Source organism: Suillus subalutaceus (assembly GCF_016647625.1).
Source record: "Suillus subalutaceus strain FC151 chromosome Unknown DFJ58scaffold_34, whole genome shotgun sequence".
Classification (NCBI taxonomy): domain Eukaryota; kingdom Fungi; phylum Basidiomycota; class Agaricomycetes; order Boletales; family Suillaceae; genus Suillus; species Suillus subalutaceus.
The window spans coordinates 84843-327325 of NW_024540283.1; the positions used below are offsets into that span (position 1 = coordinate 84843).

The 242483-nt window shown below is 47.6% G+C and overlaps 82 protein-coding genes across 82 annotated transcripts; 43 read left to right on the plus strand and 39 right to left on the minus strand.

The window, feature by feature from the left end:
- Window positions 1-1513: 1513 nt before the first annotated feature.
- On the minus strand, window positions 1514-1902 carry DFJ58DRAFT_621328 (uncharacterized protein; the record flags this gene model as incomplete). Its single annotated transcript, XM_041381041.1, has 2 exons — window positions 1514-1655; window positions 1784-1902. Coding segments are annotated over 2 exons (261 nt in total), but the record flags the coding sequence as incomplete, so codon positions are not given.
- Window positions 1903-2552: 650 nt separating this feature from the next.
- Window positions 2553-6406, minus strand: DFJ58DRAFT_840124 (uncharacterized protein; the record flags this gene model as incomplete). Its single annotated transcript, XM_041392577.1, has 14 exons — window positions 2553-2588; window positions 2685-2707; window positions 2936-2963; window positions 3025-3060; window positions 3346-3372; window positions 3455-3601; window positions 3655-3722; window positions 3769-4143; window positions 4190-4493; window positions 4592-4703; window positions 4751-4925; window positions 5176-5880; window positions 6036-6255; window positions 6293-6406. The coding sequence occupies 14 exons, from the start codon at window positions 6404-6406 to the stop codon at window positions 2553-2555; spliced, it is 2370 nt and encodes a 789-aa protein (XP_041245453.1).
- A 1664-nt stretch (window positions 6407-8070) lies between these two features.
- Window positions 8071-8642, plus strand: DFJ58DRAFT_840125 (uncharacterized protein; the record flags this gene model as incomplete). The annotated part of the gene is made up of 3 exons (XM_041392578.1): window positions 8071-8122; window positions 8173-8341; window positions 8366-8642. The coding sequence occupies 3 exons, from the start codon at window positions 8071-8073 to the stop codon at window positions 8640-8642; spliced, it is 498 nt and encodes a 165-aa protein (XP_041245454.1).
- Window positions 8643-9833: 1191 nt separating this feature from the next.
- On the plus strand, window positions 9834-11341 carry DFJ58DRAFT_726266 (uncharacterized protein; the record flags this gene model as incomplete). Its single annotated transcript, XM_041385344.1, has 2 exons — window positions 9834-10215; window positions 10266-11341. 2 exons carry the CDS (start codon window positions 9834-9836, stop codon window positions 11339-11341), a joined length of 1458 nt encoding a protein of 485 aa, XP_041245455.1.
- Window positions 11342-12035: 694 nt separating this feature from the next.
- Window positions 12036-14537, plus strand: DFJ58DRAFT_715694 (uncharacterized protein; the record flags this gene model as incomplete). The annotated part of the gene is made up of 7 exons (XM_041384149.1): window positions 12036-12144; window positions 12193-12399; window positions 12516-12687; window positions 12734-13439; window positions 13486-13699; window positions 13749-14120; window positions 14173-14537. The coding sequence occupies 7 exons, from the start codon at window positions 12036-12038 to the stop codon at window positions 14535-14537; spliced, it is 2145 nt and encodes a 714-aa protein (XP_041245456.1).
- Window positions 14538-15400: 863 nt separating this feature from the next.
- On the plus strand, window positions 15401-15688 carry DFJ58DRAFT_626977 (uncharacterized protein; the record flags this gene model as incomplete). Its single annotated transcript, XM_041381128.1, has 1 exon — window positions 15401-15688. A coding segment is annotated over one exon (288 nt), but the record flags the coding sequence as incomplete, so codon positions are not given.
- A 4060-nt stretch (window positions 15689-19748) lies between these two features.
- DFJ58DRAFT_840127 (uncharacterized protein) lies at window positions 19749-20593 on the minus strand (the record flags this gene model as incomplete). The annotated part of the gene is made up of 3 exons (XM_041392579.1): window positions 19749-19798; window positions 19898-20279; window positions 20390-20593. 3 exons carry the CDS (start codon window positions 20591-20593, stop codon window positions 19749-19751), a joined length of 636 nt encoding a protein of 211 aa, XP_041245458.1.
- A 2141-nt stretch (window positions 20594-22734) lies between these two features.
- Window positions 22735-24568, minus strand: DFJ58DRAFT_726268 (uncharacterized protein; the record flags this gene model as incomplete). The annotated part of the gene is made up of 2 exons (XM_041385345.1): window positions 22735-23816; window positions 24361-24568. The coding sequence occupies 2 exons, from the start codon at window positions 24566-24568 to the stop codon at window positions 22735-22737; spliced, it is 1290 nt and encodes a 429-aa protein (XP_041245459.1).
- A 5732-nt stretch (window positions 24569-30300) lies between these two features.
- DFJ58DRAFT_780130 (Aldo keto reductase) lies at window positions 30301-32057 on the minus strand. The gene is made up of 9 exons (XM_041389729.1): window positions 31904-32057; window positions 31763-31848; window positions 31533-31709; window positions 31449-31473; window positions 31370-31401; window positions 31102-31321; window positions 31001-31050; window positions 30791-30947; window positions 30301-30734 (listed from the first exon to the last, which is right to left on the minus strand). Exons 1-9 carry the CDS (start codon window positions 32018-32020, stop codon window positions 30570-30572), a joined length of 1029 nt encoding a protein of 342 aa, XP_041245460.1. The 5' UTR covers window positions 32021-32057; the 3' UTR covers window positions 30301-30569.
- Window positions 32058-32526: 469 nt separating this feature from the next.
- Window positions 32527-32989, plus strand: DFJ58DRAFT_283640 (uncharacterized protein). The gene has a single exon (XM_041379657.1). It carries the CDS (start codon window positions 32708-32710, stop codon window positions 32939-32941), a length of 234 nt encoding a protein of 77 aa, XP_041245461.1. The 5' UTR covers window positions 32527-32707; the 3' UTR covers window positions 32942-32989.
- A 926-nt stretch (window positions 32990-33915) lies between these two features.
- On the minus strand, window positions 33916-34812 carry DFJ58DRAFT_780134 (uncharacterized protein). Its single transcript, XM_041389730.1, has 2 exons — window positions 34650-34812; window positions 33916-34537 (listed from the first exon to the last, which is right to left on the minus strand). The coding sequence occupies exons 1-2, from the start codon at window positions 34762-34764 to the stop codon at window positions 33984-33986; spliced, it is 669 nt and encodes a 222-aa protein (XP_041245462.1). The 5' UTR covers window positions 34765-34812; the 3' UTR covers window positions 33916-33983.
- DFJ58DRAFT_682240 (uncharacterized protein) lies at window positions 34813-36578 on the minus strand (the record flags this gene model as incomplete). The annotated part of the gene is made up of 5 exons (XM_041383237.1): window positions 36431-36578; window positions 36309-36374; window positions 36193-36258; window positions 35292-36141; window positions 34813-35239 (listed from the first exon to the last, which is right to left on the minus strand). Coding segments are annotated over exons 1-5 (1485 nt in total), but the record flags the coding sequence as incomplete, so codon positions are not given.
- A 183-nt stretch (window positions 36579-36761) lies between these two features.
- Window positions 36762-37187, minus strand: DFJ58DRAFT_636081 (uncharacterized protein; the record flags this gene model as incomplete). Its single annotated transcript, XM_041381283.1, has 2 exons — window positions 36762-37028; window positions 37080-37187. Coding segments are annotated over 2 exons (375 nt in total), but the record flags the coding sequence as incomplete, so codon positions are not given.
- A 1298-nt stretch (window positions 37188-38485) lies between these two features.
- Window positions 38486-39438, minus strand: DFJ58DRAFT_913108 (uncharacterized protein; the record flags this gene model as incomplete). Its single annotated transcript, XM_041395302.1, has 2 exons — window positions 39368-39438; window positions 38486-39303 (listed from the first exon to the last, which is right to left on the minus strand). Exon 2 carries the CDS (start codon window positions 39290-39292, stop codon window positions 38486-38488), a length of 807 nt encoding a protein of 268 aa, XP_041245465.1. The 5' UTR covers window positions 39293-39303; window positions 39368-39438.
- A 942-nt stretch (window positions 39439-40380) lies between these two features.
- Window positions 40381-41149, plus strand: DFJ58DRAFT_913109 (uncharacterized protein; the record flags this gene model as incomplete). The annotated part of the gene is made up of 2 exons (XM_041395303.1): window positions 40381-40492; window positions 40524-41149. The coding sequence occupies 2 exons, from the start codon at window positions 40381-40383 to the stop codon at window positions 40832-40834; spliced, it is 423 nt and encodes a 140-aa protein (XP_041245466.1). The 3' UTR covers window positions 40835-41149.
- DFJ58DRAFT_283684 (26S proteasome regulatory complex non-ATPase subcomplex Rpn1 subunit) lies at window positions 41085-44810 on the minus strand. Its single transcript, XM_041379658.1, has 13 exons — window positions 44613-44810; window positions 44502-44558; window positions 44287-44451; window positions 43798-44240; window positions 43589-43747; window positions 43310-43542; window positions 43111-43260; window positions 42953-43059; window positions 42529-42907; window positions 42129-42472; window positions 41680-42070; window positions 41509-41627; window positions 41085-41449 (listed from the first exon to the last, which is right to left on the minus strand). Exons 1-13 carry the CDS (start codon window positions 44733-44735, stop codon window positions 41249-41251), a joined length of 2871 nt encoding a protein of 956 aa, XP_041245467.1. The 5' UTR covers window positions 44736-44810; the 3' UTR covers window positions 41085-41248.
- A 489-nt stretch (window positions 44811-45299) lies between these two features.
- DFJ58DRAFT_913111 (uncharacterized protein) lies at window positions 45300-46996 on the plus strand (the record flags this gene model as incomplete). The annotated part of the gene is made up of 6 exons (XM_041395304.1): window positions 45300-45651; window positions 45702-45912; window positions 45964-46358; window positions 46412-46535; window positions 46598-46845; window positions 46903-46996. The coding sequence occupies exons 1-6, from the start codon at window positions 45629-45631 to the stop codon at window positions 46994-46996; spliced, it is 1095 nt and encodes a 364-aa protein (XP_041245468.1). The 5' UTR covers window positions 45300-45628.
- A 4811-nt stretch (window positions 46997-51807) lies between these two features.
- DFJ58DRAFT_636618 (uncharacterized protein) lies at window positions 51808-52233 on the plus strand (the record flags this gene model as incomplete). The annotated part of the gene is made up of 2 exons (XM_041381288.1): window positions 51808-51915; window positions 51967-52233. Coding segments are annotated over 2 exons (375 nt in total), but the record flags the coding sequence as incomplete, so codon positions are not given.
- Window positions 52234-55870: 3637 nt separating this feature from the next.
- On the minus strand, window positions 55871-57681 carry DFJ58DRAFT_726277 (uncharacterized protein; the record flags this gene model as incomplete). Its single annotated transcript, XM_041385346.1, has 8 exons — window positions 55871-55994; window positions 56049-56105; window positions 56525-56651; window positions 56701-56734; window positions 56785-57070; window positions 57131-57209; window positions 57268-57531; window positions 57579-57681. 8 exons carry the CDS (start codon window positions 57679-57681, stop codon window positions 55871-55873), a joined length of 1074 nt encoding a protein of 357 aa, XP_041245470.1.
- A 963-nt stretch (window positions 57682-58644) lies between these two features.
- On the minus strand, window positions 58645-60377 carry DFJ58DRAFT_634712 (uncharacterized protein; the record flags this gene model as incomplete). Its single annotated transcript, XM_041381258.1, has 8 exons — window positions 58645-58780; window positions 58829-58998; window positions 59050-59124; window positions 59213-59318; window positions 59396-59472; window positions 59525-59861; window positions 59914-60094; window positions 60146-60377. Coding segments are annotated over 8 exons (1314 nt in total), but the record flags the coding sequence as incomplete, so codon positions are not given.
- Window positions 60378-61629: 1252 nt separating this feature from the next.
- Window positions 61630-65251, plus strand: DFJ58DRAFT_840138 (uncharacterized protein; the record flags this gene model as incomplete). Its single annotated transcript, XM_041392580.1, has 14 exons — window positions 61630-61677; window positions 61737-61838; window positions 61889-62086; window positions 62140-62486; window positions 62517-62555; window positions 62814-63015; window positions 63105-63222; window positions 63246-63509; window positions 63570-63755; window positions 63809-63921; window positions 63984-64119; window positions 64255-64560; window positions 64612-64710; window positions 64872-65251. The coding sequence occupies 14 exons, from the start codon at window positions 61630-61632 to the stop codon at window positions 65249-65251; spliced, it is 2538 nt and encodes an 845-aa protein (XP_041245472.1).
- A 3906-nt stretch (window positions 65252-69157) lies between these two features.
- DFJ58DRAFT_840139 (uncharacterized protein) lies at window positions 69158-70476 on the plus strand (the record flags this gene model as incomplete). The annotated part of the gene is made up of 4 exons (XM_041392581.1): window positions 69158-69177; window positions 69203-69651; window positions 69868-70003; window positions 70209-70476. The coding sequence occupies 4 exons, from the start codon at window positions 69158-69160 to the stop codon at window positions 70474-70476; spliced, it is 873 nt and encodes a 290-aa protein (XP_041245473.1).
- A 130-nt stretch (window positions 70477-70606) lies between these two features.
- DFJ58DRAFT_780165 (uncharacterized protein) lies at window positions 70607-71973 on the minus strand (the record flags this gene model as incomplete). Its single annotated transcript, XM_041389731.1, is given in 7 exon segments — window positions 70607-71047; window positions 71096-71113; window positions 71133-71222; window positions 71273-71298; window positions 71346-71564; window positions 71624-71741; window positions 71869-71973. Coding segments are annotated over 7 exon segments (615 nt in total), but the record flags the coding sequence as incomplete, so codon positions are not given.
- Window positions 71974-72334: 361 nt separating this feature from the next.
- Window positions 72335-72790, plus strand: DFJ58DRAFT_283801 (uncharacterized protein). The gene is made up of 2 exons (XM_041379659.1): window positions 72335-72410; window positions 72457-72790. The coding sequence occupies exon 2, from the start codon at window positions 72487-72489 to the stop codon at window positions 72733-72735; it is 249 nt and encodes an 82-aa protein (XP_041245475.1). The 5' UTR covers window positions 72335-72410; window positions 72457-72486; the 3' UTR covers window positions 72736-72790.
- Window positions 72790-73399, minus strand: DFJ58DRAFT_283807 (uncharacterized protein). The gene has a single exon (XM_041379660.1). It carries the CDS (start codon window positions 73292-73294, stop codon window positions 72845-72847), a length of 450 nt encoding a protein of 149 aa, XP_041245476.1. The 5' UTR covers window positions 73295-73399; the 3' UTR covers window positions 72790-72844.
- Window positions 73400-75992: 2593 nt separating this feature from the next.
- On the plus strand, window positions 75993-76418 carry DFJ58DRAFT_635735 (uncharacterized protein; the record flags this gene model as incomplete). The annotated part of the gene is made up of 2 exons (XM_041381279.1): window positions 75993-76100; window positions 76152-76418. Coding segments are annotated over 2 exons (375 nt in total), but the record flags the coding sequence as incomplete, so codon positions are not given.
- A 787-nt stretch (window positions 76419-77205) lies between these two features.
- On the plus strand, window positions 77206-78047 carry DFJ58DRAFT_283856 (uncharacterized protein). The gene is made up of 2 exons (XM_041379661.1): window positions 77206-77886; window positions 77943-78047. The coding sequence occupies exons 1-2, from the start codon at window positions 77450-77452 to the stop codon at window positions 77965-77967; spliced, it is 462 nt and encodes a 153-aa protein (XP_041245478.1). The 5' UTR covers window positions 77206-77449; the 3' UTR covers window positions 77968-78047.
- A 59-nt stretch (window positions 78048-78106) lies between these two features.
- DFJ58DRAFT_780199 (uncharacterized protein) lies at window positions 78107-79279 on the plus strand. The gene has a single exon (XM_041389732.1). It carries the CDS (start codon window positions 78128-78130, stop codon window positions 79235-79237), a length of 1110 nt encoding a protein of 369 aa, XP_041245479.1. The 5' UTR covers window positions 78107-78127; the 3' UTR covers window positions 79238-79279.
- A 1492-nt stretch (window positions 79280-80771) lies between these two features.
- Window positions 80772-84072, plus strand: DFJ58DRAFT_780202 (S-adenosyl-L-methionine-dependent methyltransferase). Its single transcript, XM_041389734.1, is given in 15 exon segments — window positions 80772-81147; window positions 81199-81303; window positions 81361-81466; window positions 81516-81587; window positions 81644-81676; window positions 81723-82078; window positions 82126-82256; window positions 82315-82531; window positions 82591-82683; window positions 82750-83025; window positions 83082-83421; window positions 83441-83447; window positions 83499-83531; window positions 83597-83675; window positions 83733-84072. 15 exon segments carry the CDS (start codon window positions 81026-81028, stop codon window positions 83911-83913), a joined length of 2151 nt encoding a protein of 716 aa, XP_041245480.1. The 5' UTR covers window positions 80772-81025; the 3' UTR covers window positions 83914-84072.
- A 2260-nt stretch (window positions 84073-86332) lies between these two features.
- On the plus strand, window positions 86333-87202 carry DFJ58DRAFT_744636 (P-loop containing nucleoside triphosphate hydrolase protein; the record flags this gene model as incomplete). Its single annotated transcript, XM_041387331.1, has 2 exons — window positions 86333-86343; window positions 86400-87202. 2 exons carry the CDS (start codon window positions 86333-86335, stop codon window positions 87163-87165), a joined length of 777 nt encoding a protein of 258 aa, XP_041245481.1. The 3' UTR covers window positions 87166-87202.
- A 74-nt stretch (window positions 87203-87276) lies between these two features.
- DFJ58DRAFT_780211 (uncharacterized protein) lies at window positions 87277-89376 on the minus strand. Its single transcript, XM_041389735.1, has 5 exons — window positions 89068-89376; window positions 88944-89019; window positions 88762-88920; window positions 88247-88712; window positions 87277-88194 (listed from the first exon to the last, which is right to left on the minus strand). The coding sequence occupies exons 1-5, from the start codon at window positions 89077-89079 to the stop codon at window positions 87459-87461; spliced, it is 1449 nt and encodes a 482-aa protein (XP_041245482.1). The 5' UTR covers window positions 89080-89376; the 3' UTR covers window positions 87277-87458.
- A 111-nt stretch (window positions 89377-89487) lies between these two features.
- On the plus strand, window positions 89488-90313 carry DFJ58DRAFT_780213 (uncharacterized protein). Its single transcript, XM_041389736.1, has one exon. It carries the CDS (start codon window positions 89617-89619, stop codon window positions 89944-89946), a length of 330 nt encoding a protein of 109 aa, XP_041245483.1. The 5' UTR covers window positions 89488-89616; the 3' UTR covers window positions 89947-90313.
- Window positions 90314-90728: 415 nt separating this feature from the next.
- DFJ58DRAFT_726286 (uncharacterized protein) lies at window positions 90729-91445 on the minus strand (the record flags this gene model as incomplete). The annotated part of the gene is made up of 7 exons (XM_041385347.1): window positions 90729-90823; window positions 90878-90920; window positions 91008-91036; window positions 91088-91193; window positions 91234-91252; window positions 91304-91349; window positions 91406-91445. The coding sequence occupies 7 exons, from the start codon at window positions 91443-91445 to the stop codon at window positions 90729-90731; spliced, it is 378 nt and encodes a 125-aa protein (XP_041245484.1).
- Window positions 91446-93267: 1822 nt separating this feature from the next.
- On the plus strand, window positions 93268-94106 carry DFJ58DRAFT_840145 (P-loop containing nucleoside triphosphate hydrolase protein; the record flags this gene model as incomplete). Its single annotated transcript, XM_041392582.1, has 2 exons — window positions 93268-93278; window positions 93335-94106. 2 exons carry the CDS (start codon window positions 93268-93270, stop codon window positions 94104-94106), a joined length of 783 nt encoding a protein of 260 aa, XP_041245485.1.
- Window positions 94107-94502: 396 nt separating this feature from the next.
- DFJ58DRAFT_284058 (P-loop containing nucleoside triphosphate hydrolase protein) lies at window positions 94503-96276 on the minus strand. The gene is made up of 4 exons (XM_041379662.1): window positions 96138-96276; window positions 95835-96090; window positions 95329-95785; window positions 94503-95277 (listed from the first exon to the last, which is right to left on the minus strand). Exons 1-4 carry the CDS (start codon window positions 96168-96170, stop codon window positions 94518-94520), a joined length of 1506 nt encoding a protein of 501 aa, XP_041245486.1. The 5' UTR covers window positions 96171-96276; the 3' UTR covers window positions 94503-94517.
- Window positions 96277-99012: 2736 nt separating this feature from the next.
- On the minus strand, window positions 99013-100118 carry DFJ58DRAFT_284084 (uncharacterized protein). Its single transcript, XM_041379663.1, has 7 exons — window positions 99957-100118; window positions 99813-99905; window positions 99608-99745; window positions 99433-99555; window positions 99226-99385; window positions 99104-99167; window positions 99013-99057 (listed from the first exon to the last, which is right to left on the minus strand). Coding segments are annotated over exons 1-6 (555 nt in total). The 5' UTR covers window positions 99996-100118; the 3' UTR covers window positions 99013-99057; window positions 99104-99165.
- Window positions 100119-101072: 954 nt separating this feature from the next.
- On the plus strand, window positions 101073-101500 carry DFJ58DRAFT_726290 (uncharacterized protein; the record flags this gene model as incomplete). Its single annotated transcript, XM_041385348.1, has 3 exons — window positions 101073-101160; window positions 101210-101303; window positions 101326-101500. The coding sequence occupies 3 exons, from the start codon at window positions 101073-101075 to the stop codon at window positions 101498-101500; spliced, it is 357 nt and encodes a 118-aa protein (XP_041245488.1).
- Window positions 101501-102410: 910 nt separating this feature from the next.
- On the plus strand, window positions 102411-104331 carry DFJ58DRAFT_744643 (P-loop containing nucleoside triphosphate hydrolase protein). The gene is made up of 4 exons (XM_041387332.1): window positions 102411-102606; window positions 102655-102913; window positions 102963-103428; window positions 103491-104331. Exons 1-4 carry the CDS (start codon window positions 102565-102567, stop codon window positions 104239-104241), a joined length of 1518 nt encoding a protein of 505 aa, XP_041245489.1. The 5' UTR covers window positions 102411-102564; the 3' UTR covers window positions 104242-104331.
- Window positions 104332-105637: 1306 nt separating this feature from the next.
- On the plus strand, window positions 105638-107204 carry DFJ58DRAFT_284159 (P-loop containing nucleoside triphosphate hydrolase protein). Its single transcript, XM_041379664.1, has 3 exons — window positions 105638-105824; window positions 105896-106370; window positions 106422-107204. Exons 1-3 carry the CDS (start codon window positions 105770-105772, stop codon window positions 107185-107187), a joined length of 1296 nt encoding a protein of 431 aa, XP_041245490.1. The 5' UTR covers window positions 105638-105769; the 3' UTR covers window positions 107188-107204.
- A 1008-nt stretch (window positions 107205-108212) lies between these two features.
- Window positions 108213-110255, plus strand: DFJ58DRAFT_744645 (P-loop containing nucleoside triphosphate hydrolase protein). Its single transcript, XM_041387333.1, has 4 exons — window positions 108213-108539; window positions 108594-108846; window positions 108896-109331; window positions 109388-110255. The coding sequence occupies exons 1-4, from the start codon at window positions 108513-108515 to the stop codon at window positions 110154-110156; spliced, it is 1485 nt and encodes a 494-aa protein (XP_041245491.1). The 5' UTR covers window positions 108213-108512; the 3' UTR covers window positions 110157-110255.
- Window positions 110256-110473: 218 nt separating this feature from the next.
- Window positions 110474-111705, minus strand: DFJ58DRAFT_284199 (P-loop containing nucleoside triphosphate hydrolase protein). The gene is made up of 2 exons (XM_041379665.1): window positions 111381-111705; window positions 110474-111324 (listed from the first exon to the last, which is right to left on the minus strand). The coding sequence occupies exons 1-2, from the start codon at window positions 111389-111391 to the stop codon at window positions 110565-110567; spliced, it is 771 nt and encodes a 256-aa protein (XP_041245492.1). The 5' UTR covers window positions 111392-111705; the 3' UTR covers window positions 110474-110564.
- Window positions 111706-114027: 2322 nt separating this feature from the next.
- DFJ58DRAFT_726295 (uncharacterized protein) lies at window positions 114028-115566 on the plus strand (the record flags this gene model as incomplete). The annotated part of the gene is made up of 3 exons (XM_041385349.1): window positions 114028-114069; window positions 114117-114341; window positions 114406-115566. The coding sequence occupies 3 exons, from the start codon at window positions 114028-114030 to the stop codon at window positions 115564-115566; spliced, it is 1428 nt and encodes a 475-aa protein (XP_041245493.1).
- Window positions 115567-115894: 328 nt separating this feature from the next.
- On the minus strand, window positions 115895-118074 carry DFJ58DRAFT_284254 (P-loop containing nucleoside triphosphate hydrolase protein). The gene is made up of 4 exons (XM_041379666.1): window positions 117649-118074; window positions 117348-117600; window positions 116824-117298; window positions 115895-116769 (listed from the first exon to the last, which is right to left on the minus strand). The coding sequence occupies exons 1-4, from the start codon at window positions 117682-117684 to the stop codon at window positions 115998-116000; spliced, it is 1536 nt and encodes a 511-aa protein (XP_041245494.1). The 5' UTR covers window positions 117685-118074; the 3' UTR covers window positions 115895-115997.
- A 261-nt stretch (window positions 118075-118335) lies between these two features.
- On the minus strand, window positions 118336-122468 carry DFJ58DRAFT_905620 (DNA mismatch repair protein; the record flags this gene model as incomplete). Its single annotated transcript, XM_041394967.1, has 23 exons — window positions 118336-118545; window positions 118712-118779; window positions 118829-119007; window positions 119058-119103; window positions 119160-119205; window positions 119261-119428; window positions 119481-119521; window positions 119568-119591; window positions 119643-119731; window positions 119785-119850; window positions 119897-119960; window positions 120018-120189; window positions 120237-120359; window positions 120412-120549; window positions 120617-120709; window positions 120761-120868; window positions 120918-120979; window positions 121032-121149; window positions 121208-121389; window positions 121579-121720; window positions 121773-121985; window positions 122036-122367; window positions 122423-122468. 23 exons carry the CDS (start codon window positions 122466-122468, stop codon window positions 118336-118338), a joined length of 2730 nt encoding a protein of 909 aa, XP_041245495.1.
- Window positions 122469-123767: 1299 nt separating this feature from the next.
- Window positions 123768-125006, plus strand: DFJ58DRAFT_682276 (polyubiquitin). Its single transcript, XM_041383238.1, has 2 exons — window positions 123768-123990; window positions 124044-125006. The coding sequence occupies exons 1-2, from the start codon at window positions 123887-123889 to the stop codon at window positions 124855-124857; spliced, it is 918 nt and encodes a 305-aa protein (XP_041245496.1). The 5' UTR covers window positions 123768-123886; the 3' UTR covers window positions 124858-125006.
- A 367-nt stretch (window positions 125007-125373) lies between these two features.
- On the minus strand, window positions 125374-126356 carry DFJ58DRAFT_726299 (uncharacterized protein; the record flags this gene model as incomplete). The annotated part of the gene is made up of 7 exons (XM_041385350.1): window positions 125374-125633; window positions 125682-125741; window positions 125816-125867; window positions 125920-125989; window positions 126043-126076; window positions 126132-126154; window positions 126229-126356. 7 exons carry the CDS (start codon window positions 126354-126356, stop codon window positions 125374-125376), a joined length of 627 nt encoding a protein of 208 aa, XP_041245497.1.
- Window positions 126357-126671: 315 nt separating this feature from the next.
- DFJ58DRAFT_284283 (exocyst complex component Sec5-domain-containing protein) lies at window positions 126672-130574 on the minus strand. The gene is made up of 15 exons (XM_041379667.1): window positions 130340-130574; window positions 130185-130292; window positions 130110-130135; window positions 129858-130055; window positions 129722-129802; window positions 129285-129669; window positions 129113-129231; window positions 128942-129061; window positions 128758-128888; window positions 128382-128703; window positions 127964-128322; window positions 127792-127908; window positions 127597-127738; window positions 127367-127545; window positions 126672-127310 (listed from the first exon to the last, which is right to left on the minus strand). Exons 1-15 carry the CDS (start codon window positions 130411-130413, stop codon window positions 126987-126989), a joined length of 2685 nt encoding a protein of 894 aa, XP_041245498.1. The 5' UTR covers window positions 130414-130574; the 3' UTR covers window positions 126672-126986.
- A 149-nt stretch (window positions 130575-130723) lies between these two features.
- On the plus strand, window positions 130724-136441 carry DFJ58DRAFT_726301 (uncharacterized protein; the record flags this gene model as incomplete). Its single annotated transcript, XM_041385351.1, has 27 exons — window positions 130724-131035; window positions 131104-131177; window positions 131232-131285; window positions 131336-131411; window positions 131465-131723; window positions 131774-131798; window positions 131918-132006; window positions 132056-132139; window positions 132193-132234; window positions 132292-132312; window positions 132365-132618; window positions 132668-132859; window positions 132914-133005; window positions 133060-133255; window positions 133712-134361; window positions 134415-134468; window positions 134519-134594; window positions 134647-134917; window positions 134976-135000; window positions 135117-135205; window positions 135257-135340; window positions 135389-135430; window positions 135493-135513; window positions 135561-135811; window positions 135862-136038; window positions 136087-136178; window positions 136228-136441. The coding sequence occupies 27 exons, from the start codon at window positions 130724-130726 to the stop codon at window positions 136439-136441; spliced, it is 3816 nt and encodes a 1271-aa protein (XP_041245499.1).
- Window positions 136442-136817: 376 nt separating this feature from the next.
- On the plus strand, window positions 136818-139960 carry DFJ58DRAFT_682285 (uncharacterized protein). The gene is made up of 13 exons (XM_041383239.1): window positions 136818-137055; window positions 137115-137706; window positions 137757-137810; window positions 137859-137934; window positions 137987-138248; window positions 138307-138331; window positions 138439-138527; window positions 138583-138753; window positions 138810-138830; window positions 138882-139132; window positions 139183-139356; window positions 139404-139495; window positions 139544-139960. The coding sequence occupies exons 2-13, from the start codon at window positions 137153-137155 to the stop codon at window positions 139860-139862; spliced, it is 2088 nt and encodes a 695-aa protein (XP_041245500.1). The 5' UTR covers window positions 136818-137055; window positions 137115-137152; the 3' UTR covers window positions 139863-139960.
- A 2105-nt stretch (window positions 139961-142065) lies between these two features.
- On the plus strand, window positions 142066-146722 carry DFJ58DRAFT_780330 (hydroxymethylglutaryl-coenzyme A reductase-domain-containing protein). Its single transcript, XM_041389737.1, has 8 exons — window positions 142066-142195; window positions 142271-142625; window positions 142686-143087; window positions 143136-143678; window positions 143789-144022; window positions 144077-145046; window positions 145097-145949; window positions 146004-146722. The coding sequence occupies exons 2-8, from the start codon at window positions 142323-142325 to the stop codon at window positions 146464-146466; spliced, it is 3768 nt and encodes a 1255-aa protein (XP_041245501.1). The 5' UTR covers window positions 142066-142195; window positions 142271-142322; the 3' UTR covers window positions 146467-146722.
- Window positions 146723-146743: 21 nt separating this feature from the next.
- DFJ58DRAFT_284683 (uncharacterized protein) lies at window positions 146744-148227 on the minus strand. The gene is made up of 4 exons (XM_041379668.1): window positions 147882-148227; window positions 147731-147819; window positions 147600-147677; window positions 146744-147542 (listed from the first exon to the last, which is right to left on the minus strand). Exons 1-4 carry the CDS (start codon window positions 147894-147896, stop codon window positions 147041-147043), a joined length of 684 nt encoding a protein of 227 aa, XP_041245502.1. The 5' UTR covers window positions 147897-148227; the 3' UTR covers window positions 146744-147040.
- An 884-nt stretch (window positions 148228-149111) lies between these two features.
- Window positions 149112-150341, minus strand: DFJ58DRAFT_284750 (uncharacterized protein). Its single transcript, XM_041379669.1, has 8 exons — window positions 150091-150341; window positions 149960-150039; window positions 149878-149909; window positions 149707-149789; window positions 149636-149650; window positions 149535-149581; window positions 149380-149424; window positions 149112-149332 (listed from the first exon to the last, which is right to left on the minus strand). The coding sequence occupies exons 1-8, from the start codon at window positions 150181-150183 to the stop codon at window positions 149179-149181; spliced, it is 549 nt and encodes a 182-aa protein (XP_041245503.1). The 5' UTR covers window positions 150184-150341; the 3' UTR covers window positions 149112-149178.
- On the minus strand, window positions 149707-150802 carry DFJ58DRAFT_780344 (uncharacterized protein). The gene is made up of 7 exons (XM_041389738.1): window positions 150725-150802; window positions 150629-150663; window positions 150395-150563; window positions 150091-150345; window positions 149960-150039; window positions 149902-149909; window positions 149707-149849 (listed from the first exon to the last, which is right to left on the minus strand). The coding sequence occupies exons 1-4, from the start codon at window positions 150754-150756 to the stop codon at window positions 150198-150200; spliced, it is 384 nt and encodes a 127-aa protein (XP_041245504.1). The 5' UTR covers window positions 150757-150802; the 3' UTR covers window positions 149707-149849; window positions 149902-149909; window positions 149960-150039; window positions 150091-150197.
- A 674-nt stretch (window positions 150803-151476) lies between these two features.
- On the minus strand, window positions 151477-152691 carry DFJ58DRAFT_875324 (uncharacterized protein; the record flags this gene model as incomplete). Its single annotated transcript, XM_041394418.1, has 5 exons — window positions 151477-151653; window positions 151775-151898; window positions 152068-152333; window positions 152447-152557; window positions 152590-152691. 5 exons carry the CDS (start codon window positions 152689-152691, stop codon window positions 151477-151479), a joined length of 780 nt encoding a protein of 259 aa, XP_041245505.1.
- A 7571-nt stretch (window positions 152692-160262) lies between these two features.
- On the plus strand, window positions 160263-161196 carry DFJ58DRAFT_913133 (uncharacterized protein; the record flags this gene model as incomplete). The annotated part of the gene is made up of 3 exons (XM_041395305.1): window positions 160263-160367; window positions 160535-160930; window positions 160979-161196. 2 exons carry the CDS (start codon window positions 160263-160265, stop codon window positions 160817-160819), a joined length of 390 nt encoding a protein of 129 aa, XP_041245506.1. The 3' UTR covers window positions 160820-160930; window positions 160979-161196.
- Window positions 161197-162472: 1276 nt separating this feature from the next.
- Window positions 162473-163075, minus strand: DFJ58DRAFT_780400 (zf-CSL-domain-containing protein). The gene is made up of 2 exons (XM_041389740.1): window positions 162825-163075; window positions 162473-162775 (listed from the first exon to the last, which is right to left on the minus strand). Exons 1-2 carry the CDS (start codon window positions 163005-163007, stop codon window positions 162611-162613), a joined length of 348 nt encoding a protein of 115 aa, XP_041245507.1. The 5' UTR covers window positions 163008-163075; the 3' UTR covers window positions 162473-162610.
- A 1682-nt stretch (window positions 163076-164757) lies between these two features.
- Window positions 164758-166187, plus strand: DFJ58DRAFT_744659 (kinase-like domain-containing protein). Its single transcript, XM_041387334.1, has 8 exons — window positions 164758-164926; window positions 164987-165116; window positions 165150-165212; window positions 165273-165458; window positions 165512-165542; window positions 165594-165631; window positions 165684-165893; window positions 165945-166187. Exons 1-8 carry the CDS (start codon window positions 164796-164798, stop codon window positions 166176-166178), a joined length of 1023 nt encoding a protein of 340 aa, XP_041245508.1. The 5' UTR covers window positions 164758-164795; the 3' UTR covers window positions 166179-166187.
- Window positions 166188-167602: 1415 nt separating this feature from the next.
- DFJ58DRAFT_285025 (kinase-like domain-containing protein) lies at window positions 167603-169353 on the plus strand. Its single transcript, XM_041379670.1, has 9 exons — window positions 167603-167826; window positions 167883-168043; window positions 168093-168213; window positions 168261-168323; window positions 168375-168557; window positions 168608-168638; window positions 168691-168728; window positions 168782-168991; window positions 169044-169353. Exons 1-9 carry the CDS (start codon window positions 167788-167790, stop codon window positions 169254-169256), a joined length of 1059 nt encoding a protein of 352 aa, XP_041245509.1. The 5' UTR covers window positions 167603-167787; the 3' UTR covers window positions 169257-169353.
- A 335-nt stretch (window positions 169354-169688) lies between these two features.
- Window positions 169689-170047, minus strand: DFJ58DRAFT_780417 (uncharacterized protein). Its single transcript, XM_041389741.1, has one exon. It carries the CDS (start codon window positions 169925-169927, stop codon window positions 169712-169714), a length of 216 nt encoding a protein of 71 aa, XP_041245510.1. The 5' UTR covers window positions 169928-170047; the 3' UTR covers window positions 169689-169711.
- Window positions 170030-172919, plus strand: DFJ58DRAFT_780418 (acetyl-CoA synthetase-like protein). Its single transcript, XM_041389742.1, has 15 exons — window positions 170030-170527; window positions 170592-170676; window positions 170725-171062; window positions 171118-171148; window positions 171199-171274; window positions 171326-171355; window positions 171412-171619; window positions 171679-171776; window positions 171829-171838; window positions 171897-172064; window positions 172116-172234; window positions 172283-172299; window positions 172349-172372; window positions 172425-172610; window positions 172657-172919. The coding sequence occupies exons 1-15, from the start codon at window positions 170151-170153 to the stop codon at window positions 172804-172806; spliced, it is 1917 nt and encodes a 638-aa protein (XP_041245511.1). The 5' UTR covers window positions 170030-170150; the 3' UTR covers window positions 172807-172919.
- A 13-nt stretch (window positions 172920-172932) lies between these two features.
- DFJ58DRAFT_780423 (uncharacterized protein) lies at window positions 172933-174525 on the plus strand. The gene is made up of 7 exons (XM_041389743.1): window positions 172933-173234; window positions 173292-173412; window positions 173462-173543; window positions 173594-173925; window positions 173974-174095; window positions 174145-174172; window positions 174222-174525. Exons 1-7 carry the CDS (start codon window positions 172952-172954, stop codon window positions 174361-174363), a joined length of 1110 nt encoding a protein of 369 aa, XP_041245512.1. The 5' UTR covers window positions 172933-172951; the 3' UTR covers window positions 174364-174525.
- A 71-nt stretch (window positions 174526-174596) lies between these two features.
- Window positions 174597-176268, minus strand: DFJ58DRAFT_682303 (NADP-dependent oxidoreductase domain-containing protein). The gene is made up of 10 exons (XM_041383240.1): window positions 176110-176268; window positions 175903-176055; window positions 175807-175853; window positions 175578-175748; window positions 175495-175531; window positions 175338-175435; window positions 175234-175290; window positions 175026-175179; window positions 174843-174973; window positions 174597-174789 (listed from the first exon to the last, which is right to left on the minus strand). Exons 1-10 carry the CDS (start codon window positions 176134-176136, stop codon window positions 174699-174701), a joined length of 966 nt encoding a protein of 321 aa, XP_041245513.1. The 5' UTR covers window positions 176137-176268; the 3' UTR covers window positions 174597-174698.
- Window positions 176269-177222: 954 nt separating this feature from the next.
- Window positions 177223-178678, plus strand: DFJ58DRAFT_715707 (chaperonin 10-like protein; the record flags this gene model as incomplete). The annotated part of the gene is made up of 8 exons (XM_041384150.1): window positions 177223-177322; window positions 177445-177500; window positions 177558-177659; window positions 177712-177815; window positions 177871-178207; window positions 178259-178402; window positions 178454-178537; window positions 178589-178678. 8 exons carry the CDS (start codon window positions 177223-177225, stop codon window positions 178676-178678), a joined length of 1017 nt encoding a protein of 338 aa, XP_041245514.1.
- Window positions 178679-178889: 211 nt separating this feature from the next.
- DFJ58DRAFT_658238 (3-beta hydroxysteroid dehydrogenase/isomerase family-domain-containing protein) lies at window positions 178890-180509 on the plus strand (the record flags this gene model as incomplete). The annotated part of the gene is made up of 2 exons (XM_041382020.1): window positions 178890-179117; window positions 179175-180509. 2 exons carry the CDS (start codon window positions 178890-178892, stop codon window positions 180507-180509), a joined length of 1563 nt encoding a protein of 520 aa, XP_041245515.1.
- A 202-nt stretch (window positions 180510-180711) lies between these two features.
- On the plus strand, window positions 180712-182155 carry DFJ58DRAFT_715709 (NADP-dependent oxidoreductase domain-containing protein; the record flags this gene model as incomplete). Its single annotated transcript, XM_041384151.1, has 11 exons — window positions 180712-180738; window positions 180780-180807; window positions 180854-180942; window positions 180995-181038; window positions 181097-181276; window positions 181328-181364; window positions 181425-181522; window positions 181569-181625; window positions 181675-181819; window positions 181874-182004; window positions 182065-182155. The coding sequence occupies 11 exons, from the start codon at window positions 180712-180714 to the stop codon at window positions 182153-182155; spliced, it is 927 nt and encodes a 308-aa protein (XP_041245516.1).
- Window positions 182156-182592: 437 nt separating this feature from the next.
- Window positions 182593-184468, plus strand: DFJ58DRAFT_285536 (uncharacterized protein). The gene is made up of 2 exons (XM_041379671.1): window positions 182593-182900; window positions 182955-184468. Exons 1-2 carry the CDS (start codon window positions 182676-182678, stop codon window positions 184263-184265), a joined length of 1536 nt encoding a protein of 511 aa, XP_041245517.1. The 5' UTR covers window positions 182593-182675; the 3' UTR covers window positions 184266-184468.
- Window positions 184469-186318: 1850 nt separating this feature from the next.
- DFJ58DRAFT_780489 (uncharacterized protein) lies at window positions 186319-188225 on the plus strand. The gene is given in 6 exon segments (XM_041389744.1): window positions 186319-186336; window positions 186351-186585; window positions 186640-187940; window positions 188015-188018; window positions 188051-188052; window positions 188193-188225. 5 exon segments carry the CDS (start codon window positions 186355-186357, stop codon window positions 188194-188196), a joined length of 1542 nt encoding a protein of 513 aa, XP_041245518.1. The 5' UTR covers window positions 186319-186336; window positions 186351-186354; the 3' UTR covers window positions 188197-188225.
- Window positions 188226-189601: 1376 nt separating this feature from the next.
- DFJ58DRAFT_701581 (uncharacterized protein) lies at window positions 189602-190995 on the plus strand (the record flags this gene model as incomplete). The annotated part of the gene is made up of 3 exons (XM_041383603.1): window positions 189602-189813; window positions 189914-190134; window positions 190186-190995. The coding sequence occupies 3 exons, from the start codon at window positions 189602-189604 to the stop codon at window positions 190623-190625; spliced, it is 873 nt and encodes a 290-aa protein (XP_041245519.1). The 3' UTR covers window positions 190626-190995.
- A 234-nt stretch (window positions 190996-191229) lies between these two features.
- On the minus strand, window positions 191230-193716 carry DFJ58DRAFT_780502 (uncharacterized protein). Its single transcript, XM_041389745.1, has 16 exons — window positions 193274-193716; window positions 193125-193190; window positions 193041-193070; window positions 192879-192985; window positions 192789-192828; window positions 192668-192740; window positions 192585-192618; window positions 192513-192526; window positions 192453-192457; window positions 192269-192397; window positions 192198-192218; window positions 192110-192150; window positions 192011-192063; window positions 191937-191944; window positions 191820-191881; window positions 191230-191750 (listed from the first exon to the last, which is right to left on the minus strand). The coding sequence occupies exons 1-16, from the start codon at window positions 193351-193353 to the stop codon at window positions 191512-191514; spliced, it is 1002 nt and encodes a 333-aa protein (XP_041245520.1). The 5' UTR covers window positions 193354-193716; the 3' UTR covers window positions 191230-191511.
- Window positions 193717-195199: 1483 nt separating this feature from the next.
- DFJ58DRAFT_780513 (uncharacterized protein) lies at window positions 195200-197705 on the minus strand. The gene is made up of 13 exons (XM_041389746.1): window positions 197234-197705; window positions 197089-197112; window positions 196999-197028; window positions 196838-196944; window positions 196748-196787; window positions 196626-196698; window positions 196516-196578; window positions 196240-196385; window positions 196165-196185; window positions 196073-196113; window positions 195973-196025; window positions 195780-195867; window positions 195200-195696 (listed from the first exon to the last, which is right to left on the minus strand). The coding sequence occupies exons 1-13, from the start codon at window positions 197311-197313 to the stop codon at window positions 195410-195412; spliced, it is 1053 nt and encodes a 350-aa protein (XP_041245521.1). The 5' UTR covers window positions 197314-197705; the 3' UTR covers window positions 195200-195409.
- A 701-nt stretch (window positions 197706-198406) lies between these two features.
- DFJ58DRAFT_780519 (uncharacterized protein) lies at window positions 198407-199133 on the minus strand. The gene is made up of 2 exons (XM_041389747.1): window positions 198691-199133; window positions 198407-198637 (listed from the first exon to the last, which is right to left on the minus strand). Exons 1-2 carry the CDS (start codon window positions 198977-198979, stop codon window positions 198612-198614), a joined length of 315 nt encoding a protein of 104 aa, XP_041245522.1. The 5' UTR covers window positions 198980-199133; the 3' UTR covers window positions 198407-198611.
- Window positions 199030-199714, plus strand: DFJ58DRAFT_285814 (uncharacterized protein). Its single transcript, XM_041379672.1, has one exon. The coding sequence runs from the start codon at window positions 199062-199064 to the stop codon at window positions 199413-199415; it is 354 nt and encodes a 117-aa protein (XP_041245523.1). The 5' UTR covers window positions 199030-199061; the 3' UTR covers window positions 199416-199714.
- On the minus strand, window positions 199561-201402 carry DFJ58DRAFT_726319 (uncharacterized protein; the record flags this gene model as incomplete). The annotated part of the gene is made up of 15 exons (XM_041385352.1): window positions 199561-199917; window positions 199961-199979; window positions 200033-200040; window positions 200104-200156; window positions 200210-200250; window positions 200302-200322; window positions 200371-200488; window positions 200549-200605; window positions 200674-200707; window positions 200754-200826; window positions 200873-200912; window positions 200963-201069; window positions 201121-201150; window positions 201203-201268; window positions 201323-201402. The coding sequence occupies 15 exons, from the start codon at window positions 201400-201402 to the stop codon at window positions 199561-199563; spliced, it is 1104 nt and encodes a 367-aa protein (XP_041245524.1).
- A 1880-nt stretch (window positions 201403-203282) lies between these two features.
- Window positions 203283-207839, minus strand: DFJ58DRAFT_905630 (uncharacterized protein; the record flags this gene model as incomplete). Its single annotated transcript, XM_041394968.1, has 11 exons — window positions 203283-203586; window positions 203609-203721; window positions 203756-203793; window positions 203916-204053; window positions 204082-204268; window positions 204326-204355; window positions 204381-205159; window positions 205214-206200; window positions 206254-206691; window positions 206737-207142; window positions 207258-207839. 11 exons carry the CDS (start codon window positions 207837-207839, stop codon window positions 203283-203285), a joined length of 4002 nt encoding a protein of 1333 aa, XP_041245525.1.
- Window positions 207840-208289: 450 nt separating this feature from the next.
- DFJ58DRAFT_840177 (uncharacterized protein) lies at window positions 208290-210269 on the plus strand (the record flags this gene model as incomplete). Its single annotated transcript, XM_041392583.1, has 3 exons — window positions 208290-208643; window positions 208701-209378; window positions 209424-210269. The coding sequence occupies 3 exons, from the start codon at window positions 208290-208292 to the stop codon at window positions 210267-210269; spliced, it is 1878 nt and encodes a 625-aa protein (XP_041245526.1).
- Window positions 210270-212546: 2277 nt separating this feature from the next.
- DFJ58DRAFT_780560 (uncharacterized protein) lies at window positions 212547-214898 on the plus strand. The gene is made up of 3 exons (XM_041389748.1): window positions 212547-212801; window positions 212862-214342; window positions 214401-214898. Exons 1-3 carry the CDS (start codon window positions 212792-212794, stop codon window positions 214497-214499), a joined length of 1590 nt encoding a protein of 529 aa, XP_041245527.1. The 5' UTR covers window positions 212547-212791; the 3' UTR covers window positions 214500-214898.
- A 5773-nt stretch (window positions 214899-220671) lies between these two features.
- Window positions 220672-222591, minus strand: DFJ58DRAFT_286078 (uncharacterized protein). The gene is made up of 8 exons (XM_041379674.1): window positions 222481-222591; window positions 222339-222410; window positions 222198-222281; window positions 221912-222130; window positions 221814-221864; window positions 221565-221760; window positions 221375-221506; window positions 220672-221324 (listed from the first exon to the last, which is right to left on the minus strand). Exons 1-8 carry the CDS (start codon window positions 222556-222558, stop codon window positions 220993-220995), a joined length of 1164 nt encoding a protein of 387 aa, XP_041245528.1. The 5' UTR covers window positions 222559-222591; the 3' UTR covers window positions 220672-220992.
- An 837-nt stretch (window positions 222592-223428) lies between these two features.
- DFJ58DRAFT_840179 (uncharacterized protein) lies at window positions 223429-223857 on the minus strand (the record flags this gene model as incomplete). Its single annotated transcript, XM_041392584.1, has 2 exons — window positions 223429-223629; window positions 223681-223857. The coding sequence occupies 2 exons, from the start codon at window positions 223855-223857 to the stop codon at window positions 223429-223431; spliced, it is 378 nt and encodes a 125-aa protein (XP_041245529.1).
- An 11083-nt stretch (window positions 223858-234940) lies between these two features.
- Window positions 234941-235188, minus strand: DFJ58DRAFT_609671 (uncharacterized protein; the record flags this gene model as incomplete). Its single annotated transcript, XM_041380862.1, has 2 exons — window positions 234941-235084; window positions 235132-235188. Coding segments are annotated over 2 exons (201 nt in total), but the record flags the coding sequence as incomplete, so codon positions are not given.
- Window positions 235189-235393: 205 nt separating this feature from the next.
- On the minus strand, window positions 235394-236101 carry DFJ58DRAFT_726327 (uncharacterized protein; the record flags this gene model as incomplete). Its single annotated transcript, XM_041385353.1, has 3 exons — window positions 235394-235433; window positions 235485-235657; window positions 235715-236101. The coding sequence occupies 3 exons, from the start codon at window positions 236099-236101 to the stop codon at window positions 235394-235396; spliced, it is 600 nt and encodes a 199-aa protein (XP_041245531.1).
- Window positions 236102-237170: 1069 nt separating this feature from the next.
- On the plus strand, window positions 237171-240035 carry DFJ58DRAFT_715712 (uncharacterized protein; the record flags this gene model as incomplete). The annotated part of the gene is made up of 12 exons (XM_041384152.1): window positions 237171-237320; window positions 237388-237831; window positions 237883-237980; window positions 238032-238287; window positions 238327-238405; window positions 238453-238663; window positions 238751-239025; window positions 239080-239121; window positions 239361-239365; window positions 239451-239530; window positions 239552-239888; window positions 239985-240035. The coding sequence occupies 12 exons, from the start codon at window positions 237171-237173 to the stop codon at window positions 240033-240035; spliced, it is 2028 nt and encodes a 675-aa protein (XP_041245532.1).
- A 383-nt stretch (window positions 240036-240418) lies between these two features.
- Window positions 240419-242258, plus strand: DFJ58DRAFT_726329 (uncharacterized protein; the record flags this gene model as incomplete). Its single annotated transcript, XM_041385354.1, has 6 exons — window positions 240419-240757; window positions 240814-240883; window positions 241812-241844; window positions 241910-241993; window positions 242059-242142; window positions 242215-242258. The coding sequence occupies 6 exons, from the start codon at window positions 240419-240421 to the stop codon at window positions 242256-242258; spliced, it is 654 nt and encodes a 217-aa protein (XP_041245533.1).
- Window positions 242259-242483: the final 225 nt, after the last annotated feature.

A 242483-nucleotide genomic window follows, 5' to 3' on the forward strand; every position in this document is an offset into this window, starting at 1 on the left:
ATATCAGCTCGGACTGACTTGTGATGTGTTCCTTGACTGTGTTTGGAACTAGTAAATTTGTTGCATCTCTGGCCCATTGTAGTCTCCTCTGGCTTGCAATGATGCTTGACCTCTTGAAAAACTGCATGTTGCGCAGTGCCGATTAAGTCCTCGACTGTCGGTTGCCTCTCCCAAGAGCAACCTCGAGCTCCACAAGATACTGTTGAAATACCCACGAGCAGGATCCAGAGCATTTCTAAGATCCACATGAACTTGAAGTTGGCTTGCAGCTACCACATAGCTTCAATTCAGGACACCCACAGCGATTCTTCCATTTGAAGTTGAAATGTCAAATTCTGTGACAGGAAACTAGTAACTACTGTCAGATGACTGGTCACAACTCTGACAAGCTGGTTGCTGTTTCCCCTTTTTGATGTACCTCAAAATGGGTAGTTACTCTATCAATCAACTTCCAAATCCACTATACATCAAAATTGGCACCAGACTACCAATACTTGATCAAGCTCGAGGACTTCGTGTACCATTTAGTACTCTCGTACTCTCAAGCATGTGTTCATGTGGATCTTTCTCATGAGCCATACTCTGACTCGAAGTTATATGGCTCAAGAACCTTTTCATGACTTTTTCAAGTGAGTATCTGAGTGAAACGCCCAAAACCCATTTTAAAAACTGTGTCATAAAAGCACCTCAGAATTTCAAACTCAGCCACACTGTCTCCAGTCCACAACTCAAAGGTATGACTACTGTTCAAGTTCCTCCTCAAAGCATTGTCAGGCAGTCTCGTCCTGACTATGAAGGCCCAAGCAAGGGCAGAGTTAATACCCCTTTGAATGACCATGAACAAGATTTCCATTCGGCTATTACCAATAGGACGACTCATCATCATGCGTGTCATACTGTCACCTCACCAACTAAACACACCAAACACTGTGCAAGATCACTGTCATTATCTGATACTAGTCCCTATGATTCATCTGATGATGACATAAATGCACCTGTGACACTTCAGTCACCCCTCTTAAAGTACCTCTTAGGTACATATATTCTGGCTTACAATCTCACCTAAGAGGCATGATCTTAGACGGTATTCCCATGCAATGCAGGTTGTATCCCGGGCCAATTCAACACTTTCCCCACGAAGCCTGGGCCTGCTGGGCCAATGTATTTGATCTGTCCCATGACCCATCTGGGTCATCCTAAATACTTTATTATATGAATACACAGGGGGTGTCAGGGGTCATTTCTCATGAAAAATTACCCACACATTCAGACACTTAGAGTATAATGTAAGCTGGATAAGGTCCTTGACCTATGAAATTCAAAGCAGCTGGAGGAGGGGGGTTATCTTTGGAGATGAGGGAAGAATGTAAGTCGGATAATGTCTTGACCTATGAAATTCAAAGCAGCTGGAGGAGGCGGGAAGAAATTTGTGGTAGCAGGGGGGGTTGTCTTCAAAGATGAGTGAAGAGTGTAAGTCGGGTAAGGTCCTATTTGTGGTAGATGGGGGGGTTGTCTTTGAAGATGAGGGAAGAATGTAAGTTGGGTAAGGTTCTTGACCTATGAAATTCAAAGCGGCTGGAGGAGGCGGAAAGAAATTTGTGGTAGGAGGGGGGTTGTCTTGAAAGATGAGGGAAGAATGTAAGTCAGGCAAGGTCCTATTTGTGGTAGACGGAGGGGTTGTCTTTGAAGATAAGGGAAGAATGTAAGTCAGGTAAGGTCCTTGACCTAGAAATCCTTCTTGACTCTGCCCTCACTCCAGATACTGACATATTTTACACTCTACCTAGTTAATTTGCACAATTGGAACATGCCCTGCACCATAATACTCCAGGTTTTATTGGAGTAAGTGTCATCACATATTACTTTGGATGCAAGCATGAAAGCGGAAACAAAAAGACAGTGACTGGTCAATGCGGGATAGCCCACCGCTGGTTTATAAGGTGACTGGGCCAGCCCAGCACTCTCCTACGCATGATGTGGGCTAGCCCACCGCTGGTTTATAAGATGACTGGGCTAGCCCGGCACTCTCCTACACATGACATGGGCTAGCCCACTGCTGGTTTATATAGTGACTGGGCTGGCCCAGTCCAAATGTTATTACTTGTTTGTCACTATTTTTCCACATTCTATAAAAGTTCTGTACAGTTTTTCTTCTCTCTTTCTTCTACATTCTATTTTGCAACATCCACATCCAGTATTAGGCCTTCAATTGTTCTCTCTCCTTTCTTTACTATTTCACTAGGTTGCTCATCTGGGTCAGTACTTACTCCTAAGCCTCTCTACTTTAACTAACTCATTTTTTATTGTAATATTCCCAGTGGTGACTTGCTCTTGCAAATCTGACACTAGTTTAGCAGCACATTCCATGGTTCACCAATGATCTCTCAATTTCCTGACCTATGATTTCATCAATCGCTGGTTCTTAATTGTCCTCATCCTCCTTATCATCATGGTCATTCTCTATGGAAGCTACATTCTTTATCTTCAATGCACAACTACCAATAGGTTAAATGCCCTTGGGCTTCAACCCATCACCACTCCTCTTCCATGGACTAGATCACCAAGCCCTCCTGTTCTTGTCGCTTAACCTCATACAATATCCAAGTGCAGGACTTTTATGTTAGTACTCCACTATCCCTTCTTACCCAACTGCCTGATAGGTGTGATATGGGTTAGCTTCTTACTTGTTCAATATTCAAGGGACAGTCTATTATACACAGTGGGATAGCCCATCACTAATTTCATATGCAGGGTCAGCCCAATACAAGCCCTTATACACAGTGGGGTAGCCCATTGGTATTCATACATAGTACAGGTCAGCCCAATACGAGCCCTGGGCTGGCCCACCGCATATTATGTACATAGACACTGGGCTGACCCACTGCATATATATATATCTTTAACATACCACCAGGGATAGCCCATCACTACTTACATACATATGGGTCAGCCCAATACAAGCCCTGGGATGGCCCACTGCATATATATATAGCTTCAACATACCACCAGGGATAGCCCACTTACCATCAATTGATCCTTGGGATGACCCAGCAACCCAATCTATATATAAGTGAGATAGTTCATTATTCTTAATTTATTAAGTGGGATAGCCATAATGACCTAAATTTACACATATGAAAACTCCCCAATGCTGACATTATCTTTCGAGTGCCCATTGTGCACCACAGTTTGGGACCACAAAACACATAGTCATTCAAGTTATCATACACAAGTACATACACAATAGTTCGAGTGATATGAAACATTAGTCATGGTAAATGAAATCACGATCATATGAATCATACCCAGGAGCCGGAGTGTTCCTGCCATAATCAGATCTCTCACGTGGCCTTGCAACCACTCTCGAAGGGCCTGCAGCCAAAAAATCATGGCGATGATGATGGGCAACATTATGCCCATAGGAATGAAGATGATGCAGAGACACCTGCTGTACCTCATCATCCCAGTGCTGACGTGGTTTGTAGTCAGGTGTAGGTGCACGAGGGCGAGGGCGAGGTTGAAGTTGAAGTTGAGGATGAGCAGGGACAAAGTGCAGAGGTGGCAATTCAACATGTGGTGCACCATCACAATGACGTACAACCTGAAAATTGAATTGAATGAGATAATGATAGAAGATATTAGTCTTCAGCTCACCTTTGACTTCTTCCTGATACGAGAGTCTGATGCATCAAAGCTATCAGCCTCAGATTCAAGTTGTTGATCTGCTGAATGCTCGATTAGAAGAGAATCTGCAAGTAATTAATGGACTTGCCAAAATCCTCTGCATGTGGTCGCTTGCAAGACTTCTGCAGCTGAAACCCCGATGGGCAGCGTTCTGGATGGGGCAGACCATCATCAGTGTAGTGGTCCTCATGAACAATAGAATATTCACAAGCAGTGGAGGTCTGTTGTTGAGACCGGCAATCCCGAGTAGTATCTCCAAGCTGCCTCCCTCCCGAAGGAGCGCCAACATTTGAACCACATATTGATGTTGCTTCCTTGTACTTTGAAGCAACCCTCTGGGGATGCACTGCTTGAATTTTTCGGAGTCTGCAAGTTTCCGGAGAATGATGTGGGAAGTGCTGGTGACCAAAGGAATGTCAAACATTTTAGCATCGTCCTTTTCACATTGCTCGATGTGATCTGCAGCAACAACATTAGACATGAAAATGAACAGGGCAATAAGTACCTTTCGGCCAAGAAACAATATCAATCTCGGACACAGCGACATCCAACTCGTCAATGATATCATCAAGAGTTTTATTGCTGCGTCCTTGCTTGCGCTGAAGTTTGAGTAAGTTCTCAGCTTCTGTCTTCAGTTTGGCGTCATAATATTGTGAAGCCCTGCGCTTGATGTAAGGTACAACGAGTAACTTCAGGTATTGTGTGCTGAGGGTGTGGTAATTGAAGTCTGGGCCAACCAGGGGAACTTCGTCAGGCCAGAGTTCGAATTGGAACTTGTTCTGGTATGCAACGTCAAGTAGCTTCTGCCACTGGACGGACTTTGTTTATAGCTGAATTGTTCTGGTGAATAGACTTGAAATCGAGTCATGGACGGGGATAAGTTGAGCTTACCTAGTTTCTCAAGCACCATGACCGACCAGATACGTCGGTAACAGTCCTGCGGGGCTTCACCAGGCTTCGAAAATAAAATATCATAAGCTCCTCCAAACTGCGGCATTGCGAGCTGGTAGTTTTTTGCCCTGGACACATTGTAAGATTAAACTCAGAGTAGTTTCAAGCTACGTACTTCGCTGCAGTAATAATCCAATCTAATGCAAGTTGGGCGTCCACTTGGCGTTCATTGGTGAGATCCATGAACGTGGATGAGCCTGCGACAAAACCCGAGGCCTGTCGGGCTGCCTCATCAGGAGTCGAATCAAAGACACAGCCAATGACCTCAATGCCTTCTAGGTGAGAATAAGCTGCAAACTATGCAACAGTAAGCCATAATACAAACAAGTACTGTCAAAATAATTACACGCTTAGCGAGTGCGTCCCTTGTAGACATAATGATACTGGCACGTGATCGATTGTTATTAGCACCGCCCAAGTGACAATCATAGTGCATTTGTATGTCATCCCACAGAGGGTCACTGTCTCTTTCTCCAATCAACAAGTTCTACCAGAGGATATTGGTTATTATGGGCACCACAACATGAAATAAAAACTCACCTTCATCCGTTTCTCGAGGATATTTTCCTTTGTACCATCCTTGGTGCATGTTCCATGGGGTCTCGGCCCTGGAGTGTTTCACAGACAACCCAGCCTCGATGAGTATTGTACATGCAGATTTTCCATATTTGTGCCAAATTATCTTGGCAGCGTGAAGCGTCTTGCGCCCGAGCTCCTGCGCGTTGCCTATGCCTTCCTGGCACAGCCGCCCAGGTCTAGAAGTGACGGGAAGGTCGTCATTGTCATCATCAGTCTCCATTGCCATGGAGCTTTTCGGCAGAGCACTGGAGACAGCACTCTTCTCGACCAACTTCGTCATCACATGCCTGGCAGCCTGGAGTACCTGGGTGGTCAAGGAAGTCTCTGTTACTGTTGATTTTGGGGGGAGAGCTTTTGGAGGCGTGCGCTTCTTGGGCAACTTCGCCTTTGATGGAGGCGCAGGTAAGTTGTTGTTGTTGTTGTTGTTGTTGTTGTTGTTGTTGTTGTTGTTGTTGTTGTTGTTGTTGTTGTTGTTGTTGTTGTTGTTGTTGTTGTTGTTGTTGTTGTTGTTGTTGTTGTTGTTGTCATCGTCGTTGTCTTCTTCTTCTTTTTCTTTGTCGGCTTCTTGATCTTCTTTGTATTCATCATCATCTTCGTCAGACTCCTCTTCCAAAGAGGAAGGATCATGCTGAACAAGCATTGCACGGTGTTCAGCCCGACTCCTTGCTTGTCGATTTCGGTACAGCTAGTTGTTCTCCGAGGAAGGGGTGCCATCGAAGGAAGAGCCTTCATCCTCTGGAGTATCAGAGGGGGGTAAGGATTCTAGGAGATGAAAAAAGGACTATTAGTGAAAAGAATTGATGGGAGACGGTGGTACCTACCATGAATTTTGGTATCATCTACAGGATTGCCCTTGTCAGACTCAGCGTCAGTGCGGAGCTCTGTGGTAGCAACGGAGGATTTCGCGCACTGGGCAAGGATGGCACTGTAGTCATCGAAGTTCAGGAACGAGTTCCCCCTCAGCAAGGGGGTAGGTTTGATTTTTTTTGGCGGGTGGTTGTGTCTTAGTCTGATGCTTTCAAAGACGACAAATATCAATGTCTTGTGATAAATAAAATAAAAATAAAAATAAATGTACCATGTGTTGGTTGATAGGCACACCACTGCGGGTACGCATCACGAAGTCGACGACTGGAGTTTCCATCCGCAGGTTAGCGCCCTTTTTGGTGGAAGAAGTTTTTTTGGGAGGCATGGCAGAGGGAGCTTGAAGAACATGAAGTCCTTTTCAGCGGCCAAGAAGACACGAAGTCTCACAAACAGCGAATGCAAGTAAAAACTGATGTAGGAGTAAGTTAGAACAGTATACAAGCGTGATGGAGAATTCTAACCTATCTGACTTTTCAAGCAAATTCTCAAGACGAGAAGGAAAATACTGTAGTGAGAATGATGTTGAGTGACAGAGAGTTGATGGTGAGAAATTTGAGCATACCTGGTTTTTAAAGGTAGGAACAGGGCGCCTATGGTGTACTATAATATCGTCAGCTGGACGACGAACAAACTTCGCCAGAAGAGTCCAATACTCTAATGGTGTGGCTTCCCAGATGGCAGATATATGACACACAGATCGCATTTGGAACGGGTGAGGCCATCCATGGACACAGCTGTGGGTGGACACTAATTAATGAAGAATTAACAGAAACCGCAGGTTGGACTAACCTGATAGGGCCGGATCGTCAGTAGGGACCGCAATGACAAGTGTCACCAATATAGGAGAGCCTGAGCGTAGATGGATGGCGCATCATTAAATGTGAGTCTCCAAGGAAATCTCTTTGAGCGCGTGGGGCCGCCTACCAAGCTATCGGCTTGAAGTGAAGGCTTAACAGCATCGCAAGCGGAAAGTCCTGTCAATCACATTTTAATAGTCTGAGGAGCAACATGCAAGACGGGATGATGTGCACTGACAGGTTTGTACCCAGCTGGATTGCTTGATATCTATTATCAGACACCATGGTCGACAAATGATAACACTCTCACCTAATATGGCTGATATTCAATGACCCTGTGAGGAATGGGCATGAGCATTGCAGACTGCATCTAATTCAAGAGTGATAATGGGCGCTGATGATTAGATGTGAGCTAGACAATTAAGAATGGTTCTACACACCTGTATGTAGACCATGTCTGATCCTTCGCCTTCAACAGACACCGATCAACGGTTGTGCCAGGAAATACCGGAACACAAGTTGAGCGCAAGAAGATGAAAAGCAAACTATGACTTAGCTACCAGACAGTGTCGACAATAGCACCCAATGACATCTGCTATCACAAAGGCAGGAGCTCCAAGAGACTGATGGGAGTGTCGAAGCAAATGGAGATGGTAAGCTGGACATCGGAGGACAGTGGCAGATTGAGTAGTAGTAACAGTGCTGACACAAAGTCACTTCCAATAGTGTGAGCTACCGCGAAGGCAGCTTCAGAGGAGTTGAGGTGCAGAGTAGTGCTGGAATAGAGAGGAGGAAGGTCACTGGCATAGTTGGCTGAGGTTTTCGAATGTTTGTTCTAACACTTCTCACTTCACAAGTCTCACAAGTTGGTCACAAACCCATTTGGGTTATCCCAGGGCGTAATCCGAACACTTTGCGCCTTTACTTACCTTTTACCCTTTACCTTTTCTTGTTCTCTTTCCAACTCTTCCATCTCCTCCCATCTCATCATTGCTGCTGACTATTCTGCCTTCGTGTTACTGTGCAATAGCACTCGCTACTCTAACTTCAGTTACAGTATTACTCTTCAACACATTCACTGGCAGATTCCTTCAAGTCTTAGCTTGCACTTACTGTGCCTTTGTTGGTTCATCGCTCGATCACTCACTCTCATCAGATAGTCACCTTTCTGTTATTTGCAGTTCCTCTGACAATGCCTCTGACAATACCTCGTGAATTTAAACCATTCTTATGCGATGGTGACAGTAAGTGCCCTTAGTGATTGTCCTGTGATCCTCCTCTAATTTTGATATAGATGCTATTACAGCTACAGACACACGCTCTCTTGCCTATGATGGTCAACTCGTTTTCACTTTGCCTAACATGACTTTCATTCCCCAACTATACGACAATCCCTCCAATATCATGCAAGCAAGGGCGGATGGGAAGTTTTGGGTGATGGATCCTTTCCAGTGGCCTCAAATGTAAGCAGACACTTACACCTGGAGTTTTACCATTCCGCGATGTGAATTCCATGAGCCCGGCACTGACCTGTGGTATGCTTGGTGGTTGCCAGCTTTTTCTGATGATTTTGAGCCATTATCTCCTGGTCATGTCTTTGGCAAGCTGAAGTCCACCCACCGTGATCACCTATTTCGACTCTACGAACAGGCTAACAAGCGTGTCGGTTCCTACAAGCTATTCCAAGAAAACAAGCAAGACACAGTTGTTGGATGGGTCACTGGGTTGCGCTCTGTTTTTGAGCACTTTAAAGAGACGCGGTGAGGGCGAGGAATGATAGCTGCGTGCTAGGGGGAAGAGTGGGAAGTGGGCTCTCAAGTGCTCCTCTGGATACGAGTGGAAAATCGTCCCAAGGGGATTGCGACTGAGAAAGATTCCTCTATAGAAAGGTGAGGGGGATCTTTAACCAGCAGTTCGGCCTCTAAGCCTGGAGGGGACACTAAGGCAAGTAATATACCCAAAAGCGAAGAGCGCTAGCTAAAAGCGCCTAAATGCGCTGATAAGGCGGAAAGTGCGGAAAAGCGCGCTTCAATACCAAGGCGCTCTTCGTGCGATCACAGCGGAGTGCTTCGAGTAGAGGCGACAATCAAAATGGGAGAATCAGGGCTTTGATAGATGTAGAAATAGACACTTAAAGGTGTCAAAGCGCCAATTAGATGGAAACAAGTGTCTTCTGCTAGAAACTTCAACTATCCACTTTCTGATGGTAGTCGAGCGGGGGTGAGTCCCAGAAAAATGAACATGCTGACGTGTAAGTATGCTAAGCAAGTTCCCAGGCCTCGGAACCGAGTAGGGAGCACTAAGGTAGGTGATGAGGTAAGTCAGGGTCCATAATGTAACATAGTGATAAGTACAAGTGCCTGTGTGATGCCATATGAGTTCTAGTGAAAAGAGCACGCACCAATGGACCTTGGAGGACTAGGACAGGACATGCGGAGGACGGGCGACGGATCCTAGGGAAGTGCGATGAAGTCTGATGTAACGCGCTCAAACGCGCTGGTACGCGCCAAGGCGCATATGTGCGTAACTGGGAAGGTGCGAGCAGGCAGTAGCGAGGGTTCGTCAATGCGAGGATGAGAGAAGGCGAGGCGCAACAGCGAAAAACGCGACAGCGTGAAATGCGACAAAGGCGAAACGCGACAGAGGCGAAACGCGACAGAGGCGAAACGCGACAAAACGCGAAACGCGACAGAGGCGAAACACGACAGAACACGACGAAATGCGAAACACGACGAAATGCGAATAAGACGAAACGCGACTAAGACGAAACGCGACACAGCGCGTTATTACGGATGCGCGACTGCAGGAATGTGGATACTCGATATGCGAAAGTGTGTATGGGTAGAAACGCGCTAGCGCGAAAGCGCGTTTGTCGCGTTCGGAGCGCGTTTCGGATTTAGAAGGCGCGTTGCATGGATATCGAGGGCGTCGTGAAAAAGCGTGAATTTGGCCCATATGAGCCTGGAGAAATGCGAGTCTCTACAGCGGGCATGGCGAGATATTGTGATGATCTTGGCCAAGTTTCAGAGGCGATTCCTGGAGATATGGAGCATGATGTATTACCTTGAGATATTTGAGCTGCGGTTGAAATTTGAGGACAGAGTGCATGGGGTCAACAAGACTTGGATGGGGTGCTTCACCACAGACTCCACTATCGCATTGAGGCTCCACAAGGCTGGTGTACCTGTGTGGTTGATACAAGATGTCAGGCTCGTCAATGATAATATTAACATCCACCAAGTTGTTCCCTTCACTCTTGCTGACCTTGTGTTTGGGATGTACCTCCATCCCATTAAGAACTTTGCTCAACCTTTCGATATCCGGCACAAGGGTCCAAGTGATCATCAACGCCAGGCTGCGGTTCATCAACTGTACCTTACTTTGAAGAGATCTCCATAGATCACACCAAAGTCAATCACTTTGCAGCTTCCAGAGAGCCATCATTGGGTAAAGCACCCACCAGGACCATGAAAACTAATTTTGGTTTGCCATTCTTATCTAATGACTATCTAGATGAACCAACTGCTCTGCGCCAGAACCAGTCTCAAGTTGGACGTGACAAATGGTGCGACGTGGCTCACCTGTTTATGCCCGACATCAACACCTTCTTCGCATCAGCTATGAGTCACGCGGAGAAAGATTTGAGTCATGTCAAGCCAACCCGCGCAATAATGGATGAGGGATACAGGCTCCCTGATCCTGGATTATTTGTCAATGTCCTTTCATCACAGTCTCTCAAAAAATACTTCACTAACTGGTTGGCATGCCGTGAGTCGTGGCTGAAGCATGTTTATATGTTGCCTCCATCTCCACTCCCTTGGTCCCAAAGCTGGCATGATCTATTGATCATGCAGCCAACACCACAGCCCTCGTCGTCAAGTGGTCAGATGCCATCAGGCAAGACTGGCAAGTCCAAAGCCAAACTCAACGTATTCTTTGGAGATGCACTATCACTTTTATGCCAGTTTTGGACTGGATCCCACAGATGTTGCAATGGAGGGGTCAGAAAATCGAAGCAGCAATGCTTGAGAATCCGCCGCATCATCTTGTTCAACAGATCATATTGCAAGCAAAGCTTCCGATACGACCTTCTGGAACTTGATGAACATCTTGCCGGTCATATGTGGCTGGATCAGGAGGCGAAGAAGCATCGCATGGAGTTGCTCCGTGGAATTTTTCCTCAGCATGCCCTCACCATGTGGGACAAGGATTTTTCGACTCGGAATGATGGACTTAATGCTGAGTCTTTCCACGATGCTCTTCCATATTTCGAGAATTTTTGTCAAGTGTTGATCACATGGGACGGTGCTCCTCAAGATCTCAAACAGCCTTTCACCAAGTCGATGCCTGAGGGAGAGAAGTGGCAATGCATAAAGCAATGTGCCCTGTTTTATGTACAATCATTTTACAACAACACAGGTCACCCCCCCATGGTCCCTCATATACTTTACACGGATCCATAGACGATTTACACTCACTTCTGTTCCCTTCTGTATTTGTTCATTGATGTGAGTTGCTATGTAGCATGGTTCTGTCATGCACAATTTCTGTTAGCGAATTCTATTGACTTGTTGCTCCGGTGCTATTCACTGTTTGTTGATCACTGGCGTCCATGACCATTATCCTCCTCCCAGTTTAGTATCTACTCATTCTTGCTACATAGGTCATACGAACTGGGACTTTGTGTTCCTCTGTGCTTGTTGACTGACTTCGAGTCAGTGACAATATTCTTGCAGGCTTGGTGCCTACCAGAAACATCTACCATGGATGGAGGACCACATCCACGGAATATTGCCTCAACGTCTACTCCTGCAACTCCTGTCCATCGTCATTCGCAGCAAATATTAGTTACCCCATCCATGGTCAAGAAGTGCCGGACACCACGAGGAAGCAACACATTTCATCTTCCAGGTCCTCCTCCAGTTCTAGTACTTCCGGGTAGGCGGTATTTCACCCAACAAATCACTTCCAATATCAATCCTTGGCATGATGTCCCACCCTCTGATCTGATTGACCAGGACAGGCCTTCGTTTTATGATGATGTCCACTTCTTCTCTGATCCCTCCGCTCCAACGGGCGACAGAAAAAATTCAATCAGTGGCAATGCTGGTCAAACAAAGTGATTCCTTCACTAATCGGTCCATACCTCATATATCAATGCAAATCCTCTTCGCTCCATCATCAGCCTGTATTTCAAATGATCATGTCGAGTGTACGGCTTCATGCCATAGGAAGACTTTAGAAGTGACTTGTGTTTTCTTCAATTGTATGAACTCATCATATTGTTCTGTGGCTCAAATTGACTGTAGTCCAGATCTAGAGGTTTTCAACATTGACTGCTGCCCCTGCGCACCCGCACCCCTTCAACTTCTTAAGTTGGGGCTATTTGCCTGTGCACCCATAGCTCCATCTCTTTCTGTTGACCTACGTGTACTAGAGCTCGTTAGGACTCTTTTTGTGCAGATCACCCCCAATACAACAGCCTGGTGTGAAGCATTGGAAGTTTTTCTAACAGCTCGGGGTTATAAACTTTCAACCAAGGTCTGCCTACATGATTCTTTTTGAAGTAAGCTAACTCTGGCATCTTCAGGACAATCTTCGCCACCCGCTTCAGTAACGTGTATCATTGGTACTCAGTCCTTGTGACGAATGCTGAAGACCACGTATACAGCCTCATTTCACAACATCTTCCTTCGCGTTCTTTGGGGGACGAAGTCTTGCCCGCACAACCAAGCGATTATCTCCGTGCACGTTGTCCAGTTTGTTTTGGAATGCAGGATTGGCAAAAGGATCACGGTTCGCGTCTCAAGTATGTCGATCCTACCGTGTTTTCCCCTGTGCTGATGTTTTTGCAGGCTAGATTGCCATGTATGCATCGATGCATGCTTCACACAGAAACGGTCAGCCAATTCACGTGGGGCCGATGGCCTAGATCCGCCAAACCCAACACGATCAGTTTTCATTTCGGACGAAGAGGTCGCACGGATGGAAGCTCACGTACTTGCCTGTCGAGGCTCCCTACCTGGTCGTGGAACAAAACGCAAGAAGCCCGAAGGCAACGAAGACGGGTACGAAGATGGTATGCGCATCCCTGTATCGACATTGGATGCCTGCAGGGAATCTTTTCTTGCTGCCGACGAAAAACGAGAGAAAGCTAGCACCCGTTTCTTCGCCGATACGGGAATCATGGCCTTACTTTGTCGTCATGATTGTGTCTTATGGTTGGTCAATATGACATCAGCAGGTGAAAAACAATATTATGCGCTTGCACTTATTAAAAAGCTCTTCGAACATCTTCCGCCAACCATGACCGTCGGTATCTTGTATGATATTGCATGTCAGCTCAAGCGTAGTTGTCTTAAATACCAACTTCTCGAGCAAGGTATTCTCTCACGTATCGTCTTTTCTATATCCGTATTTCACGCGTACGGACATCAGTGGCCTTGTCAGCTTATTTATCACCCTCGCAAATGTGAAGGGTTTGGACTTTCTGACGGAGAGGGCTGTGAGCGCCTGTGGAGCGCTCTCAAGATGTTGATCCCCCCCTTGCGGGTCTCTGGGGTAAGTATCTTAATTCATATACCTTGACTGACTAACATTAAGATAGTACCACCAACGGCTTTTTGTGCTGAATGCGCAAGTTCGGCATCTTGACGGCAAAAATCTCGATACATTTGGCGAGTGGCTGAGTCGCAGATGGACTCGTTGCCAGACAAAGAAGAGCAGTGCAGAACATGCGCTTCGACAACTCTCTGTAGATGAAGCTAATATACGCCCGGAATGGAGGGCTCAGGTCGAGCACCAAACGAAACCATTATCCAGTGCGTGCTTTATTTTATATTTTCATATTTCCCTAACATTAATAGAAAGGGAGATCAAAAACCAACAATGACGAGCAAATATCGAAGATTTTGACCCTCGAGCGAACACTCAGTAACCTGGACAATTCCGTTCGTGCTCTTGAGATGCAGCTCTGTGCTGGCAACACTCTTAACAATGTTGACTTCAACCTTCGACTTGCAGACGAACGCACCCACCGGTCCAAAGTTGCTGATACTCTGCGACGATGGAAGGCATCCCTTGGCATCGGGCAACTTAACGATCTTCAACAACTCCGACGTAGTATATTCCTTCAAATTCGTCTTGATGCGCAAGCTGTCAAGGCACGCCTTCGTGAACGTCTGCGCCAGCGCAAATTTGAAATTGAGAGGTTTGAACGGTCGTACCGTCAGACAGTAAATGGTATGTAGCTCGTTTCAATATGTTGACATGTCCGTGATTATCTTTGATCTAGAGCACAAGCTTCATGTGCATGCAGAAGCTTCAATTCAACGGCGCAACCCTACCATACGAAAGCTCGTCACAACTTACAACAACCTCTGTGGTAAACTAATTGACTTAATTCGACGAGGCGAGGCTCCTGCCGGTGCGATAGTGCCTCATTCTATCTCTCCGACTGGTATCTTTCAGCTTGACGTAGATGATGACATCTGGCAAGATGTTGGACTTGACGGCAATGACATGGCCCCACCTGCCTGGCTAGCGGATGAAAATATGCGCGCAGCAATTAAGTTTCAACTTGAGGTAGACCGGTGCAATGAGGAAAGGGCTCGTATCATGCGAGAACAGTTGTGTTCTCCAGGAGTGGATGATGGCTGAGTGGGATGCCTTGCAGGAGGCTCGCACTCGTGCAGGTAAGTTTGTACAACATTCTACTGCCGTGACACTGATAGTATATTTAGAAGAAAATGAAGATCTCTGCTTTCATTTCGACCTCCGTGCTCGCTTGTTGAGTGGTCTTGTTGTGCATTGGCAATCTCGAGTTCGTCCTATCCCTTGTGCTTGGCCATTGCCTGACTCATGGGGCCCCACCCCGAATGACCTTGCTGAGGCTGCTAATATGTATTATCAACCAAGCTGTCTTGATGGCACAGCTGCTGTGTATGATTCTGAGAATGACTGGGAGTCTCATGAGGAGAGGGAGAATGATGAATTGATAGATGAATTGGAGGAAGCTGCATTGGCTGGAGCATATATAGATCTTGACTCGGATTCATATGATATATAGTCTTTTGTAGCAATATCCGAAACTCTTGAGTGATTGCTATTAGATAATATTTGGAAAGTGCAAATATATCATGGGCTATCCCATCTTAGAATTCAAAGATGGTGGGGCATCCCAGACATGGGCTATCTCATCATGGGAAGGAGAGTGCCGGGCCAGCCCAGTGACCATATAAACCAGCGGTGGGCTATCCCGCATCATGCGTAGGAGAGTGCCGGGCCAGTCCAGTGACCATATAAACCAGCGGTGGGCTATCCCACATCATGCGTAGAAGAGGGTGCCGGGCCGGCCCAGTCACCATATAAACCAGCGGTGGGCTAGCCCGCATCATGCATAGGAGAGTGCTGGGTCAGCCCAGTCACCATATCGGTGGGCTAGCCCGCATCATGCATAGGAGAGAGCCAGGTCAGCCCAGTCACCATATAAAACAGCGGTGGGCTATCCTGCATTGACCAGTCACTGCCTTTTTCTTTCCGCTTTTATGCTTACATCCACAGTAATATGTGATGACACTTACTCCAATAAAACCTGGAGTATTGTGGTGCAGAGTATGTTCCAATTGTGCAAATTAACCAGATGGAGTGTAAATATGTCAGTATCTGGAGTGAGGGCACAGTCAAGAAGGATTTCTAGGTCAAAGACAACCCCCCTGTCTACCACAAATTTATTCCCGCCTCCTCCAGCTGCTTTGAATTTTGTAGGTCAAGAACCTTACCCAACTTACATTCTTCCCTCATCTTCAAAGACAACCCCCCTGTCTACCACAAATTTCTTCCTGCCTCCTCCAGCTGCTTTGGATTTTGTAGGTCAAGAACCTTACCCAACTTACATTCTTCCACATCTTCAAAGACAAGCCGCCCCCCCCCCCCCCTCGCCACATATTTCTTTTCACTTCCTCCATTCGTAGGTCAAGGACCTTATGAAGACAAACATTATACTCTAAGTGTCTAAATGTGTGGGTAATTTTTCATGAGAAATGACCCCTGACACCCCCTGTGTATTCATATAATAAAGTATCTAGGATGACCCAGATGGGTCATGGGACAGATCAAATACATTGGCCCAGCAGGCCCAGGCTTCGTGGGGAAAGTGTTGAATTGGCCCGGGATATAACCTGCATTGGCTGGGAATACTGCCTAAGATCATGCCTCTTAGGTGAGATTGTAAGCCAGAATATATGTACCTAAGAGGTACTTTAACAGGGGTGACTGAAGTGTCTATCTTGCGATGCGCTATTCCTGCACTTTAGCGCTCTTTCGGGTCTTTCTATCTTAAGTTGTTCTTAGTAGCTATTCCCTCGGGTCGAACATTCTTGCATCTTTGTTGCAAGTATAGCAGCATAGGCAGAGCTTAGACATATACTGGCTAAGTACCTTTACAAGTGCCTAGTCAGGTTGTGTTTTTCACAATGGCTAGAGCGGACTGTGGCCAGTACACTTCAGTGCTGACACCAAACGCTAGATTGAAAGGTTGAAGTGGCAGTCCAGGTGAGTCATGGAACTTAAACTTGCCTTGACTTGGACTCAGACAACTTGGAATGGTTGGCACAGCACTTGCGCTTGTTCCGCCAAATTCAAGTTCTCCCAGGCCTTGCTCCCAGTACTGCCATGGCAGTACAAGTTGGAGCATATTATCTAGCTCGGACTCATCCATGTCAGTCATTGACAGTTGATGATAGAGTTGATTTGCATGATTTTGCCTGACATTGTGATCCTGCCATTGCCCAGAGGGCCATGGATCTGCCATCTTAACTTAATGATTGACATGATGAGGTGGGAGTACCAGGAGTAAGGACTTCAATCTATCATTATGTTAAAAGTAGCTGTACATACCTTTGTAAACCTGCCAGTGTAAGGTTGAAGGTCACGGTGATGAGAGTGGAAAAAAGAGGTCTGTGACTGTCAGTCTGGGGCTTATACTATGATAATCACCGCATGCCAATTGTGTAGTCACTGATCATGATTGTAGGCTAAAGCCGGCTCATGCTGGTAAAGACTGCCATACTGTGCCAGACCCAATTCAGGCTTACTAGAATTTTAGTCATTTCCTGCCTCGAGTTCAATTTCACTTACCTCAATTTCCTGCCCCATGATGTGCCATTGCGGTAGCTAGATATGAACAGTGCTTGAAATGGTTGCTTTGAAATTCATATCCACTTACCTAGAGATGTTTTGGGGATTGACTCAAAATGGACCAGAACAAAATATGAGGTTATTATTGAATGGTTCCTGGAATAACACCATGAACAAGCTCTGAAATGGATCAGCGCTTCGTAGTTTCATTCCCACAACACAGTATGTATCCCTGGTAACACTGTGGGCCAGTGCTTCATAGACTCAGTGCTCCATAGACTCAGTGCTCCATAGACTCGGAGCATATCTGTATTTTTTTTTTCGAAACTTTCATTTGAACATTTTGTAGTTTGGTAGTTTGGCCTTCCGAAGCTTGAAAGGATGTGCTTACCAAAGAAATGTAGTTGGAACTCGCAGGTGCAGGCGTCCACGCTACTTTTACGACCATGGAATGGGCACAACGTCGCAATTAGGTGCAATCATGGGGTCCTTTCATGATCTGCAGATGGGCTGACCATGGTTGTCAGCAATACATATGATGAGTACAAGAAGAACTCTGAGTTCTGAGGGTTGCGCTCTCATATCTACCCTTTTGGATATTGATGCGGTTTCAGTCTGAATCAGGAGTCCCCTAACATGACAAGCAGAGGGCACAATGCGGATAAGACGAGTCAGGTCCAAACGGTAAATTATTGTAGATATGTACCCCTGGCCCAACGAAGCTGATCATCAATCATCACCTCATTCAGCTTATGCTGAATGAGTCAGATGGTGATGATTTCGGAGACAACCATATCTAGATAGAAGGTGGATATGACTCGGCCCAGAGCTTGAGGAGACAATAATAGAGTAAAATAGATAAAACAAATAAATTGATGTTGTAACTAAAACTTGACTCGTCAGATGAGCAATTTGCGAAGGCAATGCGGGCCTGACAAAAAAGGAAATCGTGCCCTTTGACACAAGATATTGCCATCCGGGGTTCAAGCCAAAGCTCTGAGTGGCGATACATTTATGTAAGTTCGCCTCCCAGATATTGACTGGGCACTCGGAATTGGGAATCAAGGGTGGGCCATCATATCCACCAGTTGCAAACATGGACAGTCATGTTTGATGAGTATACGACTGCGCACACCCATTTGTGCCCACAATTGGACCGAGGATTGTCACTCTGTTCTCCACGTCCCACACCCTTGCAGTCTCATCTATGGATCCGCTAAGCACTCGTCGATCATCTCGACTCCAACTTGAACAAACAGATTATACCACCTCTGTATGTCCCATCCATTTTGCAATAACTTTGCCTGTGCTGATGTCCCAAAACCTCACTCTGCCTTCCTCACTTCTGCTAACCACTTTCTTCCTGTCCAGAGACAGTTCTATCGGCTGCGGCCGCATTTCGCTCTCCTGTCCCGCCAGTCCCCTCCTATCTGTTGCCCACTCTTCAAGATCCATACCTGCAGCGAGCCATCTCTTGAACAAGTCATCATTCATTGTTCGTCCAGCAAATGTATGACGCCCTCAAGCAAATTGGCGTGTCCTTCAAATTTCTGACAGGGCTTCACTGTTGATGCCTCCTGTGTCCCAATGATGAGTGAAGACATGATCCTCAGTTTCAGCTACCGAGTGCATCTCTGTCTCAGCTTTCATTCAACAAAGTCCAAGTCCATCATTTATTATATGTTTTGACGCCAAGAGACAATAGGTGTTCAGGTCAAATCGGAGTTGAGTACACTGGGGGTTTGAGCTGGTACATTTTGGATGTGACATCCTTGTGATTACTTCACAGCATGTGTTATAGGCTGTGCAGCTGAAGCGCCCAAGCCTCATGACTCTTCAAGTTATTCCATCAGTCATGATCTTGGTTCCTGTTCACGTCATGCACTCCCACATATCCTCCTTTTTCTTTGCAGTGCTTGAGTATATCTTCTTCAAATACTTCCATTGTGTAGACATCCATGGCTCTCGCAATTAGTATTCCTCCTGCTTCGGCTTGTACGAGACTGAGAGCACTCGAGCCCAAAATAACTGTGCATGTGTGGTCCATGATATCGACACTTCCAAAAAAGCTGTATGGATCGATGGTGCAAGCCTCTCGTGCCCATAATATTGAAAATCGGAGTAAGTGTCGTTGCATGGCTGCGTTCATGTCCGAGTTATCCTTCGCCGAAATGTGCCAGTGACTCAGACATTTAGGCTAGGTTCAAGCATATCATAATGATCATCGAGATCAATGTCATGCAGACTCGGAAAGACAGCAACCATGACTTGGACCATGTCACGGTGTATTGAACGATACAACTCAGGCTAGTACTGTTTTGTCATCTATCAGTGAAAGTGACTGATTGCATATGTCTCGAGACTCCAACTCGGATACCCCGGGCCCATCATCGATTTTGTCACGGTATATGTCGTTGTCACCATTGCTTGAGAAATTAGAATGTATTAGAGTACCTCAGGCCTGGACATTGATGAAAGTTAACTTGCATCCCTGAATTGGTGGCCAAATTGTGCGGTACTACCACATAGTGCATTGAAGCTTCTGTCTGTCTTGCTTTCGCAGGGTGCATGCAAGATGCTTTATACATGAAGACCATGGTGTAGAATTTAATCAACGAGCACAACATACTATTACTACTACTACAAAGAGGGGGGGAGGGGGGAAGACATGATGTGAATAATATCGCGATCAACTTTAAAGGGGAAATATGAGGAAAACATCTAAAAAGTTCATCAACAACCAGAAGGCATCATATGGTACAGCCTGTGCTTTACTGGCGAACCTGTTATGCAAGATCAGTATTATAAGTGGAGGCCAATCAATATGATAATTATGTGAGATATTTCATCAGACTCTTGCGACATTCTGCACACAGACTCACACCCACTGCATTGGTCTTCTGAGTCATCCAAACAAGTGAAGTCTAGGAAGCGATCTCCAGCAATGCAATTGTCAACGTGCATACGAGCTATGTCCTCAACAACATTCAGCTGTTTGTCTCCAACAGAGAGCAATATCATGTCAGGGCTGTATACAGCCATGCAAAAGTGGAGGTGCTCATCGAGCTCATCCACACTCCCTCTGGAGAGCTCTTGGAGTGAGGTGCCCCAAGGTTCTGATGCAGCACTAGCATATGTGTCACCATCGTCTTCAAGAACAATCTGAAGAAATCTTTTGTGTTCTTTGATGGCTTGAATTTCCCAAGCTGTCGCCAGAGCATGCACACACCTCCACTCAACATCAGCTTGTTTTGTGATGACAGCCTGTGCAATTGCATCAGAAGACAGGTTTTGTAATCAATTTTCAAGCAAAATTTTGCCCTGGTATGTTGCTCGTTTATTAACAAGTCGCAGATATGCATCTATTAATGTACCTTCCAAACATCCGACACAATTCTAGAATCAATGGGGGAAAGTTGGCTTGCAGCAAAGTGGTGCTGTAGTGTGCTGGGGTCATGCCTCTCATAGGGCTTGTGCTGTGCTTTCACAAGATGCACATAACGAGATAGACTCCGGATTATGGGAGGAGGGGTCACAGGCACTTCAGTCACCCCTCTCAAAGTACCTCTTAGGTACATATATTCTGGCTTATAATCTCACCTAAGAGGCATGATCTTAGGCGGTATTCCCATGCAATGCAGGTTGTAACCTGGGCCAATCCAATACTTTCCCCAGGATGCCTGGGCCTGCTGGGCCAATGTATTTAATCTGTCCCATGACCCATCTGGGGTATCCTAAATCCTCTATTATATTAATATACAGGGGGTGTTAGGGGTCACTTCTTATGAAAAATTGCCCACACATTCAGACACTTAGAGTATAATGTTTGTCTTCATAAGGTCCTTGACCTATGAATGGAGGAGGCGGGAAGGAATTTGTGGTAGGAGGGTTGTCTTTGATGATGAGGGAAGAATGTAAGTCAGGTAAGGTCCTTGACCAACAAAATCCAAAGTGGCAGGAGGAGGGAAGAAATTTGTGGTAGGAGGAGGGGGTTGTCTTTGATGATGAGGGAGGAATGTAAGTCGAAATCCAAAGCAGCTGGAGAAGAAAGGAAGAAATTTTTGGTAGGAGGGGGTTGTCTTTGATGATGAGGGAAGAATGTAAGTCGGGTAAGGTTCTTGACTGTTCCCTCACTCCAGATACTGACATATCTCGTGCTCCATCTGGTTAATTTTGCACAATTGAAACATGCCCTACACCACAATACTCTAGGTTTTATTGGAGTAAGTGTCATCACATATTACTTTGGATGTGAGCATGAAAGCGGAAAGAAAAAGACAGTGACTAGTCAATGCGGGATAGCCCACCACCAGTTTATATGGTGACTGGGCTGGCCCAACACTCTCCTACGCAGGATCTGGGATAGCCCACCACTGGTTGATATGGTGACTGGGCTGGCCCAGCACTCTCCTATGGCTGATGCGGGCTAGCCCACCACCAGTTTATATGGTGACTGGGCTGGCCCAGCAATCTTCTATGCATGATGTGGGCTAGCCCACTGCCAGTTTATATGGTGACTGGGCTGGCCCAGCACTCTCCTATGCAGGATGCGGGATAGCCCACCACTGGTTTATATGGTGACTGTGCTGGCCCAGCACTCTCCTATGGCTGATGCAGTGTGAAAAACACAACCTGACTAGGCACTTGTTAAGGTACTCAGCCAGTATATGTCTAATGCTCTGCCTATGCTGCTATACTTGCAACAAAGATGCAAGAATGTTCAACCCGAGGGAAAAGCTACTAAGGACAACTCAAGATCGAAAGACCCAAAAGAGCGCTAAGCGCGGGAATAGCGCGTCGCAAGATAGAGCGCTAATGCGCGGGAAAGAGTGGAAGTCAAGAAAGTGGACACTGATTCAAAGGAGGGTAATGGATAGTGAGTGAGATCAAAGGTATTGATTGAAAGGGTAAGGAAAGTCAAATAGGGGCCATAGAGCGCAACTAAAGGGTGACTATTTCTAAGTAAAACCTAAGGGAAAGGAATTACAGTAGAAGGGAAGTGAAGTCAAAGTAATCACCATAGGCATCTTATACTAGTAAACTATACCATCTCGGACTCAGAAGGGATAGGATATACATGTAATAAGACTGTAGCACTTTTTACAAACTCAAGGCAAGGCAAATTACATACCAATGAGGTAGGATGGACCATGGATGGATTCCAACATTTCGGGTGATTCCTAGAGCGCAAGAACAGTGCGCTGGACTAGCGCTAGGCGCGGGAACAAGCGCTAGATAGAGTGGACATGCACTAATGCTCCTATAGACACATTGCTGGTAGTTCTGATAGCGCTATAAGCATGGGAATAGCGTCAGATAAGTCGCGGGAGCATGAATAGCGCTGCAGGAATGTGCGGGCATAGTGCGGGAAAGTGCAGAATAGCGTCAGACAAGGGTGATGGCTGAGACAAGTGAAGACTGCTGATAGGGGAGTAGTGAATAATATGAGGAATAACTTTGGTCCACCTATTGAAGGCTTATGCAGGTATACATGCCTAGCACCAATATGATTGTTACACCAATCCTGAAAATATAACCTGATTTTGAGTGTCGTGGATTAGCACTCATGCAGATGACATAGTAGGAGAACACTGATCTTTGGATACAGATTGTTCCGCTAAACCAACCAATCAATCGCTCACCAAGCCCCTGGCCTCCCAGTTGGATTGCACAGCAAATTGAGGCGAATGATAAGCGACAAGTCTTTAGGCCATTTATATCATAAGTCACTTGTGAACTTCGCAATTTGCGCAGCATATTTATGCTTTCCAACTGCAGCAAAAATATCAATCCACGGAAGGAAGGATGCCTCTACGCAACAAATATCCCCACTGTTCATTGCCTGGCAGAGATCAACATACAGCAGCTCATCACAATTCCGCAGAATTTGGTTCTCGAACTGTTTGTCCCTTTCATCTACAGCTTTTGAACATGCTTGACGTAGATTGGATCCAGCCACCATGTAGTTCACAACAATGTTGTATGACATCTGAATAAGTTCGTCCCAGGTGGGTTGTGAACTGGCAAACAACTCCAGTGTTGTGATCTGACCATTTTTCTTCTTCACCTTCACTCTCCAGCAATCAAGCATCAAGATTGTGAGATCGTGGTGAATAACCTCATGCATGCGTCGGAAACCTGGTTTGCTGATGAATTTCAATGCGTCTTTTGGTTGAAGACACCCGATATGCTCATATAAGCTATTATGGTCACCGCGAGAGTCCTTGGGCTGGATATATGTCCTCCAGATTGCATCAGCACAAGCCATCTTGTAGTGGAAAAGGCTGGGAAGGGAAATGAGGTACTGGAACCTGTTTTTTGGTGTGTTTTCGATTTGTTGCAATCTTCGGACAGTGTCCAGTTGCTCCTTTGTAAGTAGATCATCATGAATGAATAGGACATATTCTGACATATCCACGTCATGCACAGGATCAAAGCTATCATCCTTGGGGTCACCTATGCCACCTTGCTTAAGTAGGTTTTCCATTACTTCCATGTTCCCATCAGTAGTTGACTGCTTGATCTTCATCACTTGACAGGGTATCTGGTTGGTCTTCTGCAGTGGAATCTGAAGCACAACATCTGGGCTTCCCAGTCGCTCACGATAGTGATCAAAAAGGCCGCTATCTTCGACTAGAATCCTCCGAATATGCCAAGTGAAAGCTTCGAGGTGGGCGCTACATTTGCTGCCGTCAATTTTCTTGTTGTATGTGTCGTCTTTGTGCAGCTGCAATATATCTATTGATTCACTTGCAGGATCCGTTGCCTCCAGGTTGAGTGAATCGTGCTTCCACAACTCCACTGAGCATTTCAGAGTGGCGGGATCGGTGACACCAGATATTGGTACAATTGTAGCTGATGTAGCACTCACGAATGTGCTCTGTCACTCTATGGTAGGTTGTGCCATCTTGAAATTGATATCAAAATTGTCATATGCGAATGCTGACTGCAGTGATCGAACAGCTTGCTTGATTCGGGACGAAACCTCACATGACATGGAATTTACGGTGTGATGGATTGTTGTTACACTGATTGAGAATCCAGCGTGAGCTAAGACCTCTATGACCTTTTGAGGGGTGCACATTGAGTGAAGGAATATGCTGAGGATGCACTGCAAGTAATTGCAGAATTTGTTGGTGCTCGCAGGAATATGCTGATGCAAATCACTGCTTTCTTTAAAAAAAAACAAGGTCAGCCGGTATGCTCTCAGTGTATGGACACTTGTAACTGACAATCTGATATAACGCAGCTCTCCTTTCACCAGCCCTTTTTGCTCAACGACAGCGCTGTGCATTTTGACACCTCTGTGCAGCATTGTCCGTTTCACCCTGCCCTTCACTCCCACATTGTGCATTGGATATTTCGTCATTGTCTATTTCATCGTCATCACTATGCATTCCATTCTCGTCCATGCTGCCGCCATCTGCCCAATACTGGTTGTCCCCCCCAAATTCCCCAAAATCCATTTCCTGCTCTTCGTCTGGTTGCTCACCCTCCATATCACAGTTTTCATCAGCTGTAACATTCTTCTTGCCCAGAATAGCTGTCACCATTGTGAACATATTCAGAGCCACTGCTTTCACCTTTTCTGAAATAAATTTCATAAAGGTTCCCTCGAGCTGCTCGGATGTTGTACTTGTTGCTCGAAAATGGAGTCCGTGGTGCTCGAAAACAGAGTCTGTGGTGCTTGTGAGCCAATTCCTTTATTTCATTGCACAGTTGAGTTCTAACTGTGTCCATTGCCCATGAGAAGACATGTGGTCGAGTTTTCACTGGGTATTGATATAGGGTTTCGCACATGATCTCCGCGTCTCAAATGATGTCTTCCTGAGCTGCGGCGTGCTCATGTTCACGGCTGCTTAGCACACCTTCGAGGAAGGTCAAGATTGTGAGATTGTTCACTTGCAAAACTTGCAGGATTTGACTGATTCAAGCAGTAGTAGAACTCATTAGAGGCTGGGGTGTTGATTCGAATGAGAGTCTCTTTTTTATTATCTTATACTAGGCTGTTCAACATGCTGGATCCTCGTGTCGTTCAGCTTGTGTGTCCTTCGAAATGCTCTTTCTTACTTGACTCTTTTTGGCACCCATACCGGTATTCCGGCAACTGTCAAGGCAAGTGCGCAGTTTTTTCAGTGAGTACAAACAAGGTCAAACGTTCAGCCACAGCGAAGTTCTCCAGTCAGCTTGGGGTGAAATTATCCACAGCACTAAGGCTCTGTTTGGACATCCAATTCAAAAAGAAATTCACAATGAGAATTCAACTTATGTGTCAGGTGACCTACTCACATGACCTTCGGCACTACGTGGCGCACATATGATGAATGATAACAGTGATTGTTTGAGGACAATAGTACTAGTGTTGAACGTTGCCCCCGCCCCCAATCAATATGTACAATTATGAAAACTCAGCGCAGAAATGACACAGGGAGGAGACCCGTCAATGCCGGCTTACCTTCATCATGACCTGCATCATCATGCAAGTTGTATACGTGTATAATCTATTGTTTTTGACTTCGACTCCCGTATCCCATACCATACATCAGCCTTGACTGGTGAAGCATGGGTTTATGAACTCACTACAGGGCACCCTGATCGAATCCACAATAACCTTGGTGTCTCACTAGAAGTCTTTGAGGCACTGATTCAAATTCTCCAACAACATGGTATCTACCGGTCTTGTAATGGTGTCTCCATGAAGGAACAATTGGGCATATTTTTATATGCTTGTGTGACGGGACTTTCGACTCACTACCTTGGTGAGCGATTCCAGCGTTCCCCTGACACTATTGCCAGGTAGATACTCAGAATGTTGCAATTGATATTTGTCTCACATAGTATTTTGTGTAGGTACTTCAAGCACTTGTTGCTATTTTTCTCAGACGACCCATTCTACTCCTCGCAAGTTTGCCTACCGAATATCGAGACTCCCATTTCCCAAAAAAAATTAAATGACCCCCGTTTCCGCTTTTTTAATCAATGCATTGGCGCCGTAGACAGCACACATATCCAGATCTTCGCCTCACAAGGCGAACACTCCACCATGCGCAACCGCAAGGGATACTTATCCCAAAACTGTCCATTTGTGTGCGATCACAATTTTTTTTATCTATTCACTTTGTGGCTGGGACGGTTCTGTCGCTAATGCGACGCTCTGGAATGATGCGTGCGCACATGACTTGCGCTTGCCTCCGGGAAAATCCCTACTCGCAGATGCTGGGTTTGGTACATGTGATGCATTGTTGGTGCCATACCGTGGTGTCCGCTATCACTTGAATGAATGGTGTCAGGCCAATCTCCAGTGAGAACAAAAAGTATCAAAATTTTCTGCTTTTGACATTTGACATTCCAGGCCGCAGACACCACAAGAGCTATTTAATCATCGACATGTGTCACTCCGCAACATCATTGAACATATTTTTGGAGTAATGAAGTGACAATGGCGTATTCTCCAGCTCCCACCCGAGTACAAGATGGACGTGCAAGCGCGCATCCCTGTAGCGCTCTGTGCACTGCACAATTTCATTCGCAGGTTCGACCCTACCATTTCTGAAGAAGAATATGAAGATATTCTGGGACTTGAGCTTGAGGAAGGTGCGGCTGAGCTGGCTGAACTGAATGAGCTGGGGGATGGACCAGCGAATGCTCAGGAGAGGTGGCGGGCTGATCGTCGCAGGGATGATATTGCTAAGGCCATGTGGGACGATTATGTTGCTGTGCGCACTGCGCGAGGCAATCAAGCAGGGTAGGATGTAATTGAAATTCTATTGTTACTTTCTATGTAGCATTGGTAAGAGTACAATGGTAATATGAATCAGTCAATGTGCATAGCACAAATTTCACCCAGCCTCTTCTGCACCCAAGCGGACTTCAGCTTATCATTCATGTATAGGTATGCAATGGCCTCATCTTTGTCCTTCAAGAACAACGGCATCATGTCCAACTTGTCCTCGTCTAGTATGTTGGTGGCGGCACTGAGGACTTCAATAGCGCGTGTGAAGTCAGGGGGAGGCGCAGTGACAGGGGGTGCAGGAGCTGGAGGTGAGGGTGGGGGTGGGGGTAGAGTAAAATTGTTACTCATTTCATGTACTGAACTGGCGAGCGACATAATTGCTGTGCTGCCATCCTGCTGCGCTTTGGCAGTTGCAGACGGCAGGCGAGAGCACTTACTGGATGGAACATCAACATCAGATTCTAGTGCACTGGCCTTGCGCTTGCCCCGGCTGGCACTTGTCAAGGCCGAAGGTGGGCTTGTGGAAGGGAGGCGGGGCACAGGCGTGGTGGGAGGACCCATGCTAGTAGGAGACAAAGGCAAGTTATGGAGCATGTTGTCAGAGATTTCGTTGGTAGCAGCAGATAGTTCATGGAGGTTGAGTTCGTTTGAAGTGTGGGTGCTGGTAAAAGGTGCTGCAGATGACGCAGAGCCTGTCTTCTTTCTCTGGACCCGATGGACATGGATTCCCTTCGTGGCATTGCCGGATGCCAGCAGATCAAAGATTGTGAAGTACGCAAACCCCTTGTTCTGGAATTGTCTGGCGTGAGGGTGAGACTTGAAAAAAATCAGATTGGCCTGCACATATAGAGGACGGTACTCACCTTGACATACCCTGCCCAAGCGCTAGCTGAACTCTCGTCAACACAAGCCCCCTTATCATCTGTCCACGTAAACCCCGACGACAATCCTCCATATCTGAGCTCTACTGCGGCAAGATAACCACTCTTGAGTGTACCAAATTTTGTTTTGCAAGCAGCATCAGTTTTCTCACCATCCTTCTGATCCTTGAATTTCTCTGCAAGTGCATTGGCAGCTTTCGTATATGTTGATTTGGGGTACGTCATTCCATCTGTGCCCACTTTGTTTTGATGCAAAAACTTGAGGAGTGCTGCCTCCTCTTCAGACGTCCAACGAGCTGGCTCTTTGCGATTGGAAATCTTGCCTTTCCCCTTAGCTTGTGAACTTGATGTGGTCTCAACTACTCCAGAGTCTACAGAGACTCGAGAGTGAAGAGACGCGATAGACAAGTCCGAGTCAGATGTGAGCATCTCTCAAGGATATAGGATATGAGTGGCTAATATCAGAGATAAGAGGCGTGCTGGCATTCCTTGCCAAAGGTCATGTGAGTAGGTCACCTGACACATAAGTTGAATTCTCATTGCGAATTTCTTTTTGAATTTGATGTCCAAACAGAGCCTAAGGTTTCGGACTTTGGAAATCAACTCGATTATCTAAGACAAATGTGGCTGTACTAGGATGAAGGATACCACCCCTTGCCGAATGGTTGGAGTCTGAGTCATATTCAGCCGTAGCATAATGATATCATCCTATACTTCCCACGACTACAAAATCGTAGCGCCGTGTACGCGCCAGTTCCCGACTCCGCCAGCTCGTTCCAATTAATGTCTTTCTTCGAGCCTTTGCCCACGTTACTCTTTAAGTTTGACTTGTAAACATACTCGTGTCCTGTTGTATCACATTAATCTTCGTGCTGGGCAAGATTTCATTCCAATTCCGATTTCCAATCACTATATAGCTGGTTATTTTGTTTTGAGTCCAGCTTCTTGCAATGTGTATACTCTCATTTACGGGTTGTATTTAGTTTGACGGTGCCGCCATTGTAGTGACCCATCATGACCCGGATATATCTGTTTCATTGCCACTGGCTGATTTTGAGACCGTTGGCTATCGCACTGTTCCATCATCTGTTGACTCTTCCTTGGTTCGTCCCAAGGTGTTTCTTTTTCGTGCTCGTTGGAACAGTATCCCGCTTGGTTCTATTCCAGTGAGGAGACCGTCAGACCACACCTGGATACTGTTTTGGCACATCCTTTATCTCAGCCTGTCTCAGGTGTGGTAGGTCTTTCTGTTGTCCATCATACCAAATCCAACTTCCTGGCTCAGGAAGTTGGATTTCGTATGACGGATGACATGGTGCCTTGGTTGTCGTTGCTCACCGGGGATCATGACAAGATCCAAAGCTGACATAATGGTTCCCTCCCACAGGAATTTTTGTAGAGAAAATGACATTTCTTGCAAACAGAACCCAGACTGGTCGTTGGGAAACTTGTGTGGATGAGATGAGTCCAAAAAATCCAAGCTGAAACCAATCAACAAGACGTTAAGGTTGAAATGCATCGGTTGACGCCGGTACTGCCGGCAAAATTGGTTACCGGTTCTGGCAGGCTGACATAATCTTATACCCGCAGAAATTTTGGTAGAGAAAATTTTATTTGCTGCAGACAGAACCCTCCCCCACTAACCGTGGGAGTCGGGAATCGAGGACTCATGAATTCACTGATGACTACTCCTCCTGACTCAACTTCTGACAAATCCCTCAGCTCGCTCGCCAAAATTTTATCGGACGACATCGCTAGCAACAGCTTTCTACATAAGCGCAGAACATCGTACACACTCCTCTTCTAGATGCTGACCGTACCCCACAAGTGCCTCCCTCTTTCAGCGCTCAGATCTGAATAGCTTCTACTTTACTGATTCCGTTCTACATGCAAAGGAGGGCTTTGAGCAGCTAAGTCCTACTCAGATACCGCATATACGACTCCTTAGAGGCCTATGGCATGTATCAAGAGTGGGCTTTGTGCATGGAGGAAGCCCGTCCGCTTTGACACCCTATGGAAACGGGTACAGAAAACGACCACTCGACAGCGTCCACATATGCTATCATGTTTTCAGTGTGCGGTACGCTTCATTTATCTATTTACTTCATCAATCTGACAACCCTTTCTAGTTTTAATCCGAATCTGAGTTTCACGAACATCTGCAAAAGTGGGTGTCTGACTGGCACCAAAAGTTCAAGGCACATATCGAGGCAGTCATAAAATTTGAATAATGTGGTTGAGCGCCTGTGACCATCACTCGGAATATGCGTTTGTTGACACTGAGCGTGTTCTTAAATGTTGCCTTCTTGGTGTAAGTTCGTAAGTTAAGTTGTGAAGATAAGTTTAGGTTTCCTATCGCCTTCGAAATTCGACACAGAGAATCACGTTCTCGATTTGTTCTTGATCACATTGATTAGGTGTCATGGTGCTTGTTTGATACTTTCACTTGAATCGCACTAACAGCTTCTCAGGTGCTCTCCTCAGAAATCTTGAATGTCGAATACGTTCAGTGCGAGTGCCGAGCGCCATGATCATTTACTCGAGACAGACGTGCACTTACCCATAGTGAGTTGCTTTTTCCATGCCAGCGACCAACCAGCGTTCTCCCTCCTTCTGCATATGGAAGGAACGACTGTCTTCCTTCTCTTTTGGTCTGACTAGGGGAGACTATCTTTCTGCATTTACTGGCTTCAAGTCGCGTTCCACGTAAATCGTCGTCTTTGTAAAGTTATGATGCGTCCAAGATGCGTCCACGGTTTCGCTGAGTCATGAATCATGATGGAATTCGAGTGGCAGTTAATTTTCAGCTGCTCAATCATGTGGCCAGGATTTCAGCACTGCCATTAATCATCGGTCGAACGAAAGATTTGCTTCAGGTACATACAAGTACAATCACAATCATTTAGAATGTATCCATGTGGCTCCAACTCATAGCACAGTTCAGGTGCTCTTCGGAAGTGGTGTCTCTGCATACAGCGCCTCCATAGCCCCTGGAGGATAGCGATCCCCAACTACCCAATCAGCCTTCTCCGCAATCTTACGTACTTCCTGGACTGATTCAGGACTCAATGACACATTGACAGCAACGAGATTCTCCTCGAGATACTGTACAAGTCAAAACCATGAATGCCGAGGTTATACGCGGTGATGTGCCTACTGACCTTGATCTTCTTTGTACCCGGAATGGGGATGACATCTTCACCTTGGGCAAGAAGCCATGCCAGCGCGACCTGTCCAGCGGTTGCATTATATTGTTCGCCCACTCTTTTCAGGTTATCTGCCAATTTCAAGATGTTCGGGAAGTTCTCCTTCGAGTATCTAACAAAGTACAGTTCGGGTGAGTCCCCACTAGGCACTGACATGACACATACCTGGGAACCATCCTCCTGAAATCATTAGATTCGAAGTCATCTGGAGATTTCTTTTCATACGGTGAGCGTCCAAATGACTTTAAACACTCTACGGTACTTACATACTGTCCCGTGATCAAACCACGGCCAAGGGGCGAGTACGCAATGATTTTGATTCCAAGCTCACGAGCCGTGTTTAGAATGTTGAGCTTCGAGTCCTCGATGTCGAGTGTGAAAGGCGAATACTCCACTTGAACGGTAGCGATAGGGTGCACTTTCTGAGCACGGCGCAAGGTGTCCGCAGTGCATTCTGACAGCCCGAGATACTTCACTTTCCCTTGTCTTCCCAGCGATGAGCATGAGCTAAGGTTCCACGAATTGTTCGCTTACTTGACAAGTTCTGCCATAGCGCTGACAGTTTCCTACCCGATTTCAGAAAACCTCAGAGAGTACACAAACAAAGACTTACTTCGATTGGCGTTTGGGGATCAGGTCTGCATGATGATGATGGTAATGAGGTTTGAGCTTAACCTATTCAACACGCTGCGCGCACCTGTGCAAGTAGTAAAGATCGACCTTATCAACACCAAGTAACCCTTGTGATTTTGCGAATGACTCGTGGACATATTTGGGGGATCCGTCAACCCCTCTACCGTCAGATCCACTGATGACGACACCAAATTTCGTAGCAAGAAAGATTTTGCTCCGCTTTTCAGGATTCAGCTTGAACCTGCACTCCTGGTTTATGAGGGGCCATTACCGTTACAGCGCAGTACGACGTACCATTTGCCAATGAGCTCTTCGCTGTCTCCATAGATATTGGCAGTGTCCCAGAACGTGCAACCGAGCTCATACGCTTTATCAAGAACCTGAAAGAGACGGTCATCAATTAATGCGTTAGACAGCAGTGTGCTCACGCTTCACCTGGAAGCGCTCCTCATCCGAACCAGTCTGACCGTAATACGCTCCTATGCCCATGGCACCAAAGCCAATGGCAGAGACATCGTCCGTGCCAATTTTGCGTGTGGGATACTTGGTCATGATGTTAGATGTAGATAAGTCGGCAGATACTGGGGCTCACAACTCACGAGAAAGAAATAACTTTATATACCCAAGTACCCAAGTCTCCTGACTTACTGATTCAACGAGTGACGCAAACTGTTATTAATTAAATAGAGCTGACGCAATTGATAAGGGCTCGTGCCGAGCCTGCCGCGGCTGTGACGTACATTTCAAACGGCAATTTTCATTGGCTGACTTACGGTACCTCGTCAGCTCATTGAGGTAAACCTTACACATGCATGCCATGTCACTGACGCGTCCCGCTCAATCACCTGTGCCGTGTCAATGATTTCAGCATCCTAATCATATCCCATGGCCTTTCGCTAGGCTCGTGACCAGCCTGGCGTATACTACCACGGATCCTCCAGTGGTGTAGCCATCAAAAAAATCTTACCATCTCAAATTGACGCATAGTCAGACTGGTTACGAGTCTAGCCTTTCGCTTGGTGATGCATGTCTTGTATCAAAAATCTTTCGCAATACCATACAATCCGGGAGTGTTCAACTTGTTTTATTGTGCACCATCCAACTTATAAATTCAAACAATTCTTTCTGTCCATCACCAATTGACTCTATGATGCACTGGATTCATATCGCTCCTCGCTTCTCCCTCCTTGCCTCCAACAAATCCCTCAGCTCGCCAATATTTTCTTGGACGACATCGCAATGCACGGCTTTCTATATAAGCGCAGAACCCTGTACACACTCTTCTTCCACATGCTGACCGTGCTCCAAAGTGCCTCCCTCTTTCGACGTTCAGGTCTGAATAGCTTCTACTTTACCGATTCCATTCCACATGCAAAGAGGGCTTTGAGCAGCTACGAACTAGCAAGTCCTACTCAGATACCGCATATACGACTCCTCGGAGGCCTATATTCACATGGCATTTATCAAGGGTGAGCTTCGTGCATGAAGGACGCCTGTCCGCTCCGACACCATATGGAAATGGGTACAGAAAGAGTCCACCCGACAACGTCCACATATGCTGTCATGCTGCTAGCGTGCGGTACGCTTCATTTATCTACATACTTAACTGACTATCCTTGATAGATTTAATCCGAGTCTGAGACGCACGCAGGCCTCTCTCCGACATGCCATGCCCAATTACCCTCGCTAGCATCCTCATGCACAGATTGCACCCACCGTCAATAGTGTGTTATTCAAGTCATCCAAAGAAGCCTCTGACATCTTAGATATCCTCTCCAAAGCTGCATCGCTTGTATTTTAGCCGAACTTGGCAGACAGAATTTCTCAGAAGCAGACACGTTGCAGAGGTTAAGCCTGTCACGCGACTCATTGTATGTGTTGCATTCTTTCATTTGAATCGTACTAACAACCTCTCGGGCGCCTTCTGAAGAAATCCTGGACGAGGGTGGGAACGTAATACTAGCACAAGCTCAAGCTCCAAAATCAACATTAACAATCTCCGTAACTACGCGCGTCCCGCCAGAAAACCAACGAACACTTTTCGAGAAATCAGTCCACGACGTTGCAGTGGAGCTCCTCCGTCACGAATCTAAGCTTAACGAGCAAAGTGTAGGCAACCGCGAAGATCTGCAAAGGTGGGTGTCGGATTGGCACCAAAAACTCAAGGCGCGTTTCGAGGCAGTCATAAAGGACATCATAGCTGTTGAGGGTAAAATCGGTGAGCATATACGCGCCAATCAGATACCTGCATTGGGCTAAAATACACGCTAGTTCCCACACGGGTCCCATCCTCTCCCTCGTCAAACCTGCGAAGCTCTCCTCATCAATACGCTTAGTCTTAGATAGTATCAGACTTGCATGGATGTAGTACATAGTTGACTTGCCTCCTACGATGCATATATATTGAATTGGATATCAATATCAATGATTTGGTCGTGATACTTATCCCCTTCCGCACTCGTATTACTCCATCCCTTCCTCTGGTCCCTGGTACAACATGCAAGTAACGTAATAATCAGGGACTAACAGCTTCTTTACTGTTAACCAACTTCTCAAGCATATCGCTCGCTACCGTCCTCAATTCTTTCACAGCAACGACACACTCTCCCTCTCCTTGCTCTGAATCTCGCTTCTCCAGTACGTTGAGAACATGATCCACAGATCTAACGAGCCACTCGAGATAATGTTCTGAAGTAGTCTGCATATACCTCTTCGTGCCTTCCACAAGGACGGGAAGGAACTCGAAACAACATATGTCGTCAATTATAAAAGGGGCATGCATCCATGCACCACTGATCATGTCCCACCACTGCTGCTCTGTGATAGAATCGAGTGATGTAACCGACAACTGTCCGGGTGCGATTCGGAGGAGGATGCCAGCTAGGTAAAATGTATGCTGCATGAAGTGGCACTTTGCGATCATGCTAATGCACCGATCTATATGGTGATCCCCAAACAAATGGGGATGCCAGCTGGAATTTCTCGCGAGGGCAAAGATCAGTTTGAGATAGCACTCGTCGCGGCCAGGATGGAAGAAGCGATCGGGGTCATCTTCGGAGAGTGTTGCACCTGGTTGCGGACAAACCGCAGTCAGGATAGCGGGGGGAAAACTCGGTCAAAATCATGTCCCGCAGCTCCACATCATCAATGGCATCGATTGAGGCAATTTCTTCTCGGGCACTGTGGGCAAGGCGAATAGCGGCATGACGTAAATGGACAGGCATGTCACTGTCCATGCAAGCGATGAGGCTCTCGAAGAACTGATGTTGTTTAGCAGGGCTGCAGCGCACTTTCATGACACCCAGGAGCAAAAGGATGTCAAATGCCGCTTCCTGGTCATAGGAATGAATATAGGAATGAATATACTCGAGGTAGTCCACCAGCCAGTCGAAGTCTTCTGGCGAGTGGGAAATGGCTGTCTGAAAAAACTGGTTATACCACAACTGGGCAGGGTCCCGAGATACTTGGACAGCAGTGAGCGTGAAGTGCAGTGCATTTTGCAGAGCATCCAACAATTTCCAGGGATAATGTTGTTCGGATGACCTCGCTCGCTCGTAAATCTTCCTGCACATATCTAGGTTCCGGATGGTGTAGCATGAAGGACTATAATACTGTTTGGCAGGCTCGAGGATGCGACAAATAACGTCGAGGAGGTTCCATGCCCGGCGTGTGATTCCTGTGCTGTCTTTCTCGAGATCGCCTCCATCGTATGCCCAGAGAACCTTTTCAAAATGCGCCAAAAGGGCATTCGCGAATCGAGGCAGGGAAGAACTACACAATCTCTGTGTTAAACATGGCAGAAGGAGCAATGAGTCAATCGCACCTTTTATCAATCCGAACTATATCCTTCTTGTCAAACCGAACCCCGACCATGACGCAAGCGAGAAGAGTGCAATTTGCTATGATTTGATTCGACGGAGAGGAAGAAGAGGATGACAGTTTTGATATCACCTCTATGGCGAATTCTTCTGCATCTTTCTTCACTCGCCCAGTGACAAAGAGGTAAGGAAGAGAGTGTGACACCCACTCAAAGACAGAGTCGGGACACTCGTCTAACCAAAACGTATACAGCAAAGATCTATCGTCATCATCTTCCGGAAAACAAAGTTGCATAGCCAGGGCAAGCACCATGTCGTTGGCTTCACCCATGTCCATCATGCTAATCTCCTGAAACACGTCGTAGTCTCTTCTCCCACGGCAAAGAAATTCACCATGGCCAGGATACTGAAGAACGCGGCCACAATATAGATGACTCAGAGCCATTATACAAGCCGAGGCCTTCTCCTCCAACGACGGTATAATTTGCCCATGAAAGCCGATGCAGCTTGTGAAAATATCATACAGCTGAGGCAACGTGTCTGAGACGTCAAGATCCAGGGGCCATTCGACCAGCGGAACAAGGCTGACAGCCGCGAGAAATACTTCAGGATCCGTAGATGTCTCAAGCAGCCACTTGATGCTAGGTGCTTCGAGATTGCTGGTGGGTATGTCAGGGAGGCTGAGAGCGTATTCATTCTCCGACGAAAAATCCAAATGCAGGTCGAGCGGCTGTGCTTCTGTGTCCACGACCTTTATCAGGGAGTGCGGAGCAACAAAACGCAGCCAGTTATGAAGCGTGGTGAATAACTGCTGAAGAGATCGTCGTGCGAATGTGCCGACCGCATGTACAGGGCCTGGGAACTGAAATTAGCACCGAGTATCTTTGTCATAGTAGATAAAGTTACCTCTAAATATTTCAGACAAACAACTCCATCTCGATCTGACGATACCAAGCAATCGTTGCAGCACGCCTGACACGAAACGATCAACACTTGTGCACACGGAATAAGACACGACTCACCGTGCACTAACGTTGTGAGCTGCTGGAAATAACAGGATACTCGTTTGAGCACCAGGCGTAGAACCCCTGTAATGTTGATTCAGACTGGCAACGACCACCAGAATTCAACAAAATGATCTTACTGTCTATGCGCAACATGCGCAAGATCGTTGATATCGGCGTTTGAAATGGACAAGCGGGAGATACCAAACATGCCATCACCGTCAGCGAGTAGAACAGAAATCCGAAGACCGTCGTCGCGATAATGACCCAGGCGATGCTCGGCTGCTCGCACCATATATGAGCGCCGAGGGCGATCCCAAAGAGAAGAAGCGAGAATTGAAGCAAGACCGGAAAGGATTGCACGACAGCATCAAAATACCATGTGACGAGGCCTTCGAATTTCTCCTGTCTGCGCTTTCCTCGTTCCTCCTGGGAGCCGCGACCATATCTATTCGACTTGTAGTACCCGAGCCACTGCTTGCCTAGTACGGCCCCGAACGCAGCGAGCAAGCTCATGGACAAGCTTGCGTATGCGATCGTTTGGATCCACAGGGTCGGTGCGGTCGGCGACCACGTAGATGCTGGGTCTACGGGTGTAGAGCCCGCTGCAGCGAGGTTACCGAGTCCGATGTACACGAGTTGCTTTAGAAGGGCATTCGTGGTGTCGCTAGGGTCGGGACTGAGATTAGATTCCATTGCTACGATAAAAGACGTGCTGACGGCGGAGAAAAGACCAGACTGATTAGCATCAGTCTTAGAACGAGTCAACGATAACTATGCGAAACCTACGAAGACCAAGACAATGTCCATGTCACTGGTGTATCGCTCGAGGAACTCGCCGTCGTGTTCCTCCGCGACTCGTTTGTACACCCCCCAGAAACGAGATCGTTTGTCCTTGCCAATCTTCGACGCAACCGTCGAGTCCTGGAGAACATCCAATACTTGCTTCATGACATTTGCTCTGCGTGTAGGGTGTCGTCAGCTGCGATCGCTCAGCTTATTTTTTCACTCACAATTCGCTTAGAGTTGGCTGGTCCTTCTCCGCCACAACCTTCTCCGCCACAACCTTTTCCGCCTCACTGAGACAATTTAGGAACTTGTCTAACACCGTCATTGATAGGAACTTACGGAGTTAAATCACAGTCCGGTGCAACATTAGAAGTGATTTGCTGTATGTCAGGTTCTGATGGTTGGGAGAGTCCTGTGTTCGAGCTGCAGTTCTGGTGAGGACCAATACAGAAGTATCAGGGCAGAAACACTTACATTTCTGATGACAGCTCCGCCGAAGGTTCACAATTTATCTTCTCCCTGTTTTGCTGTCAGATAGCAGGCAAACTCCATGACACCGCGACTTACTCGTCTGTAGGTCCTACGGTGTCATTCTCCAGTGAAGGCTGCTCAGCCAAGTCGTTATAGGCGCGCTGATCCTCGGCGCCGTCGGCGCCTGATGCTTGTGACATGAGGACGTTGCACCTAGATTTGATTCCAAGAAAAGCTAGTGAAATTGGTAAGAGTCTGAGGTGAGCGGAAAGAGCAGAGTCACAGTGGTAATACACAGCAAGTCGGTTAGGCGGCTATTATGAACATTACGAACACGTGCTTCAGAGAGTAGACGCTGAGAATGTTCCCTGCAGTGGACTACGAGTAGTGTCCCATAGTCAGCCTGAACTAAACCAAGGAAGAAAATTGCGCTTGAGATCGATGCCAACGTTCTGAATCGTTGGCCTGCCGCAAGCGTACTAGTTCACCTGTAGGGCATTCAGCGCGACTTGCGTGCAAGTATCGTGACTATTTATTGTCGAGACAGATACTTACCCATTGTCAATGTAGAGTCCTCCTTTTAGGCCCAATTGTTACGTGGCTGAATGTCTTTGTGCGATATCATGAATGTTTGTCGGCTGAAACCTACTGAATGATTGGGTATTCCACGAGGTGCGCGTAGCGGAAGGCATCTACATCATAGAACGGAACGAGAACCAGAAGAGTGAGCATGTTAGCATCAAGCCAGATATGGCCGACCTGTCGGCAGCCCTCGATGATCGGATGCGGATAAGAATCAGATGCAAATCTGAGTCATGATCAAATTAAAGTTCCAACCACAAAGTCCGCGAGCTGTTTTGGATTCGTGTCTACCGTAGTACGTCCAAATTTGAGTCATCGTACAATCCATATATGGCGGCCTGAGTGATTCGGTTTCAACTAAGAAATCTCTCCCAGTGGCTTTTCGCAAGGGATCTGAATGCAACATAATACTGCAAGGCGACGATCCTGTATTCCGGTGCCTCCATGCCTCCATTGTAGTCACTGGCGACCTCACATTTCAGCACCTCTGTCCTATCTGACGGATATTGACCGGAAATGACTGCATCACTCAACGCTTTGGTGACAGGAACCAAGTAGAAGGTGGGGCGTAACCCAACCATGGTGATGCAAGGCATAGTCATGACATCAAGTGGATGCAAGCCCATCTCTTGTCGGTTGTTATTGTTGAACTGGTATGCCGCAATGGCTCCTGCGATCATACGTGCTTCGACATTTGAGGGACCCATCTGTGTCTTGTTCGTTTGTAAAAGAAGTAGCGTCTTTGATTCAAAATCCTTCAAGCATATGCTTATCTGCGCAACTTCGTCAATAACATAACAGAATGGAATTTGGTATGCTGTCAACACGCCAAACCGACGCTGTTGGAAGCCAGCTGTAATGAGAACGCCACGAGCGAAGGTGTCGATGCTTGGCTCATGGTCAGGCATAATTGTGGTGACAAAGCGGAGATTCACGAGAAAACGGAGGGTGCTGGCCGACACATCAGCGTCGACGTGCACGTCCGAGTCGGCGGTGGCGAGTGCGGGATCAAGGCCTGTCATAGTTAGAGGCACATATGTCCCCTGGGAAAAGAATTGCTGTGGTGGTATAGCAGTGACAGTTATGTTGTATGCCATCAGCTCATTATCATCCCAGTCGACGTCGCTGCTTGAGCGTGCAGAACGAAAATCAATGGCCATGTTCTCTTTCTCTTTATTAAAACGAGGTAAAATGTCAGAGAAAAACAATGATCAGTCACTGAAAATTTCTTTCACCTCAGATTATGTAAGTTCCGTCGCAGCTGTGTTACTTTGCGCAGGAAATCTACCATGAAGTGTGAAGCTTTGAAGCTTTGAAGTGTCATAAATGCGGGGAAGCCCAAGTAGCTGGAGCAGGCTCCTATTTGCCACCTCGCTGCTGAGTCATCGAGTGACACGTGGAATTGAGTGCGGAATGATCGTATGTCACTAACTAGCAGTGAGCACTGTCAGAGTACTGATTGATTCATCATATTGGCCATCCAAATATTCACCACTGGAACAGGTCCACCCCACCCGAATGTGACTACAGCCAGAACCTCTGGTCAGGCAAAACCTCCCCCGGCGGGAATTAGCACCCGTATATCATTCGCAACATTATGTTGCTTTACTGAGTTTTTCAATTCTTATCACGAAAAACTGTATCTTCTGATAATCTTGATTAGGCAAGGATGGTACAGTTGAGCTCGGACATGAATAAAATGAGACTTGGACAACAGAGCTTGCTTGTGACATGGCTACAGCACGACTCGGAGGGGAAAATCTTTTTATGTTGCCTTCTAGTTCAGCGTGCTTTGACATGAGGACAAGTCAATTATTAGCAAGGATGCAGCCTCCCTGATGAGCATGTGACACTGTCCCTCAGGGGATCATCATAGCGTCAGGTGCTGACAAGTATTATGCCATCTGCGATTCTGCATAACGCCGCATTGAGAAGGAGTTCGTCGAGGGAGCCAATCAGCGTGCACCGCTGCATAGATATATATTTGTCATATGGAATACTCGTTCTTGCATTTAAAGTCGGTACGTGATAGGTTTTGCATTTTCGCCTCCTCGAAGTATCCCGTCCTTTCGAGCTGACCACGAACTTTTTGCAAGCGTTAAGCGGTTGGCATTCCTGCAATTCTCTCGACCCCATCCACTAACATTGTACTTGGTATTAGACTCGTGTCTCCTTCAGCCCGCGGTCTGCGACCGTTAATCCTGATTCTAACTCCTGATATAACGCCGACGTGCAAAGGCCAACACTCATGTTCCTCCACGTTCGTACCCCTAAATCCGCCAACAGTTGGGCACAAGATGATCTCAACTCGTATTGCATCACCATCGAGGAACTAGAGCCTGCCCAATTCTTTCCATCATGTACTTGGTACATTGGGAGGACTCGACCCAGCGCTAGCCACCGCCGCAATCGACGCTACAAATGTCTCGGATGGGACATACCAGATCCTGAGATTCATGCAGGCTGCCACCAATACAACTCGTAAGGCCGATATCGACGAATTCGCTCGTGTCATTCTCAGCGCAATCGACTTCGACGACAAACGCGAATTGGCCATACGCGTCAGACACCATATCTCACTGTTGATCTGTGGTGAGAAGAAATCTGCAGAAGTAAATGTCTGCTTGGCGGATTGGTCCACGGAGATAGTCCATGTACTCCAGGAGAACAAGACTACGAAGAATCCTCACGATCCCGAATAACAACTTATCGCAGAGGCCATTGCGGCATTTCAACGTAACGATAACAAGCAACAAGACATGGGCCTCGTCGCACTTGACAAGATGCATTACCCTGCATCACAATGGTGGGAACGCACGTCACCTTCTACCTTGTTCCCGTCACCAAAGAGCTGAGTAACGCTGTCGCGGGACGTATCCGGAGTCTGAGACAGAGGTTCAAAAATGCGAATGCAAGGTGTCAACGGTGGTGTGGAGAATCCGGCGTATAGGACCTAAGCATTGCAACAATATATCGCGTTCAAGGACCTGGCCAAGAGCTACTGGGACAAGTTTTCCATTGAATACCCCTCATGTTTTGTGTCGCCTTTGATTGTAAAGCAAGTGATTTCCCTATCCCGTTTTCGAAATTTTCACGTACAAGGGCATGTAATATACCTACATCTGCATCGTATCCTCCTTCTCCCACCCAGGGTTCTTCTGTAATATAACAAAGCCCTCTAGAACATGCGCATACGGGATGAATTCTTCTGTCGCCAACTCCGCGCGCTCTGTCGTCCCCAGCCGTACAGGCGTCTGGTGCGTCTGGAAGCCTGATATCGTGCGTGGTTTGCCAGCTTGTCCGACGACGTCCACAGCCTATATGACGAACAAGGATAAGCTACACGCGACATGAAATAGGAAGACTGTGAACTCACCTGACCGACACGAACAGTGACGGGCTTGCTCTCGAGGTCCTCATCAAGCGTGATGAGGAAGCGAGGGTACATGGCAGTCACGAGGAAGTACAGCATCCAGTGGTACTTGTCGAGTATAACTACATGTGCTCATCAGAATCGGCTTGCATGAGTCAAAGCGAGAGGACTCACAGGCTTTAGCATCTGTGAACGCCATGATCGTCGCCAGTAAACCCGCAATAGCCGGTCGACTCATGATGTTCCTGTCTGAGAAGAAAGGATTGATCCCAATCGTGCCCTTACCCATGTGCACGAGACCTTGCGCGATGCGGACCATGAACAAGCAGTCAGGCTCCTTGTAGTAGTACCCCGCGAGCTGGCGGAGCATCTGTGCGAGTCGTGCATTATTTGTGCCCGCGCCGACGAGGCCCATTGCAAAGATAGCGTTGAGTGCGACCGCGAGGTCGTGGTCATGGCTGTATTTTGAGAGTGTGTCGAGGACGGGGAGCTGTGGATTTGAGGCGCTGATGAGGCCGAGAGCAAGTGGAACAGACTTGCGGATAATGGGATCGCCGTAGTGCATCTGAGAATGATACTTGTTAGCAAGACAACTGGATATTATTTGTGCCAAAAAGATATACCAAGTGGTTGAATTGTCTCATGGACATCTCGGCACCGATGTCCTCGCCCATGGCGATCATCGCAATACCAAGAACGGCAAACGATTGGAATGTATCGTCGGGTTTCTTGTCTTCTTTCTTCTCATCCTTGTTCTCATCCTTCTTCCCCTCCACGCTCTCGGCTTGCTCTTTCTCCTTGAGGGCATCAAGGTGCTCGCCACACAAGTGCAGCAATCTCTGCACCCGCAGGACGTTCCCGGTGGCAACGAAGGAGCACACCTCCACAAGAATCTGCGCCTGCCTTGAGATTGGGTGCTGAATAGCCTTCAGAGTCTCGAGCGTGGCGTCTGAAGCATCCTGCAAGCCTGCGACTCCGACTCAACACGTCTCCCAACTCAAAAAAAAAACCATGAAAACGTACCAACGTAAAGGAGCGCTAACCCCAACGCCATGAATCGTCCCCACTTCTCATCTAGAGCCTTATCATCTCTCTCCATCAATGTCTGCAAGATCGTGCTCGTAATCTCCCCGTTTCCACTGCCTACGAACACGAATCCTAGTGCGAGCGCGCTGAGTGCAGCGATCTCCATCGACACGCCGTCGTCTGCGACCGCAGGAAGGAGAAGAGTGAGCAAGTCCTCACGGTGCGAGCCCGCGTATGCTACACCGAGCCCCATGATTGCAGCCGTTTTGAGTGGGACGGATTGATTCTCTACGTGTTCTGCTAGCAACGCGAGGGCAGCGTCTGCTTCCGTGCGTACACCTGCATTCAGCAGGCCTGTAGCGAAAAATGCACCAGCCTAAATAATTAATAAGGATACGCGGTGACACGGTGTAGATAATACCTTGATCCATTCTTCAGGGGAGTATGTATATCTGTCGATGTGGCTGAGACCAACGTCCGTGTCCCAAAGGAGACCTAGTCCAAGACTGGCCGCAGCGCTCATCATGCCTAGAAAAAGGTTGTCGGTATGCCGGCTTCACGAACTGGTAAGGTAGTCACCGTGGTCTTTGTTCTTGTAAACCCAGCTGTTGCCCTCCTCGGCTTCCACCATCAATTTATCGTTACCAAACCCAGCGTTAACGAAAGCATTGACAAATGTGCCTGCAAGGTTAGCACGAGCCGAGTCAACATTGGCAGACAGCCCTGATCCTAATCATAGTTCAGAAAGATAGACAGAGCTTCAAAAAGTGGACCGTACTCGTAGTCTCAAGATGACTCTTGTAGACATCTTCAAGGCTCTTCGGATCTGCAACGCCCACCTCTTTTCCGAACTCCTTGAAATGTCGACTGAGCTGTGTGTTGCTTAGGCAGTCTAGGATGTCTTCTGGGAATTCATCTTCTGCATCTGCGTCTTCTGAAGCAGACGCTTTCAGCCATTCGATGGGAATCTGTGCACGTGCAAGAAGGAAAGCAAGCTGCTTCTTCATTACCCTGAGCAGATATGAATGAATATCAATGTGCATGTGGCGCGACTTACGGATTGCCAGAGGCGTTGAAGTCTTGTCGGATGAGTGCAGCGTCATTAAGGCGGATCGCGACACCGAGAGCTTCGGGGAATTTGGAGAACTGGAGGTAGATCTTGTGTATCGTGCGCAAGAAAGTGACATCGTCAGGAGGAGGGAGGAGCGTGACACATCTACGAAAGAAATTTGAGACATGAGAATATGAATGAGAAGGCAAACATACCGATCCATGTATGCACACACGCGACTGAACGTGTTTGCGTCTACGAGACTTGCTATCCGGTCAACAATCTCGAGCTCCACGAACAAGTCAACGGCGTCTGGTTCAGCGTTGTGCCCGAGGAAGAACGTAGCGCATTCTAAGCCAAGGTTGTGTAAGTCTTCGATCGTGCCAGGGACCGGAGCAGGCTTTGATTTAGGCGCGTCTGAATCAGCCTCTGGTGCTGGTAGGGGGACTGCTTCTTCACCCTCTTGACGGATGGTATACTCCTCTCCTAGTTCAGCAGCAAGATGACGAACGTATTCATGCCCCCAGGAACCAGGTTCGGAGATTTTGGATGTAGGAAGGAGGAGAGACGCAGAAAGAAGGCGATAGCGGAGGGTTCCTCGCGGTTCAGTATCGGAGTATGTCATAGCGAGAACGGAGAGAATATCGGCGAATAGACTCTGCATGATGATTAGCCAGTGTCATACAAAAAGGTTTTCCTCGCACCTTGTTTTCGGATGTGGGCCATGTCTCGAACAGCTCTTGGAGGCCGGGATAATGTGGGCGTAAAAACTTGAGAGGTTTCGGAACGGAAGTCATGGACGACGTGGATGTTCTTATGAGTGTGCGGAGCGTCTCAAGAGCAGGACGGTAGAGATCCGTGTTTAATTCCTGCTACCAATTCAATTACTTGTTCTACCTTGATCGGCAGTGGCACGTACCTTTAACCGTTCAATGAGCATCTCCAGCTCGGATTTGAGTTGCGCATCCTCTTCCGACTAGCAAACATAGGTCAGACTTATGTTGATTTCGCTAATGTGATTAACACTCACTAGTTCCTCCTCTTCGTCCTTCACACCATTCGCTTTGGTGTCTAGCTTCTTGTCCTCTTCTTTCTTCTTCTCCTTTGGATCCTTTGAGGGGACTGCAATCTCTGCTGCTGGTCGTTCTGCCATGGCTCGTGGATGTCTCTAAGATGGGAAAGCTAAAACAGCTAAGTACTTGGCAGCCAATAAGTCTCGACGCGCGTCGGGGACGCGTCACGCACCATGCAGGCGTCACACATTTCCCGGTTTGGATAATAATGCCATTACGTTTGATTCCGTCACGCTATATCGGAAAAAAGTGAGAGTTGATACCATGTAACACATTTTAAGGGCCAACTTGGTGTACCATGGGGTACAATAATCTTTCAAGGCATTTGTAAGGGCCGGCTTGCGTTGAACGCAAGCCCGTCGTGGCATCAAATTTTGAAATTATACCCCTGAGGCCTGAGGTACGAGTGTAGGGTTAGAATGATAAGGACTTCCTGCAGCGAGTTAGCTGCCTCCAGCAAGCTCTGCAGCTGCCTGCCGGCTTTCGGATTTTCCTTACCTACCACTCCTTTTCCGTCGCAGCCGTAGTACATTACATACTCATACTCAAGTTCCTGGAGCCCGGGTGGTTGGTACTCTGACCTCGGCTGCAGTTGGCAATATTAAGGGACTTCCGCCCAAAAAAGCTATCTGTTTGTAAATCTCGTTCTAACTACTCCGCACGACCACCTACAAAGTTGTAGTCTTTCAATGCCTTGTAAAGTCTTACAAGGTACTATGAAAGCGCTAACTAACCTTGTAATCCTGCGGCATTATAAATGTCCCTTGGGTTTTTTCCGACAATTCAATAGTCTGCCTTGGGCCCTCGTGGAGTCGTCGGTTACCGGTCACTGTTTAACCTATTGGCAACCTTTTTTTAAGACGGAATGTCCGTTCTTCCTTCTATCAGTGGATCTGCCTGTGATCATCCTATTTCGTTCTTCCTAATATTCGTCAACGTTCAACCATCGGTGTTGTCCTGAAATAGTCCTGGAATGACATTGTTTGACATCTTCCGGTATTCTGCATACACTTGCCATGCGATCGTGCTCAAATACAGCCCTGCAGCCAGCTGGCATGTCCCACCAAGCGCACAAACAGTAGGGAAGATAAAATCTCAGCACTCGGGGGAGTACCTGACCCCAACAACATGGCTACACCCACAGTTTCAAGGTTCGTTGACACTGTGTTCATCCGTCCCATCGTCGTGGCTATAAGCAGCCTTTTGATCGCATCCCTCATGTCCTACGTGATGGCTGAACGCCTCGACTGGAGGCCGGTAAGCCCTCTGTTTGTAGATTCCAGGTCTTCTCATTGACTACCGCAAAAGATCACCGTATGCGTTACATGCGACATTCTTACGGTCGGCATTGATCACTTTAAGGATCAAGAAATTATCATTGGCGCATGCAGCGCAGCTGTCGTAAAACGCTTCACCCCTCTGTTCTACCTCGCCCGCATGTTTCTGATCCTGAATGCATTGCTGCTAGTGATCGCTCTAAGTCAAGGTTCACCAAAAATGACTATCATCACTGTAGTTTTTACTACCCCAGCTTTCTTGTGGGCGACACCGCTCAATCCTCGGCAAATTGGTGCAGCATTCCAGAGATTCATACCTGCAAAGCATGGTCAAGAAGTGGGGTATAGTTCATCGATATCTGGTGCTCCATTCGTCATCAAACGAGTTCCTGGCATGAAATCTATATTCAACGGCATCATCCGAGGGTATGTGCTATCGCATCCTGACGGTTTATCGGTTTTGACTTGAAGAACTCTAGTTGTGGGATATTCTTCGTTGTTCACTCAGCACTGCAGGAATCGGGGAAGTCAAATTCTAACGTGCACCCATGGAAGATCATTGAGATTGTCATTTGGTCGACGATCAGTCGCACTGGTCATGGTGTAAGGCAGTGTTCTACATGTAATGGCACTCTCAACTCACGAACTCCGACAGATTTTGTCAGACGTACGTGACTTTTGCGAGGACGAGAAGGCTGGAGTTCCCGACCATACCCGTCCTTCTTGGATCCCCTCTCAAGACTCGGATAGTCTTAACTGCCAGCCAAGCAGTCGTTATTATGGCTTGTCTCGGCAACCCATACATTTTAGGGAGTTCCTGCTTCATGATCGCTCTTGTTTGGTTCCTAGGGCAAGATTCCCCAAAAGCGTACTTCATCCTCAGTATTCATTCACAGTCGATATTTATTGTTATGTATGCTGCCAGTGTCATACACAGCAGGTCTCTCTAGACTACTGTTATACATCTTAGACGTACCCCTTTCTTCGAATTAGTGATCGTTTTTAATACGATCCCTTCCCTGGACATGTTTAATGTTCAAAGTCCAGACTTGGTCGTGCCTTGAATTCTCTCCTAATCTCTGCAGGCGCAGCGGGGGCCTATTTGCCGATGTTTTTATTTGTCGTTTCCGGTAGTCTCCGGGTCCTATTACAAAATCGGAATTCCAATGTCCTTTTGTTTTAAATTTTTACCTTCTCCTTCTCCTTCCCCTTTCATGATCGACCCTCGCACGAGGGACTCGCAAGCAAGCCCTTTAACCGGCTTCCTCTACGAACATTTCGCAGTGAGGCTGCGAGCCAGATAGGGTCTCTGTTTCACCCAGGACTACCGTTACGCCACAGCTATCCCAGCGTTGAACTGATATTTTTCGATGCTTGACTCGATACCGATGTCTTTGCCATTTTTCTTTTTCGAAACTTTGACCTCTGATCATCGCTCTGAACCTGGCATATTAGAACCCAAATAAACCAATTGCTATCACATGATATCAAGGGTGTGGCGATGTCTTTGCATACGAGGACCATTCGTCTCGATTCGTCGGTCATGGTCCATCGGTGCAGTTGTGCGTTCGCGTGCGGCATTGCCATGTTCCCGCAAAATTTTAAATAGGGTCAAGTGGCTCTGCTTTTGTACACGAGGATCGCCTCGACGATACGCCGGGCGTGGTCTCTCGGTGCATTCGTGCGTTCGCTCGTGCGCGTGCGGCATTGCCCTCCTTGACCCGCCGACCCAAAACCATTTGATAAACCCATAACCTTGACCACACCAGCGCATAATCACGCACCCAAACCTTGATCAATTTAAATGCATTTGATAACTAGGGTCAAGTGGCTTTGTCTTGCATACGAGGACTGTTCGCCTTGATACGTCAGGCGTGGTTTATCGGTGCAATCGCGCGTTCGTGTGCTACATTGCCCTGTTCCCGAACCAAACCACATTTGAAATAGGGTCAAGCCGCTTTGCCTTTGCATACGAGGACTGTTCGCCCTAATACGTCGGACGTGGCTCATCGGTGCATTTGTGCGCTCATCTTTGGGAGTGCAGTATTGTGCTCCTTGACCCGCGAACCCAAAAATACTTGATAAACCCCCTTGATGCATACCACACAAGCGCATGTGACCCAGTCAAATTGACCTGACTAGACCAGTGCTTGCACATAGAATCCACGCAGTCATCATGGAACTAGTGTATGACCACACAGGGATGCGCATACCACGCAGGCTTATCATAGCCCATTGCTTATCCACATGGACGAGACCAAACACTGATCATGATGCATGATGTGTTGCTCACAGAGCAAGTCGTGTACCAAGTATACGATGATGACCTTGAGGGAGTCTATCGATGCTTCCGTGCGTTGCGCGGCGTGACTCAGTCTCCCTGGGTTTTGAACCGTTATCCGATATCAGACCAATGGCTTTATGATTCACAGGCCATCGCTTTCAAACTGTTTCCATATGCTATCGGCTGGATCTCACTGCACCCTGAGGCAGTGTGTGCACCCACACAGCGAAAGTGGAAGCCCATCAGGAGCATATCCTGTCGAATCTAGGTGCCAGTAATGGTATTCGATAAAATATATCATGGATCCGGTTGATGTTTTGTAACGCACACAGTTTCTCATACTTTGGCATGGTCGTGAGTTGTTATGCATTTGTTCCATATCTCCATGCTCATGGTAGGATTTTGCAGGACTCGCCTTCACTGTTTCCTGTCAACGCGAGGCAGACTCAGTTGGCTCATGCCAGGGTTTGTCGTCTTCAACTGGAGCCTTCGGGTCTGTTGATGCATTATTGCATAATTTTTTGCTCATCCCTTCTTCAGTGAAGGGTCTTGGTCTAGAAGACGGTTTTGCGCCGTTGGGATTGAAGTTAGGCCTCATTGTCGTACTCCTTGATACTTGATATTTGTTCTATGTATGATACTGTATGTTGACACTATTTATCTTGGTGTGGGCGTCTGCCCTCGTTTGTCTTCCTTCTGTCTATACCGTGCTTTGGACTCTAAGCATTGAGTTTGAATGTACTTGTGATGCTAAAGGTCAGGCGCACCTTCGAACTGTTCTTTTCAATGCTCATCTCGTACAGGTTACTTCACGCATCCTGAGCGGACCAAGGCGTGGGTATTTCAATGCCCCTGCTACCGGCTTGTAGCAAAGCCCAGCCATAATCAACCGCGCAATATACCAGAACAGCAGAGGGGAGCGAGAATGAAAGTTCAGAAAGCTTTGCGGGGATCGAGCAAACCTGCATCCATCGTTGAGCCGTCATCTCGCGCGTGCGCCTGTCAAATGTGCTCCAGGCTCTTCAGTAACTGCTGCGGGCCGATGCGAGAGGAATATTTTGGGATGTTGTCGGGACTGGAATTGCTACGAAGACTTGAGTATTGCGATTGGTTAGTATCGGGGATAGTACGTACCTCCATAGCTGATTTCTCGAGGATATCCTAGGAATGCAGCGTGATGAAGATGTCTGGGATGCTTTCATACGTCTTGTTGATGCTGTTAGTGTGCATCAAATAACGACCATGCACTGACGCAATTAAATGTTAGGTCTTGGGTCTTCAATTTTAAACACCATGTTCATTGATTACACTACCAAAAAAAAAGTTGAAGGGACGGGACCTACGCAACCCTTGAGGTCGGTCAATATCATATGTCGACATGAACGAAACTGGGCGGGAACAGCGACGCACTTCAGTCTTCAGCAGGCGTGTTAAGGCTGGAGATAGATACGTTCTGAATGACTGTCACAGTCATGACCTGCTTGCGCTTCGTCTCGTGGTAGGGCTACATGATGGGGAGGCCTGGAGGTGTAGCCCAAACATTTTCTGTCCTTTTCTTGATATGGTTCCTGGAGAGTGAAGAAGCTTGTTGTTTGTCGGCTCAATAACCAATGTCATCCTTATTGGAGGACCATAGTATTGGAACTGGATTGGCGTGAGTGCATATTCTGCTAATCGTGTCTTCTCGCTCTTGTGTTTGATGCAAAGTCTTGGGTACTCTCCAGGACTTTTGATAGCCAACGACAGCGACAGCAAGCGGGCACATCTTCTCATTCACCAATCTGCGCGTCTTCCCAGTCCGGCTTTCATGGTCACGAATCTAGATGCGTCAATTCAATTTTCCCTGTCCTAAGACTTCCCGTAACAACTGCGGATCCTCGCCATGACAGCAAGAAATCTCCGAATCAACCGCAATTCCGCATTCTTGGCGAAGGTTTACCTGTCGTTCTTCCGTATATCGACCCGAGCGTAATATTGGACGTTGAGTTTGCGACTCTGAAGACTCTTTTGACGATGTACTATCCACTCTGCACATCATTTCAGGCCCATTCCGATCTGTCATTGAGAACCTCCGTCAGCTTGTCATTTGGAATGTCGAGAACCACTTTATACCGCCCTAAGATTGGTACTCGGAGCTTAGGTGTGGGACATACGTCGTGATCGAGCCTGCATGCATTCAATTGGAGGGAACCATGGGTAGGGCCAACTCATTCATGAAGATATTGGCTAACTAGATTTTCAGGTTCTATCATCTCAATGCTCACACGATCTGCATTGTGGCTTAATCCATGTTGCAAGTCGAGCTATTCAGCTCGTAACCAAACAGATTCGATTACAGTGCCTCAGTCCAAGTCGCGTGCATGGGACGTGATGGCAGGTGTCCAGCCAGGCAGAAGAGCAAGGGAAGACCGATAGGGAAGGAAAGCAGGGGAGAGCGCAGAGTGAAGAAATGCCATTAATTAGTTGGAATTGGGCGAGAGAAAGATAGGATCTAGTTGTTTGTATATTTAGTACAAATGAATTGGGGTGGAAAAACGACACAGAAAAGATGTGCATGGGTGACTGGTAACTGACATGTGCAGTGCGCAGCACCAAAGGGTTCCTGAGATACCGCTCGTCTCATGAGCCGGTTAGTTTGTACCCGGGCCCGAGTTTTAAGCATTGAGCAACGAATACTTATAGAAACCCCAATGTTCGGCATTGGACTTTGGCATGCGAAGTAGTGGGGCCTGGGCCTGGGCTTTGACATGGACTAGTAGTTGGCCCTCGGTGAGTCGTGTGACACCGCGGGTCGGTGCTGAATGATTCGCGAGAACGTGTCGAATTTGCGATAACCCTATAGGTCACTTCACAACTTACACCCAGGCAACATTATTCACAAACACCCTTGGCATCCTTGGCAGTGCCTCAGCGTGAACAAACATGTATTCGTGATGGTTGTATCTCTCTATACGCTCAGCTATTAAACCATGTGTCCAGACTTTTCCTCATTCCACTGGCTTTGCCAATTTTGGATCCAAATACCTGTAGCTGTCATTTCCTCATGTCAAAAGCATCCAGCACAAGCGGCGCAAAGGACCAGCGCGCCCATACAGATGAGCAGCCTGCCCCAGAACAGGATACCCTAGGACTCCCAGAGAATTCACAGTAAGTAGTGTCTTCCTGGTATTTGTCACCCGTATAACAACAAGATAGGGAGAAGGAAAATGGCGGACCTTCAGAGGTGAAGTTACCATCAGAGATGTAAGTGGTTTTACCCTGATGCTTCTGCATAACTCACCAGAACTGCAGCTTGAACACTGTGCCTTCCCAGCCATCAGAACCTCACGAACAGGAAAGTGCTTCCAAAGTTGTAGCGGACAACGATTTAGCTCCGTAAGTCCCTATCAATGGCGTTCTCAAACAAGCTCATGAATTATCTCAGTCAGGCGGAAAAGGTCATGGCGGAGAAGGACCAGCCAACTCTAAACGAATTGTGAGCAAAAAAACAAGCCGAGCGATTGTAGCTGACGACATCCTAATTACAGAGCAGATACCATGAAGAAAGTGTTAGAAGTTCTCCAGGACTCGACGATTGCATCCAAGAGTGGTAAGGACAATCGGTCTCGTTTCTGGGGGGTGTACAAACGGGTCACTGAGGAACACGACGGCGAGTTCCTCGAGCGATACACCGGCGATATGGACATTGTTTTGGTCTTCGTAGGTTTCACGTGCCTATCCTTCAGTTGTTTGAGACTGATGCTTGATCAGTCCGGTCTTTTCTCAGCTGTCAGCATGTCTTTTGTAGTGGCGATGGAGTCCAGTCTTAGCCCCGACCCCAGCGACACCACGAATGCCCTTCTGAAGCAACTTGTGTACATCGGACTTGGCAACTTCGCTGAAGCGGGCTCCACGCCCTTAGACCCAGCATCTACGTGGTCGGTGACTGCGCCGGCTCTGAGGATCCAAATGATCGCATACGCAAGCTTGTCCATGAGTTTGCTAGCAGCATTCAGAGCCGTACTAGGCAAGCAGTGGCTCGGCTACTGCAAGTCGAACAGATATGGTCGCGGTTCGCAGGAGGAACGGGGGAAGCGCAGGCAAGAGAAGTTTGATGGCCTCGTCACATGGTATTTCAATGCCGTCGTGCAGTCCTTTCCGGTCCTGCTTCAGATCTCCCTTCTTCTGTTTGGGATCGCCCTCAGCGCCCACATGTGGTACAAGCAGCCCAGCATCGCTTGGGTGATCATTGCCACGATGGTCTTCGGATTTCTGTTCTATTCGCTGACAGTGATGGCATGTTTGATATCTCCTGCCTGTCCATTCCAGATGCCGATGCTGATGGTGTTGCACATCTTGGGCATCCACAGTAAGATCATTTCGTGAATTCTCATGGACTTTTCCAGCTTGAATCAGCATTGCAGGAGTTTTACTCTTGATCTTCGAACCAGCCTCCAGGTATTTCCAGCAGTTCAAGACGTCAGTACACGGTGAGCTATATTTTATTACGTGTGCACAGGTTTTGACCATTTCTTATCAGCTGTGCTGCAATGAATGTTTGGTACCCTCAGACCGAGATGGACTGTTAAAACCGTAGCTCAAGGGTAGATGGGATCTGAAGGGCTTGGCCTCAGCTCGTGCGCTGTGCCCCTTACCCGAGTACGTGCCCTTAATTTCAGAATGAAGTCCAGATGGAATCCGACGAAGTCCGAAGGACTTCCGGAGGCTGGCTACTCTAGTAGAGTGCTAGAGGACTTCCGGATGAGTGCGAGAAACTTCCGGAGGAGTATAGGAAACTCCAGAGGAGTTTCATCCACTGTATCAGATCCGAAGGTAAGACTTCCCAAGGTAAGTTCCCTAGATAGAAACACATAGAGGATAGGCTGCAGGGGACAGAGTCCAAAGCAGGATAGGATAGGAGGAGTGGTCTGAAGGACAGGACGTCCGGAGGTCCGAAGGTTAAGATGTCCGAAGGTTGCGTCGTCCGAAGGTTATGACGTCCGAAGGTCTGAAGGTTTACGAGGACCGGAGGAGCGGACGGGATTAGGACAGGAGGGGAAAGGCTACTATGGACAAGGTCTGGAGTAGAAACAAACAGAGGTAGACTACACTATGGTAGAGTCGGATAGACGGGGTTTAGACAGAAGTCTCGGAAAGACAGGAAGTGCCGGAAAGGCAAAACTTCGGTCTAGGGAATCAATCCCTAGACTTCAGAACAGAGACATAGGGGGCAAATCCGAAGGTCCGGATTTCCGGCCTAGGGAATCCATCCCTAGGCCTTGATGGAAAGGCAGAACTCAGATGGACCAAAGTCCAAGACAATAATGAGTGAAGTCTAATGTGCGAGAGAGCAAGTCTATGTTGAGACAGAGCAAAGTCTAAGGCGATATTCGAACTAAGGAAACTTTACAGGAGTTGTACAGATCTTTATATACTGGAAGGGATCCGAGAGGATCGGTAAGCCAAACACAAATGCTATGTACGAGCATGTGGAAACATATTAGTAAGTATGAACGGAACATAAGTAAATGAACTTGGATATGAACAGAGTACAAGGATCAATAAGCAAGACGGAAACTGAGATAACCGAAGTCCGGAGTCAAGGGGATTACCATAAGGAGATAGACACTGATTTAAGGTTTGGGCTTCGGATATGAGTATAGGTCGGATCCGGAGGTTAAGAGGTATCGGATGAAGTGTCTGGATATCGGATGAGCGGATCCGGAGATCTAGGTGAAGACGAGACTAGGATATGAATCATGGATATAGACCAATAGTCTAGGGAAGGTAGAGTCCGAGATGGAATGAGCTCGGATCCGATAGAACTAAGGGTGGATGAAGCAGGCTTAGCTGCAGAGGTCCAGAGGTATGGATATATGGATGTATGAAGGTGTACGGATCCAAACCGATAGTGGACTGGAGGACTGAAGGCATGGATAAGGGTATGGAGGTCCGGATGTGCATCCGGAAGGCGTCCGGAAGGCGTGGGAACATCATCGGACGTAGGTCCGGAATACGGGATATGACATGGACCCGATTGTCTGAAGCATTGAGAGGTAACATTCTTATCTACTCTAACACAGGATACTCAGTGCTCATTTCACTCCCCAGGCACTGTGCGTACTACTGGTGTATTTGCACGATGCTCTCTTCAACCGTTATCTGCCGCGCTTCACAAAGGACTGCTGTTAAGACCGTACTCAAGTAGTATTGGATCCGAAAGGCTTCGGCCTCAGCTCGTGCGCTGTGCCCCTTTCCCGAGTCTTGCCCCTTATTTCAGAGTACTAGAGTATCGCGTATATTGAGACAGATAAGTCTCGTAATGGATCCGTTAAGGCTTCCGGATATTGAACGTATATAGTAACGGCTAATCCGGATCGGATCCGAACTAGAAACTAACGGGCGAAGACTGTCCGAAGACAGAGACGGATATATAGACTATAGGAATCAATCCTAAGTCTCGGAGTAGACAAGAGTATCGTACTCAAGTCCGGACGGATAACGGATGGACTTAGAGTCCAGACAGAATGAGTGCAGTCTAAGATGATATTCAAACTGATCTACTACAGCGCATGTACAAGGGTTTATATACTACGGATAACTAACGGAATGATCTATAAGCAAGGACGCGAGGCTATGTACGAAGTATAAGCAAAGTATGTGTACAGCATATTGGTAAGTCGGATGGATAACAAATCATAACCGGGAATGAAGTCTAAGCTCAAGTGGATCAGTAAGCATAACGGAAGTAAAGGATAACTGGTATACCGGTGTACAGGAATGCCGAAAGGAGATGAACGATAGTTAGAGTTATATGAACAGGACATGAAACAAGGATTAGATCGGATCTGTGGACTGGACGACGGATATGTCCATCAGATCTGGATCGGATCTTCGGATCTGTACCTGGGAATATGGTATATGACAACTGTGTTCTTTGGTTCTGCGCTCTTCGACAAATGTTGTAGACTCAGAGGCACAAACCGCTCGACCAGGATCTGGATGTTTTGGCGGAGAATGAATGCACCCTTACCCTCGACCTCCCGGAAATACCCACTAGCGATCTCGAAGCACCTAGCATCAAGTGGCTGCTGGAAACATCTACGGATCCTGAGGTATTTCTTGCTGCTGCTAGCCTTGTTCTGCAGGTCGCATGGCCCCTGGATCTTGATGTTTCAGACATGCTGCATCAACTGTCTGATATTTTTACAAGCTGCGTCGACATTCAGATGCAAATCATACCATTGTTGAAGGAGAGAGGCCTCGGCATGTACAATGGCTCTAAGTCATCTATACTGTGGATATGTTCTTCAGGCATCTTCTGGCTGTGGTGATTTTCTTCATCTGGAAAAACACTATTTCTCTTTGTATCATAAGTAGTCATAGTTGTATTACACATACTGCCCAAAGCACCTAGAGGTATATACCTGTGCAAGACAAGTGCCTATCTTTTAAAGACACATAGAGTACTAGTAGGGCTCCTATAGTAATATATATACATAACTACGATAGTCAATCCAGCTTGTATGACTGTATTAGTTTCTTGATATATAAGTTGTATTAGCTCTTGGGACTATGAAATTCATATTGCTGCTGACGCTCTTATTACTATTCAAGCTTTGAATGTTATAGGAGATTTCAATGATATAGATGCTATCAAAGCTACTACTACTTATCAAGCTGCAGACACTTCTAGTGCATCATAATCTACATCAATCTTACCCTCCTGTCTACCATTCCCACCTTCACCTTCACCATCATCCTCTATATGAAGAAGATAGGTCATATTAGATTCTTCCCTGTAGATGTTGAAGCATGAGGAAAGCTACATGCGAAAAAATAAAGACACTCACAGAACATTCTGGTACATCTCTTCCCTCATTTTCATCAGTCCACCTTGGAGCCTTCTCCTGAAGATTCTTGAGAAAGCAGTAAGTAGAATTGATACCTGCATTATATGTTAATATAGAGGAGTGTCTGTCAAAAATTGAAATTGAATACTTTGGTTTGTAATACGCATCTCTGAAGTCTTTTTTGACAAAAACTCCAGTCTCCCAGCAAGAGAGAGCGCACTCCATCTAAGATATAGATAAGCTAACACATGATATCTAATACAAAAAAATTACCTTACCACTGATGCGATTAGCGCAAGGAGGGGCAGAGGAGAGCCTCTGAAGTGTTGGACGTAACGAACCCCATCAGGGTTATTGCCTATAAAAACAGGTGGTACATGCGCAGGAAAAAATGATTGCCAAAAGGTTTGTTGCGGTTAAAAGTTTTATTCTAGAATAGAAAATTAGATGGCATTTGCGCTCATAGAAAAACTTACCTTGATGTCCAAGTCACCAGAAATAAAGGCAAAGAAATGTCATCTTCGCCTTCACCTCCCTTTCGCACTTTCTTAAGATCCTTTAGCATCCACTCAACTGCCTCCACAATATCGTCCCTCTTCATCCCTGAAAGTCCCAATGCATCACCTATAGTCTCCCTAGCCTTGTTGGCCACCGTTCCCTCTCATAGATGAGACGCCCTTCCACATCTGATAATATAAGTTAGAATTAAGTCAGTGGAGAAATAAAGAGGTGGTACGTAGTCTATGAGCATCTCTTTGGTCTTCACCACCTTAGACTCTTGCTCCATAAGTTGTTTTAGTTCCTTGCGTGAAGCTACAGCTTCCTCCAAACGCTTCCAGGAGAAAGAAGCTTTTGTGGTGCTGTCAGGAAAAGTGTTTTGAGTTGCAATATACATGCGTAGATAATCATGTCCTGCTATAGCAAGATCTCTGATGCTCTTCTCCAGTATAGACAAAGTGACTTGCTCCTTTCTGGTGCCATTGGGAGATCTCTTGCGCTTGCCAGTAGGTGGTCCCTCTTCACTGATCTCAATGATCTTGATGTACAGCATTTATCAGTCAAATCATATATCCCAAGCCAACTTAATACTTATGCCATTATTATTGCCCTCCTCTCCATTCTCCCCTCTGCTTTCCTGATTATCCTCAGTATTTGAAACACCTGCTAATCAACTAGGTTTTCAAAATATTCAGACGTGATAATAAAAGTAAGCACTCACTTTCTTTATTTTTGTCATGACTTTCTGTCTCCTGGCTCTGGTCCTGGTCCTGGTCCTCTTCATCAGAGTCAATACGTCTAGATCTAGACTTAGAGTTGACAACAGGAGGTAGACTTCTTGCTAGAACCTCCTCATCTTCATCTAGGTCATCGTCAATGAGATCAGTAGGTGGGTTCCTCCTGATGCGCTTAGGAGAGGAGGGTTGGGAAGACTCTTCCTCCTCTGTCTCTTGGGACAATCTGTGAGCAGCTAGTTTTCTGGATTCTGGTGACAGTGAATTTTGTATGTGTATTTTTTTAAGCTAGACTTACCTATTTTCTTTTGGACTTCAGCAGTCTTGTTAGCTTCCACACATTCAGCTTTGCGTAGCCTTTCCAGTTCTGTCCTCATAGACTGTAGTTCAGCTGCTGACATAGTAATTTCATCTTGATTGATGCTCTCCTGTCTCCCAGTGTGAGCCCTACCACCACGTCCTCCACGACTTGAAGAACTTTTGTTAGTAGAGCTAGTCCTATTTGTAGAAGAGGACTTTGTAGGCCTGGCTTTAGGGGGCATGTCAGAGAACTATGAAGAGCACAGAATTAAGGCGTTGAAAATGCTAGGACTGATAGTATGAAGTGAACCAGAGTTACTCCCAGGCAAATGTCAGCATATTTGTTTCTCGGTATGTCCCAAGGGACAACAGCCTACTAGGGTTAGATTGCAAAATATGTTACGTTATGTTACATATTGCTTATGATAGACATATCATACATCTCCTCATACCCTATCGTTACCATCTTCATCTACATCTACATCTACATCATCTAGCAAACCTATGCAGCCTTCAGATACCCAACGCCTTTAATACCCCATCAGTCAAACTATCCTTCCACTGCCTGCCCTCTTTTAATCTTCATGGCTCCTCTTCCACTGGTCTTGTCCATACCACTCTTCCCGCCATACATGAGGATGAAGGTGATGATTAGTCTCAACTTCTAATGCTGCTCCACCTTATATCATGTAGTACATATTCTTTATCTTTACCTTGTGTAGTCTGAGAATAGGAATTTTCAAAGCGCACAATCAAAATATTATTGAGAAACATGAGGTTATAGGTAAGGATAAGCTACTACATACTCAATGGAAATGTTCATTAGGTGCCCAGCCATTGCATGTGTCCTTCCAAGTGTCAAAGCTTTTATCCGTATGCAACACGAAGGAGGCACGCTTGCCCTCATATGGTAAGTTAAAATGCGTAGTTTCACCAGAACGGAACATAGCAAAGTCACCACTGCGAAGTTCCAAAACCAAACGTTGCTCAAACATAACCAAAGCCCCACCCCTGAAGTCGCCCAATGGAAGGACAACACAAAAGTCCTTGTCAAACCTATCGCGATGACCGAGGGTAGAAACATTGAGGTTGACGACAAGTGAGAGAAACGGTGTCACAGGTGATACTTCACTGCCTGGTAGATCTTGAGCAAGTTCAACCAGGACCTCATACTCTGTGGGCAAGCATTCCTTGATCTGCCTTGGCGTCAATATCACTCACACCCTACAATAGCAAACAACTCACCACTTCATCAATCCATTCAAAACCTCACCAAACGCCAGGAGAATATTTTCGTATAGTTGTTGGTGCTCCAGGATATCTCTTGACTGGTAGGGTAAAGTTTGGGCGTAGTTTGTCCTACTAACATCCTCTCTGCTCATATAGTGAGGATGAATATCAGTAGGAGCTTGATCACCCTGCGTCATGTTCAGTTATCAGTCTCACAGGGAATTAATGTTGATACCCACCTTTGTAACGTAGCGATTCCAAATAGAAAAGTGTAGGCAATGAAATGGACTTTCAAGAACCTTCTCTGCCACCTTCTTCAAGGTAAGCACCGTCACAATGCTGGATTTGCTCGTCCTGATCTTGACAGTCTTCTGCCCAAAAGTCGTCCTTCAATTTGTGCACACGCAAGACCTCGTTTCCGTCAAAGCATGCAAGGAATGAACTGAGGAGGTTACTGCGGATGGATTCGGGTAGGGTTGGACAGGACTGAAGGCCATTAGACTGTTGTCTGCATTTCCTCAGATCAAGTGCACTATGGAGGGGTTAGTTTGATTTACACATGGCGATTACATCGACTTGACTTACCCTTTGAACACATCCATAGGAATGTGCAAATATGTGTCTGTCTCCTCGCTGCTGCCATTAGCATATCTTTGGTCTAACTTAGTATGCACATGAGCGTCGCAATTGGAATACAAATTCTAGCACACTCACCTTATCACACAAATCATCAAGATCTCGGATGACTTTGCCAGCTTCTGCCCTTGCTCGCTCCTGTTTGGTCCAAAAGATGTTCTCCTGTCGATCGGTCTCAGCAGAGAACTTGCGGTTGTCAAGATGATCACGGTCAAAGGTCGTCCGGATGACAGTAACACCTGGTATCCCGCGAAGGGCTTGATCCACAGAACGTATGGTGTAATATGAGTAACCGGGGTTGAGCCTATGATCCATGCTAATGTTACCATCACCTCTGATAACAATCATCACCTGCACTACTGCAGTAGTGCAGGCGATCCAGGAGTCGGTATGTTGAGGAGGAAGAACATAATTGCTGTCGTAAAAATGGTCAGGGCATGTGATTATTTAAACAATGAACTACGTACTTTTGCTTGAAAGCGTCCAAAACTTTGTCGGTGAACCATAGGTTGGTACAATCTAGGGTCTCATCTAACCCAACGCTGGCCAGGAGCGAAGGGCAGAACACTTTTTCAAGGGACAGAGGCAGATGAGATCTGATCCAAGCAATTGCAGGGATTATGCGCTCAATAATCAATGTAGGTGTTTCTGGGTGAGGACACCATTAGTTAATGAAGCCTGATGATGAAGGGGGCTCACTGCATGTTTCCGGCTGTCGCAGCATCTTTCCAACTTCCCATGGAACATGACCTCCCAGTGTTGCGATTTTCCATCGCATGTCGAGGCCTGCGATCAGAACCAAGACATAGATAGATCCACCAGCGGCAAGCGATATGAACTTGCATCCGATTGCGTTCCAACGATTGAAGGTAGTCTGGGCAGGGGCATTGGGCAACTGAGCAACATGGTTGTCGTAAACCCGACGAATGCTAGAGCGCTCCTTGTAGGAGTTGATGAGGCTAAAATATGATGAGTCAATGTGAGAAGGTAATGCTAAGTAAAAGCTTGCCTTTGACACTGTATCGATAGCTGCATATATGTGAGCATTGCGACAAAGCTGGACCCGGTTTGCTGGTGGGAGATTGAATGACAGCATGCTATCGTTTCTCCTATGGAACCACCACCTAAGTTGACGTAGTGGGGGCTTTTGAGATAAGACGCAATCTCCTTAACCCATGCCCCAACATTGAGAGAAGGGGAGGCGGCATCTATGTGAGGAGTGGCAAGGGCTCCAATGAGGGCATCAGGCAGGTAATGTGGTTGGAACGAACTGCCCTAGCCCGTTCCCTCCAGTTCGCATTTGCAACAAGGGGGTGCCCGCCATGAGGACAATTGGGGCCAAGGGGGGGGACGTTGCCATCGTCAGGACGAGCATACGGATGTTGACGAACCTTCCTGGTATCTGGTCGGATTGCACCACCTTCAAACTCATCCCTCTCCTCTCCATCATCTATACCTACAACCTCATCATCATATCCAATGTTGCTGTCAGGACCAACACTGTCTTGCAAGAATAAGTCAACTTCTTCAAAGTCACTGATGGTGTGCTTGTCCATGGGAAGGGTTCCATCACCCACAAAAGGTAAGGGCGAAGGCATCATGCCAGAAACCGGTGTTGGAAAGGCAGATGTTGGAGGTGGTGTTGAAGGTGGTGAAAGGGAAACTCCGGTATGAATGGAAGAACTCGGGGTTGGAGGGGTGACGATATGATGAGGGCGCAAATTGTATACTCTATGTAGCAATGATGACAACATGTCACTATGGTGCCGCGCCTGAACTAAACCTAAAAGCACTTGCTCAAAGAAAATAAGTTCTTCTGTAGTTAGCTGTAATGTAAAGATTTTCTGATTGCACATACTTGAGTCTGCGTTGGGAAGTATTGTCGGCAAAATCCGAGTTGGGCTCATCATTGAATCACCTGTGATCGGACGATGAGCAATGATTTCCCATGCATGTATCCCATAATTCAGATTATCTTCTATCCATCGATAAGGCAGAATGGTCAACTGCGGAGGTAAAGAACCCTTCGCTGCGGTTGATCTATCATGATTACAGATAGGTGAGTAGAACTTTGCATTCTTCATCAGAGAACTCACCATATAACTTCGCATATCTAGCTCGTCCTTCCTCCCTTACGCAAGCTCGTCCTTCCTCCCTTACACACTTCAAATCTTCGAGTGATCATGGATGCTAGTAGAGTCCCAGACCATGTCAGAGTTGCAGGTGTTAATGTGAGCGCTATGATTTCTGGCTGAGTAATCAGCGCCTATGTTCACTCTCTTGGAAACAGAGTGCTGCGGCAACCTCTGCTTTGTCTTCCGGTCACTACAACTTCAGGGAGAAAGACCTCACATTGCGGTGTTTGCCTACAAACGGCCTGCGCATTGTTAAAGTGAGTTCGTCTCTGTATCGTTATTGCAGTAAAGCTAAATAATATATCAGATGCAAGGTCTGTCAGGCTTGTCTCACCGAAATATCGAACAACATGTGACACACGCTACCGTGGACGATATCCTTCGCAAAGAGATTGCGGTGCCAGATGAAACCCAGAGGTATTCCATAGATGCTACCTTGGTGGTATGGGGAAACAAGGCGTGGGTTTCCAATGCCGGTTTGCGTATCCCTGAGCAAATGAATATTGTAAGTACCTCTTAACTCACAGGAAGTGGCTATTGCTCATATTCTTGGTGAAGCTTCTCGCAGTTCTTCAAGCGCTTGGTATCCTCGATATCCAACTGCCAGTGCAAATGCAGACAATGGTAACCCAGTGGAACGTGCCCAAACAGGATGCCCAGGATGACAGGCAAGTGATGGCAACCATTCAGCGTGCTATTGGAGAGATTCTAGACAGCAACATCACACCGCAAACAGTCAAGATTCGTCCAAGACCTTTGCCCAACCTAGTCCCTGGCCCAGATTTCAATGCTTCCGCACCACCGGCATTTCATGAAAGCGATGTCGCATATTTGTACTGGACCATTTCTGTAGTTGTCTGGGCATACCTTCGCTCTAGTTTTGTTATGAGCCACTTCCCATCCTCGTATGTTTCTGATCTTCCGGATCCATGCAGAGTCATCTCCCTCGCCCATAACTATGTCGCCCAGTTGTCGTAAGCTGGATATTGCCGTGGTTTATCACCGCACAGCTTCGCGTGTCTTGGAGTGGCATCAGATTGCTAGCATAGGTAAGATTCCATGACTCATTCTACCATTATCTTATCATTGAATCGCCAATCGTCATATAGGTGAAGTGAAATATGCTTCATCAAGCGAGCTCCGAGTCACAGCACTACTGATATGTCATTGATCAAAGCTGGTTCATGATGATGTCTTCTTACTCCCGTCGCTTCTGTCTTGGGTTCACCCAGTGCTGGTCCCCTCCTCACACTCTGCCTCACCGATCGTGGTGGGAACTGCACGACTAAAGATGTCAATGCTTCAAAGGCAGAGGACATCACAATTTTTATCCAGGTGGTCGCTCATTTCACCCTTGCTCCAGACGATGAACTTGGGGATGATCAATTCTTCCCAACATTCTCCAGGTCGTTTGAGATGACTTTCCCTACCATCGTCAAGGGCGATCCTAACAATACTTAAACAAGTTGATGATCAAGAGCCACCTCTTTCACTCATTCTCTTTCACTGGCAAAGGAACCCAGATCCTCCTTGCCAAGCCCGCCATTCTGTCCGCTGGCCAATATCCCCAACATGTTGTGGTGAAGGACTCCTGGCCCACACCCGCCGAAACGCACGAGGCCTACCTCATCAGGCATATACGTGAATGCCTCACGCAAACCAAGCACGGATGCTTGACTTCCCTGACATCCTTCACAAGTATTTCTGCCAATCTGTCAATCCCAACAATGGAGAGCTGGTGCATGAGGCTACCAACGTGCGACAGTCATGCGCAGTGATAGATCCAAATGACGGTGATGTCATGATGCTGCAAGAAATGTTTGAGCGTAGGCTGCGTTATCGTCTGGTTTTCAAAGACGTTGTAGTAGACTCTACCTGGTTTTCTTCCAGAAGGGAGTACCTCACGTGCATTATGCATAACTTGGAAGGTATGATCATTCAACACATCTCATCGAGACATGAAACTCATATCATCATACATTGTACAGCACACCTAATTCGCTGGAGAGAGTTGCCCAGGTTCTCCACAAGGACATTACGCCTTCAAACCTCTGGATTGTCATCGACAACTGCCTCTGCAGAGGCTGCCGTCCCTGGGTGGGTTGGCGATGATCCCCCTCTCCCAAGGCAAGCACAGTTAGGCGATTTCGGGCTTGGATTCAAGCCCTCAGACAGTTGCAAGTTTGCTGAGCTACTCACTGAAAAGCAGTGAAGACGTGTAGGATAGAGACTGGCGATGGTGGTGGCACAGGTGGGTTGATGCGTGCTGGCAACGCCACCATCAAGAAGGAGCATGCTGCCAAGCTCAAGGATAAGCCATCACAAGCGATGGATCGCTCAGTGAGTAATGACATTTGCCTCATGACTATCTGGCATCACTCATGAGTTTGATGTTGTTGCAGGGATCGCCCTTGTACATGAGCAACGAGACACTCACGGACCCATTCGGCCAGTTCATCGTGCACACCTCAAAGCACAACTTGGAGGGGTTCTGGTGGTCAATGTTGTGGGTGACCATCAACTGTGAAGGTCCCTACGGTCAGCTTGTTGACTGGCAGAACAATCGTTTCGAGAGGTCGAGCAACGCTGTGGTGATGTTCACTCATCCCTTGGCTCCCTGAACGCGACCACCCAAATGGCTTCGCAATGGGATTCAAAACATCACATACCAAGACATTCTTACGGACCGCCTCGCCTCGCTGGGCAACTGGAGGTTTTACCGATGCCTCATTCACCCCTTCTGGCGTGACCCTGCAATTCTTCGTGGGCTGGAAGAGATGTTTCGCATATTCATGCCCGCCAATCTCATCCGTGAGAGTGATGAGACCCTTGACACAGAACGTGATTTTGTTCCCTATGTTCCATTGGATGACTCAGCTGTGGGCGCGACTCATGAAATGATGATCGATATCATCAAGCGTATGCTCAAGGACATGAAAGATGAAGCTCCACCATCTCCCAAGGTTATTGAAGATGCACGTGAGCGTTACCAGGCAAGGTTGTGTCATGATTTTACCAATGATGATGCAGAGGAAATTTGTACTCGCCAAGAGTGTAGTGCCTCTCATGAATCCCGCCAATCTCAAAATAACAGGCACCCTGGCCTCATGATTCCCCCAGGCATTCCAGGTAGTTGATCCTCTCCTCCCCCTACTTTCGGCATCTTTCATTCATCTGGGTCCCCCGACTCCCCTCACTTTCTTGTGGAGGACTTGGCCAGTCTTCCTCGTGCATCTGCTGCCTCTCGGGCAACAAAGTCCTTTAACATGTCCTCCACACCTTTGGCTCAGGTCACTGGAAAAGGCCATACCTTGGGACCTACACACCAAAGCCAGGCAGGTCGTCTGCAGTGTCCGCGCCATCTCCTGCTGTTGACTCAGTGGATAGAGCGAGGCTCAGGACAGATACAACAATGTCTTTACCGTCTTCATCTACATCTACATCTACATCATCTAGGGTTCCTACGCAGCCTTCAGATACCCAACGCCTTCAATACCCCATCAGTCAGACTATCCTTGGGCCTGATTTTTTCCACGGCCTACCCTCTTTTAATCTCCATGGCTCCGCTTCCACCGGTCTTGTCCATACCACTCTTCCCGCCATACATGAGGATGAAGATGGTGATGAAAACAATAGGTCCAGGAAGAAACCGCGCTGGCAAGGTCTTTGATATCCATATGTTTTTGCAACGTTTGTAGTTCTCTCATGTTGTTCTCTAATGTTTTCCTAGTCATTCTTAGATTGTTTCCTTAGCTTCAATCGCATCATATGTATCACACTACACACAGATTGATATGGAGATCATTGTTTGGTATTGTTGTCATAAAATGCAGCAGTGATTCAACGTTGAGCAGACAAGCGTGCTCATCACAACTCACAATGACCAGACAACAATTTGTTGTTCCTAGGAACCTTCCATATCCTTGTCCAGCTTCCTGTGGTAAATGCTTTCAGACTGAACAAGGTCGCAATCATCATATCAGTACTGCCAGATCATGCGCTTGGTACAAGAAAGGTAAACTAGCTGAAGTCTGTAGTACTGAGCCACCAGAGGATGAGCTGGAGCCTGAAGATGTGCTAGGGGACTTATACCAGGAGATGTTTGACCTGGTCCCTGCTCAACTAGGTATGTATATGAATTTTTAAATAAATAGGCAGAAACTGAAGTATACGCCTATCAGATGATAATTATTATGATGATGATGGTGATGTTAATACGGAGCCAATTGCTGGCCCAGGACCATCCTCCAGACATGGACTATTGGAAGATAAAGATGATAACAGAGTAGAAGTTGTTCATTTGACAGCTGGAAAGGTCATTAGAATGGATTCTACGCTTCATGAAAGATGGCAAAAGCAATTTGGAGTGCAGAAGAAGAATGAAGAGGAAGAACAGGGTGCTTTTCATCCCTTTGAGAGTCGTTTGGACTGGGAAGTTGCTCGTTGGGCTATAGAGGAGGGGATAGGACATGGGGCTTTGGATCGTCTATTAGCTATTCCAGGGGTTAGTAGACTTATACTCTACAAAAATAATGACGTCCTACTGATCCAATACCAGGTGCAAGAAAAATTAGGTCTATCTTATCACAACACTAGAGCACTGCACAAGTCTCTGGACGCCATCCCTCCCAGGGCTGAGTGGCATTCTAAGAAGTTAGCCTTTGAAGATCGCCCAAATGACGAATACAATATATATTATCGGAATCCCATTGATGCTATACAATCACTACTTGGAAACCCTGTCCATGCCAAAGACATTGTATATTGCCCCAAAAAAATCTTCAGGGATCATACAAAATCAGTGAGAATATATAATGAAATGTGGTCAGGAAAATGGTGGCATGCTATTCAGGTATGCGTTCTCAGACATATCTAATATCAAGATTTTTAATGCAAAGTTCAGAATCGTCTACCAGTAGGGGCTGCTCTAGCTCCTGTAATAATTGCTACGGACAAAACACAGCTCACTCAGTTCTCCTCATCAAAATCAGCATATCCTATCTATTTGACGTTGGGAAATATTCCTAGAGCAATACGTAGGAAGCCATCTGAGCAAGCCTGCTTTCTACTAGGCTACTTATCAGTGGACAAGATTCTCAAGGACGATCTATCCAGTCGTGAAGTGTCTTCAAGAGCACAGAGACTTTTTCATGATTCCTTGCAAATTATCCTGGAACCCCTAAAATTAGCAGGTGCTGAAGGAGTGGAGATTACAGGTGGAGATGGATGTGTACGCCTCATCTTTCCTGTCCTTGCCTGCTATGTTGCAGACTACCCTGAACAATGTCTGGTGACTTGTTCAAGTATGGTACCTGTCCAAAATGTCAAGCTAGAACTGATGAGCTAGCAGAGCTCAGTCAGTCCGCTGTACGGACACAGACATGGACTATGGGCATTATTGAGGAGGCGAAATCATCTACGAATACTAGCTCTGCATTCAAGACTAAATGCATGAAAGCTGGGGTCGGAGGAGGAGTCTTTCTACCCTTCTGGTATGGTTTCCCTCACTGCAATATTCATCATTCTATAACCCCTGATGTGTTACATCAACTCTATCAAGGCATATTCAAGCACATGGTAGAATGGCTTGAGAGTCTCTTGAATGAAGAAGAACTGGACGCCTGTATTAGATCTCTTCCCCCATGTTATGGTCTACGTCACTTCAAGAGTGGATGGTCCTCTTTAGGTCAGATTGGAGGAAAGGATCGCAAACATATGGCACACATTTTGCTGGGCTGTATGATAGGCAAAGTTCCTAGAGATGTGATCATCAGCTATAGGTCATTACTGGACTTTATCTATCTCGCTCAATATCCTTCACATGACAACGACACACTGGCATATATGGAAAAGGCCCTCCAAGATTTTCACCGTCACAAAAATATTCTTTTCAATCTTGGAGTTAGGGAACATCTGGATATCCCAAAAATCCATTCCCTTCTTCATTATGTTGACTCTATCACCTGGTTTGGAACAACCGACAACTACAACACAGAAATGATGGAGCGTTTTCACATAGACTTTTGTAAAGAGGGATGGTATGCATCAAATCACCGCAATGAGATGCCTCAGATGATATCCTGGCTAAGTAGAAGAGAGAAGGTGATTTTTTTGAAAATATATTGACGTTCTTTGCTTACAATCTATATCATAGGCATCTTCATTTAAGGCCTATCTTAAAATGACACTAGAAAATGAAGAGGAAGAATTCACTTACTCTAGATTCAAAGATCAAAATATTCTCATTGCAAAATATCCAGCCAGAAAGAACCAGGACATTCAAGAAATTATGGAGAAACATGCCTGCCCTGGATTTCAACGCAGTCTAACCTACTTCATCAATTCCTTCAATAACAACAATATTGCTGGTGGACGACTCAGAAATGCTTCCCTTCCTTTCAGCTCTTTGGATGTCTTTCACGGTTTCAGATTTAGTCTGAATGATTTGGGCAATGAAGTTGATTTGCATCTGGAGAATGAGGAGATAGATAGCGTCAAGGCTAAACCCAAGAGCTCAGGAAGCCCTGCTAGATTTGATACCGTTGTAGTTATGATCAGTGAGGACTGTGAATCTACTGGATTACAAGGTAAGTGATCCAGTTTTTTTTTAAATACTTAAGATTGACTTTATCATTTTAGGTGCTAGGATTGGACGCTTGAAAGTAATTTTCAGATTACCCGTCAAGCTCTATGGTTCCTGGACAGCACCATCTACCTGGCCTTCTGAACCATTGGCATACGTAGAATGGTTTGCCAAACTAAAAACTGCTCCTGAGCCTCATCATGGCATGTATCTTGTTACAAACTCTGTACCATTAGCTGACGGTCATTTACCTGGAGCTATTGTCAAGCTTTCATCTATACGTCAGAGTTGTCATTTGATACCTGACTTTTCTAATGGTGTTCTTGCTGAATGGACTACTGATACAGTGTTAGATAAATGCAAAAGGTTTGATTTGAATAACTTCTCTAGCAAGTATTTGTATCAGACAATCTGGTAGACAATTTTTTCTAGTTACTCTGTTTTTCCTATAGTATCCAAAGTGATATTATGTTACACAGAGAAGTGCTATTAATATTTATGTCTGTCTTATGATGTAAGATAGCTATGTAAGAGATAGTCAAGTGACTATTACCTAAATAACTATAGTGTTTTTCCAGATGTTGGTCACGAGGAAAGAGACTACGACATATTGTCTGACATGTGGCTGAGCCTGGTGGACATGCGTACAGACCAGACAGTGCTTGCCACGACTATGGATCTTTGTCTTCCAGAGGGTGAACTCAATTTTGCGTTTCGTGATCGGTCCCTAGATGCTTATCCTGACTCTGTCTTGGAGTGGTTTTCACATTCCCTCCCTTATCACTTTCTTACCAGGAGAGCGAATGAAAATGGAGAAAGGACTCACCCCACAAGTGATATCAAAATTACTATCATCTCCATCCTCTCCATCGAATCAAATAATAGCCAATTGTACACTTCTTGCTTGTGTCATGGTCGGGGCTCAGGTTGACAAGAAAGACATAGTTAGGATCGATAAAAGGTGCCATCCACTCATTTGGTGGTTTTTTTGCCATGATTAACAAAGAAATCATGTAGTTCTGCTCTGCCTCGACTTAGGGAGTCTCTTGTGGTGCAGTTCCAAAAGGCTCTCTGGGCATGCGATGGAGGTGATCTTGACAAAGATAGCACAGGAGTTGCACGTCGGGCATGGAACCTCCTCAATATTATCTGTCGTATCCTCGAGCCTGGTATCCCCAAGTTTGCTACATATCACTGTAGTCCTTCATCTCACCCCATGCGGAACCTGGATGCATGCAGGAAGATTTATTCACGAGTGAGGTCATCCGAACAAAATGATCCCTCGGAATTGTTGGATGCTCTGCAGAATGCAATGCACTTCATGTTTGCTGCTGCCGCCATAAACCGTGACCCCGCCATGTTGGGGTATGCCCAGTTTTTGCCAGGCGATTCCCACTCACCAGAAGACTTCGACTGGCTGGTGGACTACCTAGACTACATCTATTCCGACGACCAAGAAGCGGCATATGACATCCTCTTGATACTAGGTAGCATGGGAGTGCGCTGCAGTCCCACTAAACAACATCTGTTTGTCGAGAGGCTGATCGTCTGCATGGACAGTAACATGCCCTTCCATTTACGCCATGCTGCTCGCAATGCCCGAGAAAAAATATCCTTGATCGATGCCATGGATGATAGGCTATGAGACATTGTTTTGATCAAACTCTTCCCCGCCATTCTGTCTGTGGTTCATCCCCACCCAGGTACAACACCCGCCAATGATGAACCTGACCCCATGATTGATTATCACCGCGACTTGTGCTATCTGGAACTAGTCTTTGCCCTCGCGAAGAATTCCGACTGGCACCCACATTTGTCTGGGGATCGCCACGTTGATCGGTGCATTAGCATGATTCCAGAGTACTGTGATTCCGAATCACCCACACCGCATGCCTTTTACATAGCTGGTATCCTTCTTTGAATCGCACATGAACAGAAGTCAGATACATCGCTCGATTCTGTTACAGAGCAGCAGTGGTGGGACATGATGAGGAGCACGTGGTGCAATTATCTCTATGACATTCACAACACATGTGATCTCGAGGTTCATTCTTGTCCTTGTGGGTGGCACAAAGAAGTATATGCAGACTCCTTTGAAATCTGATCTCGAGCAACTCATTGGAAATGTGGATCATGTTCTTGAAAGACTGGAGCAGGATATGCAATGGAAGAGGGAACTGCAGGAGACGCGCCTGGAGATGGTACCGGAGATGGGACTGGAGATGCAAGGTTTAGAGCTGGTAGAGAGGATCACCATTGCTGTGAAGGAGTTGAGGACTGCGGCCAGTAACAAGCTGGAGAGCTTTGATTGATAATTGCTTGCATGTTGTGCTAGTCTTGGAATCAGAGGAAGTCGTGGGCCAGTGCATGTGCAGAATTGGGAAGTATCAAGACATGAACGAAATCAATATTGAATTATCAGTCGTCTCTAACTTTGTGGACGCATGTCAGGCATGAGGAACAACGGGCATAAGATGGAAATATCTGGGAGATCAACATATAAATGTCAACCGGGGGAAGGTTGTTCGATGGTTAAACTAGACACTGTCACTGACGAGATTCTACACTCGGCTGCCCAGTCACATCCCTTGATCAATATGCACAGGAAGACAAAAACGGGGCGATTTATTGAATACCATTCATCTTCGAATCACAATCACCCTTCTTTGGCAAGGGTGTGAAGAATAGTACTGAAATCAATGAATTTGTCCACCGGAAGTGAATCAGTGTTGTCCTCGCACGTGGTGTTTTCATCTCCTTCCTCATGCTCCACGTCATTCTGCCTTTCAAGATGGACAGTTCCTGACAGGCTGTCTGCGTTTCCTTAGTATAGGTTTCACATTCTCAGCCTCCCTTTCCTGGGAAGTCTGGGCGATAGATGGGCTTCTACATATGAGACGTTGATGATACTGTCAAAGGACATGAACTCACCTCATGGAACGCAGTTGCCTGTTCAGACAAAGCTTACAATATGTAGGGCTGCAGCTTGGAGGTTGGTCAGCAGCTGGCTGCTGCGAAGCAATGCGAAAGAATTGTTGAATGCATATCGGGTCCAGAACTGCGACAAGGACTTCAGTAGTATGGTCGAGTAGTATGAATGATACATACCTCTGTAGACAATTTCTGAAAGACATCTGAGGGGATGCAGCGCGATGAAGGTATCTGGGATATGATTTATGACAACTTGACAATGCTGCACCTCTGTTTCTGAAAAATATGAGCGATAAGCCCACTTCTACATCTGAAAAGTCAGTGATTCTGTCAAAACATGCGAACCCGCCTTCATGGAGTGCAGCTGCCTTTTCACACAAAGTGATGATACCTACACCTGCAGCTTGGTGGTTCTTTAGTGACTGCTGCGGAACGATGCGAGAGGAACATTTTGGGATGTTTATCGGGTCTGGAACCGCAACAAGTACTTGAGTATTGCAATTGATTGGTATGGGTAATAGTATGTACCTCTGTAGCCAATTTCTCGAGGAATGAAGGTGGCCTGGATGCTCTGATACATATTGTTGATGCTGCTAGCGCATGTCAAATAACAATCATGCATGGAAGGAAATGTTAGGCCTTTGGTCTGTAAGTTTCAACCACCACATTCATCAATTGCACCACCAAAAAACAAAGGTTGAAACCAACAGGACCTACGGAACATTCATCAATTGCACCACCAAAAAACAAAGGTTGAAACCAACAGGACCTACGGAACATTCAGCAGTCGATATCATACGTGTAGCATCGAGATGAACGAAACTGGGCGGAACCACAACGCACTTCAGCAGGCGCGTTAGGGTCGGAGATGGACATTTTCTGAATGGCTGTCATGCCAGGAATGATCTGCTCTCGCGGTAGGGCTGTATGATGTGAAGGCCTGGAAGTTTCAAGTGTATCTTTGCAACAGATACAGTTCCTGGAGAGCGAAGAAGCTTGTCGTTTGTCGGCTCAATGACCAGGCTATGTCAAGATCGTCCAAGAAGTGGTTGACCAAGGTCAGGCCGATGTCATCCTTGTTGGAAGACCATAACACCGAAACTGGATTGGTGTGAGTGCATAGTATCGTATCTTCTCGCTCTTGTGTAAATCATATTGAGTAATCTCGTCGAACACGTTACTAAGATAAGAGCCAAGCCTTGCTGCAGGCCCATGTTTTAGTAACGCGTGTGGCTCGATGGCCTCACTGAGGTCAGACAACTTGAACGTCCCGCTGCTCTTCCTTCAACCTGGATCATGAGAAATCGAACACAAAGTATGTCATTGACATTCAAACATGGCTATCTTACTTCCGAGGACAGGTTTTAATTTGCAACTCCAACACCTCGGACATGTCAATGCTTCTCGACGTCAACAAAGTCCTACACGTGTTCGCGACGGTTTCAGGCGCCCAACCAGCTTGCTGTATACCACTGGTTATCTCTGTCCACCCAGACTCTTCCCAATTCCACTGGCTTTTATTTGAAGTTTGCATCCAAATATCTATAGCTCTCACTTCTTCATGTCAAAAACATCGACAGTGCGCGTGCGGCATTGCCCTCCTTGACCCGCCGACCCAAAAATATTTGATAAACCCATAACCTTGACCACACCAATGCATAATCACCCACCCATTGATATTTCAACCGCATGTGATCATCAGGGTCAAGTGGCTTTGTCTTTGCATACGAGGACTGTCCGCCTGATACGTCAGGCGTGGTTTATCATTGCATCGTGCATTCGCGTGCGACATCGCCCTGTTCCCGAATCAAAACACATTTGAAATAGGGTCAAGCCGCTTTGCCTTTGCATACGAGGTCTGTTCGTCCTGATACGTCGGACGTGGTTCATCGGTGCATTTGTGCGCTCATCTGTGCACGTACGACATTGTGCTCCTTGACCCGCGAACCCAAAAGTACTTGATAAACCCACTTGATGCATTACCACACAAGCACATACGACCCTGTCAAACCGACCAGACCAGTGCTCGCACACAGAATCCACGCAGTCATCATGGACTGGTGTATAACCATACAGAGATGCGCACACCACGCAGGTAGTCCGTTTCCTATCCACGCGGACGAGATCAAACATGATCATGATGCATGATGCGTTGCTCATGGAGCAAGTTGTGTACCAAGCATACGATGATGACCTCATGGGAGCCTATCGATGCTTCTGTGCATTGCACGGCATGACTCAGTCTCCCTTGGTTTTGAACTGTTATCTGATATCAGACCTATGGCTTATGATTCACAGGCCATCGCTTTCAAATGCTCTATTGTGATGTCAAACTGTTGTCATACGCTGTCGGCTGGATCTCACTGCACCCTGGGGCGTGTGTGTGTACTCACGCAGCGAAGTGGAAGCTCATCGGGAGCATATCCTGTCGAATCTAGATGCCAGTAATGGTATCCGTGAAAATGTATCCGGATCTGCTTGATGTTCTGCAACGCACACGCTTCTTTCATGTTTTGCATGGTCATAAGTTGTTATATGTTCGTCCCATATCTTCATGCTCATGGTATGATTTTGCAGGCTCGCCTTCACTGTTGATGGTTGTGTTTCTGTCAACGTGAGGCAGACCCCTTGGCTCATGCCAGGGTTTGTCGTCTTCAACTGGAGCCCTCGGACCATTGATGATTATTTTGCCCCTCCCTTCTTCGTGAAGGTCTTCGTCTGGAATACGATTTTGCGCCGTTTGGATTGAAGATAGGTCTCATTGTCATATTCCTTGATACTTTACATTTGTTCCATGTATGATAATGTATAATGACACTTCATCTTGGTCACTGTGGGCGTCTGCCCTCCTTGTTTGTCATCCTTCTCCGTACACCGTGCCTTGGACTCTAAGCGCTGGATTTGAATTTCCTTGCAACGTTGAAGGTCAGGCAGACCTTCAAACTATTTTCCTCGGCCAGCTCGAAGTTCACCGACGCTCAGTGCTCATCTCGTACAGGTCGCTTCATGCATCCAAGTCCTGGGTATATCAATGTCTCGCTATCGGCTGTAGTGGAGCCCGGCCATAATCAACTGCGCAATGTACCAGAACAACCGAATATCCCCAATGACCTTGTTCCAGCAGAGGAGAGCGAGAATGAAAGCTCTGAAAGCCTTTCGGGGATGGAGCAAAACTATATTCATCATCGAGCCGTCCTCTCGTGCGTGCGCCTGTCAAACGTGCCCTAGGTTCTTTAGCAACTGCTGCGGACCGATGCGAGAGGAACATTTTGGGATGTGTTTCGGGTCTGGAACTGTGAAATTGCTACTGATTAGTACGGGCGATAGTAGCTGATTTCTGGAGGATATCCTAGGAATGGGATGAAGGTGTCTGGGATGCTTTCGTGCATCTTGTTGATGCTGCTAGTGTGCGTCAAATAACGACCATGCGCAGACGCAAACGTTACTAGTAGGTCTTGGGTCTTAAGCTTTAAACACTACATTCATTAGTTGCACTACCAAAGAAAGTTGAATGGGACGGGACCTACGCAACCCTGGAGGACGGTCAATATCATATGTCGACATGAATGAAACTGGGTGGGAACAGCGATGCACTTCAGCAGGCGTGCTAAGGCCGGAGATAGATATGTTCTGCATCATTATCATGGTCTTGACTTGCTTGCACTTCGTCTCGCGGTAGGGCTATACGATGAGGAGGCCAGGAGGTAAGTCCGAACATTACCTGTCCTTGTCTTGAAAGTTGATACGGTTCCTGGAGAGCGGAGAAGCTTGTTTGTCGCCTCAATGACCTTAATGTCATCCTTGTTGGAAGACCATTACACTGAAACTCGATTGGCGTGAGTGCATATGCTGTTAATCAATCCTTCTCGCTCTTGTGTTAGATGCAAATGGTCTTGGGCAATGGGTAGTCTCGCCAAACACATTACGAAGATGAACGCCAAGCCCACATACATCCTAGTGACGCATGTGGCTCGATGGCTTCACTGAAGTCAGACAGGACGTCCCGCTGGTCGAGTTTGGCTTCCTTCAATATGATGGTAAGATTACTGTGAGAGCAATGTGAGAGAGATTGACAATGCAAACAAAGTAGGTTGTTGACACTCAAACAAAACCCTAACCCTAGACTTGGCTTAAGGTTCAGAAATAAGATTTGCAAGATGTTTGTCATTTACACCGAGATAGCGATGCTCACGAACACCCTCAGCGTCAATAATATACACGTGTTCGTGATGATTACAGGCGCCCAACCAGCTTGCTGTGTACCGCTCCTTATCTCTGTCTGGTCAGGCTCTTCCCAACTCCACTGGCTTTGACCCTGGGTCCAAAATTTGTTATAGCTGTCACTTCCTCATGTCAAAAGCATCCAGCACTACCCGCGCCGAGGACCAGAGCGCCCATATAGACGAGCAGCCTGCCACAGAACAGGATACCCTAGGACTCCCAGAGAATTCACAGTAAGTTGCGGCTTCCTGGGATCTGTCACCCATATAACAATAAGATAGGGAGCAGGAAAATGGCGGACCTTCAGAGGTGAAGCTACCATCAGAGATGTAAGTGGTTCTGCCCTGATACTTCTGTGTAACTCACCAGAACTGCAGCTCGAACACTGGGCCATCCCAGCCATCAGAACCTCACGAACAGGAAAGTGCTTCCAAAGCTGCAGCGGACGACGATTTAGTTCCGTAAGTCCCTAACAATGGCGTTTTCAAACAAGCTCATAATTTATCTCAGTCAGGCGGAAAAGGTCGTGGCGGAGAAGGACCAACCAAGTCTTGGCGAATTGTGAGCGAAAAATATGCCGAGCGATCGCAGCTAACGATACCTTGCACTCAGAACAAATATCATGAAGCAAGTATTGGATGTTCTCCAGGACTCGACGATTGCATCCAAGAGTGGTAAGGACAATCGGTCTCGTTTCTGGGGAGTGTACAAAAGAGTTGCGGAGGAACACGACGGCGAGTTTCTCGAGCGATACACTGGCGACATGGACATCGTTTTGGTCTTCGTAGGTTTCGCCTGCCTATCTTTGACTCGTTTGAGACTGATGCTTGATTAGTCCGGTCTTTTCTCAGCTGTCAGCACGTCTTTTATAGTGGCGATGGAGTCTAATCTTATTCCCGACCCCAGCGACACCACGAATGCCCTTCTGAAGCAACTCGTGTACATTGGACTCGGCAACTTCACTGCAGCGGGCTCCACGCCCTTAGACCCAGCATCTACGTGGTCGGCGACTGAGCCGGCTCTGAGGATCCAAATGATCGCATACGCAAGCTTGTCCATGAGTTTGCTAGCAGCATTCGGGGCCGTATTAGGCAAGCAATGGCTTGGCTACTACAAATCGAATAGATATGGCCGTGGCTCACAGGAGGAACGAGGGAAGCGCAGGCAAGAGAAGTTTGACGGCCTCATCACTTGGTATTTCGACGCTGTCGTGCAGTCATTTCCCGTCTTGCTTCAGATCTCCCTTCTTCTGTTTGGGATCGCCCTCAGCGCCCACATGTGGTGCGAGCAGCCCAGCATCGCTTGGGTGATCATTGCCACGACGGTCTTCGGATTTCTGTTATATTCGCTGACAGTGATGGCATGTTTGATATCTCCCGCCTGTCCATTCCAGACGCCGATGTCGACGGTGTTGCGCATGTTGGGCATGCACAGTAAGATCATTTCGTGAATTCTCGTGGTCGTTTCCAGTCTGAATCAGTATTGCAGGAGTTATCCTCCTGGTCTTTGAACCAGCCTACAGGTATTTCCAGCAGCTCAATACATCAGCGCACGGTGAGCTATATTCCATTAGGTGTGCACAGGTTTGACCATTTCTGATCAGCTGTAGTGCAACGAATATTTGGTACCCTCAGACCGAGATGGACCCGATTGTCCGAAGCATTGAGAGGTGATGTTCTTATCTACTCTTACACAGGATACCCAGTGCTCATTTCACTCCCCAGGTCCTGTGTATGCTACTGGCGCATTCGCACGACGTTCTCTTAAGCTATTATCTGCCGCGCTTCACAAAGGGTTACGTTCTTTGGTTCTGCGCTCTTCGACAAATCTTGTAGACTCAGAGGCACAGCCGCTCGACCAGGATCTGGATGTTTTGGTGGAGAATGATGGCACCCTTACCCTGAAGCTCCCGGACATACCCACCAGCGATCTCGAAGCACCTAGTATCAAGTGGCTGCTCGAAACATCCACAGATCCTGAAGTATTTCTCGCGGCTGCCAGCCTTGTTCCGCAGGTCGAATGGCCCCTGGATCTTGACATCTCGGACATACTGCCTCAGTTGTATGACATTTTCACAAGTTGCGTCGACATTCAGAGCCAAATCGTACCGTCGTTGGAGGAGAAAGCCTCTGCATGTATGATAGCTCTAAGTCATCTTTACTATGGACGTGTTCTTCAGGCACATCCTGGCCATGGCGATTTATTTGCAGCGAGAGCACAGACTACATGGTGTTTCTTAGGATGGGGCCCATGACTAGAGCCAACGACGCGATACTTTACTCGACTATCAATCTCTGTCTTCCAGAAGATGACAATCATGGATGGTTTCCTTTTGTGTCGTTGGCTTGTCTGGACTCCGTCGTCGAGTGGCTGTCACATGTTCTTCCTTATCACTTTATTACTGGGCGAGTGGATGAAGACGGAGAAAGACTCGCCACAACAGTGATATCAAAACTGCTATCCTCTCCATGCTCTCCGTCGACTCAAATCGTAGCCAATTGCACTCTTCTCGCTTGCGTCATGGTCGGGGCTCAGGTTGACAAGAAAGACATAGTTCGGATCGATAAAAGGTGCCATCGACTCATTTGGTGGTTTTTCTGCCATGATTAACAAAGAGATCGTGTAGTTCTGCGCTGCCCTCGACTCAGTGAGTCTCTTTTGGGGCAGTTCCAAAAGGCTCTCTGGGCATGCGATGGAGGCGAGCTCGACAAAGACAGCACAGGAGTCGCACGCCGGGCATGGAACCTCCTCGACATTATCTGTCGCATCCTCAAGCTTGCTGGATATGAGTATAGTCCTTCATCTTGCCCCATGCGGAACCTGGACGCGTGCAGGAAGATTTATTCACGAGCGAGGTCATCCGAACAAAATGATCCCGCGGAATTGTTGGATGCTCTGCAGAATGCATTGCACTTCATGTTTGCCGCTGAAGATATAAACCGTGACCAGTTGTGGTGTGCCCGGTTTTTGCCAGGCGATTCCCACTCACCCGAAGACTTCGACTGGCTAGTGGACTACCTGGACTACATCTGTTCCGACGACCACGAAGCGGCATATGACATATTTTTGCTACTGGGTAGCATGGGAGTGTACTGCAGCCCCGCTAAACAATATTTGTTCATCGAGAGGCTCATCGCCTGTATGGACGATAACATGCCTCCCCATTTACGCCATGCAGCTCTTCGCGCTGCCCACAGTGCCCGAGAAGAAATAGCCTCGATCGATGCCATGGATGACAGGCTACGAGACATAGTTTTGATCAAGCTCTCCCCCACTATTCTGTCCGTGGTTTGTCCGCACCCAGGTACAACACCCGCCAATGATGGTCCTGACCACTTTTTCGATTATCACCGCGATTTATGCTATCTGGAACTAGTTTTTGCCCTCGCGAGGAATTCCAACTGGTACCCCCATTTGTCTGGGGATCGCCACATTGATCGATGCATTAGCATGATTCCAGAGTACTGCGTTTCCGAATCACCCACACACCATGCCTTTTACATAGCTGGTATCTTCCTTCGAATCACACCTGAACAGAAGTCGGATACATCACTTGATTCTGTTACAGGACAACAGTGGTGGGACGTGATGACAAGCGCGTGGAACAGTGTTCCCTATGACATTGACAACCCACGCGGTTTCGAGCTCCTTCCTGTCCTTGTGGATGGCACGAAGAAGTATATGGAGATTGCTTCAAAATCTGATCTCGAGGGGCTCATCGGAAAAGTGGATCGGTTTCTCGAACGTCTGGAGGAGGAGTTGCAATGGAAGAGGCGATGGCAGGAGATGCGCCTCAGGCTGGAGATGGGACCGGAGATGGGACTGGAGATGCAAGGTTTAGAGCAGGGAGAGGGGATCATCATTGCCGTGAAGGAGTTAAGGACTGCAGCCAGCAACATGCTGGAGAGCTTTGGTCAATAATTATTAGTCCCCTAATTATGACGGTGCTTGCATATGGTGTTAGAGTCTTGGAATCAGACGAAGTCATGGGGCAGTGCATGCGCGGAAGCGGGAAGTACCAAGACCCTAACGAAATCGATATTGAATCCTCAGTGGTGTCTGACTTGGTCGGTGCATGTCAGGCGTGAGGAACAATGGATATGAGATGCAAATATTGGGGAGATCAGCATGTAAATGTCGACCAGAGGAAGATTGTTCCACGAGGTTAAAACCAGACCCCGGCGTCACTGACGAGATTCTACGCTCGGCTGTCCCACCCACGTCCCTTGACCGACATGCACAGGAAGACAAAGACGGGGCGACAAACGCAGATTTATTCAAAACTATTCATTTCCGCATGACAATCACCCTTCTTTGGCAGAGGTGTGAAGAATAGTACCGAAATCAATGAATTTGAGTCTTTGACCACCGGAAGCAAATCAGTGTTGTCCTCGCCCGCGCCGTTTTCATTTCCTGCCGCATGTTCCACGTCATTACGCCTTTCAAGATGGTCAGTTCTCGATAGGCCGTCTGCGTTTTGCTAGCGTAGGCTTCGCAGTCTCAGTCTCGGTTTCCTAGGAAGCCCGTGCGATGGATGGGGCTTCTACATGTGAGACATCGATGATGCTGTCAAAGGACATGAACGGAGCGCACGCCGCAGTTTCCAGTTCAGACGAAGCTACAATACGTAGGCCTGTAGTTTGGAGGTTCTTCAGCACCTGGCCGCTGTGGAGCGATGCGAGAGAAACTTTGTTGGATGCGTGTCGGGTCCGGAACTGCGGCGAGAGCTTCAGTAGTGTAGTCGAGTAGCATGAATGATACATACCTCCGTAACCAATTTCCCAAGGATGTCCAAGGAAATGCGGTGCGCTGAAGGTGTCTGGGTTGATTTATGACAGCTTGTCAATGCTGTTAGCGTGCGTCGAATAAGAATCATGCACGGTCGCAAATGTCAGGGCCTGTAAACACCATACTCATCAGTCACACCGCAAAAAGCCTCAAAGCCGATGAGATCCACGCAATACATAAGAGCAGTCAACATCATATTTATGAGCAAAATTGGACGGAAACGTTGACACACATCAGCAGGCGCGTTAGGGTCGGGGATGAATACGTTCTAAATGGCCATTATGAGCCGATTGCGCTCCGTCTTGCGGTAGGGCTGTACGATGGGGCGGCCTCAGGCTGGAGATGTAGTACGACTGTACGGCCCGATTTCTGAGGAAGGAAGAAGATTGTTATTTGTCCACTCGATCAACAACATTTCAATTGCAAGCTGACACACGCGTTACAAATAAAGAGCTGTCAGAGACTGGCTCAGCGGCGTACGAATTGATGATGTCAAGTACTGAAGTCAGCTGCTCGAATTCAAATGCGACTGGCTACGAATTGATGGTCACCGTATGAGTCAGTGTCGATTCCCGTGGATGAGAAAGATCAACGAAACCCTAACCCTAGAGTCAGTTTTCCTTATCTTCACGATCAAAATAAGGTTTACAGTATATCTCGTAGCTGAAGCATAGACCATCTTGCTACATCTCTACCCCAAGGGCACCTAGTTCTCTGTTGTCGACAAAAATACAAAGAAGTTATGACTCGGTCAAAGGTCTGTGGTCTATCATTAAGAACTTCCGTCTCGAGTCATACTCATGCGCAGAAATGTATAAATTCTACTATACTCCATTTCTCAGAAACGACAGCGAGGAGGCCGAGGGGGAAAATCACGCGACGACGATGATCGCGGTATGCTAGAAAAGAGCGATATGAAAAATGAGCGCTTTCAGCTCATATTACAAGGCTCAGCACATCATTCCTGAGGAGGAATGGGATCAGTTCATGGAGACATTGAGACGTCCCTTACCTACCACCTTCCGCATCGCCGGAAGTCGAGAGTACGTGCCTTTCCGTTCTTCCATACCAAACCCGAATGACGGAGGCGTTAGGATTGCTCATGCTCTAAATGATGCAATCAAGAAAACTTATGTCCCGTTGTTGAGCGATGTTGTTTTTGAGGGTGATGTTATACCGCCTCCATCTCGGATTCCTTGGTGCGCTATGTTACCTATATATTTCTGATGTCTGACACTGATGCTGTGCTTAACCAGGTATCCAGAAGACCTAGCCTGGCAATTCAATGTGTCCAAAAAAGTTCTGAGGAAGCAGCAAGCATTCAAAAAGTTTCACTCTTTCCTTGTACACGAGACTGAAGTCGTACGTGATCCTTCGCCTCCAGTCATGCGGTCTATGATGCATGTAATAGGGTAATATATCAAGACAGGAGGCAGTCAGCATGCTTCCACCACTGTTCCTCGATGTCCAGCCACACCATAAGGTAAGGTATGCCGGTCTGCTTCCGTAATGTTCAGATTACAAACCGTAGCTCTGCAGGTCGTTGATATGTGTGCGGCCCCTGGTTCAAAGGTAACCCATTTGTTACGCCATTGCATCCGTCCTTGATGAACTTTAGACCGCACAACTATTGGAAGCTTTGCATGCGCAAGATACTGCAACAGCAACTTCTATTCCTCCGGGACTTTTGATAGCGAACGACAGCGACAGCAAGCGAGCGCATCTTCTCATTCACCAATCTGCGCGTCTTCCCAGTCCGGCTTTCATGGTCACAAATCTAGATGCGTCAATCTTCCCTGTCCTGAGACTTCCCGTAACAACTGCGGATCCTCGCCGTGGCAGCAAGAAATCTCCGAATCAACTCCTTTTCGATCGTATTTTATGTGATGTGCCTTGCAGTGGTGACGGCACACTACGAAAGAATATTGGGATATGGAAGCGGTGGCAGCCCATGGATGGGAATGGCCTACATAGGTCTGTTCCGCACATGGGCTCGTCCTTCACTAGCTCATCTTTGACAGCCTCCAAACCCGCATTCTACAGCGGGCCATGCGCATGCTAGAGCCTGACGGTCGCATTGTTTATTCGACTTGCTCGCTTAACCCCGTCGAAAACGAGGCAGTTATAGCAGCTGCTTTGAACTCTAATCCTGGTGAGTGATTTCGAACCGTTACAGATCGACTATTGGAGTATGCTGAGGCGCGATGCAGATTTCCAGTTAATTGATGTTTCGGCGCAGTTGCCGGAGCTGGTAAGACGACCAGGCATAAGTTCGTGGGCACCCACCGTCAATCGCACAATAAACACAACTTTCAAAACATGGGATGCCTACAACGAAACCCTGACGGAGGAACAGCGAGCAGACAGCAAGATGTCGGAGACCCACTGGCCACCTATTAATGCGGAGTCCTTGCAGCTACACCACTGGTAAGTTTCACCTTGTGCTAATTGCATTCCGACGTCCTCTGACCATGAGGTTTCGCAAGTATGCGAATATATCCCCATCTTCAGGATACGGGTGGATTCTTCGTTGCTGTGCTCGAAAGAAAGCCGCGACAAAGTAATGCCAGTGTTGCAGTGTAGGTTCCAGCGCCATTTTTTTCCATAATTATTCCTTACGCTTGTCCAGGAAAAGAGATGCGGAGGAAGCTGAAGATCGTTGTCCCGGAAGCCAAAAAGGTTAAGCTTGACCTTGGTGGCCTACCAGAACCCCAACAAAGTGCTTCATTTCCGCCTACGCCAATGTCTGAGGACGATGATTCGCGCCCATTGGTGTTGGACACTGTCGAGGCGGATGCGCAGGCTGCAAGCGACACGAAGAAAACTACATTCAAGGGTAAACCCAAGCTGTCGGATCCCTCCTTCAAGGAAATGCCCTATACCTTCCTCGAACCCAATGATCCGACCTTGATATCCTGCATGTGCGTGTTTCTGGATCATCGCCGTAATCTTCGAACTCCAATTCACACTATCACAGAGATCAGCTTAATCTTACGGCCACCTTCCCATCATCGAACATCCTTGTTCGCAATCCAGCAGGTGATGCGGTACGATCTTTCTATCTTACAAACGACCTTGTGAAAGCTGTCGTTCTGAACAACGACTACACTCGCATGCGCCTGATGACGAGCGGGACAAAAGTCATCACCAAACAAGAAGCAGGACGGGGGCTTGAAGCGCAATTCCGCGTTCTTGGCGAAGGTTTACCTGTCGTTCTTCCGTATATCGACCCGAGCGTAATATTGGACGCTGAGTTTGTGACTCTGAAGACTCTTTTGATAACGTACTATCCACTCTGCTACATCATTTTCGGACCCGTTCCGATCTGTCATTGAGAACAAAAGTATGATTCTTGCAATAATCATTGAATAGACTTGCTCACGTCATGTTGCAGGTCCAGGGAGCCATATCGTCCGATTCCCAGCTGGTCAGTCAAATGACTCGACGTAGGTATATTATACTTCGATACATGCATCTAGCTGACGTTAACAGGTTGTCCACACGACCTCCTTGTGCCTTTGTGGAAGTCCAATGTGTCTGTAACTCTTATGATCGACAAGAAGGCAAAAAGGTTCGTTTGAAATGTTTTGCTTTTAATTTCCCTTAGTAACCCATCGACCATTCTTAGTGCGCTCAGTTTACGACTTTTCGGTGAAGATATAACAACTGCTGCGCGCGATGGTGGAAAAAAGACTCCTCAAACATCCCAGCTACCACAAAATACAGGCGATGTAGTCCCGGATGAAGGCGCCGACAACGAGGATGAGGATGCAATCCTCGAAGATGAAGGTGACAATGAAGCAGAGTAATACTAGTAGCGAGTTGATTTTGTGCGTTTGCTTCTCCGGCGTCGTCGGAGACTGATCTTGTATGTGACCTTGTGATGTGGTCCCTTCGGCAAGCCGTGTTGCAGATACTGTCGTACTCTTTCAATGGTTGTGTTGCGATTCTAATGAACTCTTCTGAATCTTCGCTGTGAGTGGTTTACGCTTCAAAAAGGAGCGTGACCAAAGCCATTTTGTCGTCGTTCATGATGGCTTTTCGATAAGTAAATTGAGGACACGACCGGTACACAAGTACTATAGGGTATCGGGCACTGCTCAAAGACACCAACAAGCATGTTTGTACCGCAACTCAACTTGCGACAAAAATCCTCTTGTTCCCTGCAGATTATTCAACAAAGATTTCCAGTGCAGTAGTTTGATGGCACCACCCTCACACACGAGGGGGTCACCGGTCAAAGTCCAAAGCGCCACAGAATTACACCCAGAGGCAGTCGTGTCAGGAACATACTCCTATGTCCCTCCTTCCCTAACCGTCTCTGAAGTCAACAAATCTTAGCCAGTGGTCAACCGACTCGCGTTCAAGATTGACCCTGCTCCCTCTGAAAAGTCAAGGACGTCCTCGAGGTTGCCAATAGGTGACCCCACTAGCATTGCAGTCCGTCTCAGTAAGATCAAGAACGACGGGAAGCTACGCCTATAGATGAAGATCGGTAAACACCCTGCGAGTACACGCTCAAAAACACTGCGTACTACAAGATGAAAGCAACACTGACGGTGTCTGAGTTCGAGTCGGTGACGGGGAAATGGCTGGAGTTTGTGGATATGGAAAATGCTGATGATACTAGTCGTCCATAGACAGAGACTTGTAGACGAAGTCGTTCCTTCTAACAAAAGATATTAGATACAGATTTGTTGACTTTTGCTTGTCTGATTTGAAGATCGCGGTGAAGCGAGGATCTCGTGCACATACCCCGGCAAGTCCGCGACTTGGAGACCTACATCGCTAGAAAGAAGAGAAAACGATGCATAGAAGCTGACGCTCCCGGCACAGCCGGGATGAGGGGTGATCGGTGAGCGTTAGTGCTGAGCATGAACATCGCCTGGATAATCGAGCTCGGTAGCATCCGATAGCAATCGAAGTCATACCCAGCATGGCAAGCCCACGTACTCAGGGCACGTATTTAGCATAATGCTCGACATGCGCTACACCTAGTACCATACCCAGTGATAGGAATCTCCCGCAATGCTATATCATGTGTCAGCCAAGTATCATTTCCGTGGATTTCGAGCGACGAAGAGTGAGGCAAAAAGGGCCGACTAGTAAAGCTGAAGTCATGAGCTGTGCCGACGCCGCCGTGATTCCGGAGGGAGACAAGGGAACATGACAGAAACTATGCGCGCAAGGACTTTGACATGTATACACGTGGAGTCTCCCCCGGAGAAGTTTGAAGTTTGAATTTGCAGTGCCAATTGATGATGTCGATGGTACCATTAATGTGACACCGTATAAGTCGCGTAGGGCCGGGCCACGTGCCACCGTGACAGAGCCCGCTACCCCATTACTTTGAACCACATTGTTCTCCACGTCTACTTAGGTTGCGGCTTGAAACAACATGCATGATGCAATCTCTTTCAGCTCAAGCTCGCTGTTCTCAAGACCTCCGGGAATGGACCCTTCGCACATGAGCAATTATGCGCCAAGATAGATATACAGAGTACGATGCGCTTCATGCTTATCTCGGGCTTAGACAAAGAAAACACTCGGACTGCATGTACGTTATTTGGTGAGCTGTTCTACAATATTAATGTTGTCATTCTCGCGCCACACCCTGCAGTCTGTAGGTGATTCCTTCTCTACACTAAGACTGAAGTTTCGGAGTTGTATGAGATACGCTTCACGAGAAGTTGAAGAAGCTGAGCCACGACACAGTCTTGAGGCCTAGGGATGTCCGAGTCGATCGCCCCTTCAATTTGTTTTTCCATTTCACATCTTCCTGTCACCTTCTAACTTTCTTTAACCACAATGATAGACTTCGGCGCGGATCGCCACCGACACCGCCTCTGTTATCATTTTGCCCAAAAGTTGCATGGAGTTGCAGGGGCTCTGACGCTCGTTCTCTAACTCACTGAAGTAATATCTGAGTGTATCGTATGACCCGTGGGATCCATATTTGGTTTTGACGCTCGCCAAGCTCTTCTAGGAGGTGACTACCAATCAATTCCTGAAATTGTACCGTCAACACGAGTTTGCCTCGAGTTGATTTGTTGGATGCGGTTCGGCAATCTGCAGGCGAATGTCAATCGTCGAGTCAGTACCCGATGGATGAGGCGTCTGAAGTCTGCTGCAAGGAACGTGGTCAACGTTCGTATGGTTTTAAAGGACATGCTGCCAAATGCTACCGCAGTAACCTAGTACCATCCCGAACATCCCTCCTAAATCGCGATGGCTACAAGGTGCGTAATATCTAGACAGGATCCTCGTGACATACTTTTCCAACATTGATAAGTAGGACGAAAAATATTGTCCTTTTTGGGCAGGCAGGGGCAGGCAAAAGCTCACTCGTTAATCTCATGGCGGGAGAGGACGTAGCAGACACGTCCAATGATATGGAGAGCTGCACATTGCACTGGCAACAATATCCCATCCAATTCGACAGCGAATCTTATATGGTGTTTGATACCGTTGGACTCGATGAACCACAGCTGGATATCACAAAATACCTCGATGCTGTCGAGAATGCCTATAGCCTCATTCAGAATTTGGAGAAACAAGGGGGCATTGATTTACTTCTGTTCTGCATGCGTGCAGGCAGACTCACTGAGACACTTCGGAACAATTACCGGCTCTTTCACGAATTCCTCTGTGACAAGAAGGTTCCCATCGTTGTAGCGATCACATACCTTGAAACGGAGCCTATAATGGAAGCCTGGTGGGGGAGGAACGAGAGAACCTTCCGTTCCCAGCAGATGCATGTCGTTGGTCATGCATGCATCACCACCAAAAACAATTTCAATTTCCAAAGCCTGTATGAAGAATCGCGCGTCATAGTCCGCAACCTTGTCACACAGTGCACTGCCGACGGGCAGAGGCAACCTTGGATGGGAGGAAACAACATCTTCGTGTCGTTGATGCGTAGACTGAAGCAGCTACTTGTAGGGAATTCGCGTGTGAAGAAGGATATTATCCCTCGCCTCAAGAGGTGCGGTATGTCTCCAGACCTTGCAAAAAAGTTAGCTAGGAGGATTGATCAAGGCGTCGTAGAAGGAACTACTTGACTTCTGGTGTCCGATAACTGTGCTGATCCAGTTGTAGACTTTGTCCTTGCTGATATGTCTTACGTATCTTACTTACCCTGATATCATGTATTGCATACTTCATTCGAGCTGTCATATTGAACGAATAGATTACAAGGCTCGTGTGGGAGTCAGGTACCACATAAACATGTTTGTGTAGAGCTTTGAGACAGGCTTCGACGAACTACATTGTGCGTAAGGATATGTACTAAGCACCACACGTACGTCACTTCACCGACAACAAGACGAGAGCAAGTTAACAGACACGAGATAAGTCAAGTAGCTCCTTCTACCCCGTCTTTCTTGATCCTATCAGCTAACTTATTTGCGTCATCTGGAGACATACCGCAACGCTGTGTAAGGCAAAGGACAATATCCTTCGTCTCATGCGAACTCCCGTTCCCTACAAGTGGCCCCTTTAGCTTATGCCTGTCGTCAGTAAATTCCTTGACAAGGTTGTGGACCGTGACGCGCGATTCTTTATACAGGGTTGGAGAATTGCCTTCGATGGCGGTGATGCATGCATGACCAGCAACGCGGATATTCCAGTCGTGGAGGGTTTTCCTATTCTTCTTCCACCAGCCATCCATTGTTCCGGCCTCGTGCTCAAGGTGCGTGATCACTACAACGATGGGAACCTTCTTATCGCAGAGGAATTCGTGAAATAGCCGGTAATTTTTCTGAAGCGTATCCGCGACTTCGCCCGCGCGAATACAGAACAGAAGCAGATCAATGCCCCCTTGTGTCTCCAAATGCTGGATGAGTTTACAAGCATCTTCGACAGCATCGAGGTATTCTGCCCTTTTCAGCTGTGGTGCCTCGAGTCCAACGGTATCAAATACCATATAAGACTCGCCACCGAATGTGATGGGATATTCTTCCCAGTGCAGAGTGCATCGCGGTATGTTATTGGATGTGCGTGCTATGTTCTTTCCCGCCATAAGGTTGACAAGTGAGCTTTTACCCGCCCCCGTCTGCCCAAAGAGTACAATATTTTTAGGCTTTATCGTGCTTATCAACGTTAGGAAGATACAAACACATAAAGTACACGAAAACGACGTACTTTGAAGTCATTTTAATGGTGTCTCGGCGGTTGACACCGTGAATCCCTCTCTCGTTCGACAAACGACACTGCTCGATGAGGTTGCAGACAGTGAGGTATGACTCGTCACGGCGCTCCTGGAGCTTAGGACTTGCATTCTTGTGGGACATGGCCGCGGTGACACATGCGTGGCCAGCAAAGGTCATCCCGAGGTTCGAGATGATTCGCTCGTTTTTTCTCCACCAAACTTCCATGTCTGGTTCATGGTATTCCAAACCCGTGACGACAAGGACGATTGGAACTCTCATCTTGACTTGGGAGCGAATTAAGTCGTAGTTCCGGCGGAGTGTCCGAGTCACTCTCTCACCCCGCACGCAGTACATGATGAGATGAATGCCGCCTTGCATCATCAGAGTTTGAATGAGCTTCTTTAACACTTTTCGAGCTTGCATATTGGGGACTGCACCTCCAGGGCCCTCGTCAAGACCTGCAATCTAGTTCAGTCACAGCCACGAAAAGCGGCGAACTGGACCGACCGGCAGTATCGAAAAGTTTTACCTTCAACTTCAACGGAATCGAAATCTCAGTCTCGTATATGTTGGTTTCAGTTGTGCATCCCATAGTATCGGAGGATATCCGAGCCTTGTGCTCCCTAGCGATCAAATTGACCAAAGAACTTTTACCAGCTCCTGCTTCTCCGAAAATGATGACATTGCACGTATCTGTGCAATAAGAGGCTCCCCGTCTGTATCGTTGCGGCGAGCAGTTATTTCAGGCCCTTGTGTGACGGACACCTGAATTCAAGTTAACATCACGCTGAGGAATAGCCAAACACTACTTACAGTCTGCGACATTGCGAAGATGACTCGACCCGAGACAAGAGAACAAAAAGTTTTGATTTGCGTGTTCGAGGAATTTGATGGATTTGAAGCATCAGCTTCATGTAGTGTTCCCGACGCCAGATGTAAAATCGACTAGGCGCATGGATTCAGCATGTTCCAGCGACTCGGACATGCAAGAAAGGCACTGGGTGATCATGCAGCTACTACTAGCGCCCAGGCTCATAACTTGCTTATCACAGCCTCGTATGATACTGCTGCTAGCTGCAGCAACGAGGATTTAATCATTCGGCTGTGTGCTTGAAGTTCAAGTTGGTTCCCCCAGAATAATTACTAGCTATGTACAAATGCAGCGCACGGCATACCCCGAAATTGCCACCCTGAAGGCTCCACTGCGGCTATGCTATCCCTACTAACAACGATCTCTTTTGTGCATAGCAGCTCAGCGCCCTTTAGTCGCATGTGCATCAATCCTCATGCCACTCGTCCGTGGTATGTCTCTCATTATCGTTTGTTCATTTCCGATGGGCCTACTCGAGCCCACCGCTCACCATGTCTACGGCGCCACTAGTGTTAGGATCAATCTTCCTGGTTCCGCTCCTTCATTCTCCATTTTCTCGTCTTGCGGCCGAGAGGCCGCCTTTTTATAGTTTATCTTTATTTGATCACTCCCCGCAAATTCCAGTGCACTTCGCTGCGATACTGCTCCCATTCCTTCCCTTGACCCTCTTGGGCCACGCTGATAACTCGGTGATCTGTAATAACATTGATTTGCTCGGTCACAAATCTTCCGCTCGTTTTCGCTGTTGTGCATACTCAACGTTCGCCGCCCTGCAATACTTTTTTTTCGCTATTATGAACTGTATGTCACGCATTCTATGATGAGTGGCATGCCCAATTGTACCATCGTGAGCCACGCGCTCAGCTCTACCACAGTGATCAATATGTTCGTATCCCCACTGTTGTGGACCCCGTGCTCATCCGCGTCACGCTTTACCTTTCTGGACAGTATTACTCGACCTCGCCCCTTTATCTGTCGCACTGTCATTATCGTTCGGTTGCTCGTGACATCCTGCACATGCTTGCTGGAGGTAGTCTAGCTTCTACAGTGAGGAATCCAGATCAAGTCTAGATCACCTACATATTGCAATGAGGCCAAAGCTGGAACGCAGGTATACGCTCCTGATATTACTGCAGGTCTCAATCTCGATTCTCCCCCCCCCCCCCCCGCTTAAGTACTACAAAGTGCATGTCAATATTGTCCATTGATAATGAGCGAAACATGGCTTCTGATCGTGTACGATCATAGGCCTATCGCTACAGCCGGTGACAAAGGATTCAGGGTCTAGCAATGACAACGGAAATGAAATTTGCACGATGGAGGTCCGAGCTCCAACCAATGTTCCCTCAATCGTTCTGAACGCGAGGACGCAAACGTGCAATATGCGATGAGGACAAATGATCTAGAGCAGTTCGATTATGCATGATATATGCAGACAGCATATGAATGATAACGAGGATAGCAAGGAAATAAAATAGCAAGAAATCAGAAAGACTGTACCCGCGCATTTTGTTCTATGCGTGGTCTGAACTCTTCGACACATCGCCGCAGTTCAGCCACCTGAGCCTCGTGGGACACATCGTTCATTATGATACCCTCATCATCAGCTGGAGACTCGCCGTTTTTTCAGTGAGTCCTCGATGATTTGAATGCCCTCCTCGGTGACTTCATCCGAATGCTCGGGTTCTGATTGTTGTCCTGCTCAGCAAACATCAGCGTGGCAGATTCCTGACAACTCTTTTAAACAATTACCAGTCGCGAAATCTTCTAGTTCATCAGATTTCCGTTTTGCGAGCTTGAACACGGTCAGCGGACATTATAAAACAATTCCATCCAGCACTGAATTTAACCAATTTTCAGGGAAGTTGGCCAGTTACGCAACGTGGATGCCGAAGCTTTGGTCCGAGACGCCTTCATCCACAAGTTTCAGAGAAGAGGTTTAATTGGAAAATCGAAACACACCTGGTTCGACCTTGTACAAGAGCGTGATATCTCTCTCGCGTGGCGTAGATGCATCTTCTTGGTTCACATGAGCTACGACGTGGAGGTTTTTCACGTGAGGAAGCTCCTGGTCGAGGGCAGTCAACTCGTGAAAATGAGTGACAAACTGCGTAGGATGCAATAAACCTTCAGGGTGTCGTTAGATACGACTCCAGGAGAGAAATGTTGTTCTCTTACTCGGATATAGACCATGCGAGACCGAATCCGTCATACGTTGAAGTTCCTGAAGACAAGCTAAATATTCATAAAACATGCATCATCGTCCAACAGAAGACATACCGTGGCCGAGAACCCATGCAGTCTCAAGCATCTCGGCCATGAAAGTCGAGACGCCCTTCAACTGACTGTCACCTGCACCTACTCGGCAAGGCACGGAATCGAAGATAGGCAAGGAACAAAACATCCTGTTTGTGCTATGAGAGAAATGACTCCAACCTGTAAGATAGGTTGAGAATGGCGTTCGCGAACGATAGCATAGTTGATGCACCTGACGAATATACGTGCTCTTTCCGCCCATTTTAGGACCAGCTTTCGGTAGGTTAGCTCTGTTAAAACGGCACAGTAGCAGCACCTACTGATGATCTGAATTCGCCCTCGGCACATAACATATGTAACGATGACAGTGCGATAAACCTTGCCCTTGACCATCTCCACGTCATTTGGAATGAAGCTGATGTCATCCTGAACTTCAAGGCAAGGATGGCGTACATTCTTTGTCACCTGGAGCAGTATCCATAGTTCTGGGAGTTCTCAAGGTGCAGCTTCTTGTCGAGATCGAGATCCTTGCCGGTTGGACGATGTGGAAATGTGCGTCGTTTCCTCGGAGTGGGACACGCAACCGAAGAGGTAACTACAGGAGACGGGACTGGAGACGGAACCGGAGACGCGACTGAAGACGCAAGGTTCGGAGCAGAGAGAGGTCTCTATTTCTGTGAAGGAGTTGAGGACTGCAGCCAGCAGCATGCCGGAGAGCTCTGGTCAGCACTTATGAGTACCCTAATTACGACGGTGCTTGCATGTTGTGTTAGAGTCCTGGAATCAGAGGAAGCCATGGGAAAGTGCATGTGCGGAAGCAGGAAGTATCAAGACCTGAAATTTAAAGAAATCGATATTGAACGTTCAACGTTCGAACCGGTCGTCTCTGACTAGGTAGGGTAAGCTAGACGCATGTCAGGCGTGAGAACAATCGGGCAGGAGATGCAGATATTCGGTCGATCATCGATCAGCACTAGCGCCCAGCAAGACTGAGCAAGTAAATGTCAACTGTACATTAGACACTGTCACTAGCGAGGCTCTGCGCTCGGCTGCCCCAGTTACATCCCTTCATCGATATGTGCATCGGCTCGATCATCAAGCCAAGCCTCTCTGCTACTCGAGTCTCGACTCGACTTTGGTAGTCTCGTCAAGTGCGTTACAATTTCAAAGAGAGCAAAGACTCGCTTCGCAATTCGGGATTGTCGGCAGCCTCCGACATCAGGCCATCAGGCCTCAGGTTCCGGCTTGAACCGACATGCTGCATGCATGATGCGGCAATCTCTCCTTTGACTCCAAAACCTCCGGGAAATGGACCCCCTCGCACATGGCCAATTATACACCACGATATCCAGAGTACGATGTGCTTCACGAGAAATTGAAGAAGCTAAACCACGACATATTCTTGAGGACTTAGGAACGTCAGTTGCCCCTTTAATCTGGTTCCCCATTTCGCATCTTCCCGTCGCCTTCTAACTTTTCTTAACTATATCCTCAACACGACGATCGCCACAGACTCCGGCTCTGCTATTTTCCCCCAAAGCCGCATGGAGTTGCAGGGACGTTGACGCTCGTTCTCTAACTCGTTGAAGTAATCTCTGAATGTGAATGTATTTGGTTTTGACGCTCACCAAGTTCTTCTAACAGGTGACTAGGGATTAATTTCTCGAATTGTACTATCAACACGAGTTTGCCTCAAGTTGATTTATGGGATGCGGCTCGGCAGCCCGTAAGCGAATGTCAATCGTTGAGTGAGTATCCGATCGATGAGACGTCTGAAGTATGGGTGCAAGGAGCGTGGTCAACGTTCGTATGGCTTTAAAAGAAATGTTGCCAAACGCCACATACTGTTATCCTAGTACCATCCTGAACATCCCTTCTAATTTGCGATGGGTGCAAGGTACGTAGAATCTAGACACGATCTTTGTGCCGTATTTTTCCAACGATCATAAGTAGGAAAAAGCATACAAATGTGGTCCTCTTTGGGCAGGGAGGGGCAGGCAAAAGCTCACTCGTCAATCTCATAGCTGGAAAGGACGTAGCAGAGACATCCAGTGACGTGAAACACTGCACGCTGCAGTGGCAATCATATTCCGCCGAATTCGATGGCGATTCTTATAATGTGTTCGACACTATTGGACTCGAGGAACCGCAGCTGGGAATCCCACAGTACCTCGATGCTATCGAGAATGCCTACAAACTCATCCAGCATTTGGAGAGCCAAGGCGGCATTGATCTACTTCTATTCTGCATGCGCGCAGGCAGACTCACTGCTACGCTTCAAAGCAATTTCCGGCTCTTTAACGAATTCCTCTGTGAAAAGAAGGTTCCCGTCGTTATAGCGATCACGTACCTCGAAAACGAACTTGGGGAAATGGATGCCTGGTGGGAGAGAAACAAAGCAACTTTCCGTCACCAGGAGTTCTATGTTGCTGGTCACGCGTGCATCACCGCCATCAAAGGCAGTCGTCCAGATCGGCATGAGCAATCGCGCACCACGATTCGCAAAGTTGTCAAGGAGCTCACTGCTGACGGGCAAAATCAAGCATGGAAAGGAGGAGACAACCTGTTCGTGTCGTTCGTGCAAAAGCTGAAGGAGCTACTTTTAGGGAATTCGCGTCCGAAAAAGATTATCCCTCGCCTCATCAAGAGGTGCGGTTTGTCTGCGGACGTCGCAAAGCAATTGGCTGATAGGATTAAGAAAGACGTGGTAGACGGAACGGCCTGACTTCCCGTGTTCGATAGCTTGTGCCCACTCCGGTTGTAGACTTTAAATTCGACCTTGCCAATACGCCATAACTTACACCCATAATAATTCTATTCTTTGAAAATTTCCTTACAATATATCATGCATGTCGAACTCGATATAAGTACCCCCACGCACTAGTTTTGCGTGGTTGATGAATTTCAGGTCTGAATAAGGGAGACTTTTGTCAAAGCGATGGCACCGTTACACCCGCAAAATGTTGCGACGACCGAAGGAAATGCCAGTTTGTCCACCGTAAGAAAAAAGTACACTTACATGCATACAGAAATAGAGATGGGATACAAATGGGATAAGATGCACAGTAAGACGAGCATGATGTATCGAACACGGGAATCCAAGTAGTCACCTCGAGGCGTGCCGCAACACTTGGTGTCAAGTAGCTCCTTCTACCACGACTTTCTTGATCCTGCCAGCTAACTCTGTCGCGACTTCTGGAGACATGTGGCAGCGCTTGGTGAGGCGGGAGACAACATCCTTCCTCACACGTAAATTCCCATTCCCCGCAAGTGGCATCAACGACACGAACAGGTCGTTTCCTCCTTTCCGTGTTCGCTTCTGCCCGTCGGCAGTGACATTCTTGATAATGTCCCAGATCTCGTGGCGCGAGTCTGTTTGCGAGGTTGGTTTATAGTGTTCGATGGTGGTGATGCAGGCATGACCATCGACACGGATCTTCTTCTTACGGAAGGCTTGCTGGTTTCTCGTCCACCAACTCTCCATGTTCTGCTCTCTTTCAAGGTTCGTGATCGCTAGAACGATGGGAACCTTCTTGTCACAGAGGAAATAACGAAAGAGTCGGTAATTGCATTGGTGCATAGCTTTGAGTCTTCCTGCCGGCATGCAGAACAAAAGAAGATCAATGCCGCCTTCTCTCTCCAAATCTCGAATGAGGCTATGGGCATTCTCGACGGCATCGAAGTATTGTGGGATTCCCAGCTGTGGTTCATCGAGTCCAACGGTATCGAACACCTTAAAAGGCTCGCCACCGAATTTGATGAAATACTCTTTCCAGCGCGTCGTGCAGGCTTCAACGCCACAGCATGTGTCTGCTACATTCTTTCCCGCCATGAGATTGATAAGGGAGCTTTTGCCTGCCCCAGTCTCCCCAAAGACTACGATGTTACGCTCGGTCCTACTTATCAATGTTGGGAAATACGATACAAAGAGTGTAGGGAATACGTACCTTGGGACGTTGTGAATAGTGCCTCGTGACAATTCAGTGTGAATCCCTGTCTTATTCGACAGGTAATACTGCTTGATGAGCTTGCAGACAGCGTCATATGACTGGGTGCGGCGTTCCATGTGCATCGATGTCATTGTCTCGGTAGTGATACATGCGTGGCCAGCGAAGGTCATCCCGAGGTTTGAGATGGTTCGCTCGTTAACCGTCCACCACTCTTCCATCTCTGGTTTATAGGATTCCAAACATGTAACGACAAGGACAATTGGAACTTTCTTCTTCTTTATTTGGGAGCGAATTAACTCGTAGTTCCGGCGGAGCGTCCGAACCACTCTCTCGCCCCGCACACAGTACATGACGAGATGAATATCGCCTTGCTCCGTCCGAGTTCGAAGGAGCTTCCTCAAAATTCTTCGAGCCTCCTTATCTGGGACTGTGCCTCGAGGGCCCTCGTCCAGACCTGTAATCTAATTCAGTAATAGTCACGAAGAGGGGCGAGCTGCACCGACCAGCTGTATCGACAAGCTTTACCTTGAACGTCTCGTTCCGAATCGTCGAAATATCGTACGCATGGGTTCCAGCTGTACATCCCCCAGCATCGGAGGATGTCGCCGCTACGTTCTCCCCAGCGATCAAATTTACCAAGGAACTTTTACCAGATCCGGCTTCTCCGCAAATGACAACATTGAACGTGTCTGCGCGGTGTGGAGGTTCCCCGACTTCAGCATGGTTGGAACTAGAAAAAAATTGAGATGAAATGGAGGACTTGTATCAAGTTAACCTTAGCTGAGGTAGAGTCAAACACCACTTACACTAGATGGTTGTGTCCTAGCAGGACTCGACATTACAATAATGACTCAAGACAGGAAAGCGAGAGGTGCGTCTTGACTTGCGTGTTGAGGGTTTTTGAGTAGTGTCAGCTCTCCTTCAGTTATCCTTTCGTTAGAACTGGAGTCGGTATGTCTAGGCAGATGAGGAAGACGCTTGGATTCAGCATGTTCCATCACGGTACACGTGCCAGTGCAATTCTGAGAACTGGCGCTGGGGGGCGGCGTAGCTGCGTAAGCTCATGATGAATATTACAATCACGCTGCCTAAACGCGCTGGGCTTCGTACATGCTAAGCTGCTGGTCTAGCTGCAGCGGTGAGGATTCGACTGTGCACTTCAGGGTATGGACGATAAGCCATCACGCATCGTGTTGTTACTAACCTAAGTTTCGAAAATCAAGTGGTTGCCTAGGGTTATTAACAAGTAGTATGTCATCAACATGTTATTACTTGGCAAAACAATACATACTGGAGGCTGTGGCCATGGAGGGTTGTGGGTGATCAATTGATCACTGCCTACATATTATTAAAGGCAGGTGCCGGTTAGTGGCAGAAGGAAGCGCGTCCCAGACTAATAGACTGCTGCCAGTGATCGATCACGTCATCACTATAGGTACCGTAGGTTGTTCCTAACCACCAAATTTTGCACTCGCTCAAGAAATTCTTTATATTCTCTTCCCTGTATTCGAATTCATCATGCATTTACAGTACTTGAACATGAGGGTCATGTTTCAATGTACTTAGCACCTGGCGCCTAACAACATACTTCGAAATTGCCACCCTGAAGGCTCCCTCCACCGACTGCGGGTGCCTTTTAGTCCCAGGCGCAATCCTCATGCCACTCGGTCGTGGTATAGTTATTCTCGTTTGTCTGTCTCCGATGCCTACTCGAGTGCACCGTTTATCATGTCTGGTGCTAGGATTAATCTCCCGCCCCTCCATTCTCCATTTTCTTGTCTTTGTATAATTTATTCCGCTTCCCGAGTTCCAGTGCACATCGCGGCGATACCGCTACGTTCCATCCCTTGACCTTCCACATCACCGTAATAACTCGGCAATCAGTAGCAACTTCCATTGACATTGATTTGCTCTGTCACAATTCTTCCGCTCGTTTTCGCTGATATGCATTCTCAATGTCCCGCATCCTATGATGAGTGACATGCCCATTTCTTATTTTTAACCGTCGTGAGCCGCGCGTTCAGCTCTACTACAATGATCAGCATGTTCATTTTCCCAGTAGAGTTGTGGGCCGCATGCTTGTCTGCATCACGCCTCGCCCCTTCATCTATCCCACTGTCATCGTTAGGTTACTCGTGGAACCCCCACGCATACTAGCTGGAGGTGGCCTAGCTTCAGTAGTGAGGATTCGTAAGTACTGGAGTTCAGAAAATCCTACACATTGTAAGGAGGCCAAAGCTGGAAATTAAACTTTGCACCCGCTCCTGATATTACCGCAAGTCTTAATCTCCGTCCGTTTAAATTCTACGAACTGGCAAGTTGAAACTGCATGTCAATATTATCCAGCGATAGTGAGCGAAATATGGCTTTTGATCATGTACGGTCGTAGGCCTATCGCTACAGACAGCGACAAAGGCTTCTCGTCCAGGGTCTAGCAAGAACAAAGTAGAACCACGGAAATGAAAATTTGCACGATGGAGGTTCGAGCTCCAAAGTTCCCCTAATCGTTCTGAACGCGAGGACGCAAATGTAGAAGATGCGGTGGTGACAAACGATCCAGAGCAATTCGATTATGTATGATATGCAGACAGCAATATGAATGATAGCAAGGATAGCAAGGAAATAAAACAGCAAGAAATCAGAAAGACGTGAGTAGAGACTGTACCCGCGCATTTTGTTCTATGCGTGGTCTGAACTCTTCGATACATCCCCGCAGTTCGGCCAGCTGAGCCTTGTGCGATACATCATCCATCATGACGTCCTCATCATCAGCGGAAGACTCGGAGGCCCATCTTCTTGGTTCACATAAGCTACAACGTGGAAGTTGTTCAGGTGAGGAAGCTCCCGGTCAAGAGCAGTTAACTCGTGAAAGTGAGTAGCAAACAAGCAGAAGGCGCAGATGGGGGACGCAATATGCCTCGGGTACCGTCAGGTACTACTGCAGGTAATAAAACTAGTTCTCTTACTCGGATATGGGCCACGCGAGGCGAAATCCATCATATGTTTTAGTTCCTGAAGACAAAGCCAAATATTGACAAAACGTGCATCGTCATCCAATAGAAAACATACCACGGCTGAGCTCATCGATGATAATGAGAGATTCTTCAGTAGCAGACTGAATGGTACACGACAGTCAAACTAAGGAAATATTTGAGTAGATGCCACTTACTCGGAGGATCGAGGCAGTCTCAAGCATCTTGGCCATGAAAGTCGAGACACCCTTCAACTGACTGTCACCTGCACCCACCCAACAGAGCACAGAACTGAAAACTGGCAAGGTTGCCTCCGAGCAAGGAACAAATCATCCAGTTTGTGCCATGAGAGCAATGACTTCAATCTGTGAGATAGGTTGAGAATGGCGTTCGCGAACGATCTCATAGCTGATGCACCTGACGGATATACGTGCTCTTTCCGCCCATGTTAGGACCAGCTTCCGTAGGTTAGCTCTGTTGAACGGCACAGTAGCAGTACCTACTGATGATCTGAAATTCGCCCTTGCCTACAATGCGGGGCATGAGACATGTAATGGTGACAGTACAATAGACCTTACCCTTCACCATTTCCAGTCGTCCTGAACTTCAAGGCAAGGATGCCGTGCATCGCGCAATATTAAGCCGCTAGTACCTGATGTACGTCGATTAATTCCTGCGTCGAACATCGTCTCCCAAACTTGCATTTATCCAGGACCTTTGGTTTCACGTATGGCTCAGGAGTGTTTAAGCGAAACTAGATGATCGTTACCACATGTGCAAGCTCTAGTTATGGGGCTCACCTGAGGATAACGTCTAGGTGTGCAATGATGTGGTCAAGATTCTCTAGTACGGGCGTATATGTTTCTGTACGAAGGAAAGGGCATCTGTGAATGGCAAAGTAGTGGTGAAAGGAGTATCTTACATGCAATGCTGACAACTTCCTTCACCAACCCACCCTGTGTCCACTGATGTTCATGCGTCGTCTCTTGATGGTCCATGGAAAGTGCTTTCAGCTTCTTGGTCTTGAAGTTGACACTCCCGAGTTCGATATATTTACTGTTCCGCACAATGACTTTCGCGTCCTGATGGGTACGTGAGCTCAGGATATCTCACAGTACAGAAAGCGTACATTCTCTGTCAACCTGAAGCAGTATCCATAGTTCTGGGAGTTCTCAAGGTGCAGCTTCTTGTCGAGATCAAGATCAAGATCCTTGCCGGTTGCACGATATTCGGCATCAAGACTATCTCGGATCTAAGAAAATGTTAGCCCTCTTCGCTATGATTCTGATAGGCGTGATATGAACCTCCACAAGTTTATCTGCCAGAGCTTGCAGACGCTCATCATAGCCAAGCTTGATCGCGTAATTATGATTTTCGAGTTCTTCGGGATCTAGCGTCGACCCGACCATCTCGCCATATTTGACGAGATTATCGTTGACAGTCTGATAGTAGCATGTGTTAGAAAGGGAGCAGTGAGGATATGATTTGACGAAACCATGACATGCGCACCTGGAAAGGCTTGGTATAAATTTCATCTATAAACTTCTTGTGCTCCTTGTGTTCGCACTGGACGCCTTCGAGAGTCTCAAGCAAAAGAGGCAGCTAGTCAGGTAAGGTAAGTCTCACTGATAACCGAGAACCAAAGCGAGGTACCTTGAGGACTACTTGATATACCCGCACCAGTGACAACATCCTCAATAGACGCGATAGATTTCTTGAATCGCTCGCTCACCCGGTAGAGGTCAAGCTTCAACTTTAAGTAATCATCCTGTGAAACGAAAATAAATGACGCCCTTGACAAAGGGTATTGCAGCGTCCTCCGAGAAGACCTGTCATCCACAAATGTCTCCATGAAGTATTGTGCGACGTAGTGAGCATCCTGCCCGTGGACAGAGTAGTAGTCTGTGCGATCGAATAGATGGATCATTCCAGTTTCAGAAGATTTCTTTGAGAGTTTGGAAAAGAATACAACGAAACCAAGGTCAGAGGGTGAGCCTGAGCGGCGCTGATCTCAGGTCAGAGTTAAAATTCTATCGGTCGATGGACAATCGAAGACCCGCTCAGTTCAAGATCTATATCTTTTTCCGATACATGAGAGCCATGCTACTAGTTTAGTAGTTCTTGACCTGGTCGAGGCTGGTTGTCAAAAAGAAAGAAGCAAAAGACGCGTCGCATCACGTGAGGTTATTAAAAGACTCCCCGAAGACTACACTTGTCTGGTGCGTGCCATACGATGATGTCGATTCAGCGTCATTCAACTTCAGTCCCATTACATAACAACTTCCCACCTCATGCCACAGTGTAGGTATTTGTATTTCAATTCCTGTCAAGTCAACTGCCAGTGCAGGTTATGATTACTCGTATTTGCTTCCAGCGCTCACCAATCGAGGACTCATATGCATTGTTCTGCATTGTACGGCCACAGATGTCCCTCGCAGGTCCCCCACTATTCCAGTGCTCGGATTTCTGTTTGTTTTGTGCGCATCAGCCTTGTCTCACTCTATCGTATACTCACAAGCAGGACGTTTGATAGTAAGATGGGGCAGCTGCTATGCTGCTCCAATAATGATGTAGAGGAGGTGTGAGTGGCATTGCAGAACTGTCCCCACAGTCATCCTCACAGATCCAATTTTATCGATAATCTTGCCGTTAGTCTTCATGTCAGATTCTGGTAGTGGGGCGTCCTGTCCGACCTCGATGTTGAGTTCGATCGAGCTGCACTGGAGCTCCGTCCCCTGGCCATTCTAACTGATCCACGTCTCTCGTGTGATGTACCTTACAGTGGTGACTGCACGCTTGCAGGTCCAGGGAACCATATCGTCCGATTCCCAGCTGGTCGGTCAATTAATCACTCGACGTAGGTATTTCAGACTTTGATACGTGCATCTAGCTGACGTCAATATCAGGCTGTCACACGACCTCCTTTGTGGAAGCCTACAATTCTCATGATCGACAAGGCAAAAATATTCGTTTGAAATATTTTACATCCCATTTCGCCGGGTAATCCATTGATTGTTCTTAGTGCGCTCAGTTTACGTCTTTTTGGTGAAGATATAACAACCGCTGCCCGTGATGGTGGAAAGAAGGCTTCTCAAACATCCCAGCTACCACAAAATGCAGGCGATGTATTCCCTGATGAAGGCGCCGATAACGAGGATGAGGATGCAATCATCGAAGGCGACAATGAAGCAGAGTAATACTAATAGTAAGTTGATTTTGCGCGTTTACTTCCCTAGCGTCGTCGTGGCTACTCTGGTATTCGATTTCGTGATGTGGAACTTCGGCAAGCCGTATCACAAACACCGTCGCACTCCCACTGGTCGGAGACTTAGCGTTGGTTGTGCAATTCTAATGAATTCTTCACAATTCTGACTGCGAGCGGTGCCCTACGGTGCTTAGTCTAAGGCGCTTTATCTGTTGAACTATGAATCTATGATACACATAAACACACACGCAGACGATATAGACACAGTTGCATATCGTTGCCGGCGTGAAATAATTGAAGGTGTTTGCACGATGCTGCTGGCCTGAGATGAACTTTGTAACATTTTCGAGTGCATACAAGGATGTTTATACTAGTGGTCTCAAACTACTGCGTAGGGAAGTTTTTGACGGTAAATATATGTATTAAGAGTACAGTAGAGCAATTACTTTACCTGCTATGACATATCGAAGTACGTTCTGCATCGGCTGGAGGGATAGGATCAGCCAGGCCTGAGAGTAGAATCTGCAAATCTGATTATCTGATTATCGTCAGAATCAGTGTGAGATTCGACATGTTTGATTCCTTCTATTTATAAATACAAGCAGGTAAAGGTAAAGACGGGGCGAGAGACCGAGGACCAAGGGTGGAAGGGTTCTGAAGCATAACCCGGCTGAAGACCAATTGACCAGAACTTCGGAGGCGAAGGGTTGAAGCTAAGGTCCATCATGGAATTTGATAAGCGTAGTACTAACTAGATCTGAGAACCAAATTTAAATTTGAATTTGCAATGATGTAATAGGAAAGTAGCTGAGTAACTACAGTTAGGCATTCTTGAGCTCGCGCCCCCAATGCCCTTTCCATGTGTAGGGAACATGCTGAATCCATGTGTCTTCGTCGATTTTCACGTCTGGCTGTACCGACACCTATTCCAGCGAACCGGGGGATAGCAGAAGGAGAGCCGACGCCACTCAAGAGTAAAAATCACCGAACACCCAAGTCAAGACGTACCTTTCGCTTGCTCGTCTTGGGTTGAGTCCGAGTCAGAGTCGAGTTGCTATGACAATTCCGCAGCCTGCTGGGAGACTCCAACCATCTAGTGTAAGCAGTGTTTGGTTCTTCCTCAGTGTAAGGTTAACTTGAAACCAGTCCTCCGTCCCATCTCAATTTAAAAGTTCTGCTAATTCCAACTATACTGCAGTCTGGGAACCTCCACATCGCACAGACACGTGCAATGTTGTCATTTTTGGAGAGTCCGGAGCGGGTAAAAGTTCCTTGGTCAATTTGATCGCTGGGACGAACACGGCGGTGATATCCTCAGATATTGGGGGGTGTACAACCGGAGCCAATTCACACGATATTTTGATTCAGAACGAGACGTTGAAGGTAAAGCTTTTCGATACACCCGGTCGGTCCAGTTCACCGCTCTTCGTGGCTATTACTGAACTAGATGACAGGTCTCGACGAGGATCCTCGAGGTACAGTCCCAGATAAGGAAGCTCGAAGAATATTGGGGCAGCGAGTTCAAACTCTGATGGAGCAAGGCGACCTTCATCTCATCATTTACTGTGTGCGGGGTGAGAATGTGATTCAGACACTCCACCGGAACTACGAATTCATTCGGTCCCAAGTCAAGAGGAAAGTTCCGATTGTTCTCGTCGTCACATCTTTGGAATCCTACGACCCAGATATGGAAGAGTGGTGGAGGTTGAACGAGAACGCCATCTCAAAACATGGGATGACCTTTGATGGCCACGCATGTGTCACCACGGGGAAGATCACGCAATCTAATGTCACGGAATTCGGCCGCAAACAGTCGTACGACGCTGTCTGCAAGCTCATCGAACAGTGTCGCCTATCAAATGAGTCAGCTGGACTGTCACGAGGCACTACTTACAACATCCCTTCTAAATTGGTTGCGAGGTACGTATTCCCTACACTCTCAGTGTGTATCGCATTTTCCTAACACTGATCAGTAGCAACAGGGATACAAATATCGTCCTCTTTGGGCTGGGGAGGGTAGGCAAAAGCTCGCTCATTAATCTCATAACGGGAGAGAACGTGGCAAAAACATCAAGTGACATGAGAGCCTGCACATTGCGCTGGCAAAAATATGCGATCAAAATCGATGACAAGTCCTATAACGTGTTCGATACCGCTGCACTCGAAGAACCACAGCTGGGAATCCCACAGTACCTCGATGCTGTCGAGAACGCCTACAAGCTCATTCGGAAACTAGGAAGACAAGGCGGCGTTGATCTACTTCTGTTCTGCATACGCGCAGGCAAACTCACACCTACGCTTCAATACAATTACCGGCTCTTTCACGAATTCCTCTGTGACGAGAAGGTTCCCATCGTTGTGGTGGTCACGTACCTCGAAAACGAGGAAGGAGAAATGGATGACTGGTGGAAGAGAAACAGAGACATTTTCAATGAACGGGAGGTCCGTGTCGCTGGTCATGCATGCATCACTGCCATCAAAGGCAATTATCCAGTCCGGTATGAACAATCGCGTACTACGATCCGTGAACTTATCAAGGAGTTCACTGCTGACGGGCAGATGGAGGCGTGGAAAGGAGGAGACAGCACGTTCGTGTCGTTTATGCGTAAGCTGAACGGGCTACTTGTAGGGAAGGAGAAACCGCGTATGAAGAAGAATGTAGCGTCCCGCCTCACCGAGCGTTGCAATTTGCCTTCAGATGTCGCAAAAGAGTTAGCTGATAGGATTAAGTAGAAGGAGCAACTTAACTTCCCGTGTGGGTCTTGTCTGACATGTATCTTAATCTTTGTCCTATAACATGTTATATCCAATGGAGCGTCATCCACCCGCGTGATTCTTGCGTGCCAGGGCACAAACTTCAAGCTTCAAGCCCCGCCATCGCACTGCGCCCGCGATAGCTATTTGGTGGCCTGTTACTTTTGGAAAGCTTATACGAGTTCACCCTCTTGCGAGTTCGACCATTCACTGCCTTCAGTATTCCACGTGTCTTTACTTTCAATGCTCTCTCACTCTGTATGATACCTCCCAAGATTCTGCTCGACTTCAGCATGCATAATTTTAAGTAGTTTTAAGTAGAATAGGTATGACGAAATATTGGCAAGAACAATTTAAAAGTCTACAACCGGATGAGCATAAGTTATCGAACATGGGAAGTCAAGTAGTTCCTTCCACCACGCTCAAGTTAATATTATCAGCCGACTCTTTTGCGACATCTGAAGACAAACCGCAATGTTTGGTGAGGCGAGACATCATATTCTTCTTCATACGCGGTTTCTCCTTCCCCACAAGTAGCCCCATCAGCTTACGCATGAACGACAGGAACGTGCTGTCCCCTCTTTTCCATGACCCCTCAAGACACAGATGTCGTTACGGAAGATGGGAGTCCGAGTTAGAGCCTCAGTAAATAATTCGATGATGGGCAGGCAACGAACAGCGTGAATGTTCACATTTTAACACGAGGCCCAAGAGTAGAATCTGCAGATCTGATTATCTACAGGTCAAAGAATCGAGTCGAAAATCGGCTATAAATACAAGCAGATAAAGGTGAAGACGGGCGAGGGACCGAGGACCGGGACCGAAGGGTTCCGAAGTATAACTCGGCTGAAGACCAATTGACCGGATCTTCGGAGGGCATGGCATGGTTGGACGAAGAGAAGGTCCTAAATTTAATAAGGGCACAGCTGGGCAAAAGGAAAAGTGAGCAGAACTATCTGAAGTGAGAACCAAACACAGGAATTTGCAATTATGTAATAGGAAAGTAGCTGCTAGGCAGCATGGTCAATTTGACTCGCGCCCCCAATGCCCTTTCCATGTGTACGGAACATGCTGAACCCATGTGTCTTCGTCGATTTTCATCTGGCTGTACCGACTCCCATTCCAACGAATCGGTGATAGCAGAAAGAGAGCTAATGCCAGTTAAGAGTAAAAATCACTGAACACCCAAGTCAAGACGTACCTTTCGCTTTCTTGCCTTGAGTCGAGTTGCTATGGCAATTTCGAAGCCTGCTGGGAGACTCCGACCATCTAGTGTAAGTAGGTTTGGCTCTTCCTCAGTGTAAGGTTAACTTCCAGCTGAAATCAGTCCTCCGAGTCCGTCCCATCTCAAAATTCTGCCAATTAACTATACTGCAGCTGGGGAAACCCCACATCGCACAGACACATGCAATGTTGTCATTTTTGGAGAATCCGGGGCTGGTAAAAGTTCCTTGGTCAATTTGATCGCTGGGAAGGACGTAGCGATGACATCCTCAGATACTGGGGGATGTACATCCAGAACCAGTACGCACGAGATTTTAATTCAGAACGAGACGTTGAAGGTAAAGCTTTTCGATACACCCGGTCGGTCCAGTTCACCGCTCTTCGTGGCCATTACTGAACTAGATAACAGGTCTTGACGAGGATCCTCGAGGTGCAGTGCCAGATAAGGATGCTCGAAGAATATTGAAGAAGCTAGTTCAAACTTTGATGAAGCAAGGCGACCTTCATCTCATCATTTACTGTGTGCGGGGTGAGAATGTGATTCAGACACTCCACCGGAACTACGAGTTCATTCGGTCCCAAGTCGAGATGAAAGTTCCGATTGTCCTTGTCGTCACATCTTTGGAATCCTACGAACCAGACATGGAAGAGTGGTGGAGGTTGAACAAGAACACCATCTCAAACGTTGGGATGACCTTTAATGGCCACGCATGTGTCACCACAGGGATGATCACACAATCTAATGTGACCGAACATTGCCGCAACCAGTCGTACAATGCTGTCTGCAAGCTCATCGAACAGTGTCGCCTGTCGAATGATACAGTGATTCACACTGGAGCGTCACGAGACACTACTCACAACATCCCTTCTAAATTGGCTGCGAGGTACGTATTCCCTACACTTCCTGTGTATCGCATTTTCCCAACATTGATCAGTAGCAACAGGCATACAAATATCGTCCTCTTTGGGCAGGTAGGGGCAGGCAAAAGCTCGCTCGTCAATCTCATGGCGGGAAAGAACGTGGCAAGAACATCTAGTGACATGAGATCCTGCACATTGCACTGGCAAGAATATCCCATCAAATTTGACGACAAGTCTTATAATGTGTTCGATACCGTTGGACTGGAGGAACCACAGCTGGGAATCCCACAGTACCTCGATGCTGTCGAGAATGCCTACACACTCATTCAGAATCTGGAGAGACGAGGCGGCATTGATCTACTTCTGCTCTGCATGCGCGCAGGCAGACTCACTCCTACGCTTCAAACCAATTACCGGCTCTTTCACGAATTCCTCTGCGACAAGAAGGTTCCCATCGTTGTGGTGATCACGTACCTTGAAAATGAGGTCGGAGAAATGGATGACTGGTGGAAGAGAAACCAATACGCTTTCGATGGACGGGAGATCTATGTCGCTGGTCACGCGTGCATCACTGCCATCCGAGGCAATTATCCAGACCGGTATGCCCAATCGCGCACCACGATCCGCAAGCTTGTTGCTGCTGACGGGCAGAAGGAGGCATGGAAAGGAGGAGACAGTACGTTCGTGTTGTTCGTGCGTAAGCTGACGGGGCTACTTGTGGGGAAGGAACAATCGCGTATGAGGAAGAATATGATGTCTTGCCTCACCAAGCGTTGCGGTCTGTCTCCAGATGTCGCAAAACAGTTAGCTGATAGGATTCAGAATGGTATGGTGTGGTAGAAGGAGCAACTTGACTTCCCGTGTTAGAATCAATTATGCTCGTCTTACCTGTGGGTCTTGTTCGATATGTATCTTAGTCTTTGTCCTATAACATGTTATATCCAATGGAACGTCATCCACCCGCGTGATTATTGCATGCCAGGACACAAACTTCAAGCCCGCCATCGCACTGCGCCTGCGATAGCTAGGATGTGGTGGCCGGTTACTAGATCTTGCTTTTGGAAAGCTCATAGGAGTTCGACCATCCTACCGACTGCAATATCCCGCGTGTCTTTACTTTCAATGCCCTCTCACTCCGTAAGGTACCTCGCAAGATTCTGCTCGACATAACTTTAAGTAGAATATGCATGATGATGTACATTGGCAAAAACGATTTCAAAGTCTACAACCGGATGAGCATAAGATTATCGAACACGGGAAGTCAAGTAGTTCCTTTTACCACGTCATCCTCAATCCTATCAGCTAACTCTTTTGCGACATCTGGAGACAAACCGCAACGCTTGGTGAGGCGAGACACCATATTCTTCTTCATACGCGGTTTCTCCTTCCCCACAAGTAGCCCCTTCAGCTTACGCATGAACGACACGAACGTGCTGTCCCCTCCTTTCCATGCCCCCTCAAGACACAGATATCGTTACGGAAGATGGGAGTGCCGCGATGCGAGTTAGAGCAGCAGTAAACAATTCGCTGATGGGCAGGCAACGAACAGCATGAACATCCACATTTTAACACGAGGCCCGAGAGTAGAATCTGCAGATCTGATTATCTTATAGGGTCAAAGAATCGAGTCGAAAATTGGCTACAAATATCAAGCAGGTAAAGGTAAAGACGGGCAAGGGACCGAGGACCGAGACCGAGGGTAGAAGGGTTCTGAAGCATAACCCGGCTAAATACCAATTGACCGGAACTTCGGATGGCATGGCATGGTTGGGCGAAGGGAAGGTCCTAAATTTGTAAGGGCACAGCTGGGCAAAAGGAAAAGTGAGTACTAACTTACAGAACTACATTACATTGATCTGAGAACCAAAGAATTTGCGATTATGTAATAAGAAAGTAGCTGTTAGGTTGCCGCAGCATGGTTAATTCTTGAAGACTTGAACTCGCGTCCTCAATATCGCCCTTTCCACGTATATTGAACATGCTGAATCCATGTGTCTTCGTCGATTTTCACCTGGCTGTACCGAACCCTATTCCAACGAATCGGTCGATAGCAGAAGCCTAAGAGAGCTAATGCCACTCAAGAGAGAAAATCACCGAACACCCTAGTCAAGACGTGCCTTTCGCTTTCTTGCCTTGAGTTGAGTCCAAGTCAGAGTCGAGTTACTATGGCAATTTCGAAGCCTCCCGGGAGTGTAAGCGGTGCCTAGCTCTTCCTCAGCGTATGGTTAACTTCAAGTTGAAACCAGGCCTCCGTCCCATCTCAAAGTTCTGCTAATTCTAACTATACTGCAGTCGCGGATCCTCCAAATCGCACAGGCAGGTGCAATGTTGTTATTTTTGGAGAATCTGGAGCTGGCAAAAGTTCCTTGGTCAATTTGATCACTAGGAAGGACGAGGCGGAGACATCTTGCGATGCTAAGGGATGTACAGATGCAGTCAATGAGCACGAAATTTGGATTCAGGACAAGACGTTGAAGATGAAGCTTTTCGATACACCCGGTCGGTCCAGTTCACCGCTCTTCGTGGCTATTACTGAACTAGATGACAGGTCTCGACGAGGATCCTCGAGGTACAGTCCCAGATAAGGAAGCTCGAAGAATTTTGAAGAAGCTAGTTCAAACTCTGATGAAGCAAGGCGATATTCATCTCATCATTTACTGTGTGCGGGGTGAGAAATTGATTCGGACACTCCGCCGGAACTATGAGTTCATTCAATCCCAAGTCAAGAGGAAAATTCCAATTGTCCTTGTCGTCACATCTTTGGAATCCTACGAACCAGACATGGAAGAGTGGTGGAAGTTGAATGAGAACACCATCTCAAAATTTGGGATGACCTTCGCTGGCCACGCTTGTGTCACCACGGGGATGATCACACAATCTAATGTAACGGAACGCGGCCGCAACCAGTCACACGACGCCGTCTGCAAGCTCGTCGAACAGTGTCGCCTGTCGGATGATACAGTGATTCACACTGGACCTGGGAGGTGTGTATTCCCTACACTCTCAGTGTGTATCGCATTTTCCTGATGTTAATAAGTAGCAAAAATATCGTCCTCTTTGGGCTGGCGGGGGCAGGCAAAAGCTCGCTCGTCAATCTCATGGCGGGAAAGAACGTGGCCAGAACTTCAAGTGACATGAGATCCTGCACATTGCACTGGCAAAAATATGCCATCAAAATCGACGACGAGTCCTATAACGTGTTCGATACCGCTGCACTCAGATCACCACAACTGGGAATCTCACAGTACTTCGATGCTGTCGAGAATTCCTACGCGCTCATTCAGAATCTGGAGAGACAAGGTGGCATTGATCTACTTCTGTTCTGCATACGCGCAGGCAGACTCACTCCTACGCTTCAAACCAATTACCGACTCTTTAACGAATTCCTCTGTGACAAGAAGGTTCCCATCGTTGTGGTGATCACGTACCTCGAAAATGAGCAAGGAGAAATGGATGACTGGTGGAATAGAAACAGAGGCGTTTTCGATGAACAGGAGGTCCATGTCGCCGGTCATGCATGCATCACTGCCATTAGAGGCAATTATCCAGACCGGTATGCACAATCGCGCAATACGATCCGCAGTCTTGTCAAGGAGTTCACTGCTGCCGGGCAGAAGGGGACATGGAAAGGAGGAGACAGCACGTTTGTGTCGTTCATGCGTGAGCTGAAGGGGCTATCTGTGGGGGAGGAGAAACTGCGCATGGAGAATATGGTGTCTCACCTCACCAAGCGTTGCGGTTTGTCTCCAGGTGTCGCAAAACAATTAGCTGATAGGATTAAGAATGACGTGATAGAAGGAGATACTTGACTTCCCGTGTTCGATTAATTATACTCGTCGTACTGTGGGTCTTGTCCGACACGCATCTTCATCTTTGTCCTATGATATCTTACACCCAGAGCGTCGTCCACCCGCATGATTATTGCGTGCCCTGCCAGGGCACAAACTTCAAGCCCGTCATCGCACTGTGCCGCCTGTGATAACTATGTGGTGGTCGGTTACTACTAGTTCTTGTTTTTGGAAAGCTTATACGGGCTCACCTTCTCCGCCCTTAGTGTCTTTACTTTCAATGCTCTCTCACTACGTAAGATACCTCGCGAGATTCTGCTGGACTTCAGCATGCATAATTTTAAGTGGAATAGGTATGACGATATTTTGGCAAGAACAATTTAATAAAAGTCTACAACCGGATGAGCATAATTTATCGAACACGAGAAATCAAGTAGCTCCTTCCACCGTGTCATCCCTAATCCTATCAGCTAACTCTTTTGCGACATCTGGAGATAAATTGCAACGCTTGGCGAGGCGAGACGCCACATTCTTCTTCATACGCGGTTTCTCCTTCCCCACAAGTAGCCCCTTCAGCTTACGCATGAACGACACGAACGTGCTGTCTCCTCCTTTCCATGCCCCCTGCCCGCCAGCAGTGACCTCCTCGACAAGTTTACGGATCGTGGTGCGCGATTGTTCATGCCGGTCTGGATAATTGCCTCTGATGGCAGTGATGCACGCGTGACCAGCGACATGGACCCCCCGTTCATCGAAAATGTCTCTGTTTCTCTTCCACCAGTTATCCATTTCTCCGTCCTCATTTTCGAGGTACGTGATCACCACAACGATGGGAACCTTTTTGTCACAGAGGAATTCGTGAAAGAGCCGGTAATTGGTTTGAAGCGTAGGAGTGAGTCTGCCTGCGCGCATGCAGAGCAGAAGTAGATCGATGCTCTCCAGTTTCCGAATGAGCGTGTATGCATTCTCGACAGCATTGAGGTACTGTGGGATTCCCAACTGTGGTTCCTCCAGTCCAACGGTATCGAACACATTATAAGACTTGCCATCGAATGTGATGGGATATTCTTGCCACTGCAATGTGCAGGATCTCATGTCACTGGATGTCTTTGCTACGTTCTTTCCCGCCATGAGATTGATGAGCGAACTTTTGCCTGCCCCTGGCTGCCCAAAGAGGACGATATTCTTGCTACTCATCAACGTTGGAAAAATACAGCACAACGATCCTGTCTAGATTCTACGTACCTTCTACCCATTGTGATTTAGGTCCTAGGAATCTTCAGGATGATACTAGGACTCTGTAGCGTTCGGCCGCATTTCGTTTTAAAGCCCTACGAACCTTGACCACGTTCCTTGCACACACTTCAGACGCCTCACCGATCGGAAACTCAACAATCGACATTCGCCTGCCAGTGCGGATTGCCGAGCCGCATCCGACAAGCCAACTCGAGGCAAACTCGTGTTGATGGGTACAATTTGAGGTAGTCGCATATTAGAAGATCCTGACAAACGTCAAAACCAGATACGAATCACATTACTTCAACGAAGACTCGGAAGCAGTGTCCGTGACGACCGTACAATTCGTGCCGAGGATGTGTTACTCTATAACTTATATGTCAATATTTCAATGGTCGCTGCTATGCAAAAAATTCACAACGCTTCAACATCATGCTCAACTGGCATTGAAGGCATATGCAGAGTACCTGGAAATTATGTTTTGTACAGGTAGAATATATAAAAGATTCTTTGATGTTGCGGCTGCGAGACGAACTTCATAGTGGTAATTTGCAACGTTGTTCGCCCAACACAAATCATCCACTGGGATCCCAAACATCCTGAAAAGATATTCATGGAAATTTACATGGAACATGACGAACACCTTATATACAGGGGTGTCAGAAAACCAATGCGATAATGGTTACCTTCTTGCCCTGAGGTACTACAGTACTTGGATGACGAGTACGCTCGGACTTTCATTAGCCTAGCCATGGTTTGGACTCGACAAACATATATCGACTTTGCGGTTTGCACAGCATACAAAATTTTCTCCGTAGGTCTCAAGGCTCAAGATTACGTCGTGGATCACCACCCTTGAAGCTTGAGGTTCTAGTGGGTATTAAATTGTCCAGGCCCCCGCAGAACGAAGAAACCAGATAGTAAACGCAGCTCCACACTACCCTACAGACTCACCGGGTAGGGTATGCATTAGAGTATTTTTCCTCAGACGATGCCTAGGTGGAGCTATAAGCGTTTACTATATGTAAGGCTAGACACTTAAACGTCGTAGAATCTTCGATGTCTCGTGATCCCCGCGGACTCCCACGATTAGTGGGAGAAGGGTTTCGTCAGAGTCCAGACGGTCGTATAGCCTACAGGTACCTTAGTGACCAGCTTGCCAGTAGGGTATGGCATGGGTCGACCGGTCAACGTTTCAACATCAACGCTCGTGATCCGATTGAAACGGCCACGTTGTTAATCAGATATTGAAAGGGAGCCACTATTTTTTGGGGATGCTTGTCATCAAGTGGATCTTGGTGAGTGATCCATTTACCGCGCTCGCTTTCATTCTATGTTTGTTTTTATCTTTACGAGGTCCTGCCTCCCATTGTGCGCTGATATACCTTCCTGCACACAACCACACCCTCCTTACACCTTGCCGTATCCTGTTTTCTTCACTTCGACTCTGCCATCGTCAGGCCTTCGGCGGTATAGACTGCCAACGGAGAATTTTCGCCTACGATTGTGCCATCTCACTTCTCACCTAGGCTCGTGACCAGCCTGACGTATACTACAAAACCACACGTCTCAAAAAATGCACGTGGTTACGAGTCTACTTTTCACCTCCTATCCCACATATTGGTCGATCATATTTCTTTCTTCGCTTCTGTTTCTCTGACTTCAATCTAATATGTCACATTCCTAGCATAGGTGTCGCAGATGCCTTGACGTGTGCTGGTCGTATAAAGAATCCTCAGTACGTGCCGCGCATGTCTATGTGTGCCTTTTCTTGTTCTTCTTTGCTTGCCAAGTTTTCTCCTGCACACAGCGCTGTGCTGCACCTCCCCGCACCAAACCATACCTTCCTTACCTCAACATTGCACTCAGTCATGTCCCCACTCGCTACTGCCTCTGAAGATATTCGTCTTGCCGCTCCTCTTATGCCACAGTACACCACTGTCACTACTAGCGCGGCCTCTCACCTGCTCGTCATCATCTGGCATATGCATCTTCGGTGGAGCAGCATGGAGGGTCAAATCTTTGTAGCGCACAAATTGTGTATTATTTGTATCCTGGTTGTGGTCTACTCAGTGGTGGCAACGGCAAGGCTTGGGTGGCTGCAAAAGTGTATGTTATTCAAATCTTCGTTCTTGCCTAATCGGAGAAGCCACCTGTATGTTCTACAATACTAATGTGGTGAGGGAGTGCGCGAGGGAGTGCGCGCACCCAGGGATCAAGCAGGGACCACAATAAGATCTCTCAACCCATTCAAGCGCTCGGAATTCATTATACATGCGTGATCGAGATCGAGATCGAAGACCAGGTGAATTCAGACCGGCCCCACTACACAGCCGAATCCTCGCCGTTGCATCCAGGCCAACTACAGCCACTAGTGGCAGGTATGAAGCCTAATGCATCACATACTAGGCATTGTGGTTAATTCACGAGCTCTTCCAGCTTCGCCACCCAATGTCCCTTTCACGTGTACGACCCGGGAACATGCTGTATCTATGCGTCTCCGTTGATGTTTCATGTCTAGATAGGCGAACTGGTCCCTGTTCCAACGAATCGGAGGGTGACTGAAGGAGAGCTGACGCCAATCAAAACACCGAACGTCTAAGTCAAATCGTACCTTTCCCTTTCTCGTCTTGAGTTGTGCCAGAGTCGAATCAGTATGACAATTTCGAAGCCGCCTGGGAGAGTGCAACTATCTAGTGTAAGTGGTATTCGGCTCTTCCTCAAATTATAAGGTTGACTTGACAGTCTTCCGTCCCATCTCGAAGTCCTGCTAATCCCAACTATACCAGGGAACCTCTAAATCGCACAGGCACGTGCAATGTTGTTATTTTTGGAGAATCTGGAGCTGGCAAAAGTTCCTTGGTCAATTTGATCACTAGGAAGGACGTAGCAGGGATATCTTGCAATGCTAAGGGATGTACAGATGCAGTCAATGAGCACGAAATTTTGATTCAGAGCGAGACGTTGAAGGTAAATCTTTTCGATACACCCGGTCGGTCCAGTTCACCGTTCTTCGCGGCTATCACTGAACTAGGTGGCAGGTCTCGGCGAGGATCCTCGGGGTACAGTCCCAGATAAGGAAGCTCGAAGAATATTGAAGAACCTAGTTCAAACTCTGATGAAGCGAGACGACATTCATCTCATCATTTACTGTGTGCGGGGTGAGAGAGAGATTCAGACACTCCGCAAGAACTACAACCTCGTTCACTCCCAAGTCAAGATCAAAGTTCCAATTGTCCTTGTCGTCACATCTTTGGAATCCTACGAACCAGACATGGAAAAGTGGTGGAGGTTGAAAGAGAACACCATCTCAAAACTTGGGATGACCTTTGCTGGTCACGCATGTGTCACCACGGGGAGGATCACACAATCTAATGTGACGGAACGCGGCCTCAACCAGTCGTACAACGCTGTCTGCAAGCTCATCGAACAGTATCACCCGTCGATCAGTAGCAGCAAGCGTGCAAACATCGTCCTCTTTGGGCAGGCAGGGGCAGGCAAAAGCTCGCTCGTCAATCTCATGGCGGAAATGGACGTGGCACGCACATTCCGCACATTGCACTGCCAAAAATATCCCATCGAATTCGATGGCAGGTCTTATAACGTGTTCGATACCGTTGGACTTCAAGAACCACAGCTGGGAATCCCACAGTACCTCGACGCTATCGAGAATATCTATAGGCTCATTCAGGATTTGGAGAGACAAGGCGGCATTGATCTACTTCTGTTCTGCATGCGCGCAGGTAAACTCACCACTACGCTTGAAACCAATTACTGGCTCTTTCACGAATTCCTCTGTGACAAGAAGGTTCCCGTCGTTGTAGTGATCACGTACCTCGAAAACGAGGTTGGAGAAATGGATGCCTGGTGGAAGCAAAACGAAGACATTTTCCGTAAACGGAAGGTCCGTGTCGCTGGTCATGCATGCATCACCGCCATCCAAGGCAGTTATCCAGAACGGCACGCACAATCGCGCACCACTATCCGTAAAGTTGTCCAGCAGTTTACTGCTGACGGGGAGAAGGAGGCATGGATAAGAGGAGACACGTCCGTGTCGTTTATGCGTAAGGTGAAGGGGTTGGTGGGTTTGGGGAAAGATATGGTGTCTTGCCTCAAGCGTTGCGGTATGTCTCCAGATGTCGCAAAACGGTTAGTTGATAGAATCAGGAATGGCGTGGTGGAAGGTGCTACTTGACATCCCGTGTTTGATCAATTATGCTCGTCTTACTGTGGGTCTTGTCTTATATGTATCTTAATACTTGTCCTATAGCATGTTATATCCAGTGGAGCGTCATCTACTCGCGTGATTCTTGCGTGCTAGGGCATAAACTTTAAGCCCACTCCTGCTATAGCTATGAGGAGGCCAGTTAATAACTAGATCTCGGTTTTGGAAAGCTTATACGAGCTCACCCTCTTGCGTTCGAGTTCAACCATCTAACCTATGTGTCTGAGATATACGTAGCTCTCGATATTCTCCTACTCCGTAAGATACTTCGCAAGATTCCGCTCAACTTCGGTACGCAAAATGTTATTTCGAGTAGAATTTCAGTAGAATGCGTATGACGACATATTGACAACAATTTAACAGTCTACAATCGGACGAGGACAAGTTATCGAACACGGAAGTCAAGTAGCTCCTTCTATCACACCATTCTTTATCCTATCAGCTACCTGTTTTGCGACATCTGGAGACATACCGCAACGCTTGAGGCGAGACACCATATCCTTCCCCAAATTCCCACTCCCCAGAAGCCCCTTCAGCTTACGCATAAACGACACGAATCTGTTGTCTCCTCCTATCCATGCCTCCTTCTGCCTGTCAGCAGTGAACTCCTTGACAACTTTACGGATCGTGGTGCGTGATTCTTCATACCGGTCTGGATAACTGCCTTGGATGGCGGTGATGCACGCGTGACCAGCGACATGGACCTCTCGTTCACGGAAAATGTCTTCGTTTTGCTTCCACCAGTCATCCATTCCTCCGACCTCGTTTTCGAGGTACGTGATCACTACAACGACGGGAATCTTTTTGTCACAGAGGAATTCGTGAAAGAGCCGGTAATTGTTTTCAAGTGTAGTGGTGAGTCTGCCTGCGCGCATGCAGAACAGAAGTAGATCAATGCCGCCTTGTCTCTCCAAATCCTGAATGAGCCTATAGGCATTCTCGATAGCGTCGAGGTACTGTGGGATTCCCAGCTGTGGTTCTTCGAGCCCAACAGTATCGAACACGTTATAAGACTTCCCATCGAATTCGATGGGATATTTTTGCCAGTGCAATGTGCAGGATCTCGCGTCACTGGATGTATATGCTACGTCCATTCCCGCCATGAGCTTGACGAGCGAGCTTTTGCCTGCCCCTACCTGTCCAAAGAGGACGATATTTGTATGCTTGTTGCCACTGATTGGCAATGTTAGGAAAATAAGAAACAGTGAGAGTGTAGGGAATGCGTACCTCGCAGCCAATTTAGAAGGGATGTTGTGAGTAGTGCCTCGTGACGGTCCAGTAGGAATTACCGTCTCATTCAACAGACGACATTGTTCGATGAGCTTGCAGACAGCGTCGTGTGACTGGTTGAGGCCGCGTTCCGTGACATTAGATTGTGTGATCATTCCCGTGGTGACACATGCGTGGCCGGCAAAGGTCATCCCAAGTTTTGAGATGGTGTTCTCGTTCAACCTCCACCACTTTTCCATGTCTGGTTCGTAGGATTCCAAAGATGTGGCGACGAGGACAATTGGAACTTTCCTCTTGACTTGGGAGTGAATGAACTCATAGTTCCGACGGAGTGTCCGAATCACTCTCTCGCCCCGCACACAGTAAATGATGAGATGAATGTCGTCTTGCTTCATCAGAGTTTGAACTAGCTTCTTCAATATTCTTCGAGCTTCCTTATCGGGGACTTCACCTTGACGGCACTCGTCAAGACCTGCCATCTAGTTCAGTAATAGCTAGGAAGAGCGGTGAACTGGACCGACCGGGTGTATCGAAAAGCTTTACCTTCAACGTCTCATTCTGAGTCAAAATATCGTGCTCATTGACTGCAATTGTACATCCCTTAGCATCGGAAGATGTCACCGCCACGTCCTTCCCAGCGATCAAATTGACCAAGGAACTTTTACCAGCTCCAGTTTCTCCGAAAATTACAACATTGCACATGTCTGTGCAATGTAGAAGTTCCCCGACTGCCGTATAGTTGGATCCAGCAGCACTTTGAATTGGCATGGAGGACTGGTTTCAAGTTAATATTATGCTGAGGAAGAGTCAAATACCACTTGCCATAGATGGTTGTCTCTCAGTGATAGGCCTCGACATTGCAATAATGACTGAGCTCGACTCAAGAAAGCGAAAGGCACATACATCTTGACCTGCGCGTTCGGTGTTTTTAGAGTGGTGTCAGCCTGAGCTATCCTTCAGCTGTTTCCTGATACGTAAGAATGTCCAGCCAAGACGCATGGATTTAGCATGTTCCGTACACGTGAAAAGGACGTGAAAAGGGCATCGAGTGGCGTAGCTACGCAAGCTCATGAATACAACCATGCTGCGGCGGTGAGGGTTGGTAAATATTGGAGTCCAGATCACTGACATATTGTAATGAGGCTAAAGCTGGAAGTTAGATTTTTCGCAGATACCCCCTGGACCCACCTCATACTGCAAGATCCAATCTCCGCCGGCCCGCTTGAGTATCACGGACTGTAGCCCAATGAACGAATCGAACATAACTTCTGATCGTTTCCAATTCCGGGCTTCTCGTTCGGGGTCTAGCAATAAGCAACAAAGTATAACCACTGAAATGAAGATTTGCACCACGGAGGTTCGAATTCCAAAGTTCCCCCAATAATTCTGAACGCGAGGACGCAAATGTGGAAGATGCGATGGTGGCAAATGATCCAGAACAGTTCGATTATGTGTGATATGCAGACAGCAATGATGGCGAGGATAGCAAGGAAATAAAACAGCAAGAAATCAGAAAGCCGTGAGTAGTGACTGTACCCACGCATTTTGTTCTATGCGTGGTCTGAACTCTTCGACACATCGCTGCAGTTCAGCCAGCTGAGCCTCGTGCGATACATCATCCATCATGACGTCCTCATCGTCAGCTGAAGACTCGGAGGCCCACTTTTTCAACAACTCCTCGATGATTTGGATGCCCTCCTCGGTGACTTCGTCCGAATGCTCGGGTTCTGATTGTTGTCCTGCTCAGCAAACATCAGTGTGACAGATCCTGACAATTTGCTTTGACAATTACCAGTAGCGAAATCTTCCTAGTTCATCAGCTTTCCGTTTTGCGAGCTAGAAAACGGTCAGCAGACAATAAAGGACAATTCTATCCAGAACTGACTTTGACCACATTTTCAGGGAAGTTGGCCAGTTGCGCAACGTGGATACCGAAGCTTTGGTCCGAAACGCCTTCGTCCAAAAGTTTCAGAGAAAGACTGATTGGAAAATCGAAACAAACCTGGTTCGACCTTGTACAAGAGCGTGATGTCCCTCTCGCGCGGCGCAGATGCATCTTCTTGGTTCACATGAGCTACGACGTGGAGGTTTTTCACGTGAGGAAGCTCCTGGTCGAGGGCAGTCAACTCGTGAAAGTGAGTGGCAAACAAACAGAAAGCGCGGATGTTGGATGCAATATGCCTTCGGGTGCCGTTAGATACGACTCCAGGAAAGAGATGTTGTTCTCATACTCAGATATAGACCATGCGAGGCCGAATCCGTCATACGTTGATGTTCCTGAAGACAAGACAATTATCGACAAAACGTGCCTCATCTTCCAACAGAAGACATACCGCGACCGAGCTCGTCAATGATAATCAGAGAATCTTGAGTAGCAGACTGAACAGTAAACGACAGTCAGACTGAGGAAAGAATCTGTGTAGATGCCACTTACTCGGAGGATCGAAGCAGTCTCAAGCATCTCGGCCATGAAAGTCGAGACGCCTTTCAGCTGACTGTCACCTGCACCTACTCGACAAAGCACAGAATCAAAAATCGGCAAGGTTGCCTCCGAGCAAGGAACAAAGCAGCCGGTCTGTGCCATGAGAGCAATGACTCCAACCTGTGAGATAGGTTGAGAATGGCGTTCGCAAACGATGACATAGCTGATGCACCTGACGGATATACGTGCTCTTTCCGCCCATGTTAGGACCAGCTTTCCGTAGGTTAGCTCTGTTAAACGGCACAGCAGCAGTACCCACTGATGATCTGAAATTCGCCCTCGCCTACAATGCGGAACATGAGACATTTAATGGTGACAGTACGATAGACCTTACCCTTCACCATTTCTACATCATTTGGAATGAAGCTGATGTCGTCCTGAACTTCAAGGCAAGGATGCCGCGCGTCGCGCAATATTAAACCGCTAGTACCTGATGTACGTCAATTAATTACTGCGTCGAACATCATCTCCAAAACTAGCCTTTCTCCAGGACCTTTGGTTTCACGTATGGCTCAGGAGCGTTTACAGAAACATGAGCGAAACTGGATGATCGTTAATACATGTGCAAGCTTCAGTCATGAGGCCCACCTGAGGATAACATCTAGGTGTGCAATGATGTGGTCAAGATTCTCTAGCACGGGCGTATATGTCGCTGTACGAAGGAAAAGGTTCTGTGAATACCCAGGTAGCGGTGAAAGGAGTATCTTACATGCGATGCTGACAACTTCCTTCACCAACCCGCTCTGCGTTCGTTGATATTCATGCGTAGTCTCTTGATGGTCCGTGGAAAGTGCTTTCAGCTTCTTGGTCGTGAAGTAGACTCCGCTCTTGACAGTCCCGAGTTCGATATATTTACTGTTCCGCATGATGGCTTTCGCGTCCTGGTGGGTACGTGAGCTCATGGTATCGCGCAGTACGGAAAGCGTACATTCTTCGTCAACCTGAAGCAGTATCCATAGTTCTGGGAGTTCTCAAGGTGCAGCTTCTTCTCGAGATCAAGATCAAGATCCTTGCCGGTTGCACGATGTTCGGCATCAAGACCATCCCGGATCTAAGAAAATGTCAGCCATCTTCACTATGATTTAGATAGGCGTAATATGAACCTCCACAAGTTTATCTGCCAGAGCTTGCAGACGCTCATCATAATCAGGTTTGATCGCGTAATTATGATTTTCGAGTTCTTCAAGATCTAGCGTTGACTCGACCATCTCGCCATATTTAACAAGATTGTCGTTGACAGTCTGGTAACAGCATGTGTTAGAAAGGGAGGGGCGAAGATATAATTTGACGAAACCATGACATGCGCACCTGGAAAGGCTTGATATAAACTTCATCGATAAGCTCCTTGTGCTCCTCGTGTTCGTACTGGACGCCCTCGAGAGCCTCAAGCAAACCAGGCAGCTAGTTGAGTAAAGTAAGTATCACTGAGGGCCGGTGACCGAAGCGAAGTACCTTGAGGACCACTTGATACGCCCGCACAACATCCTCAAGAGACGCGATAGATTTCTTGAATCGTTTACTTAGCCGGTGGAGGTCAGGCATCAGCTTCAAGTAGTCATCCTGTGGAACAAAAATAAACAACGCCCTTGGCAAAGAGTATTGTATTGACCTGCAGCGTTCTCCGAGAAGATCCGTCATCCACAAATGTCTCCACGAGGTCTTGCCGTTTACCTGCAAGGCTTAAGTTTGTATTACGTCAAGTAGAGTAAGAAAACAGGCATACGTATTTCGTGCAGATTTATCAAGGGTTGTTTAAGCCATGTCCCGAGAAGCCTAGTTCCTTGAGCAGTTTTGCATTTATTTAGCAGACCAAGGAGAGTTGCGTGCTTATTGATACTTCCCTACAAGTGACCGTTAGCAGGTAAGACATCAGTGAGAACTACATCTCGAATGACTTACAGCACTCCCAGGAGCGTCAATCAGATTCAGTGCACGCAAAGCACTGGCATCCAAGCGCATATATCGTGCTAGATCGTGTGTCCGTAACTTGTATGCCCCATGATTGGAGGGGTCAGAGAGAAGAGAAAGATAGCTGATCAAGGCAGAAAGTGCAGACGGGGCCGAAGGAAGTGAGAGCTCAGCTAAACAATATTGTGAGTGTTGTTTATACAGTTTAAAGATCAAAACCCACGAATCGGAGCAGCAGATTCTGAGCCTGTTTCTGAGTCGATCGTTAATTTTTTGATGTCATCTTCCACATGTTTCGCAGTAAATTCGCCTAGGAGCCTGAATTTAGATAGACTTAAGAAACCGCATAGATGTTGACTTACTTGGTTTACGTTCGGTCACAACAACGGTGCACCTCTCGAACACGGCTTTTAGCTTGCTCAAGTCGAGGTCACGGTCTGTTGTCCCAGATACTGTTCCAGTGGGAATAATAGCTTCTTTAACTGAAAGCTGTATGACAAGAGACTGCTCCAGTGTGAGGGAATAGCGATGACGGTCTGTAACTAAGTAAACCGACCTCAAGATTCGAGAAAAGATCGTTGTCAATGAAATCAGCAACTCCGAACTCCCTCACACTGGTGTCCGCAAAGGCAATGCCGACCGACTTGGTCTTGGCTTTGTTCGTGACTGAAGATGACGATATTTTGACAGCTAAAACGATAGGTGCCGATGTGACATCAGAGTTGACAAAAAGAAGATCTTCCACAGCTTGGAGATTTCCAGGTGATGCCTTTCAAATGATTAAACCATGGCTATAAAGAGAAGATATTACTTGCTCACCTCTTTTTCCAAAACGAATTTGGAAGCTTTCCTTCCCTGCCCTGGCGCGGGCACCCAAATTTCTACGCGCAGCTGTTTAGATGTGAGAGCATCCCGCAAAAAAGAGTGAGCCAGGGTAAGGCTGAGCGTCACGCTCGGAAGACCACCAGCCTTGCCTCCAGCACCTAGATACTTGAGGACGGAGTTGGTGCGAAAGACGTGCGTTGCAACGTAGTGAGCATCCTGCCCATGAACAGAGTAGTAGTCTGTGCGATCGAATAGGCGGACCGTTCCAGTTTCAGGAGATTTCTTTGGGAGCTTGGAAAAGAATGCAACGAAACCGGGGTCAGAGGCTAGTCTCAGGTCAGAGTTAAAATTCTATCGGTCGATGAGCAATCGAAGACTCACTCAGTTCATGCTCTGCATCTTTTTCCTTCCCATACATGAGAGCCATGCTAATAGTTTTTGACCTGGTAATAGTTGTCAGAAGAAAGAAGCAAAAGACGCGTCGCGTCACGCGACGTTGTCGGAATTGAGGTTTAAGCTATGCTATTGCTCCCGAATGCCAAGACGCTCTCCTCGCAAGTCTGCTACCATACGATGATGCCGTAGTCTAGATTTCATGAATTCAGCGTCGTTCAACTTCAGTCCCAACGATTTCCTGGGCCTTGTGTCCTGTGAATTCAGTCTGACGCCAAATTAACGCTGCTTGGCAAAGGCCATCCAAATCATTAACCTATGTAAATCTGCATAAATTTGCAAGTCAGGTATTTAGTGCTAATTACTAGTAAGTTTGACAAATTTAACGGTTAATATGATTCTATGGCCATATGTCCCAAGCTTTGCATCAGGAAGTGCCTCTACTTAACGACGACAAGGAACGACGTAGTTGATGCCTTGACATGCAGATTCATGTGTAGGGGTGTTTCGCCCAGGAAGTCTCGGAGATAGGGAGAGCGCAGCTCGATATGTGCATTTGCCCCAGCGAGTAAGAAGTGAGTCGTCAACCTTGCTCGGCAGTCCTCACTCGTCATGTTCAGCTACTCTGCACCATCATCGGGAAATTTGGGATCACTAGTGCCATCATTGGGTGGATTGGACTTGAAGGGTCTTGGTTGGTTAAGATGGATGGTATCCAGGGAGTGGAAGGTCCTCAGACATCTGAAGCTATACGCTTGCAAAAAACAGTTTCGTTCATGTCCCGCCATGATCCATCAAATGAGCAATTTTTAGCAGGATTTGAAATTTGCATAGTACGAATGCGATTTGAGGTTGTTCAAGTTGTGCTAGGAAGACCAGTTGGAAAAACGTACCTCGGGTTGTACTGTCGAATCTTAAGCTTGACTATTTAAGCTTAAGCTTGAGAGATCCGACGAGGATCATGTGACGGCAACAAGATGTTTTTCTGGAGGCGGTGGAAGGCATGATCAGTAGCCTAGAAGCAACGCTGGACTTGGCAAGCACTGAATGTAACTGCGGAAAGAAGGCGATCGGCAATAATTTGAAAGGGGGTTGACTCCAATTCCAGGCTGTCCTTTGGTTTCATCGATATTCCTGATGTGATGGACATAGCCTTAGTGCTCGAACAATCAGTGCCAAGCATGCGGCCAAGTGTTTGGATACCGCCCTACGCCTCCAGAAGGATCCAGCAAGATGCTTAGTGAGCATCGAGCCCCCGGGGCAGTGATGACTCGATGTTTAAACTCCGCCACGTCCCAGTATATTAATGGCTCCGTTATCTAGGTGTTTCCCCACAATCGCTCTCCTCACAACCACTCCTGTTAACTCTCCTACACTTTACTTCCTATCGTTCGCGTGAGTTTTTGATCATTATAATCTCCTGTATATACGAGGCTGACATCGAGCCATAGAATGCAGATTTTCGTTAAGACGCTCACCGGCAAGACCATCACTCTCGAGGTCGAGTCGTCTGATACCATCGATAACGTTAAGGCCAAGATCCAGGACAAAGAGGGGTATGTATACCAGCCTAGTCAATGCCACTTATGACTGACGGTTTTCTCTGCAGTATTCCACCTGACCAGCAGCGTCTCATTTTCGCTGGCAAGCAGCTTGAGGATGGTCGCACACTCTCCGACTACAACATCCAGAAGGAGTCTACCCTTCACTTGGTCCTGCGTCTCCGTGGAGGCATGCAAATCTTCGTCAAGACCCTCACGGGCAAGACGATCACGTTGGAGGTGGAGTCTTCTGACACCATCGACAACGTGAAGGCGAAGATCCAGGATAAGGAGGGCATCCCCCCTGACCAACAACGTCTTATCTTCGCCGGCAAGCAGCTCGAGGATGGGCGTACCCTTTCCGACTACAACATTCAGAAGGAGTCTACCCTCCATCTCGTGCTCCGTCTTCGTGGCGGTATGCAGATCTTCGTCAAGACCCTCACGGGCAAGACGATTACGTTGGAGGTGGAGTCTTCTGACACCATCGACAATGTCAAGGCGAAGATCCAAGACAAGGAGGGCATCCCTCCCGATCAGCAGCGCCTCATTTTCGCAGGCAAGCAGCTCGAAGACGGGCGCACCCTTTCCGACTACAACATTCAGAAGGAGTCTACCCTCCATCTCGTTCTCCGTCTTCGTGGCGGTATGCAAATCTTTGTCAAGACCCTCACGGGTAAGACGATCACGTTGGAGGTCGAGTCGTCGGACACCATCGACAATGTCAAGGCGAAGATTCAGGACAAGGAGGGTATCCCACCGGACCAGCAGCGTTTGATCTTTGCCGGAAAGCAGCTGGAAGATGGGCGCACGTTGTCAGATTACAATATCCAGAAGGAGAGCACCCTTCACCTCGTACTTCGTCTTCGTGGTGGACTTTAATACTGAACGTTGTTCTCGCATACCTATCGTTTACTTATCATTACCGTGGTATCCTGTTGTAGTATTACCCCATCATTATTGCATCGTACTGTGAACAAGTAACTGGTTCGAAGTCCAGCCGTGGTATCTTCGGCTTCGTTACGACCATGAGCCATTCAGGGAGAACTTACATGAACAAGATAGTTTGTGTATCACAGTAGTATCAGCATCATAGAGAATGGTGAATGGTCAAGTCAATTTTGACTGGTTCTGATCTCGCTGTGAATGACATCAGACTGTTAGATATTGGATGTTCGTTTTGAAGACCTTGACGCGGCCACTTATTGTGATCCGCTTTGAAGGCACGAGTCGCACAACAGACGGGAATGGTTTACGACATGGTAACGAGATCATTGAAAGAGCACAAACGTATTCAAGTACGTGATAGCAGCCAACATTTGAAAACAGATTCCGAGTCACGGGTACACAATTTGAACACAAAGAATATATCCAAAAGATCATCATAGAAATTGAATCTCACTTCGCATCGATGCTGACGACTCCAGTGGAGGGATCATACGTGATGGCCCACGTAGTGTGGTCGCCGAGAGCAGCGAGATTTTGTTCGAAGAGACGATCGGTCTCGACTTGGCCCTTGATCAAGCAATTCTCCTGGTAGTCCGTGCCAATATACCCGCGTAGAACGGGAGCAAACTCTGAGTTCAACTTCTGCCCGTGCGCTACGTCGCGCCAAACTAGAGTTGTCTTGGGTGCGTCCCCTTCCTTCTCAATGAAACCTGGACAATATGTAGCGCGAGAAATTTCAATATAACAATTATACGTACCAACACCTATATCCTCCTTGAATGGTGCGTTGTTTGTGCATTGAATGTTTTTCTCCGGCACTGAAGAGTCGGTTTTGGGATCCTAGGCTTGTCTCGCAAACCGATATCGAGAAAGGCAAGTTGGGCGTACTTACGGAAAAAACGGTATACTTCGCCTTCCTTGGTTAAAATGGTGGATTGCCCAACCTAAGTAGCGGTCCATGAAACCAACGACAAATCCGTGATTCTATCAACTCACACTAATAGGAACGTTGGTCGAAGCACTTTGGATGACATCTTTGGACACAGTAACCTTGGTGAACGCAAGTCTGAGGGATGCATTGTAAATTAGCTCTCCACATTCGCTTCGAATGCCCCTTACTGTGATCGATATGTAACATCGGCACGGTAGGTGCCTGTCAGTGACACTGCTTATTTAGAGAGCCCAAAGCACTGATGATATTCACCCACCATCGGCCCCAAATTTCTTGACCCTATTCGAAAGTTATATCAGTAAGAACGCGCGACAACAAAGACAAAAAGATGAAGGATACAGGGATATACGTACGCAAAAGCCGATGGGTAACAGTTCTTGTACAGGCCATCAGCGATAGACTGATCGTCGAAAGTGAGAAGAAGGTTGAGGTCTATGCCGAGGTCGTTTGATTCGAAGGTGAGCTTTTTGACGAAGGCCATGGCGTAGAGTCGAATTCGAGATTGAAAGTATGAGGAAGTTGGCGTTCGACGTTCGGTTGTGACCTATGGCTAAGTCGACACGACTTATATACCATTCTTTGCACCCTCCGGAAGGACAGCAGTCCCGTATCCGTAGAGATGGAGTCTGGAAATTAGAAACAGAGGCTTTTCGGGTCGAATTCAGCATGCTTCACAAGCAGCTGACCATTGGCATCTGCGCATGATCAGTGACTCCTATGGTCCGTTCGAGTAATTTCGCCTGCGAGGAATGTTTGCTAATCTGGCAGCACAGCTGGGCCCTGGCTAGATCGCTTCCATAGCACAATAATGTAAGCAAACATTCCTGGAATCCGAAGAGCAATTTCGCCTACGAGGAATGTTTGCTAATGCGACACGCGACCTGCCATAAGGCTGTCGGCACTGACAGCAAGTCCAATCTCAATAACGGATTTGATTTGAGATGATAGTTACTGCCGTGAGGGAGCAAAACTGCGAAGGTACAAACAATTAATCAAGTGCCGTACGGAAATCCGTTGCAGGTTTGACACGTGTGTTCTTATCCGGGTCGGGGCTCGGTCACCGCATATTACCAGACTATGGGCTATTATGCCGTTTAGAGAGATCTGGTCATTATGAAGCTGTACTGCTATCACCTCTACCTTCCCTATCCTTCCCTCTATCCTTCCCTCGCTCCCTACCCTCGTCCTTCTCCTTCTTCCCTTTCCCACTCCTCTCTTTGGCTGCTCTAAAGCACATAAACTCAATCCCAGTCGCACGCCGACTCTCCGCCAGCGTCCTCTTCACACTATCCAGATTCCCCTGCAAATTCTCATCTCCCGGCCGTCGTGCATACGCCTGGGAGATCTTGTTATACAACTCCGAAAGCGTCTTCGCAGCCGGCGGAGACACGTAGCGAGCAAGCGTTTGGTGCATGAACTCGATCTCTAGGGTAGCCTGTAGATAATGCCTCGTCGATAATGTGACATACGAGGAAGGAGAACGTGACTTACACGAAGCATACCGCCCATGCCGAACCGTTTGACTTGTTTGAACGAGAGTAATGCATCTTGAGCGACGTTTTCTACAAGTGCGTATATCCCGCGTTCAAGTAGATTCTCTGAGACGCGGCTGATTTGCGCGTGAATCTCGACGAGGCCCATCAAGGCCTTGTACATGTATGGTCGTATTTCTTGAGGTGAATGTCAGAGTAGGTAGTGACAAGTGACGTGGACAAGCTCACCCGTAGGTTGCGGGGTCTCGTACCAATCCATGTCTTTGTCGAGGATGCCCTCTCGTAATATGACTGCAACGGCGGCGGCCTTCGGCTTGACATATCCATCAAAGAGTGTCTTGTCAAGCGCAGTCACTGCTTTCATTAGTGTCTAAGCCATAACTTGAGCATGCAAGGCGGCGCAAGTAGGTGAATAAGAAATACCTTTCTATCATCCTCAACTGATATGCCGAGCGCATTCTCCAGCTGAGATAACATACTGGGTATCAACGATGCTGATAAATGTGAGAAATTAGATATCACGAGGAGCAGCCTCGTATTCTTGATGCATGACTGTATCAGGGGCCAGAACTGTAGAGCACACAAAACTACGCACCGAGTCGCGCAGATCAATCAGCTCCTGCTTCCCTTCTCGCTCAGGTGCTCCCGCTGCCACGACGCTGCACACGCCTGGGGGCGCTTCCTCCGCGACGAGCACAACAAACCCATCCAGAACTGCATATATTGCGTCCAAAAATGCCTTCGTGATCTTTGATATGAATGCTGGTGGTACGATGTTCTGTTGCGTTACCCGCAACACGCCCGATCCACTATCTGTCGAGACACCGCCTGCGATTTTGAATGCTGACGTTGCAAGGTGGCGCATGAACGATTCGAGATGAGCGAGGTAGAGCGTTGTGGAAGGGGTGGAAAGATCGGGAGTGAATGATTCGAGCGTGTACATGTAGTTTGCGTCTGGGATTGTTAGTTCATAGGTGCACGAGGGATAGTAGAATGCTGTTAGTAGCGCATACCTCGCAACCAAGATCTCACTAGAACATCTTCGAAACGCCACCGCGCGCTCTCCACTAGCCCTTTCACCAGACCGCCTTCTCCGAGTTCCAATGCGCCAATCTCGGCGACGCAATCTTGTACCTCACTAAGAATCTTGGTCAGCCAGTGAGCCGTCGTTAGCGAGTTCGAATGAGACGGGAAATGTTCGGGAGAGTTGGTGGTAGAGGAGTTTGATAGGACGTCAGAAAGAATAAAAAATTCCGAAAGGAAATTGATGTAGAGCTTGATAATGTCGAGTGCCATCTGCCTGCATTGGGAGGAACTACGCCTCGACGAGGATGGCTAGAGGAAAGAGTAATGTCAGACAAGTGACATGACCGCACAAATGACACGAACTCGTTTGAACTTCCCCTCCAAGAAACTCCTTGCGATTTTCCAGAAGTTGGGCAACGAAGAGACCATAACCTCGGAGATATTTTTCACCATGTCCCAGATAGCCTGCCACACTTCATGACCGCCTGCCTGCGCTGAGTACGACAGGAATGAACAATAGCTTGACAGAAGGGATGTGATAACGCACCAATTACGGCGTCGGGCGCTTTGCTCTCCAGCGCTACGATACATACCAGGAGCTGCGCACCAAGTATCTGTCTGAGCGCGTTCGGAGACGACAGTTCAGGTGCCGTACGAGACTTCGTGGCTGTGATGCATATCACTATAAAAAGTACTCAACAACGCGAAAGGAACGCACCGTCAATGTTTGAAACACCAGCCCTGTAGGCAACACTCATCCGGTCCATGATACGCTTGTGCTGGCTATCGAAGTAGGTCCATATCGGGTCTTCAGGCACATTTAGTTCCAGGAGAATTCTTGTCAGTGGTGGTTAAGAACGAGACATGCAAACAATAACGAGCAAACGTACTCAATCCCTCGCTCCATTTCTTCGACGCTCCTGCCTGGTTCTTGCAACCGTGTCAAAAGTAGCGCTTTCATCTCTCCCATCACCTTCTCAACATTTGCCCACACCTTGTCCAATATCCTCTTCTGTTGCGCCGTAGAGCCTGCGTTGGCACCTGCTTCGACGGGGAGGAGCTGTCCAGGGCGAGAGTCGAGGAGAAACTTCCCCTTATTGTACTGACGCAGTGCAGCTTCATACCTTCCAGCCTCTATGGATTCCACGAGAAATCCCGGGAGGCTGAAGAAGAATTTGGAGCGCTCAAAAACGCCGAGCGTAGTGCGCAACTTTTGGGCTTTGGCGCTGTTCTCGAGGGTAGGGAGGAAGACCTGATTGGCCTTTACAGCCGAACCTAAATTGGAATGCATCAAAAACAGGACTAGAAGAAATGAGCTGGGACAAACGTTTTAAGTAGTCTACAAGAGGTCTGCTAGCAAATTCTGCCTTGTCGCTCAGTAATCCCTCACGCATCTCCGCATATAACGCTACGAGCATGGACCAGTTATTTTGGAGTACTTGCAGACAAATGACACAACACACCATCCGTAGAAGCCTTGACGGCAACGAACCGATCAAAATTATCCTCTACGAGGACACGGACAGCCTCTGAACGAGCATCAATGGATGATTGGAGATGGGTAATGCCTGCTGCAAGATCTTGGTATGTTGCGTTTGGGTGTACAGCAGATAGAAAGGCTTTTGGATCAAATGATTTGGAAGAGATGAGCACGGACATCTCTGGAGGCGTATGAACGACCGAAATCCCAGCTGATTTTAGAGACAATTACGCACTCGAATCCGCATCCAAACTCGTCAGACTGCGAACGTTGTTAGCACCGAATGGCGGGCCCAAATGACGACACATACTCAATGACGCCGCCAAGGCCCAGGGGGTCACCGTCTCCATCGTTGGATTGGGAGGTAAGGATGTCAGAAAGAGGATCTTCCAGGTCATGATCTATCTCTTCCCATTTCCTATGCAACGGTTATTCGTACATTTAGGCAGTGAATTCGCCACATACGTGGGGTTCTGGGATGATAATTTGTAGGCCTTGAGGATGGAGGCTTCGTCGGTTGTGAAGTTCATCTTACCCATCAGAACGAGTCAGAATAGAGAAGTGGATCCCTTTATTTCAACAGCTCCACTGCGAATGGTACACAAGTAGTACTAACGCAGGCCTGGTAGGAGATTAGATAGTACTTGCTCTGTTACACTGTGGTCTGCGGGTGGCCTGTAAGTTAGTCCAGGTTGTGTTGCACGTGACTCATAACACTGGAAGCGGTCACGGTACTAGTACTAATAGTACAGCCTACCGTGACGCGCGCCGGGCAGTCCCTAGTACAGCAGCCTTTTGGAAACTCTCAAGGACCACAGTACTGAGCTACTGTTTGAAGTGAGTCTACTCATGGCCTCCCTACCACTCCAGAAGTTTTTATTGCAGAAACTGGTCACGTTCATCAAACATCTCAAACTCCTGAAGTTGTCGGCTATCATTCTGTGCATTCACCGGCACGTCATCACACTCCTCCGTCGACTACTACATAGGATTTCGCACAACCCTAATAACCATTTACCAGGACAAAGGTCCAGCGTTGATAGAATTATGGGAGCTACCGAGCCCGCTGTTGAGGACACACAGAACCAGATCCCAACGGTAACAACACTTGCTGTACGCCCTCCCGAGAGGGAGGATGCTCCCCCCTTTCAACATTGTGTTGTGAGTTTTTGGCATTTCCATTAGCTCAGGTGCCAACTTGAATACATCATCGACCTTATTCTGTTCAGACATCTTCAGGAGCAATTACTCTTCGCGCAATCGTTGCATCACAAATTGGTAGATACGACAGGAATATTACTCAGTATGTCTGCCTTGTATTCGCATTCCTCGAATGTCTTTCTAACACCTCCGGTAGAAGTAAAGATTTCCGTGTGTTCGAAGTTAGCCCAGGGCCAAACAATTTTACGGAGTGAGGAAAACTGCGTTTGGATACTGAAATTCATTACCATATTTCTGCAGATCTTCAACGAAAATTGCCAACTGGTTGCAGCTCACTCACCCCGAGGGCGCCCGCTTCTTCTTTAACCCGCTTCAGGTGCGGAATAATCACCAAAAGGCTCAAACCACTCATCATGCGACACCACACAGAGAGTCTTCACCGATCAGAATATTTTGGAGAATAACCTTGCACTCGAGATCCTCGCTGCAGCCGAGCAAGCGAATCAAATGGCAGCAGAGAGTGGCAAGGTTTGCGCAACAATGGAGCTTGCTATCGAAAAGCTCTCCGAAGGCGTCTTTGGGTACTACTTTGTAGATCATGATGCACGGATTATCTTCTGGCCCGAGATTGTCAAATCTAGGGAGCTTATGATCCATGTACGAGGGGTCACTGACAAGAATCACATTAGTAAGCATCATGTAGCTAACTTATCGAGATGATTTGATATGTTCAACTAGGATATGCATTGGAGGCGCAATACTGGTGCGTTCAGCAATGTATGGTGAGTAATTACCTACCCTCTGTCGAAAAATAGCGACCAAACTTATCCGAGCAGGTTTTGATTGTATTAAGCTTGACTCATTTGCGCTCATATGCTACAGGAAACATTGCACCTTGTTCCCGAACATGCGTGCTCTCCCCGGACAGGTAGTGGATTATTTGCGAGATATCATTACTTATGCTCATGCCGGTATGGTGCTTTATGCGACCTTTTGGCTACGTAATGAGTTCTCTGGCAGAATCAATCACGTCTCAAACATCCCTTTCTCCCTTCGACTTGGACGAGCTCTCAAACATGCTTGATGTTGTTGAACACGTGAAAGGTCAGCTTCTCAGTAGTATCGTCTTTGTTGGGATCCGTCTTGATCAGAAGCAGATAACATCGAAAAAGTCAACGAGCACTCCGTCTGTATCGTCGGTATGAGAGTCAACTCTAGTCTCCGTTAAATATTCATATATTTGTCTCAACCCACAGCTCGATACATGGATATGTTTTGTGGGTGGCTTATATCTACTTTCTTATTCCAAATAACGCCGCGTCGAAATAGTCCGAGCAAAATTTGTCAACTTCTGTGGGCAGCTTGGTGCCCGTCTTGATGCTGATCAATCGTTATATGATAGTGATAGCAAGAAGAAGCCCAAGCCCATCTTAGTTCGTATTTTGAACGTTGCACTGTTCAACTCTCCGCACATCCACAGCGAATCCATTCACAATGTTTGGGTGGACAATACTGTGGTCAAACCTAGATGGAAGAAGTTCATCAGCCAATTAAATAGCGAGTGGAGCAGTTTCACTGTGTTTGTAAGTATGCTGTTGATATTTCAACCTACAGACCTGCTCACGCTGGCAGTCAACTGTGATGCTCGCTGTGGATGTCAGTTTCCTCGCAGTTCCTGGAGTAGATAATCCCTCCACTCAGTCAAAACCAGCCGTGACGATTGTTGTTTACCTGTCAACGCTTTGCGCAATGGGTTCGCTTGTGATTTCCCTTGTCCTGGCGGGTCAGGTTAGCGACAGTAGGAGGAGCTCAGCTGGCAGTGTGGTGCGTCGCTAGCTGCAGTCCCAATGTCCCATCTCATGGCTTGTATCGACATAGGCCAATTTCATGACTTCGATGTCCCAATCGCTCCTTGGCATCGAGAGCCTCGCCTTTATGCTCAGCCTACCATTTGCTCTCCTTATCTGGGGGTAGGTTGCCCCGAAGTTTGCAATATGCTCAATGTTTGACGAGGAATGTCACAGAATGATTTTCTTTGCAATCGGACTCTCGATCCTCATCTTCTATACTACCGATATCGTTGCATTTATTGTTGTCATTCCCATATGGGCGGTTGTTGTCCTCCTTACGACATGGCCAGTCTTTGCAGCTAATAACTTCCACGTCTCAGCTGTTGCTATGCGAGCCGTCAAGTACTGGAAAGACATCATGAAACACATGGTCATCATACGAAGACAATGATTGAGTTTCCTTTATTCGGTCCGTGGATGGGAGGTTTTTTCTCTTGACTTTCATACGGAGTTCCCTTGGTATTTACATGTACTAGTAGTCCTTGTACTCTCACTCTCCCGCCATGTCAGGGTTACAGCTTACAGATAGTTGTTCTCGAGCACTAGGTTATGACCGCTTGATTTAGTACCAAATGAGATAAATCGGATCCAGTGCTTGATCATGATCATGTTGCACTCTGTTGCACTTCAATAATTTCATTCTCAGTCCTTCGGCAGGATCGAGTACTATTAGGTATCCCGCCATGTAGTAGCCGACAATAATTAATTAGCGCTGGTGCGCTATGTAATCCTGTACGAACCCAACTTGTAATGTCGACATGCACAACCAACCAGCACATCATACTAGGTTGTCTGTGTACTTAGTGCCTCTTACTATCCCTTCCAGACTATCGCCCTACAACGCTCTACCTTCTCTTGCCCGCCAACAGAGAAAGATCTTTTTCATTCGGATCCCGTTTATACCTCCGTCATCATGCGGGAAGGATACATTCGCATGTTCATCTCCTGGTTGAGGCTCATTATCAAGACAACTGCATTTCGATCGTACGGAAGTCTTCTCTCTATTCTCCTGCGACTGATCCGACGCTGTCAATCTGTCGTGAATGGAAAGGAGGGGAATTTTCGAGAGCGGCCCGGTTTAGCATTGAGCTCTCAGCCAGTGGCCAACGAACCCGAGCCGACGCATCCTGTGAGCCTTGCAGTGCCATTACTTGAAGCACCTCTACAAACTCGAGGGTCGCAACCTGGAACGAACGTTCAAATGCCAATTCCCGAACCTTATTATGAGGGGACGAATATCAATGTCTCAGCTTATGATACACAATCTCCCCAGAACCCCGCTGCGCCGTCCACACCAATCTCTATGCCCGAGCCTTATGAAGGGACCAATATCAATGTTTCAGCTTGTGATACACAACCTTCCCGGAACCCCGCTGCGCCATCGCTTCCTACGACGCCAGGACAGACCTTTGATATCCTTCTAACTCCCATTGTACCCGAACCACAGGTCAGACGATACGAAAGGCATGTTCCAGTGTACGCAAATTATACTATGTCGTGTGAGTTGCCGCTTTAACCCACACTCACAGTAACAGCGAGTACAAGCCATTTGAGGTTAAGAAAGGTCCTTTGGACTGTTCAAAGTAAGCATGTTGGTGAGAGAATCAGCAACGGGATTGAAATGGACTTACAGGGAGCTCGCTCCGGTAGAGGGATGGGAGCCGTTCACGCACCCGGAAGGGGCTTTGTTCTTCTATCACCCATATAAAGTGTGTCTACCGCCTGCTCCCAGTACATGGCTTTACTCAAGTCACACACCAGAGAGCTTTCACCGATGCCAATGTTCGAGACTCTGGAACTAGAGACAAAATAGACAAAGCTGTTAAGAAGGCGTACGAAGAAGCGCGCAACGCAAACATCCCCTTGGATTCATTCGTCGAGCTAGGATTAGAGCTCATGGTGGAGGATGGCGAAGAAATGTGGGGTTACTACTTTGTTGACCACAAAAGACGTGTCATTTTCTGGTTTGAAGACTACAAATTCTTCGAACTTATGAATAACGTCCGAGGTGTAGAGCGCAAAAGCCACGTCAGTAAGTTCTTTCCATGAAATACTTTTGTTTCAGGTTCCTGTAATTGCGTCGCTCCCAGAGTATGCATTAGATTCACAGTATTGGTTCGTATGACCTCCAGGTGTACGCATGTTCCCTCACTCAACCAAAGTAAATGTACTCACGCTTTGTTACAGCCCCTTTTTTACCTTCCATGATTTACATACCGTGACGTTGGCAGGAGACATATTGAGCTATTTCCAAACAAACGCGTCCTTCCGGAAGACATTGTCGTGACGCTCAAAGAAATTGTGATGCATGCTCATGCAGGTAAGTAAGATCAATAAGTGTTTCACGCCGTACACGATTGACTTGCGATAGAAAACATCACTTCTGAAACGTGTCTAGCACCTTTTGCTCCGAATGAGGTTGCAAGTATGCTTGAACTTGTGAATCATCTCAAGGGTGCATCATTCCCTGTTGCGTGAGAGTTGCTGTTGATCATCTTTTCAGACAGTACTAACAAGGAGCGTGAGCACTCCGTGTGGATCGCTGGTAAGTCTGATCACGGAATGTCGGTTGATTGTTTCTGATACTTTTTATTATTTTTATTTCAGCTCGATTTATGAGGCTTTTCTGTGAGTTTCGGCAGTCCGCGATCTCCATTTCCTGATTACTTTGCTAGGCAACGCAAAGTTTGTGAATTTCTGTGGACAACCAGGTGCCCGACTTGACGTAGATCAATCGTTATATGGAGAACATGAAACTCGCTCGAAAAAGATCATTCTTCGCATCATGAATGTTATTCTGTTTGCATCCCCAGATGCTCAAAGCAAGAAAATTCACAGGATATGGGTCGATGAAACCATCGTTCAACCGCGATGGAAGGACTTTATCAATAGGCTCACCACCGAATGGAATGGATATACAATATTCGTGAGTTGCGCTTTCGATTCATATTGCCATACAATCAATGACCGTCTCAGTCTACTGTGATGCTCGCTGTTGATATCAGTTTTCTCGCGGTCCCAGCTGTCGCGACTCAAACGCCCGCGATCGTCCTAGCATATCTATCTTCCCTCTGCGCTTTGGGCTCCTTAATGGTCTCACTGATCTTGGCTGGACAAGTTAATGACAGCCGGCGAGGCTCTGCTGCAGACGTGGTAAGTTTCTTTTTTAGATTGTATCACCTATATTATTCATGTCCACAGGCCTCTTTCATGGTAGGGATGTCGGAGTCCATTCTTGGCCTCGAAAGCCTTGCCCTGATGCTCAGCCTGCCGTTTGCACTTCTGATTTGGGGGTCAGCTTCCGGGTTACATCCCACGGATTAGTGGCTCATCTTTTAACAGAATGGCATTCTTTGCTGGAGCATTGTCCACCCTGGTTTTCCGCACTTCTGGCGTTGTCGCCCTCTCGATTGCATCTCCAATTTGGTTCGCCGTATTCATCCTAGCGACGTGGCCCGTACTTGCCGCCAATGATATTCACATTTCTAACCTGAGGATCTGGATCATAAAACAAGTCTTACCTCAGGCTGCGGGTCCCATCATCTCTCATGTCTAATCTGTGTTGTCTGATTGCAGGGACTTTCTGTGGCGCGACACACATACAGTTGGTATATGGTGTTTTGCAAGTTCATTTATATGATACCCGTTTCCTCCTGGATAGCCCCCATACAGAGTTTAGCAGCTCTAGATCTGGGATCGATTGACGTTCCTAGCGCGCGAGGCATGTCTATCTCTCTTCTACATAATCCACAAAAATAGCCTCCCGCCTTTTTAAGTACTAGTATGTCGAGCTCTGTGATGATATTATTACCAAGTCGTAGGCGTAGAGGTGTTACTACTACTTAGTACTAATACTTACATGTTCTAAAGTATCAACTCGTGACCAAGTACGTGCTTACATACATCGATAGTACTACTAATGCTTACGACACCGGCGTGCGCTCACTTTTCGTTCCACAATCACTACGTTCCACGATAGTAGTCGCGTCCCCTATCACAGGAATCGATTAATCAGTGGTGGCAAAACACCTCTATAGTTGATCCCAACATTATATGAGGGGCCAATCAGGGGCGATCGACTAGATGGGTCTCAAGACAATCTTAACGCTCAGAGCGATTCTGCCAGTGGCGTCAATTGGCAAAGACGTGTGTTGCGCCATTCGTTGGACCGTACGTTCATTCTCACACCCTTCCCTATCGTTCTTCTCACTTACTTGTTTGAAACAAAGTTAACTAGTTTTTGTGCTCAGCTCTATTTTCTTCCATCATGATCATCCATGGAAAGAACAATTGCATGTTCATCTCCTGGCTGAGGTGCATTGTCAAGACAGCCGCACTTCGGTCATACAGAAGTTTCCTCTCTGTTCTCCTGCGACTGATCCGACATTGTCAATCCATCGTGAATGGGAAGGAGGATGATTTTCGAGAACGGTCTGGTGGTTTAGCATTGAGCTCTCAGCCAGGGACCAACCAACCCGACTCCGAGCCGGCGCCTCCTGTGAGCCTCGCAGTGCCATTGCTTGAGGCACCTCTACAAAGTCTACACAGCCGAGGGTCCCAGCCTCAAGTGGATATCCAGAATCTTCAGATGACAACTCCCGGGCTTCATGGAGGGTCGAATGACGCAGTTTTTAATACAGACTCTCCCAAAAACTCTTCCGTGCCATCGACTCGGAGGCCAAGCTTTGCGTCCGAACCCAGCATCCCCGAAGTGGATATCGCCACTCCACAGCGTCTTGTGGCCCCAGGCCAGACTTTTGATATCATTCTCACTCCCATTACACCCGAACAAGTCAACCGATACCATAGGAATGTACGAGTGTACGCAAATTGTATTTCGAGCGAGTTACCGTTCTAATTCATACTTGCAGCAAAGATGAGTTCAAGGCGTTCTTGGTCGAGAAAGGTCCTTTGGACTGTTCAGAGTAAGCATGCCGGTGAGAATCAGCGACGAAACTGAAATGGACTCGCAGGGAGCTTGCTCCAGTAGCGGGATGGGAGCCGCTCACGCAACCAGAAGGGGCTTTGATCTTCTATCAGTCACATAAAGTATGTCTACCGCCCGCTACTAGTACATGGATTTACTGAGATTACATATCAGAGAGTTCTCACTGATGCCAATGTTCGAAATCCTGAAACTACAGTCAAAATAGACAAAGCTGTTGAGAAAGCGTATGAAGAAGCGCGCAACGCAAACATCCCCTTGGATCCATCCGTCGAGCTAGGGTTAGAGCTCATCGTGGAGAATGACGAAGAAATGTGGGGCTACTACTTTGTTGACCACGAAAGACGTGTCATTTTCTGGTTCGAAGACTATCTCCTTATGAACAACGTTCGAGGTGTAGAGCGCAAGAGCCACATCAGTAAGTTCTTTCCGCATAATACTTTCCATTCGAGCTCCTGTGATCATGTTGCTCCCAGAGTATGCACTAGAATACCACTACTGGTTCGTATAACCTCAAGTACGCATGTTCCCTTACTTGACCGAAGTCAATGAGCTCACTTTGCAACAGCCCTTTTTGCCTCATAATTTAAATATCATGATATTGACAGGGCACATATTGAACTATTCCCAAACAAACGTTCCCTTCCGGAAGACATTGTCGTGGAACTTAAAGAACTCGTCCTGTTTGCTCAGGCAGGTGAGTAAATGCTAGTAATAAGTATTTCACGTACCAAAAGATCGACCCGTGATAGACAGTATCACTTCTCCAACATCCCTAACACGTTTTACTTCGGACCAGATCGCAAGTATTCTCAGCCTCGTCGATCTCCTTACAAGTAAGTCGATCCCTGATGCGGGGTCGTCATTGATTGTCTTTTCAGCTAGTGCTAATAACAAGCGCGAGCATTCCGTGTGGACCGTCGGTAAGCCCAATCATGGACGATCGGTCGGTTGTTTCTGATATGTCTACCGGTCTCAGCTCGATTCATGGGAGATTTCTGTGAGCTTCGGTTAGTAGTACGCGATCCCAACTTCCTGATTACTTTGCTAGGCAACACAAAGTTTTTGAATTTCTGTGGACAACCAGGTGCCCGACTTGACGTAGACCAATCGTTATACGGAGAATCCGATGCCTCCTCGAAAAACATGCTTTTTCGTGCCATGAATGTTATTCTGTTTGGATCCCCTGATGCTCAGAGCAGAGCTTTTCACAAGATATTAGTCGATCTAGACATCGTTGAGGCGCGGTGGAAGCAGTACATGGACAAGCTGAATAGCGATTGGAATGGATATACGATATTTGTGAGTTGTGCTTTTGCTTCATATTGTTATCATAGTCAGTGATATTTCAGTCTACTGTGATGCTCGCTGTTGATATCAGCTTTCTCTCAGTCCCATCTGTCCAGACTCAAACTCCTGCGATCCTTCTATCTTACATGTCTACCCTCTGCGCCATGGGTTCGTTAGTAGTTACACTATTGTTGGTCGGACAAGTTAATAAGAGCCTACGAGACCCCCGTGAATCGGTATGTTCATCTTTCCATTGTTTATCCTACATTATTTACGTCCACAGGTTTCTTTCCTACTAGGAATGTCGCGCTCTGTGCTCGGCTTCGAAAGCTTTCCCCTTATGCTCAGTCTACCGTTCGGACTTCTGATCTGGGGGTGCGTTTCCGGTTACATTAAATGTGTCGGGGACTCATTGTTCGACAGAATAGTATTCTTTGCTGCAGCATTGTCTGTTGTGATTTTCCGCACTTCTGGCATTGTCATTATCTCGATTGCATATCCAGTGTGGGTCGCCATAGTCATTCTAGCGATGTGGCCCGTACTGGCTGCAAATCGTATTCACGTTGGGTCCCTCCTGCGGGACTGGTTTCGCATGTGGTACTGGAACACAAAACAACTCATTGTTAACCTGTGGTACCAGCTTTACACGTGGTACTGGATCACAGGACAATACATCTTTCACCTGTGGCACAGGATCATAGAACAAGTGTCACCTACGGTCACCACCCCCTCTCATGTCTAATCTGTGTGGTCTGTGATTGTAGGGACTTTATGTAGCTATAGCATTTTGATTGATTTATGCCATACCCCTTTCCTCTCGAACATCCATACACAGGATGTAAATATCAGCTCCGGGTTTACTGCCCCGACTCTTCTTGAAGCCGGTCCCGTGGCAGTGTTAAGAAGCACGACTGAAGCGGTGTAAAGCTAAAATCACGAGGCTCATCCCGGGTCACGGGATGTGTATGTCCGGGGCCACCGCCTAAGTACTTGATATCTTTCTGAACTATGGATGACAGCGTTTACTTTGCCGAGGACCGGATGATCTACACTGTAGATCACGTTCGAGTCTTGACATGGACATGTCCATGATGTCATGTTATTGATTCCTTGTTCATGGCTCACGTGAAACCCATGCATGATTTCGTTGTACAAGTCCGAGAGTATTATGTTAATGCCGATTTTGCCAATCGAGACTGGTGCAGGCTGGCAGTGCCATAGTAGAATGTGGTCGATCCAACTCATGGAGAGATGAATGAGTCACATGCTCACGTACGGGCGTAGATCGGCGGTGGGGTAACATGTCAAATGCATCATGGATTGGCAGTGTGTGTGATCCGGTAGGAGTAAAGTGGATTCATCCAGCGAGTCTTTTCAAATTGATGTGAGTGGGAACGACACTGGATCTCACGGAATGTGACGTTGTTTCATTGAAAGCTTTTGGGAAAGCCTGCGCCACGGACATACTGCATGGAGGCTACATGACGAGGTTGAGAACGAGGGCATCGACGATCGCAGGATGACCGGCTGGGGATGAGAAAAGGCGGGCCCGACGCTGTGCGATTCTAAGGACCCTGGGAATCGATAGCGCACCTGCATCGGCTATCTGGCATGATCCGGGCTGGTTAACCACTCGAACAATCAAGAAACCTTAATACCCGGATATAAACGTGCTGTGGCACGACTGATTGGGCAGGTTGACGCCGGTAGCTCACTGGTTCATAGCGGAGTGGTACGATTTAATTTTTTTAGTATTGTTATTAATCAAAAGTGCTGCAACTTTGAAGCTGAAGAAGCCTTCGGTTAGCTACCGAACATTGTGCAAGTCCGATCTTGAAGTCCAGGGACGGGAGATTAGCAAGGATTACGAGGGATATAACGTACTTGTTGTTATCATGGTGCCCAGCCGCGGCCCAGTGGAAGTGATTCTGCAGAGATCAGAAAGACATGATGTACCTAAAAAAAAGAGCGCTATGACTGGCGAGTGGTGGTCCGCCCTGAAGGCGTGCGAGACTATGAAAGAAACATATATGCATTCATATGGACTCGGAGTGGTATTAGGAAGGGTGTCCAGTGACTGTCTTGTTGGCATAGCCAGTGATATATAATGCTTGGGTGTGTGATTGTCGACGGAGAACTTGTTATCAAGCCATGACAGAGAAGGGCTGTGGTCGGACTGTGATAATATACATAATATACATACAGGAATAATGCAGGAACGTTGTGAAAGTTTGCTGTGTTGTCAACGATATCAAGGTTGGTATCAAGATAAGATGTTCGGTTGGGGAGATGCGGAGGAGAATACTAGTAATATGGGCGCATGCCAGTGTGTGCGCATGGTACATCCACGTTTCGTGTTATCGACGCTAAGATACGAATAGCAATGCATCTGTTCATTGTCTCAGTTTGAGACTCAAGTCATCAGGCAAGTACGTGGTAAACTGCAACTTGTCGGGAACTGTGAGACTGCGCCGCATCATCATGATCGGTTTAAACACGACTTCCGGATCTCTTCAAATCACCGTGACCAGCCAAAACTGGATAAGACCCCGAAGGTTGACGCACTGGTGTGCTGGCTTTGGATGGAGATCACTGGCAACCTGTTGAATTCAACGTTGGCAACGACTATACATAGGAAATACGTGATGTGGCGGTTGTTCACGTTCGAACTGACTCTACGAGGAAAGGTCACCTTGTATCCTGAGCGAGGACAGCGGAAAGACTAGCCTTTTACTCAATCGGATTTCTTATAATAATATTGAATCCGGGTCTCTCGCGAACTCGGGTCCAAGCTGAAGATAAAGCAGTGCGACCAAGGGACGAAACAGAACCGAGCCGACTTGGGAGGTGATCGGGGTCTTTGTAGGCCATAATTAGCCGATTACATTACCGCATGCAATGTAAATAAAAACTGAGAAATGACCGTCGTACCATTCCCTTGTCCCTGTCCCTTCACATTCCTCACAAGGCCTCTCATTCTATTGAGACTGGCTAAATAACCTGCCGTCGTCACACAAGGCAGTCCACTCCGGCACTTGCTCATCGCGACTTCCCTCGAGCGTGTTGTCCCTCACGGTGAGTACCTAACACTGCTCGGACTCCTTTCGCTTCGTATCCAATTACTGACCCATTTTGGGTTCCTTTTAATAGCTTCGGACGCGTTAAATATCGTCTCCCATCCTTCCCTCTCTAGGTCACCACAATGCGTTCCATTCTCCAGCCTCTCGCTGGACGCACTGTGTTTGCACCAATTGAAACAATCGTCTTCTTCGCCATCGTCGGAACTCTCGCATACTTCCAGGTCCTTTCAGCAATTAAGCACTCTTCATTCTTCGCTCCCGCCGTTCCTTCAACACTCCGTCCAGCCCATGCATTACTGCGTGATGGCGAGTGGGTCGGCGTCGATGAAGACTGGTATTTGAAACGCGTTAAAACATCAGATTCCCGTCCATTGGAATTACAGCAATTAATATTTTCATTAGATCCTGCTCAGTCTTCGGTTCCAGTTAGTATCCGTCCATTGTATTGTTACCGTCATCATTGTAACACCTTATTGTTTTACCAGGTCACTGCAGACTCCGCACCTGTCGACCTCGTATCATTATCACAATCTATTGACAATATCACGCACCATATAGCTCATGAGTTCTCTACCCCATCAGGCGAGACGTACACATCCCTGTGCTATTATCCAGTGACCGGTGAATCCTCGTTACCCGCTTCATGTTTTACCACCGCATCCCTCCAGACCTCCCGGTCGAAGATGGTCACCCTGTCTTTTGCTGCTGGTGCTAGCGATGCATTTGTAGATGCGCTGAACCATCAACCCGGTTTCCCGGCTGATGAATCTGGAGTCAGATACCAAATAGAGAGCCACGTCACAGAGACCATCGGTGAAATGGAAGGTGGTAAATGGATGGCCTACGCTGCACGCGCCCTTATTGTGCGATTCTGGGAGCTTACCAAGGTCAGTAACCTATTGTGTCGTGTTCTCGTCATACTCACCTCAATCTAGAAAGCGGATTCCCTGGACATCTTGCTCGTCCTCGTTGGTTACATCCTCATGCACGCGTCATTCATTCGTTTGTTCTTCTCAGCTCGCGCACTTGGTTCCAACTTGAAGCTTAGCATTGCAATCATGTCATCATCCATCCTCGCATTCATGCTCGCTCTCCCCATCTCCCATTACCTTGAGATTCCTTTGGATCCAATTAGTCTCACCGAAGCTCTGCCCTTCTTTGTCTGCACAGTTGGCTTCGATAAGCCCCTCCGTCTTGCCGCTGCTGTATTCAACCACCCTCATCTGTTATCTCCCGTTAAAGAGGGCAGGTGGCGTGGCCAGATGAAACCCGCCGGTGAAGTAGTCATGGAAGCAATCGAAAACAGCGGTAATGCCATCTTGCGCGATTACGCCCTCGAGATCGCAGTCCTTTCCATGGGAGCGAAAAGCAAAGTTGGTGGTCTGAAGGAGTTCTGTGCGCTTGCAGCGCTGACCCTGACATTGGATTGTGTTCTATTCGGCACCTTCTATGCCGCGATGTTGGCAATTATGGTCGAGGTCAGTAGTCATGTGATCTCCTCTTTTGTAACAACTAGGGGTTAGGGTCAACATGACTCTTTTCTCTAATTGTTCTCTAGAACAACGCTCATGATCCCTGATTGTCTTAGGTCCGGAGGATTAAAGCTGCTCGTGACATGACGAGATCCCGGAGCTCAAATAATCTGACTGAACGCAAACCAAGTGCCCTTGTCCGTTCACTTCCTCAAGCCCAGGACGCTAGCCTGAGCCGTCAGCTCTCAGAGAGCCTATTGGGTGTTAAGGGTTCTATGCTCAGACAGAAGAACAGCCCACCACCAGAAGTTAAGGAAGAGAACCCCCTCGCACGTCTGAAGCTTCTTCTTGTATGTCACTGCTGCAATTGACCTCTCCTATTATGCTGATGTCCAATCGAATAGATCGCATCCTTCCTGACGCTGCACATTCTGAACTTCGCAACGACGCTCACACCTGCGACCATCACCAGATACCAGACTCAGACCCTGATCGACTCTGCAGTACGCGAGAGCACGGTGTCACATAAAGTTGACATTACCTCTCCTGCCATTGCAGGCGTGCTTGCCAACCTTGCCGCTATCGACGTGTCTCTTCAGGTAGAAGTAGACAACATATCCGCACCTGCAGATCTCCTTGTCAAGATTACCCCGCCCTTGTACATCCGTGTCACGCCACCAGGTCCAGTTCGTCCCCGTGCACTATTCAGATCTACTGAGGCCGTTGAGAACTTTATGACTGGTTGGACAACACTCGTGGGCGACCCCATTTTGTCAAAGTGGATCGTCCTTGTCCTCGCTGTCAGCGTCGCACTCAATGGTTACCTTCTCAAGGGCATAGCTGAGGGTGCCATGCGTGGACTGCAGCCCAACAATGTGCGCTTCAGGTCGGTCGTTGCTGAGAAACGCGAGCAGGATGATGAGGAGATTGTGACACCTGGAGTCAAGGCTGCTGGTGCACGCAGACGGTCATCGTTCGTGGTTGGTGATTCGAAGCCGCCTTCACCAAGTTCTTCAGATTCCGAGAGGCCTATCCTCCGTCCCCTTGCTATCCGTCCTATGCGTGTTGTTGCACCCATTGCAATTCCCGCTGCCACTGGCGTGTCTGCACACATGCTTGACATGAAGCTTCGCGCACAAGCCTTGTCTGCACCTGCACCAAGAGAGGACCAGCCACTTCAGTTCCCTGTCCGATCTCTGGAGCAGTGCATTGAGGTGTTTGAGAATGGGCCTCGTCCTGCGTCGGCGGCTCTTGCGACGCTCAATGACGAGGAGGTTGTCATGCTCGCACAGAACGGGAAGATTGCGGCGTATGCGTTGGAGAAGGTGCTTGGTGATCTTGAGCGGGCTGTGACCATCCGTCGCGCATTGATCTGTAAGTCTGTCTCCACATCTCAGAGATATTGGTACTCATATGATACCTAGCTCGTGCAACTGACACCAAATCGCTTGAGTACTCGGATATCCCCATGCACAACTATGATTACTCTCGTGTCGTTGGCGCGTGCTGTGAGAACGTTGTCGGTTACATCCCTATTCCTCTTGGTATCGCCGGCCCTCTCAACATCGATGGCGAGATTGTCCACATTCCCATGGCTACCGCCGAAGGCACACTCGTGGCTTCTACTTCCCGTGGTTGCAAAGCTCTCAATGCAGGCGGAGGTGTTACAACTGTCCTCACCAATGACGCCATGACGCGTGGACCTGCGATCGACTTCCCTTCCATTGTTATGGCTGCAGAGGCTAAGGCATGGATTGACTCTGAAGAAGGCTTTGAGATCATCCGTGAGGCATTTGAGTCGACGTCACGTTTCGCTAAGCTTCAACGCCTCAAGACTGCCATGGCTGGTCGTACGCTCTTCGTCCGGTTCGCAACACGCACTGGTGATGCTATGGGCATGAACATGATTTCCAAGGGTACAGAGAAGGCGCTCGAGGTTGTGCAGAAGTATTTCCCGGAGATGATCACGCTTGCTCTGTCGGGCAACTACTGCACAGACAAGAAACCTGCTGCTATCAACTGGATTGAGGGACGCGGAAAGAGTGTAGTGGCTGAGGCTGTTATCCCTGGAAAGGTTGTCAAGAGCGTGTTGAAGACCACGGTTGAGGCGCTCTGCAATCTCAACACGAAGAAGAACTTGGTTGGCAGTGCTATGGCGGGCTCGATTGGTGGCTTTAATGCACATGCTGCAAATATTCTCACTGCGATTTTCTTGGCTACTGGTCAGGACCCTGCGCAGAACGTGGAGAGTTCGAATTGTATGACCCTCATGGAACCGTAAGTCGTGATTGTTATCATCTGATGGTGCTTAGTGTTGATGACTGTTGGTAGAACTAACGATGGTGAAGATCTCCTTATGACTGTATCCATGCCCTCGATCGAGGTCGGCACTGTTGGTGGAGGTACTGTTCTCGGACCCCAGGGCTCCGTTCTCGAGATGCTGGGGATCAAGGGTGCACACTCCACCACTCCCGGCCACAATGCACAGCGCCTTGCTTGTATTATTGCTGCTTCCGTCATGGCCGGTGAGCTCTCGCTGCTCAGTGCTCTCGCCGCCGGCCACCTTGTCCGTGCACATCTCGTCCACAACCGCTCCCAAGCCAATACCCCAACGTCATCACGGCCCGTTACCCCTGGACTCATTGCCAGTGACATCGTTTGGGAGCAGAAGACCGCTGAGAAAAGTCTCGGACCACGGTCTGATCCTGTGCTCACGCATTCATTATCGACGACATCATTACCCCCGTACACAGCAAACCCGGAGACCGAGATCGAGACTAAGCCATCTCAGTAGCTGCAGGAGCGGTGCTGGCTGACCGCGTCTCCGTGATACTGACTGATTTCGAGACTGACGATCATCATTATTTCTTTTAGACTATGTCTCATACTCATCTACCTACATCAATATTTTTTTCCATTGCTTTCGCTCAGCATCTAGACGGAAAATAGCTATAGGGTCTTTATCTTTGTATATTTGTAGTTAGTTGGCTTATACTACGTAGCGACCGCCTTTATGTTGTGCGTTCAATGAATACCTCGTGATTGACTTATTGTGGTGTGCCTCCCTCTTAACGACAGCATTGAAGTCCAAGTGATTATGATTACAACTTTGCATAGTGATAACAGAATTCGACACGACGGCATTTATATAATATCTGACCCGCAGAATATTCCTTACAACTTGTCCACAACCCATCGGAGAGTGCATATATGAGGTCCGACGGTCGTCTGCTGTAAGTTGTCTTCCTCCTCCTGTCCATGAATTTGCCCATTTTCGAGCCTTCCTACGAGAAACCAAGTCCTTGACAGCATTTGCGTCCATTGAGTCGAGAAAAAAGGAAGAAAAACGATTATTGATTTCATGCGGACTAATATTGCCTGTACGGATGACCCGGGTAGCCCGCAGCCCACCCATTGGCACCCGCCGCGGGCGCGGCATACAAGCCGTAGGGGTTCTGGACACCTGCTGGGGCATAGTGGTTATACTGATAATACGCAGGTGCGGCGGGGAGCTGCCACCCATTAGCAGGGGCGGGCCTCGCGGGCGCGTTGTAGGCCTGCATATTGTTAGGCCTAGCATGTAAGACTCCCAACATGTTGTTGTTGTTTTGGTGAGGTTGGTTGAAAGCAGGGGGCTGCTGGGGCTGAAGCTGAAGCTGCGGCTGCGGCTGGGGTCGGGGCTGCGGCTGCGGCTGAATTTGCGGCTGGGGCTGGAATGAAGTCAGTGAGATCGTGGGAGATGCACTGCGACGTGGGTGGCGCGGCTGAGGAACATGTCCATGTTTTGCCTTGCGGTGGCGCGTCAGGGCGGCAGGGTTGTGGGTCTTGTAGCCACATTGTTGAGGACAGACGTACCGCTGTTTGCCATTGCTAAAATCGTTGTTGTTAATTAGGTGGAATCGTCGACGGTTATGAAGGAGTACTTACTGCCTGTCGGTGTGGATTCTGAAGCTGGGTTTTGACAACGTTACAAAATCACATCCGGCAAAGCCACATACATATGAACTAGCAGTGAGCGAACGTCAGCGAGTTGTATAGCATACAAGATAACCACGGACTGGTATGAATGTGCGGCCTCATGTCTCTTGAGTTCGGTCCATTTAGCAAAAGTTTTGTTGCAGCCAGCTTGAGCAGAGCAAACATAGTTCTCCACGTTCCAAACTCAGTCTCGACTCTTGATGCATGAAAAATGCACAGGATTAGGCTCACCTTTCTGACAGGCATCTTGGAATGACTGATTGTAGAGGAATATAAGAATATGAGCGGAGTACTACTCGATTCTGTCTGAGGTGAATACTGGTTCTCCTTGGAGTGATGATGATGCTAGGTAGGCATTCGTGCTGATATATATACGATTTCTGAGGCCTGAGGACTGTGGACCTGCCATTGTTCTTTGCAGTGGACATACGCTTCAAGAAGTTGTGGACAGACGCTTGATGTAAACAGACGTTTGCGGAGTTCATACATGATACACGTACGTCTCGTGGAAGCAACTAGTGGATGTGAGCCACTCAGTCACGATGGCGGAGCATGAATGATGCATTGTCTGCCATTTGAAGGCTTCGAACAATATCTGACATACACATTGCTACGAAGAAAATCGTCATAGCAAGCACTGGTAAAGAGTGGCGCGCGTGTGGATGAAGATGCCTGCGCGAGAATAGTAACCCAATTTTAGTGGATGGATGAGAGGCATTAAGGGCTTAGCCCAGCTAAGACGCTCATGGATACAGCATCGAGACATGACCGAGTGAGATACGAATGGCAGTTTTGAGAATGAAATATCAGACGAGTCTGGCAGAGGATGTCGAGGTCGATGGGCATCACAAGTTTGCTTCAGGTCCTAGCTGAGTTTGAAGAAATGTTTAAGGTTCTAGCCTCCGAATCTAGTAAACGGACAGTGACTTTCTTGATTTCATCGTGACTTTAGACTTTAGTGGAGCGTATCCATAGAAGAACGTGTGCTCTGTCTCATGACAACGAGTGGCTCGTACTGTTTCGAATGGGTACTTGCAAGAAAATTCCAGGAATATTACTGATGCACCTTCAATCCACATCCCGCTTACGATGGATCTGATGGTAGTTTGTCGATCAATCGTCGACATGGCCGCCAGGTAGCTTCAAGCTTTCACTACTTCAGGCACGTCCTGCTTGCTCTGAATTCTTATCCTTTTTCTTGGCATATTGTGGATGCGCTGGCAGTTGGGTGGGAATCCATCCACAGCCATTTCTGTTCTACCGCAGCCGTACTCACCCCTTCACTCACATTTGTATGGATTGCTCATTAGCCTGCTTATTGGAAAGAGTTCTCGATCGATTGGCATATATCATGGCTCCACAACAAAATCGTGCTCCATCTCATCGTTTGGATAGACATACTGGCTACATATAGAACACACCTCAAGATGAGATTTACATTAAGCGCGCCGGCAGGGGTGCAGCGTCATCTATACCTGCGGTTCCTCTCCACACAAGAATCTCCGCAACTTCGCATCCAGTTACCAATCTACCAATGGTAAGAGGAAATCGCGGACTGTACATTGACCCTGGTGGTAATGACAGTGAGGCTCTCGTCGTCCGGAGCGAGGGTAGAGAAAATGCCAGTGTCAATAGATTTGTGCAGGTTAAGCATCAGCCGAGAGATGAGAGTAACGGACATGCTGGAGGTCATTTAATCTCGATCCGCGTTATCACACCAATCACTCACCAACTAGTAAATGCGCCGAGGGTGCCACTCATCATACCCTTGCCACTCGTCAGGAAATAGTCAAACCAATACAGAGTGCGAGTCTATATGCTCACTGAATCAACCTTGATCAACCCGTGAGCATTTCGCAACACACATCAGTATACACTAGCGACTCACGTAGTACGTCAGGATGTTCGGTATATTGGACAATGCCATCGCTCTGAAGGAGCGTGGATCAGAATCACCCGAGTCACGATCTCGCTAGCAACCTCACCCAAAATACATTGCACTTGCATTCGGTTGATTCAGCGTTGAAAGCACCGACACAATGAAATATTTATTTACCGTCGTGAAATACGGCACAATAACAATTCTCCTGGTGACCAGAGAAAACCGCAGCAAACCTCTAGTTTTGCAAATCCTGTACACTGTGAGGGTGAAAATGAGTAAATCGAAGACAAATAGGGCCACCCATGCCAGCCCGAGACCTGCAGTTATGAACATCAAGGTACATACAAACGTGTCGTAGAATTGACTGACGGATAGATCTGCAATAGCTTTTGAGCGGGCGCACAGAACATCAAAGAGGATAGCGTACGTCTCTGCTGTATACGTTTCGTAGCAACCAACTCCTGGCAAGATGATCGTATTGCCTGAAAACCGTCCAAACGTTCCCACCTAGAAACAATCAGTACATCTCGGAGTATAAAATGCTGTACAAACACGCACCGAGGCTGCTCCTGCAAGAGCAACGAGGATGATTATCAGCCAAGCAAGCATGTGCTTGCTACGGTCGTAGAGAGCATAAGTGCGAATGATCATTATGACTGAAATTTTCAATGTAAGAGTTTCTCGAAATGAAATCCACTCACGACAAACGATGATTGCTTGGCCGAAAATGACCAGTTGTCTGTACAGCGTGTATTTCGAACAACTAAATCTTCGTTAAGCAAGAGCGATAGACAAGAAAGTAAAGTAGAACCTCTACAGAAAGGAGTTGTGAGCATGCCAGTTTAGCACATAACGAAAACACTGAACCTCGTCTGAAACAGGCAGGAAATCCATAACTAAGCCGCAGATATTGGCGAAGAGGGCGACATAGCGATTGAGCAGAAATAACACTGCAGACAACGCTTTCGGACGACACCATATAAAGGCGATTTCTTCTGGTAGGGTCGTCATATGGTCGTATATCAGGATAGCTGGATTCCGAATATCGTGTTATTGTCCTGAGCTCGGGGAAAAAGGCACTACAGTCAATGCTCACTATTTCCCGCCAGAGTGGCGTAAATGCACGAGAACCTGGAGTATTCAGCCGCCATCAGGATGCATGGTCAATCAGGTCTGTACGCGTGCCACTCACATCTGCAGCACTTCTGAGTCAGTAACATCCATCTTGATGAGGCAATTGAAGAAAGGCGTTGAGAATGTGCAAGCGATCCGTTAAATGCCATTATATACCAGCCCCATTTAACAGTCATTTACACAATCATTCATCAGGTGCTATGTATGCAGCACGATGTTTCCTTGCTGAAATGAAAGGATAATCATATTGCCACCATGGGGACTGCGGGGATTTGAAAAAAAAAACAACAACAACAACAACAACAACACAACAACAACAACAACAACAACCTAAAGCAACTTGCGACACGCGGAGATTTTGATGCGGGAATCGGGATAACCTGCGAATGAATAAACATGGTCCGATTGCCGACATTCAAGTTGTAAACCTGACGAACTTTGATGCCGACCCAGATCTAAGATGCCACGTGGCACAGCGCAGAATGTACCAGTATTCATGGTACCTCAGCATCTATCACTCCCTCTCCCGTCGAGGGGTGCTCGCCGGATATTTTTCAGAAGAAGCATCTCAGGAACCACCCACCGTGCGACTGGGCTGGTTTAAAATGCCCGCAACTCCATGAGGATGCCTGGTCTGTCCAAGGACAAGGCAGAGGGAGATTCGGAGAAGAAAGAATCGAGAGATCGACATCGGCACCGTCTGCCATTGTAGGACTCGGTATCCGTAGGTTAACCATATCACACTCGCGGTAGAGTGCACTTGAGCACTTCTTCTGGAGCATCGACGCCTTTTTTAAGGGAGCGCCAGCCTTAGAGTCTGTGGATATTGGGGGTGGCTTGGAGGTTGGGGGAAGATGGTGCGGCGGCAGCATAGAAAGGGTCGACGACGTTGATGATGCGTATATCTCGTTCGGTGGGTGCGACAACGAGAAGAGTGAGAATTAAGAATGACGCTAGCGAGGTGTTTTGGGTTTGTACAGTAGGATCCTGGCAACCGATGAACGTTGATGTATCAGATATATGATATATCATACTTGACATTTTTGTTGAGCAAAGATAATCGACTCAGGCTAAAACACGTGGCTTACACGTGTCTTGTTTACTGTACAACGCCCAGCATAAGCTTGCTCCAAACCATGACAAAATACAAACGGCCGACATCATACTCAGCTTCAAAATCTGTTGTTCCGGGGACCCGCAAGAAGAAGGCCAGTGCTAGCAGCTGCAGCTGACTTGGATTCCGACAAAGAAATGTTACTGACGCGGACAAGATGGGACGGTGGCATGAAGAAGCCGCGCGTCACGATCCAGGAAGTAATCTCGTCATGCCTCGTGCTCTTTGTGCTGATATGTTTTTAATTGGTCGAAACCAGAAAATCATCACCTCACAGAGCAACTAACCACTGATCGAAGACCCAGTCACACGGAACTGTGGAAGGCATCTTTAGTTTTGACAAGAGCACTTCTGGCTCGACCGTTGCAACGCGTAAAGGCAAGAAGCACTGCGGCCGACATCGCTGTGCAATGTTACTAGCTACATGGCTTTCTCGATAACGCGTTTCAATCATGTCCATGTTCCATTCAATGCACTGTTTCCTCAAATCTGTGATCGCATCGCCTCTAGAAGTGTGGGGGACGACCTTGGAACTCTGGCGACCACCAGCGCCCTGGATATTTTTATTGCTGGGCGCTAATCAATACACCGGTCCCTCATGGGAAAGGGTAATAACGCTTGTTCCCCGTTATCGATTGTTATAGGGTTTCTTATTGTCAAGCTTACATCATTTGGTTCTTTGATCGCTCTTCTTCCTCGAGGCTTCTGGATTGGTTTCATCTCTGCGCACATTCCCTCGTATTCCGGTGATGACCGGACCGTGCATAGTGTAAGACTCTGTAATTGGTATCACGAAGTTAATGACTCACACGCGGTTGCCTAAGCTTGACTTGCATTCGGTTTATCCGAGCAGCAGGTATAAACCTTGGGTAACGCTCAGGGCCTGGCCAATGAGATGTTCTGCTTTGCATAGGATTGATCTCGGTCCTTCAATACCGATCAGAACCCTTGGAGCACGAGAGTACTAGTGAAAATCGATGGTCATTTCTTCATTCGATTCTGCCGATCGGTGTTGCTCAGCGCTTGCAGCCAGCAGTGCAACAAATATTGCCTCGAGGCTTGCTCGAGGCTTGTACTAATAATAGCCTGTTATTTTATATAAATGATGCAGGACCTTTCGTTTCCTCATCTTACTACTACTTCGCCACATACTGATTCTGATCGTCATCTGCTATTCACAATGAGGAAAGGCAACTCATCAAGGAATTCGGCCCAAGAAACCCACACATCTAGCGAAGCAACAGCTCGTGGAAGCTCGGTACGTGACTTATGAGGATCACTTAGTTTAATCCACTCTAAACACTGACATCGATGCATCCTTCGTCTAGCACCGACCTCGTGGCAGAGTCGGTCGGTTTTTGGAGAAGGTTAAGGATGGTGCGAACAAGTTAAGGGTCTCGGTGAGTCCACGAGCATGCGTAATGAGTGTCCTGGAATACGACTAAAATTGCAACAAGCGCTCGAAGGATTCCCGTAGCCATAGCCCCGCTCCCCCGAATGTGCTTCATCAACGTGCTTCGTCGACCCCGAATATCCTCGAGGTAGGTTCTCAAACTTGTCTTTCAGTCTCTGTGCTCTCTCTAAATTTTGGTGGTCGCGCGGGTTCAGGCTGCTCCGTCTGATGTGGAAGTGGAGGCTGATACCCAATCGGCACTTCTGGATGCACGACAGGCTGCATCACGCATGCATCCATTGTTGGGACCTTCGATAACTGTGGTGTTCGTTGGTCAAGACGCACAAGCGGATCTCGATGCTGCTGACGGTTTCCAGGACACATATCTCAAACCCCTCAGGATATTCGACGATGTTATTGGGAAGATCGCAGATGTATGGACCCTCTCCTCGATCGAAACTGAACTAAGCTAGCTCCACAGGTACATCCATATGCAAAAATGGCACTGGGCGTGTTGTCTTGTGCAGCCAAAGTATGTTTTTCTTATTCTTTCTTTCCTATCTTCCACCGCTCAAGCAATCATTGTGCAGATTATTCTAGCTCAAGCGGATCGCGACGCAGCGGTACTCGACCTTCTCAAAAAGTTGCGTCAAGTTTACATGTTCATCGCACAAGATCAGATGCTTGGCCAAATCTCGTCAATGCACATTATCCTTGGACAGATCTCTCAGCAAACTCTTGAATGTGCTCAGTTCATCAAAAATTATTCGGACACCAAGAATTTTTGTGAGTCATAACAAGCTGCTGCGTTTTGCATTGTCTCGAGCTTCTACCGTTATCATAGGGGAGAGACTCGGAAAGAACGCCGTCTCGGAAACGAGCGATACGATCCAACAGTACAGTAACGTGTTGGATATGCTTATGCAAAACTTCCGGGACCAAGTCACTCGCGACGTGGCCATACACGTCCACCGTCGTAAGTGCTCGAACGTCCTCGTGACTTGACACATATTCATACCATTTCAGGAGAAATACTAGATCTCAGTGGCATGACTTATGCAGCGGGCGCGGGACTAGATACCAGGAAACAATGCCTCCAAGGGACGCGCACGGAAATCCTTTCCCAGATTACGGAATGGGTCAACAGCACTGGGGACAACGTTCCACGCGTGCTGTGGCTATCTGGCCCTGCAGGCAAGGGCAAATCGGCCATCGGCCACACCATCGCTAAGTGGTTCAACGACGTGGGAGGGCTTGGTTCGTGTTACTCTTTTGACCGCGAGCGAGAAGCAGATCGTCGCCACGAAAAGATCTTTTCCACGATCGCGCGCGACCTGGCTGACCGTGATCCGGAGATGAGGCGGGCATTAGCAGATGCAGTTCAGACCGCGAATTCGCTCAAGAATACAGCGGATATCACCCAGCAGTGGCAGAAGCTTCTTATCGAACCACTGAAGAAGTCATCTGGGTCAACTGCAGGGCCCATCGTGATCATGATCGATGCACTGGACGAGAGCGGTGGAGTAGAGACACGAATAGACCTCCTCCGCATTCTAGCTGGTAAACATCGGAACCCCGCTGTTCCCAAAATCGCAGACCTTCCAGACAACTTTCGCTTCATCGTTACCTCTCGCCCGCTTGATGACATCAATGACGAGTTTCATGGTGTTCAGCATATTCGACAGATGTCGATGGATGATATTCCACCAGCATTCGCAGAGCGCGACATCCGTGCTTACGTATCCGAAGGAGCTGGAAGGGTTGGGTTTCAGGACAGAAATTTTGCAGTGCTCGCTGAGAAAGCTGCTGGACTTTTCGAGTGGGCGCGTCTCGCCTGTGGATACATCAAAAGGTCTCATACTGGGCTATCTCGAATGGATTGCTATGATGCTGTGGTGTCACGCGATCCTGCTGAGAGAAGCAAGCTGTTACACGACATGTATCACCTCATTTTAAAAGGTATCATACCCAAGGATAATTCTCCACATTCCCAGAAACTGCGTTCGACTGCGCTAGCGAGATTTCGCTCGGTGATGGGACAAATACTAGGTGCAGCTGAACCCCTTCCTTTAGCTTCCCTGAATGCCATGAGGCACCATTTTCCAACACGAGAGGGCAATTTCAACGTGGAGCTCGTGATAAAAGGCATGGGCTCCCTCCTCAGCGGCACGACCAGCCCAGATTCCCCAATCCGACCCCCTTCACGCATCCTTCCGCGATTTCTTAACGGACAACCATCTAGCGGAGAGTTTTCCATCGACCTGTCAAAGTCGCAACGCGACCTTGCATTTGCGTCACTTCGAGTGATGGAACATGGCCTTCGCTTCAACATCTGTGATTTGAAGTCGTCGTACCTCTCTAATTGCGAAGATCCCGGGCTTCAAGAACGAGTCCAAAAATGCATCCCCCCACATCTGTCATATTCAGCTCGATTTTGGACGTCGCACGTACGAACCACAGTCTTCGACAAGGAGCTTGCGAAAGAAGTGACATTGTTGTTCGACCACAAACGGCTATTTTTCTGGCTCGAGTTACTCGCCCTGATCAATGCGCTCAGCGGTGCAGTTTCTGCCCTTCCGCCCATTGCCCGGTGGATGAAGGTGAGCACACTGCTACTAGGTGTGAGATAAAATGCTCATAAGCAACCACAGGGCCATCCCAAATTCAAAGATGTCTCATTGGCTGCAATGGACACACAAAGGTTCATTCAAGTCTTCGCCGGCATCATTTTACACAGCACGCCACATCTCTATGTATCAGCACTCCCATTCTTGCCTGCCAACTCTCCGCTATCGAGAAAGTTTTCTGTATGGTTTCCGAATACCCTTCGTGTGGCATCTGGACGCGATATGAACTGGCCGGCTGCTCAGACCGTGCTCAGGGAGCACACTCATTTTGTCACATCGGTCTCGTTCTCGCCGGACGGCACTCGCATCGTCACTGGTTCTTGGGATAAGACAGTTCGGCTGTGGGATGCAGGGACGGGACAGCCAGTCGGTGAGCCCTTGCGGGGGCACACTCATTATGTCACATCGGTCTCGTTCTCGCCGGACGGCACTCGCATCGTCACTGGTTCTGGGATAAGACAGTTCGGCTGTGGGATGCAGGGAACGGGACAGCCAGTCGGTGAGCCCTTGCGAGGGGCACACTTGGTAGTCACATCGGTCTCGTTCTCGCCGGACGGCACTCGCATCGTCACTGGTTCTTGGGATGACGACAGTTCGGCTGTGGGATGCAGGGACGGGACAGCCAGTCGGTGAGCCCTTGCGGGGGCACACTCATTTGGTCACAATCGGTCTCGTTCTTTGCCGGACGGCACTCGCATCGTCACTGGTTCTTTCGATAACACAGTTCGGCTGTGGGATGCAGGGACGGGACAGCCAGTCGGTGAGCCCTTGCGGGGGCACACTCAGTTATGTCACATCGGTCTCGTTCTCGCCGGACGGCACTCGCATCGTCACTGGTTCGGAGGATAGGACAGTTCGGCTGTGGGATGCAGGGACGGGACAGCCAGTCGGTGAGCCCTTGCGGGGGCACACTGGTATGTCACATCGGTCTCGTTCTCGCCGGACGGCACTCGCATCGTCACTGGTTCAGAGGATAACACAGTTCGGCTGTGGGATGCAGGGACGGGACAGCCAGTCGGTGAGCCCTTGCGGGGGCACACTAATTCTGTCACATCGGTCTCGTTCTCGCCGGACGGCACTCGCATCGTCACTGGTTCGGAGGATAACACAGTTCGGCTGTGGGATGCAGGGACGGGACAGCTAGTCGGTGAGCCCTTGCGGGGGCACACTTGGTATGTCACATCGGTCTCGTTCTCGCCGGACGGCACTCGCATCGTCACTGGTTCGGAGGATAACACAGTTCGGCTGTGGGATGCAGGGACGGGACAGCCAGTCGGTGAGCCCTTGCGGGGGCACACTAATTGTGTCACATCGGTCTCGTTCTCGCCGGACGGCACTCGCATCGTCACTGGTTCGTACGATAACACAGTTCGGCTGTGGGATGCAGGGACGGGACAGCCAGTCGGTGAGCCCTTGCGGGGGCACACTAATTCTGTCACATCGGTCTCGTTCTCGCCGGACGGCACTCGCATCGTCACTGGTTCTTGGGATAAGACAGTTCGGCTGTGGGATGCAGGGACGGGACAGCCAGTCGGTGAGCCCTTGCGGGGGCACACTGATCGTGTCACATCGGTCTCGTTCTCGCCGGACGGCACTCGCATCGTCACTGGTTCGGAGGATAAGACAGTTCGGCTGTGGGATGCAGGGATGGGACAGCCAGTCGGTGAGCCCTTGCGGGGGCACACTCATGGACTCACATCAGTCTCGTTCTCGCCGGACGGCACTCGCATCGTCACTGGTTCGTTCGATAACACAGTTCGGCTGTGGGATGCAGGGACGGGACAGCCAGTCGGTGAGTCCTTGTGGGGGCACACTCTTTGTGTCACATCGGTCTCGTTCTCGCCGGACGGCACTCGCATCGTCACTGGTTCGTACGATAAGACAGTTCGGCTGTGGGATGCAGGGACGGGACAGCCAGTCGGTGAGCCCTTGCGAGGGCACACTAGTTTTATCACATCGGTCTCGTTCTCGCCGGACGGCACTCGCATCGTCACTGGTTCGGGGGATAAGACAGTTCGGCTGTGGGATGTAGTGACGAGGCAGCCATCGCAACAGTGCGCCGTGTCAGATCCTTCAGCATTCTCAGATGAACCTCGCACATTAGAGGCCACCACTACCGTGAAATCGAACCCTTGGAACAATCACCTCATTTCCTTCTCGTCCAACTCCATCCATGCGCTCCGTGACACCTCTGAGCTAACAGAGGGAGCATCCCATGACGACCACAGTTCGACTCCCTTTTTCCTGAATAGTGACAGTGGATGGGTGGTAGGACCCAAACATCGGCTGTTATTCTGGGTACCACCTGCTTCTCGAGACCCATTTTATAACCCTGCAACTACATTACTGATACCTAGAGGAGGTCCTGAGCTTGATTTGAGCCGCATGGCACATGGCCAACACTGGCAAAAGTGCAGAGACGAGTGAGTCTCTTCAACACCCTTTCCGTGTCTCGCACTTACTAAAATCAACACCTTCAGACCTTAGTAGTGTGATGATCGTATTCTACCGATTCGAGATTTCAGACATTATCTGAATGTAACGTGTACAGTGGATTATACTTTGTATTCTATATAGTCTATACCCAATATCCAGTCCTAGTTCAAAGTTGTCCGAGCGAACGACTTATTAAAGAGCTGCTAACGCTGACTGCCTAACTCATTATGCATGATGTTCGTGCTGGTTTTGAGTGCACGTAATGACATGCTGATTCCATCAGAGATGCGTTTGCGCGTGCGCCGTGGATTGTGTTGAAGTGCACAGTATCGGTGCTTCCTCATAGCGAACTAAGAAGCTGCACGGACATCACTGTTGCGGACATTCGTGGTCATTCGAGTTCCTGTTGTACCGAGTACATTCAAAGTGGGCTAAAATCTGAGAAAACAGGGTGTGATGAATTATGTAGTTCATTGTGTATACAGTACAACTTGTAATCGCGATATCCACGACGAAGGCAATGAGAATGACAGCATCATTAAAACGATACAAGTAAGGATGCTGTGAGCTGTGAGGCATGAAAGAACAGCTGGAGGAGGAATAAGCACCGGGCAAGAGCAAGCGAACGGGGGATGGAATTGAGGCGAATGCAAAGAGTAAGAAAAGTTCCGGCACGATAGATGGCACTGAATTGAGGGTGATATTGAACGCAGGTGCACCAAGGTGTCGCAACGAGCGTCCTCGTCAAGGAGCTCTTCGATAATCGGTTGCCGGAGACTCAACGGGAAGAGTTTAAGGACTACAATCAAGTTCCATAAGTCTGCATTGAACTCGCGATAAATGAGTGGCATTGTGAATCTTTGCATGAGATATAAACTAGGAGAAGTAGACTGCGACTCACAAAGCTGTCGAGAGTACGTTTATAATACAGTTACTACGCGTGTCTTCAACACACACAGGTCAGGAATCCTTAGTCGCAAATCGTAGTTATTGGGTGGTGCGTATTGACCATTTCCGTGGCACACTTTACCCTCTCCAATGTAAAAATAGGAGGACATGATGCATGACGTAGTGATGTCTACATTTGAGCTCCAGGACATGTGAATGTGGGGGCGATCGTATACGTAGTTGGAGGAGAGAGTGTTGACTGCCAAGTTTGACGGTACTTGGAGCTTGGGCCGGGAGATCCGGCTTTTGAAACTGCGCGAAGCTGCAACCTTACGTACAAACAAAGTAATACTCTGACAACGTAGTCGTGTCCTTGGACTTCCTTGCAATTGGTTCTCGAACGAATGATATGACTATTTGCATCCTTGCTGCGGCAGTCAATGCCACGCTGTCATGAAGGATCTCAAATACTACGTGCACGCGCTCATTTCTATCCTTGTGGTGGTTCGCGCATTTGCACAATGGCGCACGACGAACCGTAAACGGGTCATATCATGCCAGGGTAGTCATCCTCACAGTACGTATGTTACCCTCCCACGTACATCCGCATCACTCACTTGATCAGGGAGGGTTCACTCCGTTAGGCCTAATGCCTCATGTAGAACTTTGCTCAGCGAGGCGCACATATCATTCCTCTCTCGCTAAAACCAGTCCAAGACCCTGATATTCTCATAAACCTCTTGCGATCGACCACCAAGAACCAATATCCGCAGACGAATTTGATCTGACATCTGTGTCTTCTGTCCGTTCCTTCTGCTCCCACTTCCTCACAGGAAAGGAGACTAGACTAGATACTATCATATTCACACACGAGTATCAACAGCTAGGCTCTATCATCGATCACCAGGATCCTGCTATATTAACCCATGAGAGACAAAACTCCTCACTAGCATCATCCTTAATTCTCAGTCCTTCTCCTCCCCGCCCTCCTTGTCGCACCCACCGGACGCGATATACGCATCATCAACATCATCAACCGTTTCTACGCCGCCGCCGCACCCTCTTATTACCCAACCTTCACGGCCCGCCACCTCCAACATCTTCACTTTCCCACCAAGAAGGCTGGCGTTCCCTTCAAATGATTATCTTCACCTGCCACCTCCAGCGTGTCGTCGACGCACTACCATCAGGTGGGCAAATACCAAAGACAGACAACTCCATCATCTACGTCGTCAGCGGCAATGTGCAAAGTCCAACATCGTCGCTGTATACATGTGTCCCGGGCTCTCTAGATCAGATACCACCGTACCACTATTAAATGCAGTCCGGGGACGCGATCAATCCACGTTCGGCATCGTGCTGTCAGATTCTTTATTTGATTTGAAAACCTAAACACTGAACATTCTTCAGGTACATACTTCAACCCTTCCTCCGCCTTCTCAAGGAATCTACGACATCTCCTATGCCATCCGTGCTGCACATCATTTTCTCTCAACACCTTTCAAGAGCAATACCCACGAAGGCACAGATGCTCCAGAAGAAGTGCTCAAGGGCGGTGCATTCTACCGCGAGTGTGCAGCTGTTAACTTGCGAATACGGAGTCCTGCAACAGCTGACGCTACCGATACGCAGGTGCCGGACGATGGAGAATTGGAGGGCGTGCATCTTGGTCAGGCGGTGTGGGAGGGGCGTTGAAGGTGCGTTGAAGGTGCGTTGAAGGAGTGGGAGAAAGTGACCCTGCAAGGCAGTGAGAAGGCTGGGTGTGAGGATGGACTGTCGGTTGATACCCCGAGCAGTGACTTAGAGGTGGGTGAGTTTGGTTGGTCGGTTCATTAAGATGTTGATGTTGGATAGATGTAGGACACGGACTTGTGTATATTGGATTAGGGGGTATATTATCTTGCTTGGATACCATCGCTCTATCTCCATTTCTATGGAATATCCTGCATTCAGGAATATCAACCACTGCTTCAGAATCACCCATAACCACGGCTCATATCATCGAATGTGTACAGCATAATACCTCGTGAGTTATACTCCGTGTTTCGTGGAGTGATATATGATGATTAATGCACATACCACAACTGACTTAAGTGCAGAGGGGAGCGTAGATACACCAAGAAGTTGCTAGACAGTACTCAGGCTTCTTATAGTTGGGCTAATAGGAAAGTCAAGCCGTGCTCGAATCCTGAGTTCCAGCCAGCTCGATCGTCTTGCTGTTCTGACTCCGGAGGCGTGCATGGCGGACTGGCCACGTAGGAAGATTTCGAGGGTGCGTTGTGAACTACATGATATAAAGCGATGCCCGAGTCTCGAGAAAGGACTGACCATAAAGCGATGGGAGCTTTGCCTGCCGCCCGGAATAGAGTGCACTGCTATCTGCAGAGCTTTGCGGCGAATTTTTGACTGGTAGCCTTGGGTCAGGCGAGTTGCAGATGTTTGAATCAATGTATTCAATTTGCCTTCAGGTTTCACTATATACTCTTTCTTAATATGGCACACGCATTCTTCAATGTAACAAGACTTCGCCGATCTCAATCTCAGGGGAAGCTCGACATCCACTTCTAGATGACCAGATGATACTCAAAGGATGCCAGGTTTGGCATAGCATGTTGTGATATAGGCTAAATCAAAGAGACAAGAACAGGATGTGATCAACAACGGCCGGTCTACTATTCAACGAGCTTCCGTACCGTGTGGGACGATGATATATTCCATAGACTTCTCGAGCTGCAGAAGGTGAATAGCATCGAGCGCGATAGAGGTTCATACTGAGGTATCTCGTTCAATAGGCGGTGTCTTGGTTGTGCTACACCCATCCCTTGACCGTTGACTCACAGGCTACTGAGGTGGGAATAGTTTTCGGCCAAACATTCAGAGAACTCATCGGGCCTCGCGTTCTATAAAACCAAAATTTTGATCAACGCTAAATAAGCAAGCGAGTTGACCCCCACCTCACCAGAAGGAATTTTACGCATATAGTGGGCGATCGAGTGGGTATACTCTATGTGTCAAATTCTCTTCATTACAATGACGAGTCAGTGGAAGAACAGCGCTGGGTAGAGACCCTCCCAGTCGTTTAGTGAGGCGACACGCCCAATCACCCCTATTGACTGCGGTTTGTACCACGACTCGGTTTAAGTCATGAATTCAGATGCGACTCACTGGTCATATCTGTGACTCTGAAAGTTCCAACAGTAAAGTTAATGTTCGCAGGGTGCTTTCTGGTAGATGGATATCTATCCGGTATGAGCGACCCTTGTATGTGCACCATGAAGAAAACTGATTCTCGTTGATGTCAATCGATGACAATGAACTTCATATAGGAATATTATATGTTCAGAGTACTAGTGTCGAAGACGAGTTGTCATTTAGTAAGAGCATTCGTGGAGGATACTCGACAACATACATGCATTAATATTGTAGTGCGCCATAGACTATCATCCAGCAGCATCATCCAGACGGATGAGCGAGGAAATTAATCTCTTATGCTGCCGTTGCAACCAACGCTGCCGATGGTTCAGTTAGAGTAAGCTTCTCAAGAGCATCCTCGAACTGGTCGTCGTCACTGTTGTCACTTTCCTCCTCATCTTCTCCACTTTCCTGCGACGCAGACCCCTCGTCATCTGGAGATTCATCTTCAAAATCAAGCTGTCGTTCATGTTAGTACATCTCAGTGAAGAAGATCCACATAACGTACTGGATCATAGACAACTCTGATGATCAGACTGCAGCTCGGACACGTCGCGATATCCTCGCAGCTGGCGAGCTGCTTGCGAGAGATTTCGAAGCGGGCACCGCAGGGGCAGGGATAGTGGTAGACACCTTTTACCTCATCCCATGCCATATCTTCGATTTCGATCTCGTCGTAATAAGCACCCATGATTCATGAAGGGTTCGTTGTTAGATGTGCCATATAGCTAAGCCACCAGCTAGTGGTTGACTCACTTGTGTCCGTGGCACGTGCAAACTTCAAAGTCTGATTCGGAATCCCGGATTCCGTCTTCGACATAAGAAACTGAACAAACTCGACGGTCTTCATTTTTTACTACGACTTAGTGACTTGAAGCTACAGTCTTGTTTTTGCTTTTTCACAAGACCTTGATTTTGTTCTTGCAAACAGTTCTCATCTTTCTGTGGCAATATGTACATCGCCGGGCAAGTACAGCGATAGACGTACTTCAACCTACCACAACTTACACTCCTAAGCGTACAGGGCCCAGGCAGTCCGGTGTGGACCTCATGACCGATGCAAAGGCCGACCATAACGAGAGCATTGCTCTACGGTATGTCTTTCCTTCCATTCTATCCGCTTATCTGATTATACGCAGCCTTTCGCACCGTCTGCAACGGCATGACCACACTTTCCACCACCGTACCTGTTTCCTGCTCACTTGTGTCGTCCAACGGAACATTCCCTTACTCCATCGACAACCAGCTCATCAACCCCCAATGCCTCAGAGCATTATACGAAAGTCTGCTGCGTCCTCGAATTCGAATTCCACCTTTGGTCTCCCGTTTCTGGATCGGCGCCTCTCCCAGCCGTCCTTCCTCCCTGTACAAATCGTCCACGTTGACCCTCGCGAGCTCATGTGACATGCACACGGACCTGGAAGGTGACGGCGAGACTCTATCCAAGACTGCCCGAATTGCGCCGCAACGGAGGCTATCGTGACGCAGCTATCGTTGGTGTGAAGTTCAAGAAAGTCCCTATGCAGCCTGCTACTCCAAGGACACCGTCAGTGAAGAACGTTAAAACGCTAGCTGTGTCTAATCCAAATGACTCTGTATTGTGTGGTTGGGTGTTCAATCAGATGATGGGAGGGCCTTGATGATAACCATGCCCGTTGTCCAATTTCGGTGTGTGTGCAAAGCCGAGTGCGTAATTGAAGCTCAGACAAAAGTAAAAGGCGAGCCCAAGTTCAAACCAAAAGCGGAGTATATGTGCCTTGCGAAGGTGAAATCAAGATCAAGATACGTAAAAACCTTGTCATTGGACACGCCGTGATCTTGCACTAAGACTGTACCTGCATTTGTTTTCCTTCGTAAGTTTTTGACCATGCCTAGCTTATCATACACCGTGATTCATCATATCTTAGGTCGCAATTTATTTCTGTCCAGTAGTGGCCGGGTTTATGCAGGCTTCTTTTGTCCTAGCAACCCACAAAGCACCACTCGAGCTTCCATGTTGTAGTCACTGTTGTGACGTGGCGGCGGTCAATGAAGAATAAGTGAAATTCCATGGTCATGAGACTCGTAACGCACATCCAACGGGAATTGAAATATTCTGTTCAAGCTACAACGTTACAAACCCAGACGAGCCGATTATTCATTTACTGTGCACGACCGTCAGTGTGGAACTCCCAGAGAAGATGATTCAAGCGGCAAGGAAGTAACCGTTGTTACGCAAGAGTCTTGACTCAAGCTTGACTCTTGAATCAAGCGTAATTGGGTTGATCGGGTGTAGCCCATTGGGTAAAGTCAGCCGGGTTCCATATCGCAGATTCAATGGAAGAGAACGGTATGGGCGATGGAAGGCGATGGACAAATCAATCATTTATATTTGCAACTCGGGTATCGACTTATTGTTTCGGTCACTATCTGTACTAGAACCCGCCTCAGCCTGTCTCGTTAAAAGGCACGACGCATGAGCCTACTAACCTACTAGTAAATGATTCTGCCTTTCTTATCCCACTGCAGGTCTTGGGTAGAGAAGGTCGGGAGGAAGTTGCTGTGGTGGAGAAGCCACCCGTCTGTCATGATGGCTACCACAGGTGGTAGTGAGATAGACCCCGACAACCAGCAAGTCCATGATCATAGTACCCTGTGACAACGCACTTCCTCACGCGATTTTTAATGCAGCCTATCCGACCTTACGGGATTCGTATCCAAAGAGTCGCCTCATCCAATAGCGCACGGTAGTTTCGGGGATGTGTGGAAATGCACCTACATCGCATCCAACCGTCAAGGCCTGGAGGCAAGCATGCTACACGTATGGCTGTCCAGCAATCTAAATCCATGACAGGTAGCAGTCAAATCCATAAGGATCGATGTCGTAGGCGACGATTCCAGGGCCAGACTCACTCAAGTATGTTCTCAGCTTCCCCTTGGCATGTGGTACGCTTGCTCAAACCTCATGACTTCGCAGAGACTCTTGGATGATTTCCATGCACGGAAGCAACTGCATCACGAAAATCTTTTGTCCCTGCTCGGTTTCAGTCACGATTTTGGCCTACTTCCAGCAATGGTTTTCCCCTGGATACACAACGGCTCGCTCACCACATATCTTGAACACCATTTCACAGAATTGACCATCGAACAGAAGCTCCGGATCGTGAGTTGTTTCTCAGAAGCGCTCGTATATCATGGTATTCATTGGAACCTTAGTTGCGGCAAGTCGCTGCAGCCATCAGCTACCGTATGTGGAATCTTCAATAGTTTGTAAGAACAATGAGTAACAACATTACAGTCCACTCCAAGGGCGTTGTTCACGGTGACCTTACTTCCGTACGTAATAGTTGTCTGATACCCGCGTTCTAGCTCTGATCTGGAACGGCAGAACAACATTCTGATAGATTCGGATCACAATGCCTACGTAGCAGATCATGGAATCCTTGCAATGTGTTCTGAACTCTCGGGGACTTCATACATCAGGAGCAACGTGCGGTGGGCTGCGCCAGAACTCTTTGAGGTGCCCGAGAACAAAGAGTTATCAACCCCTCCACAGCCAGCCAGCGATATTTATTCCTTTGGATGCATCATGCTTCAGGTTCGAGGCATTCCATAGTAGTTATATTGGTTTGCGACTGACATCCCATAGGTTATGACAGGTCGACCACCCTATGCAGATGTGCGAAGCGATCATCAAGTCACTGTCCTGATACTCAAGGGTAAGAAGCCTACAAGACCGTCGAGTCCGCACGACGTAGATTCTTTCTGGGGCTCCATCGAGAAATGTTGGAGTGATGCAGGACATCGCCCCTCTGCTGTTGATATCCTGAGCTTTCTAGGATCAGATCGTGTCACTGCACTAGTTAAACCATCAAAGAGCTGATCGACTTCCAGTTTATTATTTAGTACATAATCATTCCTATTATGTAAGTATATGAGTAGTAGCTCGAATTTTTTTACCAGGAAGTCACCTCTTACCTCAAATTGCGTCCACTCAGCATTCGTCAGTCACTATTCGCTACGTGGGCGTTAATGAGCATGTATAGGTTTATTTGCCGATTTTCTTTGACTAGTTACTCGAGGGAAGATTCGGTGCCTCCCGGGAGCTCCTGGCACCATGGGTAGGAAGGCAGGCAGACGTCTCTTCAGCCACCTCTTGCCACAGTAAACCTTGTGCACCAGCCAATCGCCTTCTCTATCTGTTGCGTAGTATTAGTAGCAACCAGTGTTCGACAACGACTCCGAAACTTCCCTTGGAGCGGTAATCATGCATGATGAAGGTATGTACCAATTAGCATTGGTTTTGCATGCTGCAAACGTTCCATTTAGGTTTGCGTGTGAATTCTTCAGGGTTTGTTACATATTCCAGCTGTGTGGATGTCGACACTGTCACTCATGAGCTAAAAATCTGTGTTCTACACAACAGTCACGGGATGCGGTCTTGTTATTCAAGCGTGAAACATGGCTGTAAACATCGGTGATTTCAATGTACGTACGAAGGAAAGCATTCAGAATCGATCAAAGCGGAAGACTGACCAGTTCATGAATCTGGCAGCAGAATCAATGTTGGATGATCGAATTAAGCAAAATTCAGAATTACGAAATCTTGCCCTCGCCTATCGTGATATGTACTGGCTGTGATGGCAGTTTACCCGACCCAGGCAACCTTACATCCCCAGTTTGTTCTGTATCCTGGAGCATGAGGATGACTCGGAGTCACATTGCATGAAACCTCGCGATTTCAATATGGCTCACTTGCCAATTTCGTTGATGGACGGTTGAATAACAGCACAGGCCGTTGCGGCGTGTCCCACCTCAAAACTTGTCATACGTGGGTACGTTTCTTTCAGACCCTGTATGAGCGTTAGAGATGCCCTGCAGGCCCCATTAATATATGAACAGATAAGTGGTTTGAAAACTATTGGTGCAGGCGAAATGGGACGGATCGATTCGGTGCAACCGTTTGCTTTTCCCAACCGAGACTGAAAGGGTTCTCAAAAAACAGCGGACTAGTGGGAACAGTGTTTTGTAGCCTGGTGAAGTTTGAACTATTATAATACCGCCAGTCGAACTTTCTCGAAGTTCTACCTCTTCGCCTCGGTGTTTGTCTTTTACTAACATATTGCCTCGTGCAATTACTGCCCTTTTCAGTGCTGCCAGTACTCTTCACATCCCTGACCGCGCACTTCAAGATGTCTCATTGTCTGCCACACATCAAAAGTTCCAGTAGGTTTGTTGCTCGACGCCTGTATGCACTGAAATGGGCGTTTGTGGTGGAAGGACAACCTTCATTATTGTTCTGATTCATCCACAGCATTACTTCGACTCATACCAGTCGTGGCGTCCTCAGTTTGACCCTACGCACTGGCAGTCTATTTCCACGTAATTATCGGTGGGGTAGTAACTTTGCGATGTTGTCACACTAATGTTGTGTGCACTGTATAAGAATGTAGTTCAACAGGACTATTTCCCACTGTGATTTCCCGTCGACAATGGACGCGCTCAAACGCTTGCGACAGTTCTTTGGTCTTGTATGTTTGTTGACATTGTCTGGCCGTGGAGTCATCCATTCATCTCACTCTAACAGGTCGGTGGTGCACTAGGTCGCGGTGACCGAGCATCTCTTGTTCAGCTTTCGGACGATGGTATTCCTGCAAGCCCGACTCCGATTGTTGACACTCCCAATAGAACTTCCGATGATCAGTTTTCAAATGGATGCCTCCCTAGTACTTCTGACTCAGAGGATTCGTATGTCATTTCTTTGTCTCAGGGCGGGACTTTTGTAAACACTGAACAGTAGTAGTGCTCTCTGTATCAAATCAAGTGATATCCTCAGGCAAACCAGCTACCCGGTCGCCTCGGGTGGTCTTGGAGATGTTTACAAGTGTACATGGAACTGCGGCGCAAGTTCGGATGAGGTATTTCATAGACTTGCTTTTTCTGCATGCCCTTATTGTGACTTCAGGTCGCGGTCAAATCCCCACGGTTCCCAAACCTGAGTGATCGTGAATATGTTAGAATCAATAAGGTATATTGGGGTCTAGTCTGACGACCGCATATCTAAACTTTTGAGATGCAGAACCTTGACCGCGAGATCAGTATATGGGCTGCGTTGAAGCACCAATATGTTTTGCCCTTACATGGCACTGTAGAACAGTTCGGCCCATTTCGCGCATTGGTTTCCCCCTGGATGCCGAACGGGACTTTGAACTCTTACCTTAGTGCCCATGAGACCCTCTCAATGGTGGATAGGCTTCGGCTGGTGAGTTTTATTCACGAAGCCGAATAGGGAACTTACTACACTTACAATAGCTTAAACAAATTACTGAGGGGCTCCAGTATCGTGAGTGATGGACTGACTATGGAAGTAACCGATATAACTATGTTTTCTGCAGTCCACGACCACAACGTGATACACGGTGACCTCACCAACGTAAGTTCGTACGTGCCATGCAAGTGGAATCATCTTATAGTGATTGTACATAGAATAATGTTCTGGTTGCTGCCGATGGATCTCCTCGTCTTGCAGATTTCGGCATCTCCAATCTCATGGTGCAAACCAACCCCGCCTTTTCCTACCACACCGGTGCAGTACGTTGGGTCGCTCCAGAGCTCATTAACCCCCCGGAAGATCAGCCCATACAATGCGCGACTAAATCTACCGACATGTATGCTCTCGGCGGTATCATGCTTCAGGTTCGTAGTCTCTCGTTGGCTTGCTAGTGACACTAATATCACCTGCGTGCAGGTCCTATATGGGAAACAGCCTTACTGGTGGCTGAAGTTCGCCATACATGTTATTTCTGCTAAGTTCAGACATGTAGAGCCCATCGACTCCTCCATTGAAATCCAACCTAATCACCTGGATTTCATGCGGCGGTGCTGGTCGACGACAAAGGAGGATCGTCCGTCAGTAGAAGAGGTGATAAATTACCTTCAAGAAGCACTGCCAGTCGAATGAGACTTCGTGTCTATATTGGTTCTGAAGCTATCCTCTTGCTTGTCTTTATGTTAATTCCGGTTGTGTCCTATGACTATTTATCATGTTGCTCTATGTATTACTCCAGGCTCCTTCCCAGCCCCCGATTCGAGTGTTGAATGTTCTGAGGGGCAATATCTGAGAGGACACTGTTTGATAACTCACTGGCACATGATACAAGAAAAATTCGAACCCAGCATAACCTTCCTCACCGGAGGCTGGAAGATAGCATTTGTAAACAGAGGTCAGCTACCTAGTGACAAACGCCCAAAACACACCTAGCTAGTGTAGCCTGTGTAGTACTAGGGTTACAATTTTTCGAATCGATATGTTTATTTGTCTGTCTCGATTACTCACTCCTTATGTAACTTAAATATCGTGGGGTGCAGCCGGCAGAGGTTGGGAGATGTTTGCCCTCCACTATCGGGATGATCATGCTAACATCGCAATAATGATGTATCTGTAGGCTGCATGCACTTACATCGCTCCCCACAGACTTTCGAGATTTCCGGTTTCATGTTGCAGGCTGTCACCGCCAGACGTCCATAGCAGAAAATCGTTGAAAACAAGTTATTCGTCAGGACTCCGACCGCACCAATCCTTGGCAAGGCTGCAGTATTAGGACAAGTACAAAGGAGGAAGGGCAAGTGCATTGAAGTCTTGAAGATGCATCGATTTGATACTGCAAGACGAAGCTGGCTCCGCGTATGTCAATATTTTTGGCAAGCACTCCGCGGCCCCGCCGGCCGTGTCATTTACATATTACGTGCGAAGGCTCAAGGCTCCCGACACTTTAATGGCGCCGGGTTAATAAAATACTCATGTGTCTCGAGGTCAGCTGTTCGCTTGCGGCGTGGATGGTAGCTTCTTTCCAAGATGGCCTCACTAGGATTCCGTCAAAGTGTCAGGTCGGCGTTGCAAACTGGCGCGTCGACGCGTCGTAATACCAGATATCACTCTCTCACGTCTTCCTCTGTCCAGGGACCTACCGAACGCTCCCTGGACCTTCGAACGCTCACAGGTTTCTTTAGAGAAGAGATCCTCAGAAAACATGCTCACCGTCCTGCCCTCATTTGTAGGCAAGAACGTCCTCGCGCCCATGGTGGGCCGCCATCGCGGAACCTCGGCGTGGTTAGCCACCTAGCATGGGATTTTGACGAGTTTGACAAGCACATACGAGCGCTTGCGCGAGGCTTGGTCGCAATGGGTGTTAGGAAGGGTGATCGCGTTGCAGTACTCATGGGGAATAATAGGTGTAGTGCTGTGTTGATTCTAACGTGTCATATCCGCTGATCCAGGGTGTATTCCTATATGAAGCTCTTATGCATCACTTCAGTGGGCGTGCGCGAGCATAGGTGCAATCCTCGTGACGCTGAATCCTGCCTATAGGTTGAACGAACTTGTGAGTTGATTATGCGCTACCCACAGCCCTTGAACCATCGTGTTACAGGTGGAGACACTCAATCTTGTTGGCGTCACCCATCTATTTACTGTACTTCGCATCAGAACGTCAAATTATATCCGGATGCTCTCTGACGCCTTTCCTGGGTTGCGCAACTCAAGTCCCGGCAATATCCAAGAGCCCGCCCTTCCTTCGCTGAGGAACTTGGTCGTGGTCAGTGATATCCACGACACTGCAGAGTGGCATCGAGAGACGTGCGATGTGAAGAGTATCACTGATTGGAGAGAGACCTTAATATGGAGGGAAGATACTTGGGAACAGCGTCATATCGAAGAGTCGGTCCAGTCTCAAAGAAGTGACGAGGTTATCAACCTGCAGTTTACTAGGTGGGTTTTCTGCTAGATGACCTTCCATTTTTTCATAGTGAATAATGATACATAGCGGGACCACCGGTACTCCCAAGGCTGTCTCAGTAAATGATTGCCTCTACCATGTCTGCACTGCTCCTGAATGTCGTCTCAGCTAACTCACACGAACCTACTCAATAATGGTATCTCCATTGGTGATTGTATGCGACTGGGCCCAGACGATGTCCTATGTGCGTTCACCTCTGATTCTTGCAATGCATGATATAGATGCTTCTCACCAGGCAATGTACCTCCTCTGTTCCACTGTTTTGATGAGTGACAACTGTCCGTGTTTTCGTGCAACCATTCTTACCTTGAATTCATGCACGCCTAGTCCTCGGTAACCTTGCTGCATGGTCCCATGGGTCTTGCGTTGTATATCCTTCAGAGATCTATGATCCCAAAGCTATCGTGGACTCCGTCGTGCAGGATAGATGTACGGCCCTGCATGGCGTCCCCACGCATTTCTTGGGTGTCTTGGCAGAAGTACAGAAGCGGCAAGACGCGGGAGAGAAGCTGGATTTGAGTCGCCTACGGTAAGCGGACCAAGTCTTGCCTAATCACGCATCATCACTTATGATATGCTGAAATATAGGACTGGCATTGCGGCGGGCTCGCCAATACCTATTGACCTCATGCGACAACTCATCGAGAAATTGAACCTCGTAGATCTGTCGATTGCGTATGGAATGAGTGAGTTTCCTATTTCGTTTAACTGAAATTCGGCCAATTAACCTTTTAACAGCGGAAACAAGGTGAATTTACTCCCTCATCGGGAATGGGGTTCTATAACAGTCGCTAATTTTGTTTCAGCCCCGTGTCTTTTCAAACCATCCCGGCAGATCCAATCATCAAGCGTGTTGAGACGGTCGGTAGAGTACAACCGCACGTGATGGCCAAGATCATCGACCAAGATGGACATGTTGTCCCTGTCGGCAAGCCAGGTGAACTGTGTATCGCTGGTTATCTTGTTCAGAAAGGGTTCGCTTGGTCTGGTTTCTCAGTTGTTTGTGTCCACTGAAATAAGTCTAGCTACTGGGAGGATGAGGAACAAACGCAGAAGGCCATGCGGGCGGATCCGAATGACCCGTCCACAGTATGGATGCATACAGGTGACAAAGGGATCATGGATGAGGAAGGATATCTGAAGAGTAAGCCTGTTGTTACTTTTTCTTGAAAAATGATTTGATGTCCCGCAGTTGTTGGCAGGATAAAGGTTAGTACACGCGTTGGCTCGGTAATCCAGAGAATGAACTACTTCACAGGATATTATTATTCGTGGCGGGGAGGTGACACATTCCGTCTCACGTACGTGATATCATGGCCTAACTGAGCCTATAGAATCTATTTCCGGTCCAGATCGAGAACGCACTGACTGCACATCCCTCCATCAGGGAAGCTGCGGTTGTCTCTGTGCCTGATACAAAGTATGGAGAGGTCGTAGGGGCATGGATTGTCAGAGAACCGAGCACCAACATGTCAAGAGAGGACGTCCGCCGGACTGTCGCAGAGAGCATGAATCCACAGGTGAGTTCCGGAGGCAGGGCTCTCGGCCAAACTGACGCTCTCCCAGAATGCTCCAGCGTGGATATGGTTTGTCGGCGAAGATGGCACGACGGGAGAACTCCCGAAGACCGCCAGTGGGAAGGTTATGAAACATATTCTCCGCAAGTGGAGTGCAGAGCTTGCGCAGAATGTTATTGGGAGTGTCGGAGGGAAATAATCTATTGCACCCGCCAGTTAGGCGAGGCTTCGTGTTAAAATAGGGGCTATTTATGCTCGTCCAGATCGTGAGAACTTTCGCAGGAAATGAAAAGGTCAAAATTGAGAGACGAAGTTTGTCGTTTGTCTAAACTCCACCAACAAGCATGGCGGTCACGAAACGCGTTTGTATTTACACCGAAGAGGATGTTGCAAACCACAAGTCCGCCAAAAGCTGTTGGATAACCTGCCGTGGAAAGGTGTACGACGTCACTGGTTTCGTGCCTGACCACCCAGGAGGAGACGACCTCATTCTCGCCCATGCTGGAACAGACGTAGAAAGTATCATGAAGGATGGGGATTCTCATGATCACTCTGACTCTGCGTATGACATGTTGGAGGAATACGTGATTGGACGGTTGGGGACGGAGGCAACGGTTGTCAGAGATGGTACATACTCAACTGCGCTTTACCGAAAAACATACTCATGGAGGATTCACTCTGCAGACTGGGAAGCTCCAGATGACTTCCACCCCGAAGACACTAACTCTGCGGAGGATTTTGAGAAGACACAGTTTTTGGACCTGCGCACGCCCTTACTGCAGCAAATGTGGCATGCCAACTTTAGGTACGTTAGGAGCTTCTCACCGAAGACTTTTCTGACTGCCTGGATATAGCAAATCCTATTATCTCAAGCAAGTTCATCAACCACGGCATTTGCAAGAGTCTGCTCGTCTCTTTGCCTACGATATATTTGAGGTGCGCAGCATGCCTAGACATCTGTGTTCCCATCTTATCTGATTATAAAGGTGTGCACACGGACCGTGTGGTATGCGGTACCACTGATTTGGCTACCAATTACCGCAAATCTGTTCCTTCGATCCATGCTCCAGTTCAATGGCCCCATACCCACCTTCATGTCCAATCCTCTACTCCCATTGTCACTCACGTCAACCGTAACATTAGACGCATTTGCTAAAACCCTTCCATGCTTCTTCTTGGGGAATTTCATATGGACAATTCTAGAATATGGGATGCATCGTTTCCTGTTCCATATCGACGAGTTCCTGCCCGACCACTATGCGTTTTTGACACTTCACTTTTTGCTTCACGGTATCCATCACTATATGCCTATGGATAGGTGCGTAATTCCGCGGGGACTATAACATAGTTGCTAATTTTCTCTTAGACTCAGGCTCGTCATGCCGCCTGTAATGTTTGGAATCCTCCAAGCTCCATTCACTCGCCTCGCATATATCCTGTTCCCCACTCCAGTCGCTAACGGTATCATCGCTGGTTCATTCGCGTTTTGTAAGTAGGTGTGTACGAGCTTGAAACTTGTTCTTATCATCTTTTACAGATGTCGTCTACGACTGTATGCATTATGCGTGAGTCTCGTCGGTTCTGATTTGACGCCTTATATTGATCCACATTCAGACTTCACCACACGAAATTACCTGCATACTTGCGGCACATGAAGAAATACCATCTTGCACACCACTACAAGAACTTCGAGCTAGGTTTCGGTGTTACCAGCAAGATCTGGGACTACGTCTTCAAAACCGTCCTTCCCGTATGAGTTTGCTTTATGGCCGTTGCGACTGAACATCCTTGTTTCTTACATTTCATCACCTCATCTTATTGGGCGTCTTCAGTACATTTACTTACACTTCGCGGACTAATATAACGTTCATCGCTCACGGATTAATGTTTTCAATTATCATCTCCATTTTAGTTGAAACACTTCAGTGATTGATTCACCTGCCGCGCGCCATGCAAGCAAAGGTACATTCTCACGTCAACCGAGCTGCTGAAACACAAAGCCTTTGGTTGTGAATGAAACGTTTTGAAGAACAGGTGGTTTTATCATGATACTTGAACCACAGGGATGCCTGAGTCCATCCTTGATTTTATCTACATAGCATAATGAGAAGCAACAGATTTTGCCTTTTTCCACACCTCTTCCAACAGTTTCACTATCTCATCCGGCAGCGGTCCTCCCTCACTGGAGATGAAAATGAGGTTGGGGTAGCATCGTCTACCAGACAAGGGACGCACCATTGCATGATGTTATCCTCCATTTGCTGGGGTGATGCTGCACCGAGAATAACTGCATCTCCAGGTTGGAGCGCACTGTGATGTTGTAGCCATCGTTGAGCTACTTCAGCCATGCGGGCGTTATGCACATCCTGATGCATTTGAATAAACTAGTCTTGGTTAAGAGTCATCTCCTTTGCGCACCAATAGTTCCTTCAATTCGCGCAGAATTGACAGCAGTGGTTTGCATTGTTCGTGTAATATAGGTGCCATGTGGGATACGGAAGGATCCCAGCGACCTCCTTTGGTATTTTTCAGGCTATCTTCATCGAGAATCTTTCCTACTAGAAGGCCGCCTCTGTAAGACAGGTGTAAGCCATCCAACAAACAATAAATGCTATACGAGACGTACGCCAATGGCCCGTACGCGTAAAACTTGATCCCAAAATGACGCAAACAAGGAATGAGCCTGAACGATCTTAGGAAAAACCAAGTCGTCAAATTGAAATGTCTTACTCCACTTCTACATTTCGCTCTATTGCGTTATATCCGCCTTGATACACTGTAGGCCTGACCCAGTTATTCTGTTTCGCGATGCCCATAATTTCAGCGACCTGCGTGAACGGATGGATCGCATTGTTTTTTTTAAAAAGAATCGTGGCTCATTACAAACCTCCCAGGAGTTATAGTTGCTCAGGCCAAATTGTTCGCTAAAGTATGATGAGCGGAGAATACAGTATGCAAAGAAACACGTACAAATGTCCCTCGTTATAAAGGTCATTGATAGTCTGTAAGGTATCCTCAACGGGCACGCTTCGATCAGGTGCGTGCAAATAGAAGATGTGCACTTTTTTACAGCGCAGGGACTTTAAAGATTCCATCAAAGAGGCTCTGAGATTCTTGGGCGACAGATCGCCAGGCAGGGCCCTATGAAATAGAAGTGTCAGTTTTTCACTGTAAGTTGTGCGGGGATGAACGTTCAAACTTGGTATCTATGTGGCATCCTTCCGCGAGATCGACTTGACCTATGAACTTCGGTGTCGTTAATGACGCTGCTTTAGTATTTTGCACTACCACTCACCTCCTCAGAAGTTCCACCACCATACAGACGAGCGGTATCGATGGTGGTATATCCATGATGGACATAAACACCGATGGTTTCTCGGGCCTGTTCAACTGAATGAATACGTGCTCCATTTGATTGAGGGCCTGGAAGCCCAAAGGAACCTGCTCCCTAAAAATAAAGTCATTCAACCGTCTCGGCCTCTAGGTTTGTAAGTGAGCTTACGAATATAAGATTGATTCGAGATGGCATCGTAAGTCGACTTATGAGACTTGAGATACCTTAGTTTAGGATGCAACTTGAAGGTGTTTCAAGTCTTATAAGTCTAGCGTGTTCAAAGCTGTTCAGGCTTATCTGACTGAGACTGACTCCCGGACTTCTGTTGGAAGGAGCCGAGCGGTTCTACTCGGCTGATTACCGGGTAGTTAATTGGGTAATCGTATGTCCTCTTCTAGATGCTTCTTATCCCGGCAACACATGCCACCGGCACCATATCATCTTGAACCATGTGCTACGTACGTACTATACAGTTTCACCTTCGACACACCATGCCGTTCGCGTCGTCTCACCTCGGCGTTGTCCTAACATCACGCTGAGACTCGTCTCGTTCTAGAGCTAGACTCGGACAGGGGATATCGATGATCGAAGAAATTAAAGTCGACGAGTAAACGCCTTTCACACTTGTACGCGGAGTTTGCCGGCGTTAAATTTCTCCGGTTAATTTAGTACAGAGTATGCTTTAGATCATGATACGGGGGTCCATGTCCTTTGAACGTTCACATTCATCTGCTTCAAGTACTTATCATTTCCTTGCGGCAGTTGGCAATGCTTTGGGGATGACACCAGACCCACTGGCAGGTTCCCGGTTGAGGCTGCGAGCTCGGGCTGGTTGCGAAGCCATCGTAAGGCACTACTTGGCCGACACCGGCCGCTGTTTGTTCAATGGATTTCCTCGTCAGAAGTACATTGTTGCAGCATCGGCTTACTTGCGACTTGTGTCGTACTAGTTTCTCAAGCTTGTCTCGAGCAAGCTGTTTATACACTCCACATCCGGGCGGGCCGATTCCACTGTATTACAACCCGAGACGGACGAAATTACTCAGGTGACCTTCCTGCCTGACTGATTTGAGCTTCTGTTATATAATATTATACAGTACAAAAGGTTTGAGACTGAAGGGCATGAAACATATCTCCCAGGCTGATCCATCCATCTTCCACTGTCACCACTCTTCATCGAAAGCTTTCTATCGTTAATATTTGGCGAAACCTCTCTTTGCAGGAAAAACTCATGGCTACCATGAACGCTGTCTACTACGAGGCCGTGAGTTTCATGTTATCATGATACGTTCCCTCTCATTTCATTTACATCAGCCGCGGCAATTCAGCATGCAATCTGTACCAATCCCTACCATAACGGACGATGAGCTCTTGATCAAGGGTGCGCACTTCTGAGTAGTTTGCTGATAGTGACTCTGATATTGATTGTTTCAGTCTCATGTTGTGGTAAGCTCCACGTACGGCACCCGTAGACATTCCACGCATGAATTTAACTGTCCACAGGCATATGTGGAACCGACGGGCATGTGCATGAGGGAGAATTCATCGCGAAGTTTCCTGTGAGTGTTCGCGACAGCAAATTTAAGCGTTTTTCGAGAGTGATTATCCGATCACAGCTAATCCCTGGTCACGAAGTAATTGGGACGGTTGCCAAAGTCGGCAGTAACGTCACAGGATTCGCTGAAGGTGACCGATGCGTTGCTGACCCAGGGGTTACAGTAAATCCAATTCTCCAGTACATTGGGAGAGTACAACTTGATATCTTTACAGTGCGATACGTGTTTCTATTGCAGACGGGGACAGTCTCTGCTATGTGAGAACTTCAACGGCAAAGGAGTTTCAATGGCAGGAGGATTTGCTGAGTATGCCGTATTGTACGTGTCACCACTGCTGAACCCGCACCTCTTACAAGTTTGCTCATTTGTGTAGCGAGGCTAAGAAAACTTACAAGATCGAGCACCTCACCGATGAAGAAGCGACACTTGTCGAACCTGCTGCTTGCGCCATTCACGGGATGGATAAGCTCAACGCACCCGTAGGCATTGATGCCTTGGTAATTGGTGCTGGCCCTACCGGGCTGATTCTCGCACAACTGCTCAAACTGAACGGTGCCGCCAATGTTGTGATTGCTGCCAACAAGGGTATTAAGACCCAGATTGCACAGGATCTAGGGGCCGGTGACGTGTATGTTGAGCTTGATAGGGAAAATCCTGCACCTCAGTGGGAACAACTAAGGAGGAACCATCCATATGGATTCGATGTGGTCGTAGGTGAATTTCAGGACTGAATACCTAAGTCTTTGAATTATTTGTTACAGGTTGAGGCTACTGGCAATGAAGAGGTTGCGAACGACTCCATTAATTACGTCCGACGGGGCGGAACTCTCATGATCTACGGCGTCTACTCTGATAGCGCTCGTGTCCACTGGCCTCCTTCCAAGATATTTGGGGATGAAATTAAGGTGCGTGGAATAATCCTAAGACTGTTCACTTCTTGCTTATAACTTGAGCAGATCATTGGCTCATTTGCTCAGACTCATTGTTTCCCTCGAGCCATAGCGTACCTTGACAGTGGTAAAGTGAAAGTAAAGGGCATGGTATGCGTGAACCGTATTCCAAACTTGGCCAACCACATTAAATTTTTCCAGGTCACTGACGTGTTCAAGATCAGCGAATATCAGCAGGCACTTGATAAAATGAACAGCAGAACCGCTTTAAAGATTGCACTGAAACCGTAATACCAAGTTGTGTCCTGCGTTACCTAGTCAAATGTACTTATATCCATGTCATCCTCCGGCATCTGGATTCTGGATCGTCTTCCTGCGGTGGCATGAATGTTGAACCCGAATGCGTAGCTCAATACTCAGAGTTCTCACGCGTCATGACAAGCTCACAAGCACCCGACGGCGCGCTTTCCAAGCAAGCATCATAATCTTCCCTCCACCAGCGATGTTATCTCTGCTCGGCGTGTTGGCAGGGATTGTGCTGCTCATATACATCTATGTTCGCTTCAACGACCAAGGATTGTCGCACCTTCCGTCAGAAGCCACAGCGTTCGCACCCAACCGGTTCACACAGCACGTCGTCCGTGAAACTGCTGAAAAGCTTAGCAGCTCTCCGAAAATTGTAAAAGATGTACTTCCGACAAAAACTGGACGTCGGTATATCATAGTTGGTGTAAATAACCCCATTGCATCTAGCGTTCTGATGTTGATGCTGACGTTTCGGGCATAGGCTGGCTTCTTGGGCGGCTGGATCATCATTCAACTTCTGGAACGGGGCGAAGATCCAAAGAAGATCAGAATCCTGGACATACGTCCTCCGACTCGCTCAGATCTTCGTACCGGCTTGGCCGCGCAGGTTGCTTTCTTCCAAGTAGACATATCTAACGCGAAGGCTGTGGATGATGCTTTTCAGGCGCCGTGGCCAGATTGCGACGCTTCGGAGACAGCACCAGAGGTCACAGTCTTTCACACCGCTGCCAACATACGCTTTTATGAGCGTCATCTCACGCTACTTCCGCGTTCTTCCAAAGTCAACCATGAAGGGACTCGAAATGTGATCAATGCAGCACGATCCATAGGTGTCACGGCCTTGATATATACCTCATCTGGATCTATTTCTGTTCGCCGTTCTCGCTTTTGGCTATGGCCTTGGGAGAAGCATCCCAAGTACTTTGTCCAAGTAATTAATGACGACGATAACCTCATTCCCAAATACCACGACCATTTCTTCTCAAACTACGCCGCTTCTAAGGTTCTTGGAGAGAGAGCAGTGAGAGCTGCTGATGGATCTCGATCTGGCGAGAAGACACTGCGGACGGGATGTATCCGCCCTGGCAATGGTGTGTTTGGTCCCGGTGGAGATCTAATGTGTGGTGCCTACCTAGTACGCAAGCACAACCCCACCTGGGTTGATAATATCATGCAATCCTTCGTATACGTGGAAAACTGCGCCCTAGCCCACCTCTGCTATGAAGCACGTCTCCTTGAAACTGCAAGAGGAGGACCTAACCCCGACCTCGGTGGGCAGGCATTTACCATCACAGATACTGGTCCTCCAGTCACATTTAGCGATGTCTACGTAGGATTGACGACACTGGCTCCTGAAACTACGTTCACACATATGTCACCCACCCTTATGCTTTTCATATCGCAGATCATAGAGGTCCTTTACCTCTCGCGCATATTCCTGTCAATATCTTCGTCGCCTGTGCGACGCACACTTGCACATTTTATACCCAACATCGTCGGAGATACCGTCAATCTGCAACCATCCTTGTTCGCGCTCGCAGCTGTGCATCTCATTTTTGACGATTCCAGAGCTCGATTGCCTCCTGAAAAGGGTGGATTGGGTTATCATGGCCCGTTCACGACTCTGGAGGGGCTTTGCAGGACAGTGGAGGAGCATTTAAAAGCTGGCGAAAATGGGGAAGAGAGATCACACTCCGGTGGTGTTAGCTTGAATTGTTTCCGGCTTAGAAAGGTTCCGAAGGAGGTGACTCGGATAAGCAAGATGGAGAAGAGGGTTAGTGAGCGGTTGCATGTAGAAGCTGTTGATGTGGGGTGAGGCTTGCTAATACAGGCATGACTAGTGAATGATTGTTTTGCTGAGCAAGAATTGTTAATGGTACGGCATCTCCGCTCGATCGGGATTCGGGAATTGTCTGTAATCATTGCAATTGTCAGCGCGGCGAAAACAGGGGCTTATAGCATTCCATAAAAGCATCCCTGGATGCTTAACGACTCCCATACTTCTTGATTCACAAATAATGTCGACGAGAATTCCTCTTCTTTATGTCAGTATCAATCTTCAACGTGTCAATCACCTACTAATTAGTCGCACTCTAAGGGAGCTGGTCAGTTCGGTGTGCCTGGTCCACAGTCCATTGGCACGCGTCAACACTGTCGAAGACGCACAGAAGATCATAGACGTGTTCACCAGCCATGGCCACAGACAAATTGACACAGCTCGTATATACGGGGGTGGGACGTCAGAGGAGGTAAGAGCAGGGTCTCCGAAACTTTCATCGTTGCTCATTAATGCCATCGCAGATCATCAGCCAACTCGATCTGAAAGGATGTACCGTAGATACAAAGTGCGTATTTTCACTGTAACCCATTTGAGAGGTCTCTCATATTTGCCGTCATGTGCAGGGTCTATCCAACTGCACCCGGGGACTTCGCGGCGGACAGAATTCGGGCGTTGCTCGAAATTTCTATGAAGGCGCTGGGAAAAACGAAGATCAAAGTATACTATCTGCATAAACCGGACAGGAGCGTTCCGATTGAAGATACGCTTCGTGTCATCAATGAACTGTATAACGAAGGCCTCTTGTGAGTTTAAAGTGACGAGTACTTGGCTTTTCTGATTTCAACTCTGTACAGCGAGGAGTTTGGTGTCTCGAACTATAACGCTTGGGAGGTCTGTCCAATTTTTGGTTGTCCATTTCATACTTCCTTATTGTGCCTTCTTTGTAATCAGGTGGCCGAGATGGTTGGCATAGCGGATTCCAACGGATGGGTCAGACCCACTGTATATCAAGGACTCTATAATGCACTTGAACGAAGAGTTGAAACAGAGTGAGTTGGTAATAAGACATTCACTCCTGTCTTAACCCAGTGCTAGGTTGTTCCCCTGCCTCCGGCACTTTGGAATACGGTTCTATGCATATAGCCCACTAGCGTAGGTTGTTTCGCTCGTTCGTGGTATCAATGCTTGACAACTTCTACAGGAGCGGTTTACTTGCAGGGAAAATTCTTTCAGAAGCGGACATGCAAACTGGTAGATGGGATCCCAACGTGTCTCCAATCGCAGATTCTCTGCGCGCGAAATATTCGCTGCTTATCCCTATCCTGCGAGAATTGAAAGTTGTGCTCGTGAGTCTTTGAGAAGCGCTGCGTGGGAGGCAAAATTATGACCTCGAACATCAGGACAAGCAGGGGATTCCTCTTTCAGAAGCTGCGAATCGTTGGCTTCAACATCACAGCGGGCTGCAGCCCGGTGATGGCATTATTATCGGTGCCAGTAACGTTGACCAACTCGAGAATAATCTGAAGGAAAAGTGGGTTGCCCACTTGTCTTTGATCGTGAACATTTATCTGACCATACTACTTGTTACTAGCGAGGGTAGAGCACTTTCTGACGACGTCGTCAAATTGCTGGAGGATGCGTGGGGGCAAGCCAAAGGTGTCGCACCGCACTACGCATTTTGACTCGCATCTCATTAGAAATGTACATTACCATCTATGAGGACGAACGGGTTAGTTCCGCGGAAGCAATTCGCGTGACTTTGTGCGAACTCCAGCTCAACCTTCGCCCGTGGCACCGCTTCCTGTTGGTATGCACCTGGTAGTCAACCACATCTGTGCGGCGCGCGCTCTAACGTTAAACGTTAAACTTGAATCAATTCGCGACGCTAGTCGAAAATTTCAACCTCGTGACTCAGCGTCTGAATCATCCTTAGGTCCCTTTCAAAATTTCTGGATATAATTTGGTGTCTAACTGACGTGAGATCCGTTTCTGCACGTTATACACTTGCCCTCCGAGCACCCTCTGCTCGTGCACGTTCTGCATATGTGGAACCGCATTATGTAATATTAATCATTGCCTTGCGTGCCGACACAGTTGGATGTGCGTGACTAAGCCCCGCGGTGGGTGAATCTTTTAATTTTCATTGGCTTTACCCGTCACGTACAAGTACATGCATCAGCTTGCATATCGTAAATCGGAATCATGCATCTCTGTCTCTTACCCCCAGAAATTCTACTTCAAATTTTTTCTATTGGTGAATTCTACCATCCAATATGCTCTCATGCTACACTGGCATCTCTCGCAAGGACTTTTAGGACACTCAAGGAGCCTGCTCTTGATATCCTTTGGATAAACATAGTCGGGTTTAAGCCACTCATCGCATGCCTGCCTGAATGTGTCACAAACACAGACATCCGAGGAAGGTTGGTGAGTAGAACATTTCAAGATCCACGTGTCATATTGAATACTCAATTTTTACAGACGCTCGAAAGACCTCGCTTAAATGGAGAGTGCAGGCTTCTTGGTCGATATACACAACGTATCCGCTCCTTGACGGTCTTCCACGAACATTTAAACAGCATAGACGGTCAGATCATGCAAGCATTCATTTCTGTGCCTTCACCCACACCGCTGTTACCGAACCTTCGTTATTTGGGTTGGTGGGATGACCGAGAATGCTTCTTTCCATTGTTATGCACCTTCTTTGGGTCAACTATCACATCTGTGAGGTTGGACTTTACTACAAGAGCCCCATCGTTTGCCAAATCTGCTTTGGTGGCTTCCATCGGAGATCGTTGTCCATCCATTCAGGAACTCCATTGTGAATATGGTGGTGATTCTCAAGAAAGTTCAGATGCAATTTGCGAAGCTCTGCGTGGCTTGCGGGAGCTTTTCCGACTTCGCATAGGGGTTTTTAATGCACAAACGCTGCTTCGCCTGGCTTCTTTATCGTCATTGAAGTTCCTGTCCCTCAACCTGAGGGCGTACAATGTCAACCACACGCACTCCGATTCCACTCCAACATCTTCCTCCCAATTCGAAGAAGTATACATCACCTCACCGTCACCTTTCGTTCTCACTCACTGTCTCAGAAATATCCGGTTTCTCTCCTGCCGATCAGTGAATTTGAGCATCGATTACAATGAATTTTTTCAACCATATGATCCAATGGATATCCCAGACCTCATTGTCTCCGTCTCGGAGTGCTTTCCTCCTACTCTTGAGAAACTCCGTTTCAACTTCGACACCAGTCACAACGACATGGAAGAACATACTCTTGCTGACCCCAGCTTTGCACTTGGCTTTGACGTGGTTGCCCCAATGCTGTCTTTTCGTCACCTAAAGCACTTAGACCTCGATTGGATCTGCACTTCGGCGATCGACGATACCTCACTCAAGGAAATGGCACAATCCTGGCCTCAGCTCGAACATTTCTTGTTTGGAAGCGAGGCTGGTTGGTTGATCCCGCCATCTCTTACCTTCATCGGACTCGTCCACCTCATACATCATTGCCCACTCTTGCGTAATATTGCAATGCGCTTTAGTGCATGTCCAGTTGACGTCAACAGCGCACCATTCTCTAATACCAACCCGAGCGAGAAGATCCGCGAACTTTTTGTGGGGACCTCTCCAATCGTCGATCCCGTCGCCGTGGCCTCTCAAATACACAAATTGATGCCCAAATTGTTCACCGTGGGCTTCTACGACTGGGATGTTGCTGGGTTTTTCGCGCCGTCGCCGTTTGTACAATTCGAGGCTGATTGGAGTAGAGTGAATGATTTCCTGCGATAACGAAGTCCAATGACCCAACTTGGCAGGAGGCGCTATCGCGTTTCTGGGCCTTCTTTCTTTTCTCGGGTTGATGATTATTGACATTGGCTGGCTTGTGTTTCGCAGAATTCACTTCCGCGTCGAGGACTGGCAACTATATGTAACTAGTATGTCAATATTTTATTAGGAATAAGATAAAACTGACTCGGACTCATGGCTTTTCCGGCTGCAAGAATATTGAGATCTCGCGCAGCTTCGAGTGTCATACACATACTTCTCTATAAGAGAATATTAATATTGTCCTCCAGCAAGTCCAGTGACCACCGTCTGCTCATGCATATGTGGAGCCGTATTATATTAATAGTCATTGCCGGCGCGCCGACCCGGTTGGGTGTGCGTGACTAAGCCCGCAGTAGATCTTTCAAGTTTCGATATTTCAATACTATTAGTTACCACTAGTTCGTGCATCCCCACATCTCGTGCATCGTTTAAAACAACGCTTTTCTACTACGAATATTCAAACTAATACATGCATATGCAATCATAAATCATAAAAACACCCTACGAGCTTTAACGGATGCGATCCAACAAGAAACAAAAGAGATAATTTTTTTGGCGGTGACAACGGTTTGTGTCACTCTCAATGTCACCTGCCGGTACTGCCGCAGCGGAGTTTGGAACTCAGACACGCTTGTGGCAACGCGTCGCGACACATCTGAACGCGTACATGGGTGGGTAGTATGGCGCGCACTCGAGTTGGTGGGACGCGGGAAGGTCCCAGAGATCCTACCAAAGAGGCTCGCATTCAAGCTGCCATCCACGATACCTTGACTGGTGTTTATAGCAGTTTCCGAAGTGCTGCTATAGCTCACAAGGTAAGCACTCCCTCAGTAATTCGGATGGTAACTCAATTTTCCTTTAGGTGCCCCCACAGACTGTACGAGATCGTGCTTCAGGCAATCGTGGCACTCGGAAATCATTGCTCAATGAATCCCAAGAAAAGGTACTGGTGGACTGGTGCCACCATAACTCAGATTCAGCCACCCCTCTCCATCCCCGCAAACTCCGTGCTCAAATATTCGAGATGGTGAAAGCTTACCCAGGCAAGAATTGGGTCCGCCGCTTCCTTTCCCGTCACGCGGATATCCTTGTTGCGAAACCCCGAGGCCTGGATCCAAAACGCGCACAAAATTTCAACAAGGCAACAATCACGGAGTATTTTGATATGCGCAAGGCCTTGGACGATGAGTTGGAAGGAATTCCACCAGAACACAACTGGAATGTTGATGAGAAGGGGTGTCAGATGGGAGGTGGCCGAAAGGGAGACAATTCAAAACTTATCTTCTCGAAAAACAATCGAGAACGCTATCGTATTCACAGTGATAATTTAGAGCTGGTCACAATAATTGAATGTGTTTCAGCAGCTGGCGATTCCATTCCTCCATCATTTGTTTTGGCTGATGGCCCCACTGATCTTTCTGCACGGATCGCAGCTCACTTGCAGGATCCTGGCACTCGTCAAGCCCTCGCAGATAATCCTCGATTTTCAGCGCTATATGGTTTGAAACGACGTGGGAACCGTGGGCACATCACTGCGTCTACCTCAACTTCAACCGAAAGCTCAACTCGGACACCTTCAGCAAGTATTTCTCTCCCCCCAGCAGCCACCAATGTGCCCCCTCCGCACATGCCGTTTTTCTCGCAAATACCATGATCCATTCCATATTCAAACCATTGGCCAGGGCAACATCACATTGGTGCTGGATTTTCACCAACTACTCCGAGTCCTGTTGCATCCACGTCATCACAACCATTGCCGTCTGGGCATCTTAATAATGATGACAGTCTATATTACTCTGGTAACCCGCAATACATATTTTAGATTACTACATAGCAGTACACTTCGTATATACAGTATATCTTCCTTAATGTCTAGCGCTGAACGGACTTTGAAACTGGCCAGTGTGACGATACCGTGACTTTCCGTTACATTTGTGTGACTGCACGAGATGTGGTGTGCACGAACTGGTGGTAACTAATAGTATTCAAAGGACTTGCACGTCTCATATATATATTGCATATCGTAAATCGGAATTTCTATATTGCAATCATGCATTTCTGTCTTTTACCCCCAGAGATCCTACTTCAAATTTTTTCTGCCTGTGAATTCTCCCAACCAATGTGCTCCGAGTCTCGTGCTACACTGGCATCGCTCGCAATGACTTGTAGGACATTCCAGGAGCCTGCGCTTGATATCCTTTGGAAAAACATAGTCGGGTTCAAGCCACTCATCGCATGCCTGCCTGAATGTGTCGGCAACATAGACATCCGAGGAAGGTTGGTGAGTGGAACATTTGAAGATCCACGTGTCATATTGAATACTCAATTTTTACAGACGCTCGAAAGACCTCCCTTAGATGGAGAGTGCAGGCTTATTTCTCGATATACACAACGTATCCACTCCTTGACGGTCTACGGCGGACATTTAAACAGAATAGACGATCAGATCATGCAAGCATTCATTTCTGCGCCTTCACCCACACCGCTGTTGCCGGGCCTTCGTAGTTTGTGTTGGTGGGACGACCGAGAATACTTCTTTCCATTGTTATGCACCCTCTTTGGGTCAACTATCACATCAATGAGGCTGGGCTTTATTATAAGAGCCCCATCGTTTGCCGAATCCGTTTTGTTGGCTTCCTTCGGAGCTCGTTGTCCATCTATTCAGGAACTCCATTGTGATTATGGTGGTGATTCTCGAGAAAGCTCAGATGCAATTTGCGAAGCTCTGCGTGGCTTGCGGGAGCTTTTCCGACTTAGCATAGGGGTTTTTAATGCACAAACGCTGCTTCGCTTGGCTTCTTTATCGTCACTGAAGTTCCTGTCCCTCAACCTGAGGACGTACAATTTCCATCACACGCACTCTCATTCCACTCCAACATCTTCCTCCCAATTCGAAGAAGTATACATCACCTCGCCGTCACCTTTCGTTCTCACTCACTGTCTCAGAAATATCCGGTTTCTCTCCTGCCGATCAGTGAATTTGAGCATCGATTACGATGATTTCATTCAACCATATGATCCAATGGAAATCCCAGACGTCATTATCTCCGTCTCGGAGTGCTTTCCTCCTACTCTGGAGAAACTCCATTTCGACTTCGCGACCGATTTAGATAATCATACAGAAGACATTCTTGCTGATACTAGATTTGCACTTGGCTTTGACGTAGTTGCCCCAATGCTGTCGTTTAGTCACCTCAAGTACTTAGACCTTGATTGGATCTGCACTTCGGTCATCGATGATACCTCACTCAAGACAATGGCGCAATCCTGGCCTCTGCTCGAACATTTCGTGTTTGGAAGCGCGGCTGGTTGGTTGGTCCCGCCATCGCTTACCTTCATAGGACTCGTCCACCTCATACATCATTGCCCCCTCTTGCGTAATATTAAAATGCCCTTTAGTGCATGTCCAGTCGACGTCAACAGCGCACCATTCTCCAATACCAACCTGAGCGAGAAGATCCGCGGACTTTTTGTGGGGACCTCTCCAATCGTCGATCCCGTCGCCGTGGCCTCTCAAATACACAAATTGATGCCCAAGTCGATCACCGTGGGCTTCTACGACTGGGATATTGCTCGGTTTCCCGCGCCGTCGCCGTTCGCACAATTCGAGGCTGATTGGAGTAGAGTGAATGATTTAATGCAGGTGCTTACCACAAGCGCAAAAATGAGATAGGAAACGGGAACAGCACCACAGCAACCCATGTTGGTGGCCTGGACATAGGACTTAGGGGTGACATGGGTATATTCGACAATAAAGGAACAATAGCTATTACATAGCTTACGCAGGTCTGTGATGCATGTTCTACTTCTACAACTCATCGCAACGGCCGGAGACGAGCAGATTACTATATACCAATACAATGGTGGTGGATTGCCGTAGGAATGACAATAACGAGGTCCAATGACCCAACTTGGCGGGAGCGCTGAGACTCGCTGGCTCCAAGCTCTCCGGCGTTTGCGATCTTTCAACTGGGTGTCCATATCAGCACTCACATGCATTTACCAAAAACAGGGCTAGCAAATTCGCGCCAAGGCCTGAGTCAGCTCGACGGTCAATAGCGTCACCAAAGAGCATCACAGTCATGTCAAGTTGATTTCCACATATATTTGCCTTCAATCCCACCCAGTGCTAAATACTCGTATTCCCGACCTAATATCGATAAGCAAGTGACTGTTTTGGTCACAATCGAACCAGATCATGACCATGTACAGCCGGCATGAGCTAGCATGTGCATCATGATGCAGAACGCAACAACTCCCAGAACCATGTCGACTCGAATTCCTATTCTTTATGTTGGTCTGAATATCCCATGCGTCGACTACTTGCTCATTTGTCGCACTCTTAGGGAGCTGCTCAGATCGGTCCATTCGGTTCATGAAGACGCACAGAAGCTTGTAGACGCGTTCACCAGCCATGGCCACGGACAAATTGACACAGCTCGTATATACGGAGGCGGGACATCGGAAGAGGTATAACAGCGAGGTCTCCGAAATATTCATCGTTGCTCATTAATCCCATCATAGATCATCAGCGAACTCGATCTGAAAGGATGTACAGTGGGTATAAAGTGTGTATTTTGGCCGCAAACTCGTTCGAGAGGGTTGTAGCCCGGTGATGGCATTATTACTGTAATTAATGCCAGTAACGTTTTTGACCAACTCGAGAATAATCTGATTGAGACACCCTTACCTGATCACACAACATTGAACATTTTGCTAGTGAGAGTGAACCACTTCCTGACGATGTTGTCAAGTTGCTGGAGGATGTATGGGTGCAAGTCAAAAGCATTACGCGTTTTGAGTCTTATCCTGTCAGAGGTATATAATAGCACTTACTAGTGGATCCTCGGTCGCCGTGCATCACAATAGTATATTTTTTTGTCACTGATCGACACCTGTTGAGGACCTCGAGGTACAGTGAGGTACTCGTTTTTGGCGTTCAAGATCCTAAATTGTCGTGTTAGACTTCTCGAACATGGTGGCAACTCGGCAAGGCCCTGAAGACCCTGGAAGATCCTTCGGACTTCCACCATCATGCCGGCGCCATCCCAGAAGTCAATGTTCAAGACTCTCCTGCAGGAACCGTGGCTTTGCAGCGAAGTGACAGTGGAGGGGGTGCGTGACGGAATACAAACAGCATGAGCAATTTCGAATTTATGAAGTGAAGTGGCTGAAAACGGCAATGATCCTTCCAGTTGGATACAACACCCAGTGCCCACCTCACCTCCAGCTCGTCGTGGTGGACCACGACGACGAGTAGTGTATCAGCATCCATATCCTTTTAGTCATCGTTTGACATGACGTCCACCATCCCTTTTCCTACGTCAGGCACACCCAGCGCATCGGGAATCATGTCTGAGCTGCAACCAGCCAACCTGAAACATTCAGAACTGTCTATGGTGACATGTAACCCCCTCACATATCAAGTCTGCGACTTTGTATACGATAATTCCCCATCCACGAGTTTCCTGGATACTGCTGAGTTCTTCTACGAGACTCGTGCAGGTCAGTGGATTGTTTGATATTTTCCTTGCTTTCGCTCACGTTTAGTCTCCAGTGTAAGAATATCATCATTTTCTTACTTACTGTAATGCTGACTCTACCGAAAGTTACGAAAATCCCCTGATAACTGCCACGTCCCGCACCCTCATTGCAGATATTCATGCCCTCGTACGCCAATTTTCTATAGTCGACATTCCAAAACCATCCAAGATACTCGGCGCACTCCTGCCCCGAGTCCCCATCAAAGACTCCGTCAGCCCGGACCCTTGGTTTCGTGTCCTGCGGATCTGGTCAGAAATTGAAGAATTTAGCGAGAGCGAGAGCTTTGGTCCGTCTCCTAGTCTCTGCCTTCATAACAGCCTTCTCACGATCCTCACAGACGGCCACAAAAGGAGCATCGTCGAGCATACACTCAACATCCTACTTTTCCCAGACTTGCATATGGGCTTCAAGATGCCTAAGTCGCTCTCCTTGCGCACATCCGAGTCTACCCCTCCAAGTGAAGCTGTACAAGAGCTCTCGCTAGTAGTCCCTGCCACCCCCTCGCTCTCAGTTCCTGGTACGCCATTCGTGGTTCCATCGCCACTGCACCTACAGCTTCACGTCATCACGCGCCTAAGCTTCAATGAGCAAGGACGGATCACGTATCATCGCGACGTGTGGGACATGCGTGATGTGATAGGGCTCGTACCTGGCATGCGTATCGCACAGTGGATCTTAGGGCGGGCCGGTGCGTGGGGACTGAGCTGGATTGCCAAGAGACTGAGGTCCCAGCCACATGGTACATCATTGATCACGTCTGCTGAAACGATAGTTTAGTTTTTTTGTGCTTCTCTGTTGCCCTTCCTACGATATCTCATAGCGAGCATTACTCTTCGTAATGTTAATGGTATTTTTTGTCAACTGTAGCTCATCCTCGCGCCCAAATTGCGTTGTGTTTCCATAGCCTTATACCTAATACCACGACTACATACTTCTTTGCATTAGGTCAATATTTTAGTTGGGGTCTCGCACTTTAGCATGTCAGACCAATGTTGGACAGCACTCCACTGTCACCAGTCTACACTCCATTGGCACTGTGTCTTTGATCCCCGTTGTCAACCTCTTGTTGGTATTCAGTCTCCACAGCCTTGCACCTCATACAGCGACTATCCCATCCTATCAAGTCAAGTCGACTTGAATAGTTTGCTTACCGAGGCTGGAGTCTGACATTTCATACACGCTTAGAATCTTACATAGATGTCAAGCAGCACAGGTTATAGATGCAGACCGCGCCGATATTACTCGAGGTTGTATTTCGCAAGTGGGCGGTGCACCGCTTAATTAACCGATGGTTTCCCCCTGTTTTCTTATGACATAATTGGTACTCATTAATTCATGCATGAAGATAGGCACGGAAGTTTATTATCTATAGTTTCCATTTCCTATCAGCGCTCCCCCCAAGTCCTTCCGTTGCTCAGGCTCCCGGCACCATAGCCTATATGCAATCAGTACCCATCACGCGATTACACCACTGTCAAAGACTGTCAATGGTTGCATGCCAAGGTTGGACCTACTACTACTAGTACACGAACACAGACAAACACCCATAACGACTAACTTGAAAAAATTACATGGCACAGCAGGTACGGTATATATATAAATAGCGGTGCATCACCTGGTATCACTTGATAGGTATAGGCACCATTAGGCGACGCCTCCAGATTCATCTTGCCACTTTATCCCAAGCATGCAGATGGTCAGATTCATTCGTGTAGTCTACGACCACCGAGCGCTCGACGTGTACGCGTATGTCGAGCTCCACGTCATTATTGGTGTGCGTATTACGCGACGATGTTACGAAGTCAGCATCGCTTTTAGAGCGAAAACCGGTGATCACGTTCCTCGCACTTTGTGCGGGACGCGCGAGGACCACACTTTCCATACGTGGGGCTTCTTGCATTTCTTTTTGTGCCGGAAGGAGTGGAAATTGTGATCGTTAGCCGAAGAAAGAAACGTTGGGGCGCTCCGCACCTTGTATATGGATGAGAATTCGTTGGCTCATGATCCACGTTACAGCATAACCTACTGATGCCCTGATGGTGTATTCTGAACAGTCTGCTTCTCGATGCCGGACGATAAAGAACTTACCCTGCCGACTAATCATAGAAGCGGACGGACATTTCAGTAAGTTTCCATGGCGTACGGAAATTAGATATAAGTACCTGAGTTCGGACATCAGATTCGCGATACAGTACTATGTTCAATATGTTCGACCCTAAGGAACGTTACAAGGGTGATTGGTACAAACAGAACTTACTTGCCTGTCAGCACGACCAAATATCCAATGCCATCATACATCAGGCTGAGTACAATGAGCGACGCCATGTTATTGAGTAGTGAGGGACTTACACCTGTACTACTCGTTCTAGCCTAACAGTGGTTCAGCGACTCTGAAGGTATAGAAGAGAGAAGACATGTACCTGCTGCTGAGAATATCATATTGCAGAAGATGCGTGGTGGAAATCGCCAATATCACGAGATCATATGTCATCGCAGTGACGTAGTAAAGCCAGGCGGACAATGTTTTTCCAGAATTCCCTGGGGTACAGCTATGGTTCATGAGGATTTGAACGACTCACACTGGTGGTAAAGGTATCAACTTACTTTCCCTAGAAACAGGACGCTTGTTTGCGTTAGATCTTGTCATGAGGAACGCCGACGTACATCAACAACAACGGCTGTTAGCTCAAACAACGGTTAATGCAAACCGAGATCAAAATGTTGACCAGCGCTTACGGATCCGGGCAAACATATTGGTGAACCACTCCAGCTAAACCGGGTGAGTTAACAGATATTATGCTTGCGCATTAGGAACACACCGTAATCGAGGTGAAGAATAGTAGCGCTAGAGTAATTCCTACCCGCATATTTCTCCTTGAAATATTCCATGTCCTGGGTGGTGTAAAATTCTGTACAGCACAAAAATTCAAAATGTCATACCTGACACCAAGGATGACTTGCGATACCATCGTTTGTAAAACTATAGCATGGTCAATAGAGTCCTGGTGGGTGAACATCGACAGGACAGACCTTTGAAGATAGGCGCCATAATGTAGTAATGCTGACAAGTTTCTTGGGTGAAGCTGGTGGCGAAGTCTCCGTAATTGCTGACTAGCATGACTACGATACTGACATAGCTGCATCATTAATGTGAGCAAAAACCTCTCATGATGGAATGAGGAAAAGGTATACCGTATGAGAATGAATAAGACGCAGGCAGTACTGATGAAGAACGTGTTTGTCATTAATGGAACGTAACTGGCCATGTGTACGTACCTAAGGTGAAAAATTGAGGATTGACTTCTGTAAAACCGCCATTCTGCGGGGAGTGTGATCACATAACTGAAGGTAGATATCGTTCAGAATAATCAGAACAGTGACTATTGCTATGGGTCCGTCACTCGACAAATGAAAGAGAGACTCACTCGTACAATGCAATGGAGATGGACGCAATTCGCAAATACTTATCCGAGGTTTCGCTGTCTACAACCGCACGCGAATCCATTTAAAATATGAGGAAATACGAAATCCAGTCTCGTAGCGTCTGGGGTGATTATATACGGTAGATCCGCGGAAGTTGACAGCAGGGTGGTGGCGTATTAAAGAGGTTAATACCCAAGCTGTTCAATGACGGATGGGAAGAGGAAAATGAAACAGAGCTTTGGACCGCAGGGAAATTGGGAGGCAAACTTATGAATAGAAAATCCACATATTGGTAGTAGCGCTTTTTCTAGGTATCGAGACTGCTGATTAAAAATCCTGGAGTACGCAATGTTAGAAAGGGGAAAACATGGCCCAGGCCCGTCAATCGGACTTAGTTAAACTTTCTTGGAAGTCCTTCGCAATGATGTTGGCAGTGCAAAGTGACACTGTGACTGTACGGTGCAACGCGATGAACGCGGCCTTGGGCCAACTTATGTAAGCAGGTTCCCGGCCTCAATCTTGTTACCAAGACTTACATGTGAACTGTTGCGGTTGACCGTGACATCTCATGACATCTTGCTTTAAAGTATACGACAACCGAAGAATTCCTAGCTGTGTCACACCCTCACTATGTTGAGATTGCATGCGCTTGGCATGTGCGCCCGGCCACCATCATGATGGCCACAGCATCAAGGGGAACAAATGTGCATATGATGAAGCAGCCAGCAGCCAGCTGCCATGATTCCCTTCCCACCACACGTGCCAACGCGCTGCAAAGGAACAAGGAAATGCTGTCAAGAAATGGATGGAAAATTGGCCATCCAAATCGGATGGCCTACTGCGGCAGGCTAGGCTGTACTCGCAAATAATTTTCCACTGCCGCTTAAACCCCCAGGCATTCACCGACACTCCAAGAGAAGTATATCGCCGCCTTGGGCGGTGCCGCACAAGGTGCGGCCTTTATTGCACTCCTCATTTGTACCCATTTAATCCACGACTGGCCAATGCGGGGAGCCATGTCAAAACATGGGAACACATCATTCCATTCCTAAGCGGCTATCTACCATTCGACCACCAGTGCATCCATCTGCGTGAAGCAACTCGCGACATCATATCAAAGAGACCATAAAGGGATGGAGACACCGGAACTTTTCTCTTTCCTCATGAAAGTTCACGAGGGAGAAAACACCTAGTAGCGCATGCCAAGATCCTTCACCTCCCCCGCCTATTGGGAGAGTAGAATTTTATCACAGTCCTGCGAATTTGGTCTGAAGTTGAAGAATTCAGTGATAGCAACAGTTCGGTGCGTTTCGAGCTCATACAGATAGCTACCACAAGTGCATTGTCGCCTGCTCTGGTCACAGACCTACACGTAGGTTTTAAATACACAGGTCGCTCTCTCTGGACCTACTCACTTCGCAGCCTGTCCCGGCATACCATCTGTAGTCACATAGGCGCTGTGGATCATTTTTCGTGCGCGGGGGACCTCAACTTCCACTGGGAAGAGTGCCAATATTACTGTATACGCTCACACTAAACTCATGATTAGTCTGGTCCTCGGATCTCCGCCACTCGACTCATTCATTGTAGTATACGCCAGGCTGATCGCAAGTTATACGATGTGGGACACGCGCAATGTTGTAACGCTCATCACATGGCATGCACATCCCACAGTGGATCGTGGGGCGAGCGGCGCGTGGGGGTAGCTGGAGACTGAGCTAGATGGGAAGAAACCTGGGGTTTGGCCGCGGGTATATACTTATAGGGCCCGTGCATTGCTCGATGCTGATCACCTCAGTGGACTTTTTCTCTCTCCTTTCTACCAATTTCCTACGAGTCTCGTAGCGATTGCTGTCGTTCGTGATGTTAATCCTCTGTATCCCCTTAATAGTCAACTGCATGTAGCTTTAAGTTGTGGACAGCACCCTGGTAGCAATGCAGATGGTATATATACGGCGGTTTCACTTAAAAGTACCTGGACTGTAACTCCACCGTTGAAACTGCATTGTTTAGTTCCTAATTCTGTATCCTATATCCAACACCTGAAACTTGCACGAACATGGCACTTGTGACAATACTACATAGTAGCACTGAACACGGGTATATGCATGACTTGATAGGCGCTGGTGCCTCCAGGTTCATTTCATCGTCGGCTTATCCCACGGACTCGAACGCTCATAATCATAGTCCACCTTCACCGAGCGCTCGACGCATACACGTATATCGAGTTCCACGTCGTCAGGATGCCCATTATGAGATGATGTGGGCGGGAACTCTGGATCGATGGGGCTTTTAGAGTTTTTAGAGTGGCCTTTAGATTCAAACTGTGAGCGGAGGCCGGACACCACGTTCTTCCGCCCACTGCTGAGTGTGGGACGCGCGACGACCACGGTTTCTAAGCGTCGAGGGTCTGGCTCTGACATTTCTTTGCGAGGTGAACGGATTCCGGAACAAGTGAAAATTGCAAGCGTCAGCAGAAAAGCAGTCAAGCTCCGGAGCGGTGCGCACCTCGTATATTTATGAGGATCCGTTGGCTCATAATCCATGTTACAGCATAACCAAGTGATGCCCTAGTGAAGTATTCTGAGCGAATCTCCTTGATGCCAGACGATGCGAAACTTACCCCGCCGACTGATAATAGGAGCGAGGCAACATAATTGTTATGAACTTCCATAGCAGATCGGAAGAAAAGCCTACGTACCTGAGTCTCCGAATCGGTCGTATGATAAAGAACGAGGTTCAATAGGTTTGTCGCTAAGGAAATTTTAGGGAGGTGATCAACACAGGAAGAACAGACTCGCCTGACAACACGATAAAATATCCAATACCGTCATATATCAGGCTAAGGATGATGAGCGGCGCGCATCGACTCTGCAAGTGGTGAGGGGCTTACACTCGTACCAATCGACCTACTCTAATGACAACAATGGTTTAGCGAGCTTAAAGACAAAGGAAAGAAAATGCGCACTTGCTGCTGAGAGGATTGTAACGCAGAAGATGTGTGGTGGAAACCGTCAACATCACGAGGTCATACAACATCGCAGCGAGGTAGTAGAGCCAGGCAGACAATGTCTTGCCAGAATCTGCCGAGGTGCAGCTATGGTTCATGAGGATCTGGACAGCACAGTGGTCAAGGAACCGCTTACTTTCCCTAGAAAAGGTACGACGTTTGTGAGATCTCATTGTGAGGAACACTGACGTACATCAATAACGATAGCTGTTGGTTCTGAAGGTCAACGCGAACCAAGGGTTGAAACATAGGCCAGAACTTACGGATCCGGTGATATAGATCAGTGAACCATTCCACCTTACATATATAAGAAAGAAGATAATAGGCTTGTGGCAAGGGCCTACCGAAATGGAGATGAGGTATAGCAGTAACAGTGCAATTCCTATCCTCCTATCTCTCCTTGCGATATTGAATGTCCTACGGGGTGTTTAAGTCTGTGCACCCACAAAAAATCGGTAAGACATACCTAACACCCAGGATGACCTGTGATATCATAGATTGCATAACTGCAACGTGGTCAGTTTAGTCTTGGTGGGTGTGCATCGATAGGACAAACCTTTGAAGGCAGGCGCCGCGAGATAGTAATTTTGACACGTTTGTTGGGTAAAGCCGGTGGCGAAGTATCCATAATTACTGAGTATCATGACCAGGACACTGACATAGCTGCATTAAATGTAAGGAAAGAGAATCACATGTCAGGATGTGGACAGAACACACCGTATGAGAATAAACAAAACGCAGGCAAGGCTGATAGAGATTTGTCAACGGTGGTACGTGAATGTCGAATATCCGTGCATCTATAAGTACCTGATACGGAAAATTGACGGTTGGCTTCGGTAAAACCGCCATTCTGCGGGGAGTGTGATTAATATAGCTGAACGCAGATGTTGTTCAGAACACAGTGATCATTGCGGGACTCGAACCCAACAAAAGAAAGAAAGACGATACTTACTCGTAAAACGCGATGGATATGGATGCTATTCGAAAATATTTTTCCGAGGTTGAGCTATCTAAAGTCAAACTTCGTTCCATTTGATAGATGAAAGGCACGTTGATTCCGGTATGGTAGCTCCGAGTCTGTGTCGGGTGGCTCTGCCGTTCTAGCCTTGATAGATAGAGGCGCGGGGAGGGTATATTATAAGCTCAAAGCTGTGTCTGAGCAAGCTGGCGACGCAGGGCTTCTTCTGCGACTAGGTACGGTATGACCCGGACGGAACTTCGTTCGTCCGTCGAAAGGAAGCAAGACCGTTGAGGAACAAAGTCATCGCGGCTTTTGTACCAGATCTACACTTTGAAATTGATCAAACGAGCTCCGGGTTAGTAAGTAAATAGAAAGGCCCTAGGGGGGAAACCAAAGTCGTCCCTAGATCGGAAATATTCGGTGAAATGTTCGTGAAAGCCAGCGATATTCATTTGCATGTGCCTGGCAATATGTTCCAACACTAGTGCTGACAGTTCAATGAGCAAGTTAAGGCACCCATAATTTTTGCTGATGTAAGCACTTCGGAGATGACGGGTTTCGGCGGCTGGGCCAACTTCAACTTGAAGCTGTAGATGATCATCATATTGCAGTACTCTCCAAAGTTACTCATTAATAGTTGTCGCTGTACAGCACAGGATCTCGCGGCTCGCCCTAAAGGTACGATCTTGCTATCTGCGAGGGACGTATACTGTCAGATATGCAATCCTGCCACACGTATCACGCCTAAAACGTCAAAGACGTCAAAATGGCGGCCAAACGTTCGAATCTGAGGAGATCATATCTATGATAATGATAGTATAATCTGACACGTAGAATATTTCAAATATTCGCGCGACCGTCACATACGGTAATACCCCCACCAACGTTGGATCCCACGAGTCCAAAGTCGATGAATTCAGAGGGAGAGTGGTGGCCCGGTGCGTCCCGTTGCCCATCATGTACTTAACATTCTTACAACCCTTGAAAACCCATAGATATCATCCTGACTGTGCAGATTCGCACATAGGCTTCAGCCCTGAGTTCCGTCAACGAGCAGTCATCGCCGCGTGTGCTAGAATACGCAAGTACCGTGGCGCCGTCCCGATGTGGTCTCGGCTGGATGGCAGGAGTTATTTTCTTCAGCCACTAATCAACCGGTCACAGGGTGAATGGAACACATTGGCAGAAAGTTTCGAAATCGAATGCGTCTCCCGAATTCTAGCCCTCCAGCTAGCCTCTAGTTGATGTTGATATTCGTATTCCCGTATAACCATACGCACACTCAAAGTTGAAGCCTCTGGTTCTCTTTTTAAACCCATAACCATACCGGTTAGATCTTGTGCTTCTCACAGAGTTGACATTCTTCCTTTCAGGGACCTTTCTCGCTGTGCGGTTGTCTGTTTTTCCCCGTGCTTCCATGATTCGTTCAAGCTAACTTTTGGTGCTAGGCTTGCAAAACGAAACAGACCTCCACTGACATTCAATACCTGTTCGAGCTCTATGTTCAGGGCTGAGACTCCTATCCTGGACTGGATTGACGTTTCCAGCAAGATGTATTCGCTCTCGGAGGGATTGACATACATGTAGCGGTCTGACTTCCATTTGAACCCTGTTTTCGAAGGAGCAGTGACTGTTGACAACGAACGTTTTTACATTGTTCACTATTGATAAAATACTTTCACTCAGCATAAGTAGCGTCCCTTGCGCCAACAAGGTGGGAGTCAGGCTTATTTTCATCTACTTCTGTAATGAACAAACTATTGTTGACATCGACTCGGAAGACCGTCCACCCTCCCTTGTTCTCCGTCTACGTTGCGGTATGCAGATCTTCGTCAAGACGCTCACGGGCAAGACGATTACGTTGGAGGTGGAGTCTTCTGACACCATCGATAATGCCAGTGTGAAGGCGAAGATCCAAGACAAGGAGGGCATTCCTCGAAGACAGGCGCACCCTTTCCGACTACAACATTCAGAAGGAGTCTACCCTTCACCTCGTTCTCCGTCTTCGTGGCGGTATGCAAATCTTTGTCAAGACCCTCCGTACGACCTTGTACCCATTATTGCAAGAACTTCATGGCTCAACTCAGCGCCTGCTAACTTGACAAAGGATTGTTGTTTCATGTCTCGCAGCGGTAACATCGAAGAATATCTCCTACTTGTTATTTCTGGGTAGCATGCACATGTCCGTTTCTTCGAAACAAGTAAGTCAGTCCAGTGCTTCAAACACTTTGCATATTACATATCATGTATATATTGCCTAGAATGATAATATAGCACCGCAGATGGCATTACATATAGCGAAGTTACATCGCCCAGATTCATCTTTCCATCGGATTACCCCACGAACTAGAAACCCCACATTCATCCGTGTGGTCCAACGTCACCAAGGGCTCGACATATGCACATATGTCGAGTTCTATGTCACCAGTGCGCGCACCGTTGAACGATCTGAGTCCAAATTCAGGATCAATGTGACTTTTGGGGGTGAGCGGAGAACGGATGGCGGATACATCCCGAGCGTTTTGCGGGTAACGCGCGGCGACTACGTTGTCTAGACGTCGGGTCTCTGCTTCTGACAGTTCTGTGTATGTAATCATTGGGAGCGGAAGAACAACGCAACGAGTGAAGTTGCGAGCATCAGCGTAAGAGCAGTGAAACTCTGGAGTGGTGCGCACCTCGCAGATGGATGAGAATCCGTTGGCTCATGATCCATATTACAGCAAAACCTATTGATGCCCTGGTGATGCCCTGTGAGCATTGCAATTCTATGATGGATATTGCAAAACTTACCCTGCCGCCTAATAGGATGAAATCAACATAAGTGCGCTAAGCTTCCATGGATCATGGTATAGAAGCCATACCTGGGTCTGGATATTGGATGTATGATAAAGGACAATGTTTAATATGTTCGATCCTGATGCCATGCTACTCAGTGGTGTGTGCCAAGCACAGGTAGAGCGTACCTACCTGTTAGCACGATGAAATATCCAATGCCGTCATAGATCAGGCTGAGCAAGATGAGCGAGTCTCCATCATTTTGAGAGTATCGAGGGACTTACACCCGTACTAGCTGTTCCAGTCTAGCAATAGGTCAGTAACTCTAATCATCGAGGAAAAGGATAATTTACCTGCTGCTGAGAGGGTTGTACCGCAGAAGATATACGGTGGAGATGGTCAATACTGCGAGGTCATACAACATCGAAACGGTGTAGTAGAGCCATGCCGACAGTACTTTACCAGGATTTCCTGGAGTGCAGCTATGGTCCATGAGGTTTTGAACAACACATCGGTACAAGCACCACTCACTTTCCCTAAAAACTACGCTGTTTGCGTGAATCTTGTTATGAGGAATATTGACGTACACTAACAACGACAGCTGTAGAATCTGATATCAACATGAATTCGAGATCAAAATATAAGTCAGAACTCACGTATCCGGTCAAACATATTGGTGAACCACTCCAGCTAAACCGGGTAAGAGAGATGTTACACTGGTGTCGCAACAACCTACCGAAACTGAGATGAAGTATAGCACCACCAGTGTAATTCCTATCCGCCTATCCCTCCTTGCAATATTGAATGTCCTATATGACGTCAATTTCTGTACAGCCGGCTATCCACAAGATATACCTGACACCTAGGATGACTTGTGATATCATAGTCTGTATAACTACAGCGGTGTGAATAGAGTCCTGGTAGGTGAACGTCGATAGGACAGACCTTTGAAGACAGGCGAAATCATATAGTAATGTTTACACGTTTCTTGGGTGAAACCGGTGGAGAAGACTCCGTAATTACTGAGTATCATGACTATGATACTACCATAGCTTCATAAAAGTCAGAGGACAAGTCGCACGATGGGACGAGGACAGACGTACCGTATTAGAATGAATAAGATGCAAGCAAGGCTGTTGGATTGCGGTTGTCAGTGGTGGTACGCGAATACCTGTGTGTACATACCGGAGACGAAAAAATGACGATTGGCTTCGATAAAACCGCCATTCTGCGGGAAGGGTGATGATATAACTAAAGAAAATGAGTCATGACCACGGTACTATGGTTCGAAAAAAAAAACCATACTCATATAATGCAATGGAGATTGATGCTATCCGCAGATACTTCTCCGTTGCTTGGTTGTCCACGACCCCAAGCTCCTTCATCTATGAAATGAACCAGAAAATTCAGATAGAGGTTAGTTGGTGTGGACGTGTGGATATAATCGTTGGTTAAGTTGGGCAGCGGTCGCGGATTCGAATGAGGGTGGGGGACGACGTAAACAAAAAATGCAAATGTAAATGTAAGAACGACTGTATCTGGGTAAGTTGATGACAATGGATTTGAAGATCGATGGTCTGGACGCTTCGCGTTGAAGTAGCGTAGCGCTGGAAAGAGAAGCGAGGTTAAGAGGATGATTGGCAAGGCATTACAATTTGAATCGGTAAATGGATGAAAGACTTGAGTACATATAGGCAATAGAAAATTGACCAACTTATTAAGCGATCTTGTTCCTCAATACCTCGCCTATAAGCTAGCAGGCCGATCTGGCACTTTTCGGCATGCCGAGTTTGGGACGGATCATGGCGTGTTCTGGGTCATAAGTTAGCTAAGTGAATGTTGCAATCAACGTTCCATGGCAGAATTTACGGGTACCTCAGGTAAAAAGTTAAAACAGGCTAATGGAAGCCAAGTTATCGATCGATCATGAATGTGACACGCACTATATTTAGACTATTAGTCGAAGTGAAGCCGCTTATTTTAGTAATTTCCTTTACGTTATCAGATATCGGTGTCATCGTCCAGGTGCCTTCTAGCCCTTCCTCTTCCCTTGTGTCTCCCTTTGACAACAAGCTATAGATAACCGGTTGATAGGCTTTTCTGGAGTGTCGCGGTATCATTATAACAGCACTCGGCATGATTCAAATCTCCGAGTCCACAAATCGAGAGCATACACGATCCAGACTTCCAAATTGCTAAGCACATGCTCGCACACACTTGCGCGCGCGCATTCCAATTGTTGTCCAAGAACCGCTCAGTGTGCGGTGGCATGCCGTAATGAATCAGGTGCACATGATAGTTTGTTCACCTTGGCCAAGTGGAGACGATCACGAGCTCCATTGTGGGGAACAATCACTTTGCTTGTTCAAGTTTCTTGCTCCACATATGCCGAGCCTCTGCCAGCAAAACTTCCGACGGTTGATGCGCTTGCTACAATTTGAATTTGCACCGGGCTGTGGTGGTAAGGTGTACGTTTAAGTCCAGTGCTGCAGTTCTAGAGCACTGGGTTGGATATCTGCGTCCGACCTCACCTGATGCTATCATGAATCAGTGATTGACTATAAGAGGTCCGTCGGGTGAACTGAATCGTAGATACGATCACAAATAACCTATCTTTTTCAAAGGCAGCGCCTTTTTCGTCATTTCGCTTTTGTCCGAGTCCGCGGTGTTATGCTAACTTTGTCGCTGTACCGTATTGGAAGCATAACTGCGAAATAGTACTCAGAGCTCTTGCAAACCGCACTCAGTCCAGAACTTACTCAAACAGACTTATCATAGCGATACATCGCACTGTGCATGAATCCAACAGCCTGAATTATTGCAATATCGGTGCCAAACACACCCTAACGTCGGGAGTGAGAAAGAGTACTGAAAACGATGAAACAAGCACTTTCCAATTGTCTTCCCTAGTATGAAAAATTTGTTTATCAGGATCTCTGGTATTCCTTGGCAACTTCAAGGTCTAGCATAGCGCTTTCGTGGAACACGCGGATAACGACTCGGATGCCGCGTAGGAACAATTATGCTTTGTAGATGCAAGCATGTCGTTCGTTGTCGATGCGCGACCCTAAGTTGCGAAGCAAGAGACAACATCAAACTTTCGTCAACATATCTATATCTGGTCTTGTCTTCAAGTCATCTCGGAAAGGTTTAGCCCCAAGGTTCATTCACGGACCACGGGTAGGCAATACGACAGTCTTTCTCGTCGCTCTTCACACGAAAACACCAAAAACAGCGTCAATAAATTGCATATCCAATCCGCCACTTAAGCACCACTCCGACCTGCAGCTTTGATCACGGCACCATTAGCCAACTGGGGTAATATCTTGTTTGGTGCTGACGAAGACGGCGCTGGCAAGAACCCCGCTCCGACTAACCACGCAAGGTACCTTCCCATGAGCTGTTCTGAAACAGTGAACGTGCACTGCTGCCCTTGGGAGCGTAACAACGCCATAGTGTTAGTGGCGTCAAGCTCCGGAGCTTTCGTACTCGTTGGTAAATCATCAAGGACGAAATGGAGGAGGGGGAAAAGGGCGTTATCTTGGACCTCCATGACGTGCTTGCTCCAGCTTGCGACGCCATATGAGATACTCGCATTGCTGTGTAGGGAACCCGTACTCGGCCAATGATGATAGGATGTTGTTGAATGTCGGAGGGGGTACAGCAGTGATGTGCAGCACGCTTTGCGCAGCGTTTGGCAGGGGCTCCACGGCAGCGAGGGCAGTGCAAGCGAGCAACGTGATCCACAGGTACCATGTTCACGGTGTTGTTGATATCTGGGACAAGGCCGAGCTGGACGCATCCCTTGACCATGCGCCAGATAAAGTCGTCAGGTGTTGGTCACTATGGGGCCCCGCAATCAATTTGTCAACATCTCATAGAAGAGGAGCTTCCATACCTGCAGTGTGCGAGTCGCCAACAATATAACCGGGCCGCACGATATGGCCCCGTAAGCCCCTCCTACCAGCTTCAAAGAGCAGCTTCTCCGACACCCATTTGCTCTGGCCATAACCGGACTTGAGACCCACTTTGGCACCTGTCCAGGTCATCATCTTCCGGAATACCTCTCCGCGAGTCTTGAGACTGTGCCAGAGAGTCAGACAAGCGCACATAGTGCTCGGTGTCGATCGCCGATGTGGATGAAACGAAAACAAGCAGCTTCTGCTTTTTCGTCGAGGCGAGTTCCACAGCAGTCAAGGTACCGATCACGTTCGGTGCACGAAGCCTCTCGTATGGGTACACCCAATGCACCTGCGCAACACATCGTTAGATATCACTGTATGCATACGAAAAGGTAGAGTAGCTCACCAGGGCACCATTGTGCAAGACGACGTCCGCCTCAGGCAGCGACTCGTGACCAGACTTCCTCGCCCATACCGAACAAATCAAGGCCAAGGTCTCCAATCACCACCTCGAGTCTACCCGAGGTGACCCATTGCTCATCCCAAACGCCTCGATCACTGGAGCCTTCTCTAAGACGCGCCACACCTTGTTCGACGCTGGGCGCACGTATGAGACAAATGACCTTCCGAACTCTATCAAGGCGCTGGAGGAGATCACGCAACACAAAAGCCCCGAGATAACCAGTAGAACCCGTCAAGAACACAGTCACAGCGCCCGATTTGAAGTCCTCAGATATCGGCGAGTACGAGGGTCGCAAGCGTTGAACGAGCGTCTCGTAGTCCTGTCCGTACAGAATAGCAGAATTCAATTTCACAGATGCCTTGACAGGCGTCGCAGGGCGCGTCTCGGCGTCCTCGTAAGCGATGCCAAAGTGCGGATCACGAAGCGCATCTAGCGCAGAAGCGAGGCCCGTGATAGTTGGCTGGTCGAAGATAAGCCCGAGTGGAGCTTCGACAACGAAGATTTTGCGGATCTCGAAAATGAGACGCGTAGCAAGGATGGAGTGACCGCCCAGATCAAAAAAGCTTTCGTCGAGGGGGATAGGCGTGGGCGCGTTCGGGAGAATACTAGCCCAGATGGTGCGCATAGTTTGTTCGGTGGGGCTCGCTGTGCGCCCGTTAACACCCTTTTTGGGTTCGGGGTGCACAGCGTGGGCTTGTGCCGTATCGGGGAAGGGAAGTGCGGGTTTGTCTATTTTGCCATTGGGGTTCAGGGGCATACGATGCAGCGGAACGAACACTGTAGAAGGAGAGTTAAGTAAAGGAGGCAGAGCAAGGTAATGATCAATCCTACATGATGGTATGCTGTAACTAGGCAGTTTCTTTTTGAGGTGCTCCCTGATATCCTTGATGAGCCGTCTATACTTTGGACTCTTGCCATCAACCTTCTCGTCATCCTCCGTGAGCTCGCTGGCAAAGCCATCCAGCTTCGAGCCCTGCAGAGGCACGAAGTAACTGACGAGGATCTTTTCCTCGTCCTTGTCTCTCCGCACGAGTGTAACGTTTTCCCGCACGAGCGGATGCTGGCTCATCAACGTATCGATCTCCCCAAGCTCAATCCTGAAACCACGGATCTTAACCTGGTCATCTGCACGACCTGTGCACTCAACGCGCCCATCAGGGAGATACCGACCAAGATCGCCCGAACGGTACATCCGATCACGGATGCCCTTCCAGTGACGCGACTCGGGCCCAGCAAGGCCCTGAGGTGGATGCAAAATTATGTCCCTCCAGGGTAAAGTGGAAGGAGAGAACCAATTGCTAACGAACTTCTCGGCAGTGGCTTCGGTATCGAGGTATCCCTCCGCTAAGCCTCCAGATCGCACATAAATCTCTCCGACCTCTCCCACTGCGCAAGGGACATTTCTGTCGCTGCGGTTGACGACAAGGAGCTGCACGTCAATCATACCCTCTCCAGCTGGCATGATGTCCTTCTGAGTGGCGAGGAAAGTCGCGTCTACGGATAAGGGTGGAATCGCGAAGTAAGATACAGCGCGCTGCGTCTCTGTTGTGCCGTACATGTTGATGATCTGCACATTAGGGGCGAGGGCTTGGAGGCGGAGGCAATCGCGCTTGGTTAAGACGTCACCGACGAAGAATGCGTTTTGTAGGGATGGGATCTGGCGCGTTGCTTGTGCGGACAGTAACTGACCCATGGCGGGGGTCAGGTGCGTGACTGTAACCTTGCTGTCGTCCATCCATTCTGCGAGACGGCCGGGTGTGCCAATGTCTTCTGCGGTGGGTACATGAAGCTCTGCACCCAAGAAGAGGGGCGTGAAAACTGTAACATTTACCCCATCAGCGGATGTATCTGCTCGAAAATATAGTACGTACTATCACGTTGGATGGGATCGTGGGCGATCCCGCTCAGCATTGTGAACTTGGAAGTTTCAGTGAGGAGGAAGCGGTTGCCCATCCAAGGGAAGAAATGTGTGAGACTGTAATGGCGTCCTCGAACGCCCTTGGGGATGCCAGTGCTTCCACTGGTGAAGGACAGCGTGCCGATGCTGTCGGGACCTAAAATAACATTAGGATCCGTTTCTGCGAGACGGACCTGGGCCTTCAAAACATCGATTCCGTCGTTCGCGCCTCCGAGTATTTGACTTGTGGGAGAAAATTCAAGCGCGGGTACCTCTACACGGATTTTGAGTTCCGTGGATAGGAATTCGCGCACAGAAGGCGCAATTTTGCCAGCACCCGAAAGGACAACAAGGCCACGAGGTTGAGCTACCCGAAGGTATATTATCTGCCGTGAAGGCGGATATGCAGGATCTGACTCGAGTTACAAATGAACTGAAAGAAACAGGAATATCATACCTATGACCGAGAATGTCGCACCGCTTTTAAGAACTGCCATAACAGCTACGACCAGCTCGACACTACGATGTGCGTAGATCATGACGACTTCTTCCCTCTTCACACCACCTGCTAGGAGGTGGTGCGCTAGGACGTTGGAGGCTCTCCGAATGTCTCCGTAAGTGAATGTTCGCCTCGTCTGCGGTTCGCTAGGAATCGATGCAGGGATACTTTGAATGATACACGATCTATCAGGCCAATTCTGTGCATTACGGGAAAAAACATCTGTGATGGCTCCCTTCCAGTCACACCAATGTAAATTCGCTGTTGGGTTGGGTAAGCGTTCGCGTTGAGCAGTCGTCAAGAGAGGGACAGAGCCGACCGCCGCAGTTGGATTAGTGGACACCTTCCTGAGAAGTACAGAGAGCTGATCGACGATAAACGATATGCGGGCGGACGTGAAAAGTAACGAGTTAAAGAGGATCCGAAGAGAAATGTGGGGAGCCAAGGAGGCGCGCGTAGTAGTAGGGGGGTCGGGTGACGAAGATGGTAAGATCAGACGTTAAGCTAGTTGATCGGATGAAGTTATCCCGTGGCTGATCTGTTTCATCAAAGAAACGGACACGGAAAAGGGGACGGGATGCTTCGACAGAGTCGTCTTTGTCCTTGTGTAAAGCCCGTACGATCGTCTCATAGGGCAGAAGATCTGCTTCGGCCTCGCGTTCGACATGCTGAACACGGCGCACGATAGTCCAGAATGAATCTGATGGCTCCACTGAAAGTCGAAGAATCAAAGGAGAGCTTGCAGTGGCAGAGGAGGAGCCTATCACGAAGTCTGTATCTCCAGTGTACCTGTGTAAGAGGACAAGAAAAGCAGAGAGGAGTAGATGGAAGGCCGACGGTCTAGTTCCAGAAGTTTTATTCTCGTCCTCTTCACTATCTTCGCTCTCTGCATGAAGAGCGAGCTTCAAAAGACTGAGTGATGTCTGCTCTGAAAGATCTGCTAGATGAGCGGCTTCGATGAGTTTATTAGCACCAGTCGATCGCGGATAATCTGTGGGCAGAGACATCACAGGTAGATTTTGCAACCTCGCAAGCACTCTGAAGAGTGCATCTGAGGCCATTTTGACGGTTGAGGATAGGAGATCGTGAAAGTAGTCGAGAGAACAAAAATATACACCATAAAACTTTGTGACTCATTAGTCTTGAACGCGCGAGACTAGCTATAGATAGCTATTTGGATTACGGCCGAAAGTCACTTGAGTTCTATTACTTCCGAGTCCCACTGCACAGAGTCACATCATAAACTTGCAACTTGTTTCCGCACTATAGAAGTTGATATATCAATTTTACTTGGAACAACGTCGATGGATATTATATGCAACCCGCGGTAGCGCAAACTCGCAAGAAACATGTCTGCGATTAATACCTTCGGTAAAACTTTCGTGCAAGCAAAATCCCACATCTAGCCGCCGCGGAGTCAGCGGCAGAACTCTGTGCCAGGCTAACTCTGCTCAACATTTGACATTCAACTGCTTTCTGGGAAGGACGCCATCATACACACTCACAGGATTATGGGGTGCACCAGCAGCCACCAGCGCCTCCCCAGGGCATCTGGGTCGAGGTTGGCAGCGTCAATTTGGCCCCTTCCTGAAGACCTCCAAGATTCGAACTTCCTCCACATTGAAGCCTCAGATTCTTCTAAAACTATCACTGTAGTGGATGGGACCTTGTCGCTTCCTATGTCAAGTTTGGCAAAGCCAATTCGGCCCCTTCCTGAAGACCATGAAAATTTGGAGCTGCAAGTTGAAGTCCTGGATCCTTCTAAAACCATAACCACGCCGGTTGGGATATTTTCGCTTCCTGCAGAGTTGATATGTCACATTCTGCTTCTCCTTCATTTCAAAGACCTTTCTTGTTGTGTATTAGTCCGTTCTTCCACGTGGCTTTATGATTTCTATGGGCTGACTTTTGAATTACGCTAGGCCTGCAAAACCTTCTGGCATGTGGCCCAGAGTTTCGCCGACATTCAATGCTTATTCGAGCTTTATGCTCAGGGCTTCACGGAGACTCCTACCTTGGACTGGGTCGACGTTTCTAGCAAGATGTATTCACTCAAGAGATTGGCATCCATGTGGCGGTCTGACTTCCATTTGAACACCACTTTTGAAGAAACAGTGGCTATCGGTATCATCAACCACTCTCCTGACATGCAATCCGTGAAGTGTGGACTTTGGTGGATGTACGCTAACTGTAGACTCTTCATTCGGGAGTGTGACACAAACACCAAACCAACCCAGATGTGGCCGGAGCAGAGATATGCCTTGCCTTCTACGAGGTCAGTTGTCATTGACCCTCTACAGGACCTTGCGGTCGCAGCGTCGTTCGAAACCCGTCATAATCAAGATCGTCACATCTTTTCGGTGGCATTTCGGTTGGCTTCATCACAACGTCCACACCCAGATTCTGCATGCACTTCCTTGAAATGCGAGCATCCTTGTTACATGGTACCTGAGAATCTTTTTCACTTCGTGGATCAGCCTGCGATCTGTGGGGATCGTGTAGTGGTACTCTATTATACGAGTGACATCAGTTCACTGGGGATATGGGTGTCGAACATCTTCATACAAGTAGTAGATTGGAGGAAAGGACGTGCGAAGGGTGTAAGTTCACTCTATTCTTGAAGCTCTGCCACTAAGCATAAGCAGTATCCTTTATACGAACTAGGTGGGACAGATGCGAGTTTCCATCTACTAGACGAACAGAGGATCATTGTCATCGGTTCGAAAGGCCGTATGGCCTTGTACACACTTGCAGAACACGATGGTTTGCCTCAGCTCCGAATTGCGTATCTCCTTCCGAATGTGCGGCTGGACCTTAGTTCCTATTTCGATCCAGGACAAATCAGAGTCAGACCGATCTATGTGATCCATGCCTCCCCGTCGTTCCACGGTGCGGTGGCTCGCCCAAACCTTATGCCCGACTATGTGACCTCTACGGAGTCACAAATCATTGTTTTGGAGGTCCTGTCGCGCTCATGGCAGGTGATTTTAGTCGTCGATATGGCCATTTTCTCAGCGAAGGCCACACACTCAGAGATACCCGTCGAGATTCCCTGGTCAGAGTGGGGACCCAAGTACGCACGCTGCTTTCCGCATCATCCAAGCCACCGAATCAGCGTGTTCGGCAGCAAAATGGCATATGCTCTGCCTCAGGATCATACTCCTGAACCTGGACAAAGACTGGATGAACTCCCTGCCGAGGGTTCCTTCTACGTGCATATCTGGGACTTCAATAGAACTATTGCTCACTCGGAACGTTCGGACAATGTCTACGACCACAATTCACCAGGTCGTCTCATCCGCAGGCCCGGTCGGCTGGCTCAGACGTGCTTCAACAAAGACGATGGAGACATTATCACGAATCATCCTTACACTACTGCTGTCTGCCCCACGGGTTTCTCGACGCGTTACTTTGACCGTTTTTTTTTGGAACAGGATCGACTTACTTTGATATGGGTAGGCGTGCTTGGTATGGATACAGGAATGTTTTAACGTGATTAAATTATAGGCTCGCCCTGGCTCGGTTCAAATTCAGGTCGTTTCTCCCTCACCGATGATACCAACTTCTGAGGTTGGCCCGGACGTTGAACAGGGTCGAGTAACTCACAGCCCAGAGCTGCAGCAGACAAAGCAAATGCAATCTCTCTACAAGACGAACATCCTTGGACTATTCCACCTCCTGAGTAAATTGCGGAGACGACCGAGACACCCCGAATAGACAGTCCCTACTCTGGAACTTGGATGCCCTATTTATTTATTTAAATGAGTAGACGAGGATCGGCGCCAATGTTATTTGAACCAACTATCGAGTATACCCTCTTCCTTTTTTGTCTTTTAACTCACGCTCGCTACATTGCTGCACCCCATTGTCAAAATTTGTCATGCATAGTAATTACCTACCCTCGTTTTGTCTCTTTCCTCTGGTCTCTTACATATGTGATTCGCCACTCTCGTTCAAATTTTCCTTCAGTCCCTTGCATGGCCTGGGATACACTACGATACCACACTCGTTACTGAAGTTATATTGAAGACTCACTGAGTCCGTTCTGTTTAGTGTCTTTCAAAGGGCATTCATTTGCGAGATTCAAAACCGTCTTTTGCGCAGCCTCTAACAACTGATGGTTCTGAACCTTCCTTCTTTTTATGGCTTGCACAACCCACGCACGCATGAGTGCCGTCTCCTGGGCGATGTGAGACCCGCGTCTGGGAGAGTGGTCTTGAACATATATTCGGACAGATCGATTACAGCCGAAATCGAGTCTCGATACTAGATTTATGTAGATATGTATGTGAAGCATCAAGTGTTGCCACGAACTCACGCGTGTTTCGTTCTCCAGCGTTCGCGCATTGATATTGGTCTCGGTCCTTCCAACCCTGAACTAAAGCCACCCCGACCGATCCAGAGCTCCTCGTTCATAACGGACTGCGACCACATGTGTGGAAAGGCTGAGCGCTGATGCCTTATGGTAGGGCTCGGCGTACATGTTGCTTGGTGTGCCCATGTGGATCTCCCAAACCCAAACCTCCGCCGGCGGAGTCAATGGTCGAGCAACGTCCTTTCTTGCGAAGGTATATGTCATCTTCGTTATATTGTACCATCAACGCTGAATCTGATGTTTACTAGATGAGGCCCGTTGTTTAGTGCAGTATCAGGTCCACTGCCGTAGCAGTCCATATTGCAAAGCAGGGCCCTTCGCACGTCATCTTGACATATGCAAAGGCCAACGTCGAAATACCGTCTCCAAAACCATCAACAGAATGTTCTAATCGCCCATGTTGGAAGGCGCAGAATGATACACGTGAGTTCTGTGCTGGTTGTAAGTCCTTGCAGATAAGATTCTGGTCAGGTTATGACATACATCAGCATAACGTGGGGTTTGAACCGTTTGATGAGTGCGCTCGCACCCCATAATCGGCTGCCTAGACTACACCAAATTAATTCCCCTTCATGCCCTCCTCCAGCATCCCCTTCTCACTCCCTCACTACCCCACCTCCCTCAAAACCTACATAGAAACACTCGACCTCGCCCAACTTCCCTACCGCGCCAAGGATAGTTCGAATCCATTTGTTGGGAGGAAGATATTAGACATGTTCCGGGTGGCGTCAATGGAGTTCGTGGAGGGTCTGAGTACTTGAGTGTACGAAGGGTATGTAGCGGGAGGCTGGGTTGTTCGTAAGGAAGTGGTTGCCAGGTGATTGGAGTGGTGCGAAGTTATGAGGGTAGTATTAAGTTTTCTTTTGGGGAGGAGGGATCGAAGAGAGCTTTAGCTATTGCATTGAAGCATGTCAAATTATGTATGACATGACACGAGATGCAGATCTATATTGAAAGTGTATATAGGCAAGAACCAAAATCTATCCATAAAATGCTAATTGAGAGGTGCTGCATGGTGCAACCGTGTTGTTCATCACGTGAACACAATTAAATGGTGTCAATATTGTGTCCACCCCGTCGTGAAAGTCATGATGCGGGATGCCACCACTCTGGGGCCGAAGTCTAGAGCTAGTCTGGTATGTGCTGGCCTGGGAGATATAAGGTGATACGCAGGGTTCTGTGTGGGTTGTAAGAAAGCTAATATGAGCAGGTACAGGCGACGGGAGTCACGGGACGTGCCATCATGGGTCCAGACCGTCTAGTACCCAGTTCATCGACTTCGGACTAAATGTTCCGAGCTGGGATCCAACCTGGCCCTGGAGTGCACACGCTAAGTACTTGAAATCCTCCTGACTTGCTTCAGTGCAATTCTGATTGAAAGAGTTACACTGGCTATGTGTGGCAGGAATCAAGATTGCATATCTGAGTCTGACTTCACAAGTTGCAGATAAGTGAACAAGTTCCGCCCGATACTTGCTTATGTCATGCGACGTTTGTGGGTTGAAGTTTCCTGTCAGACCATGACATGTCTGACACCGTGACCATGGAAAGCGTAACGTGGGGTCTGATGAGCGCGCTTGAGAGCTACTTTACCTGCCTTCTTCCCATCCATCCCGCTCAACACTTCCGAGTCCCACGATGGATTTCGGTAAGTTTGACTTCCGCTCACCACACCATGACTAGTACTCGCGCTAACCTCGTCTCTAAGCACATCCCTCATCTTCTAGCGGCTCATGGAACCGTCTATGCAATGTCGTAGAATATAGCGGCATTTTCGATTCTGAATATCGCCAGCCCCACTCACGGTGCATGGAAAACACACGCGTCGCCCTTCGGAAGAGGATCATACAAGTCCTTAACCAACGTGATCGGACGAATATCTGGCTCAACGGTCTCGCCGGTGTTGGAAAAACGTCTATCGCATTCACCATAGCTGAGGAGATGAAAGCGGCCAAGAGGCTTGCTGCCACTTTCTTCTTTTCGCACAAACATGCACACAAAGACAAAGCTGCCGCCATTATTCCTACCATTGCATACCAGCTGGCACTAGCTTTTCCGCGCATTCGAGAGGATATTGTGAAAGCGATCGAGAACGACGACAACCTCCTATCACCTGGAAAATCTCACGCAGATCAGATACGAGAGCTCGTCATAAAGCCACTGCAGACGTTGAGATTCCGACAAGACCTTTATGTCATCATCATCGATGCTCTTGATGAATGTTTCTCCTCTGAAGAGGCGGCAAGACTTGTAACGCTGTTGACAGACGCCCTCGCGAGCCCAGACCTGCCATCCATCCACGTCATATTCACAAGCCGCCCTGAGGAGCATATCCGCGCTGCCATGCCCTCCGGTGTCCACGAGATTTTCCTTACCACTCGTGATGAAGACACCATACAGGATGTTCGTTTCTTTCTGCGAGCATCACTGGACAACATACGGACAATCCGTCCTGCCGTTTTCGGACAGCCTCCCTTCCCCTGGCCATCGAGGGATGAATTCGAGACGTTGGTCTTTAAGGCGGGCGGTCTGTTTGTTTACGCTGCCATGGCCATGAATTTCATATCCGCCACTGGCCATCATCCACAGGAGAGGCTAGAACTCTTACTACGCGAGAGGCCGACTGTTGGTGCTGACATTGATCAGCTTTATCGGCAGATCATTGCAACCTCGGAAGATCCACTTTCGCACTGCCGGATGTTAGCGTCTATCATCCATTTAGCCAGACCGTTGCCACTTGTGGAACTTCAAGAACTCTTTTACGCGGATAGAAGAAACCTGGCCATGATGCTTGAAGCATTTTCACCAGTGATCTTGAATGATGGGGTTGGAAATGTTGAAATCTACCACGCTTCGCTCCGGGACTTTATGGACAGCCCTCGACGCTCGAAGCAATATCACATAGATGGTGCACACGCTCATGAGCACCTTGCATGCTGCTGCCTTGATTTCATCACACGCCAGGACGCCAATCGGACTCGTGCCATTCTAGTGTCGTCATTGTCTTATCCATATCCATATCAGATGTGGCATATCCATCTTTATCTTGCCTATCCTAGCAGAAAAATTCGAAATCTACTGGCCCTATTTACAGGCACAACACTACGAGATTGGGTACAGACCTCGGACCCTAAGAACCCCTACCTTGCACGCACTGTCCAGGGCGCAAGAAGGACTTGTTTGTCATTGGTGATTGTTCTGAACATGTTGAATTATTATGGGCATGTACTAACCATAAATTTCTCAGAATTGGATCAGGGGTCCGTCGGACATTGTGGTTGCATGGCGTCTTCATAAAAGTTATAAAAAGTTTATAAAACTAGCAATGGCAAGAAACCGACGCTAGCCTATACAACACGGAGCCCAACTAGCTAGAATTCCATAAATGCAGCCATTTGGATCGATTCTCGCTACCGGACACTACTACTAGCCAGTGTAAATAAATTGAACTCCCTGGTCCTCAAAAACAAGAAGTGACTTGCTAGCAGCTACGCCAGTACCATGCTCGTGTCAATGTATGTCCGTGGAAAACACTGCCCTTGGAACCCAAGCACTGGCTTCTACTTGAACAGCAGTCTATATGCTGAGTACAAGTACGTTTTGGTTGCTCGTGCACCCCATCGTCCTTCATAGACTCGGATGGGCTGGTCACCGGTTTAGCCTAAGGTGGAAGATTCAGAGATGGGTACAGTGGATGCCTGCTACGGTGCAGTCATCCTCTAAGGGGAAGGGACGCGTGTGTCAGGCTACATCTGCTACATCTGTCTGCGTCGACGGTCTGCAACAGTCTCTTATCGAAAAGTCACAACATTCCAGGAAATTATCTGATTTAATTTGAAGGGTTGGTTTCCAACGGCGTTGGTCCTCTTCGTCCACTTACTTGAGGAAATAGGTTTGGCTTGTCAATTATCCATTACCATCACCTCGTCCGTGAAGAGGGACTGTCTATCATATTCAGGGCGTCTCGACCATTTCCGCAGTCTAGTCAGTAGGATAGGATGTATAGCGAGTTAAAGCGGCACAATTATGATTTGAGAAGAATCTCGGCGAGACTTCTGACTCGGAGTCAACTTGTGGGTTCAAATTTCAAAAGTTCGAGGATTCTCTTGAGTGACTGAGGGATCAAATTTGCTCTGCTAAATTTGATTCGGGTGTCGGTCGGCGCAACGGCTGCTGGCGCACCCCAAAGTGCACAGTAGGAAATATGACGTATTGCACGAGTCTGACCAGGTGTGACCACATTAAATTTGAGGGTGTACTTCAAGCTTGGTATATAGTTACGTTGTCGGTACCAGCATGCTTTGTTTGTGTGTAAGCTTGCAGATTCACACAGTCTCAAAAGCCTATTCAGTTCCTCCCGAATTCGTACTAGTGTGGCTTGGACGCGTCAAACTTCGCGGACGTCAAAACCCCATATTCTCTCCTCCAACTACTACGATCTCTCCTACATTCACGCCTCTGGAGCTGAAACGAAGAAACCGCTACGCCAAACCCTCCTATTTTTGCATTGGAGAGGATGAAGTGGGCCACGGAAATGGTCATGATATGCACCACCCAGTAACTATGATTTGCGACTGAGGACTCTGGGCCTGTATGTGTTGAAGACGCGCGTAGTAACTGTATTATGAACACCCTCTTAACAGCTTCGTGAGTCGCACTGCTTCCCCTGTTTTCGTATGCAAAGATTCACATTGTCACTCATTTATCGCGAGTTCAATGCAGACCTATGGAACTTAATTATAGTCCTTAGACTCTTCCTTTCGAGTCTCCAGAACCGACTATCGAGGACCTCCTTGATGAGGATGCCCGTCGTGACACCCTGGTACAGCTGCGTCCAATATCACCCTCAATTCAGTGTGATCTATCGTGCCGGAACCTCTCTAGGCTACTCTTCGCATTGCCTCAATTTCATCCCCCGTTCGCTTGCTCTTGTCCAGTGCTTTTCCCCCCTCCAGCTGTTTTTCATGCCTCACAGCTCACATTATTGTTACGCGCATCGTTTTTATGGTGTCACCGCGTTCGTCGTGGATATCACGATTACATGTTGTACTGTGCTACAATGAACACAATGAACTACATGTTTCGTCCTACTTACCCTGAGTTCTCAGATTTTTAGCCCATTTTGAATGTACTCAGTGCAATGGGAACTTGAACAACCACAGATAACTGCAACACCGATGTCCTTCTGTTCAGCTTCTCAGTCCGCTATAAGGAAGCACCGATGCTATACACTTCAACATAATCCACGGCACACGCGTGCAAGCTAACCTCATCTCTGTTAGAATCGGTATGCATTTTCTGTTGTTACGTGCTCTCACAAACCAGCACCAACATCATGCATCATGAGTTACGCAGTCAGCTCTTCAATAAGTCGTTCACTCATGTCAGAGAACGCCACGTCCTATCAAACGTCCTGCGCCGCAAAGCAAGCTCCCTAACATATCTACTCACAGCAGAAGAAGCGATCAGCCCCCTCATGCGCTACATCAACAGCACAGGACGATTCAAACCTACCTTCGGTGAGATTCCGAACACGTAGCATGTACATGACTTAAGCACAATCAATGAAACAGGTACCACACGCACATATGCATCACCACAACAACACTCCGAGACCGAAGGGAAAATCAGCGCGGGACGCTTGATTAATGTAGAAGGAAAGAAGAGAAGCAGAAGGAAACCTCATCGGCCCAGATCAAAACATGCGACAATGACAAGACAATCGCACGCACCAAGCCGACAAGATCCCAAAACGACTCCTAACATCCAAATCATCATATTCCCTTTGTACGAAATCGGCGTCGGCCTTTGCCCGACATCATGCCGACGGAGTATGCGTACACCCACTCATCAAAAGATAGACTTCCCGTATATAAGATAGTGTAGCGGGAGTAAGCCCCCCGTGTATAGGGCTATGTCCGACATAGGGTCTTCGACCCCAAAGGACAATAAATGAGAAATAAAATAAAATAAAATAAAAGTCGTTCACTCGGACAACCCTCTCCCACTGGATGCTGGGTACAGACTAATTAGAACAAAGTACGATCCACTGTACTGATCACATGCAGGTTATATATCTGAAATCTCCACAAAGGATCAATCATTAGAACACGATCATTGCAGTACTAAGGTCTGCAAGTGTTGATTTTAATGGGTGTGAGGAACGGAAAGGGCTTTGACTCACTCGTCTTGGCACTTTTGCCAGTGTTGTCCATGTGCCATGCAGCTCAAATCAAGCTCAGGACCTCCTCTGGGTATCACTAATGTAGTTGCAGGGTTATAAAATAGGCGTCGAGAAGCGGGTGGTACCCAGAATAAGAGCCGATGTTTGGGTCCCACTACCCATCCACTGTTACTATTCAGGAAAAAAGGGGTCGAACTGTGGCTGTCATGGGATGCTTCCTCCGTTAACTCAGAGGTATTGCGCAGTGCATGGCTGGAGTTGGACGAGAAGGAAATGAAGTGATTGTTCCAAGTGTTCGATTTCATGGTGGTGGTGGTCTCGATTGTGCGGTGTTCATCTGAGAATGTTGAAAGATCTGTCACTGCATCCCACAGTCGAACTGTCTTATCCCCCGAACCAGTGGCGATGCGAGTGCCGTCCGGCGAGAACGAGACCGATGTGACATAATCAGTGTGCCCCCGCAAGGGCTCACCGACTGGCTGTCCCGTCCCTGCATCCCACAGCCGAACTGTCTCATCCCAAGAACCAGTGACGATGCGAGTGCCGTCCGGCGAGAACGAGACCGATGTGACATAATGAGTGTGCCCCCGCAAGGGCTCACCGACTGGCTGTCCCGTCCCTGCATCCCACAGCCGAACTGTCCTATCCTTCGAACCAGTGACGATGCGAGTGCTATCTGGCGAGAACGAGACTGAGGTAACGGAATCAGTGTGCCCCCGCAAGGGCTCACCAACTGGCTGCCCTGTTGCAGCATTCCACAGTCGAACACTCTTATCCCAAGAACCAGTGACGATGAGAGTGCCATCCGGCGAGAACGAGGCCGAGTTGACATAATGAGTGTGCCCACGCAAGGGCTCACCGACTGGCTCCCCCGTTCCAGCATCCCACAGCCGAATAGTGCAATCCATTGAACCACTGATGATGCGAGTGGCGTCTGGCGAGAATGAGACCGATGTAACTGGATGAGTGTGCCCCCGCAAGGGCTCACCGAGTGCCTGTCCTGTCCCTGCATCCCACAGCCGAATAGTGCAATCCATTGAACCACTGACGATGCGAGTGGCGTCTGGCGAGAATGAGACCGATGTAGCTGGATGAGTGTGCCCCCGCAAGGGCTCACCAACTAGCTGCCCTGTTGCAGCATCCCACAGCCGAACAGTGTTATCCCTTGAACCACTGACGATGCGAGTGGCGTCTGGCGAGAACAAGACCGAGTTAACTGAACCAGTGTGCCCCTGCAAGGGCTCACCTGTCACTGCATCCCACAGCCGAACAGTCTTATCCCAGGAACCAGTGACGGTGCGAGTGCCGTCCGGCGAAAAGGAGACCGAGGTAACTGAAGAAGTGTGCCCCAACCAGGGCTGACCGAGTGGCTCCCCCGTCCCTGCATCCCACAGCCGAACAGTCCCATCCCAAGAACTAGTGACGATGCGAGTGCTATCTGGCGAGAACGAGACTGAGGTAACGGAATCAGTGTGCCCCCGCAAGGGCTCACCAACTGGCTGCCCTGTTGCAGCATTCCACAGTCGAACACTCTTATCCCAAGAACCAGTGACGATGAGAGTGCCATCCGGCGAGAACGAGGCCGAGTTGACATAATGAGTGTGCCCACGCAAGGGCTCACCGACTGGCTCCCCCGTTCCAGCATCCCACAGCCGAACAGTCTTATCATCCGAACCAGTGACGATGCGAGTGCCGTCTGGCGAGAATGAGACCGATGTAACTGAATCAGTGTGCCCCCGCAAGGGCTCACCAACTGGCTGCCCTGTCACAGCATCCCATAGTCGAACACTCTCATCCCAAGAACCAGTGACGATGCGAGTGCCGTCCGGTGAGAACGAGACCGAGTTGACATAATGAGTGTGCCCCCGCAAGGGCTCACCGAGTGGCTGCCCTGTCCGTGCATCCCACAGCCGAACAGTGTTATCCCTTGAACCACTGACGATGCGAGCGGCGTCTGGCGAGAATGAGACCGATGTAACTGAATCAGTGTGGCCCCGCAAGGGCTCACCAACTGGCTGCCTTGTCGCAGCATCCCACAGCCGAACGGTCTTATCCACCGAACCAGTGGCAATGCGAGTGCCATCCGGCGAGAACGAGACCGAGTTAACTGAATCAGTGTGCCCACTGAGCACGATCTGAACACCCGGCCAGTTTATATCACGTCCAGATGTCACACGAAGGATATTCGGAAACCGTGCAGAATGTATTCCAGGTAGCAGAAAGTTGACAGGCGAGAATGGGAGTGCTGATACATACAGATGTGGTGTGCTGTGTAAAATGATGCCACCGAAAACTTGAATGAACCTTTGTACGTCCATTGCGGTCGACGAGACATCTTCGAATTCAGAATGGCCCTGTAGTTGCGCATGAGCACTTTATCTGGCACTCAGTAGCAATGTACTCACCTTTAGCCACTGGGGAACGAGCGCAAGGGCAGCGACTGCACCGCTGAGCGCATTGATCAGGGCGAGCAACTCGAGCCAGAAAAACAGCCGCTCGTGGTCAAACAACAATTTCACTTCTTTCGCGAGCTCCTTGTTGAAGACTGTGGTTCGTACATGCGACGTCCAAAATCGAGATGAATATGACAAATGTGGGGAGATGCATTTTTGGACTCGTTCTTGTAGTCCGGATCTTCGCTATTAGGCAGATACGAAGACTTTAAATCACAGATATTGAATCGAAGACCGTGTTCCATCACTCGAAGTGACGCGAATGCAAGGTCGGATTGCGCCTGTGACAGGTCAATGAAAAACTCTCCACTGGATGATTTGTCCGTCAAGAAGTCGCGGAAGGAAAAGTGAAGGGGTCGGATTGGGGAACCTGGGTTTGTGGTGCCGCTGAGGAGGGAGCCCATGCCTTTTATAACGAGCTCCACGTTGAAATTGTTCTCTCGTGTTGGAAAATGGCGCCTCATGGCATTCAGGGAAGCCAAAGGAAGGGGTTCAGCTGTGCCTAGTATTTGTCCCATCACTGAGCGGAATCTCGCTAGTGCCGTCGAACGCGATTTCTGAGAATGCGGGAGATGGGTAGATGTATCCTTGGGTATGATATCTGCTAAAATGAAGCAATACATGTCATGCAACAGCCCGACTCTTTCAGCAGGATTGGGTGACACCACAGCATGGTAGCAATCAATTGGAGATAGCCTCGCATTGGACGTATTGATGTATTCGCATGCGAGACGTGCCCACTCGAAAAGTCCATCAGCTTTCTCAGCAAGGACTGTGAACTCTCTGTCCTGAAAATTCAGTCCTTCCAACTCCTCGGATACGTAAGCACGGATGTCGCGCTCTGCGGCTGTTGTTGGAATATCATCCATTGACATCTGTCGAATATGTTGAACACCACGAAACTCGTCTTTGATATCACCAAGTGGGCGAGAGGGTAACGATGAAGCGGAGGTTGACTGGGAGGTCTGTGATTTTGGGAACAGCGGGATTTTGATGTTTGCCAGCTAGAATACGGAGGAGGTCTCTTCGTGTCTCTACTCCACCGCTCTCGTCCAGTGCATCGATCATGATCACGATGGGCCCTGCAGTTGACCCAGACGACTTCTTCAGTGGTTCGATAAGAAGCTTCTCCCATTGCTGGGTGATATCCGCTGTATTCTTAAGCGAATTCACGGTCTGAACTGCATCTGCTAATGCCCGCCTCATCTCCGGATCACGGTCAGCCAGGTCGAGCGCGATCGTGGAAAGATCTTTTCGTGGCGACGATCTGCTTCTCGCTGGCGGTCAAAAGAGTAACACGAACCAAGCCCTCCCACGTCGTTGAACCACTTAGCAATGGTGTGGGCGATGGCCGATTTGCCCTTGCCTGCAGGGCCAGATAGCCACAGCACGCGTGGAACGTTGTCCCCGGTGCTGTTGACCCATTCCGTAATCTGGGAAAGGATTTCTGTGCGCGTCCCTTGGAGGCATTGTTTCCTGGTATCTAGTCCCGCGCCCGCTGCATAAGTCATGCCACTGAGATCTAGTATTTCTCCTGAAATGGTATGAATATGTGTCAAGTCACAAGGACGTTCGAGCACTTACGACGGTGGACGTGTATGGCCACGTCGCGAGTGACTTGGTCCCGGAAGTTTTGCATAAGCATATCCAACACGTTACTGTACTGTTGGATCGTATCGCTCGTTTCCGAGACGGCGTTCTTTCCGAGTCTCTCCCCTATGATAACGGTAGAAGCTCGAGACAATGCAAAACGCAGCAGCTTGTTATGACTCACAAAAATTCTTGGTGTCCGAATAATTTTTGATGAACTGAGCACATTCAAGGGTCTGCTGAGAGATCTGTCCAAGGATAACGCGCATTGTCGAGATTTGGCCAAGCGTCTCATCTTGTGCCATAAACATGTAAACTTGACGCAACTTTTCAAGAAGTTTGAGTACCGCTGCGTCGCGATCCGCTTGAGCTAGAATAATCTGCAGTGGTTGCTGAGCGGTGGAAGATAGGAAGAAAGAATAAGAAAACATACTTTGGCTGCACAAGACAACGCGCCCAGTGCCATTTTTGCATATGGATGTACCTGTGGAGCTAGATTAGTTCGGTTTCGATCGAGAGGAGGGTCCATACATCTGCGATCTTCCCAATAACATCGTCGAATATCCTGAGAGGTTCGAGATATGTGTCCTGGAAACCGTCAGCGGCATCGAGATCCGCTTGTGCGTCTTGGCCAATAGACGCCACGGTTATTGCAGGTCCCGACAGTGGATGCATGCGTTGTACAGCCTGTTGTGCATCCCGAAGTGCCGATTGGGTATCAGCCTCCCATTCCACATCAGACGGAGCAGCCTGAACCTGCGCGACCACCAAAATTTAGAGAGAGCACAGAGACTGAAGGATAAGTTTGAGGACCTACCTCGAGGATATTCGGGGTCGATGAAGCATGTTGATGAAGCACATTCGGGGGAGCAGGGCTATGGCTGCGGGAATCTTTCGAGCGCTTATTACAATCTTAGTCGTATTCTAGGACACTCATTGTGCATGCTCGTGGTCTCACCGATACTCTTAAGTTGCTCGCACCGTCCCTAACCTTCTCCAGAAACCGACCGACTCTGCCGCGGTGTCGGTGCTAGACGAAGGATGTGTCCATGTCAGTGTTTGGAGTGGAGTGAACTAATTAATCCTCATAAGCCACGTACCAAGCTTCCACGATCTGTTGCTTCACTAGATATGCGGGTTTCTCGAGCGGAATTCCTCGATGAGTGGCCTTTCTTCATTGTGAATAGCAGTTGACGATCAGAATCGGTCAGAATCAGTGTGTAGCGAGATAGTAAAATGATGAAAGGTCCCACATCATTTATATAAGATAACAGACTATTATTAGTGCAAGCCTCGAGGCAATATTTGTTGCACTGCTGACTGCAAGCGCTAAGTAACACTGATTAGAAGAATTGAATGAAGAAAGAATCTAAATGTCCAACAATCGTCTATCAACTTTCACTTTCGTGCTCCAAGGGTTCTGATCGGTATCGAAGGACCAAGATCGATCCTATGCAAAGCAGAACATCTCATTGGTCAGGCCCTGACTGTTATCCAAGGTAGTTGGTTGCTGTTTGGATAAACCGAATGCAAGTCAAGGCAACGTGCGTGTCATTAACTTCGTAGCACCACATAAAGAAAAAGAAAAAACCTTGCACTATGCATGTCGGTCATCAGCGGAATACAAGGGAATATGCACAGAGATAAAACTCTGAAACATCCAGAAGCCTCGAAGGTTCCCTAAGAACGCCTGCGGAAGAAGAGCGATCCCGATTGCAATAAACCGAATAATGTAAGCTGCGGAGCATCATGCATCAATGATTAACGCTCACGATAAGAAACCCCATAATATCATGGCGTATACCTAATCAATAACGGGAACAGGTTACTAGTGAAAATGGGCATCACTTCAAAATACTCCTTCTACGCCTCGCTAGACGATAGGTGCAGAGACGTAGTCCCCGATAGACGGTTGAAGCATTGACGTCATCCTAGTAGTTTTATCTTCACGAATGCGTTTCCAAATTCGAAATAACCCAGCGTTTTCATACTAGATTAAGGCGGATAACGATTCGCACAGATCAAGAATCGGCTTTAGAAGCGCAGATTTAAAACCGGCGGAATAAAACCAGTCCATGGCCCATGGCTTCAACCGCAAGCTCTGCTCGAGGGAGGATGAGAGTGCTCGATAACTCGCTATGTGTACGAAGCTGTGTGCCGAGCGCGCATAGGTCTGAAAGAGGGGTCTTGTAGCACTGAAAGAGGAACTCGGAGAATAACCGAGCGATGAGCATGCCTTTCCCATCATGCTGAATGAATATGATATCAATTGAGCATCGCTGAGTTTAATCCGTACGAACCTCGATGCAAGCCATATAAACATCTTGAAGATTCCTTGCGCACCGCATCTCAACAACCTCGGACAGACAGCATTGAAAGTGCCGACAAGCAGTGGTCTTGGACAATGACCGCAAGACCGTGCGACCCATAGATTTGTTAGCGCCATGCTTGGCCACTATCAGGAACCAATTGCTCATAGAGAGAAGCCAATAGGGGCGGGCATGGGATCAGTCCCTTCCTCAATGAAGGACCGACTCGGATGTATTGACTAGCGGAATGCGGCAATGAAAATATCCAGGGCGCTGTGACAGCCAGAGTTCCAAGTCGTTCCACCACGATTCCAAAGGCAATGCTGACGGGGAATAGTCACAGATTTGAGGAAACGTGCGCACTTGGTGTGCACTGAATGAAACATGCATGACATGATTGAAACGCTGCGCTCTCACTACGGGGTCCGCAATATTTAAGACAGGTTTGAATGTCGTGCGAAATGTTAAGATAATACTTAATATTTAGGTTGTCGTCTAGGCGCATGTAAATTTCAAGTGTTAAAGAGATCTTGCACGACAATAGAAATATAAAGTATCAGCGAACATTTTGTTACTGTCTGAACGTCAATGATAATAAGAAATATAAATATATTCCAGGACCTAGAATAGGGACTGGTTTGTCAATTTTAATTCTCTGTCTGCTCGATCATCCCGGTCGTGGCGGCCCGGTCTTAGTCATCCAAAAAAAAAACCAAACACCTGTCAATTTCACCTATACTTCCCATATTACCTTGTTAGTAAAGAGGACAGGTGGGCCTTATATGTCCCCTTTACTTAGATAAGATCTCGTTCATACAGAGCACTGCCGGTGCACACCAGCCAAAACCAGGACTTTACTGTTAGGCATGTTTACTGTTCTCACACACTTTATTTGTTTAATGTTTGTTCTATGCTAATCAACATTCCTGCGCTCTTCTCTCACCTGTCCTCACTGGACACAACAGCGAGCTCAACAGCAGTCATCACCTCTCTTTCTGTTTCATGTCTGCATTGCTCATTGCACACCCCTCAGCCCACTACAATGCTATGACTACCCTCTGCCCTGCACCAACCTGAAACACTCTACTGATGTTACATCGCTGTGCCGACTCAAGGTCTTAGTTAGATCTCGGCCGATGTGAGCTCCGGATCCACGACGGACCTGGGGTTCCTGATGCTCGTCTGCCAGTGCGCAGGGTTCTGGTGTTAAGCTCGAGGATTGTCTGCAGCAAAATCAACTTATGCTGTCACGGTGTCTTACTAGGATGTGAAAGGCAATAAAAACACCAAATTTCACTTATCCTCCACGGTCAATGGTTCAGACAAATACCAACGATTGATAACGTGGTTGTTCATGGGGGTGCAAATATAGATTGCGTTCTCCTTGAGCAAATTTACCAATGACTAAAAAAAGGGGTGAGATATTCGGGAATCTCAGGAACAATGCCCATTAACTGGCTTAATGCAGTACTTAGGGTTCTTCAGGGATAATGATGCGACAGTACACAGATTATGGAAAGTTACGTGAATTACAGTGATACATGGTGAGTCAGAGTGATATCTCTGGGATACTCCTTATTCTCACAATCAGGGGAGATCAAACTAGGAGTCAGATACAGTTGAATCAATCAAATACTTGGCTTCGAAAACCGACCTTTCTGCTGCTCAGGATCTCACAATGAGTAATGACGCAGTCCAGACTAGAATACACCTTCTTGATGTAGTCTTAAGTGGCCAAGCTCTTAATATTGTTGACTAAAGTATAAGTCCTATTTATCGTCCTCAATCGTTAAAGTACGTGAATTTCTCCCCACAGAATTGATTTCCTGTGTCGTAAAGAGAATTGCAGTGAAACTACACTAGACGACTAGTAACCGTGCACTAGCTAGAGTAATTTAATGTGACTTAGAGATGGCCTCAGGTAGTCAGAACGTCGTGGGAAACAGTGACAAAAGAGTGGAGGGAATAAACTAATATTCACTCAGTATTCACACAGATATTAAGGGGTGAGAAACTTTCTGAGAGATATGCAAACTCTCTAAAAAGGGATCTTATTATTCAAAGAGGGAAAACTATGTCCCTTTATATACTACTCTACAGGTGGCTATGCAACTACTAAATATGGAATAGTGACTCATAATGACTCCATGTGACTCACTATGACTCAGTGTCCAAATGTTCACTTAGAGATTACCGCTATTTCGGAACTGTCCAGAAACTATGACTAATCATTAAACAAAATGTAGATTACATAAGAAGATTGACACTGCTCAGATGATGACTGCGCAGATGTTGAGATGTTAAGATGTTAACACGAATATGGCTCATTAGGTGGGAAAATGTACGAGAAAATCCCGAAAGGTGTGGGAATGTGCTTACTAATGAAAGGATAAGGTTTTTTAACACAGTTTGTTGACTGTGCTAAGTACGTAATATGAATGATTAATTCATGTAGCTATGAAAAACCTTCAAGAAAATTATGGTAAATTGTCATAAAGCCATAAGAAATTAGAACTGCCTTTATTGGCAGTATTAGGTTGTACGAGAGTATGTTATGTGTCCGTGATCATGTACGAAACAGGTTTCGTGCGTGTCAATGGCGCTTAATTTTCTTCCTCAGCCTCTTCACTCAGCTCCCACACTATCACAACGGCACACTTCATTGCTACTACCACCACCTTGAACCACATCTCATGTAGGGTTTAAAAGTCTGGTTGCGCAACCGGTCAAAGACCGCAGACCGAACTGTACCGCAACTTTCCAAGACCAAATTTTCAGTCTCGGTTTGCCGTAATTTGACATCTTGCGGTTGCCGGTTGCCTCATTTGACCTCTAACATCAGACCGACGAAAAGTCGACTGCAACCGGTCTATACCAGGACCGGTTGCACGAAACACAAATATTGACCTATACAAATGAACATGACTTGGATAGTACAGACTACTACAAAATGGTCTCGACTTCGCCAGCTTCGTTCTCCCACTGCACCATGCCCTCATCCACAAGAAGGAAATATTTGTACTCATCGAGTAAAACTTCCTCAACAATACCTGAGTTTGCTTGAGCAGAGTCGGCAAGAGACTTGCGCCATGAGAATTTGAGCATCTGTAATTGTTCGAAGCGTTCAGCACCAAGATGGGAACAATGGTCAGTGGCGGTCTCTGCACCACCTGAAAAAAGTTGTTTGCAGGGTACAGATGATGCAGGAATTGCACAGATGTCCATAGCAATTCTTGCAAGCATAGGATACATAGAATAATGTTTCTGAATGAACTGATTAGTTAAATACACAAATATAAGTGTGAATACACTTACCGACCACCAGTCGATGATATTCGTGCTTTTTGAAATGTCAGGCACATCCTTGAGGTACCTCCGGAGTTCTGCTGCCCAGCCGGCATCATGGTCCAGTGTTGCCTGTTCAAGAAGCAAGCTGTTACGAACTAGGATGGTTCTGACGTATGGCTACTCGATAAGAGTAATCGGCCAAGGTCGGTTCAAGGCTTTGGCGTATACCGAAGTTCAGTAGTTTCTAAGACAAGTCTAGGAGAGTGTCCTCGACTTGAATCGCGTTCAATACGACTTAAGATTGGAGGTCTTAAGCGAAGGAAGTTCCAGGTAAAACCTAGTAAGATTAAAGTAAAGAACTACATAGTACAGGACGAGTGTATATAGCGAGCGGGTAACGACTTTAGGGCCGGTACTATGAGATCATAAAGACGAGTCAGAGATAAGACGAGTCAGAGATACCAAGAATAGATCATCTAGCGACGGCAAGATGCGATCGTGATGTAATACAATGATGTAAGGGAAAGAAAATGAATAGGGGCGTACGTGACTGTAACATTACCCCGTTTTTTATTGTTAAAATCACCGATTTCAACAATCAAAGTTATCGTAAGCGTCATAGTTGTCACGATCACCTGCGCATTCTCGCGTTTGGAGGGTCGTAGACGAATGGAGTGTGAGCGAGAGGTGGTTGCCGCCGGGGGCAGTAGTAAGAGCAAACGGTACGACCGGTACATCAGAAGGAGTGACAGCATCAGACGTATGCTCAACAGGAGATAATGTCTCAACCGGAGGAGGGATGGGAACTGCGACGTGAGGGATGGCGGTCTGGCGATTGGGTTTGTTGCAATTCGTTCAGTGACGATATGGATGGCTTCTCTAACAACTTCCTTGGTAGAGGCAGGCATGAGACGTATCGCAGAGTTGCGGATGCGAATATGAAGATGACGGAAAATGGCTTTGAAGCGTTGGTCATTCTCACTTTCACTGAGAAGGCCTGCAGTACGCTTGATGAGATTGGCGGCGCGAATAATGTTAATGAGGAGCGTGCTAGAGAGGGCCCCTTGTTCAGCAAGAAGGCGATCTATCTCGATAGCGTATTGCTCAGAAAGGAGGGCGGATTCGAATAGCGTGTTGGTTTCGATGTCGTCAAGGATGGTGAAATAGTTTGGCGATTCAATGGTTTCAGTCAAAGTGACGGACGTAGTGGATGGGGATGTGGCGAGGGTTTCGGACATATTATCAATGTATCGGACGAGAATTTGAAGTTGCAGGAGGCAAATCTGGAGAGTGCGGAGTTCTGAGAAAGACATCTTTTCGCGACCATTCTTATAACTGGTGAGCTTTCTTATAAGCGGCGAGGATTGCGGAGGCGTTGCCAAGATTTTCCATGGGAATCCATTCGTTACTGGCAGATGAATATCCTTTCCAGGATACAAGATAGTGTCTTCGTTTACCCGTGCCCTTGTGCGATAGGATTGCTTCGACTTCGTATTCTTCTTCGTTATCAATGACGTCAGGTGGAGGATCAGGGAAGTTAGGACCGTGGATTTCAGTTTCGTGATAGGACGATAATTCGGAAGCATGGAACGTGGGGTGAACCTTCCATTGCTTTGGTAACTGGAGTGTGAATGTGATTGGTGACAGTACTGCGGTGATGGTAAAGGGGCTGTAGCGTTTTGGAGCGAGTTTTCGTGATGGTAACTGCGTGATAAGATTCTTCCCAGATAACCAAACCTTATCGCCCACTTTCCACGGTTGGTACTTCTTTCCGTAAGATCGTGCAGCCATTCGCTGCATTGCAAGATTGTGACAAGAGATAGCTTCTTCTCGTATTTTCTGAAGGAGACGAAGTCGCTCTTCTGCGGCAGGGACAGTGGAGTCTGGGAGTACATGGGGGAGAGCTCGTGGCTCGTATCCCATCATGAGGAAGAATGGGGATGCGTTGCGAGAGTCGTGTTTGCGATGGTTGTGAACGAATTCGGACATGGGGATATGTTCAACCCATTCTTCTGGGTTGTTACGGCAATAGATTCGAAGATAGGTTTCTAGTTCTTGATTCAGACGTTCGGTTTGACCGTCTGTTTGCGGATGATAAGCGGTGGAAGCGGCGATGTCGTATTTCAAAAGTTTTGCAAGAGCTTTAGAGAACTTGGATACGAACTGTGGGCCTCGATCTGAGATTACTTTCTCGTGGAGCCCGAAGCGGCGGTAGACGTATTTGAAGAATTTCTTTGCTACGCCTTCTGAAGTGATAGTCTTTGTACAAGGAATGAGAATTACCCCCTTCGTAAGACCATGGTCTACCACGACCATGATAGAGTCGAACCCGTTACATGGGGGAAGATCGGTGATGAGGTCGACAGAGACTTGGGAGAACGGAGTCGAGACCGAAGAAGGGATAGGAACCAACGGGGTGTCGTTGGATGGGTGTCGGATTTCATTTGCTGACAAAGGGCGCAACCCTCAACGTATTTACGGATGTAGGTCCCCATAGACGGCCACCAGAAGTCGCGTTTAACCAGTTCTTCGGTTTTGAAACGGCCGGGATGTCCCGCTGTGGCGTGGTCATGGGTGCGTTCTAAAATAGAGTGGCGTCCAGCTGGACGGACATAGGCGCGATCTTTGTAGAATAACACATCATCTTTAATCGTCCAATCAGAGAGAGCCGACTTCATGGGAGGAAGGCAAAGGCCATTCAAGGCATCGGAGGCGGCTTGGAAGATGGGGTCGGTGTCATCAGGATCAGGGTTCGCAAGAGTAGTCATGAGTTCTTGATCAAGAAGGCGAATGAACATGGAGTCGGGGAGGAGTGTCATATCTTCATTATCGATGGAGTCGGGTGCATGATCAGGTCGACGTGATAAGGCATCAGGTGCGACAAGCTTGGTTCCGGGGACGTGGTGAAGTTCGATATCGTAACAAGAAAGAAGGAGTTGCCATCTGGCTTGGCGACGGGTTAACTTCTGCGCGGTACGGAAATAAAGGAGGTTCTTATGATCGGTGAAAACAATGATTGGATGGGGGTTTCCTTCCAAATAATGACACCATTCCTGAAGTGCACGGATAACGGCCAGGAGTTCGCGATCGAAGATCTGATAATTTCTTTCAGCGGGGTTCAGGGATTGGGAGAGGTATCCGCATGGATGATACACGCCGTTCTCATCTGTCTGCAGTAAGACAGCACCCGTTGCAACAAGAGATGCATCGGTGGCTACTGCGAATTGTCGAGACGGATCAGGGTTACGAAGAACAGGCTGTTTTAGGAAACACTCCTTTAGTGTTCTAAATGCCTCTTGACACGGTGCAGACCAAAGGAAGACGTTATCTTTCTTTGTAAGGTCGATAAGGGGTCGTGCGATATCGGAGTAATGAGGGATGAAGTTCCGATAGAAGTTACAGAAACCTAGGAACGATCTAGTTTCCTTAACAGTGGATGGAGTTGGCCAATCGCGGATATTATTATAACCAGATCGGACGTCCATCTTGGTGAAATACTTTGCTCCATGTAACCGTGCGACCAGGGATAAAGGAAGCGGCAAGGGGTAGGCGTTCTTGATCGTCCAATCGTTGATATATTGATAATCTTGACAGGGTCGGAGATCTCCGCTCTTCTTTCCTACGAAGAAGAAACCGCTGGCTTGTGGCGACTTGGACTCCGAGATAAAACCTTTCTTTACATTTTCGTCAATGAATGCTTTAACAGCGGTTCGTTCGGCGATAGAGAGGGGATAGATTTTCGACGTTTTGGGGATGAATCCGGGTTTCGTTTCAATACGATGGTCAATACCGGGTCGTTCAGGGGGGAGTTGATTAAGACCGTCTTTAGCGAAGATATCAGCGAAGTCGTGGAGATAGGAGGGTACGAGTTCTTCGAAAGTTTTCTTCTTCTGTTCTAAGCCCGCAGCTAGAGCAAACTGCTGAGCTTTGTTACTAACTTTCGCGTATTCCGTAGGCCGTGGCAAAGGTTTGACCGTGGGTTTCTGTTCAGAACGACTGGTGCCGTCCGGGGTCAATAGCGTATCCATGGTAGTATTTGAAATTACCCGGAGTTTGGATGCGTCAATGGAGTATTCCACCAGAAATTCGTCGTCATCTAGGTTATACATAGAGACTTCTCGCACTGGTGCGGCAAAGTTCTCTTGCGTCCAGACGTCTTCCTTGGTATCAAAAGTCTCATCGTCTTCGTCGGGGATGGGGAGTAGATCAGGTAGTAAATCAGTGGTGGGATGGGCATGTGGTGCTTCTTCGTCAACGATTTCTTCGATGGTTGCCTTAGGATAAATGACAGGGGTTTCGGCGATTGGTGCTTTCTTAAGTTTGGATTGCTTCCAAGTCCGATCTATGGGTTCTTGTCGAAATAGAAGTGGAAGACCGTTCTTCTTCCTTTCTTTGTCGACTTCTTCTTCAACTTGATTACTCTTTTCCGTTCGGGAAAGGATAAGAGTTTCAGCTGCCCAGTCAATAACCGGGTTCATAGCCCGTAGCCAGGGGATCCCTAAGAGAATCTGATCTCTTCTGCCAAGACGTGTGACGTTAAACTTCCCTATCATAGTTCGTTCGTCGATCTTGATGGTGAGAACGCAGTATCGGCGTATAGCTCCGCTTTTGGAATAGCTTCCATCGGTGGTAGTAACCCGGAAAGGTTTACTAAGGGCGTGGGTTCGGATCTTGTGTTTCTTGACGAAGTCTTCTGAGATAAAGGTTCCGGCTGCTCCGGAATCAACAACTGCGGTGGTTTCAACGGTTTTCAGACGTGTTTTCGAAATGAGGGAAAGGGGAACTCGAAGTTCTTTTCGTTCACCAACTTTTCGTACAAGTCTTATGGGTACATCGAGAGATACTGACGTTGATCCAGTCTCCCATATTAAAAATCCTCGTTGAGGCGGCGGACTTCTGCTTCTTCTTCTTCATCATCATCGCTGCTTTCTACTTCTTTGCGGCGTACCGGAGTCTTTCCTTTCTTCTTTTCTGGACAGTTCTTAAAAAGATGTCCGGTCTTGTGACAGGTGAAACACTTTCCGGTTCGGAAATGTTCCGCGCGTTCTTCTTCAGAAAGCCGATCAATTACCATGGCGTTGGGGTCTCTAGATGGTACATATCGGTTAGATCCGAAGTTCTTCTTCTTCTGGGGTTGGTTGCCCGCCCTGATGGCGTTTAGGTGAAGGCGTGAGTTGTCGAGATTGATACAAGTGGAGAGGACAACTTCGAAATCATCGGAGACATCGCCCGTGCCGTAAAGGCGAGCGAGCAGTCCTGGGTGCAGTCCGTCTAGGAAGAATTGCTTCTTCGCGACGTCGCCTTGAATTCCTGCCCGTCGTGTGAGCATTAAGAACTCCGAGATGTAATCTTGAAGTTCAGTTCCTTGTTTAAGGTTACGGAGCTTGGCTAGCGCCGTTCCTGAGGGGTCAAGCGGCCTAAACGCGCTTTTGAAGTTGGTAAGGAATTCAGTCCATGTACCGTATCCTTTGACAAGGCCTGCGGTGGTCTTATTGTTAGGGTCTTGCGCTTGTCTGAGGAAATCTTCCTTCCAGTAGCGCGCGTTCCCTTCATTCATGAAGGAGGTTACGAAAATGATCTTCTGTTTGTCGTCGACATAGATTTTCTCGTTAATATCAAGATAGGACTGGCACGACATCAAGAATCCTTCGGATTTATCTCTATCCCCGTCAAAGACCGGGGGAGAACCGATTTTGATTTCAATGGGTTTCGTAGAAGACATTGGGGGGTTCAAAGGTGGTAGGGGTGGTACAGCACCTAGGTTCAAAGCGCCAAAGATTGGTGTCAAGGACGTCAGCTTGTTAGCTTCTGGGGACCTGGGGTTCTATCTGTCGTGATGACCAGGGTTTGTTCTGTTCTGGTTTTACAACACGTGATAGCGATGTATTCGTAGAAGGACTTTAATCTTTTGTTACGAACTAGGATGGTTCTGACGTATGGCTACTCGATAAGAGTAATCGGCCAAGGTCGGTTCAAGGCTTTGGCGTATACCGAAGTTCAGTAGTTTCTAAGACAAGTCTAGGAGAGTGTCCTCGACTTGAATCGCGTTCAATACGACTTAAGATTGGAGGTCTTAAGCGAAGGAAGTTCCAGGTAAAACCTAGTAAGATTAAAGTAAAGAACTACATAGTACAGGACGAGTGTATATAGCGAGCGGTAACGACTTTAGGGCCGGTACTATGAGATCATAAAGACGAGTCAGAGATAAGACGAGTCAGAGATACCAAGAATAGATCATCTAGCGACGGCAAGATGCGATCGTGATGTAATACAATGATGTAAGGGAAAGAAAATGAATAGGGGCGTACGTGACTGTAACACAAGCGGCGATGGAGGTCAAATGCAGATTCTACCGTGATTGTATCATGAGAGGGAGTTGTGGAAGTACTGGCAACCGATGCAGTCGCTAATGGATGCGTGATAGTTGTAGAGGAGGGACGAGTTTTCCAGTAGGCTTCCATAGTGGTCTCTACAACTTTCAAAGCCTTGTCATGCCAATCCTTAGCATTGAGGTTACCAGCCATGCGCTCGTGTTCTTGCTCTTCATGTCCTCCCCAAGTCATCTTCATATATTCCAGTTTGTAGTATGGATGAAGAACTATAATGTCCATTAGTCTGATCAACAAAAATACAATATGTAAGTACTCACCAAGCGCAAGCACATACACAGGTTTTTCGTCCATCTTCTGATAGTACTTATTGACCTTATCAAGTCCCTTCTGAACTGCGACCTGGTAGAGTTCATACTTTGGCATGCTGCGCTTCTGTTCCCACGCCATCTTCAGCTCCTCGAAAGCAGGGATTGCACGCCATAGAGTTGGTTGACTTTCGGAAGAAAAATACTGCTGGATTTCATTAGCGTCCTGTGGAAATATTAGTATTAGTAGATATATACTATAAAAATGAACATACCGAGATAATGACACGTGTATCTTCAACATGGTCCCAGTCACTGCTCCTGAAGGTAAAGGCGCTCCAGGCAATGTGTTTTGTCAGTCCAGAACGCCAGATGGTAGTGATGGGGCCGAATAGCTCGTCTGCAGTACTGATAAACATATTTATAGGCTGTGCAAACGGATTAGTGATGTAATGTTAGAAATCTTTTTTTTTGCTTACCTGTCGCAAGAGATATGCACGTCCAAGCATACCATCAGCTGTTCCCCAGCATTATGTTGCTATGGAGAGGTATCTTGAGTGGGGTCTTGAACCCGCACTTCACTTGAAGTGTCTGAAAGTATTCGATTTGTTGACTTGAGCACTGTATCTGTTAGATCATTAGGTTTATGAATAACAATAGAAAAAATGTGAGATGCACCTTAATTGCAATAGTGCGCACAGCTGCAACAACATCTAGTGAGCCTCCTAAGACTCGATTGTTGGACAACAAGGGATCAAATTCCCAGATTGCAGGTAGTAGTTTCCACAGCGGCAATGTGAGAGATGACAGACATAATAGCAACGATAGCGAGATTGAGAACATGAGCAAGGCAGGGGAGACAGTGTTGATCAGAGCTGAATGAGTAGATGTGGTGCCAGGTGTAGAACATGCTCTATCTTGTCACATGTTGTGTCGTTATTGCTCGTGTTGTCAGCTGTTACAGTGAATAGCTGTTGTGAGGTATATGAAGTTAGTAGTAGCCACTGCAGGCAAAATATAATAAGAAATACCTTTGTAGATTGTCCTGACACAATACCCACCCAGCTCGCACAAGCCAACTATGTATCTTCCCAGATTTACTCCACTATGGGCACCAGAGACACCGCAGAATGCTATAACTTGTGAGTGCAGATTCCATTTGTTCTTCTTGACCTCAATCCAGTGTGCGGTGAGCCCAAGGAATGATGCCTTTGTTTGGTCAATGGACCAGAGATCTGTAGATGTAGTGACACGACCAGTAGTTATGGACTAGATTACATTAGCAAATGCATTCGCATGTATGAAAAAATTTACCTGTATATCAGCCTTGACACTTTCAATGAGCTTGATGAATGCATTGTGAATATAGGTTGTGATATCGTGAGTCAAAGGTAATTCTGCTGTAGTTGACGCTGGACGCATTGTAACCAAGCAGTTTCGAAATGTGGTCTTGTTTGCCACCGCTAGAGACTGATAACCGTTATCATTGAGATTCACAACGCACTGAAAGATCTCACTTGATCATCACAAACAATAAATTCCGCTACTGCACACAACACACTATCTCTTGAAAACTCTTTTTTCTTCTCAGCCTTCTGGAACAGTCCGTCTATCTTCATCTGCTTTCCTTTTAATCCATTGGACTGTAAATTCAACAACTCGCAAGGGATTGCATAGTGGTGCTCGGCGATCCCTAGCCCCTTACATGTAGCCTGGTAGTACTCGTAGTGACCACATATATGTTGATGGCAAGATGAATTACTGCCTAGGTGAAACACTTTACTGCTTCCCGTTCTGCTTTACAAAGATTTCATCGTCCCTTGGAATGTATGGTAAGCTTTCTGTCTCGATGTATCTCATACTAACTTACTTGCAAACTATGCACCAGCGCCCTCTCTTTTTATCCACCACACCCTCAATACCAATGAACTTCACTGTGCATTTCTGTGTGAACACGGTAAGTAGATCATTGGCCTGCTGTTTCTTTGTTGCCAATGGAGCTGGAATTTCGGCCTTGTGCTGTACACCTAGATCACTCCCCTCCTTTGTTATCACATATAGTATGAGCTGACGGCAAATTTTACAGCATGCTTTACTTACAGCATCTTCACCATCATCATTCTCGGTTTCCTCATTGCTCTTGACATCAGACTCGCAGTTAATGACCTCAACCTCGCTGTCCATGACATTTTCAATATCGCACACTCCTTCAACCTCCACTGCGGTGCTTTTCTCTTTCTGACTATGTTTGGAGCTGGCATTTTTCTTCTTCTTCGAGGTACGCTGATGTTCATGGAGGCTCTCATTGCCGCTATCAGAGTCTTCATCACTGACCACCCGTCTTTTCCGTTTAGAATTCTTTGGTGACTTTGGAGGCCTTGGACGAGAGCCTGTCTGGGTCGCATTCCGTGTTTCAGAGCCAGCAAGGGACTTTGCTGTTATTGTTCGCTTGCGTGAAGACTTCCGAACATTGCCTTGATTTGACATGGCGAACTACAAGGTTTGTTTTGAGGCAAGCAGATGTTGGTTTGTTTCAAGGCAAGGCTTCAAACTATGCTATGCTATACTCATACTATCCTGCCTGCAAACACGTTGTATAGTAACCAATTTTGCCCTATGTAGACTTCTGGAGTGGTCTTAAGCAGTCCTATACAGTTACAGACCGGTTGCATCTGCAACCGGTTGGAAACCGACTGCGAACCTCATTGCTACTGCGCTCGACCGTTTTCCAAGAGTTCGGTCCAGGTTGCAGGACAAGGTTGAGTTTATGCAGACCAGTTTGGGTCCGGTCTTTTGAAAATTGGTCAAAAGACCGGACTTGAACCGGACTTTTAAACCCTAATCTCATGGTCAGTTCTGCACAGAATTCATTGGGCAGTGTCTCCCGCAAGTGCATGGTGCAAATAGGTGGTAGTAAGACCAAGACTCTGCGAGCTAGCAGTATCCAACAGCGCGAAGACCAAGCAAAATTATTTCGTGCTGAATTACTCAAAAGTATGGTACAACATCTCCTCAATTTAACTTAGCTGATTGTTGATAGAGTTGCCTCTGCACGAGCGAGAACGACTCCTAGTCTCTGAGTCTCTTGCCAAAGCACCATCACACGCCACAACGGACACTCATGTGGACAACGACTTGATGGATTTTGATGCCATGCTCCCTCCACCTGGCAAAGAAGGGTTTACTGTCAGCCATTGGGGTGAGGAACATGCCCTTTATTCAGAGCTTGAGCAGATCACACATGCGCAAATCAAGTATGTCATTCTGTGCTTGTGTATTTTCTGTCTTACCCTCTGTTCTCAGACGTGTTGACACACGCAACTGCAGCCTACGTGTTGCACAACAGGTTGCTGCATGGAGCGATCAATATGATGCACTTACGGATGCACTACTCGCTTACCAGCATGATGGTATTGAAGTCCCTGAGGTTGATAATTCCGATGACGTGTCTGAAATTGAAGTAGTAGACATATTCGGTGAGAAGCAATATCATTTCCTATTTACTACTGGTAACCATGCTCTAGGTTGTTCCATCCACAGATTCAAGCACGAGTCTATGTTCACCAATGTGACCTTACTACACTATGGATGCATTGGTTCATCGCCAGTGAAGCCTACCGTTGCTATCACAGTTCGGACCCTCGCTGTCTACCGACAGACACATTGTGTGTCCTCGCCTCAGCATCCACGCCGAAGCCAAAAAATTGTGTCACCTGCATCATGTAAGTGCTGTCACTTTTGGCATGGTCTCACATAGTTGACATATAATTCAGGTACGCTATAGTCGCTATCTTGCAGAGCAACTCTGCACTGCCTTCAATGTTTACCTTGAGCTTCAACGACAGATTTCATGTCGTCTTGACAAGCACCTTGGTCGTGACACTCCCAACTGGCGGATGTTGAACTCATGCCCAGTGTGCCAGTACAGACTTGAAGAAGAACCGCCCTTACTATATTCCATCATCTGTGCCTGTGATGGCAACAATTCGGCCAAACTCATGGATCCAGCAGTTCATCATGGGGTGGAGCGGTTAGACCCTCGTTCTGGGACATCCTCCATTTGGCTTAGTGAGCCATATGTTGATGGGTTTGCTGATGAGGTAGGGAATGCGCAGAAACAGTCAAAGAAGTCTCGCCCTACTGCACCTGCATCATCAGTCCATGATCCTGATGATCCTTGGATTGAGGATCTTGATTCAGGTGATTCATCTGAGCCGGTGAGCATATGCGTTGATTGATGGCGTAATGCTGCACCAGAATCACGCAAGAAGATGTTTGCGATCTTCAAAAAATCAGGAATATTCATCACCGTCTGCCGTCATGGCTTTCTTCTGACCATATGCAATATGGTTCGAAGTGGTGAACTGTAAGTGTTTTTTCTAGAATGATTACAATGGGACGCTAACACTCAGTATAGTATGAAATACCCACTCGCTAGCCTCAACAAATTGATGGAAGTGTTCGGCAAGAACATCCTTTACAGCTACGACATCAAATGTGCGCTTGAGAAGATCCTACTCCGCAGCTCACTAGCAAATTGCATCAAGGAACTCAACCTTCAGGGCGTGGTTCCTGCCTTTCATGGTCATGCTCACAATCACCTTTGCCAGGTCCAGCATCATTCTAAGTATAAGCTTGGTGCTGGTAAGGAAGATTTCGAGACTTGCGAACATGTCTTTTCAGAGTCTAATGCTCTGGCATCTGAAACTTAGAACGCTACCGAGTTTCATCGCCACCAAGCTCTCGATGAACACTTTCGCTTCGCTGACATGGACAAGTATGCTAATCTGTGTACATCCTAAGTTCAATTAAGTTACAATGCTGACACAACACTTTAGCTAATTTTCTCTACAACAATTATGTTCAAGCGCTCGAGGCTATTGCTGCCACTTCTACATTCCTTGCCGAATCTCCAATTGGACCCGATGCGCCTTTTGAGACCGATTTGGCTGATGAGAAGACGTCGTTGGAGAAAATGTCCTGCAAGCAAGATGCCACGTCTGTTCAAGTTGACTATGTGAAGGCGTTAGTTGAGTATGACGATGCATTGTAGGTTTTTCCCATCAGTTTTAAAATTGTTATTAAATGTCATTATGGCAGGCTTGCTTATGATGCAGCTCGCACGGAATTCTGCAGGCTTGATCTTCAGGCAAATTGCTCCTCAAAGGAGATTGGTAACGTTAGGCGCCACCACACTCACACCGCTGCTAAGTGCGACCAAAAGCAGAAAATAGTTGAGGACTTTGAATGCCAGATGGAGATTGATGAACATTGGGGTCCTGATCACCCAGAGCGCATTCAGGCACAGTCGTGTATAACACACCGGCTCTTTTTCAAGGCTCTCGATGATGTTGAGAGACTGGTGGTCATGCGATTATTGGAACTAACGAAGTTGCAGATGAATGGTCTTGGTAAGTTCTAGTCTACGTGTTGGCATGATACTAACCCAAAGGTTTTTTACTTAGGTTACAAACTTCGCACTCAAATTTCCAAGGCCCTCAAAAGCCGTTGTGGGAAACACAACAAGAAGAGAAATCTGTAAAGTACTCTTCAAATGTTGGGTCAAAATTGCTATGCCTAGCTGCTATTCGACCCTAAAGGATTTCTGTACTAGACTCAGAGCTCAGAGAGTAGAAATATCATCAAGCAAAAGACTGTGATTCAGACTGGTACTGACAGTGGTGAAAGGGAGACATGATTATGTAAGCAGTAAAAATGCGAACATAAACTAAGGAAAGTGGGTAAGTGAAGGTAAGTAAAAAGGGGGAATATCAGCCCAGGGAAAACTATATTGTCACACCGTGCAACTGCTATCCGAAATGCCCTTCAACGTTAGAATAAATACGCTGCCAAAATGATGCTGCCCCGCCCTCCACTTGAATGGACTCAAATTGTCAAGTATTCTTTTTTAGCTGAGTTCGACTTGCTATGTGATAGTGACGAGCAGATTCAGACTAAACGGTGGGCAAACCTGCTTTATCGGCAAGCATCAACACAATACTTTGACGGTGTGCGTGCCAAGGAGGAAGTGCAGAGACTCAATGTAGAAGTTGGTCGTCTGATGACGAAGATTCACGATGATGCTATCTACTATCCCAGTGCAATCACTGCCCTTTCCGCTGAAGACTCACCACTTGCCTCCGAGCTGAGTCGGCAATGGGATCAGCTTCAGTCGCTGAATTTGTGGCATCGGCAACGGATCTGTCAAATTCAATCTCTTCATGGATATTCTGGCCTGCTAATGCCAGGCACACGACTTGGATCAGCTGGTGGTGTTAGTTTGGTTGATGATGCTTTGGCTAATGGTGGAACTGCTATTGACGAAGATGTTGACAGTGAGGAACCTTATGATGGAGAACGCATGCAACAGGTTGAGGGTTATATTGAAGGACTTGAGCGTCATGCTGCCGATGATTTGTAGTCAAAGTATTGTAGTTCTTCAATGATATCTGTTTGCTATGCTCTTGGAACTTGCCGATCTTTGAACTCGGCGACTGCCTAACTTGAACATGTCTTTAAATGTGTTGATCTCCACATATTGCCCAAGCGCTCAAAGGTCTTGAATCGTTTGCTTCAATCAAATACTGCAGAACTTTTACTTCTTTATTTGAATATCAACTAGAATACTTAGGCAGTGTTCAAATGATAGATGCTATTTAAATGATTCAGTGTGAAGAGCTGTTGAATGTTGAACATTAACGTTTGAATGATCCAAAATGTTGTAACTTGCAATTGTCTACTTCGGGACAGTACTATAAGTGCTTGCACAACTTGTTGCCATCTTGCACCTTGGTATTCTACATCATGCCTCCATGGAATCAGACACAATACAATCGCGATCCAACAGTAGATGGGCTGAATGAAGCTCTTGCCTTAATTCCTCTCCCACACTTATTGGCCAACATCAATGGCATTCAAGAATGGTGGAAAGTCGCTGTACTTGCCATGCTTGTCCATCAACTTCACAACGACAGCAATCACCTCGATCTTACTCACGGATTCCATCCTCTTACTTCAACTCATTATCGTACAGGACTGTCACACCTTGAATCTAGTCGGCAAGTCAACCAAGAGCAGCGGTTGAATCTTTGGCAAACTCGCACTGATCACACAAGGACCATACTTTCCCTCATCTTTGATCTGGTACATTGACGGTCCTATTCACAAAACATCGACTTATGCTGATAAATGTGCTGCAGTGCACCACACTTGATAGGCTTACAGGTGGCTCGACTTTGTTTTTACATCACCCTGGTGCTACCACTCCAGGTGGCATTATCAGTCCTGAGTCGTTGAAAGCCACCCCATGTTGTAGTCCTAGGCCTTATATACTGGCAGTTGCCACAAAATGCTTTGTCAAATAGTATGGGAGTTGCCATAGGCTCATTTTGCCCTAGCTGTTGGCTACAGGTCACAGCCACTTTTTTGGCATTTTTGAAACCCAGCTATTTTTCATTCCACTACAGCTGTTGGCTACAGGTCACAGCCGCTTTTTTGGCATTTTTGAAACTCAGCTGTTTAGAATACATTCCATATTTGGTGGAGGATGTATTCATATGTTATGACCGCATTTTTTGGCTTCCAAAAGCGGAAATTCACAACACACATTCTATTTTTGTCACCTTCTCATATTAGGCCTCCCCACATTCACCTGGGTGGCACCACCTAGATTAGGAATTAGTAATAGTACTGTGTACCTATTTCTGTTACTAATTCATAAGGAATAGCTACAAGCCCCTCTACCAGCAGTACTCCCAGCACATCAGCAGTGACTTGGGTGAGCTGAACAGCCTGCCAAAAATAGAAAAATACCCGGTAATTCTGACGCTGTTGTCACTCCCTCAGCAACTGATGCTGGTGGCTAAATTAGGCTTTCGACGCTGTCAACATTCCCACCCCACCATCGCCACAGTTTGCTCATCGTTGGAAACGATGAGCAACCTGTTTCGCCTCTCCTGCCATTGTTTCTTACCGGACCCTTGTTGCACCTTGTGCAGTAGACAGGGACAGTCATTGTTTTGCTATCTACGTTGTTCTCGCCGCTGTAGGACCACTCCTCACTGTGCTCCTCGACATGAACAGTGAGTTCAGTCTTTTTCCTCTCCCACCATCATTTCTCACCGAATTGTTGCCGCACCTGGTACATTCAACAGGTATATTCATTTGTCACCTATCTACGTTGTCCTTCCCGTTGTAGGACCACTCCTTGCTGCACTCTTCGACATCAACGGTGAGCACAATCCTTCGCCTTTCCCTCCATCGTTTCTGACCGGATCCTTGTTGCACCTTGTGCAGTGGACAGGGATAGACATAGCCCACTTACCTACATCATTCTCGCCACTGTAGGGCCGGTTCTCACTTCACTCTTCGACATCAACGGTGAGCTTAATACTTTTCCTCTCCCGCCATCATTTCTAACCATACCCTTGTCGTATCTTGTGCAGTGGACAGGGATAGGCATCGCCCACTTGCATACATCGTTCTCGCCGCTGTAGGACCGGTTCTCGCTTCACTCCTCGACCTCAACAGTGAGTTCGATGCTTTTCCTCTCCCGTCATCATTTCTCACCATACCCTTGTCGTATCTTGTGCAGTGGACAGGGATAGGCATCACCCACTTATCTACATCATTCTCGCCACTGTAAGACTGGTCCTCATCATTCTTCTTGGTGTTGACCTGTGCATAGACGCTCCCACTGGTAATAGTAAGCAATACTTTTCAATTTTATGCTATATACTGTGTATCTTATGTTTATGCTATCATCTGCAGGTGTGTACAGTGTTTATACGACATTCTGTGTGATACACTCTAATGTGATGTTGACATGGTAGGGTGGTGCCAGAGGTCCTTCGGGTTCTCTGGGACATTA

What these genes read in the sequence shown, in the direction of transcription:
- DFJ58DRAFT_780130 (XM_041389729.1), bottom strand. Translation starts at nt 32,020, where the DNA reads ATGACCAAGTATCCCACACGCAAAATTGGCACGGACGATGTCTCTGCC. An exon ending in TTCAGGAGGATGGTTCCCAG is followed by an intron (nt 30,948 to 31,000) that starts GTATGTGTCATG and finishes GTACTTTGTTAG; the next exon opens with ATACTCGAAGGAGAACTTCC. An exon ending in CGGGTACAAAGAAGATCAAG is followed by an intron (nt 30,735 to 30,790) that starts GTCAGTAGGCAC and finishes TGACTTGTACAG; the next exon opens with TATCTCGAGGAGAATCTCGT.
- DFJ58DRAFT_283640 (XM_041379657.1), top strand. Translation starts at nt 32,708, where the DNA reads ATGCACGGCTTTCTATATAAGCGCAGAACCCTGTACACACTCTTCTTC.
- DFJ58DRAFT_780134 (XM_041389730.1), bottom strand. Translation starts at nt 34,764, where the DNA reads ATGAAAGTGCGCTGCAGCCCTGCTAAACAACATCAGTTCTTCGAGAGC. An exon ending in CGCTATTCGCCTTGCCCACA is followed by an intron (nt 34,538 to 34,649) that starts GTGCCCGAGAAG and finishes GTCCGCAACCAG; the next exon opens with GTGCAACACTCTCCGAAGAT.
- DFJ58DRAFT_283684 (XM_041379658.1), bottom strand. Translation starts at nt 44,735, where the DNA reads ATGGCAGAACGACCAGCAGCAGAGATTGCAGTCCCCTCAAAGGATCCA. An exon ending in TGAGACAATTCAACCACTTG is followed by an intron (nt 42,071 to 42,128) that starts GTATATCTTTTT and finishes TATCATTCTCAG; the next exon opens with ATGCACTACGGCGATCCCAT. An exon ending in GTTCACAGATGCTAAAGCCT is followed by an intron (nt 41,628 to 41,679) that starts GTGAGTCCTCTC and finishes GAGCACATGTAG; the next exon opens with TTATACTCGACAAGTACCAC.
- DFJ58DRAFT_283801 (XM_041379659.1), top strand. Translation starts at nt 72,487, where the DNA reads ATGTCAATGCTTCTCGACGTCAACAAAGTCCTACACGTGTTCGCGACG.
- DFJ58DRAFT_283807 (XM_041379660.1), bottom strand. Translation starts at nt 73,294, where the DNA reads ATGAGGTCATCATCGTATGCTTGGTACACAACTTGCTCCATGAGCAAC.
- DFJ58DRAFT_283856 (XM_041379661.1), top strand. Translation starts at nt 77,450, where the DNA reads ATGTATGATAGCTCTAAGTCATCTTTACTATGGACGTGTTCTTCAGGC. An exon ending in ATAGTTCGGATCGATAAAAG is followed by an intron (nt 77,887 to 77,942) that starts GTGCCATCGACT and finishes GAGATCGTGTAG; the next exon opens with TTCTGCGCTGCCCTCGACTC.
- DFJ58DRAFT_780199 (XM_041389732.1), top strand. Translation starts at nt 78,128, where the DNA reads ATGCGGAACCTGGACGCGTGCAGGAAGATTTATTCACGAGCGAGGTCA.
- DFJ58DRAFT_780202 (XM_041389734.1), top strand. Translation starts at nt 81,026, where the DNA reads ATGAGCGCTTTCAGCTCATATTACAAGGCTCAGCACATCATTCCTGAG. An exon ending in GTGCGGCCCCTGGTTCAAAG is followed by an intron (nt 81,677 to 81,722) that starts GTAACCCATTTG and finishes GATGAACTTTAG; the next exon opens with ACCGCACAACTATTGGAAGC. An exon ending in TGCTTTGAACTCTAATCCTG is followed by an intron (nt 82,257 to 82,314) that starts GTGAGTGATTTC and finishes GGCGCGATGCAG; the next exon opens with ATTTCCAGTTAATTGATGTT.
- DFJ58DRAFT_780211 (XM_041389735.1), bottom strand. An exon ending in AAAACTTTTCGATACTGCCG is followed by an intron (nt 88,713 to 88,761) that starts GTCGGTCCAGTT and finishes ACTAGATTGCAG; the next exon opens with GTCTTGACGAGGGCCCTGGA. An exon ending in ACCATTAAAATGACTTCAAA is followed by an intron (nt 88,195 to 88,246) that starts GTACGTCGTTTT and finishes AACGTTGATAAG; the next exon opens with CACGATAAAGCCTAAAAATA.
- DFJ58DRAFT_780213 (XM_041389736.1), top strand. Translation starts at nt 89,617, where the DNA reads ATGTCTACGGCGCCACTAGTGTTAGGATCAATCTTCCTGGTTCCGCTC.
- DFJ58DRAFT_284058 (XM_041379662.1), bottom strand. Translation starts at nt 96,170, where the DNA reads ATGTCGAGTCCTGCTAGGACACAACCATCTAGT. An exon ending in AAAGCTTGTCGATACAGCTG is followed by an intron (nt 95,786 to 95,834) that starts GTCGGTGCAGCT and finishes ATTAGATTACAG; the next exon opens with GTCTGGACGAGGGCCCTCGA. An exon ending in ACTATTCACAACGTCCCAAG is followed by an intron (nt 95,278 to 95,328) that starts GTACGTATTCCC and finishes ATTGATAAGTAG; the next exon opens with GACCGAGCGTAACATCGTAG.
- DFJ58DRAFT_284084 (XM_041379663.1), bottom strand. Translation starts at nt 99,995, where the DNA reads ATGTTGTCACTGGTGCGGGTATATCAAGTAGTCCTCAAG. An exon ending in TATATCAAGTAGTCCTCAAG is followed by an intron (nt 99,906 to 99,956) that starts GTACCTCGCTTT and finishes TTACCTGACTAG; the next exon opens with CTGCCTCTTTTGCTTGAGAC. An exon ending in TGGCAGATAAACTTGTGGAG is followed by an intron (nt 99,556 to 99,607) that starts GTTCATATCACG and finishes ACATTTTCTTAG; the next exon opens with ATCCGAGATAGTCTTGATGC.
- DFJ58DRAFT_744643 (XM_041387332.1), top strand. Translation starts at nt 102,565, where the DNA reads ATGACAATTCCGCAGCCTGCTGGGAGACTCCAACCATCTAGT. An exon ending in GGAGACTCCAACCATCTAGT is followed by an intron (nt 102,607 to 102,654) that starts GTAAGCAGTGTT and finishes ACTTGAAACCAG; the next exon opens with TCCTCCGTCCCATCTCAATT. An exon ending in CCTTCTAAATTGGTTGCGAG is followed by an intron (nt 103,429 to 103,490) that starts GTACGTATTCCC and finishes CAGTAGCAACAG; the next exon opens with GGATACAAATATCGTCCTCT.
- DFJ58DRAFT_284159 (XM_041379664.1), top strand. Translation starts at nt 105,770, where the DNA reads ATGTACATCCAGAACCAGTACGCACGAGATTTTAATTCAGAACGAGAC. An exon ending in TTCAGAACGAGACGTTGAAG is followed by an intron (nt 105,825 to 105,895) that starts GTAAAGCTTTTC and finishes ACTAGATAACAG; the next exon opens with GTCTTGACGAGGATCCTCGA. An exon ending in CCTTCTAAATTGGCTGCGAG is followed by an intron (nt 106,371 to 106,421) that starts GTACGTATTCCC and finishes AACATTGATCAG; the next exon opens with TAGCAACAGGCATACAAATA.
- DFJ58DRAFT_744645 (XM_041387333.1), top strand. Translation starts at nt 108,513, where the DNA reads ATGGCAATTTCGAAGCCTCCCGGGAGT. An exon ending in TTTCGAAGCCTCCCGGGAGT is followed by an intron (nt 108,540 to 108,593) that starts GTAAGCGGTGCC and finishes AGTTGAAACCAG; the next exon opens with GCCTCCGTCCCATCTCAAAG. An exon ending in GAAGCTTTTCGATACACCCG is followed by an intron (nt 108,847 to 108,895) that starts GTCGGTCCAGTT and finishes ACTAGATGACAG; the next exon opens with GTCTCGACGAGGATCCTCGA.
- DFJ58DRAFT_284254 (XM_041379666.1), bottom strand. Translation starts at nt 117,684, where the DNA reads ATGTCGAGGCCTATCACTGAGAGACAACCATCTATG. An exon ending in CTGAGAGACAACCATCTATG is followed by an intron (nt 117,601 to 117,648) that starts GCAAGTGGTATT and finishes ACTTGAAACCAG; the next exon opens with TCCTCCATGCCAATTCAAAG. An exon ending in CCTTCTAAATTGGCTGCGAG is followed by an intron (nt 116,770 to 116,823) that starts GTACGCATTCCC and finishes ATTGCCAATCAG; the next exon opens with TGGCAACAAGCATACAAATA.
- DFJ58DRAFT_682276 (XM_041383238.1), top strand. Translation starts at nt 123,887, where the DNA reads ATGCAGATTTTCGTTAAGACGCTCACCGGCAAGACCATCACTCTCGAG. An exon ending in AAGATCCAGGACAAAGAGGG is followed by an intron (nt 123,991 to 124,043) that starts GTATGTATACCA and finishes TTTTCTCTGCAG; the next exon opens with TATTCCACCTGACCAGCAGC.
- DFJ58DRAFT_284283 (XM_041379667.1), bottom strand. Translation starts at nt 130,413, where the DNA reads ATGGGTAAGATGAACTTCACAACCGACGAAGCCTCCATCCTCAAGGCC. An exon ending in GAGTTTGGATGCGGATTCGA is followed by an intron (nt 130,056 to 130,109) that starts GTGCGTAATTGT and finishes ATACGCCTCCAG; the next exon opens with AGATGTCCGTGCTCATCTCT. An exon ending in CGAGACCCCGCAACCTACGG is followed by an intron (nt 127,546 to 127,596) that starts GTGAGCTTGTCC and finishes ATTCACCTCAAG; the next exon opens with AAATACGACCATACATGTAC.
- DFJ58DRAFT_682285 (XM_041383239.1), top strand. Translation starts at nt 137,153, where the DNA reads ATGATCATCCATGGAAAGAACAATTGCATGTTCATCTCCTGGCTGAGG. An exon ending in AGAGCGCAAGAGCCACATCA is followed by an intron (nt 138,249 to 138,306) that starts GTAAGTTCTTTC and finishes TGTTGCTCCCAG; the next exon opens with AGTATGCACTAGAATACCAC. An exon ending in GCATTCCGTGTGGACCGTCG is followed by an intron (nt 138,754 to 138,809) that starts GTAAGCCCAATC and finishes TACCGGTCTCAG; the next exon opens with CTCGATTCATGGGAGATTTC.
- DFJ58DRAFT_780330 (XM_041389737.1), top strand. Translation starts at nt 142,323, where the DNA reads ATGCGTTCCATTCTCCAGCCTCTCGCTGGACGCACTGTGTTTGCACCA. An exon ending in CTGCTCAGTCTTCGGTTCCA is followed by an intron (nt 142,626 to 142,685) that starts GTTAGTATCCGT and finishes TTGTTTTACCAG; the next exon opens with GTCACTGCAGACTCCGCACC. An exon ending in TGTATGACCCTCATGGAACC is followed by an intron (nt 145,950 to 146,003) that starts GTAAGTCGTGAT and finishes GACTGTTGGTAG; the next exon opens with AACTAACGATGGTGAAGATC.
- DFJ58DRAFT_284683 (XM_041379668.1), bottom strand. An exon ending in GAGGCCGCACATTCATACCA is followed by an intron (nt 147,678 to 147,730) that starts GTCCGTGGTTAT and finishes GCTCACTGCTAG; the next exon opens with TTCATATGTATGTGGCTTTG. An exon ending in AGAATCCACACCGACAGGCA is followed by an intron (nt 147,543 to 147,599) that starts GTAAGTACTCCT and finishes CAACGATTTTAG; the next exon opens with CAATGGCAAACAGCGGTACG.
- DFJ58DRAFT_284750 (XM_041379669.1), bottom strand. Translation starts at nt 150,183, where the DNA reads ATGATCATTCGCACTTATGCTCTCTACGACCGTAGCAAGCACATGCTT. An exon ending in CTCTTGCAGGAGCAGCCTCG is followed by an intron (nt 150,040 to 150,090) that starts GTGCGTGTTTGT and finishes GATTGTTTCTAG; the next exon opens with GTGGGAACGTTTGGACGGTT. An exon ending in CATCCTGACGTACTACGTGA is followed by an intron (nt 149,425 to 149,534) that starts GTCGCTAGTGTA and finishes TTTCCTGACGAG; the next exon opens with TGGCAAGGGTATGATGAGTG.
- DFJ58DRAFT_780344 (XM_041389738.1), bottom strand. Translation starts at nt 150,756, where the DNA reads ATGGATGTTACTGACTCAGAAGTGCTGCAGAT. An exon ending in GACTCAGAAGTGCTGCAGAT is followed by an intron (nt 150,664 to 150,724) that starts GTGAGTGGCACG and finishes TGAATACTCCAG; the next exon opens with GTTCTCGTGCATTTACGCCA. An exon ending in CCTGTTTCAGACGAGGTTCA is followed by an intron (nt 150,346 to 150,394) that starts GTGTTTTCGTTA and finishes TCCTTTCTGTAG; the next exon opens with AGGTTCTACTTTACTTTCTT.
- DFJ58DRAFT_780400 (XM_041389740.1), bottom strand. Translation starts at nt 163,007, where the DNA reads ATGGGTGCTTATTACGACGAGATCGAAATCGAAGATATGGCATGGGAT. An exon ending in TCAGAGTTGTCTATGATCCA is followed by an intron (nt 162,776 to 162,824) that starts GTACGTTATGTG and finishes CATGAACGACAG; the next exon opens with CTTGATTTTGAAGATGAATC.
- DFJ58DRAFT_744659 (XM_041387334.1), top strand. Translation starts at nt 164,796, where the DNA reads ATGATTCTGCCTTTCTTATCCCACTGCAGGTCTTGGGTAGAGAAGGTC. An exon ending in GAGATAGACCCCGACAACCA is followed by an intron (nt 164,927 to 164,986) that starts GCAAGTCCATGA and finishes TTTTTAATGCAG; the next exon opens with CCTATCCGACCTTACGGGAT. An exon ending in TGGAGGCAAGCATGCTACAC is followed by an intron (nt 165,117 to 165,149) that starts GTATGGCTGTCC and finishes AATCCATGACAG; the next exon opens with GTAGCAGTCAAATCCATAAG.
- DFJ58DRAFT_285025 (XM_041379670.1), top strand. Translation starts at nt 167,788, where the DNA reads ATGGACGCGCTCAAACGCTTGCGACAGTTCTTTGGTCTT. An exon ending in TGGTGGATAGGCTTCGGCTG is followed by an intron (nt 168,558 to 168,607) that starts GTGAGTTTTATT and finishes CACTTACAATAG; the next exon opens with CTTAAACAAATTACTGAGGG. An exon ending in TACTGAGGGGCTCCAGTATC is followed by an intron (nt 168,639 to 168,690) that starts GTGAGTGATGGA and finishes TGTTTTCTGCAG; the next exon opens with TCCACGACCACAACGTGATA.
- DFJ58DRAFT_780417 (XM_041389741.1), bottom strand. Translation starts at nt 169,927, where the DNA reads ATGCACTTGCCCTTCCTCCTTTGTACTTGTCCTAATACTGCAGCCTTG.
- DFJ58DRAFT_780418 (XM_041389742.1), top strand. Translation starts at nt 170,151, where the DNA reads ATGGCCTCACTAGGATTCCGTCAAAGTGTCAGGTCGGCGTTGCAAACT. An exon ending in GGTTATCTTGTTCAGAAAGG is followed by an intron (nt 172,065 to 172,115) that starts GTTCGCTTGGTC and finishes AAATAAGTCTAG; the next exon opens with CTACTGGGAGGATGAGGAAC. An exon ending in TTATTATTCGTGGCGGGGAG is followed by an intron (nt 172,373 to 172,424) that starts GTGACACATTCC and finishes CTGAGCCTATAG; the next exon opens with AATCTATTTCCGGTCCAGAT.
- DFJ58DRAFT_780423 (XM_041389743.1), top strand. Translation starts at nt 172,952, where the DNA reads ATGGCGGTCACGAAACGCGTTTGTATTTACACCGAAGAGGATGTTGCA. An exon ending in ATGTGGCATGCCAACTTTAG is followed by an intron (nt 173,413 to 173,461) that starts GTACGTTAGGAG and finishes GCCTGGATATAG; the next exon opens with CAAATCCTATTATCTCAAGC. An exon ending in CACTATATGCCTATGGATAG is followed by an intron (nt 173,926 to 173,973) that starts GTGCGTAATTCC and finishes ATTTTCTCTTAG; the next exon opens with ACTCAGGCTCGTCATGCCGC.
- DFJ58DRAFT_682303 (XM_041383240.1), bottom strand. Translation starts at nt 176,136, where the DNA reads ATGCCATCTCGAATCAATCTTATATTC. An exon ending in CTCGAATCAATCTTATATTC is followed by an intron (nt 176,056 to 176,109) that starts GTAAGCTCACTT and finishes CTTTATTTTTAG; the next exon opens with GGAGCAGGTTCCTTTGGGCT. An exon ending in GAGCGAAATGTAGAAGTGGA is followed by an intron (nt 175,291 to 175,337) that starts GTAAGACATTTC and finishes AAGATCGTTCAG; the next exon opens with GCTCATTCCTTGTTTGCGTC.
- DFJ58DRAFT_285536 (XM_041379671.1), top strand. Translation starts at nt 182,676, where the DNA reads ATGCATCTCTGTCTCTTACCCCCAGAAATTCTACTTCAAATTTTTTCT. An exon ending in CAGACATCCGAGGAAGGTTG is followed by an intron (nt 182,901 to 182,954) that starts GTGAGTAGAACA and finishes CAATTTTTACAG; the next exon opens with ACGCTCGAAAGACCTCGCTT.
- DFJ58DRAFT_780489 (XM_041389744.1), top strand. Translation starts at nt 186,355, where the DNA reads ATGCATTTCTGTCTTTTACCCCCAGAGATCCTACTTCAAATTTTTTCT. An exon ending in TAGACATCCGAGGAAGGTTG is followed by an intron (nt 186,586 to 186,639) that starts GTGAGTGGAACA and finishes CAATTTTTACAG; the next exon opens with ACGCTCGAAAGACCTCCCTT.
- DFJ58DRAFT_780502 (XM_041389745.1), bottom strand. Translation starts at nt 193,353, where the DNA reads ATGGATTCGCGTGCGGTTGTAGACAGCGAAACCTCGGATAAGTATTTG. An exon ending in CAAGTCATCCTTGGTGTCAG is followed by an intron (nt 192,741 to 192,788) that starts GTATGACATTTT and finishes TACACCACCCAG; the next exon opens with GACATGGAATATTTCAAGGA. An exon ending in ATATTTGGTCGTGCTGACAG is followed by an intron (nt 192,064 to 192,109) that starts GCAAGTAAGTTC and finishes AACGTTCCTTAG; the next exon opens with GGTCGAACATATTGAACATA.
- DFJ58DRAFT_780513 (XM_041389746.1), bottom strand. Translation starts at nt 197,313, where the DNA reads ATGGAACGAAGTTTGACTTTAGATAGCTCAACCTCGGAAAAATATTTT. An exon ending in TACAATCCTCTCAGCAGCAA is followed by an intron (nt 196,186 to 196,239) that starts GTGCGCATTTTC and finishes TGTTGTCATTAG; the next exon opens with AGTAGGTCGATTGGTACGAG. An exon ending in GATCCTCATAAATATACGAG is followed by an intron (nt 195,697 to 195,779) that starts GTGCGCACCGCT and finishes CACCTCGCAAAG; the next exon opens with AAATGTCAGAGCCAGACCCT.
- DFJ58DRAFT_780519 (XM_041389747.1), bottom strand. Translation starts at nt 198,979, where the DNA reads ATGAAAATAAGCCTGACTCCCACCTTGTTGGCGCAAGGGACGCTACTT. An exon ending in GTCTGTTTCGTTTTGCAAGC is followed by an intron (nt 198,638 to 198,690) that starts CTAGCACCAAAA and finishes GGAAAAACAGAC; the next exon opens with AACCGCACAGCGAGAAAGGT.
- DFJ58DRAFT_285814 (XM_041379672.1), top strand. Translation starts at nt 199,062, where the DNA reads ATGCAGATCTTCGTCAAGACGCTCACGGGCAAGACGATTACGTTGGAG.
- DFJ58DRAFT_780560 (XM_041389748.1), top strand. An exon ending in GAAGGACTTGTTTGTCATTG is followed by an intron (nt 214,343 to 214,400) that starts GTGATTGTTCTG and finishes TAAATTTCTCAG; the next exon opens with AATTGGATCAGGGGTCCGTC.
- DFJ58DRAFT_286078 (XM_041379674.1), bottom strand. Translation starts at nt 222,558, where the DNA reads ATGAAGAAAGGCCACTCATCGAGGAATTCCGCTCGAGAAACCCGCATA. An exon ending in CGACCCCGAATATCCTCGAG is followed by an intron (nt 222,131 to 222,197) that starts GTAGGTCCTCAA and finishes GCGCAGGTTCAG; the next exon opens with GCTGCTCCGTCTGATGTGGA. An exon ending in CGTTGTCTTGTGCAGCCAAA is followed by an intron (nt 221,761 to 221,813) that starts GTATGTTTTCTT and finishes CAACCACTGCAG; the next exon opens with ATTATTCTAGCTCAAGCGGA.